The 204,617-nt window shown below is 40.5% G+C and overlaps 1 protein-coding gene across 6 annotated transcripts; it reads right to left on the bottom strand.

The window, feature by feature from the left end:
- Window positions 1–56,743: 56,743 nt before the first annotated feature.
- On the bottom strand, window positions 56,744–202,490 carry LOC137061404 (B-cell scaffold protein with ankyrin repeats-like). Of its 6 annotated transcripts, none has more exons than XM_067432466.1 (16): window positions 202,391–202,490; window positions 200,697–201,092; window positions 165,551–165,666; window positions 163,005–163,143; window positions 152,548–152,690; window positions 127,602–127,716; window positions 117,101–117,297; window positions 98,800–98,860; window positions 97,579–97,785; window positions 94,187–94,249; window positions 93,838–94,019; window positions 89,630–89,693; window positions 89,218–89,247; window positions 86,027–86,106; window positions 85,871–85,905; window positions 56,744–56,807 (listed from the first exon to the last, which is right to left on the bottom strand). In XM_067432466.1, exons 1-15 carry the CDS (start codon window positions 202,401–202,403, stop codon window positions 85,873–85,875), a joined length of 1,839 nt encoding a protein of 612 aa, XP_067288567.1. In that variant the 5' UTR covers window positions 202,404–202,490; the 3' UTR covers window positions 56,744–56,807; window positions 85,871–85,872. The 6 variants fall into 6 exon arrangements, with proteins under 6 accessions (XP_067288567.1, XP_067288566.1, XP_067288565.1 ...); XM_067432465.1 differs by lacking the exon at window positions 56,744–56,807 and adding an exon at window positions 83,645–85,686; XM_067432464.1 differs by lacking the exons at window positions 56,744–56,807; window positions 85,871–85,905; window positions 86,027–86,106 and having other exon boundaries at window positions 88,881–89,247.
- Window positions 202,491–204,617: the final 2,127 nt, after the last annotated feature.

Here is a 204,617-nt window from a genome sequence, read left to right as displayed (position 1 = left end):
TTCTTAAGCAGTGGGGTTACCCGAGCCTGCTTAAATGCTGTGGGAAAGGTTCCCGTGTGAAGAGAAGTGTTGACAATGTGAGTGAGTGCAGGAGTGATTGAAGAAGAAATAGCCTGAAGGAGGTGAGTGGGAATAGGATCAAGTGGACAGGTAGTAGGGTGATTGGAAAGGATGAGTTTAGAAATATCTGCCTCGGAGAGTGGAGAGAAGGATGGAAGCGTGTTCGTGTTAGTTGTTGAGATGTGCGTGTCAGTTAGTGATGAGGAGAACTGTTTGCTAATGAGAGCTGTTTTGTTGGTGAAAAATGATGCAAAGTCATCAGCTGTAAGAGTTGATGAAGGAGGGGGAGGAGGTGGACAAAGGAGAGAGGAGAATGTTTTAAAGAGTTGGCGAGAGTCAGAGCAATTGTTGATTTTGTTGTGGTAGTATGTTGTTTTAGCAGTGGAGACATTTGTAGAGAAAGAAGAGAGAAGAGACTGATAAAAGGCAAGGTCAGTATTGTTTTTAGATTTCTGCCATTTCCTCTCTGCCGCCCTGAGTCCAGAGCGATGTTCACGGAGAACTTCAGACAGCCAGGGGGCAGATGGGGTGGGGCGGGCTGGTCTGGATGAAAGGGGGCAAAAACTGTCTAAGGAGGATGTTAGAGTGGAGCAAAGAGTGTCAGTAGCACTGTTAGTGTCCAGTGCTGAGAACTGAGCAGGTGGAGGGAGTGAAGATGAAACCATAGTGGATAGGCGAGAGGGAGAGAGTGAGCGTAGATTACGCCGAAAGGTAATCTGTGTAGGAGTATGTTTTGTATCAGGAGTCAGTATGAGGTTAAGAGTGATGAGAAAGTGGTCTGAGGTGTGTAATGGAGTAACTAAAGTGTTGTCTGTGGAGCAGTTGCGTGTGTAGACCAGGTCTAATTGGTTACCTGATCTGTGAGTAGCCGTAGTAGATACTAACTTAAGGTCAAATGAAGTCAGTAGAGTGCTGAAGTCTGCAGCTAGGTGTTTATCAAGATGGATGTTGAAGTCGCCAAGCAGAATCAGTGGAGTGCCATCCTCAGGGAAGCTACAAAGTAACACATCCAACTCCTCCACAAAGTTACCGAGGTGACCTGGAGGACGATAGACCACTACCACATGGATTTTAACAGGGTGAGTAATAGTGATTGAGTGCGATTCAAATGAATTGGCCGGTAGAGACGGTAATGGATCAAATTTCCAATCATTCGAGATAAGCAAACCAGTTCCCCCACCCCTCCCAATAGGCCGAGGAGTGTGTGAAAAAGTATAATTGCTTGAGAGTGCTGCAGGAGTGGCAGTGTTCTCTGGTTTGATCCAGGTCTCAGTTAGGGCCATGAGGCTAAGCTGAGAATGAGTCCCAATAGATGAAATAAAGTCTGCTTTGTTTACAGCCGACTGGCAATTCCAGAGACCAATTGGAATAAAGAGTAAAGTAGCAGAGGATGTTAGGATATAGCGCAAATTATTAGGATTACGGCGTCTCGTGCGTACGGAGCGTGATTTACGAGTGCTATTAGTTATAGTTGAGATTTGAAAGCACATGGTGAAAAGGCCAGATAGGAATTAGAGCTGAACACAAATAATGAAAAGGAAGATGATACTCAAGTGCCTTGCCGGGGTCCTTGCTCGGGAGGAGTTGCACTGGGAAGAGTTGAAGTCTTTACACTCGTCGGTCTTCACACAAGGAGGGCTTCACACTGCCGCTTCCGCTGCCGCGGACTATCACGCTATTTATACTCACTTGAGTATCGTTATTGAAAGCAGCTGGGAACGCCCACAACAAACTCGCTTCCAACGTGGCAATGACCAAACAAATGCTAACTCAACAAATGCTAACTCCCACACACACCCAGAGAATATACCCAAACTAATAATACACACCTCAGCACTACACAGACACACTTATCCAACAACAAATGAACAGACAATCAAATGAGAAAAGTTACAAACACTTACAGAGTAGTTGTCTATCAGTCAATTGAATTGCTTCTCTCTAGCCAAAATGTTTCAAACACACAAGGCTTTTAATACCTCGCTGGCCACGCCCCCAACAAACTCGCTTCCAACGTGGCAATGACCAAACAAATGCTAACTCAACAAATGCTAACTCCCACACACACCCAGAGAATATACCCAAACTAATAATACACACCTCAGCACTACACAGACACACTTATCCAACAACAAATGAACAGACAATCAAATGAGAAAAGTTACAAACACTTACAGAGTAGTTGTCTATCAGTCAATTGAATTGCTTCTCTCTAGCCAAAATGTTTCAAACACACAAGGCTTTTAATACCTCGCTGGCCACGCCCCCAACAAACTCGCTTCCAACGTGGCAATGACCAAACAAATGCTAACTCAACAAATGCTAACTCCCACACACACCCAGAGAATATACCCAAACTAATAATACACACCTCAGCACTACACAGACACACTTATCCAACAACAAATGAACAGACAATCAAATGAGAAAAGTTACAAACACTTACAGAGTAGTTGTCTATCAGTCAATTGAATTGCTTCTCTCTAGCCAAAATGTTTCAAACACACAAGGCTTTTAATACCTCGCTGGCCACGCCCCCAACAAACTCGCTTCCAACGTGGCAATGACCAAACAAATGCTAACTCAACAAATGCTAACTCCCACACACACCCAGAGAATATACCCAAACTAATAATACACACCTCAGCACTACACAGACACACTTATCCAACAACAAATGAACAGACAATCAAATGAGAAAAGTTACAAACACTTACAGAGTAGTTGTCTATCAGTCAATTGAATTGCTTCTCTCTACTTCAATAGAGTAGTATTGCATCCTTCATATGTCCGAAAAGTCTTTAGTTTTATTATATTTATAAAAGAAAAATAGGCTGTACCGAGTCTTTCCGAAAAAAAACTGAGTGCCTGGAGGCGTATCGTGTGGGCGGAGCTAAAGAATGACGAACGCGCAGCTACTGCACGAGAGCTTCTGAAAGCTGACATCCTCAAGCGTGGAGATGAAAACATTACCCTAAATAAACCATGGCTATCAGATTCAACTAATACATATATGATCCAGAATCAGATCCAGAGGCTGAAATAAATTGAACAGGAGAAGCAACAACAGCAGGACGTCCGTCTCTGTGGTATGTACTGTATTTAGTGTCCTGTCAACATTTGTGTGTACTCGCAGTTTATGAGGACATGATTCGGTTTATGGACTATTGTATGCGACTAAACCTTAGCAGTAGCAAGCAAAACGGTTTGCACGTCAGACTAGTGTAACGTTATACATAGAAAAACATGGAGTAACCGTTAGCGCATTTGAATGACAAAGCACGCTTTGTAAGAACGTTCCCTAGGTTTATGTTTGGGTGGTTTTAGTAAAACCGTTTTACAATAAACAAACTGCCACCTATAGTGGTCAGCTTAACAAATGTATTTAAACAGACACGATAGATTGCATGCTCTATTGATAAATTAACTAACGTTATACACGATCGTGTTGTTTACTGATGTTTACTTACACGACGATAGCCAACAACATAGACATTTGAAGCAGTTTTACTCACCGCCTGCTTCTAAAGCATGACCGCAAACCTTTATCGTCACTGCTCCATCAATAACACACTACTTTGGTAACTGTTGATTTCCTGAAGTCCTGACACAATGACCGTGGAGATCCACTTTTGCGACGCAACTGTAGCGTGATGTTGTGTCGCTTCCCGTCATTTCTGCATTCATATCGGTTCAAATGCAGCGCTGCCTTCCCGCAATGCTGTGCTGAAGCGTTGAAGTCGCTTGACATCACCCATAGGAATAAAGTGGAGCGACAGAAGTGTTGCACGGACGAGTGGATCTGCACCTGAGATCATTTGCTCTTGCCGTGCATTTGCTCTTTCGCCTCAGTCACGCGCGTGTGCACCCTTCCGGGAGAAGAGCCCGTACAGCCCATACAAGGACCTTCCGTTCTATCGACGTCAAGCCGACCCATACTCGAAAAAAACTCTCCGAAACTTGTGAGAAACCGGAAGGAGTATTTTTAAAACAGAAATACTCCATCAAACGTCCAACTTAGTTTTTGAAACTTTGTCTATGTTTAGGATGGGAATCCAAGTCTTTAACAGTATAAAAAGCTCAGTATGCATGAAACAGCATTTCACCCCCGCCCCTTTAACATTTAATACCTTTTTAAAAAATCAAAAGCTGTATTTGTTAACATTATTTAATGCGCTGTTAACTAACATAAACAAACAATGAACAGCTGTGTTTTTATTAAATAACGTTAACAAAGGGATTAATAAATACAGTGAAAAATGTGTTGCTCATGATAGTTAATATTGAAGTTAACAAATCAAGGTTTATTTTTCTCCATCATGCCCTGGTGGAGTTTTGGTTCCTTGCCACTGTCGCCTTTGGCTTGGCTTGCTCAGTTGGGGACACAAAAAATTCAATATAAAAATATCCAAATTAAATTAACTGTCTCAACTATATCACTAATCTGCTCACATTGTTGCTAGGCCTATATGATAAATTGAAATAAGCTGATTACATCACCGTTTTCTCCAGAAAGACTGTAGAGCCGAAACAAATTTTGTTGCAATATTTTCCTGTTTAACACAGTGAAGCTGCTTTGAAACAATCTCCACTGTTAAAGCGCTATATAAATAAAGTTGACTTGACTTGACAAATTAAACCTTATAAGTGTTAACTATTAGTAAACATAATATTCTACAATATTCCTATTTTACACAAAAGATTCAGCCTTGGTGAACATAAGAGACTTATATTCAATATGTCACCTTTATTTGCATAGTGCTTTATACAATACAGACTGTTTCAAAGCAGTTTTACATTGATGCAGGAAAATTATTCAATGATGCAAACAGAGTTAATTTTCCATCCGTACAGCAGCTCTAAAAGAAAGTAGTGTCATTGTTCAGTTCTTTTTTAAAGATAATCAATTATACATTAAAAAAAAAACTTAATCTTTTTAGCAAGTCTGCAGAAAACACTGCTCATAGTCCAGCTCAGTTCAGTTCTCGTCCAAAAGCATCAGTCAGTGCAATACTGTTGTTGAATATTAAGTGTCCCCAACTAAGCAAGCCAGAGGGGCGACAGTGGCAAGAAACCCAAGCTCCATCAAATGACAGAATGGAAAAAACAACCTTGGGAGAAACCGGGCTCAGTCGGGGGGCCAGTTCTCCTCTGACCAATGAAATATGTGATGACTTGAATGTGTGATGTCATAACTCAGAACCAGGAGCTTCCCATGCACACTTGAAAGCAGTTATGAAACATGTTATGAAATCATTTTAGAAGTACGTAAGACTCTATTGTGTAACACTTGATTGCAGGCGTGGGATAACTAATGGGAGCCAGATTTACTTGCAAATGTTCTAATTAAGGAACTGAATAATTTGTCTATTTTAGGCTTGAAAATGCATAAAAAGATTGACAGTTTAGATTGATACCATTTGATGTGACATTCTATGATTATCCACAGATTGTAAGCTGAAGTTTTTATTTTATTTTTTATTTTTTTGGTGATCCACGGTAGATGGGAGCGTGGGATTTTATCATGTCTCTGCATCAGCGGGATGTGTGTGTACAGAAACAGGTGTTCAGCATTAAAGTGTTTGTGTGTATATGGGGGTGGGGTGAGAGGGGACTTTGATACAAAGAGAAAACACAACGTCCTTGTCTTGAGAAGTGGCATGCAATGAGTTGTAGTGGTGGGGTGGGCTCACGGGAGGGGCGGGTGACTGAATGGTCCTCTCCTCCCCTGTGAAACACTCAGGATTAGCTCCTTCACTTTCCCACAGACTGACCCCGCTAAACACACATACACACACGCACCCCTCCCACTCGACTGATTTGCATATGCCACAGACAAGGGAGGCAACAAACAAACTTCATATTGAGCCGTGACTGGCTGTTCAATAGATCTCACCCACTCCCACAGCATCATTCTCACACAGCCTTGGGTTTCTCCTGCAACAAGCAGGGATGCTTTGTTGGGAAGGGGATTTCTATATGGTATGTGTCTGCTTGATGTGTAGCACAGCAAGCAATGTGTAGATACTAGACGGCAGATGCTGACATGGAAAGATGTGCACATCCCCACGATGATCACAGTAATTATCTAATCTACGGCAGGAATTTGGACCGGCTCTCTGGATCAGGCTTTCGCAGTGGCCGCAGTGACAAAAACGAGGGACGCTCTCAGATTATAATGAATCCGAACTTTCCCTCTGCGCTTAAAACGTCCATCCCTGAACTGTTTGCTAACTTCTAAACAGCCTACTCTACTGTAGCATTACATCGGTTCGTTGCTGTGGCTGCCAAGTTTCTATCAGGGCCTTGATTTATGATTCCTAAGACATTCCGCAGTCTCAGTCAAGAACGTTTAGTTGTTAGTGGAGCAAGGAGATGGCAAGGGTATTGCTCTTGATAGCAAATGCTAGATTCTCTTATGCAGCTGTCATGAGCTGCTGTAAATATACAATAGGCCTTATACTGATCCACAGCTCTGTGAGCTGTCATCAGAGCCCCCTTGAAGAAACTGTGCAATGAACACCGGATGAGGGAATAATTCCCACTCAAAATGGATGACTATTTCCACCAAGAGGTCTAAGGGAAGGAAAAGAGTAAATTGAGGTAAATTAAATGCACTGTAAAAAATTATTTAGAAAAAAAGTTGCCTGGTTGCCTTAACATTTTGTGTTAATTAAAATTAAAATTTTGAGTTAATACAATGAATATTTTTTTAGATTCGACAACCTTTATTAAAATATTATTAACAGATTTTGTAAGCATATTGGGTAATTGTATGTGTTTAATTTCGGATGATGCAGTGAAACATGCCAAATGGTGCTATTTTCATGATTTATCAAATTTTTTATGTGGTTCAGATACAATAATATTTTGAGTTTATATTTATTAAACAAATTTCCTTCATTGTATCAACTCAAATATTTAATTTCAATAAACCCAAAATTTTAAGCCAACCAGGTTACTTACTTTTTTAAGTTAAACCAACAAAAAACAACCAAATTTTTTTTACAGTGTGGATTTTAAGATTTTACCTGATAATTGTGTTGGCTGTCTATGGTAACTCAGCAACATCTGCAGTGAAAAATTTAAAATTAATACATCTGTTGGGAGCAGCTTCCAAATGCATACCATGTTTTGCTGTTACTGACATGTTTTGTCTCTATCAGGCAATTAAAATATAAATGCAAACTACAATTTACTTCAGATGAGTTTAAAATAACCTCCCATTCTTTACTTCATTACTTCAGCTGAAACAGATGGATTGAGGGAAACTGCCAAACGGAAACTCATTTTATATTGTTGTACCAGTCAAGCCAAGTCAAGTCCACTTTTTTTCCAGTCACACTTTATGTTAAAGTTTTTTTTTTTTTTTTTTTTGTTATAGAGCAACTGCACAAATAAGTACTACTGAGAAATAATAAGTAACAACATGTACTTTACATAGGATAAAGGTTAAGGTTCGATTTAATGTTAGTTGCTTGTAATTTTGCTTGTAAAATCTACTGTTATTACTATAGTAAATCTACAGAAGAAAGTAAGTCATGAGGTGAATAAATAATGACAGATCTCCTTTTGTTTTGGTGGTGCAGTTAGATTTCTGCAGGCCACATTCACTGTCCCATCAATAATTTTCTAGTCTCAAAAACCCAGGACATGCCAGATTTACAGTCGCAAATTAGAGCAGCCATCTTAGCCCATAAATCACATTCCAAATGGACCCTGACTGGGCTCACTGTGATGACAGGGAAGGAGAAAGCAAGCAGCTGGGGTGTGCTGGGAAAAGGCTGTGGATTAGGTTACCTGCATAGACTTGGGGTGATGTCTCAAGTAAGGAGCTGACGGGGGCTTATGGTCTTTATGTCTCAGCGTATAAGGATTAGGACTCCTTGCCAAAAGATGAATATTGACTTTCTTGCTTCTGAGAAACATGCAAATTATTATTTTATTTTTTTCATTGTACAGAAAAATTGTATACAAAAATAAATCTATGTTGAGGTAGGAGTCAGAATTTTTTTTTTTTTAGTTATAGTAAAGGCATATATAATGCTTCAAAACATGTCTGTTTCAAATATGTTTAACTGTTTTATATTAAAATAGAAAATAATTCCACAATATTACTGTTTTTACTGTATATTTATTGAATAATGCATCCTTGGTAAGCATACAGAACTTCTTTCAAAAACATTTTAAAAATCCGACCGACCCCAACCTTTTGAACTGTATGTATAATAATAATAATCTTGTTCATATTCATGTTCAATGTTCATATTCACAACAATTTTTGTTGTTGTTGTTGTTTTTTGTTTTTGTTTTGTATTCATGGCCTAGTACTATGAGTAGAAGACATCAATGTGTATTGTAACAAGCTCTCCTCAGCTGAGCTGGTAGGCAAACTTTAAGCCTCCTTTTCTTCACACAATAACTTTATCTTCCTCAGACATGACTAATCCACCTCAGAGACAGGGCAGTTGGGCTGAAATGAATCGATTGAGTCATTATAATAGAATCACAAGACAATAGGCACAGAACAAGCTGGGTCTTGTCAAGTTCCAACCATTTATTGCTACAGTACATCTTAGCCACTCAATGGGCTAAATAAGACTAGATCAGCAATGTCAATGCTGTGTTTAGACCTCCAAGACAAATGTATGTGAGAGCCAAAACCAGACAACCGCCTGCTTGTGTCTGCAGGGAAAGACATACGTGGCTGATCTTTCAATTATGTTTGTGTATGGGATGAGTAGGAATGGGCTTTTTGTATAGAGCTTTTTGGCTGTTAGATTTGTTGTGGATTCTCATCCATTAACAAATGTAAAACAGGCAGCGTTGTGACTCTCACTGTTCTTTCCCACATCTGAGAGATTTTTTTGAAGGCGGTTCACATGGTGAAGAGAGAAGGAATTCCTCCCCCACTCCTTCCAACAGACATTCATTTTCTCATCCCCGATACAACACTGATACTGCTTTATTAAGTGCTGGGCTTTTTGGGTCTAAGTTAAAGCAGATGTCACCACAAAGTCTGTTATTACAGTGCTGAAGAGCAGCGAAACTCTGGAAGCTTATTGTCCCGGCTTTGTATGGCTCACTGCGTCTTTAGTGGAAAAATATGCAGGACGCACAAGGCATGCAGTGGATGATTGCATTTTATCATTTTAATACTGACGTGACAACCACTTCGGCAGACTCACACATTAACTTCACTATGGTGGATGTCCCATTTTATTGGCATGACCGTGTCATCGACAAGTATTCAGGCATTTAGTCAGCTTTAAACTGCATAATGTTCCTTTAAAACTTGTGTATAGACTACCATTCACAGGTCAAGACACTTAGCCAATTGGTCAAGGTTTGGATAATTAACACAACCATAGTAGGTGCTGATTTGACTTAAAAAAGCATTTATAGTTATTTGGCTAAAACAAACATACCTGCTATAAATAAGATGTCCCTGCAATAAAGTAATGAGAAGATTTAAGAAAGTCTCACTTCAATACTGTGAATGACACTCATGTCTCCTGGATGTATGTGTTAATTGCCTAAAAAAGGTTTATTAGCTGAAGATTGCTATGAAATGTTATGAACTGAATTAAAATTAAAGAACTAAACAGCAGAAAAATTATTTCATGATGTAGAGTAAACAAACTTTCTATAATGTAACTCCGAGTTCGGTCTGAGTTCTTGAAGTAAAAACAAATTAAAGGTTGACTCATATGGGTTCACTTGTAGAAGAGCATTGAAATGAACTGAAATAAGGTAGGGCCTCAATGGATGGGAGTTGTTGGTCCAGCATAGATGCTCAATCGGATTGAAATCTGTGGAATTTGGAAGTCAAGGCAACATCTTGTTCCTCAAACCATTCCCGAACAGTTTTTGCAGTGTGGCAGGGCACATTATCCTGCTGAAAGTGGCCACTGCCATCAAGAAACACCATTGCCATGAACAGGTGTACATGGTCTGCAACAATCTTTAGGTAGGTGGTACTTGTCAAAATACAAAATAACATACATTTACATGAATGCAAGGAGTATGGACCCAAGGTTTACCAGCAGAACATTGCTGATAGGATAACACTGGCTCCTTCAGCCTGTCTTCTCCAGGTAAATTATGTATATGCACCAGGCCAACCATGCTTAGACCCAGTTATATAGCCATCACATTTGACCCTTGTCAAATTCTCACAGATCTTTTCTCTTGCCCATTTTTCCTGCTTAATATATCCCACCCCTTGAAAGGTGCCAATGACAATAAATAACATTCACTTAATGTTAATGGTTTTAAAAATTGTGGTTTTAATCAGTTTATAGCGCCCTTTTTAAAGCTCAGGGATGCTTTACAATAGTATTCAAGTGATACGTATGAACAGTTGTAGGCAAACAATATTTTGATAGTTCCAACTTAGGCTGTTTCCCAAAAGCATTGTATGCCTAGGTAGATCGTAGAGCCATTGCCACCAATCAACTTAGCTCACAATGCTTTTGAGAAACGCAGCCCTGAAGTTTTCTCACGAGAAAACTTAATTCTTTTATTAGGTGGTGCATTTGTATAAATTTAATGGCATTCATACAGAAATGTACACTTCAATTTTTTTTACAAATAATTTCCACCCCTAAAACTAATTTAAAAATTACACACATAATTTAAGCTTAAATCATTGTCCACCAGTGAAAAGAAACAATAGACCAACTAATTGTTTTCTACTTTAACATTGTTAAATGTGACTAGGTGCTCCAACTGAGATTGCTGGCTGCATAAGTGCTAAATGCACTCCTAGATCACCTAGATGAACTTTGCTCAGGTCTATAATGAGAAATGGGGCGAACAAGCTGCACTGAATAAGTATGTGTGAGTATGTGAGAGCTATTATTTGAATGAGGAGCACATCATTGGTTCACCTCCGTTAGTTAATTGGTCCACTTTGGACAGGGCTGAATTAAAACCATCACTATGTAGTCTGGTGAAAGGTAAAGTGAGAGATATGTCATATATGTGTTTATGGCTGTGTGTGTTCGGAGCATGATATTTGTCATGCAAGCAAGAACAGGACGGCGTGCATTTAAAGATGAAGAGTGTTTAAATTAATCCATGCTTACGTGTCGACAGGTGTGTGTTTGAATTTGTTATATGAATTCGTGTTTTCTCCCAAGCCGCTGCCTGCAACTCTTTCCCACCTGCGCTGCATTAAGTACCTCAGGCAGCATAATGAGCTGCAGGTGCGCGCGCTGGTCAGAGCTGAGTGGCGCGAGGGTCACCTGCTGTTTGTTGTTTGGCGTCAGCGAAAGCAGGCAGCGCGCGAGTTAAAACGGCGCCTGGCAACAGCGTTTGGCGCGCGTTTACTCCCTGTCCCCCAAAACATTAAGATCCCAATTGCTCGAAAAAAAAAAAAAAATATTACCCAAACTTTAACCTAAAGTTCTCTCTTTCATGCCAATACTTGGCGTGTGCCCTGATTATTATTGTTTTATTATTCTGATTTGCCTTATTTCTCAGCAGGAAAGTGACGCACTTTTAGACGCAACACAAAGTAGATGTGGCAGTTGGTAAAGAGGAAATTGTACGTTCCCATCCGCCTAATTGCTTGATGAATAACTCGAGTTATAGACACTGTCACCCACACATTGCGTTTACCTCTGTTTACCTCAATGGTGAAGAATCTATTCAGTAATTATGGTTTATGTTAGGCGGCCAACTTCTGCTTTAATACAATTAAGCCATTCAGCAGACAAAGTGGATTGTTGCGTTATGGAAAATTATAATTGCTTAGTGCCGAAGTAGGCCTACTAGTTTAGGCTGAAAATTGAAGATGAAGCCTGTTTTCACCACTGTAAAATTACTACACATACTTGAGACGCCATTTGGTTCTTCTAACAGCCTGAGAAACTCCAAATGGGGCCTCAAGTGTTGTTCCTTCATGTTTATCATAAAAAGGGTTTCATTATACTATAAACTTTACTATAGACTCTCCAGTGACAAATTACCTGTTTGTGAAAAACAGTTCATTTCATTCCAGAACAAATAAATCCTTAGATGTGAATAAAATATTTCTTGTTCTAATAGCTACAGTACATTTAAATCAGGTAATTTCTGTTATTTGTAAGCAATTTTGGATGATAGGCTATAACATCTATTAGGTATTAAGAAATGTGGAGGCATTAAGGAACCGTTTAGTTTTTTTGGTAGACCACTTTGACAAGGTATTTTTAAAGACAAAGATAAAATAAATGCCTTCAGTGGGTAAAAATGTTCCTCTGTAGAACATGAACCAAGACTAATGCATATCAGGTGTTACTGGAGCAGAGACTCAAGACAAATAAAACCAAGAGTTTTATTAAACAGAGATGAGTAAATGGCAATGCATGTGAGTAGTGGCAGACAAATAACAGTTCAGAGATAAATATTAAATGATACTGATAGACTTTGTTTTGTAGGAATGAAGAACCAGACACACTGAGGTAAATGATAGATAGAGGTAGCCTGGCTCTGCCCTCCTTCTGCTCAATTTTCATTTTCCTTCAGTACTATGTATGGGATTGCTGTGTTTTCTTAGGTTTTCTCTGAACAAATTTTTACCGGTCCAATCAGTGAACAGAAGTTAGTGGCTGAGAACGATGACGTTAATGTCATGCACTAGTTTGAGTTGTAGTTCAGTAATGGTGGCAGAGAAAGATGCAAACGAAACCATTTCCAGAAATGAACCTCTTACACTCCTTGCCATTTTTTGGGGATTTCCGCCTGGATTTGGCCTACTCAAATTGAAAAGCTTCCCATACACACATACAGTGGTCTAGGTTAAAAAAATTGGTGTCATTTTACAGGAAACCCTTTGAAGTTACACAAAACACTGCTAAAAGTCATAAACATGTAAGTATATGTTGTCTAAGCTGTAATAACCCCCCCCAAAAAAGTAGGGTTTTTTTTTTGTTTGTTGTTTTTTCATAAATTCTTTTTTGAAAGTGTGTAACTCAGGCCCTGTGTGCTCTAGGAACCTCTAGTACTCTAAGTTTGGGCTATTTCCACAAAAATGTTTGGGGGGTTATAACAGCTTAGACAACATATACTTACATGTTTATCACTTTTAGCAGTGGTTTATGTAACTTTAAAGGGTTTCCTGTAAAATGACACCAGCCTGACAAGCCAGATCCACATCAAGATGTTTGGTCTGGAAACTCACCATTGACAGGGCTCAATCCGAGTGGCAGGATAAACGGTTGTCTTTCAAACTCCCTCTGCACGCGATAGGATAGCGCTACACCAACCAGAGCAACGAAGGTGAAACGGAGCTTGTTGAAAGATTAAACATTCGCCGTATCCGGTCGGCAAAGTTTCAAACACATCTTCGCTTTTTAAGAATGACTTTAGTACCGTTCTATGTTCTTTTTTCAGAGAAAAGCTTAACTCCAAGTCTTCCAGAGTCACGGTCAAAGCCTATTCGAAAGACCGCCGTTCGCCAGTTTCTGTGCTTACTAGAAGCTAGCAAAACACAACTCTGGCATCATTATGTTAAGCCCCGCCCACCGACTCTATACACGATGTGATTGGACCGTCAAGAGTTTGGCATTTACAGCTCAGATGGGTATTGAGAGTTGCTAGACGACACTCGCGGGCAGATTAGATTTGCTGCCACTAGGGTGCATCTAGATTTCTAGGCTAGGGACCCCCAGCACCAATGGCTGTTTTGGAGCTTATGGCCTGCAAGTGTTCACAGATCTGCAAGCTTCCCGACTGTTCCTGTCTTGCCAACAAATTAAAGTGCACAGAAATGTGCAAGCTGCGAATCAGAAGGAGGAGGAGGATACTAATGTCATGAAACAGGTTGAATATGATGATGATGATGATGATGATGATGATGATGATGATGATGATGATGATGATGATGATTATGAATAAACAGAAACAGTTTGCAATGACCAAATATGTTCATAAACAAGGTAGGATTATTTAGTTTTTTCTTTGTATGACATGTTCTGTTCAAATAGTTACAAGATTTTTTCATTCTTTGGCTCAACGGTTAGTGTCATTGAAGGCTATTTTTTGTGACAAAGCTACCACTAACAAAAGGTTATCATGTTGTAATATCATCTAGAGATATGGATAAAAACAAAAAATCAAACTAGAATTTGCCACCTTGGGTGGTACCAATTAGTGAAAATTGTGGCCTGGGCTCATGGACTACAAGGTGAGAAGTCCTGTTTACGACATTATGTGCGTTCGAGTCTTTTTGGTCTGAGCAAGATGACAGTGTACCTTCTTTTTAATGAATTTCGTGAAAATAAGCAAGCTTTGTTAAAGAATAACAAAACATGAGCATCAGGTGTGCTTCATTAATCTATAAAGCCACTGTAAACAGTATTGTTATTTATTAGGTTAATTGTTATATTACAATGCTTGCTTACTTTGTTGTAAATGACAAAGCCTGACGTGTCACTCTAAATACCTGTTATATTCAACTAGACGTTGCATCCATTGATTCTATCATGTTCTCACTGACACGCCCCCAACTCATACAGATCGGGGCTTAAAGAAAATCCTGATATTTTTCCCTTAATGTGTAGGCCTGTATCTCGTTGGAATTTAAGAATGCATCGAATGCTGGACAATAAAAATAAACCATCCTCATGCATCTTCAGTAGTCAATAGTCCTTAAATATATTCAGCAAAATTATCCATGTAGTTCTGCAGGTTTGAACCAATAAGGAGGCTGAAAGTCCAGGCAGAGTATCTACTCATTCACAATTGAAAGCCCATGTAAAATCACTTGACAGTTTTCCAGTTCTTTGCCTTCCACCACTTAAACCCACAAATCTCTGTCTCTGAAGAGAAGCTGACACATGATTGCTGCTCCGGTGTCCCTGACGCATGCACAGGTGCCTCTGGATCTAATACTACAACCCTGTGCCAGATGTCAGACCCATTCAATTGAGGGGCAAAACACACACCTGTGATCAGTCTCTATCTGTCGACTGACATTGTCATGGTGCTGTGTGTAAATAATTGAGAAGTAATTGTCGGTCTTGCCACAGATTAAGCAAATAAAACAATTAATTAGCATCATTAATTATGTTTAGAGGTGAAATTAGTGATATTTTTAGTGGATCTCAAAGTGTTTGGTTAGGTTAGGTACATGCTGAGCTGTACCAAAAGAAGATTGACGTGATACATGTTAATGCCATGAATGAAGACGTTTTTTAGTGAGTTGTTCAGTGTAATAAACAGTATTTTTTAGTAATGTCAGTTTACTTCTGTCATTTGAGCCTAAAATAACTATCCACGTTAAGACAAGCAGCAACCTAATAACTTTAGCCCTGTCCAATCAACTGTCAAATCATTCCCGTAATCATTTCCATATCATGGGACCTGAAGCCCAGGTGTCCTTATGGCCATGCGTGAAGCAGAACGTGGAAGAGGACACTTTCTAGTGGGTTAACAAAAGGGCTTTTAAAAAGCTAATTTTGCAGTTGTTTATAACGCTTTACAATACATCTGTGGTCAGGACAGAAAGAGTGTGCATTTGTGCATCTAGACGTGTTCATATCAATGGAGTCACTGCTGGAGCTCTGGTATACAAAGAAATTAATTTATATGGTGATCAACATTTATTAAGGGTTTTAGCAACACCTAAACGAGCTTTGGCACAATGACATATTGATGAAAGCATTATTAACATCTCATGATGTCTCATGAATGCGCTGTAACCACATATAACTATTAATGTCATCACTGTGACATGTTATAATGCTTAAAGGGATGATGAATTGAAAAATCAACTTTCCCTTGAACTTTTGATGTATAAAAGGTCATGGTAATATAAGAATATCCTGTAAGTTTCAGAGCTGAAAACTTCCTTGTTGGTCAAAGAAAAGCTTTTATAGACACCAGGCCCAGAAAACGATTATGTGCGCATCCTGACGTCATCTGTTGCGAAAAACCCGCCTCTACAGCACGTCTAAATCAGTAGCCCTGACTAGTGATGGAAAGTTCGGTTCTTTTCCACGAACGGGTTCTTTCGGACAGTTCGTTTCAATGATCCGGTTAAAAAAAACGGATCATCGGTTCTTTTACGTCCTTACATAATGACGTCATTTCTATCATACCGGCGGATGAAAATACATACAAACACATTCATATAAAGTATTTGTAATCAAAACTTAGTATAGTAATAATTATTATTGTCATCCTCATCATCTTGGATATATTTTTTCATTCATGTTTTTCGCAAAAGCGCTCAATACAGCCACTGTCGTGCAACCACTGATGTTTTACACAGATTACATAAATTTACATTGACAACATAAACTTACACATATCCTCGTTTCACCCGTGCTTATATTATCAGCATGAGTTGTCCGAGAGAAACCGCTGTCCGAAACAACTCGGTTCAAGAAACGGTTTAAGACGACGCTATCACGCATGCTGCAGTATCTCAGCTCACCGGTTCTCAGAATCGAACGTGTCCGAAAGATCGAACGTGTCCGATAGAAACGGTTCTCGATTCTGTACTGGAGATCCAATAACCCTTAATTGCAACCCGGTCCTGACTCGAGTTGAGAACCGCTGTAGCAGTGTGTGTGTGTGCTGAGCTGCGAACTGCTGCAAGCTGAATATGTCTGATATCAAACCTACTGTTTTGATTACATTTTAAAATGTGTATCGACTTTAATTAATATATTTAAATTAAATAAGAAAAAAGCTGTTCCTGAAAATATAGTGCATTATTGATCAAACAAATACATGTTTAGTTTGACTGTTTTACAATCCAAACTTTAAAATAATACAGTGATAAGACAGCTTTATGTGATGATGTTTCCAAACGTGATTCGTTTTATACACTTAACCTGCATTTCGTTCCCCTAAACAAATAACACACATAGTTTATTTCTAGTCGGAGGGACTGTCACTCATGTCAGAAAGTTAGTAACTATAAAAACTTGTGTGATCAGCGCTGATTTGAGACGCGAACAGTTTAGAACAATTCAGTCCGATATGGTGAACTGGTTCGACCGGTTCACTAAAAAGATCCGGTTAAAATGAACGATTCGTTCACGAACCGGACATCACCAGCCCTGATTAATGGACCTGTTCGGCTCACGCTAGCCTGCAGCAATAAACATGCCGAAAAAGATGGCAAGATATTGCGCTATTCCTGGTTGTGAAAGAACACAGTCGCTGCATAAGCTTCCTTCGGATCTTAATATTAGGAATGAGTGGTTGAACTTTATTTTTAATGAAGTTTCAGCTCACGTGGGGAAGGTGTTCGCTTCATTTCACTGCAGATTTGTTTGTAAACAAGTCTCAGGCCGATGCTGGATTTGCAAACATATTGAGATTAAAACACAATGCTGTTTTTTCTATATTGGTTCTGACAGGAATGGTGCACCACACTTATGTGAGTAAAACATGTTTTTCTTAATATGTAATAGTATTGTATTGTTATAGATTGTTTTTATTATTTGTACGTGTCTAACAGAACATAGCATGCTGGTCTCAGACATGGGCTACCAAAGCCCATTGGCAGGCCGGTGAATCTCAAATAGTGAAATAATATTCCTTTCTTGATCTGCATTGTTCACTCTCTCTTGACTTGACATTTGAAGTGCGCACGCACTTGTGTGTGTGTGTGTGTGTGTGTGTGTGTGTTTGTGTGTGTGGTTTGTGCTTATATCTTCCTATTGGGCGGGGGCGAGGTCATATAAAATATAATATATTATATTATATTTTATAATTATATTATAAAATATAATATAATATATTATATTTTATAATATAATATATTATAAAATAATATTTATTATAAAAATATTCCATTCAATCTCGGTTGGATGAGAAAAAAATCATTGTGTTTATTTGATAAAGACGTTTACGAGCCCTGTGGTCGAGAGGAGTATTCCGGTTGCCGCTTGCAAAACAATCCCTCCCTCATGTGAACTGACAGGGAGCTGAAGCTCATTAAATATGCAAATCTTATCCAATCCTAGCTGTGGGCGTTTACTTTTAAGTCTTCAGTGCAGCATGCCCATCAAAAACAAGTGTTCAGGAGAGAGCCTCAAAACCAGTGTAGAAAATAGCCTGTTACTCTTTGATGTTGATGTTTTTGAATGCAAAAAACAAACAAATGTCATTAGTTGACCTCAGACAACAGTATAAAAAAGCCAGTTCATGACACCTTTAAAACAACTTTGCTTTTGTTGCATGTGCTTTAGTATCTATGATATTTCGTAAATATAAACGGTTATAGTATGATGAGCAGTGACAACGTATCTAGTTAATTAATAGTGTAAAATATAAATTGTCACCTAATTTCTTGTCATTAGTATGGTATCATATTATTTAAATTATATACATTTAAGTTATATACATTTTTTTTTGTTAAAAAGTATAAATAAATTATAAATAAATAAATAAATAAATGAAAATAAATGCTTTTTGGAAAAATACTTCCAAGGCCAAAGTTCAGACTAAGAATCAATCAATCAATCAACTTTATTTATATAGAGCTTTTACAATGACGATTGTTTCAAAGCAGCTTCACATTGTTAAACAGGAGCACATTAAACATTTAAACATTAGCATATAAAGATGTTCAATGCTGAAATAGAAAAACAAACTCATACCATATGAACACGGGTAAAAAAAAAAAAAAAGACTACCAGTGCTAAAAACTTTGGTCTTTGGTCTACTGTGAGAAATGACATTTGTTCTTTGCTTGTTTTGTCTGTGTTGTAATTGAAAGCAGGGAGCAGAGAGTGAAACACATGGCACAAAGAGAGTGAGTGTGGTAGCCAGCAGTCAGGCCTCTCTGGCTTGCCTTTAGTGTCGGCTGTTCATCCCCATCACGGCCCTGCTGCGTGGTGTCATCCATCACAGTGCCTGTGTTACTGAAAAGATGTGGGTGTAAACACATATTGCTCTTATACACACAAACTTATGCTGTACTACCACGTCATCTCTGATTCCCCTCTCAAATGAAACAAAACAACCCAAGCTTGAGTAATAACATGATGGGTGTATTGAATTTAAAAGTTCAGTTCTTTCATTTTATGGATGGGAAACACTATGTTATTGGATACCTTTTGGATTACAGTAAATTTGTGTAACAGCACAAGAAAGGCCATACACTTGCATATCATGCATCTCTGGAGATGTGAAGCCGCCTACTATAGGTATTCCAGAATGGAAACCATTCTTGTGTTTTATTCTCTACTTTCCTCTGGGGAACCTCAACAAATCCCATGTAGCTAAGCCTCACTTTGCCTCCCCTATAGTGTAGGTTATTTCATAATGGCCCGCATCAATCCTGCATATAGGCGCAGAGAGAAAGAGGAATGAAGAAAGGAAACAAAAAAGGGAATAGAAGCATAGCCACATGTTGGACCTCGAAAGCCCCCGCATTGCGGCTGTCAGGTTGTGGGGTTCACAGGATGGCGTCGTGTTCCCACAGTGCGATAAAGGGTGAGGGTGAGAGATGCCTGAGGAGGTTCGTCCGGCCCGGTGCATGTGGTATTAATACTGAACCACGAGGGGTCGAGGCGTTAGGATGACTGTACATCCATGCCTAGAAAACCACAAACAGAAAACCACTGATTACAGACACTCCAAAAGAAACCTCTGGGCAAAGATGGGTATCGCTGTGTCTTTTGTACTTGCGCGTGCCTCTACTAAAGGAAGTCTGATCAAACACTTAGATCCACCTAAAACTACTCCTATTATTCTCTGTGCTCCAAAGCTATTCTTATATGGCAGTTCACCTTAAACCAACTCTGTCTCTGTCAACTCTTTCGTTCTCTCCTTCATTTTGGCTCATAATTGGTTCCAGAAACCTGGAACGGTCTCCAGCGAGCTGTGCTGCATCATAACGTTGTGAAGGTCAGTTGGTCCCTCCCTTCAGATGGCTGACTCCATCATTTAGTTTTCACAAAGTTTTTGGAGGGGGACGGGGACAAGTTCAGCTTCAGAGGGATGTCTGATGACTCATCAGCGTTAGCACACAAAGTCTTGTTAGCTTAGCTATATCAGGCTTCTGTGATTCTGGAGAATATCCAGACTTTCTCATTGAATTGAACTTTAACAGCCATCCAAATATATGCACTTAAGCAACATAATATATTATGTCTTGTAACAGCAATAACACAAGCCATACATAATGTATATTACACTCAGGTTTTCATAACGTTACAAGTCTATGTTCCATCATCCGTGTGGACGGCTGCGTATACGACACACTCAAGATGCAATCCCTAAAAAAAGATAAAGCAGCACAGCAGTGCTTTAAGGCAGCTGTGGAGTGTAACCTTGGCTTTCATGAGCTCACGGCAGAACCGGAGCCAGACCAGTGGGATCTTGGCTCACTCCAGGGCTCTTGGACGGAGTGTTCAGAATGCGTTAGGAGCTTCCACACTCTCACCCACTCCCATATGGTGTGTGAATCTGGCCTAAGCGCATGTTTGAGGACTAAAAAAACGTCCCATATGTGTGTCTGTTTCTTTTCATTTGCTTCCAAAACCAACAGAAGCCCATCTTCTGTGAATTTAACAACGTCTTATGTTTTCCCCCTCTGTATTACCAATAAGAAAATATAGATTACATGTCTTCTGTATCTTGTAAACGTGATTAAAGAACAAGTATGCGGTATATTATATAAAACTATATTTGTATACACAGGTGAATTGTGTCCTAATTTAAAGTGTATTGAAGTTGATTAAAGTTTATTCATATATATATATATATATATTTTTTTTTACAGACTTGTTTCACTGTAAAACCTTGGCTGTACAATATTTAGTGTCCCCAACTAAGCAAGCCAAAAGCCAAAGGCGACAGAGGCAACATTGGCAAGGAACCAAAACTCCATCAGATGACAGAATGGAGAAAAAACCTTGGGACAAACCTGGCTCAGTCAGGGGGCTAATTTTACTCTGGCCATTAAAAGAACACTGCATGATTATGATTCATGCAGCATTATATAATATACATTATATCAGATGACCTAAGCCCTATCCTCTATTTTATGTTAGTTTTCACACAGGTGTCGTGCAGTAGGTGGTGGTATGCACCTTCAAATGGGTTTGCCAATGATCAGGGAGCGGGCCATTTTAAAGGCTGTCTCAATCGCAAAATCCTTCTAGTGTACTTACAAAAAAAGTATTACAAAAACAAAAGTATACTTAAATGAAGTTCAAGCACATTTCTAAGTATACTTTATGTAGTAAGTATACTTATATCAATGTAGGCTACTAGAAGTATAATTGTAAGAGTAGCGTTTCAATACTACTTGGGACTAAATTGTCCAACTTTTTAGTGTATAAAAGTGACACAGTAGTAAACTTTGAGTACATAACTAGTTTACAACTAAGTGTTTTGTTTTTGCTCCAACTATACTACAAGTGAACTTATAGGTATACTGATAGTTTACTCGTCAAAAACTTAGTAAGTTACTAGACTCTTGCGATCTTAAAACATTTCAAATGTGGTTCAATTTCATTAAAAAAGAAATAAAAAAGTAGCAACATTCTAAACAAAAAGCTGAGAAAACATTTTGTTGTTGTTGTTGTTGTTGTTGTTGTTGTTGTTGTTGTTTCCAAAGACTACGTCCGGATTGTATTCAGAACATTCATCAAAACATGATGTCCATCAACCACCAAACCGTCAGTTTTGGGTCAAAATTTCATTCGGTAATGTTAGGCAGTTTGATATGGTTTTTGCTGTTTTCTGCTTCTTCTTTACCTGCGTTTTGATCCAATTTTTTTTTTGGTACTATTTCAGAAGATGCATAATGGTGCCCCCTAACATATTACAGTGAAAACATGGGTAGCCGGGAAATTCAGCCCGTGGTGGGGAAATAGTAAAGTAAATCTGAAGTAAATTCATATGTACACTACCTAACTAGCCTAGCCTAAGCAAAAATGTAGATACCCAGAATTAGAAACATGTCTGTTTTCTTTATAAATCAATACTTTTTTAAACTTAAGTTTTTTAAATTTAAGTTTATAACAAAGTATGTAAAACTATCTGAAAAAAGTATTTAATAGGCTACTCAACCAAAGGGTAAACACAATTACGTATAGGCCAAATATACCTTTCTGTCAGACTGAAAGTATACTTTATTATTTTTAGTGTAAAATAATAATACTAATGCCACACTTGAATAAACTTCTTTTTCGTAAAGGGTTTTCTCCCTAAAAAGTCATGAAAAAATGGATGTTAATAAAAATATTAAACATTATTTAATTATATTTCAGCATAAACAATAATCAATAACCTAAACATAATCTAGCTAACAGCAGTGATGTTGTACAATGAGGATGATGTAACCAGAAAAAGAGCCATCAGTGTCCCAATGTGTAGTAAGCCAGGGTCTTTACTGTCCTTTCCAGAGCCCAAGTTCATCTACATGATATACTGATTCACAACCTATTAGGAGCTATAAGGAGCTGATTGAGATGCACCTGAGGTGTGCGTCTTAATCAGCTCCCATAGTTCCCGAGCTCTTGAATCAGTATTTCATGCAAACAAATCTGGATACTGTTAAGAACCCTGGTTCATTACATTGGAACAGTGATAACTCAATTTCCGGTGACAGCTATGCTGTATATCTTTACTGCTGGAAGCAATCCCCATCAGACAGGACCTACTGTATATCTTTTTATATAATTGTTCATGAAGGCTGAAAAATGAAAGAAAAAAAACTTATATTCAGGTGTGCAGAATTACATCCAACCCTCTCAATTGACTTTGAATTGCTTGAAGCAGCCTCCTTGTCATTTCTGACTTATAACAAAGGACAGAACAATTTCTAAAAGCTGTTGTGACAGGGTGTACAGCAAACAAGCTAAAGAACCCAGAACTAAGTATTTAGAAGCTGTCGACACAAACAAGCGATTTTAGGACACAAAAGTGGAGGACAATAAATTGGGGGGAAATTTAAATCAGTTTTTCAGAATATTCACCTACTTTTGAATGGCTGTCAATGAAGAAAGATTTGTTTTAGCAGCAGAATAGTATGTAACAGTGGTGATGGCTGCCCTTAAATTAAATTAATTATTTTTCCAAACCTTCGGCGCCAGACAGTTCTTTAAACTGACAAAATCAAATAATCCCGGATAGCAAATAAAAACCACTGATTACACAAATAAAAATAAAAAAAGACTTTACAAAGACTACAAAACAAGCTTCTATTTCAATGGAATTTATTTATTTGTCCATAAACATATTCAAAAGGGGGACGTATTGAAAAAAGAAAACAAAACAATAAAAAATATATAGATATTCACATAACAGTTCAATAGATCACAGTTCACATAAATAACACGATAGATGAAATCCCTGCTGCTGAGTCACACTCAACTGGACGTCCAACACTGGCAGATTCGTGTGTCCAAATACACGGCAAACAATTTTGGCGTACGGAATCGTAACGGGAGAGTAGAGTTGAACTTCGCCAGACTCCAGGAAGGAAGTTTAACGGACTTTGGACTCTTGTGAACAGATTGCCATACAGCAGAGAGTCTTTGAAAAGCGTCGCTAGGGAATCGCCGGACTCCACGTCGCATCAGACAGCTCACATGGGTAACGTCAGCATCGCTTCAAACACAAGCCGCCTTCCCTTCCAAATGGTAATGATTTCCTTCACTCTCTTTCTCATGAATCAACTAGCATACCTTGTGACGTGTCCTTCTACCTGCTTAAATAGCCCTTGCCTCCATTTCCCTTTCCGTCGTTAATTAAACACTCCACCCTTTCCGTTAAAAGTGAAAGTAAAAGTAAACATGGCCATCTCGTTTACTGCACTGTCACAAATATAATAATGACATTCCAGGGGTAGCAGAAGTTAATTGGATCATGCTAGCCAGCTTTATCCCTTGAGTGAAATATAAATGAAAATAACACTGTGATCTTTTAAATAATACTCAGCATGTTTAGCATTTGCTAATGTTGTATTGGCAATAAAGCAAGTGAAATGGCATTGCTGCAATGTTCATGAAGAACCAGGACACGTAAGCTGAGTCAACCTTTCTTACTTAAGATATTCACTGAACTATACAGTTTGACCTTTCCTCCCTACAATAGCACTTAATCCATAAATAGTTAGATATGCCCTCTGGCCAGTGCCAGACCACAATCAATTAGACCATCCTCATATGACCACATCTCCAATCACATTCTGGAAAATTCCTCAGGGGCTCTTTAAAAACCACACAGTGGAGGACAAAAGGCACTGCTCAATCTGTCACCGTGCACTTACTGAAAGAGCTCTGTGGTCAGGAGGCTCATAAATCCACTAATAGTGGGCCAAAATTCAAGTGGAACTTCCAAAGTGCTAGCAGACATTTTGTCCTACTCATTGTATTTACCTAATCTGTAGCCTGAAGGAAAAGAGTGTTGTTGGATTTGAGACCTGGGTAGCACTATAATGCAGAGCCTGTGCAGATTATACATTGATCCTGTCAGCCCAAGGCCAAGGCCATGGCCATTGTGGTTATGGTCAGAGAAAATGAGGGAATAAGAAAGTAAGACAGAAAAGGGAAGAATTTGCACACAATTTCCATTTATATTGTAACTGTACTGAAGCCAAAAGACATGATTTAAATATTATTTAGAAAATAATCTTTATTTGTATTAAAAATGTTCTTTCAGTTTACGCCTTTAGAGTGTCTATTTGTCTGCCTTGTTGGCAGATGCTATTTGCACTAATCTCCACCCACTTAAATTACAAAAGAAATCTTGCTGATAACAGGATTTAACTTTTGATGCTATCGACCAAGTTCAAACCATTTTCCCCCACTGATTCTTCATTTTCCTATAGCATAGCAGCTCAAAGAAAATTATTTTAAAGAAAATGTAAGAAAATATTTGTAACATTGAAGTAAAGTGCCAAACTGCTGTTTAATAGTTGGAATAAAGTGTTTAATGGTTAGAGTTGGGGGTGAGTGTGTAACGGTGGTACACCCGCTGGCAAAATAATTTGCTTTTTATCTAATTGATTCGGGCGCCAGACAGTTAAAACTGTCAAATTTAAATTTTCCCAGATAGCTCTAAAAACCACCAGTACATAGGAGCAGAAAACAAAAATAGGAAACCAGATAACTGCTCAAATTAATTTAATGAATGTCCAGAAAAATGAAATAAAAAACAATTTGCATAGACAAAATGAACAACAACAAAAAACATTAAATAAAAAAAACAGCTCAATTTCAAACTGAGAAAGTTTCTCTTTGTTTTTTTTTTTTTTTCTTTTCTTTTTAGTTTACAGGGTAACACAGTGCGACGATAAGGCTATTTCCCTTGAAATAGAAAGCTCCAACGTCGTCAGCAGTAACTGTGGACGTTTTCCTAGACCCAAAACAAACAGCACCTTTGTGTAACAAGAAAACAAAAACAATCAAATAAATAAATAAAATAAAATGTCATATCGATACACATACAAATAACTTCAAAACTGAGGTATATGAAAAGTAAAAGGTCTTCAAACGTGAAAAGGGTGCGTATGTTAATGTGTGTGTGTTTGTGCGAGTTTGGATGGGTGAAATCTAAAGAGAGTGAGAATGCGTATGTTAATGTGTGTGTGTGTGCGTGCGAGTTTGGATGGGTGAAATTTAAAGAGAGTGAGAATGAAGAGCACAGGGGTGAAAGAGTGTGGATAGCAGACGGGAAAATCACTGACCAGTTTGGTGCATATCGCGGGTACACAATGAGTGATTTTTAAGATGAAATGCGTTTTTTTTTACGTGAACTGAATCCGCTGTTGTGCCAACACGCCTCGTCTCAGAGTTGGAGCGCATACGAAGGCCACAGACAGGAACCTCACATCCTTACGTCATCACTGCGTCACATCAAATCCGCCTCAGGAAAATAACGTGTCGGATACTGAAGATCCTCCTATTTATATGCTGCTTCACCTCAATTTCCACGCCCCTTGTGATGCTCGGCTCAAATAATAATAATAATAAAATAAACAGTGTTTTCCAGCTGCTCTGCTACACTTTCTCTCCCCCTGAGAGAAAAAAAAACAAACAAACCCATGGTTAGTTTTTTTTTTTTCCTTTTCAAAAAAAACAATAGAGGAAGTTCTAAAACCCCTGGAATTCTTCTTCATCACTGGAGTCATTGAATATTTCAAGGATTCTTTGCTTTTGTGTAGCGTCCAACTCTTCTGCAGTGGGGAAACATGGTTTCAAATTACACACATGTACTGTACGTACATCTTCACCTGTGGCTTCTAAAGATACACGGTAATTTAAAGGTCCAAGCTGCATAATCACCCGGTAAGGTCCTTTCCATTTCGGAGCTAGTTTGGCACTAAAACTGTGAGCTGCGCTAGACTGTGGGAAATTCCTCAGCCATACACGGTCCTTTTCTTTGAAAGTTACCTCTCTTCTTCTTTTGTTGTAACTTCTGAGTTGTCTTAACTGGGCTTTCTTACAGGATTCTTTTGCTCTTGATTTCAAGTGACTTAAGTGTTTTACCAGTTCATATGCCGGCTCGATGGGACTTATAGCAGAACTTTGTAGTAGCTTATCCATGGGTCCATGTAACTTTCTTCCTAGGTGAAGTTCAGCCGGCGGCATTCCAATAGATTCTTGGACAGTGGAATTAAGGGCAAACCTCAACTCTGGTAAGTATAGGTCCCATTTTTTGTGGTGATCGTCAACGTATGCTGAAACCATTTGCTTGAGTGTTCGGTTCACACGTTCAGTCATGTTGGTTTGAGGGTGATAAGCAGTAGTCATTTTCTGTGTTACACTCCATCTTTCACACATTTCCTTAAAGACAGCTGACATAAATTGAGAGCCACGATCAGATAAAAGGAAATCAGGTACGCCCCATCTGGTCAGAACTTCTTTTCGAAGAAGGCCTGCAACAGTTTGTGCTGTGGCGTTTCGCATAGGGAACATCTCAACCCATCTGGAGTAGTAATCTACGAAGACAAGGAGATATTCGTGCTGGTGAGTACTCCGAGGTAAGGGTCCCATAATGTCAACTCCAATCATGTGATTTGGATGTGTGGTGGTGACTTGTTGAATTTTCCCGGCGGGTTTACTGTTCTCATTTTTGAGGGTTTGACATTTTACACAATTCTTGACATGCTTTTTTACATCTGTCCACATTCCGGGCCAGTAAGCAACATGGTGAATTCTCTTGTATGTCTTGTAGATTCCCATGTGACCACTTAGGGGATGCGAATGATAGTACTGAAGAACAACCTGAACCAAACTTCGAGGGACGTACACTCGTTAATGGGTTTGGCTGTCAGAGAGGTGAGTGATGTGATACACTTTGTCTTCTACTACTTCATATTTCTCTTTCAGGGCGTAATCAGTTTCGGCCATTGACTGAAAAATGTGTGTGATCTCAGGATCCTTGTGCTGCTCTTCCCAGAGGACATCAAGAGAAATGGGCAGTGCAAGATCCTCTTGGTGAGTGGTGAACATGCAACATTCGGGTTTGACATGCATACGAGATAAAGCATCTGGAGCAACATTGAGTTTTCCTTTTCGATATTCTATCACAAAATCAATTTTTTTGTAGGCGGAGCACCCAACGGATCAGACAAGTTGTGGACCTAGTGGAATTCATCACCCACTGCAATGGTGAATGGTCAGTAACAATGGTGAACAATTTTGATTCAAGATAGTGCTGCCATCTCTCTAATGCCCAAACCACAGCAAGGCATTCCTTTTCAGTGGTGGAATAATGAGTTTCAGCCTTGTTCAATGCTCTACTAGCATAAGCAATGACCACTTCTTGATTCAATTCTGTTCTTTGAGTAAGTATTGCTCCTAGACCGGTACCACTAGCGTCTGTGTAGACCACAAATGGATATTTGAGATCTGGATGACCCAGGATAGGTGGAGATATGAGACAAGATGCTGACTGGAAGAAGAATGCATAGGCTGAAGGGTGGAATAGAGTGGACAGTTTCCAGGCAGGTGTTGTCCCTTGCATCTCCAACACTGGACTGGAGGTTTTTCAGCAGGATGATTTGAAGTAGGTCTTTGTGGGGTAGAGTGAGTAAAACGTCCTTCGTAATGTATCTGTTGTGCATGATCTCTTTCTAGTTGAATGCCCAACTTCACTAATTCATCTACTGTGTTTACCCTACTACGTAGTTGACTTGCGAGGTATGGTTTAATGTTCTTAAGAATCATTTTTACCAGCTCACTCTCTATTAGAGTAGGTTTCCAACGTTTACATAAGGCTCTATAAGTGAAAGCAAAATCCCTGATGGATTCTTTTTCTCCCTGTATTTTTGTTCTGACTCGCTCTGCTAGCTCATCTTCATAGTCTTCTGAAAGAAAAGCAGAGAGGAAAGCAGCTTCAAATTCACTCCATGATGTGATAGAAGTTCGGGCAACCTCCCACCAATCACGAGCAGTACCATAAAGAACTGTGCGAAATGTGGCCAAAATATCAACATCAGTCAAGGGATGTAAGGAAAAAAAATCTTGACAATGTGTTAAGTATAACAGTGGGTCAGTGTCATCCGATGGTCTTGCAAATGTTGGAAAGGTTAATTTCAAATGATCACTTTTTACAACAGGGGTCTGATGCGCGATGTTTGGAATCACTAATGGAGGAAGTGAAAATCGAGAAATGTTTGTACTTTGAGGGACAGTGGCAATTCTCTCATTGACTAATGATGATGATTGGAGGTGCTTACTCATATCCAGTCGCAGTTCTTGGAAGTGAGTACTCAAGGCTTTTAGGTGAGTGTTACAACCGTTAATCTCTTTGGAGAGCTGTTGGCATTCTTTCTGTGAGCTGTCTTTTGTCACTTGAATATCCTTCTGTAACTACAATTGGGCTTGTTCAATCATGAAACGAATTTCTGAAATCAAAGTACCTTCACTTTTCTGAAGTTCTCCCGTCATCATCGTCTTCATGGCTTTAGTCAATTTGTCTGTGCTTTCTTCCTCATCAAGTTTGTGTTTAGTTATTGTGTTCAGTAAATGCTGATGGTTGGACTCAATTTTTGCATTTAGGGTTATTAACTGTGCATCATGCAAGGAAGTGGTTTTTTTTGACTTCCTGGGTAAGGTCTGTCACAATTTTATTTTGCCGTTTCAAGAAATCGAACAAATAATCCCAGTTACCTTGTGCATGAGCAGGGAGCTGATAAATGTCCCTTCCAGGTGTGGGAAGATATCCAGGTAACCCATGCTGTGACACGAATGAAGGTGGTGTGGCTTCAGATGGCGTGCAGAGTTGCATAGGGTCTGGAAGGAACGGAGCAGTGACACCTGGAGGCATGGGGGTAAAGTGCACCTGAGACCTTAATTGGGGGCTACTAAACTGAGTGGGTGTAGCTTGGAAAGTAGGAACATGAGATGGTAATCTCGGTTGTGGTGGCCATAATGGAGTTGCTATGTCAGGAGGGTCAATGACTATAGAAGCTGAGGGTGAACTAGGGGTAGTAGCCATATTGGTTTTGTTTGTCAAAGTCAATAAATGATATGAATTGTAATGCGAAAAATTCAAATCAGTAAATGTATGGTCAATGTGAAAAAAACAGAGCACCAAAACAATGAAAGATTCCTTTCAACATCAACTAACACTAACAGAAAATCATTACTTCAAAAATAGAAAGGAGTTTCAAGACACAATTTTTCAAAATTCTTTCAAATAATTCAAGTCCCTGTTCGGGCGCCACTTATGTAACGGTGGTACACCCGATGGCAAAATTATTTGCTGTTTATCTAATTGATTCGGGCGCCAGACAGTTAAAACTGTCAAATTTACATTTTCCCAGATAGCTCTAAAAACCACCAGTACATAGGAGCAGAAAACAAAAATAGGAAACCAGATTACTGCTCAAATTAATTTAATGAATGTCCAGAAAATGAAATAAAAAACAATTTGCATAGACAAAATGAACAACAACAAAAAGCGTTAAAAAAAAAAAAATAACAGCTCAATTTCAAACTGAGAAAGTTTCTCTTTGTTTTTTTTTTTTTTCTTTTCTTTTTAGTTTACAGGGTAACACAGTGCGACGATAAGGCTATTTCCCTTGAAATAGAAAGCTCCAGCGTCGTCAGCAGTAACCGTGGACGTTTTCCTAGACCCAAAACAAACAGCACCTTTGTGTAACAAGAAAACAAAAACAATCAAAGAAATAAATAAAATAAAATGTCATATCGATACACATACAAATAACTTCAAAACTGAGGTATATGAAAAGTAAAAGGTCTTCAAACGTGAAATGGATGCGTATGTTAATGTGTGTGTGTGTGTGTGTATGCGAGTTTGGATGGGTGAAATCTAAAGAGAGTGAGAATGCGTATGTTAATGTGTGTGTGTGTGTGTGTGTGTGTGTGTGCGTGCGAGTTTGGATGGGTGAAATCTAAAGAGAGTGAGAATGAAGAGCACAGGGGTGAAAGAGTGTGGATAGCAGACGGGAAAATCGCTGACCAGTTTGGTGCATATCGCGGGTACACAATGAGTGATTTTTAAGATGAAATGCGTTTTTAGAAAGTTGCGGATGTAAGCCTTACATTGGACATATGGACATCCCTACACATGGATGCCTACCTAGCAGTAACTTGCCATTTCATTGATGAAAATGATGAGCTCTGCAATATTTTGCTAGGAGTGGAGCATTTCCTGAACAGCACATACTGCTGAGAACTTGACTACTTGGAGCTTGAAGCTCATGGAGGAGTGGGTTAAATGGATGAAGTGAAGTGCCTGGTAACTAATGGGGCAGCCAATTATGATTGCATGTGTACGATCACTAAATGTTAGACATGCAGTTTGCATTGCATGATTGTGACCGTATGTATGAGGTAAGGGTGGTGATTGATGCTCATGTCCACCAATCAGTAGCGAGTATGTACTATTTCGTGGCTGGTTGGTTTAAGTCTGGGATGTGATTGATGCTAATGTCCACCAATCAGTAGTGTGGGTGTACTATTTCAGGGCTGGTTGGCTTGAGCCTGGGATGCGCCACGTCCGTATCCTCCTCTTTTTGTCTGTTTGCTTCAGCAGTTCTAGGTATGTGCCGTTAGCACATAGCGTTTTGCTAACTACTTTTATCCCCCCCCCCCCCCCCCGTTGTACTAATGATTTGCTTGTTGTACACCAGCCTGTCTTTTCATCAGTTGTGTTTCTCCGTAATGTTGCCAGAATTATAATCATACACTGTTTGTTCCTGGGCCAGAGGAGAGCCTGGTTTCTCCCAAGGTTTTTTCTCCATTCTGGCCCTGAAGGAGTTTTGATTCCTTACCACTGTTGCCTTTGGCTTTTGACTTGCTCAGTTAGGGACACTTAAATGCCAACTATATTACCGATCTGGCCGCATTAACACTACCGTTTTCATTAACATAACTATTTTCTCCAGAGTAGCTGTACAGCCGAATCAAATTATTTTGCATTATTTTCCTGTTAACACTGTGAAGCTGCTTTGAAACAATTGGACTTGTAAAAAGTGCTATATAAATCAAGGTGATTTGACTTGACTTGCTGATCTAGAATGCACACATACGGTTTGTTCTTTGTGCTTCAATATAACGACAATATAAATATAATATACGACTCTCGTGCTCTTACAGTGTGACATATACGTCACTAAAATGATGTTCTTCAGAAACAATCTCTTGTATTTTAACCCTCTGAACCACAAGGCTAATTTGTGGCCCTGAAGATGTTTGACATGCTCTGACATTTGTGTTTTTTCAGTTAGCTCATAGTAATGGCTAAAGTCTGATTACACTGTATTCAGTACAAACAGAGCTACAGTAATATGTGAGAAATATGTACATAAAAGTTAGGAGTTTTAAGAAAATAAGGTTTATGCATAGTTAAAAAAAAAAAAAAAAAAAAAAAAAAAAAAGTTAAATGCCTGAAATAAGGCCATCCAACAGACTTTAAAGCACACACTGGAATTAAAAATTCACTAAAACCGCAATATGAATTTAAATTCTCTCTGATATGGCTGATATAATCAGCCTTGCCTTCTTTACATTAGCAATGTTTTTGGACTATTTGAATGAATTTGATTACTGGATCCCTGATAACTTTTCCAGAGTTTAACGGCTTAAAATGGCCTGATCACAAACAGAGAAGCAAAATTGCATTAAAGAGTTAGAATGGAAATGTCCCCCTACCAGGGTGCTTGTAGATGCTCAGTGTGAATTACTCTGTAATTTATATGCGTTAATTGCGTTAAATTAAAAAAAATATATATTGAGGACAACAGTTTTGACATGTATTATTAATTGTCAATACAATAAAAATATACACAATTATTTAATCTTATCATCAGTCATGTTTTCTGACAATACTGTCTACTCTGTAAAGAATGAATAAAGAATTAAATATTTTGTTGTGTAAGCTATTTAAACATATTTAATTAGTGTTTTAATTAAATAAGGTCCTTAAAATAAATTTGTCTCACTCACATATTTTCCAAATGGACTTACATTCCGCTAAATGGCATGGATACATAAAACAGCAGGGGACTTATAAACTCCATTGTAATAATGCATTTCAGAGTTAAGCAGGATATTCAGCAAGAAAAAATATAGATCACACATTGATTTTATACAGTGGGAACTGATTGAATCATAAAAAGTTGGCTTTCCATAACCGTGGAGGCCAGGTGATTGGAGAGCAGGGGTTGAAAAAGTGATTTGTGACTTCAGCCAGAGGGAATTTTTTCAGAGTCAGAGTAAGTTATTACATTTCCATAAAAAAAGATAAATGAATTATGATTCAAACACTATTTGAATCAACGTGCACCAATAACTGCGGACAATAAGATCAGGAAAATGAATTAAGAAAGAAAATAGTGTTGATTTTGTATTTATGTTGAATTGGAGCAAAACAAACACAAAAACACAAGCATGTCTAGCCATATTTAGGAGGTTGTGTATTCAAAACTTTTCCTGGAAATGTTGGTCATCTTTGATTAAAGGGAACCCCTGGGCTCAGCAATTGCACACTGCAACACATTTACACACCAACATCTCTCATCTTGACCTGGCCAAGGACCAGACTCAGTCAGGAATGGCCGACTTTAAGCCAAAAGCTACATGAGTGCAGGCCCGGTTTCAGAATCAAATCACTGAGGGCGCTTCTGAAATTATTGTGGGTGCTCTAAGCAACAGCTCCACCATAGCAGTGTAGAAATGTATGATTATTTTTTAACAGGTCATTTACCAATAATTGGTATTTCAAAAATATTTTGCTACAAATTGTCAATTCATCTATTAGTCTGCCTTTACAGTGCTTTAATGCGTTACTATTATTTTAACATGTCATCTTCCTGAGAACCAGAAAAAAAGGTTTTGTGAATTTAGATTTTTTTTCCCCCTCCGTTTGGGGCATAAAAACAAAATTTTTATTTTTATTTTTTTCCTGTTATATGCAATATATTCTACTATACAGAAGACACCAGAACTAATTTATTGAGGAAATTAAAAGACATGAATACAATGGGATTTTTTTTAATTCACCAATTTTTTACCCAAACTTTGTATAAAGATGATTCTCAATGTTATGAAATATATGGAATAGTAGGCTACCCTTTTACTTAATGCAATATGTGTAAACATGGCCATGGCCAACATAGCCATTTACTTTATAATTTGCATTTTTAAGGTGTTTTGGGATGTAATAATATTTTCATAAGAATGTCTTATTCTATAAGAATATACAGACAACTATGTTGTTAGAGAAATTTGCTAAATAATGTCCTCTACTGATGCCAAACCTCTATTCTGGGTTTCAGGGGGATATTTCTGTCTCGTGCAGTTTGCCATTTTATATTTAGATGTCAATGCCGATGCTTTGCAGCATGCAATATTGGCCATCGATTTTATCAATGAATGACTGTAGCCTCGAAAGAGAGCCAAGATCGCTACGATCACTACATTGCTGTTGCTTTGTCAGTTCATCGTGATCTCACAAAGTTTCGTTATAAAAATTCAGTTGTCAACAATAAATCTCTTACTTACATAGTGGCTTGACTTTGTTTGTTATTAAGAGGTTTTGCGAGCCTGCATTAATTCAGCACTGAATAAAAACTGCCGTTTCTAGTGGTGAGATTCTGATCGTGTTCTAGAAATCAACAACTATCTGCGATTGGCTGCATCAATAACTGCTGTATCTGTAATTGGCTACACCATTCACCGCTGCAAAAACATGCTGTAAATAAGATGCATTTGATGCTCTCCAGAGCTCGGACACAAATGTGAAAATCTGCCAAATCTGTTTCGCTAATATTATTACTGTGTCAACTGAGGGTGCTTTTGCTTGCATTTGAGGTTGCTTAGCACTTTCTAGCACCCCCGTAGAACCGGGCCTGCATGAGTGTTGTGCCAAAACCAATGGATTCGAGCCGAAGAGAGCTGATCCATTAGAGTGATTCCACACTGCTGCATCACACGGGCAGATCTGAGCTGTAAGTAGGGCTGAGTTAGAAACAAGCACTATGTCCGCAAAGGCCCAATTATCTAGGCTACAGAATAACTATAGGTTTTCAGATGGTGCGACCAGCCATCTTTATTCCCCATCTTTCCAAGAGCAGGGTTCCTTTTCACAAAGGTTTGTTTTATGTCCACAAATTATTCAGCTTTTGCCTGACTGAATCTGACAGTTTATGATATAAAATAAAGTCCCTCTCATAGCGAAAAGTATTCAGTTTCTTCAACATCCCAGCGGGGTATGCACAAGGGTGTTAAACATCAGTATCAACATTATTGCCATTTTTTGACATTAAACTATTTTGGCATGGTTGGTGTCAAATGCAGGTTTTATAAAACACTCCAATAGAAAGAGAATATTTTAGAGACAAAGATTAAAACTAATATTATATTTGAATGCAGGTGTCTGTTAACTCTGTGGTGCTCCTGTTTCTTATAATCCTGCTGAAAATATTCAGCTAATCATTCATTTATAATAACAAACAAATAAATAAAGTATTTATTTTATAAATTTATATAAAAATAATAATAAAAAAAAATTAAAAAAGTCACACTGTAGGACTTTTTACCTTTAAAAAGACATGATGTGCCATTACAGACATGAAAACATGATTAGCAGCTCAATAAGTTACAGTACATCTCTTGTGCTGTCATTTATTTTAAGATTCTAATACATTAAATTATAATAGTCTCTAGAACTCATTGCACTACAAATTCACATACAAATGAGAATTGCCAGTAAAATCGCTATATTTATAACTGGCAGTCCTTTTTGTGGTCAGCTTTGCAGGGGCATTTTAACAGTGCTTTGGTTATTTATTTATTCCGTGGCATCCACACTGGAAATCACTGCACTCTTTGTTTTCCCTTTGCAAAAGATCACTCTTTGCGTTAGTTATGTTACTAAGCGACGAGAATAGTTTTTGTGCGCAAAAAAAAAATCGAAATAACTACTTTATCCACTAAGTTATTGTCTTCCGCGTATGCCTCGGACGTGAACTCACGAAGCACCACGACGCATGCGCGAGAATATGACGCTGTCCGCCGTTCGGACACCTGACCCAGAAGCGAGGACGCTTGTTTACAAGCAGAAGAAGGGAAGACCTTAGAAGTATCTAAGCTGTTGAATTCTGAACTGATCGTGCTTTACATCATTCGTCAATATGTCAGATGATTTCTACGAAGAGAAGGATTTGCATTTTTTTTGTTCATCCGTACTTATTCGAACCGGAGTATACAAATAATGAACTAGAAGAGATGGAAGCGGCTGCAACACAAACACAGCCATAAGCTAACATTACTGTAAAACAGAGAGGTCTTAACAGGTCCAGAAATTCATACCCAAAGAGACCCACGATGTTCTACAGAGAACCAACCCGGACCCGTCTATTATTTCAAAAACTGGACCCGTGCAGATCCGAGAAATGCAAAAAATATAATACCCAGAACCGATATGGACCCGTCTATTATTTGATAGCTGGAACCGAACCCAGCGGGAAGACACAGACCCGACTGGACCTGGTTGTCTCATATTACACAATAAACTGCTGTTAACAAGTTAATAAACAAGCTGCGAAAAATAACTTTGTCTCAGCCTACCTAACGATATAGCCGTTGTCTTTCTTCCTTGTACCTGATTGTGATTGCTCTGTAATTGTTTGCTTTTGAACTAATAACTATTGCTCGTTCAGTGCCATTACTTATTTGCCATAATCTCTCTGAGCCGAGTCTGACTATCAGAACTTTAAGATTAAACAAGACGGCTCATTCATATTATTTTTAAAGTCATTAGAGTCACTGCGGAAGCTCTGGTTGCCATAGAAACATGACACGCGCTTGAGACTGCACTCTCGCGTCCGCTGGAGCAACCTGAAATATGAGCTTTTTTAAGCAATTTGAGCATCACAGAAAACATTTATGTGACAGTTCACCTAAGGTCTTGTTGCTGATTTGAAATATAATTTTGAGTACATTATTACCCCGCACATGCATCAAATCTGCCCGCTTTCTAAACGGCTGAGAGAGCACGAGCAAAAGAGCGAGAGAGCTTGTGTTGTTGTTGTATATTTCTAAACCTCATTTCCCGGCTCACACTTTTCTTATTCTAATTTAGCAATTTGACTCTCACGGCCAGGTGTTCTCCGAGTCCTATCGATTACATACACCACAACGTTAACAGACCCGGGACCCGAAGTAATATATTGGGACCCAACCCGGACCCGGCTGACCGTTTCAAATATAGACCCGACTGGGCTGTGATGAATCATTCATAGTCTCATGTTTAGTAACTCAGTAATATAGTAAATAATGTACTTTACATATTCATCCAAAGCATTATAACATTTTAAAAAATGAAATCATATACTACATTGCTGTATCGTTGCTTTATCCCTTAACGATCTCCCCATTACGATTCCACTCATACCTCTTTGTTTTGTAAAAAAAGGCTGGGCACAGCTGTTGTCTGGTGAAAAATGTGCACCGCACAATTTCAACTGCTTGATGTATCGAAGCGGTAAATCAACATCCCGATGGACAGCCAGCAGCCATAGCTTCATGCGTTCAGTATCATTCCATGGGAAATAGTGAAATGTGAGCCGTTCATTTCTCAGATTTGATACAGCACTTTTACGTTTACTGGTCGATTCTCACGGTTCGGGCATCCAGGAAATGCACACTTTAGCCGCCCCATTTTGACCACTAAGCCAAGAACTAAAGCACGATCGGTGTATAATTCAACAGCTTAGATACGGAGTGTCTTACCTTCATCTGCTTGTAAACAAACGTCCTCTTCTGGGTCAGGTGTCCGAACGGCGGACAGCGTCATATTCTCGCGCATGCGTCGTGGTGCTTCATGAGTTCACGTCCGAGGCATACGCGGAAGACAATAACTTAGTGGATAAAGTAGTTATTTCGATTTTTTTTTTTTTTTGCGCACAAAAACTATTCTCGTCACTTAGTAACATAACTGTACAGCCACTGCAGTGAGATAGACTTTGTAACAACGTTTTTAGTGCCTCTATGGGTCGAGTGAGTAAAAAATGTACTGAATGTTAATGAAGGCCTATCTGAAGCCTTGCTCAGCCATCAGCTTTCAACTAAAATATCTTCTTTTGTGTTCCGAAGATGAAAGGAGGTCTTACAGGTGTCTACGGCATGAGGGTGAGTAATTAATGAGATAATTTTCATTTTTGGGTGAACTAACCCTTTAAACTGTTAACTTAATATCACATTTTAATCATGCTGATTTTTGGAGGAGAAAAACTGAAATGGCACTATTAAATGATATAAATATATACATTTTCTAACCCCCATATCTTGAATTGTGTGTTATTCACATGCATTCATAAATGCATTTGAATACACTGAATAATGCAGTGAATTTTTTTTTTTTCAATATGAAATACTTAATCCGGAAAGGACAAAACAAATGATAAAGAATGAATTCCTAAAAGGTTCCATATATCCACCATCTGATCTGGATATGGCCCAGATCCGGTTGACTACAGTAAACCTCGGGATAAACAGAAACACTAATATTAGTGTAGATGTCATTCTTCTTATGATGTAATTTAACTGATTTGAAAAATATAAATTGATAATGTTCTATGTATATGCCATGAGTATAATGTGTTAAGAGCTCGCTCAAATACTCGGGAGCTAAACCATTTAGTGCTTTGTAAGTAATTAGCAAGATTTTAAACTGTATATGTTGTAGTGACAGAGCCGGGCTAATACTTCCTGGTTCTAGTAAGAAGAACCAGGAGCTGCTCCATTTAGGACCAGCTGGTATTTATTTATTGAAGGGTTAGCTCACCCTCATGCCTTTCCAGACCTGTAAGACCTCCGTTCATCTTCGGAACATAAATTAAGATATTTTGGTTGAAATCCGATGGCTCAGAAAGGCCTCCATTAACACCAATATAATTTCCTCTCTCAAGACCCATAAAAGGCACTAAAGACATTGTTACAAAGTCCATCTCACTACAGTGGTTCTTCAATAATTCTATGAAGCGATGAGAATAGTTTTTGTGTGCAAAAAAAACAATAACAACTAAATAATTACTTATATAGCAATGGCTGATTTCAAAACACTTCAAAACGTCTCGGATTACTGACGTAACCTATGTTCTCTGAATAGGGAACGAGACGCTGCATAGTGACGCATACACTGTAAAAAATTATATGTTCAATAAGTTATGACAACAAATGTTTTTACATTGTTTTAACTGATCAAAATAAGTTAAGACATTTTAAACTTGTTTTTACGAGTAATACAAGATGGAACTAATTTTTTAAAGTCAGTTTAACATAATTTAAGTTGAAATAACTTAAACCTCCAAGTCAATTATACTGCAAAAGTTCAAAATTTGCACTTTTTATTTTATTTTATTTTTTTACAGTGTATGGGGTACTCCCCTGGGCAGGCCAATTGTCTGAAGCCCTTATAGAATAACGCCAATTCATTGGCTGATGGCACAGCGCCGCCCCTCCTGCTCAACACCTTTAAGCTATACTGGTGCACGTGCCATCTTCTCCCCAGATTTCTCTGCGGCTTGTCAGCAGTGTGGCGAGCTTGGCAGTGTACACAGCATCTCGTTCCCTGTTCAGAGAACATAGGTTATGTGAGTAACCTGAGACGTTCTCTTTCATAGGTTCACTCAATGTTGCGTAGTGACGCATATGGGGAATAGTATACCACACATGCCAAGCATCTGCCACATTTGACACAAACGTCAGGTAGACCTGAATGGCTGGATTTAAGCCGCCAGAACATGCGAACCCGGAGCCATGTCATGATCTAGATTATAAAATCTGACAAAGGTGTGCAGTGAGGACCAACCTGCCACCACACAAATGTCCTCCAAGAGAGCCCCCATGGAAAGCGCCTGAGAAGAGGCAACAGCTCTAGTAGAATGTGCCCGAATGCCCAGAGATGAAGGAACTCTGCACACCTCTAAAGCTAAAGAGATAGCCTCTGTCACCCAATGTGAAATTCTCTGCTTCGACGTGGCAAGCCCATGGCGGCTGACTCTGAAACACACCAGCAATTGGTTAGACTTCCTCCAACCACCCAAACGGTCAACGTACAGCTTCAATGCCCGTTTGGGTGGTTAGACTTCCTCCAACCACCCAAACGGTCAACGTACAGCTTCAATGCCCTAACCGGGCAGAGCAAATGCAGCTTTTCGTCCTCCAAGGAAGCGAAAGGTGGGGGGTGGAAAGAGTGGAGGGTGGTGACCTGTGAACGGATAGAGGTGGACAAAACCGTGGGCACTTATTGGCCTTAAAGAAACTTTAACCAAAAGCAAACTGGCAAACTGGTCTCAGGCGCCTGACCCCTCTCATAAAAGACAAGACAAGCATTTGTTTCCCCAAAGGGACTTCATCCAACTCCCTGTGAGCAGCGATAGCTGCTACATACACTCTGAGCATAGAGCTGCCGCCCCGGCTGCAAACCTCTCCTGCAGATATTCCAGAACCGAACCGATAGGGCAGTCGACTGGACTTTTATTGTGGGCTGAGCACCATGCCTGAAAACCCTTCCACTTGGAAGAATAAAGCTTCCTCTTAGAGGGGGCTCTGGCATTAGCAATGGTCTCCTGAACGTCTGCAGGCAGACCAGCACTCAAGACTGATGGCCTTTGGTGGGCCACACCCACAGCTTCCAAATCTCGGGACGAGGATGCCAGATCCTGCCCTGAAGCTGTAAAAGCAGATCCTCTCTGACCGGAATCTCCCAAGGAGGGGAGTCCAGAAGAAGAATCAGCTCCGAGAACCACGTCTGAGATGGCCAGAATGGTGCTACCAGCAGAAGATTGGCCTTGCTCTCTCTCACTCTGTGCAGAACTGCCAAAATCAATTTGATGGGCAAGAACGCATAGAGCCTCAGCCTCGGCCGGGGGTGAGCGAACTCATCCACTCCCAGCGGCATCAGCTCCGAGAACCAAGGCCATCTCCGAGAACCAGCCGAGGCCAGGGGTGAGCGAACGCATCCACTCCCAGGTCTTAGAGAGAACCAAAGAGGGCATTGGGACAACTCCTTTGTGAGGAAGAGGTCCACCTCCGCTCTGCCGAACTGCTCCCAAATTTGGGCTACTGTGAGAGGATTCAGCATCAATTCCCCTGACCTGAGCTTCTGCCTCGAAAGGAAGTCTGCAGCAAGGTTCAGAAATCCGGGACATGGACTGCCCTGAGGGAAAGGAATTTTCCCTGGGCCCACAGGAGGAGATGGCGCGCATGCCTGTCAAAGGTTGCGCGACTGTGAGCCCCCTTGGCGAGTCACATAAGACACCACTGCCATGTTGTCTGTCCTGACAATGAAATGGTGTCCCATGAGGAAAGGGAGAAAATGTCGAAGGCCCAGGAAGACCGCTCTCAGCTCTAGGCAGTTTATGTGCCAGGCCAGAGTTTCCCCAGTCCAGACTCTGCATGCTGGATGGCCCTCGAACATCGCACCCCAACTGGTGAGAGAGGTGTCCATCGTAACCATCTGCCGATGGAAGATGACCCCCATGTTGACACCTCTTTGGAGATAATGAGGGTTTTGCTACACTGATAGGGCTCGAAGCAACCTTGCGACACCCTCATTAGGCGGCAGGGAGATCCTGTAGATCAGGCCCCTACGTGTTTCATCCATCAATGGAAGGGCCTCATGTGAAGCAGTCCCAGAGGACGGACCTGGGAGGCTGCAGCCATGAGGCTTAAAAGCCTGTGGCATGTCCCTACAGAAACATGATGGCCGGGCTTGAAGCTGGCCAGACATGTTGTAATACTGGAAATCCGGGCAGGAGCCAGGCAGGCTTGCATTGACACGGAATCCAGACAGACCCCTAAAAAGGTGGTCTGTTGGGATGGTAGGAGAACACTCTTGTAGGTGTTCACCCTTTCGCCAGCTCCCTGGACTGTTTACTACAGTATGGAAGACCCCGCTGAAACAAGGGGGGTTGCGGCAAAACTGAAGAGTGTAGCCCAGCTGAATCGTGCATAGGACCCATGGCGATACTCCTGGCAGATGCTTCCACTCTTGAGTGAAGTGAGAAAAAGGAAGCCGAGTAGTGAAGTGCAGTGGGCATACCTGATTTAGGGTGCCGAGCTGGATCTTCGTGGAAGGATTGTCCGGCCGCAATGGAAAGCCTGCTGCGTCCATATGCGGCGTGGAGGCTCTAATGACCTGAGTGGGAAACAAAATGTTTACTGACCCTTGGAGAGAACAGGCCATGTCTCCTAAGATACGGGTAGTGGAGATATGATTCAACGAACTCAGGGGGAAAGCATCTCCTTTCCCTCACTTTGGAGTCTCACAAGTTTGAGCCGACCCCGCTCCTCGAGGCGGACTGGGCGGGGGTCTGACCCAGCCCATAGCATCTGACCCGGAGGGTCAGGATCGACTTGGCGGAGCTGGAGTGGAGGGCTTACCGTCAGGCCGCTTCATCTGAAGGCGCCGATAAGGTCTTTGGTGTGGAAAGGGGCGACCACGAGCTCCTCAAACCGTGGCAGGTGGGGGATGACTCTGGTCACTCCTACTTCCGGAATGAAAATCTTTCTTGAATGGAGGATGCTCTCTGGGCTGGAAAGGGGAGGTGCTAGACGACTCCCTCGTTCTTCTAGGCATGAACTGCCTGAAAGCCGCCGACTGGGACTTGGCTAAATTTCAGTTTCCACTAACCTAGCCATTGAGCATCCAACCGCATGTGCGGTGTGCTTAGTAGCCTGTAGCCATTGCTCTTTTACAGCCTGGGGTGTAACACCGCACCGAAGGGAGCGATGCTACCACTTCGTGAAGGCAGAGAAATCTGGGGAGAAGATGGCGCACACGCCAGTATAGCTCAAAGGTGTTGAGCGGGAGGGGCGACGCTTGCGTTGAGTGAACCTATGAAAGAGAACACAAGTCTGCTCTGCTGTTTCATTTTGCCACTGTCTCAAATAACTGTGCTTTTGGAAGCTTCTAACATGCTAGTCATTTTGTTGAGGTGTTTTTAGGAAGATCAACTGGTCATTCTACGTGTCAACAGATTTCACCTTTCAGGCTTTCTGATTTAAATGCCGCAGCACAGAGCTGAGTAAAACAAGATCACGGACATGAAAGCCAGGAATAGCCAGCAGATCCACTGCATTGCTGCCTCAGCCTGTACGCAACTATTATAAAGGCTGATTTTAATACCCCCTCCCTACATGCACACAAACGCCCATGCCATATGAGGTGAGGTAGTGTACGAGGGTGGAACACCCATCTGCTGAAGGCCTGTTGTGGCAGAAGGTGCTGCTAATGAGGCCTGATCTGCTGCTGCACCTGCCACTGATTTAAACACACTCACACGCGTGCGCACACACACTCACTCACTCACACAGACTCACTCCCTCACTCTACCCTCCAGGTGTAATCATTGTTTATCTTAACGGGAGAGCCCAGGATTCCGACCTGGGGAATTCATTACTGAATGTAGAAGGCTTCCAGTGATGCCAAACTCTCTGACCTACCTAAACCACACCCCACCACTGCTAATATCCGAGAGAGAAAGAGAGAGAGAGAGAGAGAGAGAGAGAGAGAGAGAGAGAGAGAGAGAGAGAGAGAGAGAGAGAGAGAGAGAGAGAGAGAGAGAGAGAGAGAGAGAGAGAGAGAATTTTTAACTTAAATTTTAAGAGAGGCACCACAGTGACCCCCAGTATGTGTTAGTGTGTGTATATATGTTAAAACACTGTGGTATCAAATGTTCTAATTTGTCACACCGTTTATTTAAGTTCAAGTTATGTTATACCGTGTTGTAATGTTTTCTTTATTATTACCATCAATTATTATTATTTATGTTAATATGTATTATTATTTATGTTATTCACTTTGGCAATATTGTATTTTTACATTCATGCCAATAAAGCAGTCTTTAATTTAATTTAATTTAATTGAAATTTGCAGAGATTTCTAAGACATTTTGCTGCTCGCAAACTTGAATAACAAAAGTAAAAGGTGTCATGAACTGGCTTTTAAATTTTTTTTATACTGTTGTCTCAGGTCATCTGGTTTTGATGCTCTCTCCTGAAGGCTGGGTTTTGATGTATAAATATAAATATAAATAAAATGTTGCTTCTTTTGGTGCTAATTGTTTATTATATTTATGTTATATGAATTATAATCACTTTGAATAATATATGTTCATATAAATGATATTGATTGACAAAAAAGCCATATAAATATAATACATGCATTCATGATTATTTTAAACATTGTGTATTCATTTAAGCTCTTTGTGAACCTATAATCATTAGGCATATTTCTTTGATTAACATCATGCATTGTTATTGTCAGATATTCTTTCAGCTGCCTTCTCAAACTTTCGCTGCAGCAGCAGTGTTTATTCCTGCCTTGTAAACGCATTTTATTTCATAATAATTTTCAAAACAATCTCTCAATCTTCAGAAGAGAAATCAAACGGACACTGTAATGGCTGTTTGCCGCACGTGTCACACTTTCAGGTGCACGCGCTTGAGAGTTGATCGCAAACTCTGGATTAAACCTGAGTTGACAGAGAACGTTTATACCGAGCTTTGAGAAACGGTTGAACTTGATCTAAACCAAGTTGGAATAATCTGGATTTGTCAACTCTAAACCTACTCTAAAACTCAGAGTTTGTTCAGCTAGCTTCATGCAACAGGAATCTGATGAGTCGGTGGGCGGGGCTACTGAATTGGCTACTGAATTACACGTGCGTGTTTCGTTGCACGATGTAGCACACAGTCGTTTTCTGGGCCTGGTGTCTAAAGCTTATAAAAGCTTTTCTTTGACTAACAAGGACGTTTTTAGCTCTGAAACATACAGATCAGGATAATCGTATATTGCCATGACCTTTTATATATCAAAAGTTCAAGGGAAACTTGATTTCTCAATTCATCACCCCTTTAAACAATTTCAAATAGTACCTCTTTCATATTTAAAATGTTTGTGGTCAGTGGAAGGAACATATAAACATGTTTATTTATTTGTATTTATGTAAACAGTGTAATCCTTTTAATGTCAGACCACCCTCAAACCACAAAACAAAAACGTTTTAATGTTAACATAACTGGTATTAATAAGCATTCCTATTCTGCCTAAAAGCTGATCTCGAAACCAATCGTGCACATTACAGAACAGTTTATCTTTTTTGCATCTCTTAAAACAAAGCAAATGTAGGCCTATAGTTTTACAAAGCTAATTCATGCAGAAATGCTTACATAAGTAGAACTAGTGGTTCTCCGAAGTGTAAAGACAAAATCCATGCTTTATGGCTACAAATAATATTCAAATGTCTAAGCATATTTTTTTAGCACAAAATTAATAAAACATTCCATAGCACAAAACATTTCTATGGACGAGAGGAAACCATCTGACACGTCTAAATCTGGTATATAGAAAACCACCATAGTGTCAAAAAATCAAAGATGTTCTGACCTCATAACATTATCAGCACATAAATCAAACACCTTTAACAACAACAAAACACACAAGCTGTGCTGGAGCCACAGTGGTGAGCTTGAGAACAGGGCAGCAAAAGACAGCAGCTTATTAGCTCTCAGTATTTAAATTTCTCCCCCTCTATCACCTACTCACTGGACACAAAAACAATAACGGTGAGTTGTGCCAGTAGCAGTGCCAAGTGTACTTTGTTTGTAGAGATGGGGACTGCCCTCTGCTGGAAATGTATACAAGTGTGTGTGTGTGTGTGTGTGTGTGTGTGTGTGTGTGTGTGTGTGTGTGTGTGTGTGTGTGTGTGTGTGTGTGTGTGTGTGTGTGTGTGTGTGTGTGTGTGTGAGATAGAGAGCCTGTTTATGTGGTTTATGAGGACACAAATTTGTATAACTACATGGGTATTACACTGGTATTACACTATAAATGTGGTTTATGAGGATATATCAAATGTCCTCATAATTCAAATGGCCTTAAAAACATACTAAATTATGTTTTTTTGAGAAAGTAAAAATGCAGAATGTTTCCTGTGATGGGTAGGTTTAGGGGTAGGGGCAGTGTAAGGGGATAGAAAATACGGTTTGTACAGTATAAAAACCACTACGCCTATGGAGAGTCCCTGTAAACCACATAGACCAACATGTGTGTGTGTGTGTGTGTGTGTGTGTGTGTGTGTGTGTGTGTGTGTGTGTGTGTGTGTGTGTGTGTGTGTGTGTGTGTGTGTGTGTGTGTGTGTGTGTGTATTTAAAGAGGCTTATTTAACAATACAGTTCAGAGAGAGACTTTGGGAGGTTCTGGGATATTTTTACATTTGTACTCCAATCTTTATCATGCCACAAACACAACTAAGAAATCTAAATCTATTACACAACATTAAGCGGATTTACTCTTATGAGAAGTATTTGTGTACAGAAGCATTCAGAATCAATGTAACTGTTCACACAAAACATTAAACCATGCAGGAAATGACATAATGCATAATTTTAATATAATCTTTATTTTTTCCAGCACTACGACTGTGCACACAGTGAGTTGGTGATATTCATGCGGTGAGCTCAGGTTTTGGCATGCTGTGGTTTGGCTCCTGAACGCAGTGTGAGAGATGCTGACAGTGTGACTGAGCACTTCTCAAGGACAGAAAGGACAGACACGTTAGAACCTGCATAAATCTGGCCATTCAGGTCTCAAAAACTCTCTCTCCTCTCTCTAATGGCACGTTTGAAATTACAGAGTTGAATAACTGTGCATAAATGTGAGTTTGTCTAAGAGAGCTATTAATTAATTATATTAATCAAATCCATGTCTTTACCTTTACAATGGATAGTTCACCCAAAAAATATTTGATTCTAACCTTATTTGCTCACCCTCATGTTGTTCAAAACCTTTATGACTGAAAATATTGACTTATAAGACAGGACTAGATTTCCGATTTGTCAACAAATCCTTTATTTTAGTCAAATACATGAATAATTCCTTCACTAATCATTGTGATTCAAGGTCAACTCACTGAAGAAAGCGATTTATACATGTTTGGAACTACATGAGGGCTAGTAATAATGACATAATTTTCCTTTTTGTGTAAACAATCCATTTAAACACGTTCATTGACCAAATGAGGGGTGAGGAAAAAAATCTATATTTTACCATATTCCGTTATTATACATCACTATGCGGAATTAATATTCTCATATTCTCACTAACTTTGAGAAAGATTAGGTTGACTATCATTCACAATGAGAATACAAAAATAATGATAAAAAAGCTCAATGTACACAAAATTACTTCTGTTTTTAACAAAAGACATGAGAACGAGATAAAAACTGCACAAAAAGTAATGCAGAGTAAAATAAAAACAAGTAAGCAATATCAGTTTTAAATAATTATCCACTAAATATATTTTTGTATCAGGACCCAGATATTTATATAATATTGGTGGCAGGTCCCTGCAGATTCCCACCCCTCGACCAAACCCTCCTAGACGTGCCTTTGTATTATAAAGCATGAGATCCTAAACCACGGAGAAGGGACGAGCCATTGGAAGCACTGAAAATCCAACCCATGGCATAGCACGTCCCCTCACCAAAGAGCTCTTCAATTAGAACCCCAAGCCCATATTCATAATCAGCTGCCGCTTGGTGAAGAGGAAAGAGAGAGACAGAGGAGGAGGGGGACCAGCTAACGAGCCCTTTGTGGAGCCTGATCTGCTCACAATAAAACAAGAGAGAAACGTATGACTTCTCAGGGCCCAAGTCCTCCATCCAGCGCTAACGTGCCTCCAGGCAGGCGCTCGAAGAACAATCAGGCCTGATTTCCAATTCTACGCTCATTAAGATGAGAGTGCGTTCGCACAGAGGGGAGGACCGAGGGGGAGTATCCATGTGTGTGGGACAGCGGCTGCGTTTGGGACTCTTGAAGGCCTGGGAATTTTGACTCTCACAAGGTTGACTGATTAGTCTTGGACCTCAAAGCCTGGGAGCGCACGGGTCTACATCTCGGAACTCATAATGATACCCAATATTCCCATCAGCTGTCATCTACTCCCAACCTGGAGAATAAATTAAATACACTAAGTGGTTTAGTGCCTTAAAGGGTTTGTTCACCCTAAATTTTAAATTTTGTCATCATTTACTTACCCTCATGTTGTTAAGACATAAGATTTTTGTTCATCATAGAAACACAAACAAAAAGATTTCTGTCTCCCCAACTACAACTTTGATGCTTCAAAAAGTTTATAAAGAGATTTTAAACCTTATCCATACATTAAATCGAGTGGTTTATTCCAAGAGACTGGATCGCTTGTGATGAAGATATTTAATTTAAGCTTTTTTTTTTTTTTTTTTTTTTTTTTACATATCTTGCATAGCTTGCATATCTTGCATCTAGACACAACGGTTTTATTCATATGAATTTGTTTTAAAATATTTTTATGAACGTCTTGAAACGACAAATTCACAGACTGCGTAGAAGTTGTGTGGGCTGTCAATGGAGGGACATAATTCCATTCATAATAATTGTATAAAAAATCTTCATTTGTTTAGAACATGAACAAAGGTGGGTTTAGAATGACATGAGGGTGAGTATTTTAATTTTATTTTAATTTTGGGTAAACTAACCCTTTAAAGCCCCACTTGGCTACTTTTCCTCTCGGGGTCCCCCTACAGTTTGGAAAAAATAATGTCCTCAACTACTGTCGTAAGCTCTGTAATCCTACAACAGGGCATGCCATCGCGCGTGCATTTGTTGACATGACAACCCTGATAGCCCTGAACTAGTGATGCGTGGCTCGTCTCATAACCCGCGGACCCCGTATGTCTATTTAATGGTTGCGGGTGCGCGGCGGGTTGTAAAAATATATACAGTGGTGCGGTGCGGGCCAAATAATTTCATAAAAGCGTCCCGCTGGTCGGTGCAGCACTAACAGTTCCCCTGAACACTGCAAGAGGATTTCGAGTTCTTCTGGCGTCGCGTGTGAAATGTCTTCATCCCAGGTAACGTTACAGTCAGTGGCATATGCTTCAGCATGTCATATGAATATAATTTCATGGGTTTTATTTTTTTCAAATGCCAAATAATCACGATGCTCACGTTTACAAGCCAGTGTCATTATAGTCGTCTATTGGTTAGCGTTTTCCAGAATCTATATGATACTTCAGTTCAATGTTTGAGTGGTAGGTAATCACCATAACAAGCAGGACAGCATCGGTCGGGCACGCTTCCTTCAGCTCACGCCGACGAGCAAACACTGGTCACATTTTGATCCCCGTCCTGCCTTTAATCCCATCACTTTTTCGTTTCCTCGTATTGCTTTCCTCCAACAAAACCTTTTCTTTCTTATGTGTCTGTGCTGCTTCGGACATGACTATATTATCCGACGAACAAAGTTGGGCTCGCACGTCTGAATGTAAGGAAGTGTGGGTGTTGGTGGAAGTGACGTATATGCCATAAAGCAGTCGAATTTTGTAGTTCTTTTTGTTCTCGGGTTACTACCCGAAACCCGAAGTTTAAAAGTACGATTAAAAACGATACAGACCCCATCAGGCTATGGCAGACGTGTCATTCAACCTATTGTAAGTCCATTTATCATCACAAGAGTCTTAAAAAATATATTATGAAGGTTGAAAAGTTACCTAGTGCTGCTTTAAGTGGTTTGTGAGAAGGTTTTTAGAGAGTATGTTTAAGTAATGTCTGACCAAGGTACAGTGAGCCACAGAGGTTTGTTTGTCTGTGTGATTAAATCAAATCATTGCGACTTACAGCTTTACAACAATGTGCTGACACCTGATGTATGCAGATATTCAATAATCATCGACTGAAATTAACCCGGCCCAACAGGGGTCACTATTGTGTCTAGTCTTGCTTTCTGTTTATAATCAAGGTCCAGAATCATTGAATGGAACATTGAAAGACCCACACAGACACTGATGCCGTCCGGCGTGGGCACCCGGTCACTGCTCAGTGTGGCTGATGACACTGAAAGAGGCACTGGCACGGTGTGTTGGCTATCTGAGATCTCCAGTGAGGGGTGAAGTTGGATGGGTTAAAATAAAAGTGTACAGGAAAAACACAGCACAGCTAATATGGCTTAATGACATAAAAAATGCCCACGAAAAACAAAACACAAAATGTTGCCAAGTTCTTGGATGAAATTTACTCTTTGTGTTTGAGTAAAAAAAAAAAAATAAAAAAAAAAAATATTAAAAATAAAATTGTTTTCAAGAAAAGTTTAATTAATGGCACTAAAATTACCTTTATATATATATATTTTTAAAATATTTATGAAAATTCATATTATATATCATATAAAAAAACTAATTTATATAAAATGAAAAACTTGAGTTGCTTCATATATATATATATATATATATATATATATATATATATATATATATAGCCTTAAAATTTTTAGTTCATTGAAATTAAAAATGTGAGTTAATGCACTGAACATTTTTGAGAATTTACAACCTTTACTCAAATATTGTTAAAACATTTTGTAAGCATTATTGGGTAATTGTGTGTGTTTTACTTGTAATGACGCAGTGAAACATGCCAAATTGTGCTGTTTTCATGATTTTTTTATGTGGTTCAGATACAATATTTTGAGTTTCTATTTATTAAACAAATTTTCTTCATTGTATCAACAACTTTTTTTTATTTCAATAAACTCAAAATTTTAAGGCAAACAGGTTACTTGTTTTTTTTTTAGTTAAACCAACAATATTTTTTTATAGTATAAGATAAAAGAACACATAAATATATGGGTTACTTAAAGTGTAGCACTTAATCATGTGTTTGGCATAACGTGGTTGACAAATTGACCAGGGCAAACATAATTTCCTTTATAATATCAAAATGATGAAGTTAATAATTAAGCTTGGCAGATAACAGATATGTTACTCTAATTAAATATATAAACAGAATCTAAATGTAATAATTTCTTGTTTTTATTTTTGAATAAATTATTAGATGAGCTGACCCACATACACAACTATATTATTCCCTTTGCATAGAGAAATTGTTCAGTAAACTAAGCTAAGGTAAAAATGATTTCGCCATATTGTGCTATTTATATACAGACAAAGCTTAGTAATTATATGCAAAAACTTTTATCTCTGAATATAATTTATCCTAAATACAGCCTATGACCCTCACCACCGTACGGCATGTGATGAGAAACTATACATTGCTGTCCAGTTTGGCCTGTCAGTTTTTATTTTATTTTTCTCACCGCAGCTGCTGGCCAGCAATACCTGAATGTCTCTCACTCATACACACAAAGACAGAAGGTGGCACAGGCTGCCCATATGGCTGACCTGGTGCAGGAGGGCACATTAAACATTTCCCTCCGACTGGCTGCTTTCCTAGACTTCTGATATGTTGTGATTGGCCATTCATTACCAAATGGTGTAGAAGGTAGTAGGAGGGACAGGGAAATGGGGAAGAGGGAAATGAATAACTTAGCAGTGGACCTTTACTAAGGTCCATGATGGATCCCGGCAAGGACCTATTGTCATTCATGGCTATGATACGCATTCTTAAATACTCATTACCATTGAATGCTGATTATTTGGGAAAACTGAGATCACTGAATGTACTTGACCTCAAGAAGGACAACATTTGGTTCTTCGAAATGTATCTGTGGTATTATTTTTGTCAACAATAGGGATATGGAGATAAATCCTTTCCATATTCAGGAATAATTCTCCATATCAAATCAATCTAGATACCAAACAGTAACTATATCACAAAGCTGGACGCACCACATGCAGTGAGGGCCAACGGTCAAACTAGCTGAAAAGGAGAGTGAAAATTTAAGGACCATGATCCCTTTCCTCCCACCTCAATGCATGTTAGGACGTCTTGGAACACTTCGCAAGTATTTCACACGCCCTTTCATGTGTAGACAGGAGAGGGCCTTTTTCCCCAGTGGGGGGCTGCTATTGAGAAGACGACCCCCTTCCGACGTCTCCGTATGATTGCTGGATATGGTCCTCGGCCATTCAGAGCTAAAGGGAAAGATACAGCCTTGCAGACTGAAGAGGGAAAAGGGCAACTGGGAGCATTTAAGGGATCTTCAATGGAGGAGCGTGGGCTCACTTGTGCGGCTGGTGAAGGTAGGGGACAGATTGGTGTGAGGGTGTGTGTGAGCGGGACGGGGGGAGGGAATGACAATATGTTGAGTGGGAATGGGAGAGAGAGGGCCAGATGGCTTCGGCGAGGAATCACACACTGAGCGGCGCAAGTGTGGAGAACGAGTACTGGGGTCATGCTTGATGTTCGGTGTTCCCCTGAGCTATCTCGTTCCATCCCTTCAAGTAGCCCCGCTCGCTTTCCCTCTTTTTTCTTTGCCAATCTCCCCAAACACTGCAAACACCTCAAACATGTCACGTTGCTTTGCTCTCACCTCCTTCTTTAATCCCTGACATATGCTATCAGATATGTCGAAAACTCTGGTGCTATAACACGTACAAGGACACATGTGTCTACTGTGCTACGCAAGCCATTGAGAATTTCATAATTCAAGGCTAGAGCTTCATCAAAATGGGGATCTGGACAGGGAGAGAATGTGCCAATAGATTTTTTTCTTTCTTTCTCACTTCACAATGGACATGTGTTATCATAGTAGTTTCACAGAAACTCAGGGCCTCTAGAAAAAAAGGGAAAATAGAAACGTGCACCTGTCTTTCCAATGTGTTAGGCTGTAACTCACACCAGATTTATAGCCAATTATATTAGAGACAGACTCTGACCATCTGGAAGGAGAGATTAGGGTTTGGAAAAATAACTAGAATTTGGAGTAAAAATATGCTTTGAAAGTCCCGATTAACAGCAGGGCAAGTGAGAATAATCCTTTTGTTATATCCATAGAACAAATCGCTAATTAACTTTAAAAAAATGGGGTGGGAGGCAGAGAATTCTGCACCTGTGTTTGGTAGACTTTTCTGATAGTGATCTCATCTACTAATACTATTATTCTTCTAATAATAATATAGTAATGCAATAATTCTTAACAGAAAGGGTCAGTGAATTCAAATATACACCACAGTATTTAAAGGGAATACTGCCAGTCTCAGTTTGAGAATTTTTTAAGTAAAAGATGCAGCACATACCCACATATTTTTAGGCTAATGCTGTAGATAAATGTTGTGGGAGGAAAGCAGAAAGCAGTTTTGTTTAAAAACATGTTGATTTAAGCTTTGGAATTTTCTAAAATAAGATGAGATGATGCAAAAGAGCTAATGAACATTAAACAATGTAGAATGATGTGAGTCTCTGTTACAGAACATACCTGCAGGGTCACAAGGCTGAGCAAACCATCACCCTCTAGTGGCTGAACCACACCATAACAACACTGAAGTGATTGGAATCACTTCCAGTATATTCCAGTGTATACCCTCCAGCTGTGAGACAAATTAATATTTTAAAAAATTAAATAATATTCCCTCAAGAAATTAATTTTGTATACATTATTTTCACTTCTAAAGTAATTCCATAGATTGTTCTTTCAGTTGTCAATCAGTATTTGTTAATCAATTTTTTACTGATATTCCACTCTTTAATCAAGTGCAAGGTTTATAATCAAGTGCAAGAAAACCAATTAGAGAATACTTTTAATAACCACTAATTGTTTCAACACTTTTGCTTGTGGGTTTGTGTCTGTGCAGCTATTGGGTGAGTGTGTTTTCTTGTGTTTGTGTATGCATGCTAATGCTAGTTGACATATTCCCAATAGTTTTAAAAAGTCATTGAGCATTGTTAATCAAATACTATGGATTTATTAATTGTGCTTTTATGTTATATAGCCTAATGATTAAAAAAATAAAATAAAATAAAAATAACCTTCCTTTGGGCCATTTGTAAAATTAAACCCTGAAGCTTGTACCATAAAGTGTGAAAATCTGTAATCTAATATTTGGAAATGAAGCAGTAAATCGCTTGATATTATGTATGATATTAATGTGATTACTGGACTCGATCTGAGAGTGATTAAGGTTACCCATATGGATAAACAGCCATGGCCGTTTCATCTCTTTGCCTCATTTCTTTAGGCTATGCTTCCTTGGGAGATATTGCTGTGGTTTGTAGCTGCTCCAGCTCTCGATCCTGAAATTCTTATTCAGGCTAAGATGCCATTTTAGCTCAGATTAATTGTCCATCTGTCAAATTGGCAGTGGTGCCAGTCTTCCTCATCTTGCATATTCAGATTAGCATAGAAAACCTGAAGGGCATCTCCTCTTCTGCCGGTCTCCTTTGTAATGTGGAAGTCTTGTTGTGACCGGTGGATTACAAGATGAGGTAGTTGGGGCGGGGATGGAGATTTTTTCACCCAAGGAAGCTCACCAGGGAAGTGTGGGATTTGAGGGTGATACTCTAGAATGTCAGAGAGTGACACGTGCATGCACAAATAAAGCTGAATACAGAGATTAGTTGTATTATGCTTATTTTATAACCTTGATCAGGGATGCCAGACAGATGTCAAAGGCATAGTTGCTTTCATTAAGGGCTGATTGTTGATCGCACTATACTTAAAATTTCTTCATCTATTTAAATGCACTATTCTAAAATACACTCAAATGTTCGATACGGCATCATACTTTCTTTAAAACTATTTGTCTCTCATCAGATTTCTGGGACCATTGCAAATTCAGGTCTCAGTGTTCTCACAAATCATTCAGTAGTCAAGCATTCAGTAGTGCTTTAGCTCGAGTTAGCATCTTTGTTCGTTTACTTTAAGTACTGATACTACAATAGCATTGGACTCTGCACTGCCATCTATCAACATGGATCAGCATGATAATTTCAAACGTTTATGTAATTTACAGTGATATTAGTGAGTTTTAAAGATGACCAGGGGCGTAGCACCAAATTTTGGGCCCTGGGTACAAACCATCTTGCTGGGCCCCCGTACCATGTATGTGTATGTATAGAAAACGGACTTCCCTGCCTTGGGCCCTGGTTACTCAGTACCCTTTATCCCCCCAGTCCCACGCCCCTGAAGATGACCCAAAGAGTTGAGATGGCAAGCCCTGCAGAGAACTTCAGATGACGTCAACTCTGAATCAACTCATTATAATCAAAGCTTTAATCGGCTAAATTCTTACTGCATGATTTGTATTATCTTAAAACTGTACATTTCTGACATATGGACATATCACTTTGACACAGTCACATCCGATAACAGATTTTTCTAAATTGTAATGTAGAAACATTCCAAACAAATCCAACATTTTCTATAAATCTGCTTTACAATGATGTGTATTGGGAAAAGCGCTGTACAAATACATGTGAATTGAATTGTCAGTTAAAGAGCAGTTTACACTAGAATTAATTCCCTTACCTGTCCAACAAAAATAGGTAACAGGGTTTTATGTTTATTCATTGTCTTTGTCAAAAAAAGTAGTTTTAGATCTTTATACATTCACAAAACTCCCCTTCAAACCATCTTTGTTTGCTAATGACCACTTAGATTTTTATCTAATGCAGTGGCATTCAGTCCAAATATTGTCAAACCTCAGTTTCAGGTGCATACCACAAAGTGTTCATGAGCAGAGCAGCACAAAGTTAGCACATGTGATATAATGAGCACATGATATATAATTATATGTGTGAACACCAGTTTATAAGGGTTTTGGACAGTTTTGATGCTGAACAACAATACAGCTAATTTACATCTATACTGGGTTCAACAACCCATCCTGAAACACACCAAACAACAAAAGCAAAAACACATAATCATTGCCATAATCATTATCAGTACCTCTTCAATTGTAACAGAAAGACTATACGGCTAATTATGAATAATGAGGAAAGAGTGCATTGTGAGGGGACAAAAATTAATTTGGACAGGCTTGTGGTGCAAGTCAATTATGTGAATGGAATCACTGGCAGCAGTTCAGCAGCAGATAAGACAGTTTTGTGTTTTATGGTGAAGGCACATGGGTTGTGCACTGCTTAATATCTATTTGTTTTACTATGTAAAAGCAGCAGAAATTAAAATGTTAAATTAAAATTTTAAAGCCCTAATACTATATATATATATATATATATATATATATATATATATATATATATATATATATATATTAGAATAGAGAAATAAAATATATATAGTCAGCAAGAAGATATTTAGCATTCACTCTTTCTAAATGCTGCAAAACAAGGTATCGTACAGAGAATCCTGTGTGAGTATGACTTTATTTACAGGTGGGCGTGAGGCCAGAAGAACCATTCCAGCCCTTGAGCTCTCACCTTATCTAACCTCAGTGCAGGCAGGCAGTCTGCAGCGGTGCCTGTCCTCCCCTGCAGTCTCACATGCTAAAACAATCACCATCAATCCCCTATCTCCATCCCAACAGGACCTCTCCCTACCCGAGCCCCAGAGGCCCATACAGAACCGGCCTGTGGCTGCTGAGAAAATCTGGAGTGGAGCGGTGAACAGTTTTAAGACTACATATATGTTTCCTAGTTAAAACCCAACTTTCTTCCATTTGTAGTTTTTGCCAAATACTTCTGGGTGACTCACAGTTACCAAAAAATACAGGTTGTGTCAAGTGGACGTTAATGCAACATTGAATTTTTAGCCCAATGTATGCATTGATTTTTGACCTAAACCATCACTGAACATTTTCCAAAGATGACAATACCTATGAAGGTGGCTTGCTCTCTGTAATATCAGACCCCATCCATGGCAATGTTTAGAATTATGTGCGTTTGTCTCGGGTGTTTGGTCTCTCTCCATTTCTTTCCCCATTGTGAGTTGAGGTTTTGGGGCTCTGCCCAGCACAACATTACAGTGATGAATAATGGCTGACAAGGGGAACGCAGCGAAATGGAGAGCAATGATGGACGTAGCTCACAGGAAATGGCTTTAAAAGCTCGTTCCCAGCCAACAGTGGGCTCTCTTCACCACTCCGTCCAAAAGTTGTTTAAAAGAAAATACTCTTGTCTGCATTCTGTATTTACTTTACAGCTAATAAAGATTGAAGTTAATTATCTTGTCTCTCATCTATATTGTTTACAGCATTTGGGTAGAGTGTTTTTTGTGAAGTATATTTCTTAACAATTGTCTAAAATAGGCATCTAAAAATACTTGGTAACGCTTCCATTGATTGGTTGAAACTATTCACATTCCCTTCTTGTCACTTCACGACAAGAAATGAAAAATACTAGTGTAGTTTAATTGAATGAATATCAGTTTATCAGTAACAAATGATTAACAAATAACTCCCTCATGTCTGAAGGCAGGGAGAGACCAGATTCTTAATATTAATCCTAAACCTTTGGCGGCGATGTCATTTTTTTCACCCATATTTCCGGAATGTTCTTTTCTTTGTGACAGCAAATCCGTAGGTGGGTCTGTCTAATGTTGGGCCAAGATTGTAACAAATGAGTCTTGCTGGCTGAAAATATAAGACGAGAGAGAGAGAGAGAGAGAGAGAGAGAGAGAGAGAGAGAGAGAGAGAGAGAGAGAGAAAGAGAGAGAGAGAGAGAGAGAGAGAGAGAGAGAGAGAGAGAGAGAGAGAGAGAGAGAGAGAGAGAGAGAGAGAGAGGATTTTTAACTTAAATTTAAACAAAATTACTCTTAAAATTCTTCTCTCAGCAACACTTTCAATGTATTTCATGAAAGCTCTTAAGCTGTATTCAACTTGGCTCTCACCTCATCTCCCATTCCTTTCCTCCATTTCAGACAAATTCATCCCCCTCCTTGTCAGGGCACACACAATACCTTCACTGTACTGCAAGCGGCCCTCCACCCCTTCGCCGCAGATGGCATACGGGGCATAACCGTATACACACACTGAGATCACAGTGGCATGAGAACATACATTCTCAGTCCATCTCACCTAACACATTAGCATCCATCACACACATTTATTATTCATAAGGGCAGTGTGGGTTTAACATGTCAATCCTGTCAAATTTTTTTGAGGTTATTGAGACATTGCACTTTTGGTTAAATAAATGTCCGTAAACTTAATATCACCAGTCCCTTTTCCATGTATCTACAGATTTTTGTCTTACAGTGTGTACTTAGCAGTGTGTATATGGCATCCAGGTAGTGATATTAGTAGCTAAAATCTTCTGGGGTTTGTTTATGTAATTGCTTATGTCTGATGAAGCTCAGTGGTTGTCCCACTATGCTGTGCCAAGAGTAGCGACTTAATTAAAACTTGGGCAGTTTGCGACAGCCTGCGTCTAAACACACATAACAGTGTCTCCAGGGACTCCAGGGGAGTGTGCATACCCCGTGAGAGCTTGTATATATGATTTCTTGCTGGATTAAATGCGTCTTTTATCACGTGTATATGTTCCTGAGTATGTCTCATGCGTCTTGCATTTGGTGCTGTTAACATAAATTATCTAATCAAAATTTTACAATAAGGTTCATTAGTTAAAGCCCCACTTGGCTACTTTTGCTCTTGGGGTCCCCCTACAGTTTGGAAAAAATAATGTCCTCAACTACTGTCGTAAGCGCTGTAATCCTACAACAGGGGATGTCATCGTGCGTGCATTTGTTGACATGACAACCCTGATAGCTCTGAACTAGTGATGCGTGGCTCGTCTCATAACCCGCGGACCCCGTATGTCTATTTAATGGTCGCGGGTGCGCGGCGGGTTGTAAAAATATATACAGTGGTGCGGTGCCGGCCAAATAACTTCATAAAAGTGGCGCTGCGGATCGGTGCAGCGCTAACAGTTCCCCTGAACACTGCAAGAGGATTTCGAATTCTTCTGGCGGCGCGTGTGAAATGTCTTCATCCCAGGTAACGTTACAGTCAGTGGCATATGCTTCAGCATGTCATATGAATATAATTTCATGGCTTTTATTTTTTTCAAACGCCAAATAATCACGATGCTCACGTTTACAAGCCAGCGTCATTATAGTAGTCTATTGGTTACCGTTTTACAGAATCTATATGATACTTCAGTTCAATGTTTGAATGGTAGCTCACCGTAACAAGCAGGACAGCATCGGTCGGGCACGCCTCCTTCAGCTCACGCCGACGAGCAAACGCTGGTCACATTTTGATCCTAGTCCTGCCTTTAATCCCATCACTTTTTCGTTTCCTCTTATTGCTTTCCTCCGACAAAACATTTTCTTTCGTATGTGTCTGTGCTGCTTCGGACATGACTATATTATCCGACGAACAAAGTTGTGCTCGCACGTCTGAATGTAAGGAAGTGTGTGTGTTGGTGGAAGTGACGTATATGCCGTAAAGCAGTCGAATTTTGTAGTTCTTTTTGTTCTCGGGTTACTACCCGAAACCCGAAGTTTAAAAGTACGATTAAAAACGATACAGACCCCATCAGGCTATGGCAGACGTGTCATTCAACCTATTGTAAGTCGATTTATCATCACAAGAGTCTTAAAAAATATATTATGAAGGTTGAAAAGTTACCTAGTGCTGCTTTAACATCAGTTAACTACATTAGTTAAAGGAACTATAGTTAGAAATGTATTTCAATTAACCATAAAATGGCCCTGATATGTCACTAGACATTAAGAAATCATGTTCATTTCAAATACTTATATCACTGACAACAGTAGTCCAGCCAGGATATTGTCATTTAAAAGTTGTTGTTGCAGCCCTCAACTGATGTTGATGTTGACATGTTGTGTTTTGGCCTGAAGTGCCACCCTCCACCTATCTACCAATCACAAAGTCAGTAGTGTTTCGGCATCCAGGTTGCCAGCTCTGCTCTAGTTACCACAGCTGCAGCTACAAACGTTCCTGCTGGACCCTGAAGCCTATCTGGCAAACTCGAGTCAGGCGGGAGGGGAGAGGAGATACGCAGCTCTAAAGTAATTTGAAAGTGATTGCAGGACCAGTTTTGGCCACAATCTTACATTTACATACACTTCCTTTAACATGAACTAACAATGAACGGTGCTTATAAAGCATTTATTTATCTATTTTGATGTTAATTTCAACATTTACTAATTTTAATGAACTAACATGAACAAACCATGAACAAATGGGTTTTTATGATACCATTAACAAAGATTTACAAAAACATTAACACATGTACTGCTTATGTTTAGTTTTGCAACAGTTTTGCAATAACTAAATAATATGTAAAAGTATGGTATTTGCGTCCAAAGGCACCATATTTAACATGCTAATAAACAGACGACTGACTTTTCCATTTGTTGACATGGGATGGTTAGATTCAGATTGTAAGTATACTATATTAAGTTGGGTGTCCACCTTAGAGATATTCACAATATTTATGATGGTAAATGGACTGCATATAGTACTCTCAGCAGACCATTGGCCACCAAAGCCTTTTACATATTGCCTCACATTCACCCATTCATTCATTCAATCATTCATAAACCGATGGCAGTGTCAGCCATGCAAGGCACTATCCAGCTCGTCTATATGTATATATGTATTATTTCAATATGTAAACTGACTATTGAACTAGGAAACTGATTGAGATCCACACATTGCCTGCAACATTGATACCAGGATAGATTTAACCTTTTACACTCCTTGTCATTTTTTGGGATTTCCGCCTGGATTTGGCCTACTCAAATTGAAAAGCTTCCCATACACACATACAGTGGTCTAGGTTCAAAAATTTGGTGTCATTTTACAGGAAACCCTTTGAAGTTACATAAAACACTACTAAAAGTCATAAACATGTAAGTATATGTTGTCTAAGCTGTAATAACCCCCCCAAAAAGTAGGCACTTTTTAGATTTTTCTTTCCACCATAAATTCTTTTTTGAAAGTGTGTAACTCAGGCCCTGTGTGCTCGAGGAACCTGAAGACAGTTTGGGCTATTTCCACTAAATTACAAAAAAAGGTGGAAAAAAGAAGTTTTTCTTTGTCATGTTGTATGCCAGATTTACTCAAATGGGTCTGAAGGGATGAACCCCCTTTTTCCCCTCCCCCGACCCTGCTACCCCCCTCCACCACCACCATATACAGTGGTATAAATGCAATATTCCAGTGTCATTAAATTAATTATACATGCTGGGAACATCCCAAACTGTCTGCAGGGTCCTAGAGCACACAGGTCCTGAGTTACACACTTTCAAAAATGAATTTATATATCAAAATCAAAAAGCAATTTTTTTTGGGGGGGGGGGGGTGTTATAGCAGCTTAGACAACATATACTTACATGTTTATCACATTTAGCAGTGGTTTATGTAACTTTAAAGGGTTTCCTGTAAAATGACACCAATATTTTGAACCTAGACCACTGTATGTGTGTATAGGAAGCTTTTCAATTTGGGTAGACCAAATTCAGGCAGAAATGGCACCAGAGTAATTTTGTGTAAATACATTACTTTGTGTAAAACAAATGCCAAAGTGATGCATATCTCCAGAAAGTAAAGACTCTAAGCATTCAAATGGTACCACATATGACATCATAGCTCCTCCACAAACATTTAAAATGGAAAGTATATACATGACAATGTCATTCCCGTCCCTGTACAGGGTCCACGGAGTTTAAGAAACAATGAATCAAAAACAAAACCTTTTTTTCTCTCAGGTTGATTGTTGAGATCACCTCAAAAAAAGAAAAAAAAGAAAGAAAGAAAAACAACAGTTTAATTATCATATCACTCAGACTCTCTCAGATCACACTCTCTATTTTCTTACAAAACATTCTGCACTGTGCCATTTAGCAATCAAGTTTTATGGCTCCTGCGTTTTTGATAGCACCATTTTAAATACGACAGGTGGAAGGTACAGTCTTGATTTATTTATGTATCTGTAGAAGCAATGTTGCTGGGTTTTTGTTTAGTTTTTTTGTTTTGAGGAACTCAATATTAAATTCCTAGCCCCAAAATCCCCATGCACCCAGCAGGGCATAAATAGGTTTAGATCAGGAGAGCTCCCAGACACCCCCTTGGCTTTTGTCTTTTAATTTACCTGTGCTAGTTCTGTTCACTGTTCTGAATTTGCTTCAAATGATTAGGTGATCTGAATGAAATCCCATGTCCACTGCAATATTTGGAATTTGAACTGCAGTTTGGTTATAAGGGTTTTATAATCCTTCCAGAGAGATGTTGGTTGAGTTATTTATTATTAAAAAAATATATAAAAAAATAAATAACAAATAGTTCGAGAATAGATGTTTGCAGTGCATTTTCAAGAAAACTACAGCAGAGGAAACTGTGTTAAAGCAGAAGCAGAAAGAAATACAGAGAGCAAACAAACTACAATTATCAAGTATAAAGTGATTTACTTATTTTTTTGGCTGATCAATGGACTGAACCCTTTAAAAGAAGTCTGCATGTGAGCAAATCTGAAGCAAGCTTCCTTCTATGGTCCATTTCTGCCCACTGTAGATGAGCTCTGGCGGCTTCCCAGCAGCCCACTCAATGTCTCCATCAGCCAGCACCGTGGAAACGGTGTGATTAAAATGGGCGCCACTGGCACACCCAGATGGGCCATTGTTCCATATGCATTCCACCTGCGCCACCGAAACCCACGCCAAGCGCATGGGCACAACAGTCTCTGATTGGGAGTTTCTATAGCAACGCTGGAAGCTGGGTTGGGGTGGGACTTAAAAAACGCAACATGGGAGTATTTTTCACTCTTCTCGCTCTCTTTTTCTAATAACCAGGCTTGGCAAAGGATGTCAAGTAAATGAATCACCATTAATAATAATTTGCATATGGGGCCTGGTGGAAGTGTGCAGTGTCATTGGCTGCAGGTGAGAAAAGCTCAGCTTATCAAAACTAATGCATAAAAGCTGGCACCCCGGGTGTATAAGCATGGTGTTAGAATCTAAATGGAGACAAACTTTGAGGTCTATTTTAAGTCCTAAGTCAAATTATTCTTCTCATTACAAGCTAAGTGTGATAAAAAGAACAAATTATAATTTCTCTAGAGAAACCAACTCAACGTGTTGTTGGTAGTTAATAAATGTACCACTAAACAATATACTGTAAAACACTAGGGGATGTCTATAAAAGTCACAGTTTAAAGAGTTAGTAAAGATCGTAAGGTCAAGGCCATGAACAATCACACTTCGGTCAGTCTGTTTGGACTTTGTCGGTTGTTATGGCGTCTGACAGCTTGAGGGAAGAAACTGCTTTGGTGGTGTTGGCCCGAATTTTCCAGATGCTATGAGTTTTTACATGTCGTGGGATGAAAAGAGAGATCTGTCCTCATGCTGTGGGCCTTAAATCATATATTTCTTGATAACAAGTCTAAACGTTTGTGAAATTAAGTGCATATTAAGCTACTAAAGCATTTGATACCAATTCATTTGCAGGATTTAAATGTTATAAAAATGCATGAAAAACTACCCATATGCCCATTAAAACTCACGTTCAGCTCCATTCCTCCCTGTTTTTCAGATTAGCTCGTAAGAACACTGTGCAATGGTTCTGTAACTGGAGGGCAGCGTGTCTAAGCTGTGCTCAGCCTGCCTGCAGGATTTAATAAGAATATGGCGACCGTCCAGTGTCAGCGAGCAAAGGGATTGGCTGAACACCTGGATGAAGAGAGGCAGGGGGGAGGTTCTTACATGATTCAGCTGGAATCAAATCCCCCTCACCTGCATCCAAGTGGAGAAAAGCCATTAAAGCCGCCTCAGGCTGAGAGAAACTGGGAAAATTTCCCAGTCATTTTATTCCTTTCATTTTTTCCAAGGCATAAAATTAGATTTAGAGAATTAAGTATCAAGTTTCCTATCCTTCCCTTTTCAAGCTTCATTTGCTGTATTGAAAGCATGAGTATCATATGAATGAAAACTGAATATGCTAAGATGTGTGTATGCATTATAAATGGATTCCCTTCATAAACTGTAGTGGGCAGGTGTACTGCCATATACATTTTCAGGTATAAGGACATCATGGCTATCTCTTACATGGACAAAAAGCACATTTTTTGGCCTGAGGCAATATTTACACCTAACAGATTCTACAGAGAATCAGCATTACCTACAGCCTAGTCAGAGTCATAATGCTGACAGAGACCATTTGTGTACACTTTTGTTTGGTTTCTCATTGCCCCAGTTCATATTTACACCACGTCCTTGGCACAAGTCTCCTTGAGGCGATATGTGGGCAGTCCTCATGCGACATAGGATGTCTTTATGGAACGATGTATGCGAGGCACTGCTTGCCAAATCACCTCAATTACTCTGTGGACTGCCATTGCACACTCGATTGGTTGGGCATGGAGTCAAGCTATTATTGCACATGTGGTGGGACAATTAATCTCTTTCGTTGCTGAGGAGAGCAGCTAATTCTGATGAGACCCAATAGTGGGGGTCTGGTTTTGAAAAATAAGATTTTGCATTGAGGGTTTTGTGTAATTTGGTATTGCAATGCTTCATTGTTCATCCAAGAGTAGTAATGATAAATTTGATGCATTCTCATGAGGAGAGTTGTTAATTTTTTAAACCTTGTTATCACCCAGTTGTTGCAATTATTCTAATAAGTACACAGTATGTATAGGGGGAACAAGACTGTAAAATAAAGTGCTAATTTAGTGATTACAGTTTAGTTTAGAAAAAAAATGAAGCAATAAAGAGTTTATGTAAAAAAAAACAACAACAACCACAATAAGCTACACTCTGTAACTTTCGTTCCTCTGGCAGTTAAAAACAATTAAACGGCATGTGATTCGCAGAAGAGCATTGTTTTGGCATGAATTAATGTGATGGCATCATTGTAAAAATTAAAAATGTTTTGGATTGTTAGTTTGTTTTTACAACATGGGATTCACCAGAGGTTTACTATTTTCAATATCGCATTGTGACAAAATTCCAGCTTCATACTAACCAAAGCCATAGCTGCTTTTATTTTTCAATTTGATGTGACATGAACCGACAAATGACAATATTATAATTATTTCCAATGAAATTAGTCACCGCAGCTCTAAAATATAACAATTATTATAGTGAAGACATGGCTTGGAAGATTTTTGAACACTAATTGAGAACATTTTTTTTTTTTTTTTTAATCAAAAAGGTCATGGTCTCACATGATCTGAATATCAGTAAGAACTGCACTCTTGCTTGTAAGATGCTTAATTTTACTTTTGTTATACTGGTTGAAACTTTTTACATCCTTCCTATAAATATAGGTACATATCCTGCTGTGCAGACCGGTTTTTCAAGATGAAAAAATGATAGGTGGCAATGTTAGGACACCCTATAATAATGTGAGATAAATCATGCAAAAAAAAAAATATTACTTCAAGTTATTGCTGCTGCTAAAAGTGGATCTACAGACAACTGAATTATAGGGTGTCCTAACATTGTCACCCATGGTTTTTTCATCTTGACTTCATTTTTGCTAAATAAATAATGACCATGTATGTCAAGTGATGTTGTTCATCTGAGGTTTTATTTTCTAAATTTTAAGACCTGCAAAGCACCAGATGATTTTTTATTGTGTCATGCAGAAAACACCCTTACTGTTAACATAGGAATTAAGAGGGTAAGAAATGGTCAGGCACTGCTAACCAAATGCCAAATGATTTGATCGGTACTCGTGCACACAAGTGACAATCACGTAGTGTGAATAATCAAAGATGCGATCAGCGAGAATCACAGACGAGTCACAGACGCCTGTGAAATATTTGGCATGCTAAATATTTGGACCTGTCGACGATTTTAACTCCTGCTGTATGAAATGAGTTCTGACTGAAAATTGATGAAAAAACCCCTGAAAAATCTGACTGCGAGGACCAACAACCAATGAGAGAGCAAGATACAGGGAGGAGTTTTAGACCAGAATATCATATTTACTATAATTCTATCAAACAGAAACAAAGCACAAACATTTGCCGTCCAGACACAGTATCAGCTCATTACAAAATTATTTATTTACGTTACCTCAAACTTTCTTTGCTGAACACAATCCTTGCTCCCTCTGTCTCTCCAACAATTTCCTCCGCCATAATCTTTTTTCTTGTTCTTCACAAATCAGCACACAGACAATTTGGATCGCAAACTTTGTACTTTTCTTTTTTTAAATAACAATTCCAAGTCTTTAAGAGTACTCTGTTCTGACGCACGCGTGATCCTGAGTTGTTTACTTGTCACATTGCAGGTGTAGTTGGGAAACGTTTTTTTGTGCACCAGAGAGAGAGAGAGTTGACGGCGATTGTTCCTCCTGTACAGTCACGCAATGTGAAACTCTCTGTCACTGATCCATCGGTCAGTGTGAACACAGCCGCAAATGAAAGCTACACCAGATAGTCCTGCAGTGTGAAAAGAGCAGTGACCCGACAAGTTTGAAAATCGTGCAGTCTAAACTAGGCATCAGGTTTGCAAAGTTGCATCTGAACAAACCATAAGTCTTCTAGAACAATGTCTTTTGGACAGATGAGTAAAAAGTGGAGAGGTTTGCCCATAATTAAATGGCACATATAAATATTATGTAACAGTGACAAATTCAAATGGTTTGTATTTACTCAAAGAAATTGTCCAAGTTTTACTTGAATTTTTTTGTTCATATAAATAAATTGTTATTTGTAAAAATTGCTCATTGCTAATGTTTGGTGTAAACCAAAACAGCATATCAGCACAAACACCTCATACAAAATGTCAAGCATGCTGATGGAGGGGTGATGATTTTGGGCTTGTTTTGTAGACACAGGGCCCGGGCACCTCATAGTCATTGAACATGAACTCCTCTGTACACCAAAGTATTCTAGAGTCAAATGTGAGGCCATCTGTTCAACTGCTAAAGCTTAGCTAAAATTAGGTCATGCAACCTGACGATGATCTGGAGATGTTCTGCAGGCCACTGTCACCTTTGGCTTGGCTTGCTCAGTTGGGGGACACTAAAATTAAGTTATTCAACAAAATATACAAATAAATTATTAGGTACCTTTAATTATATAAACTATAATAATGATCTGCCAACATTGTTGCTATATTATAAATTAAAATAAGCTGATAACTCACTGTTTTCTCCAAAAAGACTGTACAGTCTAATCAAATTTTGTTGCAATATTATCCTGTTTAACACTGTGAAGCTGCTTTGAAACAATCGTCATTGTAAAAGCGCTATATAAATAAAGTTGATCGATTGATTGAAGATCCCCAGAAAATCTACAACAGAATGGCAGAAAAAGAAAAGAATGAAGGCGTTGCAATGATCCAATCGAAGTCTAGACCTTACCTTGACTGACAAGACATGTGCATTAACAAATGCCCATGTAATAACGTTCATAGAATGTGGAAGAAGGAGGTGAACAATGGTGAACATTCAACAGGACTTTAATTAAAAATAAACAAACTGAAAGTAAAACGACGGCAGCCCCTCGCAGACAACTGCCATGTACACACATAATAAACCGTAAACAAAATGTAGTATTCTTACGTTTTGCCACAAACCAATCACATTCCAGCGGCAACGCATGCTGTGTTATTATTGGCTATAGCACTTGCCAGTGCATTTTATGTTAAGTAGCCAGAGAGAGTAGTTGTGTGTTTGCTGCTGGAGAGTTAACACTCATGTCATGGACGTGAAACAAGTTTAATAAATCCTCATTATAAACGTACATTCTGCATGCACCCAGAGCCTCCTTGTACACTTCATCGGTCATAAACACAACATGGTGTCAGAGTGAACGGATTATATGCAAGGATGGAGACCGCTGGAGTTGCTAAGCCCACGATGAACTGTGAAAGCAACAAACTGCCCGAAGCATGGCGCAAGTTTCAACAGCACGCAGGGCTGATGTTCAGCGGACCCCTGAAGAAAAAGGGTGAGGATGATAAATGTAGCTATCTTCTACTATGGGTTGGGGAAAAGGGCCGTGGCATTTTTAATACGTGGTCACTGTCTGCTGACGAAGCAAAGATCCTAAAGTCATATTACGACTGATTCACGGCGTATGTTGAGCCCAAATCGAACGTTATATTTGCACGTTACAAATTCCATGAAAAAGTCCAGGGAGACCGTGAGCCCTTTGAGCAATTTGTGACAAAGCTGCGTCTACTTGTCAAGGACTGTAATTATGCAAACAGTGACGAGATGATCCGCGATCGCATTGTATTCGGGATACATTCGCCGAAAGTGAGAGAAAAACTTGTGTGGGCTCTGAGCTAATGCTCGAAAAAGCGATAGATGTCGCTAGATCTCATGAGTTAGCACAAGCACAGTTAAAAACCATTTCAAGCAGCATGAGTACTTCACGTGAACATGCAGTGCACGCAATCGCCCACCACACATCACAGGGCGCGGTTCCAAAACAATGTAATGTTAAATACACAAAGAAATACAGTGAAAACCTGCAAACTAGAAATGCTACCCCAGTGCACACCAAAGGATGCGGTTTGTGGAAACAAACCTCACGCCAATTGATCTCACTGTCCTGCAAATGGAAAAGTGTGTAAAATATGTGGTAAATTAAACCATTTTGCCAAAGTCTGTCGCTCCAGCTGTGAGAAAGCTGTCCATGCAATAAGCAATGAAAATACAGACCAGGCTGAGAAGTGTGATGAGCTGTTTATTGACTCGCCGACACAGTGCAAACCGAGTTCAGACACAGAACAAGTCTATGTGAACATTAAAATAGGTCCAAATCACGAAAATTAAATCAAGTTTAAATTGGACACTGGATCCTCAGCCAATGTCATTCTTCTGTACGTGTACACCAAATTGAACACTCCATATGCTCTGCAGCCAACATCTCGTCCCCTGTTTGGCTATGGTTGTGAACGTCTGGTGGTGAAAGGGAAATGCGACCTGAAGTACAAGCACAGAGACATTGAGATGGTGATGACATTTTATGTAGTCGACACAATGGCACCCCCTGTCATAGGTCTAAAAGGATGCATAGACTTTGACCTCATAAAGCTTGTACTATCAGTTACAGAGAGACAGATGGAAGTGCCGGTTTTGGAGGAGTTTGCAAACATTTCCAAGGGGATCTAACTGTTTCCTGGTGAGTGTACCATACACTTAGACCTGCACGCAACCCCAGTAGTCCATCCACCCAGACTCATTCCTCTCGCATTACGTAATCGTCTTAAAGAAGAGCTTGAGAGCATGGAAAGGCAGGGTGTCATCATTAAAGTCACAGAGCCAACCGAATGGGTTAATTCCATGGTCGTGGCCGAAAAACTGCTAAGGGTAAGTCTGGACCCAAGGGACCTTAACAAGGCCATCAAGCGACCACATTACCCCCTGCCAGTTCTTGAAGATATAACATCCAAGCTAGCTGGTGCCCGATATTTCAGTGTTCTAGATGCCCGATCAGGCTATTGGGCTATTAAGCTCACTGAGGAATCATCGAGATTGACCACCTTCAACACAGTCTTTGGACGCTATCGGTTCCGACGCTTACCCTTCGGACGGATTTCGGCCCAAGATGAGTTCCAGCGAAAAATTGACGAAACGTATGAAGGCTTAGATGGAGTCATGGCCATAGTCGATGACATTCTCATTTATGGAAAGACCAAAGCCGAGCATAATAAACACCTCCGTGCTATGCTGCAGCGTTCTAGGGAGAGAGGAGTCAAGCTCAATCCAGAGAAGAGCATTATCAGCTCTACAAAGGTGAGCTATTTTGGACACCTTCTCACTGCTGACAGACTAAAGCCTGACCCTGCCAAAGTTGCTGAAGTGAGAGACATGGAGCCACCTAAAGACAAAGGAGAACTTAAAACAGTGCTAGGTATGATTAATTATCTCTCCAAATTTGCACCTGGCCTCTCTGACGTCAACGTGCCACTTCGACAGCTCCTGAAGGAGTCAAGTGAGTTCTTCTGGGACATCCAGCAGGACAAAGCCTTCAAGAAGATAAAAGAGCTAATCACATGTGAACCAGGCCCAGTCTTAGCCTATTTCGATCCTCTTAAAGAGCCCAGGTTGCAAGTTGATGCCTCAGATTACGGGCTTGGGGCAGTATTACTTCAGGATGGAAAACCCATTGCATATGTGTCAAAGTCCCTCTCTGAAAGTGAAATCAATTACGCCCAAATTGAGAAAGAACTCTTCGCCATTCTGTTTGTCTGTAAATGTTTCCATCAATACATCTATGGCCGTCAAGTCATCGTCAAGAGTGACCACAAGCCCCTTGAATCAATCATGCGGAAATCCCTGGCATCAGTTCACCCAAGGCTTCAGAGGATGATCCTTCAGCTCCAGAAGTATAACTTCACCATTGTACATCGACCAGGCAAGGACATCCCTGTCGCAGACACCTTGTCCAGAAAGTCACTATCAGACCAGGATATGAGCCTCAGTGAAGGCATGGACATTCAAGTACATACAGTGTACAGCAATCTTCCTGTCAGTGATTCAAAGATGGAGGACATCAGAGCTCAAACTGTAAAGGACCCTCAGTTCCAGATACTGAAACAAGTTATACAAAGTGGTTGGCCAGAAGAGAAAAGAAAATGTCCCATGAGTGTGTCAGAATTCTGGAACCACCACGATAAGCTCTCGTACTTGCATGGAATAATATTCAAAGGTAAAAAAATTGCCGTTCCCACAAGTCTTTGCCCAGACATGCTGTCACGTATACATGCCAGTCACCTAGGGATCGAAAAGAGCAAGCAGAGAGCCCATGATATCATGTTCTGGCCTGGGATGGGGAAAGAAATTGAGAGCATTGTCAGCAAATGCTCAATCTGCTTTACGTTTCGCCCGTCTAACACCAAAGAACCAGTGATCAGTCACAAAGTCCCAGACATGCCATGGCAAGTAGTGGCTACTGATCTGTTCACCTGGAACAATAAGGACTATCTTGTGACAGTTGACTATTACAGCAGATATTTTGAGTTAGACAAGCTCAGCAGCACAACCTCATCTGCTGTGATAAACAAACTAAAAGATTATTTTGCACGACATGGCATCCCGGAGGATGTAATTTCAGACAACGGCCCCCAATACAATTCGGGTGAGTTTGGGACATTTGCCAGAACATAGGAATTTACACATACCACCACAAGTCTACCCGCAATGTAATGGGTTAGCAGAGAAATCTGTGCATACTGCTAAGATGTTGCTGGAAAAGGCAAAAGCTGACAAAAGAGATCCACACATCAGTCTCCTGGAGTATCGCAACAGCCCTGTCAATGTTTTTAAGTCCCCGGCTCAGCTGTTGATGAGTCGCCGCCTGCGGTCAACCTTACCGAATACCAATCATCAGCTCTTGCCAAAATTCGTTAGCTGGAAGGATGTCAGAGCAAAAAGGTTGTATAAGCAACAAAATCAAAAAGCTACTATGACAGATCGGCTAAACCCTTATCTCAGCTCAAGGAAGGACAAGCAGTTAGAGTACAAGAGAAAGGATACTGGAAGACAGCTGTCATCTTCAGAGCAGCCAACACTGAAAGATCATATCATGTGCATACTACTGCTGGACAGGAATATCGACGAAACAGACGTCATCTTTTGGACACAAAAGATCCTGGAAGCAGCAACTCTGACGAAGGTGCTGAGCTATGCGCAACACCAATCCACAGTGAACCACAAAATTGCCCAAATCCACCGCTTACAGAACCAGATCCGGACGCCAGATAAAGCCCAGAGTAATTCTGGATCTGTAATTGTACAAGGGTGTAGGCGGATCGCTGGCCTTTCAAAAGATAAAAGAAAAAATGCATTCACACAATGTTCAATGCAGTTTATATGTTATGCAGATGTGACAATCTATTGTTATGTGAATACAGGCAGTATGATTTTTTTTTTTAGTCTCATAATCTATTGCTGTTTCAATGTGCATGTGACTTTTGGTTACAGAATTCTTCTTGGACTAATGTAATACACATTATTTTGTATTTACATTGTTTATTTCAAAAGAAGGGGGATGTAGTATTCTTACGTTTTGCCACAAACCAATCACATGCCTGCGGCAATGCATGCTGTGTTCTAATTGGCTATAGCACTTGCAGTTTATGTACAGTAGCCACAGAGAGTAGTTGTGTTTGCTGCCGGAGAGTTAACACTCATGTCATGGACGTGAAACAAGTTTAATAAATCGCCATTATAAACGTACATTCTGCGTGCACCCAGAGCCTCCTTGTATACTTCATCGGTCATAAACACAACACAAAACACAACTTAAATTCCAGACCTGGTCCTCTCTCGTCCATCACTTGTGTCGCTCATCCTTACATGCCTCCGGGCTCCCTCATGAGGGGCCTCGCAGGTGATGCTCATTCTCAATCAAGCACCGGTCTCGCTCGCTCCTCCCATGTCTCTTGCTGGCCCACCTCAACACAGCCAACAAAAAAAGAGTGGACCAACATTCCTCCAGAATGATGTGAAATAAATCATGCAATAAATAAATAAATAATAATAATTAAAAAAAAATACTTCAAGTTATTGCTGCTAAAAGTGGATCTACAGACAACTGAATGATAGGGTGTCCTAACATTGTCACCCATATTTTTTTCATCTTGACTTTTTTTTTCCATTTTTGCTAAATAAATGACAGTGTTGTTGTTAAACTGAGGTTTTATTTTCTAAATTTTAAGACCTGCAAGGCACTAGATGATTTTTGATTATGTCATACTGAAAACCATGGAATTCAATAGGGTGTCTTAACATTTATATATAATCAAACACATATTATTACCTTCAAAATGTTCTCACATATCACAGTTTATTTGTTTCAGAACAAATTCATTATAATGTCAGATAATTTTGATAGAAATGTATGTAATGGATTACAATCAACCAATTAGCTGTCAGCTGTACAATTACACAATTATATAATAACAATTAAGGTCAATCAATTACTAAGCAGTGCTTAATTTTGTTCAGTCTGTGGTTTAAAAAACTATTGACTCTCTTTTTTTCCAGCACTTTAGACACAGGTGCTCCCCGGCGCTTAAAGAAGATTAAAAAAAATAGTCCAATGCCATGGTACAGTGAGCACACAGGGGCCCTTAAAACAGCAGCCAGAAAAAAATCCAGCACAACTGGAAGACAACAAATTAGTAGTTTATTGTAATTCGTAATTTGTGGAAAGAAAGCATGATTGCATATAGAAAGGCCATAAAAACGGCTAGATCTGCTTATTTCTCGACTCTCTTAGAAGAAAACAAAACATTATTTGATACAGTAGCTATATTAACCCAAAATAAAACTCAACTTCTGAAGTTTGTAAAAAACACAGCAGTAATGACTTTATGAACTTCTTTACATGTAAGATTGATAATATTAGAAAGAAAATTGTAACCATGCCGTCTGCTACAGTAGCACATCAGACAGAGCATTTTAGTGCCACTGACGAAAAAGTACACTCATTCACTGCTATAGGAGAAGAATTGGTTAAACTTGTTAAATCATCAAAATCAACAACATGTATGCTCGACTCTATACCGACTAGGCTATTAAAAGAGATGCTTCCAAAGGTCATAATCATCTTCTTAATATCATAAATTCATCTTTGTCATTAGGATATTTACCAAACACTTTTGAGTTGGCTATAATTAAACCACTTATTAAAAAAATTAGCCATTTAAAGACCAATCTCAAATCTACCCTTTCAGTCAAAAATTCTTGAAAAGTCAGTGTCTTCACAATTATGCTCTTTTTTTTAATTTTTTTTTTATAGAAAGAAACAGTATATGTGAGGATTTCCAGTCAGGATTTAGACCGTTTCATAGTACTGAGACTGCTCTCATCAGAGTTACAAATTATTATCATCCGATCATGGTTGTATCTTTCTATTAGTGTTACTCGATCTTAGCGCTGCATTCAATACTATCAACCACAACATTCTTCTGAATAGACTCGAAAATTATGTTGCATTAGTGGAATTGCACTTCAAAAATCATACTTATCTGATTGTTATCAGTTTGTAGCAGTAAATGAAGAGATGTCACACCGATAACAAGTTCAGTATTGAGTGCTAGGACCATTAGTTTTCACCATGTACATGCTACCACTGGGAGATCAATCAATCAATCAATCAATCAATCAATCAATCAATCAATCAATCAATCAATCAATCAATCAATCAATCAATCAATCAATCAATCAATCAATCAATCAATCAACCAATCAATCAATCAATCAATCAACTTTATTTATATAGAGCTTTTACAATGTTGCAACAAATTTTGATTTGGCTAGTTTGATTTGGATAGTTTATAGAATGAAATATGACTAAATGAATACATTTAATTTGTATATTTAGTTGAATAACTTGGATCATAAGCCAAAGGCGACAGTGGCAAGGAACCAAAACTCCATCAGGGCATGATGGAGAAAAAAAAATCTTGGGAGAAACCAGACTGAGTCGGGGTGCCAGTTCTCCTCTGGCCTATTATTAAACAGTGTATAATTATTATTTTGCCAACCCTGCAAGTCATAAATAATATTAGATAGAAATGTTCTAAATTTTGGGTATCACGCAAGAGACGGTTTCATTTAGGATGGCGCGTCGATTACACAAGAATATGGATACTTGAAAGATCGGAGTTATTGCACGGAGACAAGTTTACTGAGGATGACATGCCGGTGAGATATCATTAGGAAGAATGGAGATAGTTTTCATTGTTATGCTGTTATGATGTAATTTTTAATTATTTGAAAAAAAGCTCCACAAGTAGTAACCTAGAATACTGTCTAACACTTAATGACTGCTCTGTTAAGCCCTCGTCGTCAGTACAGTTCAATGCAAAATGCATTAACAGTTAGTTAATGCATTCATGACCTCAAGACTAGATAATTGCTATGCTCTACTGGGTGGTTGCCCTGCTCGCTTAATAAACAAACTCTAGCTGGTTTAAAAAGCAGTAGCTCGAGTTCTTCCTAGAACCCAGAAGTATGATCATATTAGCCCGGTTTTGTCAACACTGCACTAGCTACCTGTTAAACATCATACACATTTTAAAAGTTAATACTTACAAAGCACTAAATGGTTTAGCTCCCCAGTATTTCAGCGAACTCTTTACACATTATAATTCATCACGTCTTTTGCGGTCTCAAAACTCTGGCCAGTTGATAATACCTAAAACATCAAAATCAACTGCAGGCAGTCAATCCTTTTCCTATTTAGCAGAATGGCATCTACGCTAATGTTAGTCTCTGTTTATCCTGAAGTTTACTGCAGTCAGCCGGATCCGGGCCGTATCCAAATCAGATGGTGGACCTGCACCTAGACATGAGCAATGCATACCTGAAGGGTCTGCAGAGAGCGTGTCAATTAAACTCCCTCCTGTAAATGCAGCATCGACGCGACACTCTCAATAAACCCGTGTCCAGCATGATGACTCCAATCTTTCGAATAATCTTACAAATATATATTGACCTAATAAGACTTAAGACCTGCAATGTTGCCAGAATTATATTCATACACTGTTTTAAAGCCCAGCATTTAAGCCAGAGCCCGACAGGCCCTGACTTTTTTACGCCCCTAGGGCCGGGCATCGGGCCAGTTTTCACATCATACCTAAAACGCGGGCCGGGCTTTTGGCCGGGCTTCGGGCCTTTTTTTAGGCTTCTCCTTCGTTTTATATTTATTTTATAAATTAAAAGGAGCAATGAGATGTGCTGCGCTGGGGGAAACAACACGAGACCATAATAGCTTACGCACAGGTTTCAGAGCATAGGTTCAGAGTCCGCGCCAGCAGCAGCACCGCACGTTTTTTCAGCGCAGCTGCTAGAGTTATGGCCTTTTTACAACTGGTTCCTTCATTTGTTTTCTCTGACCAGGTAATTATCTGATTGCGAAATGACCAGGAGTAGTCCCGAGATTCTTTCGAGACGTAGCCTATTTAATTCCAAACACTAAACAAACCAATTCAGAAGGATGAAAGCATTTCAAACGAAACCGGACTAAATGTAGTAAATGTTTAAATGTTGTTTAAACCACATGTATACATTTTATTCCTGGCAAAAGGTTAAAAAATAAACGTGTGAGAGCGTGTTATGGGCTTTATGTTGTAGTCAGATAGATATGATGATTACCCATTGCCGCAAATGAGTAAAGCAAGCCAATGCAAATGGCCGTAAATGAAACTTAAAATAAGTCTTAGATGCTCAAAAACACAATCATCTTCAATAAAAATGAATGAGACTAAATGATCTTACCAGTGCGCTTAGGTCACTCTGTCCTATATTGTGGTCTTTGAATTTGAAATGAGCTGCTGAATAAAATGCATCTTCAATCTTTTGCTTTCGTTGCTGTAAACTCCGTTAAATGAGCATATACCACGGGAATTGAAGATCGGATTTATATTCATTTTGCGTAGGTGTAAGGTATAAGACAACCTGCATGTTCTTTTTTTATTTTTATTTGTTTTTAGATTGTTTAGCTCCGTTTGCGAGAGCCGCGAGCAGAATCAGCCTGCCTCAGCTTGTCAAAAATGCCTTTTACTGTGGTGGTAATAGTAGGCAAAATTAACTAGCATTGTGATGCTTGAAGTGTTTTATATCTGTGGATTTTATTATAGAGAAGACAAGTCAAGATTTGATTTGAGAGGCTAAATCGATTAAACGTGGTTAACTCACTGGCGGCTGCTGGCCGCTTGGTCGTCACTTAAAAAAATTAAAATTTTAATTTAACAAACAAAAATGCTCTAAACATTTTTCTAAATTAACTTAATAAAGAAACGAAACAAAATATAACTACTTTGACATTAAAAACAAAACTGAACTATTTTAATGGCTGCAACAATGTTAAAAAATTTTTTTTTTTTGGGGGGGCGGCAGTGGCTCAGTGGTTCATGTAGGTTGTCTACAAACCAGAAGGTTGGTGGTTCAATCCGGACACAGGCCGGGCTAGGGCCTCAGCGTCTCAGGGCAGGGCCGGGCTAGGGCCTAGATTTGAGGGATGTGCAGGGCTCTACACTGCTTGTTTGTCGGCCAGAGGAGAACTGGCACCCCGACTGAGTCTGGTTTCTTCCAAGGGTTTTTTTTTTTCGTCCATTCTGACCCTGAAGGAGTTTTGGTTCTTTTCCACTGTTGACTTCGGCTTTTGGCTTGCTCAGTTGGGGACACCTAAATTGAATCTATATTACCAATCTGCCCGCATTCACACTATGATAATTGAAATTAGCTGGGTAACATCACTATTTTCACCAAAGCGGCTGTACAGCCGAATCAAATTTTGTTGCATTAATTTCCTGTTAACACCCTGAAGCTCCTTTGAAACAATTGGACTTGTAAAAAGCACTATATAAATAAAGGTGATTTGATTTGATTTGTAAAAGGTCGCAATATCCTATAGTGATTTTTTTTTTTTTTTATATATATACTTAAGCACAATATATTCGTATGTACTTTAATATAACTAAATGCATTTGTGACACACTACAAATTGGTATACTTAAGTTTGTTCATTTGGAAAATCCAAAATTTTGTTCTAAATCCATTTTATTTGTACAAAGGCAGTGCTAAAGTTCAACTAAAGTTGTTTTAAATATACTTGTTTGTGCTAAAGTTGAACTATTCCAAGTATACTTAAGTACAATTTAAATAAATTCTTGTATAAATGCACAAGAAGTTTAAATTACTCAGCATAAACTTCCACATGTACATCACAGTTTCAATTAAATTACACTGTAAGAGTGTTGAATATTATACTAATAACAAACTTTTAGTGATTTTAACTGCAATAGCATTCCAAGTAATCTTGGCTAATGGCATTATATAGTGTGCTTCAAGTAGGCTACAACAAAGTAATCTTTAAAAATGGCACAGTTTATGAATTTGGCTTTTGCTAACATTTTATAGACACCATTATCATTACCTTTACCATTAATCTGTTTATCTATGTTTGGTAGGAACCAATACGGACTGGAATCGAACCGGGACGCTGGCATACAAATGCACTTGCTTTACCAATTATGCCACATGCAGATATGGGCCACTGGTGTAACTTTGTGTTCTTTCATACTCTTTCATTCAAGTACTCCTGTAAGCAAATAGTTCCCTTTATCGAGGGAACTCGCACTGCATCATCGTAGATGACACTTCGGGGAACGCCCTTGGTGTGACGCTATTGAAGCTCATTTGAAAAAGCCCAACCCTGATTGGTGCTGCGTCATGACGTAGCGAGTGACGGCATCCCCGGAGGTATAAAGAGACGCACAAGATGACGGCACAAGCAGATATAGCTTTCTGCTCTTCAGCGGTCGCGCTCTGTATTCTTGTCTGTCTATTTGGTGTTGTTTGTCTCATAGGGCTCTCAATATTATTAGAACTGTGCAGTTTAATGATGGCGAGCGAGCAATTCAGACGGTGTGTGCCTCCCTGTGCGCGATTCATCTCGGGCACGGACACACACCAGCTCTGTGTGCAGTGCCTGGGCATGCAGCATGCCCGGGCCGTTCTTGAGGGGGCGGCCTGCGGTGAGTGTGCGATAAGCTGCCGCTGAGGGTTCCGCGCTCGCGGCTGGTGGTCTTTGACGAGGCCGGCTAACCTCGCGAGCCTCGTGGCTCTGGGCCCGCGGTTGCTGAGGCAGCACGGCGCCGCAGATCATGGGGCTCGCAGCTGGTTCTTTCAGTGGGATTAGGGACTGTTGAGGCATCTTCCTCTTCCTCTGACGATTCAGAGATCCTGCCACCACGTGCGGAAGCCCGCGAGGCGGCTTTTTCCCACAAGGTGGAGGATCCGGTGCTCAGTTTGTCTGATTCTGAGGAATCGATGACCATGAGCACCGAAGCAGGCACGGTGGGGCAGTCGCCACCCCACTCGCCGGCAATGGAGGAGCTGGAGGTTCTAACTCACGCTGTGGCCAAACTGAATTTAGATTGGCCACAAGAAAAAGTGGACATCCAGCCGCCTAATAAGCTGGATGAACACTTTTTCAAGCGTCAAGTTCAGCCTCCCCGCCGGGGTCTGCCTTTTTTCCCCCAATCCGAGGCTGAGGCTGCGTCTGTACGCATTTCCCCCGATTGCTCTGCTCCTGGGAGTTCTGGAGCGGGTCCACCGGGAAGGCATCCGCCTGCTCTTGGTAGCACCCCGGTGGCCGTCCAGAGTATGGTTCTCCAACATCATAGACCTGCTAGACGACCTTCAATGCGGATTCCTCTGAGGAGGGATCTGCTGACTCAGGCAGGGGGCACGGTATACCACCCCCAGGCGGAGTTTCTGGCCCCTGAGGGGGCACAGCTCATAGAGGAGGGTCTGTCAGCAGGCGTCGTTGAGACTCTACTCAGCTCTAGGGCTCCTTTCACCAGGAGGCTGTACAACCTGAAGTGGAGTGTGTTTTCCACTTGGTGTAGAGATCTTGAGGTAAACCCAGTTAACTGCGCAGTGGCTTCAGTGCTGGAGTTTCTCCAAGATCGGTTCTCTGCCGGGCTTACCCCGTCCACACTTAAGGTGTATGTGGCAGCAATAAGGGCTTTCCACGCACCATTAGGTGAGGGACCTCTGGGGAGGCACCATTTGGTTGTACGGTTCCTCCGAGGAGCTTGGAGGATGAGGCCTGTAGCTCATTCCAGGATCCCAACCTGGGATCTGGCAGTAGTGCTTTAAGGGTTGGCTGAGGCCCTGGGAGTTTGGGAGTTTGCCCCAGGCTGAGTTAAGGCCATCTTGCGTCCGACCCCAGGTTACGTACCCAAAGTGCCATCTAACACGGTACGGTCGGTGGTTCTCCAGGCTTTCCATCCCCCACCTCATGTGACGGCAGATAAGGGCAGGCTTCACCTCCTCTGCCCGGTCCGGGCATTGAGGATCTATTTGGAGAGGTCTGCCCATTGGAGGAATTCAGACCAGATGTTAGTATGCTTTGGTCCACCTAAGAAAGGGCTGCCTGCGGCGAAACAGACTATCAGTAACTGGATTGTCCAGGCAATAGCCACGGCTTATCAGGTGTGCAACTTACCTTCACCGATAGCCGTGAGGGCGCACTCTACCAGAGGCATGGCCTCTTTGGTAGCCCTCCTTTCGGGAGCCTCTTTGCAGGAAGTCTGCGAAGCGGCCGGGTGGGCCACTCCGCATACTTTCATTAGACATTACAGTCTGCACCTCCCGGCGACGCCAGTGAGGTGTGAGTGTGCACTGAATTGGTTCCAGGGGGCTTACGATGGGCAAGGACTAGTGGGTATTCGTTCCCCGAAGTGTCATCTACGATGACGCAGTGCGAGTTCCCTCGATAAAGGGAACGTCTCGGGTTATGCATATAACCCATGTTCCCAGAGAGGGAACGAGACACTGCGTCTCGTAGCCCCGCCTATCATCAGAGCGCCCACTTCATCACAGAAAGCTATATCTGCTTGTGCGGGCATCCCTTTATACCTCCGGGTATGCCGTTACTCGCTACGTCGTGACGCAACACCAATCAGCATTGGGCTTTATCAAATGAGCTTCAATAGCGTCACGCCAAGGGCATTCCCCGAAGTGTCATCTACAATGACGCATGTCTCGTTCCCTCTCAGGGAACATGGGTTATATGCATAACCCGAGGCGATTTTTGACAATGACAGGAAAAATAATATGGATTTAAATACGGTGAATCGCAGAGAAATGTCTCAATATATGCACTGTAACCGGTCCGTAAAAAAAAAAAAAAAAAAAAAAAACACCAAACAGCCTTTGTAACGCTTGTGTCCGGTTGAAAAATGCGGATAGCTCACTTAATATAACCTGGAGTGGATGCAAACACGGAGGCGATTAACGTCAAACAGGTCGCGCTTTATTCCCCGCTGAACTCTCATCACAACTCCATTTCCGTCCACAGCATTACTCAATAAAACAAAATAACTGACTGTTAGCAACAGAAAAACAGAGAATAATCTCCACACATGGGAGCTCAAAAACTCTGTGCACATACACAAGATGCAGAACTCGTTTACAGGGAGCGCGCACAGCTCTTAAAGGGGCCACACTATATTTCTACTCGTTACACCTTTATAGAACATAAAAGTGCATTAACTTGGAGCTATTGAGGAAATAAAGCTAGCAGACCCAACATTTAATATCATCTGCAGAATGCTTTGCTTCCTTTTTACCTGACATGATGCATAAACTGGCATAGCCTACATTAGTTTTATTCTTGTGCACGCACTAAAACACAGACAGTTCTGTTCATTGGTGGAAGAATGTGATCATGCAGAACAGTTTGTGCTTCTGTGTGTGCGGATGGAGTAAAAAATGGTAACATTTCTCTGCTGATTGTCTCTGCGCTCGTCAACTCTCAATGTAACCTAAAGCACAACTGCTCCTGACGGAAAACACTATGAAATTATTTGGCGAGCTATCACATCATTTAAATGTGACGCATGAATTAGAATTATTTACTTATCGTGTCTGAATTTATTTGACTTATTTTTTATTTTATTTTTTATTTTTAATGTACATTTTGAGGACATTTAATAAACATAATGCAACGGGCCATTAAAATAACCTACCATTCATGAGAAAAGTGCATTAGTACAGGTGCACTGGAGTGTATTAGGAATACACTAAAGTAATAAAACGTCTGATCATGTAGCCTATATTTTCTTTCACCATTTCAAACTGACCATATTTTGTTTTCTTTCATTTTATCATATTAGTCTACATATAACTTTTATAACTACTTGTATGTAAAGCTATTTTGCAATGAGTGTGGAAAGTGCTAGAAGAACATTTTAATTGAATAAAACAAAAACCTTATCTGAAATTTAAAATGTAGGCAAATTATTGAAATGGTAACGGTCATAATTATAAAAACTTCATGATAATTATTATTATGATTTTTTTTTTCAACTCAAAACACATTTATGGTAAACATGTATCTAGGCCTATACTGCTTTTATACTCAACAAGTAAAACTCAAATACAGTTCACTGAATTGTACATTTAATCATAACAGGTCAACAGAGGATTAAACAAAACACATTACTGGAAAGGTATTTAAATAATTGTATTTGCAAACTGCTCATTGTTACATTTGCACTGTAGGCAAAAGTTGCGGAAATTCTGCCCTTACCTTACCTGTTAGCAGAACAAACTAGATTTTTCAGTTTACACCTCACATGTCTATTGGTTTGCAGTTTGCACTAAAAGAAAGCCCATCTAAACAAAATTACATAGCAGCAGCATCTAAAATTTATTTAATCATTCTCAGAATCTGCAACAAATAGTTTGCACTCAAGTGAGTTTGGTTATTTAGCAACAGTACAACAAAACCGATTGTTGGTGAGTGTGAAGGCATTGGCTTTATGGCATTTTGAAAACATAGATCAAGCATAGTGGCTTGTCATGTCAGCTTCTGGTTAAACCAGTGGTACAATGTTGAGGCAGGCTAGTTGGGGTCAAGGTTTAGCTTTGGCAGTTATGGTGTTTTCACGTCATGTCAGAAAGTATGTACGTGAGTTAAAATTCACATGAATATCAAGCACAACCCTTGATTATGAGGATTTCAGTGTTCGGTGTGTGACAGTGAGAAAACATCAGAGCCATGCGATGCGATGATAATTTTTGGTTTGACTATATATTTGAGACATGAGGTAAGTTAGCACTGTCTCTCGTGATGCTTTGCAGACTCTGCTCTGGCTGTGCCCGTTCATGTGTTTTGAAGGAGGGGTGGCTTTAAGGAGCGCTCTGAGGGAGAGTGGGAGCATTTGCTTTTAAAAATAGCTTGCTATTGCTATCTTAAATGAAACTGCACACCCTAGCTTTAAGATCAGCCTGGAGCACCTTGGCATTTGGCATGGGTAAGGTCTCTTGGAAAGAGTATAAATATTAAAAAGCCGAGCAAACTTTCATTCTACATTCATTACATGCAGAACTTCAGAATCCAGAATGTCTGGAAATGGTCCAGGCATTTATTAAAAATAAATATGTTCTGCAATCGACCCTTTCATACTTTACAGTATTTGTTCAATCACTAAGACTCTTATAAAAACATACTAAATCAACCCTCCCCCAACTCACCACAGCCCTTCATGAGGACATCAAGCAGTCAAAACATCCTTGCAAAAACACAACCATCAGCTTCAAAGACTCAACTCCCTCTCAGAAGAAGCAGAGCGCAAATAAAAGATAAAGCCTCTAGCCATCCCTGTTTATCATCGTAGCCTTTGATTCAATCTGTGAGCCGACTTTGGTGGGGGACGCAAGTCATCGGGCTTCCACAGAGATAGTCTTCTGGCTTCACCCTGGTGGAAGTGACCTTTTTAGGAACTGCTTTAAAATGCAGAGCTGCTGACCTGCGGCGGAATTACTGCATCCCTGTGGCCGTGGACAGCTTGGCCTCGCCTGGGCGCTGCTGCACAAAGGCCCTGCATTGGGGAACAGTGCTTCTAATCTACCCAAAGCTCCAGCACAGGGGCTTTCAGTCACAGACTCAAGGGTACAGCCACACTCCGGGGGTCTCTTTTGGCCCCTGATCAGACAGGCGAGGGGTCGGCAGGGGCCGCGCTGTCCTGTGTACCTTTGCCCTTGCACCAGATGCTGTTTTGCCCTTCGGGAAATGGAGTAGCTCTGGAAGGGGGCACCAAAACACCAGAACCAAGGCGAAAGAGGAGATGGAGGATTGAAACGTTCCGCTGGGGGGCGGATGACATTTTAGAATGTGCTTGCGAGGGACTTACTGAATGATAGTCCCTGCTTCTCCTTTGCCTGCGACAGGTTTACAAAAGGAAGCACAGGCAGAGATTAAAAGCCCAGCTGGAGCACCCTGGGGAAAGGTTGAGGGATTAAATCAAAACAGATTTTTTGCAACTACTTTCCCGCTGGTTTGCAGTGGAATCATTTTAATCTGTAAATTTGAAATGTAGATAGATTTGACCCACCATGATCTTCTATCTCTAGAATATGTAAATTGATGATTATCTTGTTTTTGTTTTTTAGCCAGATATGATATTATTTTCAGAGGTGAGACAGTTATGCCCAGTTGTATTTGAACATTCAGGTTTTCCAGTACCTATCTAAACACATTGAGTCCCATGGATTGTTTAGTCTTGAATAATGCTCTCTTATTTTGCCAAACGTAAGACTTACGTGCATCTTGCTTGCTTTAAAACAGGAGATTTGCAGGTCTTTTACATAGAAAATCACTAGGCACTTGATAACTTTGCTATTATAACAAGCCCTTTGTGGGAGTTTGGGAATATCAAATATATTATACGCATTGCATTAGAATGAGGAGTGAAAAGTTAGGTCAGTGCCTCATGCTTGATAATTTTCTCCTGCCAGTATTTCAGCGAAATCCTGTGTTAAACATCTGTTGAGGAGCAGTCAGGACTAACACACTCAGAGGACACCTGGCTCTTGTATCTGCTGATTGGCAATTACTCCATGCATTGTCCTTAGCATTACAAACACTCAGCATTAAGAGGACACACCATTAGCAACATGTTAATGAAGAGTGCCATTTACACTAATACGAGCTGTGTGGCGACTGTGAGAATCAGTGCACTGTTTGCTCATTTAAAGCCTGGTTTAACTCTGAAAATATATTTCCATGCGACTCATTTCAATGCATTTAATTTCCTTTAAAAAATGCTAGTGTTGCTTCAGAGCGCTCATGGATGTGCTGGTGAGTGTAAAGGCAGAATGGGGTTCTGGGATGGTGGGATCCTGCTGTGGTGGACTTCATTTAACGGCTTGGTTCTTCCCGGGCAGGAACCCCAAATCAAAGCTCTTCTTACCAACCGGAGGTACCCCTACAGCGGCCTTGGCCCTTGTTGAAGACGGACACATATACTGTATACATGCAGGGGGATTATGGGATGAAAGAATGCCACTGGCTGTGAAATTGCCTGATTTTTATTAGGGTGCAAAGGGGAAGCAGCTGTGTTTAATTCTGGGTATTAATCCCAGGGACAGGGACTAGAGTGCATTTTTGTGTACAATTGTGTTTTTGTGGACCCGTGGGCCTCTGTTATGCAAAAAATAAAAACAATAAGAGAACTAGGATTTTACATAAACTCTAAGCAATTGCTTTTTTTCCGTTTTTTTTTTTTCTTTTGACATCTGGGAAAGTTAGTTAATAAAATAAAATCACAAAACATAAAAATAAAATGGCTTATAAACGGCAGAGGTATAGTCTGAGTTTACCACTGGTTTATAGTCGACTGTGAGCCTCATCTGGGCTGGATCTCTATCAGTTTGTGGTATTATAAGTGTATTGTTGGGGCATTTGAATCCTAATCCTGCCCTTCACTCCCCCTGATAAAGCTCTATACTTCAGGGAAGACTTAATCCTTTGTGTAGGGTTTATCATCTCTCTTCCAGCTTGAGAAAAGTGAGAGCTCCTGATGTTAATTTCCATAAGAGGCCAAGCACTAGCTGTATAAATAATCATATTTATTTTGGCTACAAACATTGGTGATTAGATGCTGCTGATTGATATTTCTTGTTTGTGAGTGAACTGAATGAGATCTAATATGACAGAACGTCATACAAGATGGAGGGCCTGTGTGCATCACTATCATGTTGAGGCTGGTGGGGCTTATTTTATACTGGATGGGACGCTCTCATAGTTGAAGAAGGAATGTCGAAGCTTGATCCAGCCCTGGATCAGAAAGCTCATCTCTTTCCCAAAGCAGCAGGTGACAGGCAAACACATGGAACAAATGCCACCAAGGCTGCAGGAGCCGAATCATCTCTGGAGGCAGAACTGGCTCATCCAAGCAATGTGGAGAAGCAAGGCTTTTATACATATTATTCACAAAGAGCATGATTGATAATGCAAATGTGTCCAGCTGCTAGGGTTGGCAGGCAGAGCGGGTTAGCAGCGCCACTCCTGGGGTTTTGCCTCGAATCGCAGATCCGCATTAGATCCGTGTCCCCTGACACTGAAGCGGTGTGTGGGAAGACCTAACTTCTGTAGATGCTTTCTCCCAGACGCTTGTTTGTGTCCTTACTTACAATCAGTGATCCGTATGGTACTGAGAGGTCCACTGGGACCATGTGATGTGCAATGTCTTTGTTTGCGTCTATCAAAATGCCCATCAATACAACATGAGAGATCTGCTTAAACCAGAAAACCGGGTGCCATGCTTAGTAGCACAGCACCCCCTTAGGACCAGAGCATGCAATGATAACAAAAATATTATTAAGATCTTGAGACAGAAAACATAAAAAAACCCATCATCATCAAATTATAGTAGAATCTCAGGTTTATTGTTCTTTATTGGAAATAATTTATAAATTTGACATTTTAAATAAATGTTAAATAAATTGTCTAAATTATATTGAGCATTCGAGGTGAAAGCTACAACAAGATTCTCTCTTTCTCTTTCTAAAGAGCAGCTATTTCACATGGTGACACTTTCGTATGAATTTGTATAGAATGAATCATATGAAAACTTAATTTGGAGTTTGAGATCATACAAATTAGCCCCCAATTTGCTAAAACGTAAAACATTACAAATTGCTGTGAGAATGTGTTAATATTACATGTATCTTCAGAGCAGCATTTCTGTTTGCTCAAACAGGATGACTGAAATAAGACAAAATAAACAAATAACTAAATTAAAAAAGTAACAACACACTGTGATACTTATTGCATGATGTGTGTCAAGTTTTGGCTAATCAATCAATACAATATAAAGTCCCTGAGCATATTTATATTTCAAGAAAATTGAAATTTGTTTGTTAGAAAAAAATGTTTGTTTGTTACTTACTTTTAATGCTTGTCTGCTTTCCTGAACAAATTTGACTGTTAAAAAAGAGCAGATCTAATATAAGACAACTACCTGTGTAAAACAATCTGCCAGCACAAAGTATTATAATATTCTTGATAAACAATGCTGTTTACAAAATGTCCCTCATAAACTCACATTCTGTCCTTTAAGAGGTTTACTGTAGAACTCTGTGTCCAGTTGCTTGCTCGCTCTTCGACACTCATTTGCAGATGCAGCTACACAGAATATATATTTACACTGTAAAAAAATGCTGTAAAAAAACGGCCACATTTTGACAGTAAAATGCTGTTTTCCATTAAAACAGTAATATACTGTAGAAAACAATGCATTCTGGGTAATATTTGTCATTTTCGAGAAAATAGCCAACAGTAATATACTGTGAATTAACACGCTTAAAGTCGACACTCAGAGGCTGTGTTCAAAATCACTCCCTATCCCCTTATTCACTATTCCCTACACTAGTTCACTGATATAGACCACTCGACAGAGAGAGAGGAAAGAAGAGAGTGAATTCAGACACTGATGAACACCTGCTGTTATCACTGAAGGAAAGAGAAACATGATTTCATCAACTGAAAAGAAAATAATCAAATTTAAAAGAAGACATTAAATCTCTGAAGATCTCATCAGAGGATTAAACAACTCCACAAACAGCATTACCAGCTTCACACATTACTAACCAGACTGACTTTATTTCTGTCAGACGTCTACAGAAGCTCTTATTGAGAATTATCAGATGAGGTTTGATTGGTTCTTCTGACGTTACCATTATGGTGATCAGTGTTTGCTTTAGTTGGGCTCTTGAACATTGACATAATAACATTAGTTTTTCTCTCGCTGCTGTAACGGTGTGTTTTCAATACATGTGTTATAGCAAGCAAAGCTGAGAAAAAAACATGAGTTGGTTGTGTTGACTATTTAATAATGGTTTAATTCACTAATAATTTACTAGTCTTATCTATAAACATGTAGTTGACGCTTAATTTTTTGTAAAACTTGAACCCTATAATTTTATAACATCTGTTGCAACAACCAGATAATTTGAAGAGCATGTGAACAGCTTGTGGTCAAAACATCTGAATCAATCTGACTCACACAGACATCAAGAATCGGCGTATGAATCTCAGCCGTGGTGACACTCAAAACTCCCAGCATGCTTTGCGGCACGAATAAATTATGCTGCTGAATAGCCTGGTTATTTTCTTTAATTCTTACTATTTGCCTTTATTTTTGGTGCTGTTGTTGTGTTGACTTTAAGTAGTGTTTTGTGAGGTTCAGAGTTGATCTGTTCATTTTTTTTATTGATTGTCACCATTGTTGAGATTCATTTGCTGATTCTTCAAGTCTATGCGAGTCTAAATGACAGCAGAGAGCAAACAATATGTTAAAATCATGACTTTATAAATCATTCATAACTAATTCCTAATCAGTGGTTGATCATTTCAGAAGGGTCCCAGTTTAATAATGTAAAATAAGAATAAATGTTTGTGTTTTTAAAAGAATGGGTTTGTTTAGGGAAGAAACACTGGACAAGATTAACAAACTAAACATCCTATTACAATTATAGCAAAGCATGGTCAATAACTTCTGACCATTTCTTTTTCTTGGCTTTTTGGCTACAATAAATGTGTTTAAGAAACACACAGTTATAGCAGACAAAGAAAGACTATCATTATAAAGTCAAGGGCCAAGAGCCCAACTGAAGCAAACACTGATCACGATAATGGTGACCAAATATTTTCAGTTAAACATCAACACCTAAAGATCTGATAATTCTCAATAAGAGCTTCTGTAGACGTCTGACAGAAATAAAGTCAGTCTGGTTAGTAATGTGTGAAGCTGGTAATGCTGTTTGTGGAGTTGTTTAATCCTCTGATGAGATCTTCAGAGATTTAATGTCTTCTTTTATCTTCAGTTGATTTCATCTAAAGCTGTGGCTGAAGTCAGTTGTAGTTCTTGTGTTTCTCTGTCCTTCAGTGATTCTTGTTAACAGGTGTTCTCAGTTATCACTTAATTCATCTCTTAATTATCTCATGAACTTCATCAATGCTTCAATTACTCTAACACTCTGTAGTGTGTACACTCTTCAGTGTTCATTTAAAACTGAAGATTTTGCTGTGGGGTTAAAAGGGTTAAAGGGGTTAGATGAAAAAACCCACAGTGGGAACCGTAAATTAACAGTAAGAAACTGTAAATTCATTTACGGAAAAGTTCTGTAAAAAAACGGCACTTTACTGGAACCAGAGCTGCCAGTAGATTACCGTTAAATCAGGGAAAAACAGTAATATACTGTAAAACGTAACAGTCAGATTTACCAGATGAATCAAGATATTTTCACTGAAATATTAGTGAAAGTTAATAGAAAAAAGTTGTGCAAAGTCAGTAACTGATAAGGAGAGTAAATATTAAAATGACCTGTGTTTATGTGTTGTTGCACAAGATGATATAGAAGAGATCTTTTAGTTGACTTCATTAGTTTGGTGGGTTACCGTTGTGCTGAAGAGTAGAGCCTGTGCTTCAGTCCAGGATGAGCAGAGAAACATTGATGATATGCTGCCTGATGCTTTATTTAACGGCAGTGACTGTGTTTGCTGATGCAGCTATGAGCCGTTTGTTGAGTAATTTATCACATACGTGTGTGCTATTGCTCACAACGAACCGCAAAGATTGAAGTTAAAGTCATATTTCTAAATCATTTTACTACTACACCTTACACGTGTGAAATGACTCAAATGAAGTTTTACGATACAAACACCTATAAATACTAGTTTTAAAACGAGAACTGTTTGAAGCGATCAGTTTTCCAAATGAAAAGTTACCTTTCATGGTATTATTACAGTAAAATACTGTAAAAAATGAGAGCTGTATATAAACAGTAGAGGGCTGTAAATTAACAGTACATTGCTGGAACCACAGCTGCCAGTAGATTACCGTTATTTTACGACACAATTTTTTACAGTGTATATAAACATAAATTTAGCATCACAGGGAATTGTCACCACCTCAGTCCTAAACTGAAACTGTCAGACACTAAACTGTCAGACACTTTTATCATGAGTATACAGAGCTTAGCAAGAGGTGGCTGGCTCTAGATGATACGTTGACAGACATACTTTGAGTCACATAAACACAAACTCAAAGACTTCCATATTACTCAGTTTCCCAGTACTTCCCAAAGACTAAAACACTTGTGTATAAGCCATTCTTCTCCCAAACAGTTCCCCTGAGACACAAAAGCCACATTGCCACCGATATGGAGGAGACAGATACAGAGATAAAGTAACAACAAAAAAGAAAGTTTTCTTGCTTTATGACAGAGCACTTACTTGGCGTGTGATGAATAATGCTGATTTTATCTGATGAAGAGGAAGGGGCATGTTAACTCACATACTATACATTTCCATTTCGTCTTGCTCACCCAAGGTGACTTTCTTTTATCTGTCATATTCTTGTTGTAATCTTTACAGTAAGTATTCTATCTCGCTGATCTATGAGATGTTGTTATCTCAACTGATTGGCTCTGTTTTGAGATTTATTTATTATTGTGCAGAATGAACAACACAGGCAGACAAAACAAACTTTTGATGCCTGTCCAATCTGAAATTATTGTAACATCGTTTTGTAAACTTTTGGAAGCTTCAAAGAGAAATTGCTGGGGTCTTCGTATCAGACGTGGTCTTTTTATACACGTAAATGAGTAATTTATCTCACATTTATAAAGCAAAGCAATAAACTTACCATAGACACTTTCATCATCTTCTCTGTTACTGATGATACTTGCCCTCAACTGCTGTATTTTCTCCTGTGGAAAATAATTTGTTAAACAGGTTTTAATATGCACCTTTTAGGCATAGGACACATTTAGGCTGAGAGGATTCAAAAATCTATATTTAGTTTAAGGTAATTATATCAAACTATTGTATTTAAATGCAACATTCAAAAATTACAAAGTTCTCAACTGCCTTTTGTTTATTTTATTTGTATAGATTTTTTTTTATGCTACAATGAAAATCAAATTGGATGTAGAAGCAATTTCCACTCAGCATGTACATTTCATACATTTCATATATATATTATATGGTATTAATTCTGAACTTAACCCTAAACCTATAAGACCTTACTTATTTTAGTAATTACTTTTGGTTAAGCACACTGTAAGTGCACACATTGTACTGTAAAATAAAGTTTTGCTGGTTGAGGAGATAAAATAACCTCTTACAGCAGTAATGATTGAGAGGACTCAGGTGTATGCAATTAAAACTCTCATCTACATATGCTTAAATAACCATTGTGTATCAATACCATTATGCACAATATAATTACACATTATTTCAATAGTCCACTTTAGACTTTCTAACTAGAATTAACTATGCAGCTACAGGCTTTCCTGTAGCTCAACCAGTAGAGCGTGGCGCTAGCAACGCCATGGTCATGGGTTCGATTCCCAGGGAATGCAAGAACTGACAATAATGTAAAAAATGTACCTTGAATGCAATGTTTAGTTGCTTTGGATAAAAGTGTCTGCCAAATGCATAAATGTAAATGCAACTACAATAGGCTACGTTTGAAATATCTATAATGAATTTGAAACTACATGTCAACTTACAATTTACTCTAATATAACTAGAATGTTAGGGTTAGGGTTAGTAAGTTGACATGCACTTGTAAAGTTACTTATAGTCAGTAGAATTTCAAAATAAATTGTTGAATTACATGTAGTTGGAAAGTTAATTATAGTTAGAAGAATGTCTAAAGTGGACTATCGAAATAAAGCGTTACCCATGGTTCTTATACAAGTCCTTCTCAAAAAAATTAGCATATGTGATAAAAGTTCATTATTTTCCATAATGTAATGATAAAAATTAAACTTTCATATATTTTAGATTCATTGCACACCAACTGAAATATTTCAGGTCTTTTATTGTTTTAATACTGATCATTTTGGCATACAGCTCATGAAAACCCAAAATTCCCATAAAAAACAAACAAACAAAAAAAATCTCAAAAAATGAGCATATCATGAAAAGTTTCTCTACACGAGCTATTAACCTAATCATCTGAATCAACTAATTAACTCTAAACACCTGCAAAAGATTCCTGAGGCTTTTAAAAACTCCCAGCCTGGTTCATTACTCAAAACCGCAATCATGGGTAAGACTGCCGACCCGACTGCTGTCCAGAAGGCCATCATTGACACCCTCAAGCAAGAGGGTAAGACACAGAAAGAAATTTCTGAACGAATAGGCTGTTCCCAGAGTGCTGTATCAAGGCACCTCAGTGGGAAGTCTGTGGGAAGGAAAAGGTGTGGCAAAAAACGCTGCACAACGAGAAGAGATGACCGGACCCTGAGGAAGATTGTGGAGAAGGACCGATTCCAGACCTTGGGGGAGTCTGGAGTAGAAACATCCAGAGCCACCGTGCACAGGCGTGTGCAGGAAATGGGCTACAGGTGCCGCATTCCCCAGGTCAAGGCACTTTGGGCTACAGAGAAGCAGCACTGGACTGTTGCTCAGTGGTCCAATGTACTTATTTCGGATGAAAGCAAATTTTGCAAGGTGCCAGAGTCTGGAGGAAGACTGGGGAGAAGGAAATGCCAAAAGGCCTAAAGTCCAGTGTCAAGTACCCACAGTCAGTGATGGTCTGGGGTGCCATGTCAGCTGTTGGTGTTGGTCCACTGTGTTTTATCAAGGGCAGGGTCATGCAGCTAGCTATCAGGAGATTTTGGAGCACTTCATGCTTACATCTGCTGAAAAGCTTTATGGAGATGAAGATTTTGTTTTTCAGCACGACCTGGCACCTGCTCACAGTGCCAAAACCACTGGTAAATTGTTTACTGACCATAATATTACTGTGCTCAATTGGCCTGCCAACTCTCCTGACCTGAATCCCAGAGAGAATCTGTGGGATATTGTGAAGAGAAAGTTGAGAGACGCAAGACCCAACACTCTGGATGAGCTTAAGGCCGCTATCAAAGCATCCTGGGCCTCCATAACACCTCAGCAGTGCCACAGGCTGATTGCCTCCATGCCATGCCGCATTGAAGCAGTCATTTCTGCAAAAGGATTCCCGACCAAGTATTGAGTGCATTACTGAACATAATTATTTGAAGGTTGACTTTTTTGTATTAAAAACACTTTTCTTTTATTGATCAGATGAAATATGCTATTTTTTTGAGATAATAATAAAATTAAGCAATAAATATTAATAAGATAAGTAATAAAATTGACTTATAGTTTTTCTTACCTACATGCACTTATATGTCCCAGGATTGATTTGTATAAGCCTGATTAGTATTTTTCTTTAGTGATAAAGGTCTAAAAAAAACTTTTTTTCAAGACCTTCAGCATTAAAATATTTGACAGTCACTACTTTTACCTGACAAGAAATACTGATAAATGAAGAACTATGCAGGTTCAAAATTAACATGAATAATGCATAATATATAATTCATTCTGATGTGAAGGTCATAGTAACTTATTAGTAATGACTCAAGTGTTACCAAATCAGACAGAAGCCATTATTACCCAAAACCTCACAAAACCCCGAAAGCTTATAATGACATCAGCAATTAGGGTTATCATGTTTTTCACTTTAGAATACTGATCCAAATAATTAGTAATTCCTTCTAAAGGATTTTATGCATTATTCACATTTATTATGAAGTTGGATATAATAGTTCTTAGTAGTCCTCTGGGAGTATTATTTTAGTTATTGTTTAGCTAATGGTGAACTACCACCTTCAACTAAGCACTATTACTTACTAATTCATTAATTAGAGTTTCTTGTTAGTTAAAGGAAGTGTATGTAAGATTGTGGCCAAAACTGTTCCTGCAATCACTTTCAAATAACTGTAGAGCGGTGTATCCCCTCTCCCCTCCCCCTGACTTGAGGTTGCCAGAGAGGCTTCAGGATCCAGCAAGAACGTTTGTAGCTGCAGCTGTGGTAACTAGAGCAGAGCTGGGAACCCAGATGCCAAAACACTGACTTCTTTGTTGGCTGGACTACTGTTGTCAGTGATATAAGTATTTGAAATGAACATGATTTCTTAATGTTTAGTGACATATCAGGGCCATTTTATGATTCATTGAAATACATTTCTAACTATAGTTCCTTTAATAGTAGTTACTATAGTAACTTAGGCTGCAACACTTCCCTTAAGACTTGATGAACTCATTGCATCATAAGAAGAATGGCATCTACGCTAATGTTAGTCTCTCTGTTTATCCCGAGGTTTACTGCAGTCAGCCAGATCCGGGCCGTATCCAGATCAGATGGTGTACCTGAGCCTAGACATGAGCAACGCATCCCTGAAGTGTCTGCAGAGAGCGTGTCAATTAAACTCCCTCCTGTAAATGCAGCATCGACACGACACCCTCAATAAACCCGTGTCCAGCACGATGACTCCATTCTTTTGAATAATCTTACAAATATATATTTACCTAATATGACTTTTGACCTGTAAAGTTGCCAGGATTATAATCAAACACTGTTTGTTTGTTGAAGGAGTTTTGGTTCTTTGCCGCTGTTGCCTTTGGCTTTTGGCTTGTTTAGTTGGGGACAACTGCATCTGCAATCTCCCTGCATTGACACTATATGATAATTGAAATTAATAAGATCACCATTTTCACCAGAGTGGCTGTACAGCCAAATCAAATTCTGTTGAGTTATCTTCCTGTCAACACTGTGAAGCTGCTTTGAACAATTGGTAAAAAGCGCTATATAAATAAAGGTGATTTGATTTGATTTGATAGTGTTAATAATGCATTACTCATTTGTTATTTTGTAGTTATTCATTAGTGAAGGAACAGCATTCCAAAGAATTGATTGATTGATAAAACATGTTCAAATATTTGTATAATACACAAACAAGTTATATTGGGATATTTTAAAAATAGATAGTTGAAGAAACACCTAAATATGTTTTGAAATAGATTTGCTTTCATCACCTGTTGGACACTGTCCATTCCCTTCTGAAGCCTTTGCCAGTCATTGAATCGATCCAGAGCATCATCTATACTTAGAGTGCCTGTCTTCACCTCCTCCTGAAGTTTGATCAGCTCGTCCAGTCCTGGCGGATGACTAGGCACAAAGGTGTCATAAGTGGACGAGATGCTATCTCTCTGCCTCACTGTCACAATGGAAACCACAAAGCAGTTAAAATGTTAGTTGTATGATTTAACAATATTTAGTTATAATTTAAACACTGTAAGAAAATTACAACAGATCCAAAACATGAAATCTTATGTCATTTCAGTGTATATAAAACTATTCTATTTTCAGACAAACAAATCTCACCCTGTCTTGTGGGAAGAGAGTATAGCATTTCAGCATCTCCTTGGGACTTTTTCTTTTGGAATACTGTTTTTAAAAAATCACATAAATACAGCACTATTATAGTTGGTTATTGCTTACACACTGCATCAGTAAACCAAGCATATCTGACAATGAGTCAGAGAATGAGTCTGCATTATCATGGAAAGTCCACAAGGTGGAGGCATGTATTCAACAACATTCAGCTCTCCCGGTCTCAGAGTAAAAGCAAAATTTCTGTTTAAAGATATGAGGTGTATAATCAAATGTTTAATTATATAATAAACATGATGAGGTCTCACAATCCTCATTTAAATACTTAAATAACATGTGAGAACAATGAGGGCAAGCAAATTAAATTAAAATGAAGGATGCCGTTAGTGATGAAACTGGTTGTGTTTTAAATGATACGCTACATGCTTTCTGTTTCTGGTCCTGGGGCCCAATGCACTGTACAATCTTTTTTAATTGAACGTACCTGATTCAGCTATTAGGAAAGAGCTCTGAACTTAGTGTGTCATATAAGGGAAACACATGAAGAATACCAGAATGTCCTAGCATTTGAGTCAACATAGATTTCAAAATAATGGGGAATTTTATACGTCAGTCCTGCATACTTGGGAATCATCCTCTTTTATTTTGTCGTCATTCCCTGAGAAATTTAATGTGCTGGCTTTCATTCTCTGTTATCACAGATTTCATTACACTTGTGAAGTCCAAACTGCTGTAGTTTGAGTCTAAAGGCACAGTACACATACTGGCCCCTCCCCTGGAAGCTCTCTACCTCCTGAGTAGGCGAAGAAATCTGATCAGTGCGTAGGCGAAAGACCCTCTGTAGGAATGGATGGAAAAATCTTGCTTTCGTTGCCCTTAGTATTTTCATGTTGTGGAATAAGAGAGATGAAAAACATGTGTAATGTATAATGCTGACCCTACTTGGCCCCTGCTCTGATTGGTTGCAGATGTTGTAATGGTCTAAATGGCCTTTACAACATCTATCAGATGATCTCTCTCTCTCTCTCTCTCTCTCTCTCTCTCTCTCTCTCTCTCTCTCTCTCTCTCTCTCTCTCTCTCTCTCTCTCTCTCTCTCTCTCTCTCTCTCTCTCTCTCTCTCTCTCTCTCTCTCTCTCTCTCTCTCTCTCTCTCTCTCTCTCTCTCTCTCTCTCTCTCTGTGTGTGTGTGTGTGTGTGTGTGTGTGTGTCCTGGTAAACCCTATGTTGTGCATGCACAGATTATAAATCATACAGAATGTGTTTTTAATGTAAAAATGCAGAAAATGCTTTGGTTTGTTTTTAAGGGTAGGTTTAGAGAATAGAATTTAACGTTTGTACAGTATAAAAATCATCATGTCAATGGAAAGTCCCCATAAAACATGAAAACCTGACACTGCACATTTGTTGCACTGAGCAGATTAGTTATGAGTCTTCTCGTGAATAGCATGAAGCTTAACCATGATTAATTTTGGTATTATAATATAATAACCTCTTTGTTATGTCCATTCATTTTTTTGGACAGGTGAATGAGATCATATTGAACTGTCAATATGCTACAGGTCCTGTCCCCATCACTGATCTCAATATAAAGACCAGCTCATTATGACACTCAATACATTATGCATTCCCAGCAGAGAGACTCACTGATAAATGCTTCGCAACCCCCTCTGAACCCAACACACACATGCACACACGCACACACACCCGCGCGCGAGTACCGCAGCACTGCCACAGAGCATAATGACAGGGAAATATGACTCTAAAACAGTAGCGGTCCTTGCACCCTAAATACTTGTGGTCCTTCAACAATCTGTGAAAAGAGTAAATTATGTACTTGGTTTCCTTACTTTCAACCACTCATGTATCGAGTTTAATACATATGGTGGTTCATGGAAAATAACATGCCTCGAGTTGTGTTTAACTTAGCTTGAAACATTGTTTATTAAATGTGCTCTGATGATGTATGTGAAATACATAAGATCATTTAAACTGGTCTATGTTTTTCTTTCTAAATCTTTCACTAAATTTCAGTGATTAGTGGCAATCAGAGTCCGGTCAAAATAAACTATGAAGTTTAAATACAAATACAAATTCCCTGTCAATATGAATTAGGCCTATTGTGATGACTGTATTAGTACAAAATGAGTTTGTATATCAGAAGGAGGGGATTTCAGAATGAAGCTGATACCTACATTGTTTCCCTCATCTTTCAGTCCAATACTGCTAACTTTAGACAAGATTTTGATTGTCAATAATAAAAATAAAAAAAATACTGAACTTCTACTAGGCAGATAACTTTTAGATAGATAGATAGATAAATGCAGTGTATGTTTTCATCTACTCTGCACTAAAATATGAAATATGAGGATATTACAAGGCGGCCATAGCAACACTAGCTGGTTACCATCTGTTTCATGCAAAATAGCCTCTGATAGTGCTGTAAATATATCTTGTTGCTTTGCCTTACAGTGTCGTCCAAAGGACACATTCACTGGCTCATACTCAGACAGTTATAGCTGCTCAGACTCTAGAGTTAAATATGAGAATAACGACAAATATGAGGCTATCAAAAGTGCTGTATGGCTCCAAAGAAACAGTGGCAATTGGATGTGGACACATGTTAGAAGCCTTATGTGTTGTAAATTTTAGTTGCTAAGCAATTGTTCCTCTGTGAGTGCTGGTCAAAGGTGATGCAGGAATTTTATGTTTTATTGTTTCACAAAAATAAGGCATACATGCTCTCTGGAATTGCGCTGTGAATTTGTAAGGGATGTCTTAAAAGGGTCGGATACTATTGTTCATGAGATCGTTCGGTCATAAGAAGCTAAAGTGATTGCGACCTAGCATTTTACATTTACATTTAATCATTTAGCAGACGCTTTTATCCAAAGCGACTTACAAAAAAGGGGAGAGTAATAGAAGCAACGGAACAGACAAGGCCAAAAACCTGTAAGAGCTGTAAGAAATCTCAATTAATTAGCACAATACACAATTTTTTTTTTTTTTTTTTTTTTTTTTTTTTTAAAAGACAGACATCTACAACAAAAACTCACGTCCGCACAGTGCCCTAGCAGGAGGACTGCTTTGTTGATGCTTTATGAATACAGCTCCAGAATTGTGCAAATGATTTATTAAGCTCAATACAAGTCACTTGGCACCTTCATCTAACTGAATTATTAATGAAACTGTAATTGAACATTTAAGATTGCTGCCTGTGAGGAACAGTTCATATTAAGATCTCTTTTTCCCCAGTCAATTAAAGTATTAGAGGGCAAGTAACAGTCTAACATGTTATTAAAGCTATATAGTCCGTAACTTTTTTGGGTTAAAAATTATATTTAAAAAAATAAATAAAAAAAAATAGAATTTTAAAAAATTTCAAACCTTGTGCAATGAAGGGAGTATTGTCCTCCGGGCTAGGAAGTGCATCAGGCCGTGGGGTTGGTGCAGGGGGGCGGTTCACTATTACCACAGAGCTGCTGGATGTAAGGATGGCGTCATACTCTTCCTCGTCTCTACCCAAAGGAGTATAGACATTCTCATCGTCATTGTTTTGGTGTTCCTCATCAGGACAAGCCACCTGAAGATTATCTGTGTAAAGAACAATAGGGGGTCAATTTCTTGTTTTCTTGTTCCAGCAGATGGTCAGAGTCTTTCTGTAGGTTACAAAGTAACATCAATAGGTGTTAATAAGTGACTTTAAGGGTCTTTATTCATTCACTAAACCAATGTATTTATACCACTGATGTATTGAGGACCAATTGGATGCTTATCATTAGATTATTAGAAAGCAGCATCCTACATTCAAAACAAAAATGGTGCTAAATAGCACTAGAAGTGGTTCATTGGAATGTAGTTTATGTACTTGCAAACTAAATGTGGTTTATACTGTTTTTGCAGTGTCTAATTATTATGTATATATAAATACACACATGCATGTATATATTTAAGAAATGTTGCATGTACTGTAGATACTGTATATATATATATATTTTAATTAAAAAAATATAACATACTTTTCTTAAATATATACATGCATGTGTGTATATACATGCATTTATATTAGGGCTGTCAATCGAAATAAAATATTTAATCGTGATTAATCGCATGATTTTCATTAGTTAATTCGCAATTAATCGGAATTTAATCACACATTTTTAGCAATTGTAAATGTATCTTAAGCTAAGTTTAAAATACTTTTTAAATACTTTTATCAACATGGGTATTGACAAATATGCATGTTTTATGCAAATAGACATTTATTATTAGTAAAACAATACTTATTCACTAATAATCAATAATACACCATGAAGACTAGACGTATCAAAGGTTATAGATGTTTATCAAATAAATTGTTAATGTCTCTTAAGCCTAAACTTAAAAATTAAGAATAAGCAGTGATTTCTCTCATTTTAAGAATATAAGGGAGTTTTTACACTAGCAGTTTAATTCAGAGCAGGGCACAGTTTGTATGAAAAATTGGTAATGTGAAAGCTGCCATACGGACCTGTGAGCACACCAGTACCACACCATACCTGGAGGAGGTCCATTTTTCCACAGCACTATTAAAAATACAAAATAGCCATCATATTTTCACTAACATACCTGCTCTGCCCATCAGCTCATATACACCGGTGTCAATGTTGCCATCACTGTCCTCAAATACCTATGAGAATTATTAATGATGTATTAATGACAAATTATGCAATTTTTAAACAGCAAATGGAATATTTGTCCAAAAAGATAAACACCAATCTTGTTTATTTTGATGTTTAAACATCAAAGTAACATACTTTTATTTGCTAATGCTTTAGAAAAGAATAAAATGTTTGGTTTAACTGCTAATGTACATCAGGTCTTCTACAATGATACAGCTCTGAGTTGAAATGAGCTTGAATATGACAGCTTGAGAGCAAACAATATATTCTGTCTAGTTTACTGACAGACTCTAAAGTTGGTCTGTTTAACCCATTTTAAACAGGTCAAAAAAATAAAAAATAAATAAATACAAATACAAAAGGATGAATCGAGGCACACTACAAAGTGTTAACTTAAGTGTAATGCACACTTCTTTCTTACTGCCATGTTCTTTATTTTGTTCCTTAGCAACCTGCAACCATTCACTTGTGATAATAGCCTCCACTTCTTCCCCTTCAATATTGATTATGCACATTATGCATTCAGTGTTATGAATATATTCATTATAGTAAAAAGGGAGAATTAACAGATAGACAAGACAAGCTAATTACACATCACAAGTTGAGGGGTTGTGAAAGACAGCTGCTTTGATGTCGGACATGAGTGTATCATTTATCCACAAGTGCTCTCTTTATTTGTGATGAATAATTTAAATATTTTTGTACTGTCAGAGAAATAATCAGACATGTCAACAGAAGGATTGACAGACAAGCAATAAAAAGACCAAGCTGTGGGTTAAATCACAATGTTGCTTTTTAAAACAATGATTTGGAAATTATTTGATTCAGTTTCAGTGTTTATAACCATGTATTCAAATGCATGTTTATGCACTTATCCCAATGTTACAACGTTGCCTGACCTAGTGCATGAGTGTAAGCTAAAAAATCTGTCAACTGAGACAATCTGATGACAATCAGTCAATCATTGCCAAGAGTCCATTACAAAGTGTGTATAAGATAAATTAGAACATTCCTCCTAAAAATGAACAGATGTATATATTAATATTTTATTTTTGGCAGAAACTTTTATCCAAATCAAATTAAAGTGATTTTCTTTGGGGATCAAAGCCACTCTGTCTCCTCTCCACCAATCAGGGTGTGTGGTTGACGTTCTGGCGCAAAATGGCTGCCGTCGCATCATCCAGGTGGATGCTGCACATTGGTGGTGGTTTGAGGCGATTCCCCCTTCTAAAGCGCTTTGAGTGCCTAGAAAAAGCGCTATATAAATGTATGGCAGTTTCCATAATGCATTGTGGTCCTGGTAAAGACAATCTCCTGAATTCCAAACTCCAAACTGTAAACAAAGCAGACTTTATTTCATCTATTGGGACTCATTCTCAGCTCAGCCCTAACTGAGACCTGGATCAAACCAGAGGACACTTCCACTCCTGCAGCCCTCTCAACCAATTTAACTTTTTCAAACACCCCTCTGCCTATTGGGAGGGGAGGAGTACTGGTTTGCTTATCTCAAATGATTGGAAATTTGATCCATTACCATCTCTATCGGCCAGTTAATTTGAATCACACTCAATCACTATTGCTCACCCTGTTAAAATGACCTTGGTAACTTTGTGGAGGAGTTGGAGGTGTTACTTTGTAGCTTCCCTGAGGATGGCACTCCTCTGATTCTGCTTGGTGACTTCAACATCCATCTGGATAAGCACCTAGCCACAGACTTCAGCACTCTACTGACTTCATTTGACCATAAGTTAGTATCTACTACAGCTACTCACAAATCAGGTAGCCAATTAGACCTCGTCTACACACGCAACTGCTCCACGGACAACACTTTAGTTACTCCATTACACACCTCAGACCACATTCTCATCACTCTTAACCTCATACTGACTCCTGATACAACACGCACTCCTACACAGATTAGCTTTCGGCGTAATCTACGCTCACTCTCTCCCTCTCGCCTATCCACTATGGTTTCCTCTTCACTCCCTCCACCTGCTCAGTTCTCAGCATTGGACACTAACAGTGCTACTGACACTCTTTGCTCCACTCTAACATCCTCCTTAGACTGTTTTTGCCCCCTTTCATCCAGACCAGCCCGCCCCACCCCATCTGCCAAGGGTGTCTGATGTTCTCTGTGAACATCGCTCTGGACTCAGGGCGGCAGAGAGGAAATGGCGGAAATCTAAAAACTATACTGACCTAACCTTGTATCAGTCTCTTCTCTCTTATTTCTCTACAAATGTCACCACTGCTAAAACAACATACTACCACAACAAAATCAACAATTGCTCTGACTCTCGCACACTCTTTAAAACATTCTCCTCTCATCTTTGTCCTCCTTCTCCCCCTCCTTCATCAACTCTTACAGCTGATGACTTTGCATCATTTTTCACAAACAAAAAATCTCTCATCAGTAACCAGTTCTCCTCACCACAAACTGACACGCACATCTCAACAACTAACACAAACACGCTTCCATCCTTCTCTCCACTCTCCGAGGCAGATATTTCTAAACTCATCCTTTCCAATCACCCTACTACCTGTCCACTTGATCCTATACCCACGAACCTCCTTTAGGCCATTTCTTCTTCAATCACTCCTGCACTCACTCACATTGTCAACACTTCTCTTCACACAGGAACCCTTCCCACAGCATTTAAGCAGGCTCGGGTAACCCCACTGCTTAAGAAACCCTCTCTGAATCCAGCACTTATAGAAAACTACAGGTAGTACCCTTCTGCCGTTCATTGCAAAGACACTTAAGCGAGTTGTGTTCAATCAACTCTCTGTGTTTCTTGAACAGAACAACCTCCTGGACAACAACCAATCCGGCTTCAAAAGCGGCCATTCGACTGAGACTGCCTTGTTCGCGGTAACTGAGGCACTGAGACTGGCAAAAGCAGCTTCCAAATCCTCAGTGCTCATCCTGCTGGATCTGTCTGCTGCTTTTGACACAGTTAACCACCAGATCCTCCTGTCAACACTTAAGACGATGGGGATCTCAGGAACTGCTCTTCAGTTGTTCAGGTCTTACCTCTCTGGTAGGTCCTACAGGGTGTCATGGAGAGGTGAAGTGTCTAAGTCACATCATCTAGCTACTGGGGTTCCCCAGGGCTCAGTGCTTGGACCACTTCTCTTCTCCATCTACATGTCATAATTAGGCTCTGTCATTCAGAAACACGGCTTCTCCTATCACTGCTATGCTGATGACACTCAACTCTACTTCTCATTTCAACCATATGATCCTACAGTCAGTGTTCGTATCGCTGTCTGTCTGACAGACATTTCTGACTGGATGAAGGAGCATCACCTTCAACTCAATCTTGCAAAGACAGAATTACTTGTTTTCTCAACCAACCCAGCACTTCAACAAAATGTATCCATTCAGCTTGGTTCATCAACCATAACTCCATCCAGGATAGCCAGGAACCTTGGAGTTGTGATTGATGACCAGTTAAACTTCACTGACCACATTACTGCAACAGCCCGGTCCTGCAGATTTGCTTTATACAACATTAGAAAGATTAGACCCTTCCTATCAGAACAGGCTGCACAACTCCTGGTTCAAGCTCTTGTTCTCTCCAGACTGGATTATTGTAATGCTCTTCTGGCTGGGCTTCCAGCATGCACTATCAAGCCCTTGCAGCTGATTCAGAATGCTGCAGCGAGTGTGGTCTTTAATGAGCCGAAGAGAGCTCATGTTACGCCTCTCTTCATCAGACTGCACTGGTTGCCAATGGCTGCTCGCATCAAATTCAAGGCCCTAGTTCTCGCCTACAAAACAACCACTGGCTCTGTACCAATATACCTAAACTCGCTTGCTTTTGCACCTGACCAATAAAGAATAGCACTTAACTATCCATTAATTTTTGTTTGTTTCTCTCAAAAAAACAAAAAACAAATTGTGTACTGTGCTAATTAACTGAGAATTCTTACAGCTCTTACAGGTTGTTGGCCTTGTTTGTTTCATCGCTTCTATTGCCCTCTCCTTTTTTGTAAGTCGCTTTGGATAAAAGCGTCTGCTAAATTATTAAATGTAAATGTAAATGCAAACTGAATGTCAGAATGTGAAAGAAATGTGATTTAAGCAATTTTGAGCGTGGCATGGTTGTTGGTGCCAGAAGGGCCGGTCTGAGTATTTCACAATCTGCTCAGTTGCTAGGATTTTCATGCACAACCAGGGTTTACAAAGAATGGTGTGAAAAGGGAAAAACATCCGGCAAGTATGCAGCAGTCCTGTGGGTGAAAATGCCTTGTTGATACTAGAGGTCAGAGGAGAACGGGCTGACTGACTCGAAGGCTGAACGAAGAGCAACTTTGACTGAAATAACCACTCGTTACAAATGAGGTATGCAGCAAAGCATTTGTGAAGCCACAACACACACAACCTTGAGTTGGCTGGGCTACAACAGCAGAAGACCCCACCGGATACCACTCATCTCCATTACAAATAGGAAAAAGAGGCTACAATTTGCACTCAGATGGTAGAGTCAGAATGAGAAAGTGGATCCATCATGCCTTGTTACCACTGTGCAGGCTGCTGCTGGTGGTGTAATGGTGTGGGGGATGTTTTCTTGGCACACTTTAGTGCCAATTGGGCATCGTTTAAATGCCACGGCATACCTGAGCTTTGTTTCTGACCATGTCCATCCCTTTATGACCACCATGTACCCATCCTCTGATAGATACTTCCAGCAGGATAATGCACCATTTCACAAACCTCAAATCATTTCAAAGTGGTTTCTGGAGTTCACTGTACTAAAATGCCCCCCACAGTCACCAGATCTCAACCCCATAGAGCAACTTTGTGATGTGGTGGAACAGGACCTTCATGACCGGGATGTATATACAGGTCTTTCTCAAAAAATTAGCATATTGTGATAAAGTTCATTATTATCCATAATGTAATGATACAAATTAAACTTTCATATATTTTAGATTCATTGCACACCAACTGAAATATTTCAGGTCTTTTATTGTTTTAATACTGATGATTTTGGCATACAGCTCATGAAAACCCAAAATTCCTGTCTCAAAAAATTAGCATATCATGAAAAGGTTCTCTAAACGAGCTATTAACCTAATCATCTGAATCAACTAATTAACTCTAAACACCTGCAAAAGATTCCTGAGGCTTTTAAAAACTCCCAGCCTGGTTCATTAATCAAAACCGCAATCATGGGTAAGACTGCCGTCCCGACCCTGTCCAGAAGGCCATCATTGACACCCTCAAGCGAGAGGGTAAGACACAGAAAGAAATTTCTGAATGAATAGGCTGTTCCCAGAGTTCTGTATCAAGGCACCTCAGTGGGAAATCTGTGGAAAGGAAAAGGTGTGGCAAAAAACGCTGCACAACGAGAAGAGGTGACCGGACCCTGAGGAAGATTGTGGAGAAGGACCGATTCCAGACCTTGGGGGAGTCTGGAGTAGAAACATCCAGAGCCACCGTGCACAGGTGTGTGCAGGAAATGGGCTACATGTGCTGCATTCCCCAGGTCAAGCCACGATTGTATCCAAATATTGAGTGCAATATTATTGGTCGGATAAAATATGCAAATGTTTTGAGATTTTGAGGAATTTTGGGTTTTCATGAGCTGTATGCCAAAATCATCAGTATTAAAACAATAAAAGACCTTAAATATTTCAGTTGGTGTGCAATGAATCTAAAATATATGAAAGTTAAATTTTTATCATTACATTATGGAAAATAATGAACTTTATCACAATATGCTAAATTTTTGAGAAGGACCTTTATATATATAAGTTAAAAGCTAAAAGTCTTATCAGGGAAATGTGCAAAGTTAATTTGACTATTTTACAATAACTGAAAGGCCCCACTGTTAAACATTACTGTGCAAGATGCTGTGAGGCTGTTATTTAAATATCAAACAAATCTCAGTGCCATGGCAGTATCCTGCTGGTAATAATGCATTCATTCAATGACTGTGTTCAAGTTGGACTGAAAATGCAATAAAATGTAATGGCTGTTTGATGAAGGATCATTAGTAAAGATGTGACTCACCAAGGATAGTCAAAGGTAAAGGGAGACTGACCGAGAATCTTTTTTTGTTATTTTGTACCTGTTTCTTCTTCTTGATTGTTTAAGGTGACTTTAGTGGATGGTTTTTCACATTTCAAGGTTTCAGTATTATCAATAACCATGGGGATTACATGGTAACACTTAAAAATATGGTGCACTAATATTCACTTACATGCATACCTAATGCACAGATACTTGTGAGTTACTGTATGATTTATGAAGAAGTCATTAACATATAGATGTTGATATAGGGAATTAATCAATGATGACACATTTAATTAATAGTAATTAATATGACAATCTATTAATCAGATGTTATTACTGACGTAGCAATCATTAATGGATGGTAGTACTTCATGAATCATACAGGAACTCAATTGCAAAGTGTAACAGATAATACTAAATAACCAGTTCAATGAAAGTTGTGTAGCAATGTCACAAAAGTCCAACACAGCAGTGTTGCTAGTTAATTTTATTATTAGAAACAAGGGTAATATAGCACAGAGTATATTCACATAAACTTTCAATAATGTGAAATAAAAGAGTAAAAAAACAACAAACATTTTCAATATTTACTTTGATAGTTTAAAGTGGAATGAAATGATCAAACTCCATAACCTCCTAAACCCCTAATTTATATCACATCAATGAAAGTGAAAGACTCCACTAGTAAGGATGCTGACAAAATCTACCAGGATGACTTATGCTTCTTTTCAGCGTGCACACGGTGCAATGATGTCAACCATTATTTATAAAGGGCCCTTAGAAATCAATCCAGTACTCTGATCAATACACCACAAACATTAAGCAATTCCCCTCCTCTCCATTCAGGATTCAACCTACATATTGAGTGTGTGTCAACCCATGCTGGAATTCTGCAAACCATGGCCACCTGATAAAAATGATAATATTCTAGCATTAAACTTTAAAAATTAGGTAATTTAAGATTTCTGTTGTTCTTGGTTCTGTGGTTCTATCAACACTGTGGGAGTTGCATTAGTGTGGGATGTAATGTTCTAGACGTGACATGCTAATGTAAAGCCCACACAGACTGAGTTGTCAGTGAAAGCTTACTCAAGTTAATTTAACACAATTTATATTAGGTGGTGCATTAAGAGAGCTAGAACAGATAACAAATTCTATAGATAACAAGTAATAGCACAGCAGTTAAAGAATTGAGAAATCAACTTTCCCTTGAGCCTTTGATATATAAAAGTTCATGGTAATATAAGAATATCCTATAAGTTTCGGAGCTGAAAACTTCCTTGTTAGTAAAAGAAAAGCTTTTATAGACACCTAATCAATGGAAGTACCACCTCTACAGAGAGATGTGTACCCTGCTTCTGTAGCCCCGCTCACTTACTCGTGCAGCTAAACGAGCAATAAACATGCATAAGATAGCAAGATAATCGTTTTTAAATAAGACACAGGTTAACAATGGATTTGCAGACATATTTAACTCTTTCTCCGCCAAACACGGAAATTTCCGTTATTTGTGAGAAAACGCTTCCAGGCCAATAACGGAATTTTCCGGGTTTCCGTGTTTTCACTGTCGGGCGCTAGGGGGCGCTATTGCGCATCTTCTGAATGAGTACTGAATCTCCTGATCAAAACACACGTGAGGAAGACGCAGTGAAACGAGCGATCGCATGTAATCATATGCATATTAATCAAAACTGCCTAATGTTACTGAATGAAATGTGGACCCAGGATGAGCTACAGGACTGTGTAAGCATTAGGGGTGTTGATGGACTCGATCTACTCCATCTATGTTTGATCATCGCTCTGATCTGGAAACAGTTTTTCACAAAAAATTTGATTTTCTCAGCTTTTTGTTCAAAATGTTGCTTTTTTATGAAACCTACCCATATTCAAGTGTTGATAAAAAAGGAATGGATGAAGCTAGAATAAAACGTTTTTTTTTTTGTTTAAAAGAAGAGAGTTAGCTCTTTATTTTTATATATTGCATGCTCATATTCATTTAACAAAATATTCTATGGGCTATTCAATTTTGGTGAAAATTGTCAAAAACCCTGGTGGTGGCTGGCCACCTTTTTTAAAAACGCTGGCGGGGAAAGAGTTAAAATTCAATTCTGTGCCTTTTTTATTGGATCTGACAGGAATTGTGCAATACACTCATGTGACTAAAACATGTTATTTATATGTGATAATATTGCATTGTTATAAATTTTATTGATTATGTGTACGTGTCTAAAAGAACATATAGCATGCTGTCACAGGCTGGAGAATCCCTTATATGTTGGTTCATTGTGATTTAGGATCAGAACAGATCAGATCGGTCATATAATCTTATTATAATATAAATATAATTATATAATATATAATATAATATATATAATATAATTCCTAAGAGATACATCATTGTGTTTGTTTGATAAATACATTTTGAAAGCCCTGTCAGAGAATTTTTCCGGTTGCCGCTTTCATAACAAGCCCTCCAGTGAACTGACGGGAGCAGAAGGTATGCAAAATATGCAAATCTTCTTCAATCCTAGCCATTGGCGTTAACTTCCATGTCTCCAGTGCGGGCACAACCATCAAAGCACAGCGTTTTGGAGAGAGCCTTAAAACCAGTGTAGAAAATAGCCTATTACTTATTAGTTATGATGTTTTTGAATGTAAAAACCCATGTAAATGTCATAAGTTGATCTCAGACAACAGTATAAAAAAACTGAAACCCAGTTCATGACACCTTTAAAGCTACACTGTGTGATTGATATTTTCCCCCATCTAGCAGTGAAAAGGTATATGATCATCCCGTGAATATTAGTTTCTTTTCCTCTCAATTCCGATTTCGTTTGAACTCCTATGGTGGCTGATTTTTCAAGATTAACATGGCAATCCCCCTCTTCACATTTGACACAGTGCCATCGAGTGTTAAAATGCAAAAGGCGAAGCTTGAATTCACTGGTGTGTCTCTTTGACTAATGTACTTTCAAGATGGAGGGGCAACATGGCGATCGGCATTCAAACCCCTCACCTGTATGTATTTCCAATGGCATATTATAAACTTAGGAGAATACTTTATTACTTGAAAGAAGTAAATATACAATAATAAACACATGTTATATATTTTTCAAAGAACTAAGTGTTTTTAGCTAAGTATAAACTAAAAAAGTTACACAGTGTAGCTTTATGTATTAGCTAAATATTAACCACTATTTTCATACCTCACAGAGAACTACTAAGAAACTACAGTTTCATAATTAAAGTGAAACATATCAATTACATGGAAATTAAAATTTGAACCTCTTTCATCAGTCCCCAGAGAAAAAGTAAAGTAACCTATACTAGATTACTTCATCATGTTTTGTGTTAGCTTATTCAATCTTGTTTAGAGTTATATTTTACGAGGTGGCTAATTCATATGAATTTGTACAACCTCACTTGCATGAGTTTGAAAGTTTTTTGCTAAACCATATATATTTGTCGAGTTACCAAATTCATTAGCCTGGATGCCAGCCGAACTCAGCCCCGCCCACAACATTTGAGCTCAGGCAGTTCGGTCTGGACTTGATCCATAGAGGAGTGATTGTAGGTTGTAGAAAATTTGATTGTAGGTCTATTCATTTGAGGTCTTTCCTGGTTTGGTTGAAACATGCCCCATAATTAGAGTGAGGTTGTACAAATTTGTACAAATTAGCCACCTCGTATAATACATACGAATTGGTCATGAGATAGCGTCGTTTTGAACTGTTTCTCTGTTCAGTTCATGTCTGAGTAGATTAGTTTTCATTGTGTTCTATTCGTTTACCCATGTGTTTGTTTGATAGCTTCCCTGTCACCTGTGCCTGTTAATTAAGTCAAGTCAAGTCAACTTTGTTTATATAGCGCTTTTACAATGACGATTGTTTCAAAGCAGCTTCACAGTGTTAATCAGGAAAATATTGCAACAAAATTTGATTCGGCTGTACAGTCATTCTGGAGAAAATGGGGTTTGCATTTATTATTATTATTATTATTATTATTATTATTATTATTATTATTATTATTATTATTATTATTATTATTATTATTTCTTTTGAACAAAAAGGAATATCTGAATTACTTTCAGTCATATCTATGCGGCCCTGCACAATGATCATCTGAGCTAATTTGCGTAAGAATAGGATAAAAAAGTGATAATGGGGGAAAGAAAATTTTAAGACTAAACCATTTTAAGACTATATACAAAAGAAAATAATTGTTAAGTTCTGGTGAAGTTCTCCTGGCTCACCCTCACATTCTCACACAGCGGTGTAGAAGCAATATGAAATTAGAGGTGACATATTAAAACATGGATCTTTTGAAAGTGATGGAAATTTCTGGGTCCCCCCTACAGTTATAATGATAGATACACCCACAGTTTCCCAGCATCAGTCATCAGAATAGCTTCCATGCTCAGTTGTCATTACACTTTATTAAATCAATTTCTCAGCCATAAATGCTGATCAGATGCCAACCTGGAGACATTTAAATATACTTTGTTGGCATGCCTACTGACTTGTGGCTAGGTAGACTAATTCCCAAAGTTTCAATTTCATTCATTTATAAAGTGTTTGATCATGCTAGACTCTCACTGCCTCCTCTCTATTAACACGAGGTATAGTATTATAATCATGAGAGTTAATTTGGGCCATACCTCTGCATACCTCTGTTTGTGTTGTAACATCTGTCATTTAACAGCATTCTAAAGTCTTAATGTCCAGACATGATTCAGCCTTTTCCATAACAGAGGCAATGACAACTTTATGATTATGAGTTGAAATAAGATTGCATACCAAATGGAGTTGGCTCACAATAGAACCAGAGCACAATGACCTTTCGTGTCTCTTAGATTTGCTTGAGATAATGTCATAATTAATAGTATACAGTTTGAACAAGGAAACTAGCAGAGGCTTTATTATTTATTAATAATGCAAAGTACTTACAGTTATTGTTAAAGGCTACAAGGCTGCAATATGGAATTTTTAGCCTTCAAAAGAATAGGAAATTATTTGCCTACTATAACTGACAAGGGTAACTGTGACCTTCTCCAACTCCTTCCTTCTACCGCATGATGCTGACTTAAAGCTGGAATAAAAACTTTTGCTCATATTTTTGCCCCAATTTGCAGTCTGGATGAGTCGTCAAGGTTGCAGATTTTGGGCAGTCAGAGTTGACAGACTTCACAGAAAATAGCATAATGTATGATGGGCACAGACTATTGCATATTACAGCATATTGCATGACGCGTTGCAACTGAATACAGCACATTACAGTACACATATATGCTAACCAGCCAATTAAAAAAAGGGATCAATTAAAGCCAATTAAAAATAAATCAAGGGAGCAAAGTCACAAAGCTCGAGAAAGAATGGAGACAACTGCAATCGCATCAGAGCTAAACCAACCACGTAATTATACTTTTAGCTCCGTCGTGAAATATTTAGCAAACAACATTCTGAGATAAATCTTGATTCATTCATTTTTATGTTCATTATCAGAGCTTAATATTAACACTTGTCCGGCCTTAGTTGATAAATAGCCTGAATGTCAATAGCTGCGAATGACTGATTATATTAATTAAATATGAATATAACTGATAATGGATTAGTATATTGATGGACAGTAACAACGTAGATAAAACAACTGGCTATGCCATTCACCTCTAACCCCCTATGTAATCTGTACAGTCCATGCTGACCACATCTACCCATCCAAATCCATGGGTCATTTTAATTTTAATTTATTTTCTATTACGGTCATCTCATGGAAATTATGCATCTCCTAGACACCAGATGTGAGTTTGTTCAAAATTATTTGAAAGTCTAGTAGTGTATAATCCTCAGTCGTTTAATACATAGCTATGTCCAGTTTTTTTACTACAGCGGATTCGTTTTCACAAACTTGCACTTTTTTTTTTTTTTTCAAAAGCTTGCATTTTCAGGCCCCCAAAATGCCATAGTATTGTAAATAAATGACCAGAATTCATAAAAAAAGTTTTTAGTCAGCGTAATGTACAAATGGCTCATTTTTTGTTTGTTTGTAGATTACCAGCACCTGGTTATCAAGGCTTTGCATGTTTGTAACCCTTTGCTAATTTATGATACACTTAGTAGATTGCGTTGGTCATTATGGAAATGAGCTGGATGTGTGTCAGTGTTCTTTAATTTGCACATTGTCAGTAGATCACCCGCATAATTTTTTTACACACATCTGTGCATTATGGGATTGAAGTCTCATGCTTATTTGCCCTGTTTAGTAATTCTGACCCTATATCTGTAGTTGTTTATTATTTTCATTTTTCCTTTGCTTTTTGCAATCTAATCAGAAAAGGCCAAGGTTGGATTTCCCGAAATCTTCTTAAAACTACATCATTCTTAAGTTATACCTTAAGGTGTATCTTAACATTAATACGTGTTCCCAAAAATGATCTTAGTTAAGTACACCTTCTGTAAGTCATACTTTCTGGAGCACTCTTAGGGTGCGTTCACACTTGTCATGTTTGGTTCGATTAAAACGAACCCTGGTGCGATTGCTCGGTTAGTGCGGTTCATTTGAACATATGTGAACGCTGCCATCTGAACCCTGGTGCGCACCAAACAAGCGGACCGAGACTGCTAAAAAGATGGGTCTCGGTCCGCTTCCAAACGAACTCTGGTGGGGTTCGATTGATATATGAATGCAACACGGACCAAAGACATGTAAACGGACCAAAAACAGGACGTAATGTCAAGATGGGACGCATAGTCAGCTGATTTGAGGACGCGGAAAGATCGTGTATCCAAAATGAGTAACGTTAACGTTAGAGGCCAAACGTGGAGCAACGAGGAAGTGCCTTATCAATATTTGGTCCGACGAGCATGTTTCGAAAATGCTAGAAAAAACGCACAAAAAGCATACCTGGTTCTTCTCATCAAAGGACCTGTGTTGCCCATTATTAGCAGGGACAGACACCAGAAGGGTCGTCTCTTTTGCATAAGAGACGCCCGGAAATCCTGCTGCTGTTTTAAATGTTTTGAACATTTTATGAGCTCTCAGCGAGTAAAAATAATGCCACATGCATAAAATGACCACGTTTAATCCAGCACACAGCGTTGTTTTGAGTGTTTTGAACATTTCATGAGCTCTTCATGAGTTCTCAGCTTGTAAAAATAATGCCATATGTACACGCATAAAATGATCGCGTTTAATCCAGCACACAGCATTGTTTTGAATGTTCGGTAAGCGAGCTCCTACGTCATATAAGCCGACCAATCAGGTTGTGACCGTCTCCCTATGCCTTTGCTTCAGTAACTCTAGGTTTGCTGTTAAAAATGCCAGTCTGAACGCTAAGCGGACCAGGACTATATGTTTTGTTTTTGTTTTTTGGTCCGGACCAAACGAACCAAACTTACCAAACTACAAGTGTGAACGCACCCTTAGCTATACCTTATCACTGCTGACAGTGGCCACCACTGTTTATTTACATCTCTGTCTATATTATTCTGCTAATTTAAGTGTTTTCATGCAAATAATACAATTGTCATTACACTAAAGGTTGTTAGCTTTTTATTTATATTATCCAAAGGTATAGGCTACATCAGCTGGCAAACCATTATGGAGTCTTTTTAAAGCAAATGATTGTGGAGGGGAGTTTGGTCAAACTATAGCAGCAATACAGCGAATAGTTGTGCTAAATCAAAGACAGCGCTGTCCACGGATCCAATTAGTGTATGTGCAGTGCACTATACTGTATTTCATCGATGAAAACTTGAGTCCCATTGCTACAATGTTAGAAGCTGCATTTCAAAATAAATGTTGCCTACCCCGGTAGCAAATTGTTGGTCCGACTTTGTCAAGACAAATCCGACGGAACTCATCCCCCAAAATTCAGCTGAAATTCGCTCTTCTCTTTCTCTTTTCTCTGCGATAGTAGCTGGTGATTATGTTTCGCATGTTGCCCCTTTATTGAGTAGGTCATCCAATAACCAATAATGTGATGCGGGCAATTAACCCTGCTTGTGGAGTAAATGAAGGGTTAATATATATATATCATAGTTGTGTAGTATGTAAGTCATAGTTAGTGTAGTAGGTTAATTCATGAGAGGTTGTGGGTTTGCACAATCATTTCAAAATTTTATAAAATATCCATGGTTGTATTTAGTTTGGATTATATTAAAAGATCTCACGAGTCCTGATAAATGCAATTTCAACTATTTGAAGGTGAGGTAGATGGAGGTGCTTTTATTATAAAGAACACCGCTTTCTCATAAAACGCAGTTATAAACAGCCCCTGCATGGAATGATTAATCGATTTTTAAACCATTGATAAATCAGCAAATCAGCACCGCCACCTCGAACAGCACCTGCTAACGCTGCACTTAAAAGGAATAACTTAAGCAACCTCCTAAGGTATAGTTTGGGGAACACAACAAGAAATGTTATTCCTTTAGTTAAGTTATACCTTTAAAGTCTTCGTAGCACGCTAAGAGACAACGTTATCTGAGAAAGGCAGCACAGATCAGATCCACTGGTCTGTAACTTTTGCTAATTTTACACAATTTAAAATTAATTTATATCAACATTGACAATAGGTTCTTTTAATAGAGAAGTTTGATGCCACGTTAAATGACCAACAAATTATTGAATCTTGCAATAAACCTAAACATAAATTCTTTATCAAACAAATCTGACAATCTGAAAACAGCATGATTAATAGCTTGTTTTTACAAGTGGATTACACGACTAATTGCTCATCTCTGAACAGTATATAGCACACTGTCTACACACTCACTCAGCCAGCTCTTGGCATGTTTTATAAGTCTAGAGGCAGAACACTGATGAGGATAGAAAGAGAGGGCAAGGGTATAGAACTCAATTAAAGCAGAAATACTTTTTTAATAAGTTTGCTGTCTTAATGGCTGCTGTGCTGTTTGCAAAGGCAAAACAAGTTTAATTACATGGGTAAAGAATAATGGGAAATCCAGAAAGAAGCCATTTCTCTTTGACATTACTATGTTACAAACCTTGATAGCAAATTAGCAATCAACCCTCTAGATTTTTTTTTTTCCGTTTTCTCCTAAATGATTAACCTCTATTGATAAATTCATTAAATATGAATATTAATATGTTTTATTGTTTGAATAATGCAAAGGACAATTATAAAGGGAGGATAAATTTAAGAAGAAGAAGAAGAAGAAGAAGAAGAAGAAGAAGAAGAAGAAGAAGAAGAAGAAGAAGAAGAAGAAGAAGAAGAAGAAGAAGAAGAAGAAGAAGAAGAAGAAGAAGAAGAAGAAGAAGAAGAAGAAGAAGAAGAAGAAGGGCAGAAACACAAATAGTCCAGTCCTGGAACAGAACTATGATCCAGACAAGGGAATCAGGAACATAATCAAAACAGAAAAAAGGAGGCCACAACAACTTAGACCACACAGGCACAGGAACAATAACCAACAAATCACAACTCAAACAGGGGTATACATACACAGGGATCACAAGGGCTAATCGGGGACAGGTGAAGGATATTAATAACTATGGTAACAAATGGGCGTAAAAAGGAAGGCAATGAAAACAAATGATAAACAAAACACAGGAATACACAACACAGGAACAATGAGAAAAAAATATTTTCAAAATAAGAGTTAATTAAACAAGATGGTGACACTTATTATATAAAAAGTGTGACACAACACTCATTATATAAAAAGTCACTAATTTAAAGATATATTTCTTATATTTCATATTGTGCTGCTGAATATTTGGTGGAGACTTTTGATCAAAAGCATCATTGCTGAAAAAAAGTATCATTATTGTTATTAATACAAAATCTTACTGGTCTTACCAACTTTTTTAACTTTAGTGTGATACAAATATGCAATTTAGAACATCTTGAGAACTGCATTTATGTAAAAAAAATCTAAATAAAAAAGCCAGGTTCACATAAAACCTTAAGTAACCAGATTTTTAACAGAAGTTAACTGTCAGAAGTAGATATCAAAATAATTATCCAGCCATTTGTGAAACAGCCATTTGTGACATATATGTTTCTATTGCTTCTAAGCATCTACAGCAGCACAAACCTAATTCCTCATTATTTTTTACCATCACTTGTCACTAGGATTTTGAGTTTAACACCTATTATTGAATGAGAAGGGATTTAGAAACATCACTGTGCTTTAGACAATGATCATCTCAATAACATGGCAGCCATGGTGGATTTGCCTGTAAATGTGCTGTGCAACTAATAGATTGTTGTCTTGTACATTTTAATGGGATTATGTATTAAGAGAGCCAGGCAGTAAAAACGGCTTCCTATCGGTTCAGCTAATGGATTCATACATATGAATCCATACTGAATGAGGATTTTGTCATTAGAAATGAAATGCTCCATGCAACACACTCCTTCTTGCTTTCATCTTAGTCATGTAGGGTTAAACATGACTAAGCATTCTGCTTATTAGCATTACAATGAAAAGAAGAAGAAGAAGAAGAAGAAGAAGAAGAAGAAGAAGAAGAAGAAGAAGAAGAAAAAGAAGAAGAAGAAGAAGAAGAAGAAGAAGAAGAAGAAGAAGAAGAAGAAGAAGAAGAAGAAGAAGAAGAAGAAGAAAATTAGAAGTGAAATTTAATTATTCTGTATTTATAAATTCAGTAATATGTTATCATCTTGAATGGTAAAGTGGAATGGAAAGAGGAACAAACTGTAAATATAATCTAATATTTCAGGAGTCTTCTATTTTACTTTTAAAGAAGTCTTCTATTTTACTTTTAAAAACTACTATTTTACTTTTAAAGAAGTTCAGGAGTCTTCTATTTTACTTTTAAAGAAGTCTTCTATTTTAATTTTTAAATAAGTTTAAAGGTTCACCTGCTGACATGAACCCATGTTATGTTTTTGTTTTCATGCATTTCCCTAAGCTTCAAGTTCATGAAGTTCATCAGTGTTCAGTCAGTGGCCATTAATATGCTTTTCAGGTGTCTTACAACCAGCAGTGTGTAACAGTGGACAAGGAGGGTCAGATTATCATCGGGAAGCTGCTACAGAAGCATACGTTTTTGTAACACTTTATTTTAAGGTTCAATTTTTAACTAGTTGCTTATTAGCATTCATATTACTAGGATATTGGCTGTTTATTAGTACTTATAAAGCACATATTAATGCCTTATTCTGCATGACCTTATTCTACATCTCTTAATCCTACCCAATATCTAAACTTAAATGCTACTAACTATTAAAGGTAGGGTAGGTAAGAATTGGTTGAAACATTTTTTTTTTTCCAAATTTGTTTAAACTTTCTTTATATATCAATACATAATTAAAATGTAGGTACTCTGAAAAAGAAAGTATAACAAATGAGTGTCTGTAGACCTCTCACGACTGTTTTAAAGACAGCTCATTATTTATATTCACTCCACCTTCTCCCTTCTGGGCTCTTTCCAAAGCCACGCCCCCAAAACACCTGAACGCCGCTCAGCTATAAGACTCATTATTTACCCGAGACGAACGGAGAAGGAGTGGAGTACATGTAGTGACATCATCATTAACCACATTATTTCTGGAATTATAATTTCTAACATACTGAAATAGACAATAATTGCATTTAGACATGTTCAGACACACATTCATTTAATTTAAATAAAAAATACATATAGTTTTGCTTTTGACAGAGCCAGCAGAGAAGGCCATTATGTCCCTGCACCCCACCACTGAGTATTAGTTTTTTTTTTTTTTTTTTAAACAATGTGTCTTGCTGTGGTCGAACTGAACTGAACCCAAACCAATACAAACCATGTTACTATATTGGATAAACATTGCTTTTCTGAAAAGTGCATTTATACTTTGTGATAAATCTTCAAGCTTCATCAGGTCAGAAGAATTTGATGGAGAATTTGATGCTAATTTTGAAATTATTATTATTATTTTTTAATAATAATTAGTCTATGCATGGGACCTAAAACAAAAAGCATTAAAATCAAGCTCACTGAACTTGAGGGTTAAGAGTGTTGGTTCTTGATATAAAGTCTAATCTTGGCTTCTTTACTTTACTTTGTGGTTGTGTAATAATGGCTGCAGCAATATAGTTGCTTTCTAGAGGTGCTTCTAACAAGCAAGTTTTCTTTTTCTGCTTAGATGACTAATACTTTATAATGTGGAAGAAATTTCCTGTGCATCTGCAGACATGACCTCTGTAGCAGGTTAAAAAATGTAGAAGATCTTTTGTAATAACTATGTTTCATCAGTTTTACTCACCAATGACTCCTGTAGGAGGATGTAGAGCTTGTTGTGTCCATGTACATGAGCAAGATCCAGTGGTGTATATCCATGACTGCTGGCGACCTTTAGGGCCTGCCGGGATCCAGGACACTGCAGCAGAGCACTGGCAAGATCTTGCAATCCATGCTTGGCAGCAAAATGCAGGAGAGTAGGAATGTCGTCGGAACTACACTCTGGGGGGGAATAAAATAAACACAGTTTTGTCGGGTAACCAAACAAATATGCTTAATGTTGTAATATTTCATTTGACTGGTTTTATTTACTCAGACTAATTACACATATGTCTAGTACAATTATGTGGTTTTGTTTCATAATTCAAAGTATACTTTTTTCTTGTTTTCCCCCTTAAAGAATGGAAGTAAAATGTGACAACATGCCCCATAGTTTGGGTACATTGTAACATGTGAGGGGCACATTGTAACATAAGCAAATGGCAGCTTAAAATGTTATCTGATATAATCAAGACATATCTGATAAAATCGCTCTACTCCCTCTAACCCTTAGTTAACTGATGTTCTTTGTGAACACCGGACCAAACTTAGAGCAGCAGAGAGAAAATGGCGCAAATAAAAACGACCCATCTGACCTGAGGAAGTATCTATCTCTGCTTTTTTTTTTCTTCTCACATGATATCCATACAGCTAAATCCTCATATTTCAACAACAAAATCAACTGCACCTCAGACACGCACACTTTTCAGAACTTTTCAACTACAATCATCAGCAGTCAGTTCCCACCTTCACACACACACAATTTCAAATCGGCCACATCCACAGCCAAACATTTTCTCTCCTCCTTCTCTACACTCACTGAGGCTGAAGTATCTAAACTTCCCCTCTCCAGCCATCCCATGACCTGCCCTCTAGATCCCATCCCCTCACATCTTCTACAAGCCTTCTCCCCTACACTCTTACCAGCACTAACACACATCATCAATACATCTCTCTGCACCGTCATTTTCCCCACCACATTCAAGCAGGCTTGGGTAAAACATTAGACACATCACTTGTAGAGAACTACAGACCTGTTTCTCTCCTACCATTCATAGAGAAACACTTGAAAGAGTTGTTTTCAACAAGTTCTCATCTTTCCTCTCACAGTCTAATCAACTGGTCGTAAACCAGTCAGATTTCAAAAAGGGCCACTCAACTGAGACGGCATTATTGTCAGTTACTGAAGCCCTGCGGATGCCAAAAGCTGCATCCAATCATCAGTCCTCATCCTCCTTGATCTATCTGCTGCCTTTGACACTGTGAATTATCAGATTCTTCTGTCCACCCTCTCTCTCATCACTGGGCATCACAGGGACTCCACTCCACTGGTTTGAGTCCTATCTCACAGGTAGGTCTTTCAAGGTTGCCTGGAGAGAAGCGGTATCCAAAGCACATCAACTGACCACAGGGGTTCCTCAGGAGAGTGCTTGGACCTCTCCTCTTCTCCATTTACACTGTAAACCCTAATGTTGTATTTACTTAAAAAAATCAAGTAATCTTGACTAAATATTATTAGTTTAGTCCAAAAACTCCAAAATATCTTATAAGTTAGTATAACTTATTATAGTCCAAAATATAAGTTAGTATAACTTATTTACCTACAAAATGCATAAACTTAAGATTTCAAGTTGTATGAACTCAAAATCATAATTATTCATAAAAAAGCTCACTTTGGTCTTGCTTTAATGTGATTGGCCATGCAAGGAGTTCGGTCTGGCAACGAGAACTAATTCACTGATTGGATGACATTTACAAAAGGCAGTCCTTTTCACCTTGTCTGTTGCTGATTCAAATTAAGAAGGACTTTTTCATTGTGATGCAATCTTAAATTCGATAAGTAAATATTTGTAGGTTACTAAACCTAACAATAATATGTGAATTTTATACATATTATATACTTATATACATGTTATACCCAACTTATAACTAACCAGATTGACTGTATTTCTGTTTTAATGAAAATAACAGTTTTGTTTAAAGTCACCATGATGGAGATAAGTGTTTGGTTTAGTTGGGCTCTTGAAACTTGACTGTGTAATATTAATAGTTCTCTGGTTGCTCTGTGTTTGTGAGACACATTTGTTGAGGAACAATGAGTCAAGAGAACATGTCATCAAGTGGTGTTTTTAATTCATTGATGATGAAAACATCATCATGTATTAACAAAATCCTTGATATCATGCAGAGTCTAATGCTCTAATTGTCAAAGTGGTTTATAATAGATTTAAAATATTAATATTAATAGCCATGAGATCCTTCACTGTTGTGGTAATTGAACGATGTATTTATTTAATTATTATTTGCACTAAAAGTTGAAATCTACGGCATTAGTTAGAACCACACACACATCAAGAATCGGCGTATGAATCTCTACAATGGTGACAATCAAAAATAAAATAAAAAAAATTCTGATAAACAGAGCAACTCTAAACATAAAACAAGCTACAAAAACATCAAAACAAAACAGCAAAAGTATAAGCAAACGGTAAGAATTAAAGAAAATTAGTCAGAATTTAGACGCATAATTTATTCATGCCGCAATCCATGTTGGGACCCATGGGGAAGTTTTGATTGGTTGTACCCAGCATGGTGTACTGAACTGGTGTAACAAGTTTGTTGAACTTAAAATATTTGAGGCAATGAGTTACATCATTTTTTTTTAGTTTTGATTCATATGATTTTGAGTCATGTGTTTTAAAAGGTTTGAGTAGCTTGTATTTAAAACACAAAGACAAAGATACTAATAAATATTGAGTTCATTCAACTTAAAAGTGGCTCTTTGTGATTTTTTAAAAAGTATTTTTAACTAAATGTCTTGGGAAAGCTACATTTTAAGTCACTGTAACAAAAAATTTTTCAGTTGATTTCATAACATGTTTTAATTTAACTGAAATGAAAAGGTTTATGCAGTATGTAATATAGATATTTAAATTTTTTTTTTACATTTAATTTTTAAGTTCATTAACTTAAAAAATTTGAGGCAACGAGTTATATCAAATGTTTTGAGTTCTGCTTACTAATTTGGGTTTACAGTGTATATCACTGGGACCAATCATTCAGGCACATGGCCTCTCGTATCACTGTGTGCTGATGACACACACCTCTACCTCTCATTTAAACCAAATGATCCGACAGTAGCTGCACGAATCTCAAGCTGTCTGGCGGAAATCTTGGCATGGATGAAAAAACATCACCTGCAGCTCAATTTAGCAAAGACTGAGCTGCTCGTCTTCCCTACTAATCCGACCATACGACATGATTTTGCCATCCAGCTTGGTTCATCTTTGATTACCCCTTCAGTGTCGGCCAGAAATCTTGGAGTAATCTTTGATGACCAGCGGTCCTTCAAAGACCACATTTCAAAGACAGCTCGGTCATGCAGGTTTGCGTTGCACAACATCAGGAAAATCAGACCGTTCCTTACAGAGCATGCAACACAGCTTCTTGTCCAAGCCCTGGTAATTTATAGACTTATACTGCAATGCGCTTCTGGCTGGACATCTTGTTCAATCAAACCACTGCAAATGATCCAGAATGCTGCGGCACGTCTTGTCTTCAATGAGCCCAAAATGGCTCATGTCACACCTCTTTTCATCTCTCTGCATTGGCTACCACTTGCTGCAGATCAAATTCAAAGCTCTGACTCTTGCATATGTATCTTCGACAAGCGCAGCACCCAGATACTTCGACTCACTCCTACAAGTCTACACCCCCATCAGGAGCCTTCGCTCAGTTTACAAGCGAATGCTTGTGGTACCGTCACATAGAGGCATGAAATCCCTCTCCAGAACTTTTTCATTCATTGTTCCTGGTTGTAATGGCACAATAATGTCATTGTTTAATAATGAATTAAATATTTTTTGAGTTTGACAAAAATAATAATGACAATAATAATAATAATAATAATAATAATAATAATAATAATAATGATGATGATGATGATGATGATGATGATGATGATGATGATGATAATAATAATAATAATAATAATAATAATAATAATAATAATAATAATTCTCAGTCTTTATTCACCTTGTTCTCATGGTTCTCAATAAAATTAATAAAAATATATAATATAATAGCAATAGGGGATCATTGTAACACATTCACAACATGCCCCACCTGCACAACCTGGATTAAACTGGATTAAACTCTTGTCTTCTGATGATCAACATTAAAGAACTCTCTCAACTGTTAAATAACATATATAATATTAAAATAATATTCTATTTTTCTTATTTTAAATAAAACAGAGATGGAAAATGAACTTAAGAAATTTACCTTTGCTATGGTAAAATAAATGTTTGATATGTTCCAAAGATTATAAAATCTTGATGCAATTTTTTTACACTAATACACTAAGTTTTGTCATCCTGGCATGTGTGGAAAGTGTTAAGCCATGCGTGTTACAACTAACCCCATGTTAGTTTGTGCCCCGCGCTCCCCATCTTATTAAAGGAGCTCCATTTAAATTATTTGACTTTCATTAATCAAACACAATAGCAAAGGTTAGTTTACTTTATGGTCTTAATAAATAATCACTTCAACCTAACGAGTAAGTGTATTAAAAAACACTTTTTGAGCAGACCTCAAATATAATATATATATTAGGGGTGTAACGGTTCACAAAATTCACGGTTCGGTTCGATACGATACACTGGTGTCACGGTTCGGTTCGGTACAGTTCGGTATGTTTTAGATGCGTAACGCCCGTTTCACACATACTCCGTCTGCAGTGCGTGTGCGGTGCGTGTTGCGTTGCGTGTGCGTTGCAGGAGCCCCACACCCTGTAATGCTTTCACATATGCTGCGTTTGCAGTCCGCAACTGATCCACTGTTGCATACCACAAACACAGCATTTATTCATTATTTTTTAAAATCCAAAAGTTTTTACTGAACATGCCTCGTCAGAATTCAAATTCTCTTTGTTTACTCTTTAATCGAAGTCAGGTTACGTAGCCTACTACATTTAAACAACATTTTATTAAATTCATTTATTCATATTTATATACTTTAGATTTAGCTCACACAAGTGGCAAAACATTTAAACACAAATTATAGCCTTAAATCACAAACATTTTAAATTAGAAACTTACAATAGTCTATTCAAAAACAGCCGACGTCTTTTCTTTCGTTTTTACACCCTTTTAAAAGAAATCCTGCAGGTCAAAAAGAACTTTGCTTTTCACCTCCAAGAATGAATGAGTGCTATCCATTATGGCACATTTTTTAACCTAAATGCCAGGTAAGGTGTCATTTTGTTGCTTTACTTGAGAAAAAAGCCATGTGTTGACTTTGAAACAAGAGTATATTTTAAATGATATGCATCTGTGGTGAAATTACTAGATTTTCGCGTCAGTACATGTTTATTTTAATGCCAACGATCTTCTGTCGCTTTAATGCCCTGGAACGGACTGACGGACCGCATCTGCGTGCAGTGTGAAAGCTGTCATCCGTTAACATGGGTACGGAAAAAAATACACACCGCACACGCACTGCAGACGGAGTATGTGTGAAACGGGCGTAAGGTCTCATATCCGCGGCTATAAATGGACTACTCGCCTCAGTGATGTCTTTTGCCATTTGAATAAGTAGGAAATGTCTGTCTAAATGCTGCGGGATAGTTTGTGGGATAGTTTGTGGCTGTTTCTCCTTTTTATCATTTTGTTGTCTGCGTAAATGAGTTGATTGACATGACATGAATTATTTCCGCTGCTGTACCATCAGCAAATGCGACAAACCGTTGTTTTTTAATCCATCACTCTTGCCAACACCATCATAGCTTACAAAGAATACAAAGTTCATCCAAACACCAGACCTGTTGGTTATTGGAGGATCTTCTATTTCTGGTTTGTTAAACGCAATAGCCATTTTGCCACAAGCATTCAGCGCGTAGCCTACTGAGTAAGCGAGCACCTGACTGAGCAGCCTAAAACATATTTGTTTTTTTCTTTCACTTCGGCGGTGTCAGGGGCATTGCCTGTTATGTCGTTTTGGTTATTGGGCTACCTTGTTGAACGCATATTAGTATATTTCACACACTTTTTTAATTTTCCAAATCTAATTAATTAGTCCAAGAACCGTTCGGTACATAATGCGTACCGCGTACCGAACCGAAAGCCTCGTACCGAACGGTTCAATACGAATACGCGTATCGTTACACCCCTAATATATATATATATATATATATATATATATATATATATATATATATATATATATATATATATATATATATATATATATATATATATATATATATATATATATATATATATATATATATATATATATATATATATATATATTCACATCCCATTTTAATTCTGTGATCTAAATGTAAAAAAACATGTATGTTGGTACCTGATTTATCCAATTGATTAAGTGATTAAAATTGGTCACATTCCCAAAATGGATACAGGAGGGGAAGGATTAAAAAGTAACAAGAATGTGTGACATCAACCAGAGAGGAAAATCATTCCAGAGGCAAATTTGTGGCAAATTTACAGAAATCCTCAATGGAATGTTTCCACTCCCGATCATGCAGTTTTCTATTGAAATGTCTTTGCTGGCACAATTTTGCAATTGTAAATGTGACTGCACCTTAAAGGCCCACTGAAATCAAAATTTAAGTTTTTTAGCTTTTAGTATGACTATGTAAGCCTTAAAGTTATGAATAAGCTGGTGTGATCAAAAACAATGACAACATTAGCATTTTGGAGATATAAGAATTCAAAAGTTACAGTCTCCCACTTTTGTTCAAACGAATTACAAATTTTGATGACATCATCGCAGACTTCACCTTCTGGTCAAATCTTCTGTCCAATCAAATGCTTTGTATAATCTAAAGCCCACCCCCTACACTGCTGAAGCTGCGGATGAAATCGGTCAGTTGTACACACATTTACTAATTTCTACACGGTGAAAGGCACATAGCACACTATCTATGCAATAGGACATGATTCAGTGTAAATATGCTTTTAGTTGAGGCGAATTAAGTTTTCACGTTAGTTTCACGCACTGCATCAATGCGCACACACCAACGGCTCTGGTCTAAATTTAGACTACAGACACGAGAGTGCAGCGCGGATCATATGCGCGAGTCGGCGCAGACAACAAAACATATCAGACCAATTTGAATTCTGCACAGAATGCTGCATTTCAAAACAATATGGAGTAATTTATGATGATAAACAGTTAGAGGAAACTGGCTTTACCAAACAGAAAGGCTCTAGTCAAACTGTATATTAATGAAACATTATTGTTTCAAAAAAGGGAAGGAGCTGCTAACAGCTGCAGCCGTTTCAGGGGAAATTATGTCAACACATTGAATAATGCAGCGCGTTCCAAAGCACTTCAGTGGACCTTTAATAATGATAACAGCATACACCATTCAGGGATAACATTATGACCACCTTCCTAATATTGTGTTGGTCCCCCTTTTGCTGCCAAAACGTCTTGGTTAGTATATAACCCTCGTTCCCTGAAGGAGGGAACAGAGACGTATGTCAGAACTGACAGACGAATTGGGATCTGATTTCAGAGACCAATCTACTTAGAGTGTGTAAAAACGAGTCAATGGAGATTGGCATGCAATCCAGGCATTCCACGCTCCGCCCCGCAGTGCGGGTATAAATAAGGAAGTGGAATAGTAGATCACCTGTTGACGGAAATACGTCTCTGTTCCCTACTTCAGGGAACAAGGGTTACATACGTAACCGAGACGTTCCCTTTCAGTCGGTCATGTTCAACGTTCGTCGGACCTGACCGACGAATTGGGATCCCTACAAAAATACCAGGAGGCTGGCCCTCCCAGAATCCTGCTTGAGCGCACTGGACCATCTTGTATGGTACGGAAGTCAGGGCTCCAAGCAGGGAGGTCAGTTACTGCTCTTTCTGCAAGACCCACTCAGTGTGACTACTGGATAACACTGGGAAAGTGTGCCTGTCTCGGAAGATGGTACACTGCGGAGCCACGTCCTTCAGGAAAGGCTTTGTGCCTTAATACACATAAGGACTAACCTAGCAGGCTAGTGCAACATATGGCAGTCTCTGGGGTGGTTCTAACCTGGTTCCAGGGGGGAAAGAACACGCCCAGAGACGACAGAGTGGGGTCTGTCAAGGGGAAGACACGGGGCTAGCCGAGTAGGGTAGCTGGTACAGTGGACGAATACACATATGGGGTTGCCGTGTGGGAACCGCTACATATTGAACCCAGCCTACACACACGTTCCACAAGTATACAGGTGCAGGCCTGGCGTCAGACGGCCGCAATGACTGACACAGCAGGGGTGGCGGAGGAGCTTGACAGGGTTAGCTGTTTCCGGGGAAAACAGCTCTACTGATTGCAAAGGCTCAAAGGGAGGGCTCTGAAGTGCTTTGAGCACTAGAGCCAAGTCCCAAGAGGGTATCGAGTTTGGACGAGGAGGATTCAGGCTCTGAGGAACCTGAGGATTAGGTTGTGCTTTCCCGAGGACTTACCTTCAACTGCGTTGTGATATGCCACTATTGCTGTGAGGGAGGTTGGAGGGAGACAGCCTTCGCTCCACCCCATCTTGCAGGAAGGAAAGCACGACGCCAATCAAACACCTTCGGGGGGTCTTCCCGGCGGGAAGAGCACCACTCAACGGATAGGTTCCACTTCAAAGCGTAGAGGCGCCTCATAGAGCTTTCTGGCAGGGCACATTATCCTGCTGAAAGAGGCCACAGCCACCAGGGAATACTGTTTCCATGACTGGGTGTACATGGTCTACAACAGGGCTATTCGAGTATTGCCCTGGAGGGCCAATGCGCTGCAGAGTTAAGCTCTAACCCTGATCAAACACACCCACCTGTGATTTTCTAATGATCCTGAAGATATTGATTAGCATGTCCAGTAGGGGTTACACCAACTAATCGACTAATCAACTAGTCGACTTTAATGCTCTGCCATGATGCTTTAAGCTTGACGTCGACTAGTCGCTGGCATATAGAGGCCGCAACAAGATAAGCAAATTCATGATGCAGGCTTAAACCTCAGGTTTTCAAGAGTTAAAAATGACAAATGAATGCATACTCCAAGAGCTCTGATTATACCATCCGGATGCTCAAAATTGATCAGGAGAATGCACGTTTATTGTACACATAAGTTAATCATCGCACTAAACTAATGCCTGCTGCATTGCAACGCACACACATAGCCGATCGCACATTACGCGGAGATCGCGCCTCACAAAAAAACATTCAGTAGCGCAGACTGTTCTGGGATTTATTTATAAAATAGCTTAGAAACTGAAAAATTCTAGCATATATATCTCAGAGCTTGACTTTTAGTAGAGAGATGCTGGCAGGTCGAATTAATTCACACGCAATCACTCACTAATGCATTCATATACATGTGAACTTTATTGTGCTACTTTATCTGTATCTTATTCAAAACAAGAAGAAATCTGTGAGAAATACGACCATAAGACAAAAGACAACTGATACGAAAGCTGATCAGAAAAGACCAATAACCTTGTGGGCAGTGCTGTGTCATATGCCATGGCTTTCCTGTGCACAAGAAGACCAGTGTTTGCATCTCAGCTCAAGGTTCAGGCTTATTTGTTTATTAATGACATCATCAGCGACTAGTCGACGTTGATTCGACTTTCACCACATAAATGTCAACTTAAAAAAATTGGAAGTCGTTCAACCCCTAATGTCCAGGTGTGTTTGATTAGGGTTGGAACTAAACTCTGCAGAGCATTGGCCTTCCAGGGCAAGATTTGAATATACCTGGTCTACAAGAATGCTTAGGTAGGTAGTACGTGTCAAAGTAACATCCACCTGGATGGCAGGACCCAAGGTTTTCCAGCAGAACATTGCCCAAAGCATCACACTGCATCTGCTGGTTTGCCTTCTTCCCATAGTGCATCCTAGTGCCATTTGTTCCCCGGATAAGCAACACACGTGCATCTAGCAATCCATATGATGTAAAATAAAATTCCTTCTTACATTGCTCCGTGTTCCAGTTCTGATGGTCACATATATCCACTGCTGGCACCTTTGGCGATGGACAGGGGTCAGCATGGGAAACCTGACTGGTTTGCAGCTATGCATAATCCCAATAAGCATAATCCCAATAAGGCTGCAGATTAAATTATTTATTTCATATATACTTAGTTTACTTACTGAGGTTAGCTTTTATTGTGCACTGGTTTGCTGACAATATTTTGTGCACACAATAGCATGGCCAATTGCTCTGTGTTAAACTGCAGTGGATCTGGGTCATGCTGTATTTATGTGGGCAGGGAGGCACTTGTCGAAGGAACAAGTGCAAAGTAATGCACTTCTGTGGGCTGAGGCGGCTTCCCTCCATCATTTATTCATGCCTATAACAGACTGTAAAATAGAGTGCTGGTAGCATTAGCCTTTTTGTGCTGATCTAGAAATGGCTATCTGCAAGTGGTGAGTGAGACATAAAATGGGTTAAAAGAGCTAAACAAAACTAGAGAAGCCCTTACCCCCAGCAGGAGGCTGATTACACTGCAGGCCTTGAAATCCTCCAGTCGGCATTTTCTGCATCAGACAAGAAGCTAAAGTTTGATCCAGCTTCTCCAAGGAAGATACCTGAAAGGCCTTGATATAAACATAAGAAACATTATAAATATTAACCATTCTTCAAAGCCAAAGAGTGTGGCACTAGTCTAAGTGCAAATATAATTCCCAAACACTCCTCCATCTGCCATTGGTCAGACAGATAGTCCAGTCACAAAGTCACTCCTTTAGTTGAACCAAAGCTGACATGTTGGATGCTCAAACAAACAAACAAATTTTTGAGAGCATATTTGATAACTTTTAAGGGGAACCAACATGTAGAACAAATTACTTATTTATAGTTGTTTCTACATATTCAGCTGGGATATACGTAGTTATTTTAACACTGGAAAAATATACACCTTGAAATTAAGATATACCTTTAAATTAAATAATTTCAACATTTAGAAATACAGTATTCATGTTATTGTGATATTAAAAATATCAACACAGAATGCCATAACACACTAAATAAAAACAATATGGTAAAAAAAAATATGCCATAATATGGTAAGTATGGCATAACCCATAATATCTTAAAGAAAGTAAAAATCTTGCAAAAGCATAAGGGAAGAGAACCACTTAAATACTTGCATAAAATTAGAGCTTTAAGGGCAGAATATGAAATACAGAAGTGATAAAAGACTGATGATGGATGGTGTTCAATATTTCAAGTTTTCTAAAAAAGAAAAAAGAAAAAAGACAAAAGAAAAGAAAGAAAGAAAGAAAGAAAGAAAGAAAGAAAGAAAGAAAGAAAGAAAGAAAGAAAGAAAGAAAGGAAGGAAGGAAGGAAGGAAAAAACAACAACTGATGAGCATTAGAGGTGTCATTTAGCACTTTATTATTTGTACAATATATATGTGGTCATGGGGTACAATGCATGACTATGAAAAATTTAGACTTGCCAGCAACAGTAAATGTTCCCTTTTAATTTGTTGTGGAAAACCCCTCATTAGCATATGACTGCATACTGTAGCTACATTAAAGCTTGTGGATGGCAATCAAGCTGAAAGTTGGCAGCTTTATGAACTATTTATGAACTAAATCATTCACACCTGTCCCATCTGTGAAATGAGACCCTATAGTAAATGCCGATTTACTTTAAGTAAATAATGTAATGTAAATTAATACTGCAAATATGTTCATAATCTGTAAATATGTTTTGGTAACACTTTAGAATAATGGTCCTCTATTAATAAGTAACTATGTAGGAAGTAATGCAGGACTAATGAGTAGTACTATATTGACACTTCAGCTTCTACTATTAACTAATATATGGAAACAAGCTAACTAATCAGTAAGTAGGACGAAGATGGTTCCACATTAGGTAGCTATGAAACATTATAAATAATTACTAATTTATTACTAATCACAAAATTAATGTGTCTGAGATGTGAACAACTGTATTTCTCTCTCTCTCTCTCTCTCTCTCTCTCTCTCTCTCTCTCTCTCTCTCTCTCTCTCTCTCTCTCTCTCTGCGCATGCGTGGCGTTTGTGGAGTGTGTGCGAGCAGTGAGTGTGAGCGCGAGCGCGTGTATTTGCTCTTCTTATGTGTGTTTCTTTCTTTCTTTTCTCTTTTTTCTTAGTTTGTTTATTTGTTTTAGTATTTATCTTGTGTGTTGTTTGTTTGTGCTGCCTGCTTTCTTAGAAAGCATGGCAGCTCAGGGTGGGACTGGGATTGATTTCCTCACACGGCGTCACGGAGTTAAGATAGTATCCGTGGCGAGTGTGGAGGTTTGCTGTCTGGGTGTAGGAGAAGTGGTTGGTCATCAAAATATTCTCTCTGCATCCAGAATGAATGGCGCGACCGTAATTTTTTTGAATTCGGTGGAAAGGGCAAACGAGGTGGTTGCGCGTGGTATAATCATTGACGAAGCACTTACACCTGTTTTGCCTTTGTTGTTACCGTCAAAAAAAGTCACAATATCAAATATCCCCCCGTTCCTCAGTGATGATATTTTGACACAAGCGCTTTCACGTTATGGAAAGTTGGTTTCGCCGATCAAAAAAATTGCAATTGGGTGCGAGTCTCCTTTACTGAAGCATATTGTTTCATTTAGGAGATTCGCTTTCATGATAATCAAAGATGACGCTGAATTAGACTTGGCACTAAATTTTCGTGTGGACGATTTTGAATATGTAGTGTTTGTGACTACTGACAAAATGAAATGTTTTGGATGTGGTAAATCGGGCCACTTAATCCGTTCATGTCCTGATAAAAGTAACGCAAATGGAGGTAGTAAGGATGCTGTACATGAGGAGCGTACTGTAAAGCCGTCTGAGGTCGGTTCGGCCGAAGCAGTGCCGACCGCTGATAAAACTGCTGGCGAAGGAACATCTGTTATGGGGCCTGTGGCGGCTGGATCGACCTCAACGGAGTCAATAAATGAAGGTAGGGATCCTTCAGAAACCCCTGTATTTGCAGAACCATTGTTGAACAGTGATGTAGAAGAGGATGTGTCCGAGTTAGAAGCAGAGATGACGTTCAAAGTACCAAAAAAAAGGAGGAATGTTGAAACGATCAGTAGTGCGAAGTGTTTTAAAAAAGGTGTGTTTGAAGATCAGAAAGAGTCAGAAAGTGAAAGTGAAATGTCTGATTCAAGTACAGTGTTGTCACAGACTGAATGCATAAACAGAAGCTATGATGTTGATGACATAAAACAGTTCCTCAATACCACAAAAAACAAAAGAGGTGTGATTGTAAAGGAATATTTCCCTGATCTGAAACAATTCCATGATAAAGCCAAAAGCCTAATAGCAGAAGGTTGCCTTTCAAATAAGGAAATGTACCGTTTGAAGAAAATTGTGAGGAAGGTTGGCATAGTTTTAAATGAAAATGAAGACTAAGAATATTGGCAACCTTGGGTTGCTTGTGTTTTTTTGTTTGTTTATTTATTTTAGTATGGCTGAAGTGCGGATTGCCTCTTTAAACGTTAATGGTGCAAGGGATTACAGGAAAAGAGCTGAGCTGTATGAAATTATCAAACAGAAAAAAATAGATGTTACTTTGATTCAAGAAACGCATAGTGATGTGAAAAATGTAAAGGAGTGGATGAAGGAATGGGAAGGTTTATCTATTTTCAGCCACAACACAACTTTAAGTGGGGGTGTAGCAATATTATTTGCAAAAACCTTTAATCCAATCTCGTATCAAGTTGAAGAGTTCTTAAAGGGTAGACTTTTAAAAGTGAGAGCACAAGTGGAGAATTATAATTTTGTTTTTATTTGTGTGTATGTCCCCAACTCAACAAATGATAGGATATTGTTTTTAGACACACTATGTTCTGTTTTACAAGATGTTTCTAATGATGACTATTTGTTTTTGGGGGGTGATTTTAACTGTACAGTGAGTAATTGTGACAGAAATCACATTGAACCCCATATGCCTTCAAGAAAACGTCTTATTCAAATAATCAATAAGCATGAGTTAAGTGATGTGTGGCGTTTTTTTCATGAAGATAAAAGACAATATACTTGGACACATGCACGTGACAATGTTTTATCTCTGGCAAGATTGGATAGATTTTATGTTTTTAAGCATCATGCTGGTATTTTTAAAAATTGTTGTATTTTTCCTGTTGGTTTTTCGGATCATTGCATTGTACAATGCTCTTTTTTGTTAAATTCTGTCAAGCCTAAAAGTGCCTACTGGCATTTTAATTTAACTTTTTTAGATAATAAGGATTTTATTTGTACTTTTAAATTGTTTTGGGCCGATTACCGAACAAAAAAAGAATCCTTTCAATCAGTACAAAAATGGTGGGATTTTGGAAAAGTACAAGTTAAACAGTTTTGTCAGCAGTATGCTCATAACAGCACTAAGTTTTTAAATCAGTCAATGAAAGACTTAGAGGCTGACATTTTTAGAGTACAGGAATTGGCAGAATCTACAAAACAACAAAGTTATTTGACAATTCTTTCTAAAAAAAAGAATCAATTGGCAGAATTATTAGGGGTTAAAACACAGGGGGCGTTGGTCCGGTCAAGATTTGTAAGTCTTGACCAGATGGATGCACCTTCGAAGTACTTTTTTAGTCTTGAAAGGAAAAATGGACAAAAAAGAATCATTCACGCCTTACGGTCTGAAGAAGGGATGATATTGTCCAATCCTGTAGTAATTAGAAGGAGGGCAATTGGTTTCTATGAGAAGCTATACAGAAGTGAATCAGGACCAGATTGTAATAATGAGAGCGTCTTCTTTAAGGATTTACCAAAGGTTTCTGATGAAGCTAATGCGGCGATTTCGGGTGCGCTTAGCCTGGGAGAACTGCATAAGGCTGTTCAGAGCATGGAATCCGGAAGGGTGCCTGGAATTGATGGCATACCAATAGACTTTTATAAATGTTTTTGGGAAGTAGTAGGGGAGGACCTCTTAGAAGTACTCAATGGTAGTTTAGATGAAGGTCTTCTACCTTTGAGTTGCCGTAGAGCAGTCCTGACCCTCCTTCCAAAAAAAGGAGACCTCATGGAGATAAAAAACTGGAGACCTGTTTCACTTCTGTGCAGTGACTATAAAATTCTTTCCAAGATTTTAGCAAACAGGTTATCTCCAATTTTGAATAAGGTGATCCATCCGGACCAAACCTATTGTGTCCCCAAAAGATCAATTTTTGATAATATTTCCCTTATTAGGGATATATATGATGTCTCTAAGTTATCAAATAGTAACATTGGATTGATTTCGCTGGACCAAGAAAAAGCTTTTGACCGAGTTGAGCATGCATACTTATGGGAAACCTTAAAAGCTTTTGGTTTTAGTAAAAGTTTTATAGACAAAATTAAGGTTTTGTATAGTGATGTTGAGAGCATACTTAAAATTAATGGTGGCTTATGCACTCCTTTTAAAGTTTTTAGAGGTGTGAGACAGGGATGCCCGCTTTCTGGAATGCTATATTCATTAGCAATTGAACCGTTGTTGCAACAATTGAGAATAAATGTACAAGGTTTTAAATTGGCTAATTCTGGAAATAGTATAAGTCTCTCTGCATATGCTGATGATGTTTTAGTGTTTGTTAGTCAACAGAGTGATGTGCGGGTTTTAATGAGTGTGCTTGATGATTTTAAAAAATTGTCCTCTGCTAAAATTAATTGGGAAAAAAGTGAGGCACTACTAATAGGGGATTGGAAAAAAAACTTTTTCACCCTTCCTCCTGGTTTAGTATGGAAGAGAGGAGGTTTTAAGTATCTAGGGGTTTTTTTGGGAGATGAAGCAACTGTACAAAAAAATTGGGAAGGAACTCTTGAAAAAGTTAAAGGTCGACTGGAAAAATGGAAGTGGTTAATTCCTAATATGTCATATAGAGGTCGAACCTTAGTTATAAATAATTTAGTAGCATCCTCTTTATGGCATAAGCTAACCTGCATAGATCCTCCTATGCGTTTGTTAGCACAGATTCAAGCGACGTTGGTTGATTTCTTCTGGGACAAGTTACATTGGGTTCCCCAGAGTGTATTGTTTTTACCCAAAGAAGAAGGAGGGCAGGGACTGATACATCTCCAGAGTAGAACAGCAGCTTTTCGTTTACAATTTTTGCAAAGACTTTTGAATGGTTCAATAACGTCAAGTTGGAAAGTAGTTGCATGTAGAATACTACAAAAACTTGGAAATCTGGAAATGGACAGAAATCTTTTCTTGATGGACTTGTCAAAACTGAACATTAATGAAATGCCTATTTTTTATAGGAACATTTTTAAAGTGTGGAATGTGTTCAGAGTACAAAGAGATGAACATTCTAAATCTCTTTACTGGCTCCTCGAAGAACCACTAATATATGGAGCACGCTTTGAGTTAACACACAATGACTGTAAAATCCCTGGACTCACTGAAACACTTATGGCTTCCAAAATATGTACAATGAGGGGTCTAGTTAATTTGACAGGCCCACACTTTGTGAACACGGAAAGAGTTGCTTTAAATTTGAACATTAAGTCAAGACGATTTGTTTTTCATTTATTAGAAAAATGGAAAAAAAAACTGACTTCTGATGAACTGAAACTTTTGCTGGACTACTGTGAAGGAACAAATGTTCCTAATGAAGGAGATGTCTTGTCGGATTTTTCTCTTTTACCTGTTTTAGATGATGTGTCAGGAATGTTTTTAAGCTCTGGAAAATCCCTGTGTCTTAGTTTTTTTTCAAGTACTGGCAAATCTTTTTATAAAGCTTGTGTTCTGGTTTTTAACAAGAAAGTGCTTAACAAGAGGGTTGACACACCATGGCGTAATGTTTTAAAAATGTGTGATGATGATAAACCAGAATGGAGATCATTGTATAAGCCACCTTTAAGTAAAAGAGTTGGGGACATACAATGGCGACTTTTACATGGTGCAATAGCAGTCAATGCATTTATTTCGGTTTTAAATCCTGATGTCACTATAGAATGCCCTTTTTGTTCAAAGAGAGAAACTGTGTTTCATGCTTATATGGATTGTTTTAGACTGAAAAGGTTGTTTAGTTTATTACATAATTTATTTTATAGTTTTAATGAAACCTTCACTATAGATGTATTCATTTGTGGTTTTAGATATGTTAGAAGAAATAGATATATTTGTCAGTGTTTAAATTTTATTATAGGTCAAGCAAAGTTGGCAATCTATATGAGCAGAAAGAACAAAATAGAACTGGGTGTCAATCATGATATTAATACTCTGTTTTTAGCTACAGTAAAATCTAGAATACTCATTGATTTTTATTTTTATAGATCCATGGAAGATATTGTCACATTTGAAATGAAATGGTGTAAGAATGAGGCTTTGTGCACTGTTATTGATGGTAAAATATTTTTTTCTTTTCTATTAATGTAGGAAAAAGTTTTAGTTAATTTTCTTGTGGTATAAAAGGTAACATGTAAAATGTAAAACGTTGACTGTTGGTAAAAGTGTTTCATGTAAAAATTTGTAATAAAGTCTTTTTCAAAATTCAAAAATTCTCTCTCTCTCTCTCTCTCTCTCTCTCTCTCTCTCTCTCTCTCTCTCTCTCTCTCTCTCTCTCTCTCTCTCTCTCTCTCTCTCTCTCTCTCTCTCTCAGTATATCAGTCCCACATTACTTCCTGCATTGTTATATACATATATGGACAATAAAGCTTTTTCTGATTCTAATTCTAATGGCAGAAGCCGAACATATTATTATAAATTAATTTGTTTAAAGCTTAAGATATACTTCTACCATTTATGTTACATGACGGTCCGCGTGTAGCCTGACAAGCCAGACCCACATCAAGATGTTTGGTCTGGAAACTCACCATAGACAGGGCTCAATCCGAGGGGCGGGATAAACGGTTGTCTTTCAAACTCCCTCTGCACGCGATAGGATAGCGCTTCACCAACCAGAGCAACAAAGGTGAAACAGAGCTCCTCCAAAGCTCAACTCCTGAAAGTCTTCCAGAGTCGCGGTCAGAGTTGATTCGATAGACCGCCGTTCGCCAGTTTCTGTGTTTACTAGAAGCACGCAAATGCAACTCGGCCGTTGTCATTATGGCCCTGCCCACCGACTCTATACACAATGTGATTGGCCCGGCAAGAGTTAGGGGAATACAGCTCAGAAGGGCATTGAGAGTTGCTAGACGACACTTGCGGGCAGATTAAATTTGCTGCCGCTAGGGTGCGTCTAGATTTCTAAGATTCCTAGGCTAGTCCGCGTGACATAATTCTAATTATTTGGAGGGTCCACTACGGTGGCCCAGTAGTGCACAACACAACAATTTTTTTAAAGCAAACATAAATTCACAAGACAACCAAATCAAGCCACAGCACAACAAAATCAAGCCTCAACACAAAGAAAAAGCCACAACACAACACTGTAAACCCTAATGTTGTCTTTACTTAAAAAAAAATCAAGTAATCTTGACTAAATATTACTGGTTTAGTGCAGAAACTCAAACATATAGGTTACTATAACTCATTAACCTACAAAATACATAAACTTAAGATTTCAAGTTGTATGAACTGTAGAGTAACAAGAAAACTAATTCACTGATTTGAGGACATTTACAAAAGGTGGTCTTTTTCGCCTCATCTGTTGCACATATAAATCATGTGCAATCTTAAATTCTGTAAATAAATATATATAGATATAAAGTTTTTTGTGTGATTTTTAATGGCCAGAAGGATTCAAGATTGTTTGGTTAAATCGTAATGGTACATAATAAAACGCAGGCATGATTACAAACATTCAAAGGTTGCTTTGAGTATGGAAGTGTCATTTTGAGTAGAAAATTAACTTTAGATAAAACAAAATTGTAAATTATTAAACCTAACAATATGTGAACTAACTTATAACTAACCAGAACACTGGCAAGGAAACCTAACTTCACCAAGGTGGATATCGCCTGGCCAATAGCACGGGCGGTGGTTTTTGTCGCCTGTAGGGCAAGGCCCGTCGCTGTCCGGAGCTCCCGGAGGAGCTCTGGGCCAGGCCTACCCTCGAAGCAACGGCATGGCATGCAGGGCCAACCCGGCCTGGCCACAGGACCTGTAGGCCTTCGCGGTCAGACCGAAAGAGAATCTACAGGCCCTGGATGGGAGCTTCGGGTCCCTGCGCCAGTTGGAAGCGGTTGCCGGACACAGTTGCATCGCGACGGCCCGCTCCACCAGCGGGAGACCCTCATACCCCCTTGCCTGCCCGCCATCAAGGGTAGTGAGGAGGGAGGAGCCACTAGGTCGCCCGCGGGTGCTAAACGGTGCTTTCCACGACCTAGTCAGCTCCTCATGCACCTCCGGGAAGAAAGGCACCGGGGCAGGACTCTGAGAACCAGCACGGCCCGCCCCGAGAAACCAATCATCCAACCTAGAAGTTTCGAGACATGGTGGAGGGTTCCACTCAAGCCCGACCTATTCAGCGGCCCGAGAAAACATAGCGGTCAACTCGGGGTCCGACTCGACCGTTGCCACTCTCCCAGAGGGAGGCAGTACAGCCGAATCTTTATCCCCAGAGGACTGAAACTCCCCCTCCGATGCAGCGATCGTCATCTGCTCATCCGTGGGTGCCCCAAAGGACACAGTCGGCCGCCCATGAGAGGGACCAATGGGATCCTCCGGAAGCACCACCGGTTGCAGCGCTTGTGAGGGATTATGGGTCCCCCGGAGGCTCACTCGACGGGTTTGCCCTAACCGTGATCCTCAGGTCACCCCGGCCATCTATCAAAGTAGGTCTATTCTGCTGGGCAGGAATAGACCTAAAGCGAGCTATGGGTAGGGGGACTCCAGTGAGTCTCGACCTAAGCGTCGAGATAGTCATGTTTCCGCAGTGAGAACAAGAGCTATCCACAAACGCCGCCTCAGCGTGCTCTAAGCCCAGGCATGTGATACAGCGCTTGTGACCGTCGACGGGCGACAGTGAACGACCACATCCAGAAACGCACGGGTGGAAAGACATCCTGACTTCTCTCTCTCTCTCGCTAGATAGAAGGCAGTCAGATGCAGAACGCCTTTGGGCTCCGAAGTGAATGACAACAGTGTGTGGCGATCGCTTCCGCTTTATACCCATGTAAAAATAACGGGTCTCGGGGAATAATTTATTTAAATGGGACTCAAATTCATGAGTCTATAATGTGACTCGCTGGTTGTACATTAGTTATTAACTTAATAACGGGACTTTTAATCCTGTTATTTTCAAAGTCGATTTCAGTCATCCGGATTTTCCTCTCATTTCGCGAGTGGAAAATGGGATTTCTTCATCAAGTATCAATCTTACAAACTCGAAGAAATATTAATCTGTTTGATCAGGACAAATAATACTTCATAAGTTTGTACAATTTGTATTACTGAAATAGTAACACGAAAATCAAGCTTAATTTGTAGCTAAGATCTTACGTCATCAGTGACTTCAAATCTATGAGCGAGGCATTCACTTCAATTAAATTATTGGGTTTTAATAAACACTGTATACAAAACTACGATTTCACACAGGGTAAAACATGCATATATGTGGGTAACAAAACAACATACAGGGAAAAATAAAACAAAAGTAACATAGAATGAGAGAGTGAGGATGAGGGTGAGAGAGAGAGAGAGAGAGAGAGAGAGAGAGAGAGAGAGAGAGAGAGAGAGAGAGAGAGAGAGAGATATAGAGAGAGAGAGAGAGAGAGAGAGAGAGAGAGAGAGAGAGAGAGAGATTTATAAAACTTATTTTGAACCAATTAAAACCAGTTAACAAACATACACTTCACTCAAGACATCTAGCAAAAGTTAATTTTCCATCTTTAACACAGCATAACATTTCTTTATAATCCCATACATTTTCAAATTCTTTAATATCCTTCATATTTTTATAAAACAAAAAATCAAACTTGATTCTCACTTTAATTAAACTCTTAAAATCTTGTACAACATCCCGACCACTTTCACCCTCTATTCTTTCCTTTCTTGTCAGATAAATAGCCATTTTCGCTTTTCCAATTATAAAGTTAACAAGTTGTCCTTTCTTTCTCTTCTTCTTTCCAAACCTAAACCCAAAAATGAAACCAACCTTCGAAAAAATTACTTTTAAATCCTCGAACATGAAATTAAGACTCATGAATAAACTTTTCAGCCTGTCACAGTGTTCAAAACAGTGAAAAATGTTTTCCCTTTGGTCACAAAAAGGACATTTACTATCAACTGCCGGATTAATAATGCTAACAAATGCATTTACAGCAACAATTCCGTGCAGTATTCTCCACTGCAAATCCCCTTCCGGTTTGGTCAACGGTGGCTTGTACATAGTTCTCCACACTGGTCTACAATCAACCCCAAAATGAGCAACCCATGATGTTGCTACCCGCACTTTCAATTTTTCTTTGTTCAGTACTTTAACACATATCTTATACAACTTTTTTCCACTAACATCACAAAAATCCAACCCTTTAAATATTTTACACGCAAGTAGCTGATGAGAATATTCCTCTTCCGTAAACATTGGTAAAATGTCCATGCCTGGAAAAATGTCACTTTCTTCCGGTGTCCCACTAGAATACTTCCTGAGTAAAAGAATGTCTTCATCATTCATTTTCTCTTTTATTTTGTCCAGAAAAAGCTCCACTATCCTCTGTGATTTGAGACCCAGACACTGTGCCACAGCTCCCACATTTTCAAAAACAATGCCAGCAACTCCTAACAGTTGTCGCAAAGTAGTCATTTTTGCTGTTATTAGAATGTTTGTCATTCCTGGCATTGTCTTACCAGTAACATACAGCCTTGCACCTTTAATTAAAGGTTCTTCAAGTAGCCAATGAAGTGATGGCATAGACACAGTCCTTACAGTTTTTACCAATGACCAGGCCTTAAGAACACTGCGGTAGTATAACGGAATATTTTTCATGTCTCCCGCTTCACATTTAATCACAAACCTCCTACTTTTTCCAGCATAAGATTTATTCCTGCTTTCCATACATTGCTTTGACCGTATAACATTTTTTGAATAAACTGTAATCTAAAAGCTGTTTTGCGACTTTCTAGATGCAGCAGACCCTGCCCAACCTCATCCCTTGTTAAATATAAAACACATTGTGGAACCCAGTGCATCTTATTCCAAAAAAAAATCAACAATCAAAGCCTGAACTCTTGATAAAAGACCTGTAGGTGGCTCAAGTACTGCCAAACGATGCCATAAGGTAGCTGCTACCAAATTATTAATAATCAGGATACGCCCCCTATAAGACATTCGTGGTAGTAGCCATTTCCACTTTTTTAATTTCCCTTCAACTGTCTCTATAACCCTTTCCCAATTTTTCATAACAAAATGTTCTTTCCCTAAAAAAACAAATATTTTACACCATCAGTAGCCCATGACAATCCACCTGGCAAACTTGGCCTTCCTTGAGTCCACCTACCTACCTCTAAAGCCGCACATTTGGACCAATTAATTTTTGCTGAAGACACTTTACCATACATTTCTACTACCCCTTTAACCTTTTTTACATCTATGTCTCCCTTAACCACCAACATTACATCATCTGCGTAATCGGATAAAAGAAACGTTTGTTCTCTGAACAAGGAAACTCCTTCCTAACACTTTCTCAATTTTCATAGACAAGGTTCAATTGCAATTGAGTACAACATTCCTGACATTGAACAGCCATGCCGAATGCCCCTTCAAACCTTTAAAGTGGCACTTAAGCCACCGTTGACCTTTACTACACTTTCAATGTCACCATACAATACTCTAATCATTTCTATAAAATTTTGCGGAAACCCAAACCCCTCAAGCACATTCCATAAATATTGGTGCTCAATTCTTGCCCATTGTCTGCAGAGGTGTCAAAAGTACTCGCATTCATTACTCAAGTGGAAGTATAGATACTAGGGTTTAAAAATACTTCTGTAGAAGTTGAAGTATCAACTCAAGCTTTTTACTGAAGTAAAAGTGTAAAAGTACTGGTTTCAAAACTACTTAAAGTATAAAAGTAAAAGTAATGTAAGGAAAAAAATGCCATTAAAGACAAAAGCTCAGGCCACACCACAGGGGCCTATAGCGCACTACCCCACCTCCTCAAAAAAACACTTTTCTAAAGGCCATAATGACTATAATGTTATATTAAAATGTTAATGTTGAAAAATGTGGGAGGCACTGGCTACCAGCTTCAGCCGCATATATACCCATTGAAAATGAATGCATTTTAGTACAATGGAAATATACCATTATGTGTACTGTTGAGCATTAACATGTGTTTCCTGAAGCGGAAGATATGATGACTAGTTGCCTATAAGTAATGTTATCAATAACCTTTATTGGAATGTAAATGTAGGCTACATGTGTGATCAGTGTTGCCAGATTGAGTCGCCGCTTTAGAGCCCTACGAGCCCTGACTTTTACACCCCTAACCTCATACCCACTGTCGGCCGCTGACTGCTTGGTTGTCACTTTAAAAAAAAATTAACAAACAAACAAATTATCCAAATATTTTTCTAAATTAACTTTAATAAAGAAACTAAACGAAATATAACTACTTGGACATTACAAACAAAGCTGAACTATTTTAATGACTGCATGAGTGTGTCATAGGATTGTGCAGGGCCTGTGCAGGGCTCAAAGCTCTACAAAAACCAGCCCACTTTCCTCCTCTGTGAATATATAGTAAAATGCAATTTATTCCTGTGATCAAAGCTGAATTTATCATCATTACTCCAGTCTTCAGTGTCCTATGATCCTTCACTAATCATTCTCAGATGAGGATCTGATGATCAACACACATTTATGATTATCATCAGTTGTGCTGCTCATGGTGATGCTTAAATTTTGTGGAGAGAAATTAATACTTTTATTGATCAGACATGCATTTAATTGATCACAAGTGATATTGTTAATATTACAAAAGATAATAATTTATTTAATAAATGCAAATAAATGCTGTCCATTGAACTTACTATTCATCAAAGAATCCTGAAAAATAAAATGTATCATGGTTTCCACAACATTTTAAAGCAGCACAACTGTTTTCATCACTAATAATAATCATAAATGTTTCTTGATTATATAAAATTATCATATGAGAATGATTAGTGAAGGATCATGTGACACTGAAGACTGGAGTAATGATAAATTCAGCTTTGATCACATAGGAAACAAGCTGTTTTAATTTGTAATAATATTTCACAATATTACTGTTTTAACTATTTTTGATTAAATAAATGCAGCCTTGGTGAGCAGAAGATACTAAACATTAAAAAACTGCATTATTCATATGATAAGCTACAATACATCTCAATAAATAGGCTACATTGAGATGGCTTGAAAAACACACATAAAGCATATATTGTCGCACTCGTCTGATTGTCTTCGTCACGTTTCATCACTCATAACGATTGTTTTCCTTCAGCTGCAGCTCCAGCGTGACAGGGTATTATTTCTACGAATCCACTTTTGGAATTTGGACTTTCTGCGAGAGCGCCTTCCTCATATTTAGATGCGGATAAAATGACAGGTATTAGGTACATAGATTATTTTTTGTCTCTGATTTTAAATCTTAATGTATTTAAATTGGTTTCTATGTAAATACACTTGCCCGTGACCTCAAAAAGCGCTCTATCAACCGAGATTAGAGAAGGCTGTCTTTAGCGTCCCTGTTAATTTGGCCGTCGCCGCGCAGGGTAACGCTGGTTCGAATCCCGCTCGGAGCGGGTCGACTAGAATCGGTGAGACCCAATAAAAGTGCTGAGGACGAAAATACATTTTATTAAAAGTGAAGGGGACACGTCCCCCCGTCCCCCGCGTAATCGACGTCCATGCGTAAAATGCGTAATTCATTGATACTGTACAACAATGCGCTTAGCTTTGCTCTGACAAAACTACAGTAGCCTTGTAAAGTTCATAGAACATGCACTTAGCCCAGTCAAAACTGATTCATCATTGATTCAAACCTTTTTCAGCAGCTGTTGGGGTTGCTAGTTGCAGATGTCCTGAGTGTGTATATTATGATGGACAGGAATCATGATTATAGGCCTATATATAAAGAGTCTTTGAGTCACAGGTGTAATCCACGTTTTCTGTAGAAACGGCTTGTATATATATACTGTATGTATGCCACTTTAGCATAGCGATCACTTGAATATACATCTACGACGAGTTATCGCGCTAAAACCCTGGCTTCTGACTGCCTGCTGATCGCTGATTGACTGAAAGTGCGTGCTCGTCCGCTGGAACCCGCCCAATCTGGCAGCACCGTATGTGATTTGTGCTTTGAGTCTTGTGCAGGCTCGATGGATCGCGTGGTAACCAATAGGGTGTTGGAATGGTATATGTTTACACTTCTCATCCAACCACAATCAAATTCACACTATCAGGATGACGCGATTTATCTGCATAGTTTTTGTTAAACAAGATGAAATAAAAGAGGAGTAACGAGGCTATTTTTAAAAAGTAAGGAGTAGAAAGTACAGATAATTGAGTGAAAATGTAAGGAGTAGAAGTAAAAAGTAGGCAGAAAAATAATTACTCCAATAAAGTATAGATACCCAAAATTTTTACTTAAGTAAGGTAACGAAGTATTTGTACTTCGTTACTTGACACCTCTGATTGTCTGCCCGAAGACAGTGAATGGTTCTACTTTGGCCATTTTTCTTTTCTAGGCTAAAAAAAGGATGGAGCATCCATTTCAGATAAATTCTGAAAACGAGATCTGATCAATGCCCCCTGTGCTTTACTACCCAACAGATCCTTTAATTCTGCTTTCTTTCCAATTAAAGCATTCACTTGGTTCTCAGTCAAAACACTATCTTTTTCAAGCTCTACAATATCATCTTTCAGAGCTTTCATTTTTTTAACCATTTTTCGGGTGACATTGAAATTGTATTGCTCACATAATTGCTATATTTGCTTCTTCCCCAAATCCCACCATTGCTGTACACTTGAAAAACGTCTCAGGTTACGTATGTAACCCTAGTTCCCGAGGGAACGAAACGCTGCGTCGAAACGCTGTGAGAACGCCTCTGCGTTAATGCGTCGTGAAGCGCCTGTAGAACCATTCCATCGGAAAAAGATCGATCGTCGGCGTGATGACGTCATCGACCGGAAGCTATAAAGCGTCCGTGAAAACAAACAGGAACTAACTTCTGATAAAGCCTGAAGTAAGTGATCACGGACACGCCGGGAGTATGGCAAAGCGACGCAGCGTCTCGTTCCCTCAGGGAACTAGGGTTACATACGTAACCTAAAACGTTCCCTTTCGGGGAACTCGAACTGCGTCGAAACGCTGTGAGAAAGCTTATACCCACATCGCCATAGGACCAAGTGTCTCGTATGTGTGAAGCCGAAGCGCACACGGTTACGAGAGAACCTGCGCCCCAACAGTAGATGCCAGGTCTAGTTCGTAGAACCTGACAAAAGTTAACGGAGACGACCAACCGGCCGTGTTACAGATATCATGGAGGGAAGCCCCCGACAAAAGTGCTTTCGAAGCAGCCATACCCCTGGTGGAATGCGCCCGGACAGCCAGTGGAGACGGCTGCCCGGCCGCCTCGTAAGCAAGTGAGATGGCCTTGACCACCCACTTGCTCATCCTCTGCTTGGATACTGGAGCCCCCTTCTTAGGGGGTCCGAAACAGACAAATAACTGGTCAGATTTTCTCCACAGGGCAGCTCTGTGGACATATGTATCCAATGCCCTCACAGGGCACAGCAGATTTAATCTTTCCTGGTCTGACATCTTAAATGGAGGAGGACAGAAGGCTTGTAGAGTAATGGGGCCCCGTGGGCTCGTAGGAACCTTGGGGACATAACCCGGCCTGGGATGCAGAAAGGCTTTCACCATCCCAGGCGCAAACTCCAAACATGAGGGCCCTACAGACAGGGACTGAATATCTCCTATTCTTTTGAGAGATGAAATGGCCAAAAGAAAGATGGTTTTTAGGGTGAGGAACTTGTCCGAAACCTCCTCTAAAGGTTCGAACGGTGGCCCAGACAAGCCCCTCAAGACGATGGCCAAGTCCCACGCTGGGACCCTCGAGTGCATAGCCGGCCTCAACCTCAAAGTGCCACGGAGGAAGCGTGTAATCAGAGGGTGTCTTCCCAAAGACACTCCACCGAAAGGGACGTGGAAGGCACCCAAGGCCGCCACGTACACCTTTATTGTGGAGGGGGTCAACCCTGCCGAGAACCTTGCCTGCAGGAACTCCAGCACTGTACCAACCGGGCAGTTAACTGGGTCCCACTGGCGTTCTCTGCACCATGCTGAGAAAAGTTTCCATTTCAGAGCGTACAGCTTCCTCGTGGATGGAGCTCTGGAGTGAAGGATGGTCTCTACGACCTCGGCCGAGAGACCTTCCTCTATGAGCCTAGCCCCCTCAGAGGCCAGGCCCATAGTTTCCACAACTCCGGGCGTGGGTGCAGGAATCTCCCGCCCGCCTGAGAGAGTAGATCCCTCCTGGTCGGAATCTCCATTGGAGAGCCTTCCAGGAGAGATATTAGGTCCGAAAACCACACTCTGGTCGGCCAGTACGGAGCCACTAGAAGTACCTGGGCCCCGTCCCGGCGTACCCTCTCCAGAACTCCTGGAAGCAAGACAATCGGGGGTAAGGCGGACAGGGGTAGCCTCGGCCACTCCTGTACCATGGCATCCAACCCCAGCAGGGCTGGATGGGTCAGAGAAAACCACTGCGGGCAGTGAGAATTCTCCGCCGAAGCAAATAGGTCTATTTCTGCTCTCCGATAAACCTTCCACAGGAGCTCCACCACCTCTGGGTGGAGTCTCCATTCCCCGGGCCTTGGCCCCTGCCTCGACAGGCTGTCTGCTTCCTGATTCAGGACCCCCGGGATATATACTGCTCTGATTGACAGCAATTTCCCTTGGGCCCACAGGAGGATCCGATGTGCCAATTTGTCCAACGGACGGGACCTCAGACCCCCCTGATGATTTATATAGGCAACCACCGATGTGTTGTCTGACCTGACTAGCACATGGTGGCCCCTGAGGTCGGGCAGGAACTGTTTCAATGCAAGAAACACTGCGAGCATCTCTAGCCGATTTATGTGCCAGTGCCGCTGATGTTCCTGCCATAGACCCTGGGATGAGCGACCACTCATGGTCGCCCCCCAGCCCGTGAGAGAGGCATCTGTCGTTAGCGTTACGCGATGAACATGAGCCCCTAACACGGGACCCTGAGATAAAAACCCCGGGTTTTTCCACATGACCAGAGCACGTAGGCATCGCCGCGTGACTGTGATCGTGCGGAGCGGATTTCCCCTCGGGGAGAATCCCTTTGTTTTGAGCCACCACTGCAGTGGCCTCATGTACAGTAGGCCAAGAGGTATAACGTTGGACGCTGCTGCCATGAGACCTAACAGTTTCTGGAACTGTTTCACAGTGACGGCCCGGCCTTTCTTTTCTCTTCTTTGACTGCTGCCAGGATCGATGCTATGCGTGTTGGCGATAATTGCGCCCGCATTATTACCGAATCCCAGTTCACACCTAGAAAAGTGGTTCTCTGAGCCGAAGAAAGCACACTCTTCTTGGCGTTCAGCCTCAACCCCAACTTCGACATATGCGCGAGAACAGCATCTCGATGCTGAACCGCCATCTGCTCTGTATTCGCTAGAATCAGCCAGTCGTCGATATAATTCAGTATGCGGATGCCCTGCAGACGCAACGGCGCCAGAGCTGCATCCACACACTTGGTGAATGTGCGGGGTGACAGTGCTAGACCGAAAGGAAGTACTCGATATTGGTATGCCTCTCCCCCAAAGGCAAACCTGAGGAACTTCCTGTGATGTGGAAGGATGGAGCCATGAAAATACGCATCTTTGAGGTCTATGGTGACAAACCAATCCTCTAGTTTGATCTGCGACACAATCTGTCTGAGTGTGAGCATCTTGAACTTGAGCTTGGCCACCGAGCGATTTAGTAGACGCAGATCTAATATCGGGCGTAAGCCCCCATCCTTCTTCGGCACGATGAAGTAACGGCTGTAAAACCCAGACTCCCTGCTGGGAGGGGGAACCCTCTCTATAGCCCCTTTTTGCAGGAGTGTCTGTACTTCCTGTGCCATTACCAGAGCCTGCTCTGGGCCCACCTCTGTAGGTAGGACACCGCTGAAAGGAGGTGGCCGACTTTTGAATTGAACGGCGTACACCCTTTCGATTATCTGCAGGACCCAATGAGATATATTTGATAGACGTTTCCACGTTCCACGTTTCCACGTTTCCGTCTAGAAAATCTACTAAGGGAACCAGCCTCTCGAGGCTGGCCTCTGGTGTACTTTGAGCAACAAGCACAGTGCCCTGAAGCGGCGGACCGGCAGGGAACGACTGACTTGACTGCTCGGGGGCCCCCCGAAGGGCCCGCCCCGGCATTGTGGCGGGGTTGGCAGCGCGGCCTCCAGAGGGTGCCGCAGGGAAACAGGTACCGTTGGCAGGGGTAAACACCGTTTCCCTACGGGGGGAACCACCCTCAGCGTCCTGACGCTTCTGGCGTCAGGAACGCTTCGACGAGGCCTTCTTGGCGATCAGGACTGTCCTCAGATCAGCCCTGCCCCTCGAAGGCCTCGTCTGAGAGCGCCGCCCCTCGTCCCCGCGCTGAGGGGGAGTTCGGGTGGCGACGCTCTGTTTTTGTTTTGCCCTGTGCGAGGCGCTCGTACTCGGCTTGGGCTGCTTGATGTCAGCAGCAGCCCCAGGGACCTGGACCCTGAGAGGGAGGAACTGCTTGAGCGCCGCAGCTTGCTTTTTGGACTCCTGGAACCTCTCGGTGACAGTATGGACTGCGTCACCGAAGAGGCCTCCAGGAGAAAGCGGCGCATCAAGCAGAAAGGCTTTCTCCCTCTCTTTGATGTCAGTGGGGTTCAACCATAAGTGCCTCTCCGTGGCCACCAGGGCTGCCATAGAGCGGCCCACATATCTGGCCGTCTCCTTGGTGGCCCGGAGAGCTAAATCGGCTGAAGAACGTAGTTCAGTGATAATATCTCCCCCCACTGCATCGCTACTGTCCAGATCCCTCAGCAGGTCAGCCTGGTACGCCTGCACGATTGCCATAGTGTGCAGGCATGCAGCCGCCTGACCCGCTGCCGAGTACGCTTTGCCCACCAACGCCGACGTTGTTTTTAGGGTTCTGGTGGGCAAAGACGGGGCTTTAAGGGACGATGCCGAGGAAGGCGAGAGATGGCTCGCGAGCGTCTCTTCAACCTTTGGCATCGCCCCATACCCATACTGTTTCAGCCCAGCGATGTTACTATAGACCGAAGTCTGTGGGCTGAAAACACGGTATGATGCCGGTCTCTTCCATTGCCACCTTAGTGTGCAAGTCGTGAAAGAACGGCAAGCCCCGCCGCTGAGGCTCTGAAGCGCGAGAAGGCAGGAATCTCTCGTCTAATTTACTTGCACGTTTTCTTCCTGCCTCATATCTCTCGGTTGGCCAGTCGATGTTAAGCCTGGCCACCGCTCGCGTCAGAACCTCAACGAGCTCCTCGCATGCAGGGGACTGAAGTGGCGAGTCTTCAGTCTCGATGCTTTCAATGTCCACCTCCTCAGAGCTGGACAGATGAAGCACCGGCGACTCTCTCGGGGGGGAAGAAACCGACATGCGTGCTTCCATGCCCCGAGAAGAGCCGCTGGATGGTGCAGGTGAGGGCAGAGATAAGGCAGCGCCCGTCTCTAACCCCTCTGCAACATCCAATTGTGATCCCCACGACTGCAGCCTCCGCTCCGCCTCGGCGGCAGCGGGACCAGAGCCGCGGGGAACACGAGCCGAGGCACCCTCCTAAAAGAGTGCCCGGCGGGAGCGCAGCGTTCTTAACGGTAGTCTCTCGCAATGCTCGCAAGCAGCCCCCTCGAGGGCTGCCTGGGCATTCTGCGCTCCCAAGCAGGTAACACAGAGAGAGTGTGTATCCCCACCCGTGATGTAGCGTGGGCAGGGATGAACACACTTCCTGAAATTGCTGCTTAATTAAAAAGCATAATTAAAAATCCAATAGGCACTTTTTTACTTTTAGAAAACGTATAAAAACACTTGAAATCACCATAGAATGATCAGAGAAACACACATGATTAATACAACATGATTTTACAACTTGCAACTGATGTTTAAAAACATACAGGCGATCCAACCTTGCCATTGAGAGCCCACCCTCCCTTATTTGTAACCATGTATATTGTCTAGTATTATCATTCATATTTCTCCACACATGCACTAAATCATTGGTTTAAATCAAACGACTCAAGGACAACCTAGAAGCTGTATGCGGCTCCATAGGATTTCTATCTTTATCATTAATCGTGCAATTAAAATCTCCTGCAAGCAGGAGGTAATGGTCAGGATCACAATTTTGTATTGTATTTGAAAGTGTCTCTAAAAACAGCATTCTCTCTATTACCATAACTGGGGCATACACATTTACTAAAACAAAAGTTGCAGTATTATATTTAAATGTAACTTTTAAAAGTCTTCGTTTCACTACTTCTTCGACCTCATATGAGATTGGCAAAATCTTTTTCGCAAAAAAAAAACTCCAACGCCAGCACTTGTACTATTCTTATGACTCAGGACAGCCACCCCCTCTCATTCACTTTTCCAATCCACTTCATTTAAATCATTACTATGGGTTTCTTGAGCAAACATTAAATCTATACCTTTGAATTTCATTAACTGGAAAAATTGACTCCTTTTCTTAATATACCTTGCTCCATTTACATTTAGTGTAGCAAACTTCAAGTCAATCATAAAAAATATAAAAAACAAACTAATCATAAAATTCAAAACAAAAAAAGAAAAAAAAGAAAAATATATCAACTTGATTTTTTACTCACAATTTCAGTCACACTTTTTCTGCACGCAACTTTTGTACCAACTTTTTCAATCTATGAAATTCTTGACTTGTTACCCCTCCATCCCCTCTTTCACTCATCAACGCCCATGCTGATTTCATAAACAGTTTTCGATCAGAAAAAAAAAATCATCTATTACCACGATTCATTTGCCTTTTGTTATGTTCAAGAAACGCTAAACCTTCTCCAGAGTATACCCGCTTGGCTCCTGCCTCTCACTCAAAGGCCCCACACCAGCTGACCACTCCGTTTCACCAAAGCCAGCCAGAGAAGAAGCTGATGAGTCCTCTGTACTATTATCCCCTGCTCCTTTTTCTGATCCTTGACTACTCATTACTTGTTTTTTTGATTTTGTCCTCCTTTCACTCTGTTTCGATTTCCTCTTTACTACAGGAACTTTAAACACCATATCTTAATCCTCCATCATTACACTGCCCTCGTCTGTCGTGGCTTCAATCACTTCTTTCATCAAATCCTTCTCCAATGTCTTTGAATCAGTATCAATACTCTTCTCATTAACCTCAGTATTTTTATCCTTGTCCACCATTACAGTTTCACTAGACTTCTGTGTACTTAAAATGGGCTCAACTTCGTTTGTGACCTGCTCATTTTGATTATTAACCTCAATTTGGTCCGCATTATTATGCTTTGGACAAAACTGCACTTGATGTCCTGTCTCTCCACATCTAAAACACTTCATGGTCTCAGTTGTGGCAAAAATCACATATTTCAAGCTCTCCACTTTAAACTTTAAAGCCAAATTTAGTTATTCTACATCCCCCTTCAGAATCATGAAAAGCTGTCTACGAAAAGATACAACATGCTTCAAAAACGGGGATTTGCAGCCAAGTGGTATTTTTTTAATTGCTGACACTATTTGTGTATGTCTTGATAATTCACGTTTTTTCGCTGAATTTACAACCGGAAACACTCCAATGTATTCCCCTTTTACCACAATCCCTTGTTCTACAACTTGATTAACTTTCTCAATCGACTCCAAAAACAGTACAATAGCACTATTCATTCTTGATGCAGATTTTATACAACTACATCCAACAACTTCTCCAACTGCGAGGCCACACTCCTCAACGGAGCACTCCACCCCGAGGGGAACCTTAATGTCATGACGACGCGTCAGCTGTTCTAACGCCATGACTACAAACAAACGAAAGCCGCAGCGGCCAGAGAAAGAAAATCTGGCCACCGAAAACTTGCTACTCCCCCTTATCACTAAACCAACCTATTATTCCTGAAACCAAGGAATAACCCTCCACTCCCGCACCCTCCACTCACTCGCACCAGTCACGCATGCGCACAGAGAGAGAGAGAGAGAGAGAGAGAGAGAGAGAGAGAGAGAGATGGAGACAACTTTTATCACGCAGTTCTTTCCAAGAGGCCCCAACTTAATTCATACTATTCCCGTAAACAGGAATGGTCAAGACAACCTTTAAACGCAGTTTGATTGTGAAATAGAATACTTGCTTTGAGTGTTCTTATGTGTGTGGCCTGTTGCAGTTTCTCAGTCTCTTTAAGGCAGTGAAGCTCGGATGGAGTTCTTGGAGGAGTTTTCCGGGCGCGATTGCTGGGCGTGTCTGTCGGGCAGGTTTGCCCGTCTCTCCTTGCTCGCTCTCGTGCTCAATCGTTCATCTCTTCAGAGTGGCGGAAAAGTGCCATCTCTTCATCCCATCTCTCAAGTTGGAAGCGCGGAAGCGCGGGTCTCTCTTTGGCGGAAGGTGCTCGCAAAGAGTCATTGTGGGTCTAAATTTTATAGATGAGATAGGCTGAGATTATTCAATGAGGAGATGAGTGAGTTACAAGACTCCCTTTGTTCTTATTGAAAGCCCCAACTTCCTCGTGACTCAAACTAAAATGGGTGATGTATTAGGAGCCCATTTTTCTTTCTTTTCCCGGAAAGTGTATAGTTTCATATTGATGCCATTTGTGGCATATTTAAATACAGAATTCGTTGGCGTCGGGCATTCGCGATTTCAGTGATACCATGCATGACAGTATTGACATTCAAGAATGCAGAGATACAGAATTTACAGTTACTAGCCTACAGAATTTGATTTTACATGCAGTAAACATCCAAGTTACTTCAAAACATAATATAAAGACATTACATCAATAAAAAATAATATATTTGGTACATTGAAGAGGTAATTTAATCTAAATGTCCATATATTGCTGATCTGTGTGTTCTCAGAGCAGTTTCTCTGTGTATGTGTGTGAGTATGGGTCAGAGGTCGAACGCAGGGGGGTTGTTCGGGTGACGTGTATGCTGCAGCCCAAAAGGCCTGAGGTGTCCAGGACTTCAACACACAAAATCCTTTCTTTGGGGATTATAATGTGGCGCCTCATCAGTTAATTAGTAGTATAGTTGCAATACAAGGGACTTTAGGGTGTACATCATCCCAGGATACGTGATTATCTGTGCTCTGGTCTTCCAGTCATATGGTTAATTATTAACTCACTACCATCTCCCATTGTCACTACATCCACACAGCGGGACGGGGTGCGATATGCAAAGCACGCACGCCAATGTTCATTGGCCCGTTTTCTATATCTCGAAGCTAATACGGGCTCCCAGAAGTGATCCCAATTCGTCGGTCACGACGTACGTCGTAGTGACCGACTGAAAGGGAACTAGACGCACAATAGTGGCAGCAAATTTAATGCTGCGAGTATCGTCTAGCAACTCTCAATACAGTTCTGAGCTGTAAAAACCAAACTCTGGTCAGGCCAATCACATCGTGATTCGTAGTCACATCTAGAGTCGTGGGTGGGGCTTAACATAGTGACGGCAGATGCCAATGTCCATTGGCTTGTTTTTAATCACTCAAAGTATATTGGTCTCTGAAAACAGATCCTAATTCATACGTCGAACATGATTGACTGAACTAACTTTACCGCACTCCCAGTGCCTGCTAGGGGTTGTGAGCATTTGCGTTGTGTTATGGCTTGATTTCATTGCATTGTGACTTGATTACATTGTGTTGTGGCTTTTTTGTTGTGTTGTGAACTTATATTTGCTTTTTAAATTTCATTGTGTTGTGCACTACTTGAATATGGTGTTACATTTTTTATATGTGTATAAGGAGTTAAATGGCCAGGCCCCACAATATTTTACAAATCTCCTTCACTACCAGAAGACGTTTTGTCTTTATTTACATTTGGATCAATGAAGTTTTATTAATTTAAGTGTATTCTTGTCAGTGTGTTATACATTTTATTGTTTTATTCTGTCATAATTTACAGCACATTGGTCAGCACTGCCTTTTTGTAAAATGTGCTTTAGAAATAAATGTTTCTCTGATTGGCTTGTTTCGGTTCTTGTTCTAAAATGTGCATGCAGTGGCGGTTATGACTGAGCAGCTACTTTTATTTTTCTATCCTTCCAAGTGAATATGCTGTAACTGACATGAATTAGTGCTGCCCTCTGATATTTGGTAGAGTATAAAAAAGCAGTTGAATTGTATGTTTCGATCTCATCCATCTGCGTTCATCTGTGTTGAGTATACTAATAAAGCTGTGCAGACATGACTGTTAATAATGGCAGGGCCTATAATACCCGGACCTTAAGCATGTGGGTTAAAAATGTATAACAGATTAAAAGCCAATTTACAATAAGACACAACTGACATGTGGTTACCTGGCACATAAACTTCACAGGATCTGCAGCCTGCTGCAGGGATTGGGCAATATCTCCCATGATGGTGTAGTATTTTAAACTGGCATTTCCTTTAAACAAGCCTTTACTGTAAAGTGTCACAATCACCTTTCCAGCAGTAAAATCTGAAAAACAAAAGATTATATTAACACCAGAATAATATGAATAATATGAATACTATATATCAGAGGTGTCCAATCCTACTCCTGGAGGTCTATACAGAGGGGGGGGGAGCATTTAGTCAACCACCAATTGTGCAAGTTCTTCCACTTAAAAAGATAAGAGACGCCTGTAATTTTCATCATAGGTACACTAAAACTATGAGAGACAGATTAAAAAAAATCCTGGATTTCTGGCTCTCACAGACCTGTAATTTCTTCTTTAAAAGGCTTCTCTGCCCTCCACTCATTAGCTGTATTAATGTAGTATCAGTATAAAATACACCTGTCCCCAACCTCAAACAGTCAGACTCCAATCTCCACTATGACCGAGATTAAAGAGCTGTCAAATGACACCAGAAACAAAATTGTAGACCTGCACCAGGCTGGGAAGACTGGATCTGCAATAGGTAAGCAGCTTGGTTTGAATAAATCAACTGTGGGAGCAATTATTAGAAAATGGAAGACATACAAGACCATTGATAATCTCCCTTTGATCTGGGGCTTCACACAAGGTCTCACCCCGTGGGGTCAAAATGATCACAAGAACAGTGAGCAAAAATCCCAGAACCACATGGGGGGACCAAGTGACTAACCTGCAGAGAGCTGGGAACAAAACGTAACAAAGGCTACCATCAGTAACACACTACGCTGGCAAATGATTCAAATCCTGCAGTGCCAGACATGTCCCCCTGCTTAAGCCAATACATGTCCGGGCCCGTCTTAAGTTTGCTAGAGAGCATTTGGATGATCTAGAAAAGGATTGGGAGAATGTCATAAGGTCAGATGAAACCAAAATATACATTTTTGGTAAAAACTCAACTTATCGTGTTTGGAGGAGAATAAATCCTGGGTTGCACTATACCTACTGTGAAGCATGAGGGTGGAAACAGTATGCTTTGGCGTTGTTTTTTTCTGCAAAGGGACCAGGACGACCGTGTAAAGGAAAGAATGAATGGGCCATGTATCGTGAGTTTTAGGGTAAAAACCTCCTTCCATCACGAAGGCCACTGAAGATAAAACGTGGCTGGGTCTTTCAGCATGACAATGATCCCAAACACACCAGCCAGGCAATGAAGGAGTGGCTTTGTAAGAAGCATTGCAAGGTCCTGGAGTGGTCTAGCCATTCTTCAGATCTTAACCCCATAGACAATCTTTAGAGAGAGTTCCAATTCTGTATTGTCCATCGATAGCACCAAAACATCACTGCTCTAGAGTAGATCTGCATGGAGGAATGGGCCAAGCTACCAGCAACAGTGTGTAAAAACTTTGTGGAGACGTTTGACCTCTGTCACTGCCAACAAAGGGGGTATAACAAAGTATTGAGATGAACTTTTGTTATTGCCCAAATACTTGGAATCCACCAGAATTTGAAAATAAAATTGTTAAACAATTTTTTTAAGTGTAAAAATATATATGAATACATATATCTATTCCTTATTTAATATCCAAGAAAAGTAATTCATTTGTGACCAGATATTCTACAAGTGTTCAACTCTCATTGCATGGATTCACATGTTATTAAATTATTATTATTAATTCATAAATTCCGATTCCGGTCGCTGCTCCTGTGGCAGACCTCGCTATCCCCTGTATTTCTATGCTCAAAATTTGCTATTTTTTAGACGCTACAATGGACATTAATAAGTGCTTATTGTCGCTGCTCTGTTTTTACCTACTGCAGTCTTTGGATAATTGTGAGTGCTCGGCTTTGGGATTTTGTTACTCAATTGCGGAACTAAGAGAGATTGGAGCTTCCCTGGAAACACGGAAGAGTACAATGGGCACCTTGACAGATTTCCGAGAGATCCCGAAAGAGATAAGAAGGTGCAGAAGTGGTAAATCTGGGGGAGTTTTAAAGAGGCTTAAATCACGGAAATGACGGCCGTATATTACGTCTTTGAACATGGGCAATGTACCGTAGCTCGGGAACAAAATGGATGAACTGAGAGCAAATGTTATGTTTTTGCATGAATTCAAATCCATAAGTTTGATGGCAATTACTAAAACATGGCTTGCGGGATATCATACTGATGAACTAGTTGAGATCAATGGATTTAAAGTTTTTCGGGAGGACAGAACAGCGGATTCGGGAAAGCAAGGAGGGGGAGGACTTATGGTTTACATTAATGAGGATTATTGCCACCCAAACAATACGTCTATCAAATCACATACATACTCTCCAAATGCCGAAATACTGACTGTCAACATACACCCATATTACATCCCTTGTGAATTTTCACACGTGGTCCTGGTGGCGGTGTATGTGCCACACACGAATGCTTCTAAGGAAGCGGCCGAGGAAATACAGGAGGCCGTGCACAGGATCGAATCAGCATCCCCGGATGCATTTGTGATGATAACTGGGGACTTCAATCATTGCGCAGTAAAGACCAGTGGGTCATATTATTATCAACACGTTAAATACAACACCAGGTGGGGGAATCAATCCTCGACTACTGTTACACCAAAGTCAAGGATGCATATGTGTCCCGAAAGTTGCCAAGTTTAGGCAAAGCCGACCATAACCTGGTGCTGCTATGCCCCAAATACATCCCGCTGGTACAGAGACAGAAGAGGATCACAGTGAATAAGATGACTGATTATGCGATCGAGAGATTGCAGGATGTATTTAAAAGAACAGATTGGGCTGTTTTTGAGAATACTGAAAGGGACATTAATAAATTTACTGAGTCTGTTTGCGGATACTTAAATTTTTGCAATGATGTGGTTGTCCCACAGAAAAGGGTCAAGCTGTATGCAAATTGCAAACCCTGGATGAATGATGAGATTAGAAGGATAATAAGGAAAAGAGAAAAGTTTTTGCTAGGGGGGACAAAGAGTCATCAAAATTGGCCCAAAAAGAACTTAGAAAGGAAATAAATAAGGAGAAATATAGGTATAAATATAAATGGAAGTAGAAAACCAATTTAAAGAGAATGACATGAAGAAGGTATGGAAGGTATGAAGCTAATGAGTGGATATGTAGGCAAAGGGAAGCCTGAAAGGTACCAACTAAACAGGTCTATGGAATATGCAAATTAGTTAAATAGCTTTTATAATAGATTTAATAAAATTGACTTTTCTAATGAAATAACTAGTCTTAGAGACCAGTTAATCAACACCCCAGAAGGAGAATATACCCTTCAAACTTATGAGCATGAGGTGTATAATATGTTTAGAAAGTTGAAGGCCACCAAAGCGGCAGGTCCTGATGGGCTTACACCTTAAGTACTGAAAGCTGAAAAGCTGTGCTTTTCAGATAGCCAGTATCTTCTCTACGTTGTTTAATTATTGTTTTTCTGCTAATGTTTTGCCTGATTTATGGAAGGAATCCTGTATCATACTGGTACCCAAAAAGAAAGCAGTGGAGTGTATGAATGACCTGAGACCGGTGGGCCTCACCTTGGTTGCCATGAAAGTGTGTGAAAAAATAGTTTTAAATAACTTAAAGCCATATGTGGAGAAATATCTTGATCCTTGCCAGTTTGCATACCATAAAGAAAGGGGGGCAGAAGATGCTATTGTTTTTGAACTGGACCATATTTATACACACCTGGACACTTGTGGGCGTTGCGTTAAAATTTTATATACCACATATAATGGTTGAAAAGCTCATAAATATATAGGTTCCAGGGTTTTTTTGAACAGAACCCAATCTGTCGAGTTGAACTCAAGCATACAGTCAGGAAAAATCACCACAAATACAGGTTCTTCCCAAGGAACAGTTCTATCACCATTCTTATTTACTATTTAGACGGCAGATTATCGTCCACAGCATCCAAGTTGCCAAGTAGTGAAATTTTCTGATGACACCTGTCTACTAGGTCTAATTGAACAGGATAATGACAGCCACTACAGAAAAGAGATAAAGGCTTTTGTTGCGTTTTGTGACAGTCACTTTCTGGAGCTCAATGTCAAGAAAACAAAATATTTAGTGATTGACTTTAGAAGAAATGAGAGAGAACATGTGGCAGTGGAAATTAAAGGGGCAACTGTAGAAAGACTGAATACATATACTTAGGGGTTGTTTTTAATGATAAGTTGACAAGGACTGGTCATATTTCATCACTGCTGGACAAATTAAGTCCACACTTGTATTGTATGAGGAAGTTGCAGTCTTTTAATGTTAATTCTGATGTAATGAAAATGTTTATTATGTCTGTCATATGTAGTGTGTGGAGCTACTGTGTTGTGGGATGGGGTGGAAATGCAGGGCTTCCTGAAAAGGATATGATTGATAAACTGAACAAAAAGGCAGGAAAAATGGCTGGGCTGACGATTACAATTGATAGCATATTCTATGAATGCCTAGATAAAATGGCAACTAAAATTATACAGGACTCTTGTCATCCTCTCTATGCTTGTTTTGACACCATGGTTACGAAGCACAGTGGCTTCTAAGACCCACTAAATGATATGCTCTCTCTTTCATACCACAAGCAGTTAGACAGCACAATGAGCACTATAAATGTACATTTAACTATGTACTACGTTTAACTATATAAAAGTACATTAGAACTTTTTAGCTATATGTGTGTGTATTTAATGTTAACATATTATTATTTTGTAGTGTGTAAGTGAGTATGATAGTGGGCGTAAGCACTGTAATTTCCATTTTTATGGATGAAATAAATTTGACTTTGACTTTGACTTTGTTAATTCGCGGATGTGCAATATTTGTCTGAAACTTCACATTTTTGATACGGGCATGTGACTGTGTTTTGCACCATTTCCACTGCAGCAAAAATGTGTATGAGTTTCTTCATGTGTGATTCGTAGAATACGATATGTGCACCTGCAGTGAAGAATGTTTAAAGGTGTGAGTGTTGTGTTGGGTTTGTAGGAAAAAATTTTTCCCAACCTTTTGCCTACTGCGACCCACTTTTTTTATAATTTTTTTAATATTTTGTATATATAAATAACATACATTTTAGACCTAGGCTAGTTCATACAGCTGTTCATGGTTTGTTCATGTTAGTTCACAGTGCATAAACTAATCAGTGCATATGATATCCAGACGCTGTGGAATTGGGGAAAGGGCCACTCGTAGTGTTGCACTCAAACTAGCTGTTTTCAGTCTATTCCTGCTTTTTGTTCCCTTTCAGTCGGTCACGTTTGACGTACAACGGACTTAGACCGACGAATTGGGATCACTTCTGGGAGCCCCTATCAGCTTCGAGATATAGAAAATGGGCCAATGAACATCAGGCCGCTCAGGCCGCTGCCAAACCAGGTGGCAAGCCCCGTTGTAAGAGACCCTGAGACGGGCCACCAGAGATCCTGCTCGACAGGAAGTGGCAGCAGCACCACTTCCTCCCCCCGGAGGAGGACCGGGGGGCTCCTTTGTGACAATTACATCTGTACTGTATAAAACTTCACAAAAAGAGCATTTTTCAAAATCTCTGGGTGCCAAAACAGCACACTTGGCGGTGTTCGAGGCTTTCATGCCTTGTCACCCTCAGGCACCTCTCCAATTGACAGCAGGGGGCGTCCCCACTAGTGCCGTTAGTCCCGCTGGTGCAGTCGCTGGGGGCCTGACTAGCGCTCCCCAACCCATCCCACTGGCTCATGCGCACCATCAGATTTGGCTATGCGATTCAGTTTGCCCGGCGTCCCTCCAAGCTCAGGGGGCGTTCACTTCACTTCTGTGTTGAAGAAGCGCGCCCTGGTGCTTCAGGCAGGGATCGCAGTCCTCTACTGGCGAAGGACGCGACCGAGCTGGTCCCTCCAGCTGATATAAAGACCGGCTTTTACAGCCTGTACTTCATTGTATCCAAGAAAAGCAGCGGGTCACGGCCATTCTTGGACCTGCAGTTCTCGAATCGGTCCCTTCACAGGCTACCGTTCAGAACGTTAATGCAGAAACGCATCCTCAGATGCATCCGTCCCCAAAATTGGTCTGCAGAGATCGACCTGAAGGACACATACTTTCATATCTCGATTCTCCTGCGACACAGACCGTTTCTACGCTCTGTGTTCGACGAACGAGCATATTAGTACGAGGTCCCACCCTTCGGGCTTATGGTGCTCGAGCACCTCAGCCATTGGGGGCTTCAGGTCAACTGGAAGAAGAGCAAACCCTGCCCGATGCAGAGGTTCCCTTTTCTCAGTATGGAGCTAGATTCGGTCGCCCTGACAGCGCGCCTCACCGAGGAGCGCGTCCAGTCGGTGTTGAACTGCTTGAATTCGTTCAAATGCAGGACAGCGGTCCCACTGAAACAATTTCAGAGGCTCCTGGGGCATATGGCATCTGGAGCGGCGGTCATGCCGCTCAGGGTGCTCCATATGAGACTACTTCAATGCTGGCTACACGGCCAAGTCCCGAGGTGGGCGTGGCACAGCGGATCCCTCCGTGTCTTAGTTACACCGAGGTGCCACCAAACCTTCAGCCCGTGGTCGGACCCTGTGTTTCTACGGGCGGGAGTGCCCCTAGAACAGGTATCCGGGTAACCAATTGTCTCCACGGATGCCTCATCCACCGCCTGGGGTGCCACGTACAACGGGCTTGCGGTTTCAGGTCTGCAAACGGGCCTCAACTGCAATGGCACATCAACTGCCTAGAGTTGTTAGCAGTTCGTCTTACCCTGAGCCGCGTCAAGATGCCGCTCCAGAGCAAGCATGTTCTGGTCCATACGGACAGCACTGCGGTTGTAGCGTACATCAACAAACAGGGTGGTCTACGCTCCCGTCGCATGTCGCAACTCGCCCGCCACCTCCTGTTACGGAGTCTGAAGTATCTGAGGTCACTTTGTGCCACTCACATTCCGGGCCGGCTCAATCGTGCGGCCGACGAGCCCCCACGGCAGCCAGTGCTTCCGGGAGAGTGGAGACTCTCTGACTTGGGATCTCTTCGGGGCCGCACAGGTAGACATGTTTGCCGCCCCGGACATGGCCCATTGCCAGTTGCTTTATTCCCTGACCGAGGGGACCCTCGGCACGGATGCGCTGGCAAACCGTTGGCCCCGGGGCCTACGCAAATATGTGTTTTCCCCAGTGAGCCTTCTTGCACAGACTCTGTGCAAGGTCAGGGAGGACAAGGAGCAGGTCCTGTTGGTGGCGCCATACTGGTGCTCGGAACTAGTACTCCTTGCGACAGCACCTCCTTGGCCCATTCCTCTGAGGAAGGACCTCCTGACTCAGGGACGGGGCACCCTCTGGCACCCGCGTCCAGACCTGTGGAAACTCCATGTCTGGTCCCTGGATGGGACACGGAGGTTCTAGGTGGTCTGCCACAGGTTCGTCAGGTTCCAGAGGGGCGCGAGGAGATTAAATCTGCCTCGCACCCCCTCTATACCTTCTTGGGACCTGTCTCTGGTGCTCAGTGCACTTCAGAGACCTCCTTTTGAGCCTTTGCAGTCAGTGGAGTTAAACATTCTGCCTCTAAAGACAGTACTCCTGACTGCATTGGCCTCTATCAAGAGGGTAGGGGACCTGCAGGCATTTTCGGTCGACGAATCGTGCCTGGAATTCGGGCCGGACTACTCTCACGTAATCCTGAGACCCCGGCCTGGATACGTGCCCAAGGTTCCCACCACTCCCTTCCGGGACCAGGTGGTGAACCTGCAAGCACTGCCTTTTGAGGAGGCAGACCCAGCCCTGGCTTTTCTCTGTCTTGTCCGAGCACTTCGGACGTATGTGGACAGAACGCAAAGTTTAAGGAACTCAGAGCAGCTCTTCGTCTGTTACGGAGGACAGGAGAAGGTAAAGGCTGTCTCCAAGCAGAGGATGGCCCACTGGATAGTGGATGCCATTGTCTTGGCTTATGAGTCCCAAGACGTGCCCTTCCCGCTCGGGATTAGAGCCCACTCCACCAGGGGTCTAGCCTCTTCCTGGGCGCTGGCTCGTGGCACCTCGCTGACAGTTATTTGTAGAGCTGCGGGCTGGGCGACACCCAACACGTTTGCTAGATTTTATAGCCTACATGTAGAACCGATATCTTCCCGAGTACTCACTTGTCATAGTCGGTAGCACCGAAGTGCCCGTTCTAGTGTCGGCTTGCTGCGCCACTCCCTTCCTCATGGAACGGATCCGTACGCTTATATGCTCCAGTCGATTTCCCCAGAATGGCGAACCCTGTCGAGTCCTCCGCAACCCGCAGCAGGTCTAACACTTATATGCAGTGTGGAACTTGTGTTAGGCTGGGTTCCATATGTAGTGACCCCCATGATGGTCCCATATGTGTATTCTCAATGGTACGGCCCCCTACGGCGAGGCCGTGTCTTTCCCTTGGCGAGTTCTGGATATTCGTGTCTGGTTTGAATCCAGAAGGAATTCAGGTCTCAAGCTAACAGGCCATGGCTGCGTACATTATAGGTCTGGCATCTCGAGCTTGCTGTCGTTACCAAGCAATGGGGTAAAACGTTTGCGTAAAGAGAGTAGGACCTTGTCCAATAAGAGACGTTTGCGACAGTTTAGAATCAGTGTTAGAAAGTTACGGCAATAATGATTCAACATACGAAATTCTAAAATGGGAGAACGCATGGAAAGTCTCGCGACCCCCTATAAAATTATCTAAAATTATCACGACCCACTGGTTAAGAAACACTGCTCTACAGCTTCAAATTTTACTCTCACACGTGTTTAGTTGTTTTGCACCAAAAATACCTTCATTGTTGTTAGGTTGTTATGGAAACAAACAAGGCAGCAAGGCAAACAGATGCTGTGTTCAAAATCCACAAAATCCAAAATCCAAAATCTATACCCTCCACTATTCCTTGCATTACTCCACTATAGTCCACTAGAAGGAGTGAATGAAAATGAAACAATTTCTGCTTGCTGTTTAGTAATTATTTGAAACATAGCAAACTGGCAGCTCCAATAGTAGGCCAAAGATTTATCTTGAACTCTACCATGGAAACTAGCATGTATAAACCATAATTAAACAATTTAATAATTAATTTACACCAGAATGATATTACACTGGACCAGTGCGGTTTGAAAAATGGCTGAATGGAGGATTCAGCTGCGGTCAATATTTTCTGGTGAGAGGTGGGAATTTATTCAGTGCAAGGCTATCACAGTGCATTATGGGTAGCTGTTAAGTGTATATAAGTTGTACACTTGTTATTGCGGTGCATTGTGGGATTGAATGAGTTCCCTCAATAACGTCCACAATAATTTCGGACACACCTACAAATGACCTGTCCCTTCAAACAGTGCCCTATAGGGAGCGATTCTGGACACAGCCTAGGACAGGAACTAAACAAAGTTAAACTTTCTCGTGTCCAATCAACTGTGTTACCTTTGTCAACTATATTTCCATGTGGTCAACTTTGTTACTGCTGAGTTTTAAATTTTTTAAATACCCAGTTGCCTACTGTACAACATGTTTAGTGTTTTGAGATCATCAGGTTTGTCCATTAAGCTATTTTTCTTCCAAATAAGCATATAAATTGCTGTTTTTTTATTTGACTTGTTTGAGAAAATGTTAGTACTATTTAACTGCTTTTGTGAAAATAGAGAGGTATTATACTATTAAATATTTTTTCCATAAAGTGTTAAGGATTAAAACATTTTGTAAGTGTATACATATTATACTATACATATATTATTTTACAATATTTTGTTGCAATATTGTCCTGTTTAACACTGAAGCTGCTTTGAAACAATCATCATTGTAAAAGCGCTATATAAATAAAGTTGCTTGCTTGATTGATTAATTGATACATAATCTGTCAGGCAGGTGACTATTTAAATTGTAGGTATTATCCAAGCTATAAACAAATACTTATTTTGTCAGTTACATATTTGACTGGAATATAGTATCTAACATTTTTTGGTGGAAAAGAAATCCACAACCAATTAACCCTGAGTTTGGCTAATAAAATAAGTACTTGATTTTAAGGGTTTTATGTACAGTCCTGTTTGTGTTTTGGGGAAAAAAATAAAATTTATTTTCTTCACATTGTCAACTTCCAAATCCACCCCTAATTATAGAATGACCCTCCAATTCACTGTAATGGCATGGAAAAGAATGAGAACAAGAAATTCATACAGGTTTGGAATGACATTATGGTGAGTAAGGGGTTAACAATACTATCAGTTTTCATTTTGTGGCATCTATACCTTTAAAATGCCAAGTCAAATCAAATGTATTTGTAGTGCTTTTCACAATACTCCTTGTTTCAAAAAAGCTTTATAGAAAATCATAATATTAATATTTATAATATCTTAATATTGTCATGCAGCATAGTCACATTTAGCAGATTAGAGCTGCAACCATACTATTTTCTAAACCCTTTAATTCATTCAAAAAAAAAAAAAAATAGGCTATCTTACCAGGTGCAGTGACACTCAGTGTGCTCTCATTCCAATTCACAGGCTTTACTCTCACTTGTTTCTTGTTCCCACTGAACTCCACCTCTGCATCTTTGCCAGCCATGATCTCCTGCAGAAGAATGAATATCTTCCCTGGATTCTGTTAAAACGCACAACATGGCAATATTCATTATAACCTACACAATTTGAAGAGCTCTAGCTCAGTTATATGGCAGTGTTAAGCATTCACAAACAGAGTGCTTGCAGAATTCAGGCCCAGCTGTATGAACCTGCTTTAGTGACAATTTAAAAGCACATACTCTATCTGTCCTTGACTGATAGACTGGCTATGAATGATTTGTAAGGTACATAATAGAAGCATTTCTGGAACATCGCAACCAAACAATTTTTGAGTGTTCAGGATTGATATGTACACAATACTGCTAGTGCAGTTTTAGTATGGTTGCCTAAATTATTAAAAATAAATGCTTAAATAGTTTATAATAAAATATTATATTTGATCATCAGTCAACATATTTTTAATGAAACTTGAGAGATTAGAAAACGTTCAAGCTTCAAAAAGTGCATGCGGACATTGTAAAGTCACTCACGTGTTTCTTTGACACACATATAGCAGTGTCCAAAAATGCTTATTTCCATATTATATAGTAGGCAAAAAACTGTGAGAATATTATTATGTCCGAATTCAAAGTGTTCATAAAACAGGTGAAAAGTACCCTGATGACATCCAATGAGATTCTGAAGTGCTCATTTGACAGATACATTACTATCCCATGAGGCAATGGGATAGGATTTGTTAATGGAGGTGAAGTGATGCAACAGATGCTGCAGGTCAGTTAAAACACTTTGTTATGGTCCCAAAGTAGGTTTCAAACCAAATGTAACACACACTAATCAAATGTTAACAACTGTTTTTACGGAGTGCCAACTAAGACAAGAGGTATGATAACACTGATGTTCATTAATGGCTCAGAGCAGAACAGGCATTGATGGATGGATGATTGCACACACATTGCTGTGAATGGTGAGTATGGTTTCCAGTAGGATACACGAAGGAAGCGGAGGCACTGGAGAGAGCGCTGGAGATCAGGGCCAGTATTTATCAAACATTACATAGAATTACTCACATAGAACATAGAATTACTCACAAGAACACTGCTAAGAATTGACTTGAGAGTAAAAAAATTATTGGCTCAAAGCTGCGCTTAAAAGTTAGTTATCAAGCATCCCAATCATACTTTAAGTAAAGTGTAGGACTAAATCTTAAGTGCTAGTCTTAGAGTGGATTTACAACACTTTGCTGTGCCACAAACGGGATTTTGGATGATGTCATAGGCATGAACCAATCACTGAATAGATGCCCTTATTTAAGAATATTCTCAGATAAATTCACATTTAATGGTGAAATTCCTAAGAGGAGTTTACATCCAATACACATTTGACAATAAAGAGTTTTCAAGAGAATACATTATAATATACACATTTTAAATTAAAGATAAACATGTTTTCATCCATTTAATTAATTTTTTTAAACTGGTGTGCTGTTAAATGACAGCCTAGATTTTTTTTATATATATAATCAGCCACCATGGATTCCAAAAGAAAACCGACATGGCAGGAGGAAGAAGCGATCGCTACTGCTAGCTGAATTACTCGAATGTTTTTTTTTTTATAAAACCCAACATTAACCAGCGCTGAAAAAGGTGATGTCTGCTAAGTCCAAACGATACTGTTTGATTAACTATTTGTCGTCAAACATTTAGAACAAATTCTCCCTCTATTGAAAGATTTGCGCATGTCTCTGTCTCCATAGCGCCATCACAAGCCCCTACTGGCAACTCCTAACCACTTGAGAGACCTCTCGAGCTGTCTTAAATAACTGGGAGAGTAAGAGAGTTCTTTGCTTTAAGAAATTTGATAACTTGCTTTTATACTTAAGTTTGAAAAGTAGGAGTAAATTTCATGAATTTTCAGCACTTAAGACTAAAATAGCACTTTGAGAAGCTTGATAAATACCGGCCCAGGTCAGTAGTCCTGGACAATGATGTAAGAGGAGGTGTGTGCTAATGTAGCAGGCTTCATGATGGTGCAGATGAGAAACAGGTGCGGGTGATGGCTGAAGGAGTGCAGGTTAGATAAAGGAAGGATTCTGGGATAGGTGACTGTGTGATAGATGACTAAATTGGTGACCGTGACAACTATACACAGTATATGATTTTCAGACGCAGCAAATGTCTTTATTAACTTTATAAAGCGTAATAAATATAAAATCTCTCAGGTTATATTAAAAATGTCTTCATTTCTGTTTTGATGATAATCAAATGTATTATGGGTTTAAAATGTCAATATTTTCATTTTGGGGGGAAATATCCATTTTCAGAATTTTCATTTTGGGGGGAAATGTCCAGGAAATAGGAATATTACTAGCTGAAAATATTTCAGGATTCAGTGAATTGTCAACAAGAAAGTAAATAAAAGAAAGAGAGAGAGAGAGAGAGAGAGAGAGAGAGAGAGAGAGAGAAAAAAAAAAAAGATATGTGTCTCACCCCACATGGTACTCGACTGGGTAGGACCAATAAAGTCTGATTAGATACAGTAGCACCACTAGACAGTTTCTTCTCTACTTGGACTGATCTCCCATCCACTGCTGCTGCCTGTCCACCTGGAGGAACATGCTGTATTAATGAACTTTTGCTGATACAAGCTGAGGTAGATTCTTACAGTGACAGGCCTGATATTTCTTAAACATCTTAGACTTAAATAGTTTTTGGGGTGGCTTACCAGCAAGCTCTATCAAATACAACAAATAAGTGAACTGTATAGAACATTGACTTGTTCTAAACTGTAGAATCATTTTATTTCAGAATTTAAAGTTTGCATGAAATCAAAATTGACATAGCCCCACCCTACTTTTTTTTCTTGTTTGAGATTCTGTTTCACTTGTCACAATAAGGACAAAACAAATTTTCAACTTCTATTTTATGTTGACTTCTCTAGTGAATCTCCTCTCTAGTGACCTCTTATTCTTTTTAAAATGTCTTCAAGTTGTTCCCCTATACCTTAGCAATATTATTATTAAATTTACACTTGTTTGGCACCAATAGGCATTGTTAGGCTGAGCTAGTGCGAATAGCACTTGCCAACAAGGCAGGCTATTTGCTCTTATAGTGTGAATAGACACTCCAATATTATATACACTATACTCCAGCTAAATCATTCAGATTGTCATGGTAGGGAATTCTCTACTTAGCAGACGCATGTCTGAAGTCCACACAAGATGTCAGTGCCACATTCAGACATATTCTTCATTCTTCAGACATATAAATGCAGTCCATCTTCACTTTTCTACAATGGAAGATAGTGAGCCTTTTACACCTGTCATTAATTATCTGTGATTATGCTGTGTATTTAAGCTTGTGCTTTTAATTTAAGATTTGAATGATCTGTTTTTGCCTTTTGTCATTAACTCTTTCCCCACCAGTGTTTTAAAAAAAAAAAAGTTGCCAGCCACCACCAGGGTTTTTGACAATTTTCACAAAAATGTATTAGCCCATAGAATATTTTGTTTAATGAATATCTGAGCATGCAAAATATCAAAATATAGAGCTGACCTTTCTTTTAAACAACAACAAAAAATGCATTGCTTTTTTATCAACACTTGAAAATGGGTATATTTCATTAAAAAAAAGCAATATTTTGAACAAAACAATGAGAAAATCATGTTTTTGTGAACGACTACACCCAGATCTGATTTAGAGCAATGATCAAACACAGATGTCATAGAATTAAAATCTCTAATGCTTGCACAGTCCTGTAGCTCGTCCTGGGTCCACATTTCATTCAGTAACATATAGTTTTAAATTCTGTTAAATGATGATGATCACGTTATTTTACATATGCATATAATTACACGCAATCGCTTGTTTTACTGCGTCTTCCTAGCAGGTGTTTTGATCAGAAGATCCAGTACTCATTTAGAATATGTGTAATAGCACCCCCTAGTGTCTGACAGTGAAAACCCAGAAACCTGGAAACGTCTCGGTTACGTATGGTAACCCTCGTTCCCTGAAGGAGGGAAACTAGATGTATGGACGTCACTGATGAATTGGGATCACTTCTGGGAGCCCCTATCAGCTTCGAGATATAGAGAATAGGCCAATGACTATAGAGTGCCGAAGTTATGACGTCCCTTTGTAGGCCAAAACGCAGACGTTTAAGCATTTTAGCAATTCCGGTTCCCTCGCTCTAAAGTCTATGGGTTTTTTGGATGGGTTTTTGCTAAATCGCCTGAAATAAGGTCTGTAATTAACAAAGCCTCTAAATATTTTCTCGTTTTGATCTATGACATAAAACACACTAGTTCTAACCTGCTTGTGAAAAATGTATTGTGTCTTAAAAACGGTGGTTGCTAACAAGTTGCTAAAAGGGACTACATCCTTTGACCGGGACTTTAGACGTCATCATGACAAACAGGAATTCTCACCAGCCTGTGTTTCATTCACTTTTGAATTCTGTAAGTAAATGTTTAATAAAAAAATTAAAAAACTAGCCCGCGTTTCAGCCTCACGTTTTTAGAAGTTTACCTTTCAGTTAATATGCATAACGTGAAGTGCAGTATTTAGTCCTTTCAAATAGTAGTGTTTCCAAATATTGTTGTGCACAAAAATCTGTGATATTAAGGTAACCGATTATCAGTTCTTTATTTTTGTGGAGAGACTGTAGTGTTTTGTTTTGTCCCGAGATGGAACCACAAGTCGTCGAATGAAAGCTGCACTGTTCTACATGTCCAGATTTATAGTGGTTCACTCCTCTATCAATCGTCTAAGAAAAAGGACAGACAATTGTAAATGGATACGGCTATAGCTTACGTCATTAGTGCTTCTGAGATGCTAAAAGCAAGTTTTTTTTCTTTTCTGGAGAATTAGCAAATGGTATGCAAACATACAATCAAACAGGAAGATAAACTTTAAATTTTATTTGAGGCACAATGATCAGGCATAATATAGCCTGATCTTAATCACAAAGACAATAATAAGGTTTATATAAAATAACAAAATAATAAACAAATAAATAAAACATTAACAAACGAGAAAACAAATCTCAGAGAGGCACGCATAAACCCAATTAGTTTTTAGCATTTTTGGAAAAAACGAATGGGCAATATTTCTACTGAAAAAGTGGATAAGTGTTCATACTATAGGGCGTAAAAAAATTCATACACAGCGCAGATCAGAATGAGCGAACTTGTTTTTTAAATAAAGTTTGAGGAAGCTTGATGATGACGTAGATCTGCGACTGTGTGCTGTAGTCCGTTTATAGCCTACCATTAGCATTTTATATCTGACGGCTTTATTTAGGCTTCAAACGGTATACATTTTGGTTTCACTTGTAAAGATTATCTTGATAGACAAAACGTGTAAGGGTCATAACTCATAGGCTTTTGATCGAGGGAACCCATGCGCTGCTAACTTCGGAGTTGGCCTACAAAGTGACGTCAATACTTTGGCACTCTATTGGTGTGCGAGACTTGCATCTTGCGCTCCGCTCCGGCGTGCGGGCATAAAGCGGAAGCGATCGCAACGCACTATTGTTTTTCACTGAGGAGCCGAACTATTGACTCAGCCTGCAGTGATGGTACAGCCATTGTGGCGAAGGGATGTACATCTCCGTTCCCTCCTTCAGGGAACGAGGTTTACATACGTAGCCGAGACGTTCCCTTTCAGTTGGTCAAGTTTGCCGTACATCAGACGTCACTGACGAAATTGGGATCCCTTTGGAAAACGCCACAGTTATTACCACTTCCAGCACCCCGTGAGTGCCCCTCAAACCCTGTCTGTTTTGGGCGGGGAAATTCACGTAGGAAGATTCATGCTGCTGTTCTGCAAGACCAATTCAGCAGACTATTGGATTAACGCTGGGAAAGCATGCCCCAGGGGGCCGCTGCGGAACCCACATCATGCCCAGAGGGAGGTACCATGTGGAGAATACACATATGGACTGGCCGTGGGCAGTACAACATAGAGACAGGGGGTAGCTGCAGCTTGAAGTAGTGGGCGTGGCAAGAGGTTTCTCATTGGTCAAAGGAGATTCTCCTGGCAACTGCGTTGGCCAATCAGCAGTATTTATAGTTACTATAGTATGAATCAGTAAAGGAATGAGTTTTGTCTTAGAACAAAAGCCTTTGATGACAAATTCAATTGACGTTTCAAAAAAATATTGTAAAAATGACTACTATATAAATGTTTTTTGGATAAAATGGTGTTAGCTTTGCTTAATTGAATAATGTCACTTAAAATAAGTTTATTGAACCGGTTTTACTTCATTTTATAATTATATGGTGAGTGTTTGATCAAACACGTGTATATATATATATATATATATATATATATATATATATATATATATATATATATATATATACATATAAACACGTGTGTATATATATATATATATATATATATATATATACACAGTCCCTGACAAAAGTCTTGTCGCTGATCTATTTTCTAGAAATACCTGATATTAACCTGACTTTAGGGTGCTTTCACACCTGCCTCATTTAGGTTGGTTGAATAGTACTAGAGTTCGTTTCCCTCTTTGGTGCGGTTCGTTTGGTCAGGTCTGAAAGCAGCAATCGCACTCGGGTGCGCACCAAAAGCGGACCAAACAAGCGTACTGAGACCTCCTTGAAAAGCTGGTCTCGGTACGATTTCAAACGAACTCTGGAGCGGTTTGTTTGTGGTGAGAACGTGATCCGACCTCGAACAGAGCCAACTGCAAAAGTACTGATCATTTTTGGACTGAACCAGCTGCCGTAGTCGGCTGCGCTTGACAGTGTGTGCATGATATTAATACCTGATAGATCGTTGGCAATATTATCGGGAAGATGAGCATGTCAAGAGTTAATAATTAATGCACGCCTCCTCTTTAAGTGATGAGCGATGCGTGGTCGCCGTTTGAAGTACATTAGAGCGTTGTTTTCACGTTGCATCCGTGTGTCATTAAAGAAATGTATTTGCATACCGTGGTAAATACACACAGTGTAGTAGATTATGGCCAGGGACAAAACCAGCCCGCGCAGTCGTCTCTCCATAGTGTTATTATAGTTTGCTGGCTTTGCCTCTTCTGCTGGAATTTTCCCACACATAAATTCTGACCAATCGAAAAGCAGTTTAGGAAATACGCCACGGCCAATGAGTGATGTGGATGTTGTCACGTGCGTGCGTTTTGGTTCGTTTCAACTGGTTCGGACCAAAGCAATCAGTGTGGTGTGAAAAGGAACCAAAAAAGCTGAAAAATGCAACAATGTATAATTGTTTGCCCTTGGTTCGGACCAAATGAACTGAACTAGAGATGTGAAAGCACCCTTAATTAATTCATTGGTGTTAGAAATAGCTCTTATGAAAAGAATATGAAAACACCCAAATGATGTTTAATGCACTGAAATAAATAATTTTCACAGAAAAAATATTTATCATTTAATCAAGACAGAAAGGTCAAATTTTGGCAAGACAAAAGTTTTGTCGCCTATACAGAAATTGAACAAATTTACTGCAAATACAAAAATATCTTAGCAAATTAAGTTGTGGTGCTGTGAGATCCAAATTTAATATCTTGTATGACTTCCATGAGCTTGAAGGACTGCATCCATGCGGTTTGGCAAGGATTCATACAATTTATTGATTAAGTCATCAGGAATAGCTAAGAAAGCAGTCTTGCATGCCTCCCAGAGTTCATCAATATTCTTTGGTTTCGTCTTCCATGCGTCCTCCTTCATCCTACCCCACATATGCTCAATGATGTTCATTTCTGGTGACTGGGCTGGCCAATCCTGGAGCATCTTGATCTTCTTCGCCTTGAGGAACTTTGATGTGGAGATGGAAGTATGCGATGGAGCACCGTCCTGCTGCAGAATTTGGCCTCTTTTATGGTTGGGAATATGCGAGGTAGCGGTAACACTTTGCGGTAAGGGTACATGAATTATCATGAATTCATGCATTAATTAATGCATGACTTATGCATTACTACATGCATTAATATCTCATGAATCATCAGGAACTAACAGGAATTCAACGTCTTTCATTCATGACTTCATGGATGAACAACACCTTAATTAAAACATTAACTAAGGTGAGTAAATCATCATACATTATGGTTTATTACTCATGATCATGATGTTTTCAGTGTTCACAAAAAACATTGATCTAATTCATGCATGTAAGACTACTTTTAATTATGTTTTATTATATTTATCGGAAGGAGCACATTCAAACAATTAACATAATTAATTTGCTTTACTCTAGTTGTATAATGTAAGGGTGAATTATTAAAGGAATATTCGAAAATCAACGTTACCTTATGCACAGGCTAGACCAGTAAGTTATATAAACTAATGTGATTAACTAAAGTTCCCTTTCGAAAGGGAACTCGAGCTGCGTCAGCTGACGCTATGGGGAACGCCTCCAGCGTGACCGGTGTCTGAAACGTTTATCCAATCACACCAGTCCTACTGACCGGCGACAGCCTCTGACGTCATAGACGTGCGACCAGGAAGTATAAAAGGGCGCCTTGCAAACACAACCGCATCCAATTCGTCTTCAGGGACTGTTTGTCTGATTCAAAACAAGAGAAACATCATGTCAAAGAAGCGTACGCACAAGTCGAAGCACGGCTTCAGAAAGTGTGCAGACCCGTGTCCCAGGTTCCTCACACCTGAGGACACACACACACTCTGCGTGTTCTGCCTGGGTGAGGAGCACGCACGGGAGGTTCTTGAGGAAAGTGCCTCCTGTGCGAACTGTGAGCGTCTGTCACTGAAGACGCTCCGCTCTCGTCTGGCCCTCTTCTCGAGGGAAGGGGGTCCAGCGGCTGGGAGTGGTCCCGCTTCGGCCGAGGCCGAGCGGCGACTTATGTCTTGGGGCTCCCAGCTGGATCTGGCCCGCCGTCTAGAGATGGAGGTTGTGCTCGGCGAAGGGCCAGATCACGAGGGGCGGCCGCCGGAGGAGGAGTTGGGTGATAACTCCTCCTTATCGTCGGCCGAGGAGCTCCCACATCAGCAAGGGATGGAAGTGGAGGGTGGTGAAGCGGCCGAGGCCGAACCCTCCCAGCCATCCTGCCCCGTGTACGGGGAGCTGTTGGAGGTTATGGAGCGGGCCGCCGAGCGGCTACAGTTGCCGTGGCGGCGCGCTAGGGGAGAAGCCGCTCGTCCAAATCGCCTGGACGATCGGTTTCTCTCCGGCCATAACCCCCCTGGCTCTTGGGAGCCTTCCATTCCTCCCCGATCTCCATGAGCAGATCGCGGGGGCATGGAGAACCCCGTTCTCGGCTCGCTTATTCCGCCATCAGCGGGCGAATTTCGCTGATGTGGAGGGAGTGGCCGAGGCGGGGTACGTGTCGATGCCGCCGGTTGATGAGACGTTTGCGAACTATCTCGCATCTGGCCGGGCATCGACATTGAGAACTCCCACCCTGCCGTCTAAGCCGTTGAGAACGACCTCACGGTTAAACGGCAGGGCGTACACGTCAGCAGGTCAGGCGGCGGCGGCGCTGCACACCATGGCGGTGTTGCAGGCTTACCAAGCCGACCTGCTGAGGGACCTCGATCAGGGGGAACGCCAGGGTGGCCTACCCCCTGAGGCGATGGCTGAGCTCCGCCACACCACGGATTTAGCTCTCCGGGCCACCAAGCAAAAAGCAGTCGCCATCGGACGGTCGATGGCGGCTATGGTGGCCACGGAGAGACATCTGTGGCTGAACCTTGCGGACATCCGGGGGAAAGAGAGGTCCTTTCTCCTCGATGCCCCGGTTTCGCCCTCTGAGCTCTTCGGCACCTCCGTCGAGGCGGTGGTGGGAAGGTTTAGAGAGGCGAAGGCGCGCTCAGCGGCTTTTAAGACCTGCATCCCACTGAGGTCCGGGGCCGCGCCCAGGCAGGCGGGTGTCCCTGGTACGTCACGGTCTGAGGACCGGAGACAAGACCAACGAGCGAGCGTGGCCTCTCGGGCGCCCCCTCCATGGCGGAGTAGGGCGCAAAAGAGGCGGGACACCCGGAACTGGAGGAAGGGTGCCGGTGCCGAAGACCGGAACCAGCGTAGGCGGGGGGAAACTCCGCCTACGAGGGCGAAGCGGAGGTAGTAGGTGAGCCCTTCCTTCCACCCTTTTTTTTGGCGCTTGACATCAGGCCGGGCGGGGCCAATGATGAGCGGACGTGAGACTCTGACGGCCCGTCTGGTCTGGTGAGCAGGCGCCCCCGTCAGGTTTGGGGTGCTTTCTTTTATGAGCTTATAGAGAAGTTATCATAAGCACTAGAAGCGGAAAAGTGGCGTTTTCCTTGTGGGAAAGGAGTCGTCTGAGTAATCTCGACCGCTTCCCTGAGTGGGCATGAGGAGGAAGATTCAGCGTTGGACGCCTCATCGGAAAACAACCCTCGGGCGGTGTGTCCGCGCAATGGATGCTGTGAGTATATGCCTGTGCACGGATGTCATCACGCGCCGGTGGACAGCGGGTAAGCCCTCAGTATGAGGGACGTTTTATGTTCTTAAAATGCTGTGTGCTCCCCGCCGAGGGTGTGTTGTACGGTGTGTCCCCGTTTGGTGGCCGGAACGATCTATTTAAGGAAGCCGTGAGACGGCTGGTGAGAGCTAGCCTCGCTAGTGGAGAGTAGCCGTCACGTTAAGCCAGTAAAGTAAACATGTTACTTGGTGTGTTCTCTCAGTGCGTTGAGAGTGGTTACCGCTCATTTTCGCGGAAATATGTTTCAAGAGGGAAACTAAGCGAGTGTGGGTGTCCCTAGCGGTTCGGCTAAAAGCTCCGGGCCACCGGAGGGCAAGTGTTGTAGCATTAACCCCTGCGGACGTAAGTAAGCGCGAGGGTGAGTAGGCTAACACACGAACGAAGCATATGTGTACCCAACCCTCGAGATATGGGCTTGGGACGTTAAGTTGCTAGGGTGGGTGCTCCCAGCCTTAGCAGAGACTGGTATACAGGCAGTTAGCTTAGGCTGTGTTTTTACAGGATGATAAAAACCCCTATTCAGCCTCCTCTCATGTGAGAGTCGCCTGGCCAGGGCCCGCCCCCGGGTCTGCGCTCGGGGGTGCGGTAATGCAGATGGGAAAAGGTGAGAGCATTATAGATTTGCAACCTAGCCTGTAAGGCGGTAAGTAAGGTTTGTGGGTCACCTGGGCCAAATACTTTTACCCCATCCAAGGGATGTGGGACTGTGGTAACCATTATTCGCATATTGCAATAATTTTGCCCTGTGTTTTTTGCTCCACCTTTCGTAGGGCTCGGGGTGAGCGACACGCACAACCTGTGTGCCTCTTGAGGGCCCAGCGTTGGATGCTCCCCTGGGAAGCCAAGCATCACCATGGCGACGCCTTGGAGTAAACTGCGGGTTGCTGGAAATAGCAGCGGTCTCCCCGGGGCTGGTGTGGTAAGGAATGAACTCCCCTTACTTAAAGGGGTTGTAAGAGCAATGTGTTGAGTACACCGCTCTGGCGATGCAATTAGGTCTGTGTTGTAGGTTCTGCCGGAGGACTGGGCTTCGCAGGGAGGACCCCGTGAGCCTCCGAATGAAGCCAGCTGTGAGCTGTGAGCAGCCAGCCCGGACAGTCCAGGCAGTAGACTCTGAACAGGAGGCCTCGACGGGCCTTCTAGTTGGAGTGACGACATCGGGGCCCGTGTGCGGGATGGTAAAAAAATAAATAAAAATCTCCCTTTTGTTGTCACAAACAGTATTGTCTCGTCAACAGGCTTCGTCAGCCAAGCAGACAGCCATGGTTAGCCCGACATGGAGCGGCCAGCATTCATCCGACCTGCCAGCGAGTATTCATCGCTGGCATGGCTACAAGCCCAGTTAGTAGGCCTCCCTAGGCCTCCCTGAGGGCCTGCTGGGGTGCAGCAGGCCTTGCCGGGCCTCCCTTGAGAGGGTATTCCCGTGCTTCAGGTGTGAGACGGCAGGTAGTAGGCCTCACCAGGCCTCCCTGAGGGCCTGCTGTGATAACAGTAAGCCTCGTCTGGCTTCCCCCAAGGGGTCGTTCCTGGGCTTCAGTCACTGGATGATAGGTAGTAGGCCTCGCGGGGCCTCCCTGAGGGCCTGCTGGGATGCAGCAGGCCTCATCTGGCTTCCCCTGAGGGGGTACTCCAGGGAACTAGTGCTGGATAACAGTTCCCGGGCTCCAGTCACCAGATGGCAGGTAGCAGGCCTCACCAGGCCTCCCGGAGGGCCTGCTGGGTTGCAGCAGGCCTCATCGGGCTTCCCCTGAGGGGGTGGCCCAGGGCCTCGGTCTCTGGGTGACAGGGGTTAGGCCTCGCTAGGCCTCCCGGAAGGTGAGCAGGGAGCATGGTTGCTAGCCGGGGCGGTTAGCATGATCTGCTATCAGGTAGCAGGCCTCACCAGGCCTCCCTGAGGTCGTTCCCCGGCCGCAGTGCCGGCTACGAGTAGCCTGGCAGGCAGTAGGCCCTGCGGGGCCTCCCTGGGGGAACGGGTTCCTTGGAAGGAGACACAGAACTGGAACTCAAGCTGACAGCTAGTGGTTCCTGCCGTCAGGCTTCGGTCCTAGCCGGCAGCACCTGATGGCAGGTGCATACTCTAGCACGACGAGTTTACACTGCTGCTATGCGGTCCTTACAGGACAGGGACCTGCATAGGTTGCCTACAGCATGGTACCTACCAGGCAGGCTTAAGAGCTCCCCTCTTATGAGGGTTTTCTGTGAGCTTACGGCCGCCTGGGCCTGGTCAGTTGGTCGTAGGCCCCTCGGGGCCTCCCTGTTAGATCAGCCCGTAGGCCTTCTCAGGCCTCCTGAGCACCCCTGTAATGTATGTGCTCGGTAGATCCTAGGATCGAGCAGCTGACTCCCCTCGCTAGCAAGGGTGGGAAAGCACTACGCTGAGCGCTGTTCTCCGGGATAGCCCGTCTCTGAGTTCCGGCCTGAGGCGGACACTGCCAGTTCGCAGTCCCTCAGCTTGATGCCTCCCCAGAGGCGAGTTTCCAGAGGCTCTGTTGTTAACAGACTGGGTTGGCAGACGGAAGCGTCCCGCATAGTGACGCCAGGTCAAGCCTCCCTGGTGGCATTCGGTGAAGTTCTTCCCGAATAGTGACTGGCTGGGGCGGCCTCGGGTCCCCTAGCCACATTCCCTTAAAAGAACCCCTTCTGTTGAACAGGTTGGTTCCAGGCCTTTGAGCGGCCGGGGTAGGGTACATGAAGGTGCCCCAAGGCCACAGCTCGGGCTATGACCGTAGGGAATGCTGTCACTGACAGCCTAATGTGACCAGAGGGGGAGTGGTTCAGGCATTTCAGTTGAATTTGCTTGTCCTGACAGTTGTCACTGCTAGTAGGCATGCACTCCCCTCGGCATGGCGGCGTGGGTATATCGTTCCCCATAGCGTCAGCTGACGCAGCTCGAGTTCCCTTTCGAAAGGGAACGTCCCTGGTTACGACTGTAACCTTAGTTCCCTGAGAACAGGGAACGAGACGCTGCGTCACTTTTGCCATGCCTCGGGGCCTGCCTGCGAACAGTCCCTTCAGACGAATTGAATGCGGTTGTGTTTGCAAGGCGCCCTTTTATACTTCCTGGTCGCACGTCTATGACGTCAGAGGCTGTCGCCGGTCAGTAGGACTGATGTGATTGGATAAACGTTTCAGACACCGGTCACGCTGGAGGCGTTCCCCATAGCGTCAGCTGACGCAGCGTCTCGTTCCCTGTTCTCAGGGAACTAAGGTTACAGTCGTAACCAGGGACGTTTTTTATTAATCATGATCTCTGAGTTAGGCATGTTCATGTCTTTTTCAAAGTAGCCTGCAGGTAAATGATCAGACCCCCGAACTGGCCACAGGCTCAGCACATAGCACATGAATTCTGTTGACATTATATTACAGTAGTCATTATTAACTAAGCATTAGCTTCTCATGACTTCATCATGTTTGTGGCCCCTCAACTAAAGTGGTGACATGGTCCTTTGAAACAATGATGATGTGTATTAATGATGGCATTGTGAAATGACACGGATATGCATATGAAAGTTCAAGCCTTTACACACAGTTATCGTAAGTTTTTTCATAGTTTAATGTGATGTACAGATGAATATTGAAGTCAATAAGTTCACGTAAACTTCCCTCCCTCTGCTACGGCGTCGCGTTATGACAGTCAACACGATGATGATTCAATATTCCTGTTATTATACTTAAAATAGTTCACAGAAAAGGCTCAACAAACTATTGCATAGATAAGCTATATTAAGCCTACAGTACACATCAATATCTCTTTCCTTGTGCTTAATGTGAGCGTTGCCTTTGCACGCGTGCTCGCTATGACTCCATGTTGCTTCGAGCATATCATTCTGCGCACGGGATGTGCATTAGCGCATGCGCGCTTTGTGCTGCCTATTGAAGTATTTCATTTTAAATACTTTAGCACAATATCATTTCTTTTTTCGGTCCTGTGTATCTTATGTTGCTATTTTTGTCTTGTTTAATTTAAATACATAAACATTCTTAAAGCAATATGCATTTACTAGATAGATAAGTAAGATGACATAAGATATTTTTTTCTTGTTTTGTTGAAAATAAAATCCAATTAGTTTTTGCTTAAAACAAGCTAAATGATTTGCCAGTGAAGTAAGAAAAATAATATTGTTTCTGATTGAAATCTTGTTTCTTGTTTTTGTCCCAAACAGAAAGAAGATTATTTCCCTCACCTGATTGGCAGATCATTTTGCTTCTTTTAAGCACAAACTCACTTAATTTTGATTTATATTTGGACTGAAAACTAGAAACAAATACCAAATAAGAAGATCATTTTTTCAGTGTAGTCAAATCTTTTGATAATTTAAAACATAATAAGACTTTGTAATGTGCCTTTGTTGATTCAAAATAATTAAATAAACTACAAAAAATATATTTATATACAGGACTGAAAAAGAAATGATAATCTTTTATTGCGCAACAGTATTATAATATGAAAGACTTCAATATAGACCAGCACAAACCGTGCATGCGCTAATACGCATACTGTGCAAATGATGTGCTTGAAGCAACATGGAGTCATATTGCGCACACGTGCAGAGGCAACGCTTCCGCTTCACAACATAAAACCTTAGACAGTAAAAGAAACACACAAAGGAAAGAGATATTGATGTGTACTGTAGGCTTAATATAGCTTATCTATGCAATAGTTTGTTAAGCCTTTTCTGTAAACTATTTTAAGTATAATAACAGGAATATTGAATCATCATCGTGTTGACTGTCATAACGCGACGCCGCAGCAGAGGGAGGGAAGAGTTTACGTGAACTTGAATTTATCAACTTTAATATTCATCTGTACTTCACATTAAACTATGTAAAAGCTTACGATAACTGTGCGTAAAGGCTTGAACTTTCATATACATATTCATGATAATTCATGTACCCTTGCCGCAAAGTGTTACCGAGGTGGCTAAGATTTCTTGGTATTTTAGACTATTGATGTTGCCTTCCACCCTGCAGATCTCTCGCACACCCCCATACTGGATGTAACCCCAGACCATGATTTTTCCGCCACCAAACTTCACTGTTTTCTGGGTGAATCTCGGATCCATTCGGGCACCAGTAGGTCTCCTGCAATATTTGCGGCGACTGTGGTGTAATTCAACAGAAGATTCATCTGAAAAATCCACCTTCTGCCACTTTTCCTGCATCCATCCTTTTATGGGCCTTGGCAAATGTCACGGTTTTTCAATTGTCTTTTGTTTAGTGCTGGCTTCCGGGCACTGATTCGACCATGGAGGCCATTTCGAGACAGAATCCGACAAACTGTTCTGGTTGACACAGGGACTTCAGGTGACCAGGTCTCGTGGAGCTCTGCTGCAGTGGAAAATGGGCTGGCCTTGGATTTTCGAGCCAACAAACGGTCCTCTCAAGCAGTTGTCTTGCGGGGTCTGCCTGACCTGGGCTTGTCAAAAATGTCTCCAGTCTCTTCAAATCTTTTTTTTTTATTCTCTGTACTTGACGCTGAGACACATTGAAGGTGTCTGCCACATCAGCAGTGGATCTGGTCTTCAGCCTCTTGATAATCAAAACTTTAGTCTCTGGGTGAATCTTAGGCATGTTTTCAGAGGTCTAGTTGCAGTTGATGTGAAGGTCTAGCGTACTGGGGTTCTTTTTATACACACTTGGGACCTAATTGATCCATTATTAGTCACAGGGGAAGCTCATATGACAAGGTGACCACATTTATGTCTTTGCAAAAATTGACTCTTGAAAAATTGGCTTTACCAAGCTGTGAATATTAGAATACTTTTTGAAAGTTTAGTTTTTCAATGAAACATTATCACAAAAGCTGGTGGGATTAAAATGAGCCATTTCTTGTAAAAAAATCTTGATTAGAAATATATTTCAGTGCACTTTAGGTCAATTTGTACACAAGCGACAAGACTTTTGTCAGGGACTGTATTCATGACAGCCAGGTTTTTAGCGTGATAACTCGTTGTAGCTGTATATTCAAGTGATCGCTATGCTAAAGTGGCATACATATAGTATATATACAAGCCATTTCTACAGTAATGAGTGGAAGAGTGAACAAACTCTCAAACGTGGATTACACCTGTGACTCGAAGACTCTTTATAAATATAATCATGATTCCTGTCCATCATAATATACACACTCAGGACATCTGCAACTAGAAACCCCAACAGTTGCTGAAAGAGGTTTGAATCAACGATGAATCTGTTTTGACTAGGATAAGTGCGTGTTCTATGAACTTCACAGTTGTACTGTAGTTTTGTCAGAGTAAAGCTAAGCGCATTGTTGTTATTTTTTTGTCGGCGGATTATTGTACAGTATCAATTATTTTGATATTGACGCGAATTACGCATTTTGGCAGTGGTGTGTTATTAATGTGTGAAATGCCTGTTAATTATGTGCTTTTTCTGATCTCTTATATTGGGCACGGTTTGCATTTAAAGTGGCTTATTCAATAAAATATAATCACATTATTTTGGCAGTTAAAGTTGGGGGGGGGGGGGGGGGGGGTTTGCTTTTCAGCCCTGCATAGGCCTCAATTCTAGGCCCTAGCACGGCCCGAGTCCGACTGGAGCCCGTTTAGTTTCTTTTTTGAATCCTCCTTATGACATACTCCTGCATTCATTAAAATAGTTCAGCTTTGTTTTTAATGTCCAAGTAGTTATATTTTGTTTAGTTTCTTTATTAAGTTAATTTAGAAAAATGTTTTTTTGTTTGTTAAATTAAAGTTTTTATTTTTTTAAAGTAACAATCAAGCAGTCAGCGGCCGACAGTGGGTATGAGGTGAAAATGGGCCCGAAAAAAGTCAGGGTCCATCGGGTTCGGGCAGAAATGTAGGGCTCTAAATCGTCTACCCAATCTGGCAACACTGATCGCAAATGTAGCCTACATTTACATTCCAATAAAGGTTATTGATAACATGCCTCTGAAGTTTGAATTTTTGTACCATTACATTACTTATAGGCTATATGTAATGGTACAAAAATTCAATAGGCAACTAGTCATCATATCTTCCGCTTCAGTAAACATGTTAAACATGCTCAGCAGTACACATATGGTATATTTCCATTGTACTAAAATGCATTCATTTTCCATGGGTATATATGTCGCTGAAACAGGTAGCCAGTGCATCCCAAATTTTTCAACATTTACATATTAATATAACATTATCCACAACTTTCCCGAACTCTGACCTTTCCCATGATCGCTATGGCAACGTAGAACACGCCGGTAACGAACTTCCGGTTCACGTTTGTCTGTACTGTTATCAGCTAAATGCTTGGTTGTATTATCAGGATTCAGGAGTAGACTTTTATAACAACGTTTCAGGCTAAATGATCACATGTCCCAGATAGTCGCATGGATCTGACTATCTTACAAGAACTTACTAATATCTGTAGCACTAAGCGGTTCACCTGAGTTATGCGGTGCACACATTTTGCCACTGTGTGGTAGGCTTGGCTGTTCCTATGAACAACGCAAGAGTTACCTTCCGTCCATGCGCCTGTAAATTGATTTTATTTTATTATAAATAAAGTTCCCTTTCGAAAGGGAACTCGCGCTGCGTCAGCTGACGCTACGGGGAACGCCTTCAGCGTGACAGGTGTCTGAAATCGCTATCAAATCACAATCCTACTGACCGTCGGCAGCTGGTGATGTCATCACCGTGCGACCAGGAAGTATAAAAAGGCACCGTGCCAACATGACAACATCCTTTCGTCTTCAGGGACTGTTTTGTCTGGTTCGCTGGAAAGTCAGAATGAAGTGCACACGCAAAGTGAAGGGAGCGTACAGGAAGTGCGCTGATCCGTGTCCCAGGTTTCTTACGCCTGAGGACACACACACCCTTTGTGTGCTCTGCCTGGGGGAAGAGCACGCGCGGGAGGTTCTCGAGGGGGCCTCCTGCGCGAACTGCGAGCGTTTTCCGTTGAGGACGCTCCGCTCTCGCCTGGCCTTCTTCTCGAGGGAAGAAGAGCCAGCATCTGGGAGCAGTCCCGCTCAAGCTGAGGCTGAGCGGCACCGTCTGTCCTGGGGCTCCCAGATGGACCTGGCTCATCGTCTGGAGAGTACAGTTCTCGCGGATGATCAGCCAGGTCGCGAGAGCAGGCTGACGGAGGAGGAGTCGGATGGAGACTCCTCCTCGTCGTCAGCCCATGCTCTTCCGGTCGATCAGAGGATGGCTGTGGATGAGGGGGAAAATGAAGCTGAGGCTGAATCCTCCCAGCCATCCTGCCCCGTGTATGGGGAGCTGTACGATGTGATGGGGCGCGCGGCGCTGAGACTTCAGCTGCCGTGGCAGAGAGCCAGGGGAGAGGCCGCCCGCCCTGACAGATTGGGCGATCGGTTTCTCCCCGACCATAGCCGCCCAGCTCCCGGGAGCCTTCCATTCCTCCCCGACCTTCACGAGCAGGTCGTGGGGGCATGGAAGAAACCCTACTCGGCGCGAATCCATCGGCATCAGCGGTTTAACTTCGCTGATGTCGAGGGATTGGCCGAGGCAGGGTATGTGTCGATGCCGCCCATCGATGAGACGTTCGCGAACTATCTCGCGTCCGGGCGGCCATCGACACTAAGAGCTCCAGCCCTGCCGTCTAAACCATTAAAGACGACCTCGCGTCTTAACGGCAGGGCATACACGTCGGCGGGTCAGGCGGCGGCGGCCTTGCACACAATGGCAGTGTTGCAGGCCTATCAGGCCGATCTGCTGAGGGACCTCGATCAGGGGGAGGGCCTACCCCCTGATGCGATGGCTGAGTTGCGCCGCACCACGGATCTCTCTCTCCGGGCGGCCAAACACACAGCAGTCGCCATCGGACGGTCGATGGCGGCTATGGTCGCCACGGAGAGGCATCTGTGGCTGAACCTGGCGGACATCGGGGGGAAAGAAAAGGCTTTTCTCCTTGATGCCCCGGTCTCGCCCTCTGAGCTTTTCGGCACCTCCGTCGAGGCGGTGGTGGGAAAGTTCAGAGAGGCGAGGGCGCGCTCAGCGGCATATAGAACGTGTATTCCGCTGAGGTCCGGGGCGGCGCCCAGGCAGGAGGGTGTCCCTGGCCCTTCGAGGTCCGAGGATCATCGGTTGGGCCAACGCAGCAGCGTAGCCTCTCGGGCGCCCCCTCCGTGGAGGAGTAGGACGCAGAAGAGGCGGGACACCCGCAACAGGAGGAGGGACATCGGGGAGAAGAGCCGCTTCCAGCGCCGGAAGCGGGGTGGTGAGTCTCCGCCCCCGAGGGCGCGGAAGTGATGTAAATGTGTCCCCTCCTTTGTTTTTCTGTTATGTTCTTTTCTCTCCCCGGGCGCGCTTCACACCAGGCCGCGCGGGCCGATGATGAGCGGATGTGAGACTCTGACGGCCTGCCAGGCCAGTGTGTGCTCTGCCCGCACACAGTGCATCGTCTCTGGGAATAGCGGGATTTCGCGGCCGCCTCCAAAAGCGGCCTTGTTTGAGAATGAAGCGCCCCACCCTCAGGTTAGTGCGCCGAAGCATGCATGTTACATGAAGCGATGAGGCACTGAAGACAGCGGGTGAGTCCCCTTTTAGGGCAAACATTCTTCTTTTTAATGCCGTATGTTTGGACTCTATGCTTCCCTGAGGGATATTTTGTCTACAAAAGATGAAGAAAAGTGTAACAGTGGGCCTGTAGTTCCCCGGTAAAGGTGGCTAGAACGATGTTTTGTATAAACACAGTGTGTTTATGTAGGCTGTATGTTTGCTAGTGTAGCAACAGTAGTTTATAAGGCTGTTTTCTCTTCTGGATATGTGTAATATGAGCAGTTGAGGCCACCGCACATGCCGCGGGCATGTAGCGGCGATATAAACTGACGTATGTTCTCCTGGCGAACGTTTTTAGCTGTAGCCACCTCTGGGTAGCGTTGGCACCTCTGCTAGTGAAATATCTAGATGAATTTGGGAGGTTAGGCTAGCGCATGAACTACAGTAAGGTCTGTCCCAGCCCTGTTTAGGGCCGTTGTGTGTGGGATTATCAGACCGATGCTAGTGCATCAAGTTGGCCTAGGCTGTTAATGGGATGACGGTGGCGTCTCGCGGTGGCATATCGCCCTGGCAGTTGCCCCGGGCTCCTGTCGGTAGTCCCGCAGGAGCTTTATATCCCTACCCGGCCTCCCCGCAGTAGGGTCGTCCGGCCAATGCCCACCCCCCTTCTGCATTTGGGGGTTATTATTAATGCATAAAGGTGTGTAGCAGAATAATCGCGACTCAGCCAGTGGTCGTGGGGACGGGGTAGGCGTCTCTTCGCGGTGCTCAGTTAGACTGGTTTTGCTAGCCCCGCCCCCCAGAGCTAGTGCGGCCGCCACTTCTGGGCGGCCCCCCGGCTTGGTTCAGGAAATGGCCGGTTATGTGTGTGTGTGTTCAATATCTTTCACTTTTTGCTCTGTGTCTTCTGCTTCATCTTTTAGGCTCGGGTCGAGCTGTACTTCGCAACCATCTGAAAGCATCGGTTGGTAGGATGCTCCCCTGGAGTCGAAACACTGTCACGGCTGATGCCCTTGCGCGGACGGCGGACCGCTGGACGACCAGACGGCCGCCCTGGAGGCAGGTGGCGTAAGTTGTACTCCCCTCGCTTTAGAGGGTTCAAGGCGCTTAATGCTGAGTGCACTGCTGTGGGCATTGTGTTTTAGGTCCACGCTGGTAGGCACTGCCTGAGAGACTGCGCCGTCGCAGAAGGCTGCTATGGGCCGCTGGGGCGGACCGACTATAGAAGGCTGGCTGGCGGGAAACGCCAGCCGAGGCAGTCCGGGCAGTTAACTCTGGGTCAGGTGGTAGGCCTCAGTAGGCCTCCCTGCGGGTGAGTTCCGACGTCGTGGCCCATGTGAGCGGGGAGGGTTCTCCCCAACGATGTCGGTTGCAGTAGAAACCTCGTCATAAGTAGGCCCCTAACGGCCTCCCTGGGGATGAGTCCCCAGGTAGTGACTGGATACCCAGTCCTCATCAGCCAGCAGACAGCCACTGTCAGCCCGACTTTAAGGGCTCGCTGAGTTTCAGCACGCCTCACATGGCGTCCCCTGAGGGGGTGACCTAGGGTTCTGACCATTGGTTGACAGGATCTAGGCCGCTTGAGGCCGCCTGTAGGGTGAGCCCCGGTTCCCAGGTCTTGCAACAGTGTGCGCGGGTGCTAGCCAGGCGGCTAGCATAGTCTGCTATCAGGGACGGGCCGCTTCAGGCCGTCCTATGATCGTTTCCCGGCCCTGCGGGGTTTCCGGTGGGATTTGCCATCGGATAAGCACCGTATGTCACCAATCTAATAGGGAACTGCCATTCGGCAATAGGCCTCTCCGGGCCGCCCTAAAAAGACCGGACTGTACGTAGGCATCAAACAGGCCTCCCTGGAGGCGAGCCCCGGGAACACAACAGCTCCCAACAGTTTGCACGTTGGCTGACAGGAAGTAGGCCGCTCTAGGCCGCCTGAGGGTGAGCCCCCGAGCTGGGACGCTCGGTAGGCCAGTGTATTATGCTGTCAGGCCTCTTTTGGCCTTTTTGGGAGGGATTCCCGGACCAGGTCTCGGTGACAACCTAGCTATTAGCATGGGTGGCTTCTGGCGCTATAGCCTCACGAGCCCCCTGAGGAACCAGTAAAGCCACCTGCCTGCAGGCCGCCTGAGGGTGAGCCCCGAGCTGGGACGCTCGTTAGGCCAGTGTATTATGCTGTCAGGCCTCTTTGGGCCTGTTTGGGAGAGGATTCCCGGACCAAGGTCTCGGTGACACGCTAGCCATTAGCGTGGGTGGCTTCTGGCGTTATAGCCTCATGAGCCCCCTGAGGAACCAGTAAAGCCACCTTCCTGCGGCTTTTAACAGCAAACAGCTAACACTAACGGTGCTGGGTGGAGGCGCCTCATGGCCTCCCTGGAGGGGAAACGGTTCCTTGGAACAGGAACGTATAACTGGCTTTGGGCTGACAGCTAGCGGCTGCCCGCCGGTGGGTCCCGGCCTGCGCCGGTATAACTCAAGGGCGGGCTTATGCCCTAGCACAACGAGACTCCGTTTCTGCTGCGCAGTCCCTTCAGGACAGGGACTGGCTAGCCTACAGCATGGGTTACCTACCAAGCTGGCTTAAGAGCTCCCCTCATTGAGGGTCGTCTGCGAGCTTATGGCCGCTTGAGTCTGATCAGACGGGCAGGCCCCCCTCGGGGCCTCCCGGGTAGATCAGTCCATAGGCCTTTTTTAGGCCTCCTGAGCACCCCTGTAATAAATGTGCTCAGTAGATCCTAGGATCGAGCAGAAGAAACTCCCCTCGATGGCAAGGGTAAGAAGCACTAAGCTGAGTACTGCTCTCCAGGATTCCCGTCTCCGAGTTCCGGTCTGAGGAGGACATTGCCAGTTTGCAGTCCCTCAGTCTGGATGCTCATAAGTAGAGCGATGTCCGGAGGCTCTGTTTTGACAGACAGGGTTGGCCAAGCTGGGGTGTCCCACAGAAGTGATGCCAGGTGAGGCCTCCCTGGTGGCATTCGGTGAAGGGTTTTCCCGAATTAGTGACGGCTGGTGGCGCCCTCGGGTCCCCTAGCCACATTCCCTTAAGGGATTCCTTCCTTCGAAAGTAGTAGGTCCCAGGCCCTCGAGCAAGCCGAGAGTAGGAAACCTCAGTTAAAACTTGTTTAGGTTCTCTCTTAGGCATATAGCTTGGGCTATGACCGTAGGGAATGATGTCACTGGCAGCCTGTGTGGCTAGAGGGGGAGTGGTTCAGACTTTCCGCGAACACTCGTCCAGGCAGTTCTCACTGCCAGTAAGGGGCGTGCACTCCCCTCAGCATGGCGGCGTGGGTATATCGTTCCCCGTAGCATCAGCTGACGCAGCGCGAGTTCCCTTTCGAAAGGGAACGTCCCCGGTTACGTATGTAACCTTAGTTCCCTGAGAACAGGGAACGAGACGCTGCGTCACATGGCCATGCTTCAAGGTGTGCCTGGCCACAGTCCCTTCAGACGAAGCGGATGTTGTCATGTTGGCACGGTGCCTTTTTATACTTCCTGGTCGCACGGTGATGACATCACCAGCTGCCGACGGTCAGTAGGATTGTGATTTGATAGCGATTTCAGACACCTGTCACGCTGAAGGCGTTCCCCGTAGCGTCAGCTGACGCAGCGTCTCGTTCCCTGTTCTCAGGGAACTAAGGTTACATACGTAACCGGGGACGGTTTATTTGTTTCTAGTTATTTATTTTGTTCACCCGCATCCGCATTCACCCATCAAATATTATCCCGCACCGCACTCGGTTGTGCTGGGTCCCACGGGAGTGCAGGTCTCTATTTTTAGGCTGTTAGAGCGGTGTTGCTACACATTAAATCTGTAAATTATTGAAAACAATAAACATACCCCTTGCAAAAAAATTATACAGTTTTACTGCAGTATTTTAAATAGGTTAAACTAATATATAAACTCAATAATTACATTTACAGCAATGAAATGTTAATTTTTATTACAATGCACTTAAATTCATTGAAGTTCATGCATCTATTTTCATGTTGATTAAAAAAAGTCTACTGACAATGTCTGACATGAACAACATTTCAACAATTACAAATATTAAAATACAAATATTACTTCTACATCACATTTCTTGAGTTTATTTGAAGCTCGTTGGGCATTGAATAGAGTGCGTAGGGTGCTAGGCAACATGTCAAACAGGTCCGTTTATGTTGCATGGTTTATGGAAGCAAGTATGTTTCGGAGGAGACCCAGTGCTCATTTACCCCGACGAGAGCAGCCTTAAATCGGCTCGTCCTTCTGACGACTGCCGCTGCATGGCAGAAGCCCCTCCCATGACGCAAATTTGCGTCTGTTGTGTAGTGAAAGAAGCAAATGGATTAAAAATGTTTACGCGTCCAACTTCTCACGAATTGCACTATTTATTGGCGTCACTCGTGTCTGATGTGAACGCAGCATAACTGTTATGTGTGCTAAACCGCAACTGAGATACCGTCAACCAAAAGTATCGAGAGTCATGGCGACTCCCACTAACACTTGCAGGAAAGTTGTGGATAGTCATTATGGCCTTTAGAAAATTATTTTTTTAAGGAGGTGGGGTAGTGCACTCTAGGCCCCTGTGGTGTGGTCTAAGCTTGTCTCTTGGCATTTTTTTTCCATGCATTACTTTTACTTTTATACTTTAAGTAGTTTTGAAAACAGTGCTTTTACACTTTTACTTAAGTAAAAAGCTTGATTTGATACTTCAACTTCTACAGAAGTATTTTTTAACCCTAGTATCTGTACTTCTACTTGAGTAACGAATGTGAGTACTTTTGATACCTCTGTCGACGGCCATCCCCTCCGTCCTGATCAACCGCTCACCTTTCCTTATTTTACTCTGCTAAAGGACAGGTTGTATCGGGTGATCCAAGATGCCCAGACAAAACAGACTACAACCCAGTTGTTAATTCCTAAAAGCCGTCGGGATATGCTTTTCCAGGCAGCTCATCACAATCCTATGGCTGGGCATTTAGGGCAAACAGCGACACTAAACCGCCTCATGGCCCGATTCTTTTGGCCGGGCATTCACGAAACTGTACACCGGTGGTGTGCGTCTTGTCGTGAATGTCAATTGGTAAACCCACCGGCCCAACCAAAAGCACCATTGTGCCCCCTCCCGTTGATGCAGGTCCCCTTCAAAAGAATTGGTATGGACCTCATCGGGCCATTAGAGCGGTCAGCCCACGGACATCGCTTTGCTTTAGTCCTGGTGAATTATGCAATGCAATATCCTGAGGCAGTGCCACTGTGTAACATTTCGGCAAAAAGTGTTGCGAGTGCACTGTTCTCTCTAATCTCCCGGTTGGGAATCCCAAAAGAGATTCTCACCGATCAAGGCACGGCGTTCATGTCACAGAAAATCCGCAAACTTTACGAATTATTGGGCATTAAATCTATTCGGACCAGCGTCTATCACCCACGAACAGACGGGCTGGTAGAAAGATTTAATCGCACGTTGAAAACAATGATTCGTAAGTTTGTTCACAAAGACGCCAAAAATTGGGACAAATGGCTAGAACCTCTCTTGTTCACTGTCCGCGAGGTCCCCCAAGCCTCCACTGGGGGAGGCTTGGGGGACCTTTATCTATTTTTATCTACTAACGTCTACTGTGCAGAAATGTTCATTGTATTTACCATTTAAAGGGGGGGTGAAATGCTGTTTCATGCATACTGAGCTTTTTACACTGTTAAAGACTTGGATTCCCATCCTAAACATAGACAAAGTTTCAAAAACTAATGTTGGACGTTTGATAGAGTATTTCTGTGTCAAAAATACTCCTTCCGGTTTCTCACAAGTTTCGGAGAGTTTTTTTCGAGTATGGGTCTACTTGACGTTAATAGAACGGAAGGTCCTTGTATGGGCAGTACGGGCTCTTCTCCCGGTAGGGTGCGAGCGCGCGTCACTAGAGCGAGAGAGAGGAAATGCACGCTGTAAACAGTCTCTCAGCTGCAGATCCAGTCCTCCGTGAAGACTTATGTTGCGCGCCGCGCTCCACTTTATTACGTTTACGTTTATACCAAAATACATTTGACGTCAAGCGACTTCAACGCTTCAGCACAGCATTCCGGGAGGGCAGCGCTACATTTGAACCGATTTGAACGCAGAAATGGCGGGAAGCTTCAAAGCATCACTTCAGTCGCGTCTCAAAGTGGATTTCCACCGTTCACTGCTGTCACAGGACTTCACCAAATCATACCAAAGAAGTGTGTTTTTTACGGAGCGGTCCCAGCGATAAAGGTTCGGTCCTGCTTTGGAAGCAGCCGGTTAGTAAATCTGCTTCAAATGTCTCTGCTATGGGCTCGTCGTGTGAGTGAACCGTTTTGCTTGCTACATCTAAGGTCTAGTCGCATACAATAGTACATAAACTGAATCATGTCCTCATAAACTGCTTGTAAAGACACAGAAATGTTGACCGGTCCCTAAACACAGTACATACCACAGAGACCGACGTCCTGATGTTGCCGTTTCTCCTGTTCAATTGATTTCTGCCTCAGATTTGATTGTGGATCATTTTCTGTATTATCTGAGATAGCCATGGGTTTCTCCACGCTTGAGGACGTCACCGCTTTTCTCGCTTGTCATTCTTTAGCTCCGTCCACACGATACGCCTCCAGGCGCTCGTTTTTTTCCGGAAAGACTCGGTACAGCCTATATTTCTTTTATAAATATGATAAAACTAAAGACTTTTCGGAGATATGAAGGATGCAATAATAACTTATATTTAGCGAAGGAGCACACGTCTCTACTCTCTTCATGAGACTGCACTGGCTGCCAATGGCCGCTCGCATCAAATTCAAGGTACTGGCACTCGCCTACAAAGCAATCACTGGCTCTGCACCAAGACTATACCCAGACTTGCTTGTTCAAACTTACACACCTCCAGAAGCTAGTGTTCTGCAAGTAAATGATGCGTTGCGGTTTCATCCCCAAAAGGCATGAAATCTCTCTCACAGACCTTTTCCTGGACCATTCTCACCTCAATTCATGCTGCCAAATCTGTAGCTATTTACAAAAAACATTTTAAGACCCATCTTGTTCAGCTGCACCTGACCAATAAAGACTAGCGATTAACTATCCAATTAAATTCTGTTTGTTTGTTTGGAAGAAAAAAAAGAAAAGAAAAAAGAACAGGTTGTTACCCTTGTTTGTTTCATTGCTTCTATTGATCTCCTCTTTTTGTAAGTCGCTTTGGATAAAAACATCTGCTAAATCATTAAATATAAATGTAAATGTAACCCAGCACTTCATCACAATTTCTCCATTCATCTAGGTTCATCAACCATAAGCCTTTCCAGGACAGCCAGGAACCCCGGAGTTGTGATTGATGATCAGTTAAACTTCACTGACCACATTACTGCAACAGCCTGGTCCTGCAGATTTGCTTTATACAACATTAGAAAGGTTAGACCCTTACTGTCTTACCAGGCTATATAACTCCTCGTCCAAGCTCTTGTTCTCTCCAGACTGGAATACTGTAATGCTCTTCTAGACTCAAACCCTTGCAACTGCTCCAGAATGCAGCAGCACGGATGGTTTTCAACAAGCCAAAGGAAGTGCACAAAACGCCTCTCTTCATCAGTTTGCATTGGCAATAAATTCAAGGTACTGGTGCTTGCTTACAAAGCACCCACAAGCTCTGCACCAATATACCTAAACTTGCTTGTTCAAACTTATGCACCCCCAGAGGAAAAATCTCTTTATTTTCTAAATTAGGTGTCAGCTTTGTCTTCCCATGTTTCTCCTAAAATCCATTAGGAGAAATAAGAGTAGACACAACTGAGACATGATAAATATTTGAGACTTATTTGAGATTCTTATTTAGCTCTTGTTGTAGTATCAGCAATGTCTCAGATGTTTCTCCTAAAATCACTTAAGGACAAATAAGGACACAACTGAGACATGATAAATATCTGGAAAAAAAGAGTTCAAAATGAGAAACAAGAAACATGGGCATTCTCTTTATTGTCTTACTGTAATCTCTTTCAAAACTCCATTGTAAAAATATTTTTCTAAGGTTTTTTTTTCCTTTATTTTTTATGACATTGGAGTTTTTCACCCTTAATGGACAGGCACGTACGATAAATCACTGGAAACAATGGGAGAGGTGAGAAAGGAACAGGAGCAGGAAAGTGTACCTTTATCTGGGACTTGAACTCATGCTGTCTGAGGTGCTGCTGTGCCTCAATGTTGTTGATGTGCCATCCACAAAGCTATGACTCTGACAGAGTTTTCCCTAAGTTCAGGATACTAAGGGCTTATTATCTCTTATATGTCTCATTTAGGTATCAGCTTTGCCTTCTGGTGCCAGTTGCATAAACTTTGTCAGAGAAATTTTTAAGTTACTATGCAACTATATAGTAACCTAATGGCAATCAATCTTACTTTTCTAATTAAAATTAAATAACATTTTTATGTAACTGACTTAAATAAGTTATTACCAGGCTTGTGGAAAAAAAATATAATATATACAATATTATACTAATATTGTAAATACTGAAACTATCATTCAAATCTTCTATCATTGTCTAAATCTTCAATGCCCAGAAATTAATATACAGTACTTATTTCAAACACAGATTACACAATTGTATGGTGTTTAGTCTAGATAAATTATATCTTTATAACAAATGTAATATTATAGTGTACCAGTGCTTCATGGTTGCTGCTTAACCTTTTTGTTCTTGTAAAGCAAATTTTGCATGCATGTAAACATGTTCTTTTGTTCATTGCATGTATTGTGCTTGATTGACATGTTTTTTCCAGAGGGGGAAAAAAAAACCTTTAACAATTCAAATGTTTCTGCGAGACACAAAAGAGGATACATTAACATTAAATAGAGACTTTTAAATAAGTCTCCTGTTTCTCACACTTGTCTCCTGAGACAAAAATCCTAACATTCTCATATTTGTCTCCTTTAAAGATTTAGAAGAGATCTCAACAACATGACATACTGTGCTCAGACTTTTCTCCTTTGGCGATAAACACTGGAGCTCTCACACCTGGCTTCTCTGAAGTTTCATAAGAGATCTCAACATCATCATATCAGAATTTTCTCCTAAAGACTCTGAACCTCTCACATTTATCTCCTGTAGTTGTAGAAGAGACCTATATAAGGTTAATTGTTGATATAATAAGAAAACTATACAGTTTATGTGCATAGGGCACATCATTTGTTTGACAAATGAGAGAGTGCCAGAGTCTTTAACTAAGGAGAATATTCTGAGCTATATTAAAGTGTCATGTTGTGATGCAAAGCTGAATTTTGAGCATCATTACTCTAGTCTTCAGTGTCACATTATCCTTCAGAAATCATTCTAATATGATGATTTACTGCTCAAGAAACATTTATGATTTATGATTACTATCTGTCATGGTTCATGAATTCATCATCTCGTTCTATCTGGGTTGTGTGGTGTTGTTGGAGGCATGGTCACTGATTACTCATCATGATCACTCTCACCTGCTGCACCTCATTACCGGGCCCATATATTCCTGTGTCTCACTCGGTCTTGTGTCAGATCGTTGCAGTGTGTCCTGTGTGTTTCGTGTTACTCGTGGGATTGCTTCACTCCGGTTCCGGTTCCAGCCGACCCTGTCTGCCCGTGCCTCCCTGATTCATGGAGATACATCCAGTGCCCTGCCGGCTCCCCTTCATGGACTGAGCATCCTTTCTTCCTTTTGAGACTTTACTGTTCTGATCGACCGTGTGTATTGAGAGTAATAAACTATTGTTCGTTCGCAATTGGATCCTTCTGTTCTTTCTTACCAGCGCACGTGACAGAACGATCTGACAAATCATGGGTCCAGCAAAGATGGCTGAATTACAGGAATATCTGACTGCCAACAGTCAATGTATGGAGTGGCAGGAGGAGCATGTCACCGCCAATGCCTGGGCCGTGCAGGCACTTGTGAAGCAGGTGTCCGAGCTCACGACTCAAATCAAACAACTGACATCACCCACTGCGCCCAGCCCGCCGTCCGTTCCCCCCAACCCAGTCACCAGCTCTAACCATCCTGAACCACGCATTCCTACACCAGAGAGGTACGTGGGTGAGCCGGAGTTATGCGGACCTTTTTTTGACTCTGTGTTCTCTGTTCTTCTCACTACAGCTGCTTGCGTTCACTACGGAGAGAGCTAAGGTTGCGCTGGTGATCAACTTGCTATCTGGCCGTGCGGCGGTCTGGGGAACGGCGGTGTGGGAGAACAACCATCGATTCTGCTCTTCATTCCAGTCACTCTCAACGGAACTCAGACGGGTCTTTGACCGTGCAGCAACGGGTCACGAGGCAGCCTGTAATCTCTCAGACTTACACCAAGGCAAGCATTCGGTGTCGTATTACATGATTCAGTTCCGGACATTGGCCGCTGAGAGTAAATGGAATGAAGAGGCTCAGTGGGACAGGTTTTTGCATGGGCTGGCTGACCGTGTCCAATGGGAAATCTACGCCCTGGAACTTCCCAACAGCCTCAATGATCTGATGGATTTAATGCTACGAGGGGATTCCAGATTGGAGATGCGAAACCAGCGCACCCTCGTGAGAGAACCTCCTGAGCCCTTTGAGTTCCTGGTGAGAGACACGGTCAGCCCACCCAGCGATCCTGAGCCCATGCAGGTGAATCGAGCTCGGCTTTCCCGGCAAAAGAGAGAGAGCGCCGAAGAGCTGAGGGACGGTGTATGTACTGTGGTGAGGAGGGGCATTTCCTCAATAGTTGTCCACTAAAAGATCAAGCAAGAAGAGGCTACTGTCGGGTGGAGCGTCTTTGAGGAAATCCTCGTCCGCAACTCTCTTGCCGTGGAAGAGTGCAATGGGCAGACCGGTCACACAGCGGCCAAGTGTTTGTGGACTCCGGAGCGGAGGGTAATTTTATGGACCGTTCTCTGGCCACCCAGCTCCAGATCCCCATGCACCCCCTCAGCACTCCTATTGCTGTGCATGCACTAAATGGACAGACACTCCCCGCCATTACACACACCACGGACTCTGTCACACTCACCATCACGGGAAACCACACAGAGACAATCACCTTCTTCATCACTGACACACCCTTCATGCCCATGGTCCTCGGTCATCCGTGGTTGGTCAAGCACCCCAGGGTTGACTGGGGACGCAGTTCGGCATCTGCTTGGAGTAATCAGTGCTATGCCTCTTGTCTTGAGTCTTCCTGTAAGACTGTGTCTAGTTTTGTGTTACAGGAGGAGGCGATGAATTTGTCTAACGTGCCCAAGGAGTACCTCGACCTGAAGGAAGTGTTCAGTAAGTCCAGGGCTGTTTCTTTTCCTCCTCATCGTCCCTATGACTGTGCAATAGATCTTATGCCAGGTACTTCTCCGCCAAAGGGAAAGCTTTACTCACTTTCTATTCCTGAAAGGGAGGCCATGGAGAAATACATTTCTGATTTGCTAGCCTCCAAGTTCATCCGCCCTTCTTCTCCGGCGGGTTCTTTTTTGTGGGTAAGAAGGATGGGTCCCTGTGACCTTGCATTGATTACCGAGAGCTGAACAACATCATGGTAAAGAATACCTATCCTTTGCCATTGATGTCTTCAGCCTTTGAGAGGTTGCAGGGAGCATCCATATTCACAAAACTGGATTTACGTAATGCTTATCATTTGGTCCGCATAAGAGAGGGGGATGAGTGGAAGACATGCTTTTAATACCCCCAGGGGGCACTTTGAATATTTAGTCATGCCTTTCGGGCTGTCCAACTCCCCAGCACTAGTCAACGATGTGTTGGGAGACATGGTAGATCAGTTCATTTATGTCTACCTGGATGACATTTTGCTATTTTCTTTGTCTCTCCAGGAACGTGTACTCTGTTCGTCTAGTGCTCCAGAGGTTGCTAGCGAATGGGCTTTTTGTCAAGGCGGGGAAATGTGCTTTCCACGCACATCGTCTTGTCCGAGGGAATGCGCATGGATCCCGACAAGGTTAAGGCTGTGATAAATTGGCCAACCCCAGATTCCCGCAAGGACCTGCAGTGGTTTCAGGCGTTCGCCAATTTTTATCAACATTTTTTTCGTAACTTAAGCCAACTAGCCGCGCCTCTGGCAGCGTTGACCACCCCCAAAGTGACGTTCAGGTGATCTGGTGCAGCCGAAACTGCATTTACTAACCTCAAGAGTCGACGGTCGTTTTGACTTTTGTGGACCGGTTCTCGAAAATGGTTCATTTTATTTCCTTGCCTAAATTACCTTCCGCCAAGGAGACAGCAGTGGCTGTCGTAGACCACGTCTTTCACTTACATGGCCTTCCGACGGACGTGGTTTCCGACATTGAATTTTGTATCAATTTGTATCCAAATTTTGGTGTGAATTTTGTAAATTACTGGGGGCGACAGTTAGTCTGTCTTCAGCTTTCCATCCCCAGAGCAATGGTCAAACTGAACAAGCCAACAAAGATCTTGAGAGAGTGTTACGATGTATTACTGCCAAGAACCCTTCCTCTTGGAGCCAACTGATTTCTTGGGTTGAGTACGCTCACAACTCGTTACCACATGGAACACACATGGAATAGAGCCCGTGAGACTCTGCTCCATGTAGGTAGACGCACCAAGGCCCAAGCCGATCACCACCGGTCTAAGCCTCCTGATTACGTCTTGGGTCATAAGGTGTGGCTTTCTACTAAGAACATTCCCTTGTGCTCCGTAAGTAATAAGCTCGCTCCTAAATTCATTGGCCCATTTCCTGTCACTAAGATCATTAGCCCGGTGACAGTCCACCTCAAACTACCTCCAGCGTATGGGAGGATTCATCCCGCCTTTCATGTCTCCAAATTAAAACCTGTTTTTCAGTCCTGCATAAATCCGCCAGTCCCGGTCCCCTGCTGCGCCTCGTAGATGGGAAACCTACGTATTCGGTTAACCGCATTCTGGACTCTAGACGGAGGGGACACGGACTGCACACAGTACTGGGTGGACTGGGAAGGTTATGGTCTGGAGGAGAGAAGTTGGGTTCCTTCCAGGGACATATTGGATCATTCCCTTATCGATGATTTCAATCGACAGGTAGGTCCTACTGGGAGTGCCAGGAGGTGCTCTTAGGGGGACGGGTAATGTCACGGTTCATGAATTCATCCTCTCGTTCTGTCTGTGTTGTGTGGTGTTGATGGAGGCTTGGTCACTGATTACTCATTACCGATCACTCTCACCTGCTGCACCTCATTACCGGGCCCATATATTCCTGTGTCTCACTCAGTCTTGTGTCAGATTGTTGCGGTGTGCCCTGTGGGTTTCGTGTTCGTTGCGGGATTGCTTCGCTCCGGTTCCGGTTCCGGTTCCAGCTGCCCGTGCCTCCCTGCTTCACGGAGATGCATCCAGTGCCCTGCCGGCTCCCCTTCATGGACTGAGCTGCCTTTCTGCCTTTTGAGACTTTACTGTTCTGATCGACCGTGTGTGTATTGAGAGTAATAAACTATTGTTCATTCGCAATTGGATCCTTCTGTTCTTTCTTACCAGTGCACGCGACACTATCAATGTTGAAACTGTTGTGTAAAAACTTTTTTTTGGCTATAGCTTATTGGCTATAAGTTAGGGTTAGTGTTGAGGTTAGGATACAAAGCATAAAAACCTATCTAACTTTTTACATATCTATATCCATCTACGTTCTAGGGTCATAGGGCGTCTTAGTTTCTTTAGGCCAGAGACAGGGGAAATCAACCTGGACAGAAAAGATGGCCAGTCCATCACTGGGATGTCACACACACAGGCAATGTTGACTCTCCATTTCACCTAACCTGCAGAAAGGATTCCTAGACCAGCCAGGGATGAACTATGAATAATAACTAATAGTTTACAAATTATATTTATTATAAATGGTAACCCATATTTATTTATTTATTTATTTATTTATTTATTTATTTATTTATTTATTTATTTATTTATTTATTTATTTATTTATTTATTTATTTATTTATTTATTTATTTATTTATTTATTTATTTATTCTTACTACCCACTGAAAGACTGCAGGTACTTTCAAGTACATTGTAAAAAAAATACCAGCTCTGGTATCTGAGAAATTAGTTTAAAAGCAAAAATGTTTATATACATTATATTTACATATTTTTTCAAAAGTATTTGTTGCCACTGTTACTGTCATTTTTTTAATGGATCTAACTAAAGAACTGCTAAAGTTAACCTTTACCTCACTGCAAAAGGGACCCTTTTCACAGCATGGTAAAATTGCTCCAAGATGAGGTGATCAAGATTTACATATTCAGTGATAAGTACTGAGTTTGACGCATGAGGAAGTGCACACATTTGCATATTGTTTGCCCTGTGCTGAAGCATCCATCAGCAAAGCAACATTTTTCATCACATCAAACTGTAAAAGAACAGTGAACGGGCACATCGCTGCATTCTCTTGTTATAATCCGAATGATGTTTAAGGCTATATTTTAGGAGTAATATAGTATGAAAAACTGCCCAAACTAGCCACTTTGTTCTTTGTGAGACAGCTGTTCATTTGCATAACTGATTTTTAAAATGGAGCTTCAATCAGCTCTACACTGTAAAAAAATTATGTTCAATTATTTATGATAATATGTGTTTTTACATTGTTTTAACTCATCAACTCATATTTATTTAAAAGTCAGTTTAACATAATCTAAGTTGAAATAACTTAAACAACCAAGTCGATTGTACTTAAACATTTCAGGCTGTTACTTTTTATATCATTTTTATTTTATTTTATTTATTTTTTATAAATAAAAAATAAATTACATGTATGTTCGTTCACCTATTCACCTATTAGATGTGGTGAAACTCTTGTCCCCATTACACATAAAACCCTGGTTTAACAAAAGGGTCTTCAAACTGATGTCGCAAATACACTTTGGATAGTGGATAATACAGTACTCAGTGTTCTCATATTAACATGTGGCAAACTTTTCACTGCTGCAGAATGGATTTCAGAAGCATTAATAACAAACCAGTTCAGGTTCATGAAAAATAACCTCCTAATATCAACTTTTATTTAAGACACATAGGTCCATAAAGACAACACAATACACACAATAATACAAAAAAAAAAAAAAAAAAAAAAAAACACATCTCTTCCTAGAAGAGATGTGTTTCACTATTGGGTAGCACTTTCAAGTAAGGTACTGTGTAATACACCTAATCAAGTCAGTTTAAATCTCAGTGTCTGAAATTTCAAACTCTAGTTCATCCAAAGGCTGAGCTAGACAGAAGTAAAATAAATAAATAAAAATAAAGCACATTAAGCAACATTGGGCTGTCTGTATGTCCAGTTCTTAAATGTGTCTCAACTATATTATTATCAAAATAACTGCAAATTGTGATAGTTAAGAGATGATAGGAATAATTAAGGCTCACATGTGCCAAGAACAGCTCTGTCTCTGGTGCTCTCCTGATACTATTCTATAATTACAGTCTCCAGGACCACCATTCATAGCAGCAAAAGTAAGTCTTTTAACTTCTCAAATGAATTTCTATGAAACTTAAGCTTGCAAAGGCATGAACTGAAACATGCCAGACCGAACTCGCGTTGTGAATGTATGCCGCGAGTGTAGTCGCGATTACCTCAGCTCTCATCATGAGAGCTCATTTATCGCACTCCTGCAGTTAGTGCTCAGTGCTGTGATACTCGCACAGTGACTCACTTATTATATTGAACAGACACGTTCAGTTTTTAATTGTAGTGTCTTCTCCAACTCAGTCACAGTAATCAAGTAGGTGGCTTTGGGAATGGCCTCACAGGGCAGCAAAGCATTCTGGGAATTGTAGTCTTTCATCCCCATGAGACAAAAATACATTTTCTGTTTTTTTCTCAGTCTAGAAGGCACAAAATTCAAAACTATTTTCACATTTCTACTACATTGATGACCCAGTTTAAATACAGATTCATCTTCCCAGTGCTGAAGTACCCTTTTAAGGGTACATTTTTGTATCTATAAGTCAAAGGTAGGCAAGTTCAGTCCTAGAGAGCTGATGTCCTCCAGAGTTTAGCTCCAACCCTACTGAGCCACCACAATATAAAACCCATGACTCCCAGCATGCATTGCAGCATTAAGTATGTCACCATTGTTGAGATTCATGTGCTGATTCTTGATAGCTGTGTGCGTTTGGTCACTGTTCATTAGTCAACAATTATGGTTTGATCATGATAATGGTGACCAAACTTGTTCAATAAAACATCAAAATCTAAACCTGTTAATTCTCAATAAGAGCTTCTATATATGTGTTTCAGGGTTGGAAAGTGGCTCACCATGACTGAAACTGAGTAAAACTGATATAATTGTACCCTGGGGACCATATATTTTAAGGTTTATTTATTTACTGTTATTTAGTTGCTTTTTAGCATGCCTATTACTAGAACATTGGCTGGTTTATTGGCTGGAATATTACTAGTTTATTAATACTTATAAAGCACATATTAATGCCTTATTCTGCATGACCTTATTCTAAATCTCTTAATCTACAAAATACCTTAACTTAAATGCTATAAAAACTACCTTACTAACTATTACTAAACAGTAAATTAGGAGCTTATTGAGCCAAAAGTCATAGTTAATGAATATGTGTTCCCCATACTAAAGTGTTACCAAAGGTACAGTTTTCTTCCCCAAAGAACAAAATTGTACCTCTACTGCACCTTTTTTTCTGAGAGTGTATAGTGTAAGTCCCACTTTTATTATTATTATTATTACTAAATTTGGCCTCTTTATGTCACATATCAGGAATTCTGAATGCCACAAAATGCCACAAAGTCACAGTAGATTTACTATAGTGAGAGTTTCAATGGCAGAGCATTGCCTATTAATATCAACCTTTGAGATGATTAAAGGGTTAGTTCACCCAAAAATGAAAATTCAGTCATTAATTATTAATTACTTACCATACAATACACCCATAAGACCTTCGTTCATCTTTGGAACACAAATTATATTTTTGTTGAAATCTGATGGCTCAGACAGGCTTTCAGTGACACCAATATAATTTCCTCTCTCAAGACCCATAAAAGGCAATAAAGATGTCGTTACAAAGCCCATCTCACTACAGTGATTCTACAAACATTTTATGAAGTGAAAAGAATCGTTTTTGTGCACAAAAAAACCCTGAAATAATGACTTATATAGTGATGGGGTGATTTCAAAACAAAGTTTTGAACGGTTATAATTCAGGATATTGATTCATGATTCAGATCATGTGTCAAACTGCTGAAATCACGTGACATTGGCGATCGGAATCAAATAAACTGATTCATAACGTTCAAAACTTAGTTTTGAAATGACCCATCACTAAATAATTATTTTTATTTAGTTTTTTTAGGTTTTTTTAGTTTTTTTTTTTGTTTTGTTTTTTTGCGCACAAAAACTCATTGGTGTCAATGAAAGCCTGTCTGAGCCATCGGATTTCAACAAAAAATAACTTCATTTGCGTTCCGAAGATGAACAGAGTTCTTACGGGTGTCGAATGACATGATAATTTTATTGTGTCATACAATTTTCATTTTTGGGTGAGCTAACCATTTAAGGTCCTTCAAGGAAAACATTTTATTTATTTATTTATTTATTTATTTATTTATTTATTTATTTATTTATTTATTTATTTATTTATTTATTTATTTATTTATTTATTTGTTTCTTTTAGTTAGTATTAAATATTCAGAGTGACTTATGATACTTTTTACTAAAGTGAGGCTACCAATCTAGGCTACCAAGCATCTTCCAAAAAGACTGAAAACTTTTACCTCCTTACCTTTGCATACAATCTCTGCCACAGCCAACCGATAGTCCTGGGGCTCCTGCTCACTAGAGATCTGGAGGCACTCCTCCCCCTTCAGTGGAACCAGCTCCAGCAGAGGATCCAGGCTCTCCACCCCACATAGGAGAATTATCACACGGGTCTCTGGCCGCAATACACGAGCCAGAAAGAACCGCCGGAGCTGGCATAGCCCTTCCAGCATCCCACGCGACAGGATAAGCAGCTTACATTTGTACTTTCCCAGTCTCAGGAAGTCATCCTGGCGACTGGTCACCATAGCAATATCATAACAACAGATGCCAGTCTCAGGAATGGGGCCTGTCAGGTGGAACTGCAGGTACGATGCCCACTGCTCTGCCTCCGACTCATAGATAATCAGGAGATCTTCCGCTAAAAAAGTTAAAAAAAAAAAAAGTAAATGTAAATGAAATATGTGTTAATAAGTCTTACGTTTTGTTTGCAATGTTAAAAGAGTTTAATTTTAATTTTGAATTTCTAAACATTTGTGAAACAAATATTTAATTACGTATCTGTGTTCTAGTTAGTGAACGCAATGCAAAGCATACTATTATTGTTCTGTATACTTCTTCCGGACAAAATTTCAGCTCATAAATTGGAAGGAATTACATCAGATTTTTTTCATTCAACCAATTTCATTTCATTCAATATTTTGTCTTATAGAGGAAATGTGTGCTATGACTTTTATAAGCAATCTGGCATAACAAATTCATGGATACATGGGGGTTAGTTTATTTAATTCAGGCAGCCAGCCAAGCTGGAATTATCTCTTTGATAATTGTCCAGCCACACCCTAGAAACATACACAAGCCATATATTTGCAACAGAACTGGACATTGGAGTTGGCTTTATTGTAATCAACGTGAATTTGCGAAGCAAGACATATTCCTGGACCAATTATTGGTTCTGGAGCAACATTTCTGTCTAAAAATGTTAATCTTAACCCTACATCTACCCCTAAACCTTACCCTATCCATAACTTTACTAAAATCAGAGGAAAGTAATAGCTAAATAACACTGATATAGAAGCACCTAATCCTGGTTATAAGCCTAAACTTTACATAAACTATAAACTTGACCTCTCATATCTGAATGGTTGATTTTAATGTTGTTACAGGATCAACAAAGATGTTGATCCAGGAACATATACTTGATGAAATCAGGTTAGCATTGTAATCATTCAAAACAACTGCCCAGTGTCAAGAGTTATTTTATAAAGGTATTCAACCATTATGAAGCTTGTTTTAACATTTTAAGATACGGTATAGATCTATTTAAGATGTAGTAAGATTTCATAGTTTTAAAATAATACAATTTACAGTTGTTATAGGCCTATATATTTTATTTATTTATTTATTTATTTATTTATTTATTTATTTATTTATTTATTTATTTATTTATTTATTTATTTGTTTATTTGTTTATTTGTTTGTTTATCTAATTAATTTTTAAATAGTTTATTTCCAGTTGTTTATATCCATTGCTCATTTTTGTTTATCACCAGTTAAAGCAAATGTTTGGTTGTAAAGTGTATCACATCTGTATAAAACATCTTGTGAGTAAGGACATTTACAACACATTTTTGAAGTTTTAGAAGTAAATTAACTAAACAACAAACAACTGAACAAGTTAAAGACTTAAACACTTGAAAGAAACAAAGGTAAACTTACATGTGTTGCTCATCTCTCTGTCTCTGTACCGATCTGTGCTGCTGTGTTCTGTGATGGGGAGGATGTTTGATCAAACAATGGCACCTTTGTGCACTCTGACCAACCTCTTCGCTCTGCTAATTTCCATGTCATGAAGGCACAGGTGTCTGACTGGTGAAGATTTCCTTTCACACACATGTTTATTTAAATATAGGAAGTCGAAGTTGACCATTTCAATGTGCCATTGAAAGAACATAGATAGAAAAAAATGCTGTAAAAAATGGCCACATTTTGACAGTAGCATGCTGTTTTCCAGTAAAACAGTAATACACCATAGAAACCAATGGATTTAGGGTAAAATTTGTCATTTTCAAGAAAATGCCCAACATATATACTATATACATATATACAATATACTGTGAATTACCAGTGTTCGAAGTCGACACACAGTGGCTGTGTTCCAAATTACACCCTATCCCCTTATTCACTATTCCCTACACTAATTTACTGATATAGACCACTTGACACAGTGAGTGAAAAGAAGTGAGTGAATTAAGACACTGTTCATCAGCTTTTTACTGCTGTCAATGAAGGAAAGAAACAGAAAAAAGTTGATTTCATCAACTGAAGATAAAAGAAGACATTAAATCTGAAAATATCAGCAGAGGAGGATTAAATAACTCGACAAACAGCACTGCCAGCTTCACACATTACTTGCCAGATTAATTTGAGATTAATTAAGCTCTTGAGAATTGATAATTTACAGATGTTATTTTATTGTTTCTTTTGAAGTCACCATTATGGCGATCAATGTTTTTTTTTTTTTTTAGTTGGGCTCTTGAACCTTGCCACAAAAACATTTGTTTTTCTCTCACTGCTATAATGGTGTTTGTTAAATACACTGTCATTTTTTATTTTATTTTACAGGTAATGGTCTGTATTTTTTACAGGATTTTCCAGTTTTTTTTATTATACAGTGAAATACCTGTTGTTTTACAGATATTTGCTGTAATTAAAATTTGGACTATTAAATTTACAGAAATTGCTTGTATTTTGCTATTACATGACATTTCCGTTTTTTAAGAGGAAATTTCTGTATTTTTACATAAATTTGATTATGTAATTTTGTATTTTTACAGATTTTTTTTTCTGTAAAAATAGGAAAAAGGAAATTAATGTAGAAATAAAAAATTCAACATTTTTTATGTTTATTGTCTTGTTTAACACATTAACAAGATAACGTGTTTGTTAAAGCAAGTTTTTTAGGCTAAATAATAGTATCTGTAGGTTTTCAACTATTGTAGTAGCCTACTAATCTTTTAACTTTGTCTTGCAAAAACAAAAACAAAAACAAAACAAAAATGCACATTTTGATATTTTTTTGCGCTGACTAATTCTCCCCTAAATTTCCTAACCACGTCTATTATTCATGTACATTTTATGGTTTTCCGAATCGAGATGCAAATGCTGCTGTGTGTGTGTGTGTGTGTGTGTGTGTGTGTGTGTGTGTGTGTGTGTGTGTGTGTGTGTGTGTGTGTGTGTAGGTGTGTGTGTGTGTAGGTGTGTGTGTGTGTGTGTGTGTGTGTGTGTGTGTGTGTGTGTGTGTGTGTGTGTGTGTGTGTGTGCACGCGACGCAGATTCAAATTTGCCGCCGGTTAATTTTCCGTCAAACACAGCAGTTCGCGGAGGAGTGGTACAGTGATGTTAGGGTGGGCGATTGGAATTTATTTTATGATATGCTCGTGAGATACGGTTACTGTGGATCGTAAAGAACAGCCGTGAGCAGGAGCATCGAAACTGTGAACATTCAGACCTGTGTGAGGAAAAATAACGTCTCGGGTTATGAATATAACCCATGTTCCCTGAGAGGGAACGAGACACTGCGTCATCGTAAATGACACTTCGGGGAACGCCCTTGACGTGACGCTACTGAAGCTTATTTGAAAAAGGCCAATCCTGATTGGTGTTGTGTTATGACGTAGCGAGTGACGGCATACCCGGAGGTATAAAGGGACGCTGGCACAAGCAGATATAGCTTTCTGCGATGAAGTGAGCGCTCTGACGAGAGGCGGGGCTACGATACGCAGTGTCTCGTTCCCTCTCATGGAACATGGGTTATATTCATAACCCGAGACGTTCCATTTATCGAGGAAACTCGCACTGCGTCTTCACACTTCGGGGAACGAATACCCATTAGTAAGCCCCCCCATCGTAAGCCCCCTGGTGTAAACCAATTCAGGGCACACTC

Source organism: Pseudorasbora parva, chromosome 1, assembly GCF_024679245.1.
Source record: "Pseudorasbora parva isolate DD20220531a chromosome 1, ASM2467924v1, whole genome shotgun sequence".
NCBI classification, from domain to species: Eukaryota; Metazoa; Chordata; class Actinopteri; order Cypriniformes; family Gobionidae; genus Pseudorasbora; species Pseudorasbora parva.
This window is presented reverse-complemented; position numbering and strand designations above follow the sequence as displayed.

What these genes read in the sequence shown, in the direction of transcription:
- LOC137061404 (XM_067432464.1), bottom strand. An exon ending in TACTCCCTTCATTGCACAAG is followed by an intron (nt 94,250 to 97,578) that starts GTTTGAAATTTT and finishes TTTTAAAAACAG; the next exon opens with TATTCCAAAAGAAAAAGTCC. An exon ending in AGATGATGAAAGTGTCTATG is followed by an intron (nt 89,248 to 89,629) that starts GTAAGTTTATTG and finishes CCTCTTCATCAG; the next exon opens with ATAAAATCAGCATTATTCAT.